General features: G+C 45.8%; 2 protein-coding genes and 1 long non-coding RNA gene across 22 annotated transcripts; 2 read left to right on the plus strand and 1 right to left on the minus strand.

Moving 5' to 3' along the window:
- The first annotated feature begins 21,518 nt into the window (after positions 1-21,518).
- Positions 21,519-173,127, plus strand: TSPAN18 (tetraspanin 18). Of its 19 annotated transcripts, none has more exons than XM_040560535.1 (12): positions 62,852-62,922; positions 83,001-83,065; positions 120,205-120,335; positions 150,853-150,942; positions 153,234-153,339; positions 154,606-154,697; positions 155,451-155,651; positions 161,000-161,074; positions 165,771-165,869; positions 167,004-167,183; positions 169,706-169,789; positions 170,714-173,127. In XM_040560535.1, the coding sequence occupies exons 6-12, from the start codon at positions 154,635-154,637 to the stop codon at positions 170,759-170,761; spliced, it is 750 nt and encodes a 249-aa protein (XP_040416469.1). In that variant the 5' UTR covers positions 62,852-62,922; positions 83,001-83,065; positions 120,205-120,335; positions 150,853-150,942; positions 153,234-153,339; positions 154,606-154,634; the 3' UTR covers positions 170,762-173,127. The 19 variants fall into 19 exon arrangements, with proteins under 19 accessions (XP_040416477.1, XP_040416482.1, XP_040416469.1 ...); XM_040560534.1 differs by lacking the exon at positions 153,234-153,339 and adding an exon at positions 153,474-153,586; XM_040560543.1 differs by lacking the exons at positions 62,852-62,922; positions 153,234-153,339 and adding an exon at positions 21,519-22,046 and having other exon boundaries at positions 155,451-155,645.
- Positions 173,128-174,304: 1,177 nt separating this feature from the next.
- TP53I11 (tumor protein p53 inducible protein 11) lies at positions 174,305-196,347 on the minus strand. Of its 2 annotated transcripts, XM_040560550.1 has the most exons (8): positions 196,211-196,322; positions 187,495-187,668; positions 181,750-182,153; positions 180,858-180,916; positions 180,320-180,368; positions 179,791-179,887; positions 178,758-178,859; positions 174,305-177,705 (listed from the first exon to the last, which is right to left on the minus strand). In XM_040560550.1, exons 3-8 carry the CDS (start codon positions 181,876-181,878, stop codon positions 177,572-177,574), a joined length of 570 nt encoding a protein of 189 aa, XP_040416484.1. In that variant the 5' UTR covers positions 181,879-182,153; positions 187,495-187,668; positions 196,211-196,322; the 3' UTR covers positions 174,305-177,571. The 2 variants fall into 2 exon arrangements, with proteins under 2 accessions (XP_040416484.1, XP_040416483.1); XM_040560549.1 differs by lacking the exon at positions 187,495-187,668 and having other exon boundaries at positions 196,211-196,347.
- A 34,284-nt stretch (positions 196,348-230,631) lies between these two features.
- Positions 230,632-242,162, plus strand: LOC121071425. Its single transcript, XR_005820594.1, has 3 exons — positions 230,632-230,921; positions 231,865-231,990; positions 238,518-242,162. It is a non-coding gene; the product is annotated as an uncharacterized LOC121071425 (long non-coding RNA).
- The last annotated feature ends 36,920 nt before the right edge of the window (positions 242,163-279,082 follow it).

Consider the following 279,082-nt stretch of genomic DNA (forward strand, 5'->3'; position numbering starts at 1 on the left):
GAAGCAGCTGCAAGCTGTGGGTTCCTACTGCAAGTAGTTCTTTATCTGTGGGAGTCTTTTATATGTAAAAACAACACACGTTCTCCTTGTTTTCTGCATACCCTGACACATCATCGTGACTGCTGAGACTCCGCATCTAAATAACACCCCTGGATGCTGCTATTTTCTTGTTCAACCTTGAGAAGGCTCGAGGACATAACAACTGGCCATGTTCTTTACTTTTCCAAAAGCAAAGCCTAACCCCAAATACAGCTCTAGTGTTTAAGACAGTTTGATGCTGTAGGCTTAACCACAAAGCACGAGCCCAGGAGCCCTAGTGCAACAGTTCTTACCCTCTTCTGCAAATTTCTGGGATTAATAATCAAAAGGAGCTCCCAGCTACTTCCAATCCATAATCCTAACTTTAATCAAAGGCTGCTGAAACTCTGTGTCCCTGAAAGTAATCACAGCTTAGAGGAGCCTTCTCTGGCTTTAGGTCACAGCTTGCTTTTGGAAACCTACATGCAGGAGACAGACCGAAACTCTTTGATGCTTATATTTTGGAAAAAGGAGGATAAAGCCAATCTGAACCCTGAAGTTCACTTAGCACTGAAACAGGCCTCCCTGCAAGCTAGGCAGAAGTCACTGGGTCCTTGCCACAACAACTCTCATTATGTATGCAAGCCTTCTGGTATTCCAGTAAAAGCTGTTCTTTACAGCTGCCTAATGCTAGTCTAAACTGTGGTCTGCTGAAGCCCAATGTTCTCAAAGCAAGCAGTGGTAGTTCCTAGGATGTTCCTCATGTCTACTCTTTGATATGTGGCTGTGAATCCAATTTAGGGTTGAGTAATTGTACTCCTAACTCTTTCTGTGAGAGCACAATCATAAGGCTGCTTTGAAATTAAGTGAAGGCAACAGGATGCTGAACAGAACTGTTCAGTGGCTTTTCACCAGAGCCAAGGTCAGGATTTGGGCTAGGATTAAGATTTATCATTCTGATAGGCAAGAATAAGGGCTGCTTCCAAGAGGGACAACAGATGTTCAAGTCCCAGTCAGGGCAGCTTGAGGTGAGGCTGGGGCTGGGAAGCATTTGGGAGAGCTGGGGACTGAAAGGGATTTTGGTGATCTATTCAGGGTTTGGAGTATTAAGGGACAGGCTGGTGAAAGTCTCAGCACATGCATGAGGCTTAATAGGGGAAGTGGTCACTGGTGCAGTAGCTACTTCTACGAGAAGAGACAGCAATCTAGAATCCTCTTGAGGCCTTGAATATACCCGTTGTGTGAACATGAGTCTTAATGTCTGGAAATTTTTCTTTCAGAAAACTTAATGGCATTCAGTTCCAGAAGGACCAAAATCTAAACTGAGTCCTGCAGTCTTAGCAGCTCGTCCCGGGAGCCTGCACATTTCTCATCTTATGTTCAGCCACTACAGAGCCCGTCTCTATACGATTCCCATGAAATATCAGAGCAAAGCTTGTCGTGATCTAAGATTTCACTTCAGCCACAAGCTGATCTAATCTTTGTGTGGAAATTGCACCAGAACAGCTTAGCTGGGTTGCTGCAGAGTCATCAGCTGCTGTTGCTGTCACCATTGTCCCGCCATAAGTACCCGAAACAGTTCTATTATATGAGAGTACGCAGCGTGTCAAAGTGGCAGTTCTGCTCCTTGGAAATCGAGAGTTATGCTAGGTGATAACTCAGGATTTAGTTGCTCTAGCCTCATGCCAATGCTACAGTGATATTTTGTGGTAAATCGGTTTTCAGTTTCTGAAAATGTCATCGCTTTGTCTCTTAGTTGTTTTTCCTGGGTTTAGAAAAATTTCTCTCTTCCTCATTTACCCCTGCCCTCAACCATTCTCAAACTAGGGACTTGAAGAAGAAGGAGCGTGAAGGCAGTGTTGTTTTATATATCCCATTTTGTCATTTATGTATTGTCATATATATAGTTGCAGAACAAACAGCTTGAATTGTTCTGATCTCTTAAAAATTCAGGGAGTGGGGTGCTTTGGCAGGAATCTCTTTTTTCTCTTCTTGAAGGTCTCAGACTTCATTAGACCTTGGAAAGGAGAATGAATTTCAAAGGCCTCTGAGGAAGTTGCTTTGATACAGAAGGGGCTTAAGTTCCTGTGATATTGTGTGTACGAGGATTTCTTTCTTGGAAGCAGTTCCTCAGGCCCATGTGGCAGGCCGCCTTGTCGTCTTAGTGCACTAGTACTCCCTTCCAAAATGCTCCAAGGGGGATTGTTTTGGTTTAAGGGAAAAAGGAGGACGAGTTTCCCTTGTGCTTGCCAAGGTAAGAGGCAGTCCTCTTCTGAAGCCACCGCCAGCCCCTATACCCTTGAGTGCTTCTTGTCATCACCTGCTATTACCAGAGAGTTTATGAATTTCCTTAATGGCTCGTTTCAAACTGAAGTACCCATGTTACTTCTAGAACCTGCTGCTTACCGACTTCATCCCAAATACAAGGGCATGGGAGAGATTCTCAGAGCTTCAAACTTTACCCTAGCTGTAAGCTCCCAGCATATTCCATCAAGTGCTGCCACCAGCTTCAATCAGGGAGCGCAGGGTGCCTCTCAGTAAGAGGAGATGAGAAGCTGGTTTGATTGGGACATCCAAAGATGTGGACTTGATTGGGCCATCTTGTTCATCTCACCCAGAGAATCACTGCACATAGCCCAGGCAAAGTTTTACGAGAACAGTTAAATATTTGCTGCTACCTCTGGTGCTTTCCCATGCAGCCATGCAGGTTGTAGCTCTTTAGACTACTTTAAACTGATGCTAGGCGCTTTTTTTTTTGCCTTTTTTTTTTTTTTTTTTATCATTTACAAGAGCTGCTCCCAGCACCCCTCCAGCAGCTTTGTGCCACATGCAGCTCTACTTTGCTGCTTTCCCATGGGGACTGTGTTTTTCCCACATGCGATCTGTAGTGGAGCGCAGCAAACCACTGTTTGGGTCAGACATCTCATCTAAAGGTAAGGAGATTCCCAAAGTATTCTTACCCCCAGAAAAACTCAGCAGTTTTATCACCTTCCAAAGAGGTAAACAGGCTTGTTTTCTTTTGTCATTTATTCTCCTTCTGGCAATAACCTGCAATCACTTTTACATTTAAGAGAAGCAATGTTTTTGACTGAAACACATACAACCTTTTTGTGAAAATCAACAAAATCTGGAATGAGAACAGTGAAGGGGATGTGCATTGCAGATTTTTTTCTCTTTTTCTGTAACTTAAAATCTTCAAAAGAAATCTGTCATACGTTGCCCTTTCTCTCTCAAAACAAACAAAACAAACAAAAAAAAACCTTATTGTTTAGCTCCTGTGTTTATGTAAAACACCTTACCCTTCCCATCTCTAATGTTAAGATTTATAGGCCTCCTTCCTGGCTCCTGGCCTTTCAACCACTGAAGAAAATAAAAACAGCAATAAATAGATTCACAGTACTAAGCCTATAAATCTATAAATTCACTTGCCAAAACTAATTTATCATTTTAACATAGTCACAAACTCAGATAAGATGGGGATCTGCAGAATTCAGCACATTCCATGAATTTTTATTTAGTTACTGCACTTAATCCATTGTGAAAAAATTTCTATTTAAAATAAATAAATAAATTGGAGAGTAATTTCCCAACTGACATTCCCATAGTAGTATCAGAGGTGTTACCCACCAGGCCCATGTGTCACAGAGCTGCGGCTCTTTGGAATAACAATTCTGCTGCTTTTTATTTACTTCAAGTCTCAGTCCTGGGTATATAAATTTAAAGCGATGTTTCTCCTGTCTTTCTGTTCCCTTTTCATTTATATGCGCTATAAAAATCCACAGCGTATATCCCAGGTCCCAGTAAATATTTCACTGTTTTAAATCACACAAACATTTGTGATGGTTTATACACATGCATCGTTTTATTTATCTCATTATCCTAATGGGTGCTCCCTAAATTAACTTCTATTACATGAGTACTGTCTCAGCATGTATACTTGAATTCCTGCTGTCAAGAATTTTAAAGTGGTAAGTCTTCAAGCTCACAAACTTGAAAAAATATATTTCAAAAATCTCTCCGTTAAATGCATACATACAAGACCGATTTGCATCGGAACTGCATGAAATATAGTATGAACGCTCTGTGGACCTCAGTAAGCTTCCTGCTGTATTTAATTTCTTCTTTGTTAATCAGCATTTAGCTTCCTAACTCCTTACCTGACCTGAGGTGGTATTCACTCCTTAGCGGCCATTTAACCTGGCATACTTTGGATTTAGCTAAACGAGGAGATGCTTGCTGTTATGCACAGGGAGCTTCTGTGAAAATCAGTTAACCAAAATGGCTCCCTCAGGGCCTCGCCTCAGTGGTAGTGGAGAGGGGAGGGGAGGAGCAGGAAAGGAAGGGACCGTGACATTTAAAGAAATGTTTAAAAAGCTGAAAGTCCCCCCAAGTGAGCTTAATCTTTCTGGCTTTGAGGGTATAATTGAGGTGCTGAAATTGATGGCCTCATCACAGTTGAAAACCTAATCTAATTTGGGAGTTAAGCCCTTCGGTAGCTGATGAAGAGAGACGCAGATGATAGATTGGAGGCACCACTACGGGGCAATTTGTATCTCCTTATCCATTGCCTGTGGGGTCTGAACATGGGCAACTCCATTACACTTAGTGAACGCTGTTACCCCGCTCTTTGATTAATCTCAAATTTAGCTGATTCTTTTGAGTTTCAACCCTTAAGTAAGATCTGGAACTCCTCATGCTACACTCATTGCAAACATATGTTGGGGTGTAGACCACATCTGTGCTGGTAATGGGGGAGAAAAAATGGTATGTGGAAACTTCTCTCTCCACCCTCTTTGTCACCAATCTATCTCCATGGTTTAACATTTGTGATCTGAGGAATCTGTTCCCCAGGCCCCATTTCTGGCTCGCTCTGTAAGTTATTCCATTTTACAAGCCTTGCCAAAAGTGGTTGATGCTAGCATGAGGGAAATGTCTAATGGCTTTCAGCTACAGTATTCCTATTGAACCCCTGCTATAGAGCTGGTATTAAGTGAAATTGCTGCTGAACTGGAATTGTCTTGTATTTTACAGAACCTGCTCTTACTGAGGTGTCGCATCCTTCCTGTAGTGTCAATGGCATGCCATGAAACTGTAAAGATCTGCAGGTCTTCCCTATTTACGGGATCATCTGGCAAATATTTTTGCTTTGCTGATTATGCTAGAGACATGCTGTTTCCACTTCATTGAACCTATCAGATCCCAGACTACTAGTTGTGGGTTTTTTTTAATTTTACTTTACACTATGGTTGGCTAGGATCTGAAAACCTCAGTTAAAATCTCAATCTTCTTGTCTATGCTGCCTGACACCAAGCAGGAAAGGCTATTTCAGGCACTGTCAAGTAATGATGGTGAAGACACTCCAGAATTCCTTGCTGAAAGCAAGCTGTTAGCCACGTTGGTTGAAACCAGAGAAATATGTTAGAAAGCCGTGAGAATTGTTTGCTGGGAAGCAGAACGATAGGGGTGGGGACAAGGTCACGTAAGCACTGCTAATGTCTCAGTTCTCTAACTTTTGAATGTTTATGAACTCAATATAGAAATCCAAGGGTCAGTTTCAGTGGTAATACATGGGAGTGGTGGGCTGCTCTGCCACGCCGTTGCTTTCCAGATCACTAAAATGAGCAGAGTCAGCATGTGATAGTGAAAGAGAGATGAATGTTAGAGCATCCCTGTGTCCTATAAATTTAACTAGTTCACCAGCACTTCATAAACACATGGTTAGTTCTCATCTAAATCAAAAACTAATCACAGTTTTTCAGCTCCTTCCCCACTATGCATTGCAGTAGCTTCAGAGTCCTCAGTTCTAGAAACAGTTCTTTTCCTGGCCATCCTGTGACCAAGGAGAGCTACTGAGCTGGTCTGGTAGGTTCCAGATCTCTTCTCTCCTAGCTGCTGGCCCATGAAAGGGCAGAAAAGTCAAACTTTACTTCAGAGATCTTTATTAGACTACAATTCTGATTAGTTGTTGCTGGACAAGAACACTAGACTTATTAGAAAAGCCATCCTTTCAAAATATCCCAGGAGCTGAGCAAGGTAAAAAGAGCATCTACCAAATAGGGACAATCATCAACATGTAGGCTGCTGACAACAACGTGCAAAATAGAGGTACATCCTGGTCCTGCTCCCTAATATTCTCCATTAACAGCCCACAGGCATCCTGGGGAAGGAAACAGAACAGACCAAAGGCTGGGGAACAGACAAAACAGGAAAAGGACAAGCACTCGAGACCCCTTGCAATGAATCTGATTTATTGCAATGCATCCCACCTTCAGTCAGAAGCTTTATCAAGTGCCCTCCTGACCCTTTGTCCCTCTTCCTCTGTGCTTTGGATCTGGTTGCCCTGTATGTTGCCTAGCTGTGCGTTCTGCCTCAGCATTCACACCCATCCCATTTTATCTAAAATAAATAAATAATCTTGTTCTTTAACCAAATGTTTTTCTCATGCCCCTGCAGTTAGGCCAGCTGATTTCCCTCTCTGCTTTTCCTCGGTCTCCTGTAACTACTTTTTTCCTCTGTTCTCAGTTAAGGAATGGAGAAGTTTGCCTTCTTTTTGTCATTTCTCTAACTCCTTCCAAGCAGCTGGAATTTATTTTAATGAAGTTCATTTCAATAGAGCCTGGAGCCATAATACATGAAGCTGTGATCTCAGAAGAGCTCATAAATTAAGTAGGGTCAGCTCTGGTCGATGCATGCATAGGAGACCTCCAAGGACACCCTGTGTGCTGATGAGCCTGTGCCAAGGATATAGGAACTGCCAGACTGTGTCTGCCCAGTAGGCTGTCTCTTTTAGTATGCTATCTCGAAACACTGCCAAATGCTTCAGAGGAAGATACATGATCCCTGTGGTGGGCAAGTTATTCTTAACTGATCATATTATCTTCTAGACATTTGTGGCATGAAGCTGTTGGTCTGCTCTCTCGAGTGTGCAAAGGTAGTTGGGGGGGCACTGGAGCCTGGCTGTTTGCACAATGCCTGGACTACTTTCTGATGCTCGTACCAACTCTTGTGGGCTGCCCCATCCCAAACTTCACTGCCTCTGCTGAAGGATGCACACACTACAGAGGTATCTTGACCTCACAAGGAGAAATATCCAGCTTGAACATGCCCTTTGCAAGCCCAATAATACTTTCCCCTGAAACTAAATAGTAAGCATGTTTTTGAAAGATTCATGGTCTTGTTATAAAGTCGCCAGAAGATGGTGACCTCCCCAGCTAAGCTGTTGCAGTTCCAGCTGCCTGTAAGACAGAATTTGTCTTGTTCAACTTCCAGCTATTGGCTGACATTACGTCTTTGTCAGAAAGACTGAAAAGCCTGCACGCTTGCTGCTTCTTCCTATAAATTGCTTTTTCTATGTGTAACTCCCTATATTCAGCAATTATGTCACCTCTAAACCTTCCCTTCTGTAAACTGAATTGAATACATTAAGCCATACATTCTAAGTCTTGTTTTCTAGTTTCTGTGGTCCCTGCTACAGATAGCCCCACACAGTGATAAATCCTGTGTGCTTTGAAATCTACAAAAAGCAGTACTTTTAATTCACATTATAATAAAATCCACAGATTAATGATAAAATAAACTTCAAAGCTCTTTGACAGTTTTTCTTTATCAGTGAACCTACTACTTTAACCTTTTCCCTTCCAAGCCAGGGAAGCTTTTGAAAGCACTAAACATTTTTTCTAGTGAATGTTAACTGCTTTCCTACTACCTTGACCTTGTCTAGATGGTTGAAGTCAACTATGAGGCACGGTCTCTGTTTTGTGGAGCAACACGGTGCGGAAAGCATGGCCCTCGAAGAGCAGGAAGGCCTCCAGGTCAGTAACTCTCAAAAGCTGTCCTGTGACCTTCCCACTGTAGAGGGATGTACCAAGCTCAGGAGAACCCTCTTCCCCTTTTTTATATCCCTGATGATGGTGTTGAGTGAGATAGGGCTATTTGTTTTCCTCCTCTGTTATTCTAGTCCCTTTCCTCTTGCCATAATGTGTTACTTCACCAGCCCTGGCATCAGTTTGCACAAAGCTATTACTCAGCAAATTATTTGTCTTATCACTGCTCTACTTTCCACTTGTCTGTCTTGTTGTGCTTTTGTTTGTTTGTTTTTCTTTTTATAGTTTCGGGACTATTTAAACACTTCTAAAGCAGAAGCAGCAAGCTAGGGCCAAATATTGTTTGGAGGTTCTATCAGGTGAGCTTTTTCCACCAACAAAACTTCTAATGTTTCTCATTTCTGTCCAGAGGTTCTTGTGACTACCTTAGGGTTTTTTTTCAGTCTAGGGTGAAAAATCTGCTATCTTGCTGGACTGCTGTTTCAGTTTTTATTATTTTGAATGTGAAACACATCAGCAACAGGTTCTAGGGAACAGGCAGAAGCTGATCTCCAGCTCTCACCTGATTTTGAGTTTGTTGGATAATGGAATCCAAGTCTCTAAGGGGCTGTGACAAAGCACAGTGTTAATTGGTGTCACCATTTTACATCATCTTCTGGGTGTCTGTCTGTCCCATCGCCTGAGTTATGATGCTTGAATAATGTAATAGCAGCATAACTCGGAGTCTGGATACCAGTGCTGATGCATGCTCCTGAAGTTTCCGCTGAGCAGCGGCAAGGATTCAGCCAGATGGCTTTGCTTGTAGCTGACCGGATTTACTCTGTAAGGACTGCATTTTATTTTCTTCCTGAAGCAAAGAAGATGTTTTTCAGTGTGCAGTCTGATTTTCAGTTATAATTTTTCATAGGTTCAGTTTCCAGGACCTACTACACATCCCCGTATACCCAAAATCTCTTGTGTCTTGTGACATCTGTATCAGGAGGCTGTCCCTCAGGATTCCAAGGCAGCATTATCCAGTTTCGGGTACAGTGCAGGAGCCTTCTAAGTAGATATTTGGTGCCATGGATGGATGGGTTGAAGTGGCAGAGACTGTTATGCAACTTTAGGTGGTTGATGTAGGAGAAAGGTATACTTAGCCAAGTCAAACTGAATGGAGAGTGGGAGGAAATTGAATCAGAAGTGCTAAACATGCAGTGAGAAGGAAACTTCAGACATTTTTTTCTTTCTCTTTTGCAGAAACAAATGTAATTCTGTAATAACCTGTAACATGTCTTGTGAAAGGGTGTGGGTGCAGGTGTCCCTGTTTCAGTGCATCTCCATAATGCACTGTTTCTTTCCCTGTTTGCGTGTTTGCTCTGGAGATTTCACTCAGTTCTTCTGCTGAGCCAGTAAATAAAGACCTATGCGTTGTTTTCCAGACCATGATAAAATAGCATAGCCTTGCTCACTGGGCACCCCTTGATGGAGGTGTAGCACCCACCTATTTGAGATCTTGAGATTAAGAAGAGCTGGAAAAAGAAGAAAGAATATGGCATCAATAATGCTATATGCATGGATAGCTGTGGGGTGATGCAGAAGTGTCATTGGCATGAACTGGGTCTAGGGACCTCCCCTATGCCAGAGACAGAGAGCACCAACATGGTTTTGCAGCATTGTCCCCCCCACAAGGGCTTTGTTTGCCCGTGCCCACAGCCAGCTCTGGTACATGCAGCTGTGGCCTGGGGTCAGGCTGCTGTGAAACGAGCTGTGTGAGATCTGTGTGGAGCCTTGCCAGGGGTCTCTCCCCTTCCTTTCCTTGGGAGCCACGTTTAAACTCCCGACCCTTTGTCCTGGCCTGAGCTACGTCGCAGGTTCCATTAATTTGGACCCTGACCTGGTGACTTGAATTCCAGGCTTGACTTCAGACCTGCCTCGTCTTTGTGGACTTGTCTGGCAGCCACTGGACTGAGGCTGGCTGGTTAATGTCACTGAACCTGCTCTGCTTTCTTGCTTGTGCACTGTGGGCCTCTGCTCTTGTTGGCAAGGATCTGGCAAAGCTGCAAGTGAGATATGCAGGCCATTCCTCGCTTGTACTAATAAAACCTCTACAACGTCCCATGCCACAATGCACTTTTGAAATGCATCAGAGAGTTAAATGCTTGATTTGAAATACTAATCATGTCCTTTCTACAAAGCCAAGATCTTTTGCAAATATCAGTTTAGCTCTTCAGGGTTCAAAGCCTACATAATAAGCGTTGGGAGCCTTTTAAAAGACAAAGATAGGCTTTTCATACCTAGTATCACACCTCTGAAGTCTACTGGCTAGCACTAGTAGCACATGAATTATTGCAAAATAGCTCCATGTGCTAATATATTTTGAGAAGTCATCTGTGCCTTTTGTGTGCCTGTTTAAATATATTAGTTTTTTTTGGAAAAACAGTTAACAGCTGTCCCAGACTCTATGGATTCATGAACTGTACACTGCATTTACACAGATCCAAGCCATACAATAATCGGTACAGTGTCTCACATGACTCGTGACGTGTATCACAGGGTTCTGCACCACACAGACTGTTTTCAAATAGGAAGTCTTTATAGTTTTTATTTCCAGTCTAATCAATGGTGCTGACAACACTTCAGAGGCTTTGCAGTTCATCTGAGCGAACCCTTTACCACACTTCAAGCAAACAGCAGGAATTAGTCTGGTCATCTTCCACGTGTGTTGGGCTGAGCTTATTACCATGGCCTATAGGAAAGAGTTTTCCAGCTGCTCCTTTATTATCTAACCAAATAGACTGAGAACGGAGGCTGGAATAAAGAGCTCTTATGGGCCCCTGGAGGAGATATGGGGAGGCTGTGCGAGGAGGGAGCTTTTGGCTGTGATTCCCTTTCTTGCTTCCAGAGCCCTTGCCACATTCTGCATTCCCCTTAATCCCCCAGATTTATATGCAAGCATCATTGGGGCAGTCTGTGGGTCCTTTTCCAGCTGGCAAATGGAGCAGCTTGCTGGCTGGGGATGACTGACTCCTCATTGCCCAGAGATTCTCTGACTGCAGGGAGTAACCACTGTACTGACTGAATGCACTTTGCTTACGGTATCGAGTCCTGACTTCTAAGATGAAGCCAGTAAGGAACGAAGAGTACACCAGCCAAGCTGATCCCAAACTTCCCAACATGCAAGTATTCTAAACTGTGGGAAAAACTCATCCATGCTTCTTGAAGTCTCCACAATCCCTTCTTTGTGTCCTCTTCCAGGGCAGAGCAGACAGGAACTAAATGAGACAGCAATCAGCCTGTATACTTAATTAGTGCAATTTCCCTTGAGGGGCCTGTTGCTTTTAGGCACAGATATAATCTGCTGTGTATGATATCCATAGCATAGATATTAGAAATAGAAGGAAAAGAAGGTCTCCTGTTATTTTATGCTATCTCATCCATTCCTCTTTGGTCATTGAGGGATTGTCCTCTGCAGTCAAAACAAGACTGGGGAAAAGTACTAATGGGATCTCAAAGATCCTGTTATATCCAATTAGATCACAGCCTAATAAATCTTGCTAGAATAACGACTTGAGGAATGGAAGAAGATCTCCTCTGTCTCTGTTTCCTCTGAATGCAACAGAAACTGGGTGACTTGTTCCTTCAGTGTGATTAGATGGTCCCTGCTTGTGTCTACAAGGAGGGTCTAAATAGACCAAGAACGTGAGCTGGGAAGAAGTTTTGAATTCCATAAAGAAGCTGTAGGACTAGCAACTCAAGGAGCAGTTAGAAGTGCAAGACCGAAGAAGAAAATTTATTATGCAGTCAGTATTGCTCCTGTGCAACATTGCCAATGGAAGCACAGTAAGACATCTAGGCAGCTGAGATACCTCCCAGATCATTAAACACACTTATCTTTATCTGCATGTCTACAGACCATCGCCTGTTCCCCTGGGCAGCAGTAGAAGTCAGCAGGGGCACTAACGTGTGTGTTCCCTGCTTGGTTCTCTGCGTGCTGCCTCCTTGCCCTGAACCTGTTACCAAAGGACTTTGGGATTCTCTTGCTTTTCCCCTGTTCCTTTAGAAAAGATAGCACCCATTGAACTTTGCCCAATGCCTGCAGCAGGTACACAACTATATTCTAACGTGTTTATTTTCTGATAATCTCCCTCTTAGCCCTTGGTCCCCATTTACAGGACAGTCACACCAAGCCTTGGCCTCTTCAAGGCTAGTGATCTAGGATCAAAGCAGCTCAGATTCATCCTTCTCCTATAAATTAGCTCCACTTGGTCAACGCTCAGCAGTTAGTTTATTCAAACTGCATGTGGACACACAGAATAGCACAGCAGCTCCTGAATCAAATGTAACTGTACTCTAATGGCATTTACATATCCACCTACTATCAACAATGGCTAACCCTATTATATGGTGTGAATTGCTCCACTAATATACTTCCCTTGTTCCTATCCTCATTTCAGAAAGACGGTTTCTTAAACTCTGATCCCACTCCTCAATTACTACCATTTCTGTTTCAGGGAGCAACCTGTATTGTCTTAAGGAGCTGTTGAAAACACAAGGGGAAGCTTAATCCAAACTTTCATTTAGAAACCAGTAAAATGCGTCATAGTTTTTCTTCCCCCAGGGGATGAGGAATAATTAGCAATTTCAAGACAGTAAAATACTGATTCTAAACAGGGGTCTGCAGCCCTTTCAGACTGAACTTTTTTTGGTAGGTATTTGGATGATGCTTCCAAGTAGCAATTTGGAAGTATTAACTAGTGGTTAATACTTTATGACAGTGCTAGAGGGCACTGTACTGTTGAAGGTACTGTTTGTGGATCACATGTAATAGCTAAGAACGAGACAGTTTAATGGCTTGAGATTCCTTCGCACTTCTTTTTAGAGAGAGATGTTAATCCTGACAGCATTGTAAATCATAATAATTGCATTCTTCCTGTCTCAGACATACTGTGTTTAATTCTTTGTTATCCTGACCCTGTGGACTCCTTTCTCCTGAAGATGTTCAAGAAAAATGTAAACTGCTGCCATTCCAGATAGAAAAACATTCTGCATGCAGCTCGCACCAGTGCAAATGCCTACATGTTGTTCAGGCAACACGAAGTCTGTAATGTCTGGAAGGCCAACAGCGCTGGCTTGTGTAAGTACAACTGTGAGCGGCAGTGCTCCATGGAAATGAACACCTAGTTCAGTTAGATCAGCGTTACCGCTGATAGATAACAATGAAATGTTCTTCTAACTCCTGTCAGTTCCGATAAACAGAACCTAAGACCCTTTTCATGGGATGCCACCGGTTGTCTTCTGACACTATCACAAAGCTGATGTCCACCTCTGTGACTTTAAACAGTTCTCACCTTGTGCACTTCAATGTGTTACATCTTTCTCTGGGAAAAATTGCCTTTTTTAACGCTTCATCTCCTCTGCTGGGTTTTAAAATTGAAAATAAGAAATAGTGTGACTATCTGCAAAATTCATACTTCATCTACAAAGTTCTTAGTTTTTCCATGCTCTGTTCACACTGTATTTTCATTAAAATGTTGTTTCACAAACAAAACATTGGTACGTTTGTCTAAAATATTATGATAGTTTTGTCTTTGCCTCAGAATTCAATTTCAAAGACAGACATGAATTTTCACTTTTGAAAGATTGTTTTGATTTTTTTTTTAATTCTCACTTCCATTTTTTCTTAGTAGAAAGGAAAAAAAGCTGGGAATTTTACCTACTTTTAGAACTTTTAAAAAATTATTAGATTTCCTACAAGTATGTATTTTCTTCTTAAAGTTTTGAAATCTGATGTTTTCACTGAAAAATTGTCTTGTAAAGTAATTTGACTAGTTCTCTTTTTTAACTTCAGTCAATGTTTATGATGTTTGTTCCGGTTTATATAAAATGTGAGGAAAACTAAGTTATTCCTATTGCTGACTGACATCTTAACCTGAAATACCAGTCCCTGACTGTGATATCATGACAGCGAACAAGTCTTGAATGATGAACAGTCTGTGTCTTCACATGGCCCCTAATTAGAAATCCACGGGGTTAACGGATCCATGCAATCCACTGTCAAGAAGATCTGTTGTGATGGGAGAAAGTGCCCTGGGAAAGTGCTTTCTGGCAGCAAGTAGGTCTGTGGGTTTGGACTTGGGTCACTACCCCTGAGCAGTGAAAGGACAGCATGCAGCTGATGGTCAGGGAGACTTGAAGCTGCGAGGGCTGGCACCAGAAGGGTAGGTGCTGCCATAAAATCACTGTAAAATTTAATGCAGTTTTCTTTTTTCTTTTTTTTTTTTTTTTCCCTCTCCAAATTGTGTGGATTAACTCTGAAGAAAACAGACCTTACTGGAGACCTGGGATCTTTTCAGTGGTCTTCCCTACCCTGCAGAATATGGATTCTTCCTCCATCTTGCATAGCTGTGCCTGCAAATCCCATCTTGCACATTCCCAGGCGCCTGTTTCCAGTGCAATTTCTGCTTGGCAGTGAACTGCTATTTTTCCTGCTTCCCTTCCCATCCCCCAGCTCATGTTCTGAGCAGCTGTGAGGTGGGCCGATCCTGCCTGGAAAAAAATCTATCTGTTGGCCTGTCCTAGGAAGAGAATTAGCTATCCATACTGCTCTGCATCCCATGTTTCTTTCTTCTTCCTTCCCTTTCCGTTCTTATCTCAGTTTCCCTTTTTACTCCACTGCCTTATAGACTATAGTTCTCTCTCATTTTAATCTCTGTACCCCACCACCAGCTTAGTGGATTGAAGACATCAGAATCATGTAGCCAATTATTCCGAGACCCAAGAATTCTTCCTGGCAGTGGCTGGGAAATTTTGACATGTTGGGGCTTTCTGGGGAAATATTTTGTGAGTATGTAGAGTTTGATTAAATTCTAAAATTTCAGCTCATATCTGGAAAGTAAGAGAGACACCAGCACTGCCTGACAGTCTCCTGGGAAGGTAGAAAAAGAACTCGAACCTAGATTTTCAACATTTCTGGCAGTTTCTTCCAGGCTGTATACATCTTCCTCTCCAAAATATTAAAGATCTCCACATACTGGAAAATATTTTCCTTACTAGATGTTGCACATCTGTGGTTGGTTTATAAGGGTTTAATTTTGATCTTAGCTCCTTATCCTACAGTTTGCTTAAGTATCTGTTTTTATTTGTTGAGTTTCTTTCCTGCTTCATTGCCAGTGGCTAAAATCCTTATGCACAAAATCTTTCTTGCAGGAGATCTCATCATTCTGTACTGCAGTGGATGACACAGCCTCGGGTGCTAAAAAACATCACAAAGCTGCAAAACTACTGGACTAAGACAGTGAAGTTTTCTGCTCATAAGAAAGCCTCAGGTAACAGCAATTGTAAATACTGCTCATTAATGGGTATGCACTCGTGCTTTCCTGGCTTACTCAGTCCCCTCACAGCACAGTTGTGTGCTCCTGGGTGCCATTTCTGGTCTGTGCTTTACCCTTTTTTCAAAACGTAGATTAAGCATGGGATGGTGGCCAGCACACAGGGAAGCAAAGTAATGGCTGAAAGCGGGAAATAGCCAATTAGAGCATCAAAGTCAGGGAAATTAAGCTTTGAGAGGAAAGGGCAGAAACAGGGTGGGGTTGGGAAGAGCAGGATAATAGCAGCCCTCAGGGGAGACACCAGAGTAGGAAATGGAACTACAATCAAAGAAGCAGAGGGAAAAATGCAAGTGTTATCCCTTGCAGGGATTGCCTAAGAAGAGAGAGAAGCAGAGCAGGGAGAGAAGCACAACTGTATAATATATCCATTGATTTTGAAACTTGTTTAGCTACTGCACTCTCAGTGGAGCCTACCTGTAAGCAGGGCTGTGCAAGCAGACCTTCCAGCACGGTTCGGCAGCTGGATTAGCTGCCAGTGAGTGCTCCTACTTTGCTTCTCAGCCTCCAGGCACCACTGCAGCTGCCTTTCTTCCTCCTTTCCCTAGTTCTTCCAAGGGGCCTATCATCTCACCTCTTCCTTTGAAATGATGCTTGCTAATATCCTAATATCCCAGTATGTCTGTGGTTTTGATAGGTTAAATCCTTGTTTCCAAGCCTCAATTATGTGTAGTTTGAGACCCTGTGTAACTGAACCAGGTATTTTTAACTTGGTGAAGCATGGCAGTGAGGGTGTACATACTTGGAAGTAGTGGAAACCTACACTTACTATGCTTAAGTCAATACAAGGTGACTGGAACATTCCAAAGATAAAATAAGAGAGTCCCTTCAGAGGTTGTTGTGTTTTGTTTTGTTTTGTTTTGTTTTGTTTGTTTGTTTGTTTATTATTTTTTTATTTTGGGGGGATTGAGTTGCCCAAGAGACATTTCTGTTGTAAAAGGTTTTACATGGAAAATGAGATATTTGCAAAACAGGGAAAATACTGAAATGTTTGTTTGGGTTGATTATTCCCCTGAATCATTTTAAATTGCAATATGCAAAGCAAAGTAATTTTTCTTGTATGTCACACTGTTTCATTAAGGCACTAACAGAAGACACTTGATCTAGAAATTAAGATAAGTTGCTTCAATCAGTACTAAGTAGCAGGTGCCCTTAGTGATTAAATGTAATAGAGTATTTCCATTATTCTATTAAGCTTTATGTCAGCAGTTGTCATAGTTCCTCTCATATCCTGAAATACTGTGAAAACATGCCCAGAACAACATTTCAGAATCTTAGAATTGTTGTTTCTGGAAAGCAAGAAATAGAAGTATTTTCACTTCATTGAAAAATCATAAAATTTGGGTTTGGTCTATAGCTGATTGAAAACCAGGAAATTAAACATTTTCTTTTCCTGTGAAGGACAAATCATTGGGTTTAATGGTACAATGTATTGCTGACACAGGCTAGGTGTTATTCTGCTTCTTTATTTGTTGCATTATTTGTGAAGAACATGAAAGCACCGTTCTGCTGAGTAGTATGCTCTTTCCTGCCCTTTAGTGCTTCTCACATGTATTGGGGGTGTTGGAGGGAAGAGGAGAAAAAAAGAAAAAAAAAACAACCCCAAACCCATTACATAGCAAGCTAATTTACTATAGCAGCAGATACAGAAAGAGAAAAGCAATGGAAAAAATACTTGAGTGATGATTAGGTCAGTACCCTGGGCTTTTAGCTGCCATTTAAATTTAAATATGCACTGCAACATGATGTAAATAGGGCAAATGAGTCTACAGAGGGCCTTCATAAAGTGCAGTCTGAGACACTCATAGCAACATACCTTACAAAAGATTATGGCATGGGTTGTTGTGGTCTGGTGCTGAGAGTGAGTGGCCTATATTGCACAATCCCACATAAAGCATTCTCTGAAACAAAATAAAACTGTAAAAGCTGATAAAACTGTAAACATTACCTTGAGGTGGGTTATTGGGGCAGCAGCAAGGGGGCTCATTCTTGGTGCATTAAGCTCTCAGTCCTCTCATTCACATCATGTTTGCATTTAGGTTTGACAATATCTTTTCTGGGTGTATATTATATTACAAAACTTGACAACTGCAGAATTCCATGTCTGACAACCCTTGTAAGTTAATAATGGAATTTTTTTCTCAAAGTAACCGGGAGGGAGGCATAGACAATGACTTATCTACTTAATTGAAATCTGAGGAGTTCAGTTCTGTTTTCATTTCTGTCAGTGCAATTCCACGGAAGTCAATCATATGGAACCAAGTGTGCAATTTAATCCTAAATTGTTTGTTATATTCAAGATGCCTGTTTCCACACAGGGTGGGATACCACCAATCCTGAAAAAATTTTGATTTCTTTCTCAGACGTGCTTTCACTGATTTGTTTAAACTCTTTCTTGACAACTGGTGCGAGAGGGGAGAGATGGCAATGGTGGGGTGGGGTATGCACCCTCTCCCCAGCCTACCATCTTGCAAAGTGGTAGAGAAGTGGAGAAAGCTTTGGATAAGGCATGGAACTCCTTTTGATTCCTCTCCTACCAAAATAATAACGTGGTTCTGTTAATTTAGCTAAATCTAAGCGCCTGGTTCTACTTTGTCTTATATCAACTGTTTATTATACTAATGCGTAATATAAATATTGTCACTTCTGAGATAACAGCTCTGGTTCAGTGCCATTTTGTCTGCATTACTGCCCTGAGAGACATGCTATTTGCCCAGAAATGTTGGCGATAGAAACCCGCAGGCCAAGAAAATGGCATTATTTGGAATAGTTTGTCAGTTCTCCAACTAGGCCCGTGCTGACTGAGATCAAATAGATAAACCGGTGAGATCCTGGCTGCTGCTTCACATATTCAAAACAAAGAGGCAAATACAGCAGTCATCCGATTGCAGGAATTAGCCCAGCTCCTTCTGAACTGCCTGGCCCCTTCTGAGGGTGCTGGCCCATGTGCTGTCAGGCAAGGCCTGACTTATCTTGTAGGATGCAATCTGCCTGCATCGAGTGTCAGCATTCATTTGTGGCACTGATTTTTGACTTCTGCAGTTTGTGGAGGTTTCTGTATGGAAACCAAATGTACACCTGTCCTTCCTGAGTCCACTGAAAGCCTCATGGCTGCGTGAGCCTCCCATGCCACAGAGCAGTTAAAGGAATGTAAGCCAGTTTTCCCGTGTTCTCATGAAATGGCTTTCCTGGTAGACAATTAAGAAGAGAGTACTGTAGAAGGTCTAGTCCCAATATTCAGGTATGCTTCTTGCCTGAATGCAGGTCATGCGTGATCATGAGTTTTGGAAAAAGTCACAGAAAGCTTCACTCGGAAGGGACCTCAGGAGATCATCCAGCCCAGCCACCCCCCCAGTCAACGTGGGGCCAACTTTGATGAGGTTACTCAGGGCTTTGTGCCGACTCGAGTTGTAAATATCTCTGAGAATGGAAATTCCCCCGTCTCTTGGGGAAAGTATTCAAGTATTTAATTGCCCCGTTATGATTTTTTTCCCATAATATCTAGTTGGAATTTCTCTTCTTGCAATTTGTGTCCATTTCCTCTCAGACTGTCACTGTGTACCTCAGAGAAATTTGGCTCTGTTTCTTCTATGGATGCCTAATATATAATCAAAGACAGCAATAATCTCTCTCTTTAACCTTCTTCTATCACACTGAAGAAATTCAGCTCTCTCAACTTCTCCTTGGCCGTCAAGCACTCTGGCCCCTCTCTCAATTAATGTGAGCCTCTGTTGGACTTGCTGCAGAATGTCACTGTCACTCTTGTGCTGGGGTCCCCAAACTGACACAGTACCCCAGGTGTGGTCTCACAAGTGCCAAACAGAGGGGAGTAGTCACCCCTGACAAGCTGGGTCCAGTCGTGCTCATACAGCTCAGTATGTGTTTGGCCTTCGCTGTAAAGGTACGTTGCTGGCTCACGTTAGACTTTTCTGTTGGCATCCCCAGCCTGTTTCTGCTGTGTCATTTTCTATCCAACTGGTGCCCACTGAGTGAAAGAAATTCCCTGTCTGTGGCCAGGACAAATGGCGTTGTCTGAAATACAGATTCTCAAACTACTGCTACTGCATGGGATTCTGCTATGTCCTTTGCAGGACTTCAAGTTTGTCTTTCTTGAAATTACATCAGGTTTCCCTCAAACCATTTTTCTGGCTTGTTGGTGTCTGTTTGAATAACAGCTCTATCTTCTTGCATACTGACTGCTTTTTCCAGGTCTGGTACTATCCACAAACTTGCTGAGGTGCACTCTGTCCCCAAGTCCAGATTATTAGCATAGACAGTAATTGACATTAAAAAGTTTTATCCCCAGTATTGGTCCTTAGGGACCACTAGTCATCAGGCATCAGCTGAAATTTGTAGCAATGCTCACAACCCTTTGAGCCTGGAGGTTCATCCTGTTTTCTACCTACTTCATAGTCCACCTATTCAAATCAAAATCTCACCAGTTTGAGTATAAGGATATTATGGGAGGCTGTGTCAAAAACATTTCTGTACTTAAGGTAAACAATAGCTGCTACTCTCATCCACAAAGGAGAGTTTAGAATTTGCTGAAAAATGGTCACTTCATGACAAATTACAGACAGCAGTCCTTAGGGAGAGGCAGTGCTGAGCATGTTCCCACTGTTCCCTGGCTTCTGCCTTCCTTCCCAGAGGTCTTCCATGTGTGAGATCGGTTCCAGCACATAACTGCATTCTTCCAGGCCCCAAAGCTATGCGCTAGTTTCCCATGCAGAGCTCAGCTTCTACATGCATTCCTTCTCATGTCAAGAAGGAAAGACGCCAAATACTTGAGAAAGTGTGTCCCAAACCACAGTCACACGTAGGAAGTCTCCTTTTAGCATCACTTGATTGTGTTTTGTCTCCATCCAGTCCCTGCACATGATCTGAGGACGACAATGTTCTTCAGTGGGGAAAGCATGAATGCTGTGTCAACTTGATGACCCCAGCTTATCCTGCACACTCTACAAGAGCTGCTTGTCTCTCTGTCACCTAGCAGCCCTATAAGTCTCCCTCTCCCACTTGACCCTAAGATACTAGTCACTGTGATCTTTAGAAAACACACTCAGTTATCATAACTACCAAAGCATCTGGAGTCGATGATGAAGTTTGTGATTCCGCTATGGTAGGTGTTATCCAAACATCATATACCCAGCCATTTTTTAGCTAACGAAGAAAAAAGAAAGACAAGAGGAAAGCAGAGATGTGAACTGACTTGTGCAACATTGTTCACATCAGAGGCAAACTGAGGATCCAGGGATTTAAAATCTATTTGATCACCTGCTAGACTAGAGTTTCTGTAAATATGCTGTGGTTGTCTTCCATGTGCCTGAATTGCTGCTCCACACCACAGAATGCCTTCTGTGTTCATTTAATCCTTTGTTCTCTGTCCATGCCTCAAAGTTACCCAGCTCTTCCTAATAGCTACCAAACCTAAGGTCACATAACTTACCTCATAGGAACACAAGAACTGTGTAAATAAGTCTTAATCCCTGCTCTTGCAGGCAACCATTTCAGTAACCCAGGTCCTATGCATACCAAGCTTTATCTCTGAGTCATTTTGTTTGCCTCCCTAGACTTCTGGGTTAGGGCTCCACACTGTGTTTCTTCACACTGTACATACCATAACTATCTCTTGGTCTCAGGAGATGCTGGTTATAAAAATGTGTAGAGTCCCCAGCCTTTGGCAGGCCAAGTCTTCTTGCATCACCTGCAGAAGGATGACTTCTCTTGCTGGTCCTGAGAATTTATTTTTCTTCCAACTCAAAATTTAAATTATTCTGCTAAACCTTTCCTCAAGAGAAGACAGGAATATTCCTGGCACACTGTAATTAATCCTAGGAGTTTTTGCTGAGGTGTCCTCTCTGGTTACCTTCCTATTTACCCTGCAAAAAAAACAACACAGTTATTGCAATAAATTTAGTCTGCATTCAGCTCCTGCATTAGAGCCCATGAAAGCCTGGGTGAGGTGAGCAGGAGTGCTGGTGATGTATGTATATTCTGAGTCCAGGCTTTGGACGCTGCAGGATCTAGGGGCGGACCCTGGCTCCAGAAAACACAAGCCAAGAACATGCTTCTGCTGCTGCCACAGCCTTAAGAGGCAGGAGAACAAAGCAAGCATGAGCCCAGGCTGGCCTTGAAATGCTGAGTGGGGCTTTCGGAAGGAAAGGAGAGGATGAGGTGATTGAGTTGTTTAAACAGCTGCAGTGAATCAGCAGCTCCCTTCCCCTGCCCACCCCTTGCTGCACAGCAGCCCCCTCCATGCCAAATAAAACAAAGTAATCCCAAAAAGTCCAGTCTACCACAGTGCAGCCGTTTCATGCTGCAAGACAGAACCAGCCCCTAAGCTAGAGAGCAAGGAAAGGTGCAAAGCTGGTGGGATAGGGGATTTCTTAACAGGAACTGCAAAGAAGACTTGTTCCAGCAGCAAATGAGAAAAAAATGGAGGGAAACACAGTAAAAGGGAAAGGGCTAAACTTAGCTTTGCTGTAAGCAGAGCTAGCTAAGCTAATCACAGTGAAAGTTCCTTTTAGTTAGAGAAGGACGAGATGTGCTGCTGCTGCTGCCATCTGTGACTTGTGGTGCCTGGTTTAGCTGGCTAGCTCAGCCTACTCTAACAAGCTGCTGTTAGCTTCTGTGGACAGAGAAGGCCCTGGGTCAGTCGAGCTCTCTGGAAACTTACAGCCCCTGGAGCCAAGCTCAGGCCACAGCTGAGAAGTTCAGAAGCTCTGAAGAATCACACAGATTAAAAAGGGAGCTTGGGGGCTGGTGTCCTCTGCGGATCAAAGCAGTGTTTTGAGGAGAACCCCAAAGATGACGATCCGTAGGAAATCAGTACAAGAGACAGGTGAGTGATCATTGCTAATATTTAACAAACAGCAGCAGAAAGGCTTAGCATATAGCCACCCAGCATTTCTCCTTCGCCCTGCCTCCCCTTCCCAGCCGCTCAGTTCAGCTTTTTGTCAGGCTGCTGTGTGATCTGCTAGGCCAGTGCCCACTTAAGGATAGTTATTGCAGGGAGTGCAGTTAGAGTCTTTGTAATTGCTCAGCTGATGGTGTAATGGCCTCTCTGAGGATTCAGCCCAGCAACAGTAATGATACAGCTGGCCTGTCTTGTCTGATGGGATCATTTCCACTTTATTATAACTGTGATTTTCAGCTCAATAATTCCAGAGTATTTTTAGACCCTTTGAGATGAAAGAATGTGCTGAATTTGCTATGTTTTTTTTTCTTTCTATTTTTTTTCCTGTTCTCTCTTAACTGGTGACCAGGAGAAAAAGAAATTCCTAAGCCAAGTCAATCAGGGATCCCCCAGTTCATTTTTTTTCTCCTGTACCCTTTCCAAAAGAGAAGGGAGCTCTCAGCAGGCTGCTGAAAGAGGCCAGCATGTTTCCGGGGATGAACTGAGAGCCTGGACATAAAATAAAGTGAAGAGGAATTTCAGCTGAGACAACCTTCCGCTCTGTCATCGTATGAAAAAATCTCCCACAGAGAGGTGAAGGGTGAACTTCGCTTCTTCATTTAGAACCAGAGCAGAAAAATCTCCAACTAGAGGAGTGTAGGAAATAACACAGTCCTAATCATTGCCATCAGCAGCCATCCTTTTCAGCCTCCAGTTGCTAGAATCACCTTGATAGCCATGTCCTTCCTCCAGGTCATTTGTCTCCCAACATTCCCAAAAGGAAAAAACAAATGGTTGCCCCTTGGCAGCTCCCAGAAGACACTTCCTCATCCTTCTGGCACATGACAGAGCATGACAGCTCTAACTTGTTTCTCTTGCACCTCTTTGACGTGGGATAAAGCCATGCCCTACTACATCTAGGGGAGGGGATACAGCTGTGAAAGCTACTTTACTTCTCCTTTGCCATGTGCAGATCAGCAAGGGATACCCTGTCAGTTGTCATTTCTGTGTATGTCTGCTTCATGTTCTGGTATTAAAGCCCAGGGCCTCAGGCATCTATTGGATTTTGTTTAAATGCTTTATTGGATTTTATGAACCTCATATACACCAGACAGACCGTAGGAGACATGTCCTGGTGATATCCACAATAACCAATTAAAATCCCATCCATGTTTTAACTCCATTTTCAATGAACTATGGAGACAGAACCCTTTTCTCTATAGGGTGAACAAAGATCTCATTAACTGCATTTAATTGAGAGTGGCAGCTAGTGGATTTTATACATTAGGGAGCACTTCTGTAGACATTGCATCTTTCAAATGCATACACTGAAAAATTATAATGAATCCCATGATCGATACAGAATCATCTTTCTTGTTTCCACTGATGCTTCAGTTCCAAGGTTACTTGAATAGATGAGCTTCAGTTAATAAAATTCACATTTTCTTCACTCTACAATATTTTTTATAAACTGATCCCTACTTTATTTTTTCCTGTTTCTTTTGGCACCAACTTTATCAACTGGTCCTTCAAAACAGCCTAAAACACTACACACACACACACACACAACCTTCTTGTTGAGGATTTCAAAGCTCCCAGGAGCTGCAGAGAATGCTCTTTTAAAGTGTATGGTATTGTTTCTATTTTAGAGATTGAAATGAAGGCAAAGAGCAGTTAGGTGTTTCTCACACCGTGTGGCACACAGGAAGGCAGCAGCTGGCTGAGCTGTTCACGGAGTTTTGAAACCCCAGGCCTCAGAGCAGAGCACTAATGCTAAGACATCACTCCTCCACATTTCACTGGAGATTCCAGGGAAGGTGCGTGAGCTCCTTCGTGTTATCGAGTGAGAGAACCAACCAAGAATGTCATTTGAGGTCAATAATCCACTGAAAGCAACAAAAAGGTAGTGGGAAGAGCAGCCATGTGGCATGCGTGCCCATATGCGCACACTTACACCCACGCACACACACTGTGAATGAGTCACGGTGATACCTCATGTCACCTTCTCTTGGAAACCATGTGAATGGGAAGGGGTATGTGAAGATGGTGTATTAGAGGCTGTTTGGGACAGTGACAGCCTCTCTTCAATGGACTGCACTAACCCAGTTAATTTTAACAGAGTCAAGCACTGTTTTGGTCATTTGGTGCATATCTGTTAGAGAATCATCTTCATCATTATAGGTCAACCTTACCCTGTGGACCACCTCTTCTTACGGATGTTAATTCCCTTTGGAGCACGATAGCTTTGTAAAGGTAGTTGCATAGCTCCTTTAGGACTTCCTAAGCCCCAACTTGATATATGTTCAGAGCTTCGAAAACATCTGCTTTCTGACTCAAGTGCTTCAGGCTTGCTCTCTGTTTGAAGTTTAATTGTTTTGGAAAGTTTAAACAAATTCTTTTCTTCTGTTCATCTTTTTGGGTCAGGAGAAAACGAGGGCTCGAGAGCCTCTTAATAACAGCCACAGTACCCACTGGGGATGGGGAGGTGCCAGATTCTCCCCTAGTCCACGATTTACAGGCTGTTCAGGCCTCAGCCTCTCTGCTGCAGTTGCTGATATCTGGGTGTCTGTGTCCTCCTGCCCTGCCACCTGGGTGCATGGCAGGAGGGGCAGCTCGTGCTTAGGAGGAGCTGGAGGCAGGGTGGCTCTCTGGCAGGAGAGAGGTGTGAGGCAGCTGCCAGGCTCTCATGCCATCAGCTCAGTGGCTAATTGTTTGCATAGCTTTGCCTTTCCCAGTGGTCTTCCCATGTCCTGTGCTCCTCATGTGGTTTCCATTAAGGTCAGGGTGGGGGAAGGAAGCACGTGAATTATTGCAGTATTTACTCTCACTGATCGTGCCAAAGCTGGGAGCATCTCTGGCATAGAGGCTGCAGGGAGCTGCAGGCGGGGCACAAAGACAGACTTCAGTGTTAACTTCACTGACCGAAAAGCAGAAATCTCCCTCTCCCATCCCCTCACAGAGACCCTGACCGCCCCCTTTTCTTAGAGCGAGCTGTGCAATAAGGAACACGAGGTTGGCTCAAAAGGGACTGAGAATAAATCCACCACCCAGCTGAAAAGAATATGGCAATTTGAGCAAAGTGATCAATCCAGGGAGTGTGGCTACCATTTCCAGGATTGGGACTGCCAGCAGAATTAGCGTAAATTCAACATCCACAGCAGGGCAATGGGTGGATCTCTGCCTTCTCTTCTGTGTGTGCTCTGTGGCTGGCCTAAGGACCAAAGCGTTCAGTTGGTCTCCTCCTTACAGACTTCCCTGGCAACTGATGAACCTCTCAGAGCATCTTAGCTGTCATCTGGCCACCTCTGTTGCATATAATTAACATTTTTCAACCCTTCACAAAATTGTTTTCAGATAGTTCAGGTAGGTTTTATTTGCACTTGTTTTCTTCTTTCTGTGGTTTCAGTATTCCTTGGTTTTAATGCCAGTAGCGTGGGTAACTGGCAAAGCAAGATGAAATGGGGACCATGTGCCTTCTCATTTGTCACTGCCTTTTACTGGAGATGCTGCAGTTGATGGAATATGAAGGTCAGCGCTTCTCTATTAGAAGCCTGGGTCCCAGAAATCCTAAGGGCATCCTTTTCTTACATTTGGCTCCAAAGCATGCTCCTCTCCTGGTGTTTTGCATGCTCTCTGCTAAGTCAACTTCAGATGAGAAAGGGTACTGGATACAGGTCAGAGACTCAGAGCAGCTTGGTACTGATGGCTGTTCTAAGAACAGAAGAGCTTGAAAGGGAGATGATTACAGCCTGACAGCTCCTGGCAGGGTTTCTCTGGACAAGCTCCCCATCCTCATGCTTGGCTTTTCCTTTGATGGATAAAAGGGCAATGTTACACATCCGGAGTAATTTTCTTAATGTTACATGGATAGGTTTCTGGTAGGGGTTCATGGGCTTGCATGGAAGAAAGAGCTGCCCAGAGTAAAGATGGTAACAAGAACAAAAAGTGGATCAAGTGAAAACTCTCCCCTTTGACTGTCTTCTTTAAATTGTAAACTGCACCTTGTGATGGCAGGAATATCCTGACATTTCCTTTGGAGGATGAACTGTTTATGCAAGTCTTCGCACTCTAAGGTTAGAGCAACGCAGTGCTCTTTGGAAAGTGATGAACCTAGAAGCTATTCACAAAAATGGCAGCAAGCCCGGAACATATTGCTGCTACAGGGCTGGAGTGCATCTGGGACTGGGCACGTCAGTGCTTGTATGTGCACAACAGCTGTGTGCCAGGGTGCAAGCATGGGGGGGGGCACAGGCGTGTGCATCAGCGGGGCTGTAGGTATCAAAGCCAGCTGGAAGCTGAAGCTGTGCATCAGCGTTTTCAGGCTGTTCATGGTGCTGATTTCCAAATGGACTGATGGCATATTCTTCACAGTTTGGGCAGAACTATCATCTTCGCTACAATAGCACTCCCAGGCCCTGCTGCGCTCAGTAAGACTCAGTGTGTGTGTAAAAATGGACCTGCTGTGAAGGAGAGCAGGTGCACCTCCAACAGGCAGAAAAGCTGCTACAAAGGGGCAGTGCAGAGAACTGGGTGTGTAGAAGCCAGTATGCCTGGGCATTAGGTCTGACCATGTGAAGTTGCTTGGGTGTTCTTGTTTGTTTGTTTGTTTTCAAATAAAGATGCCTGCATACTGCCTTAATAATCTAAGAACATCGAAAAATGGCTAAAAATACATAGTTGTGTGAAAATCTGTTTTTAGTTAACATTACAGCTCCGAAAAGCAGTCTGATGAAATAAACTAAGAGCCACGTGGACTACTGATGCCTGGCTTTCTAAGATTCTCGCAAGATCGACCCCAACAGGGTCTGCTGTGTGATAGGATGTAAGTAACTTTCAAAGATTTTCCCACAGTGGGAGCATTTCTACCAATATTCTCTGCCATGGAGTCTCTGGTATCTAAGTCCCAAGCTCACACTGCAGCATTTTCTCCTGTGCAGGAGGGGTGCACAAGGAGGGTTTCTCTCCTCTACCCAGCCACTGATTTTTTCCAAACTTGTAGAAGCTGCATAGTTTGGAGCCAAGAAGCCCTCTTCAATTGGACTTAAACTGGCCAGCAAAGTCAAAAGTTTTGCTGGGATAGTATGGATGGGTGACAAAAGGAGAACTGGGTTTCTTGTGGCTTGTTTCCGTAGTAAACCAGGCTAAAAACAACTCTGAATGAAAAATTCCATCCAGCTCCAGTCACTACTTGGCATGTTATCAAAGGTAGCTCTCTGGCTGTAGAGAAATAGGCTTCATGGCTTTGTGAAGCTTAAGGAATGGACTGTAGTCTATACCGCTATAGACTACTTATATTGGTTCAGATTTCTATTTGCCAGGGTCACCAACAGTAGGAAAAAAGACAATAACTGCTAACAAGATTTTCTGGGAATCTCCCTCAGTCTTTATTAGTGTGCTGGGGTGGAAGCGGGACGGGAGGAAGGGGTCAATTTTGTGGATTTTAGTCTTCCTGGATACGTGGAAAGACACCTGCAATTTGTTAGCAAGTCAGTAAAGGTGGCTTGGCAGTTCTGACATTTCCAGGAACGTCAGGAATGAAACCTTAACTAGTCACAGTTTGCAGAGAGGACGTTGTGGTGGTTTGTCATTGACTGGGCCTGTGCCTTTTAGGAGGAGATTCTTCAACAACCCCAAATTCCAGCAGCAGAGCCTTCCATCTGTCTCACACATGACGCGTTTTCCTCCCACATCTCCTGATGAAGACTTGGTAAACGAGAATCTCAGAGACAAGGCGTTTGCTTGCAGGTCCAAGCCCTCGTAGGAAGGAGCGCTCTGCACGTCATTAGCTTGCGGTGAGCTGAGTGAGTTAACCCTAATGGTATCCCAGTCCTCTTCCAGTAACCACTGGATACGTAGATGGAATCATTTTGCCATTCACCAAGGTTTCTTGTATCTCTTCTTGTTGCAAGTGGAACCAGGCCCAGTGGGTTTTAAGGGACAGTCTAGCATTATCTCAGGGCCAGGCTCCTTAATTTAGCAGTGATTCTACCCAGAGGGGCCCCGGTGCAGAGGTGGCTGTTCTGGAGGGCGTGTCACAGCCTCTTCCCAGCATGTTCAGATGGCATCAGGCAGGCAGACTGCATGCTGCTGGGGGGCTCTAACAGGGACGGAAGGTCACTGGCTTGCTGCAGGTCAATTACATGCAGGTAGAGCTGCCATTCCTAGGATGATGGTAAGGGCGCTTGAAGGGCAACATACTCCAACTCAAGAAGAATAACAAAGCTGTACACTCTAGGTGACAAGTTTTTGATTTAGTGATGGACCATTGATTCCCGAGGGAAGCACTCCACTTGTTTCTCAGCAAACTCTTTTACCTTTGGTGGGTGCTAGAAGTTTCACGAATACTGGAACCTTTTGATGAAGTTAGAGATCACCATTAGACATAGATCTGTGTAGCAGTTTTTGCCCAGGCAGAGGTAAGGCAAATTTCTCACATTCCATCCTTCACCACCAAACGCTACGCAGGATTTTAAGGGACTCTTGCTAGTTGTTGAAAGTTGAATCATCTTCTGTGGGTCACTCAAAAGTCTGTAAGATTATCAGTATGTCAGTAAGCTTTAATGACAGTTTTTTTGAGCCATTCTTCTTCACTTTTTTTAGAATTAGGAAATCAAGCCACATTTTTGTTAAAGGGACTCCTCCCTGTCTTTTTAGGCAGTAGGACTCAGGTTTACACTCTGCTCAGGAAAGGCTAACTATTCTATTCCTTCCTTTTGGAGCCACGCACTCTCACTGGAATTCAGTCTGTCTGTAATTCCTCTGAATTGTAATTTGGGATTTTTCTTGTGCAAGGTTCTCGTGTTATAAGCTTGGTTTGAAAAGAGGCATGCTGTGGGTTAAAGGAAAAAAGACAAAAGCATCTATAGCCAGAGAGAGGCAGAAGAGTTTGGACAGAGCAAGATATTATTTTTCTGTAAATCTCTAAAGCTTTTCTGAAAGTGTTTCAAGCCATTCAAATGCCACTGGAGAAATACAGTAGTCTGGTGCCACAAGCTGCTTCCTACGTAGTTCAAAGCAAGGGAATCTATGCCTTTCTCTGTGCTTTAGACACACTTGTGTCAGCTCTCGCCCCTCTTCTTGTTAGTGCTGCATATGGGCTGAAGCAGAGCCTGTGTTCACCAGCAGCCATCAGAAGCGGGTGGTGTAAGCCTCCCGTTGCCAAACCCAAGATGCCTTGAAACATTCAGCTGGCAGGGAGGCAGTGGAAGTGTGAAACAGCAATTCACCTCTGCAGCTTTGGGATTAGCTTTTGACAAGGTCACATCAAGAGAGTTTATCTGATCATCTTAAAATGTCTTGCTGGCGCAGACTCCTCCACAGCTTCGTTCATGCAGTTTTGCTACAGTGAGTAGTTTTTACTCCTGGACTGGAACAGAGGGCAGGTTGGTCCCAGAACAGGGGTCAGTCTGAGTGCATCAGCTGGGGCCCTGGTCACAGGGAGCTGCAGGGCTCTGAACTGGAGCATTAAAAGTTGCAGGGAGCTGAAATGAATCAGCTGAGCTGCAGAACAGAACCAGGCACCATCAGTCTCTGATTCAGCAGGGTGCCACACAGAAACCATTCTTCCCTTTCGTTCACTTGCAATAATTCAAGGTTTTAAAGGAGAGTCCAGGGAGCCCCAGATCCTGGATGGACTTATGGCAGATGGCTCAACTCCGCATGCAACTGGCAGCATTCTGGTCCAACAAACAAAGCCATGTTGGTGTTTGGATGCTGATCTGATGTCTTGGGCATCTAAATACTTCGTGGGCAGTGTCCTGCACTGCTCTCAGCCTTTCGTCTGTGAGCACAGCCTGTACAGCCACTGCCATCCTTCCTTGGTCCTGTTCTCTGCCACATCCTCTGAGCCTCCCTCACCTCTCCTATTGCGGACACTGCAGGTGATCTCGTTGCTCCCAACCTGTTTTGCTGCAGCTCCCATCAGAGCAAACGTTCTGCTAACGGCACTTCCTTCAGAGAAGCCTTCTCCTTTGCAGTTGCCCTCAGCACGCGCAAAGTCTCCTCTCCCCAGGCATGCTCACAGGACTTCCTTTCCATTTGTTTCCTTTATTTGGGGGAACAGCTGGACAATTCCAGCTGTTTCCCTCCACAAGCAGTTTCGGAAATGAGGTGATAACCTCAGCCCTTCTTGAGCCGTGAGGTTAGCTGGGGGAAGGCTGCAGATTAAATTAACAGCCCAAAATATTTGAGGTTGAGTGCAGAGAGGTGGGGAACCGGTGGAATTTTCCATCTTGCCTGGGCTGTATCCCTCCCACCCTGTGCTGCTTGTTAAGCCTCAAGGGCACACAGCCTGCCTACTTTGTCCAATAATTTTAATCCTTTGGTAGTGTTAACACGGGAAGCCTTCTAATTACATCTGGAGCCTTGCGCGTGAATTATCCCTGAAGGTCAGCAGGAGGCACTGTCAGAGGTGCAGCACGTTCCTTGGGGTCAGTGGTGAGAGATGATTTTACTCGAGCACAACCCTTTTGGACTTCCCCCCGAGTGCTGGTGCTGAGAGGGATTTGCAGGGTGACTCGCAGTGCGGGATGTACAGGATAAAAGAGGTATTTCCCTCTGTATGTCCAAACAGGAAACACAAAGCACAGCCATGGAAATGGCCACTGTATGTCTTACCCATATGTGGAAAAAGCACAGCAGCCAACAGCCCACACTAAAGCGTTGGGCCTTCTGCTTTCACTCTCCTTTTGTATGCTAAGAGGCGGTGATGAACAAGGCTCAAAGAAAACCATGATAGGGATGAAGTAAGTCGTTTTGGGAGACACCTGATGTATATCTAAGATGTCACCAACAATAGAGGAGGAAAGTGATTTACTGTATGTTTTGTAGTTTATGACAGTTTGTAGTTTTATGACAGTTTATGACACGAATGTATTTCATCTTCTAGAGGTGTAGGAGGTGGCATCACCTGCCAGGTGATATCCTGGTATCCTGCAGCGCTGCAATGCACACTGTCACTTCTGGAGCAGGGGGAGCTCTGGAGGGTTTGTATGACCTGATTGGTGCTCTGCAGGCTCAAAGGGCATGATCTCTACGGGCCAGGCTGGAAGCAGCCTGCTTCTTTGTCTTGACTGTGGATGATGTTTGTGAGGGAGGTCTAACCTGGTTGGTTACTTATCAAAAAAAAAAAAAAATTAGCAGGTGGCCACATCAGCTGTTCAGCAAGAGGGCCATGAATGACGGGGCTGTGGTTTTCCTGAGGTCCGTGCATACTTGGAGTGTTAATTCTAAGTGGCCAATGAAAGGTAATTAAGAAAGCAACCCGTCTGACTAACATTTGCTATGCAGGGAGATTAGGTAGGGGGCTGCAAATTAAAATATCCTTTTCTTTGGCTTTCTGTACTGTTCCTCAACAAACTTTCAGTGGAGAACAGGTCTGTCCAGGGTGCAGGGTTTAAGAGTGGTGCTAGCCATGATCACGTGGGACTTTAACAAACTTCCCCTATGCGGAAATCCCTGCTGAAGGGGATCTAAGACAATTTATTGAGAGTATGAATTGTTAATGGCCCTATGACCAGGACACTGACTTTGAGCTCAAGCCGTAAATTGTCTGTCTGCTACTGGAAGTTCCAAGGTGTGGCCTGCCACTGACATGGGGGGAGAAAAACCCAGGCTGCTGAATCTGGGCCCACAAAGAAAGAACAGAGTTGTTGTTTTTTATTTTTTCCTGAGTCACTGAGAAAAACCCTACTTGAACTGATAGCAATGTTTCTTTCAGGCCAGTGTTATCATTACATTAGTTCAGTCTGATTTGTATTTTTGCCACAAATATAAGAATTTATTAATAAGGGTGATCAGCCAGCAGGAAGCAGGACAGTGGAGGAGATGGGGAGTTTTTTATCTGCAACTTGCCATTTCAAATCCAGTTAAGCTCAGCAGTGACTGGTAGTTATTAGTGTCTGATATTTCTTCGTGGGCTCTGCATGAAATAAATTAGCAGATCTTTCATTCAGTTCTCCCTCAGAAAAACATCAACCATAACTGACATTAATTAGATGCTTCATTTGCTGTCTTGCAGGGAGGGAAAATCTGATAGAGACAGCGATCTCATATTTCCTGAGTTATCAACAACGTTCACAGAAAGGGTCGTTGCTGGTCAGGCTGGGTGTATAATAGCATCCTGAGCAATAGACTGGAAAAGCTTATCCTGATGTAGATTTAAATGAGATTTTGACGCCCCGTGCTCCAGGGAGACTAGCATTGCCTGTAATACACCAAAGGTTTTGTTTGGCTAGAGAGCTGGCGAGATATCCCACCACAGCCACCTACTACTGGTACCAGCTCTTTGGGACACAGGACTGTTATTCCGAGAGTGACTATATAGATGGTGAGCATCTGTTTCTTCTGCAGGAATCCAGCTGGCTCAGAGTCTCAGCCAGACCAAGGGACCACTGAATATTTGCACCATGGATGACAGGCAGCTTTCAAAGGAGAAAAGGATTTCCTATTAGGGGCCATGAGTACATTAGTGCACGAAATGTGAAAGAGTTCTTCACCTCATAACCAGAAAAGGTGGAAGTTTGAAATTAGCTAGAATACCAGCAAATGAAGACCATTTCTTTCTTCCTTATTGACACATTCTTCGTTCCACTCTAGCGTCGTTTCTTTGGCATCTTTTTGCTGCTATTATAGGACCCACTGGAAAATCTCCCACTTACACACCTTTTCCCCAGGATATGGGTCCCTGGAGGAGGCTTCCTGCACACTGTTTGCTTAGGCACCTGTGCACTATAATGTATGTTTAATTGATATTGCATTAATGGTATGATTCCATTACAGGCAGGCAAGATGCTTGCTGCAAGAACACTCCCAGCGGGCCCTGAATCAGCTGCAATAGATAATTTTTAAAGTGCTATGGATCTTCTCAAAGCTCCAGTGTTAAGTACAGGAGACACAGGGCTATTCATTATTAACAAGATATTATGCTTTTTGCTCAGCAAAAAGTGGGGGTCTGGGATGAGCTAAGCTCTATCAAAGGTGGGATTTGAGACTGCCAGTTTGACTGAGCTATTCCTCAGACACTGCCTCTAAGCCTGTGTCAGCTTTTGAACTCTATTTGAAAGATAAAGTTCACATTCTGTTCTGACCTGGTATTCCAAGAGTTTTGTCAGTTCTCTTTGGATTTGTTTGCTTTGCATTTAAAATTTTATGAAAAGACTGTGAGTGAAAGGAACTACCAGGTGCTTTGAGGTAGGCCAGTTGAAAAGGAGCCAGTCAAACTTCTCTGAGCCCAGTCTTCAGTCATCCCAAACCTGGGTTTCTTTCCCCACTTCCACGTTTCTGCATATATTTCTTAGTCTAAATCTTCAACAAGCTTTTGCTCCCTCAGCTACAGGCTACCAATGTTCTGACAGGAAGAAAGATGTGATCTCCAGGAATGACTGTTTGGTGTGATGGGAGGGTAGTGAAAAGGTATTCGTCTTAGTAGGGATTTCCAGCCTGAGTTATGGTCCCACACTGTAGAAGTGCCCAAGTAGGAGGAGGGGAGAAAAAGGTGAAAGCAAGAGGCTGATGCCTACTTCTGAATATTCAGCTCCTTGTTCCTCTTGCTTGCGTTCTCCATTGTCTCCAAGTCTTGTCTCTTCTCTCTCCAGCACTCTACCAGTGTTCTCAATCCACTGTGTTTTATATTATTACATGTGGTGGTGTCCTGTCCTCCTGCAACAAAGCACCAGCAGGGTGACTTACCCTTTCACTCTCAGCTCCACCTCTCATGGGTGTGTTTTACTGAAGAGTATAAAGGTATATTAGGAACCAAAGCTGCTTCAGTTTGGAAATTAAAGCAAAAATCAGTTAAGGATGAAGATGAAGACTTCCCAGGAAAGCTTTGCGTGATTCGTTAAGGATTCTCCAGGTTATTTATTCTCTTTTCAGTAGATTGTGGGAAACATTAGATGTTTTAATCTTCTAAAAGAGAGAACATTCTTTAAAAATTTTCACCCTCTTGACTGCTTTGTAATTAGCTCCACTAGCAAGTCATTAGCAATTGTTATTGCAACAGAGTTTGAAGTCAGAGGTGGAGAATCATTATGACCTTATTCTTCACTCTTCTCCCTCCCCTTTACTACGTGTGTAGTCAGAGCTGCCACCAATGTTATTAGTAAAATTTTATTTTTAACTGTGCATTTGAGAGGGAAGAAAGGGAGGTTCTTTTGGCACTGAATCTTCCAAATCTACGCAGAGCTTTGGGTCTCTTGGCAGGAAGATGTGCATTTTTAAGGGGTCACATATTGAAATTGTCAGTCGAAAGTTTCTCCTCTAAAAGAAGAAACTTGGGAAAAGTTTTTTTTTCAAATTCTTATTTCTTTAAAAATAGAAGAAAAGCTCAGGCTTCAGAGCTTGAGAACCAAGATCAGACACACACCAGGAAGTGTGGCCTTTTCAGTTATTTATTGGATTGCATTTTTATCCATAGAGCTTGATGGTTGATCTTTATGGACTCCTTACTGCACGACTTCCTCTCCTCCCACTGTCTTCTCTTCATTTGTCCTTTACACAGCTTGAATGTTTGTGGGAGCTGCTGGATTAACAGCTCTGGAGACTTGCAGGGAGAAAGGGACACGTGCATTTGATGGGTTTAGCAGATGAAAGTCTGATGCAGACTCTATCAAAAGTCATGGAAAAGAAGAAAGAATCAAAGTGGAGGCCATGGGACTGCAGATCTGTACCGTGCCTATCAGATCTATCTGGCAACCTCAGGGACATACAGCTGCACCTGCAGAAACCCATCTGCTGGCCTCCTGACTCCCTACAGACATCACTAGTGGCTCTGCTGTATTGGCTCTCTAATGTTGTATGTTGCTTAGCTTGCCAGTTTGCTGCTTATCACTCTGGCATTTTTTAAATAACGGGTGGCTTTTGACCCTCTGCTTTGGTTATTCACATAATCTATCAACACCAGTAGACTGAGCAATCAAAAAACCTCTAGTAAGGTCAGCACGGCCCTCCCTTACCACCTGTCCTTGAAAGGAGCCCAGATGGGCTGCTATCAGCACAATCATCTTCAGAGGCGCTTTCTCTCCCCTGCTGAGTCGTGCTCATTTCCTCCCTCACCTCCAGGTGTGAACACGAACCAACAGGGAAATTAAGACAGCAGGCTTGACTGCAGGTCTGCCTGCAGCACAGAACCCCGCTTTGGGGAAAAGGCGAACATCAAAACTATTTGTCTTCCGTGAGATCCAAAGCTGCACATCCTAGTGGTGCAATTTGAAAACAAGTAATCAGAACGCTTTTCTCTGAGTTTTTTAAATGAAGCAGACTCGTCCAAATGGCTCAGAGTTGCTATCGCTTTCCCTTCAGGCTTGCTGCCACGCAGCTGGGCTCCTAGTAGTCCTGGTTGCCCTGGCTCAAACAGGGCTCCTTGGCTCCCAGGCTTCCTGCCAGGGAAATCTTCAGCATCCCAGCTGGAGCTAGGTTTGCCAGGCTCTCAGTTCTGCTCACTGATCAGATACACGGGAGAACGTGTGAGGAAATGGGTTGATTTCTGCCAGAAAATTCAATTAAGCAAGTGGATCCCCATGAAATAGTTCGATTCTGCTAAGCTGGCATTTTTCAAATGGAAAACTATTCCATCAGAAAGCTTATGTCCAGATCTGCTCATTAGTGCTCCCACCCATGAACAAAAGGTAGGTTGTGCTGGAGACCACGCTCCAGAGCTATAATTGAAATGCCCAAGTCCCTTCCATCAAGAGCAGAGCACAGAGCAACGCTTTAGCATCTGACTCCATTTTAGCACTTGCACGTTTTCTGCAGGTACAAAATCTTGCAAGACCCCCATTGGATAGGGATCACTGTTCCCATTAACAGACTGATACAGGGCTCAGACATAGGGCAGGAAACAACTTGGTCTTACAGTGAATCGCTGGGAAATTCTGCAAGAGAGCTTCCAGTCATGACAGAGCTTTCTGCATCAGCTTTGCCTTCTTATACAAACTCTCCCAAAAGCCAAGTGGGTCAGAACTGCATAGGAGTCACGTTACAGGATTCATGTTACAGGACACAGATCAGGTTCAATTATAACACTCCCAAAACAAATTCATGCCTAATTCTTAGCTCAAAATAGCAGCATCAGAAGATCACAGGGTAGCAGACGGTATGAAATGATGCATGATAAGGCTGTATACCCTACTGCTACTGTATTATACATAGCACTACAACCTAATTTTTAAAGAACTGTCTATATTCAAGGTGAGCGTAGGAGCTAATTTAGGAAGGGTGCAAAACTGGCTGCTCTTGACTCCTGGCTCCTTAGTGAGCTCCAAGTCCAGCTGCCAGCCCCCCTGCCTCTCCTAGGAATTCAGAGCTGTCATATTCCTGAAGAACTAGAGCCTCATGAAGAGTAGTCATCTCTGAGTCCTGCTCCTCGCTCAGCTCAGGAGGAGCTGGAAGGCAGGTGGGCTCCTAGAAAGGCAAGATGCTAATCGCAGCAGATACAACAAGCTCCTAAGGCTTTTGAGAGTGAAAACAGATTTGCAAATTTTGTGGCAGAGATTCTCTCTGCAGCTTGAGAGAGAAAGCAGCCACTGAAATTCTGTTGTATGTCATCACCAACAATAGTCTCATATTGGTTTGAAAAGGAAGGTGCTGGAGGTTGTGCTTTGAGAGGTGCACACTTCTGACAGGTCAGCCCTGACTTACACATAGGCTGCCCTCTGCCCAGTTTTTTCCATTACTTACAGGTTGGTCTGCAGTTTGGTTCAACTATGGTGTAAACCAAGTGTTCACCAAGTAGGGAAACTGGGAAAGGCTGAGTTGAATTTAAAGCCCAGCCCTACAAAACTGTATTGCCACCATGCAGCTTCAGCATTTGTGGCATCATTCTGCAGTCCAGCTAGCAAAAATCTAGGAAGCAGCCTGCAAAGACCCCCAGTGTTGGGTAGAGATACCTGTAAGTCTGTGCTGAACAAACACACTGATCGTTCAGCCACTGCTTTCCACTTTCTGCCAGCTTTCATATAGAAAGCACAAATGCTTACATTTGTTCTGATGACATTTGAACCAATTTTAATGAGAACCACCAGTTCTCATGAAGCACCAGTAATCAGAGATTGTAAGCTACTACAGGTTCTTCTGGAAGTGGGACACTTAGGAAGAGGTAAGTGTCCTTTCAAGGAGAATGGTTGTATTAGTTCACCTGCTATTAGACATCAGAAAATCCATATAAAGGGAGAATTTGAGGGGGAGAGAGATATAAAAAGCCTTAATTAAAGCTGTAACCATGGGGAAAGCTTCAAATGCATCTTGAACCTTAGTCATGAAAGCCAGTCAACCCCAAGTCACCACAGGTAGCCAAGCTTCTTCAGTTCTGGTCTCTGTGAGGAGGTCTTGAGCAAGGTGAAAGTCCTGGCACAAAATAATGGATGTGAACCTTCTGGAAGCCACAAGGAGCTTTTATTAATAACACACACCTCTGGAACAGTAGCCCCCTTTCTTCAAAGGTTCTTCAGAAAGACTTCTCATGATACTACCTAGAATGTTGGTTTTCTTTTTATTTGACAGTGGTATTCAGAAACAGTCTTGCTTCATCCACCTAACAGAGGGCTGAAATTGGTTGTCAGACGCTTGCCATCAAAATCGCCTTTCAGTACTAACTCTCCTGCCTGAATCTCTCCCAAGCTGCTGTCACCACTTGCTGCCTTTACACCCTCCAGTGGAACTGGACCACGCGCTCTCTCGTGATGGGTCCAGGGCAAGGATTTGAACAGGAATCAGGAAAGGCAGGACATAGCTCCTGCTGCCATCCCTCTCAGCACTTTGTCTTTCATTGGCTGATGTGAGTGCCTCTTGCTGGTAACCACTGCCTTCCAGATTGCAACTCTGAGAACTGTCTTAACCTATTCTTCTATTTCATCTTGATTGATGGAGCCTTGCAGGTGAAGTGAAGGCAAGCCATGGGAGGAGGGGTTTATGAAAAGGCCCTCAAACTAAATTGCATGTGTGCAGGAAAACTGTTTTGTTCTTCTGCTCAGATTTTATGCTGCACCAGTTAACAGTGGCATATGAATACCTCGCTGGTGCAGAGAGATGAGAGATTTAGGTGTTAAAAACACCAAGAACCAGCAACATCAAAGATATAATTTAACAGGTTCTAAGGTAAAAGCCAAATTCGTAGCTGTGATTCCAAATGGATGATGAGTGGGGTGGTTTCATTATTTAACACTGTGATTTTTACATGGATGCAAACTGCTACCGTTCTTATTTAGTGTCACCTCACGGTCACTTTGCAATGGGTGTAAATGACTGCTGACAACTGGTAGTTACACCAGTCATCCAAATATGAGGTTAGTCAGAGTGGGCAGACAAGTTGCAAAGGATTCCCTTGGTTTCCTCCTATCTGGAGGAGAGGAGAATGAGGATAGAGAGCCTTGAGCAGAGAAGACTGTCAGTCCCACTGCATGTTAGCTATTGCTTTTTGAGGACAAAAATGTAAATGGGTTTTGGTTAGGATGAAGATGATAATTTCTAATAAAGACTTATTGGCTGGTTACCAAGCTGCTGTTAGAAATCAAGCCATCTAGTTTGGTACAATTGCATTTTAATTGACTCCTGTTGCATTTTAAGTGGGCTTGAAGTGGCATATAAGCCTTGAGTTTAAATTTCCTAAGTAGGATATATCAGCACAATGCTTTTTAGCAACAAAGCAAAGTTCCTGTTCAGGAAACAGGGCTCTGCAACATGTCCATAAAGCTTTATCCCTTCTACAGATCCCCGGGACAACTTTCCTTCCCACTTGCTGATGTTCTTATCCCAAAAGTTAGACAGAAATGTTTTGCTTTTTGCTTTTTTTTTTTTTTCCTGCTTTTCCCTCATCCTGCTTATCTTCTAGGGAAGTTATTTTATAAACAGTAATAGAATAGGGCCGAGAGGCTTCTTCACACAGAGAGGCAGGCCCAGTGTAGACTGTCTCCTCCATATGGCAGCATATGTTTCTGTGCATTTCCTGATAGAGCAACCATCTCCCTGTGGCATTTGGGCATGGTATAATTAGCTGTGTACAGAAGTAGAGTGTTGATAACATTTTGCTGGAAGAGTGCCATCAGCGTGACTGTTCTTGGTATTGGTTGCCATAAGTAACACTGTCTTTAGAGAACAGGCATTGGAAATTTGTGGGCTGCTCTGCACACCCTGAGCTCCTTTGTGATTTTATCAGTGGTGGTGCCTGCTAGCCCTGTGAATTTTGAATGTTTAATAAGGGAGGTGCTGGCCTCTTTGTTTAGCTATGCATCTTCTTGATTGCAGTTTGACAGAACTAAGTCCAGCTGCAGATGAGCGTCACAACTGGATATACAGACTACTACTCTCTGTTCTTACCTACTTGCTCCCTGCTTTCTCCAGCTCCTGTAGTCACTGCAGAACATGACAAAAACGGAAAAAAACTCCAGGAGTATTTCTCTTTACAAAGCTAGGTCCATTGCTGGGTCTGCTACCTGCCTTCCCTATAATCAAATCTTCATGCCTTTTTGACTTCTAATGCAGACAGAATCTCATGATTACAGTGGATTATATGAAAATATGATATATATATGAAAATAAGTCTGTCTCAGAAAGTACCCAACAGCAGAGCTTCAGAGAGGAGTGCAGAAAATACAAGATCACTACTGATGAGTAGAAGAGGACAAATTCCATCTTCCTGTAGGCAATTAGAGGATTATCACTTTACGGGATTATCACTTCTCTATTCATTTTACACTTCTTACAGTAACCTTGCAAGCACAACTACCTGTAATCTTTTGAATACTTTTAATTTGCTGGTTTCTGTGACAAAAGTAGAAGTGAGTCCCAACAGTTAGTAATACAATGGTCAAAATATTTTCTGATCATACATGTATTGTCTTTGGCTTCCTCTTCTGCACCTGTAAAATCTCCTTCTACGTTTGCACAATGCTTAATTTTCAGCAGAGCTGCTGAGGCAAGCCTGTAACATTTGAGGGGAGAGAGGGGAAGAGCTAGTCCTGAGTCCTGAACCTGTAAGGCTGTTCGATGCAGCACAGCTCTGTGACAGCTTCCCTCTGGGGAGTTCTCTGCATTTTCCTGCCATCTCTTGAAATATATCAGGGTGTCCAGTAGAAAGCTAAAGACTAAAAGGAGCTGTTTTGACTCAGAAGGACTGACTGAGGTTGGAGAAAGGAATGCTAAGTCCTTGAGGTATGGTAAAGTGATACAGCCAAGGGGAGTTCAGAGCAGAGTACTCAGATGTATTTTGCTGAGGTACTACTGGCAAAGGCAACAGCAGCTCTTGCTTCTACACGTGTACTGGAAGAGGCTTTTTGTATGCTCAGGAGGTGTTTTTATGCCAGTTCGAAACACCCTGTGTATTAAACCAGAGCATGAAAGTTCAGATATAGATTGCATCTGGAAAGGGAAGTGGCAGGGAGCATATGCCTACTTCTCTGTAGTTATCTGATTTGGGTCAGAAGTTGAATCCTCAGGGCAGCATCTGTTCTGACATGTTAGGTCTGAATCTGAAGAAGCTATCAGGTCAGAGCAATGGGTGCACTTTCCAAGTTTGCTCTCTGTTGCTTACTCCCCTCTGACTGGGCCGTTACAGCAGAAGAGCAAACCTTACCGAAGTTTCACCTGAAGCTGGAGGTAGATGCAGAGAAATTTGTCTTGACCTGTTGTGTTTCTGCAATATTAATAATGGTTTCTTCATTGCTGTGCGTGCAAGTCAGAGTTTGATTGCCTTATGTTCTATGTGGTAGGTACATTTGGTGGTGGTGTGTGATAATCCCAGAGTCTCTGTAAATTTTTCACTTTATTCCCCAGCCCTCTCGTAACTCTAGAAGCTGAGCAAATTAACTTTTGGCGTAGAGAAGGCTATGGCTGGAATCTCAGTAACAGCAGAACAACAACAACAAAATCACTAAAGAGATGCCTGGGATTTGTGAAGCCAGAAAAGAGAAAACCAATCTTTTGGGGCTGTCTGCTGGGACGTTCATTGGAAGGGTCAGGAAAACCGAGGTCAAGTCCTCTGTGTGTTCTGTGGCTGTGATGTAGGAATGCTGGTTTGTTTGAAGTAATTGGAAAAGCAGTCCCAGCTCCCACCCTCACCTGTGTCCATCTGAACTACTGGTGAAAAACAGCCGTGCCTGCCCAGGCACACACATCGGGTATGTTCTCCTCCCCACCTGATCCCACACCGGGGTGCAGGCGCTCTGGGGCTCGCTCTGGGCTTTATTTCTTGGTCAGAATTTGGCAGTCGCAGAGGTACAAAGAGCTTTCCGGCTTTTCTGACCTTCCAATCTCGACAGGAAATACAGCAGAGGGAAAGATAAAAACAAGAGGGGAGCAAATGAGGTTTTCTCAAGCCTGGGCTTCTGTGCCTTGAATTGATGCAGATAGAAGAATGGGAGGAAGCAGTCTTTGAGGGCTGCTTGAGAGGCAGGCTTCTATTAATAACGTTGTTTATGTGATCCCAAGGCATTGTTAGGAGGAATTTCTGCAGCCTGCAAGCCTCTTCTCTTGTTGCTCAGGATTTACCCACCTCAACGTTTCATTTTACTCCAAACAAAATTTTTAGGGAGCGCTTTATTGGGGCAGACTGCCTTTATACCTCCTTCTCACCCAACCTTTGGGGTCCTCCTAAGAAGCACAAAAATCCTCGCCTCGCCTCGTATATAGACTTAAAAGAGACTCCCTTTTTAGCCACAATCCCAGCTGAGGAGAAGATTCCCTCCTTTCCGCTGCAGAGCAGAGAATGCTGGCTTGTAATTGCAAAAGCCTTTCCGTGCCAGTTCTCCTCTCACCTGCGCTATTCTCAACTAGTATTTCCTTTAAGCTCTCCCTGTTTGTTCCCACCATAGCAAACACTGAGAAAAGAATCGTGGCTGTTTGTTCCACATCCTCACGAGCTGCCATTGTTTGAAGCAGCAGTGGACAAAGGCTAGGAGAGTTTAAAAAAAGAACATTCAACAGTAATCTTTGGCAAAATGATAGCATTGGAAAGTACGTTTTTGGCAGTGGTATATATGTTTTATTAGGATATATTGTAAAGTAATGAGTTAGGGCCCTCTTTAGCACTCTCAAAACAAGACATCTGTGATAAACTGTCCTGCAATCGCTTTATTTCCCTTTTTCTGCTAGTTTCAGATATTTTCTGGTGATGATTACTCTACATGCAAAAAAAAATCAGCAATAAAAGGGAATGTTTGAAGGAGGTAAGGAGGGTGTCCAGATCACAGTCCCCGAGGAGCCTGGGATGGCCCTTTATACCCGGTGCTATCAGACCCAGGCTTCCACACCAAATCAAAAGGAGTTTTAACTCTTCCCAGTGAGAGCCTGAAGGGATGTGGAGGGGCACTGCAGCTCCTGATATTGAGGATCTGAGCTTGGCAACAGGACTGTAATATTCAAGCATTTGCTAGAGAACTTTGAACGCAGCTGGAGTGGATGGAAAAGACTTACTTTTGTGCTGCTAGGATGGGAGAGCTATCCTGCAGGGTGGTTTTTGTGTGCGTGTGTTTAAATCTGTGCTTTATATTTTATTGAGATACTTTCTATATTAAATTAAATGAGCGACTGTATTAATTCAGGCATGCAGCTTCCAGCAGCACTCCCATAGTCACAGAGGTTTCTCTTTGCATTAACATATCTGCGTTTAAAGCTAGGCCATCTCAGCAACTTGCAGAGTACAATGTACTGTATAATTTAACAGAGAACAGAAAGCACATCAAGTAAAGCCTTTAAAATATCACCTCTTCCCCAAAGTCTACCAAAAGAAAAACCCGCAAGCCCTACAGTCTGCTCGTAGCCCAACACCCAGCAGCCACATAAATCTGTGTCACTTTGAGGCCTACTGGTAGCAGCTTCCCTGCGGCTTTGAAAAATTTAGAAATCCAAAGGCTAACATACAGCTGTCTGCGAGCTGAGGGAATAGCAAGCTTAAGAGGACAAACATCTGTGTGGTCTGGTGACCAGGCTGTGGTTTGGTGTAGTGTGAAAGGTAAAGTCCGTGTGATGTGAACTGAAGCCAGACCTACAAACATCGCTGAAGTCATATGGGGAAGCAGATTTTTTGCCTCCAGCTGCAGACAGAAGCTTTTCAGAGGAAGACAAATAAGTCTGAATGCTGCCCTTAATTTAGTGTGGCGGGTGGGTGGCAGATAGCTTGGGAATCCTTTCGCCGTGATACTCAACATTATTTTAGAGTGCACCTGCAAAGATTTGGGGGAGCAGAAGTCTCAGGGTGTCTCCTCCCGTGGGCCTCATAGGAATCCCCTGCACCCTAAAGGAACTGGCTGGCTGGAAGATTTACAAAACACCCCCTTCTGTACAGCCTCTGCCGTTCTCAGCCACAGGGACTGTTGTGCTGGTATTCTCTGTGCCTGGGCCCACTGGGAACCTATAGGAAAATCCTGCCTTCCCCCAGCTAGTAATGACTAAGTGCTGGAGGCACTTTCCTGTATGTATTGACGCTGTCTTTTGAAGCTGCAGCTCCCACAGCGTATAAAGGCTGTATCCCGCCCTTTGATGCCAAATGAAGGCCAGGGTCACTGTATTTGACCTCAGTAACTCAAGGTTTAAAATGGAACAAAAGAGTCAGTAACCACTGGAAGTGGCTCATGAGGTCTGATCTTGTGTAACACAATACTCCATGACAAGCGCTTCCAGTGTTGCCAGAGCAAAAGGAGTAGGACATGCAGTGTGGGCAATCTCATTTCTTCACAACAGGGCATTGGAACACGCGCAACTCTAGAGCAACTCAGACGTAAAAATCTCATAGCCCATCTGTAAATTCCTCCAGTGCAATGAAATTATCGCTACCGGTCCCGTAACAGAATGTGTAGAGCCATCTGGCAAAATTAAGATGAGTGGGATTTGCTCCTTTTTGCAAAGGAAACGTCCATCCGGCCAAACTCCAGGGTGTTTCTAAATTACTTTACATGAGAGAGGGCTGTGAAGGCTTCTCTTTTCCAGCTTGTGGTATAGTAACCTAGCAGTGCTGACTTTCATTTCTTGAATAAATCATTCTCATCTGGGTGATGATGCTTCCTTGGGCTGTGGCATTATGCCATCACGTTTTCCATAAGCCAGCATGCAGACACAAAGAGCCTGGATTGCTGGCCAAGTGTTGAACAAGGAGAAAATCAGCAGGTCTAATGTTGAAATTATTGATATTGTTTTAAAGTGGTCTAGTAAATACAGTCGAATCAGCCCTGTCATCTCAGTCAGAGCAATCAAAACAATCATTAAAGCTTAATAAAGTTGAGTGATTCATCTTTTGCTGTAATATTTTCAAATAATTATCCTACTTAAGATTTCAGCTCCTTGAGAGTTTAAAATTTAGGCAGACACGAGAAGAAGGGCTGAATTTTAATCCAGTGCCATCTCCTGCCCCCACTGTCTCCTAGACTTTGTACCTTCTATTCCTGTTCATTGTTGATGAGCACTGTGAATGTTCAAGCAGTTGGAAAATACAGATGGATACTTGGACTAGGTGGTCCAGGATCTCATCTCCATCAAACCATGCATCCTTGTCCCTTGGCAGTGGCAAATGTCCAATACGCAGTGCTTCTGGAGAACCTGACAGTAGTCCCATCTCGCACACAGCGATGCGAGGCACAATGCTGCACAGAGGCACGCAAATGTGGAAGCCAGCCAAGTGCCACCTAGAGTGTAGACTAATGGAGATCTTCTCATTTATTCTGTCTGGCAGTTGTTTGCTTCCAAATGTTGATTAAAGCTTGGAACAGCTTCCAGCCCAGAAGAGGAGATAGCTGTGCACCTTGACTCTCTGATACGGCAGATGGTACCGGCGACTGTTGGGGTGCATTCAATGGTTAGATGTTTCCAGAGCCTCAGGTTGCTGCTCTGCTTGGCTGAATCTCTCTTCATAAATATTCACTTTTGAAAGAGATTTATTTAGAGGGAAAACATGGCACAGATAACTATGGTCACCAGAAGAAAGGAGCTCAAAGGCAATATTTCCATTGCAAAGGCAACCGAAAAAAGGACTCAGCAGGTTAGTCATTTTATGTGCATATTAAATAAAAAGCATTCACTGTGAGCAGAGAGTGCACACAGTTACATCAGTTCAGCTGTTATGCACTCATTAAGCTGTAGTGACTAATTTACTCGCAATTGTTTCTCCAAGCCCTAAATCAGAGCCTTTCAAACTGTGTTAATGCCCTACCTTCCTTTCCCTGGCATAGAAGGAGGGGCCAAGACACTGATTTATTAGAGGTGAAAAAAACAATCTTGGCTAAAACTGAACAAAGTACACGTTAGATCCCAGCTAGGCATTTCAGCTTTTTCTCAGCCCAAACAGGAATGTAGTTAGTAAGAAATTTTGGTCATGGGGTCAACAAATACTTTCCAAGTTTTTCTTACTGTGTTACCTTTTATCCGTGTTGATGGATCATTGTAAAATGTCCCTGTATCTATCTCACTCTCAAGGAGATTTCCGCCAGTGGGAATCTCATGTGGTTTCTTTGTGTCTGCGCTGAAACTATATTTCATGGAAGGAATCTGTCAGTAAGGTGAACTTTTTAACAGTGAAAGCCTGCACAGTGTTTATGCAGCAGTAGGACCAGGCATATGGAGGAAGAGCAGCCAGCTTATCTGCTACCCAGCACCCCGGAGTGGGAAAGAGTCAGGCATATGTTTAGACCTTGGAGTGCATACCAACCAGCATTACACTAACACGTCCAGCTACTTTGATAATAGCTGTAGCATACGAGGGCTAAGAAGTGACTGAAGAGGACATGAAGTGGATGGTTCAGACCCTGTCTCAGCCATTCTGCTGTCACGGAGGCACCAGCCTGACGGGGTGTTATTAACCACTTAGAGCTCTCTCCACACACTGACGGGAAGTGATTCAGAACTGAGTTGTTCTCCTCTGAGTGATGTGGAGAAAGTGTATATGGAGAAAACAGGCACCGCCTCGTGTTACTTCTTGATGGCTCCACAAAAATTGAACTGCCTGTGAAAAATGTTCTGCTAAGGATGGGAGAGGATTTTCTTTAAATCATCTTGGTAAGGTGCTCAAAACCCTAAACTAGACAGTCAGATGTACCTCCTTTACCCAGGGCAATCAGAAACTCAAATATGAGGTATCTTTTTTGAGGAGCTGTGTATCCATCTGCCATTCCAGGATTGTGTCACGTTTGTGGTACTGGACTGAAAAAACAGAAATGCCACTGATCTCTCACAGGGAGCGTGTGCTCCTTGACCCTTAGCAAGGGAACCTTGCTTTTCACTAGGGAAACAATAAGTTTACAGGTAGGATGAAAAATGCCCTTCTGGGGAATAATGGTGCCTGAAGTTTCAGACCTTTGTGCTGAGACAGATCTAAAATCCATCCACTTAGTTCATACAGAAAATTAAGTGGTGCTTAAGAGAATTGTAGTTTTCTAGCTTTCCAGTGATGAGTTATGTTCATTTTCAGCGAGCAATGCATTCAGAGTGAAATACCCTTAAGCCAGCCTCTGAATGCATGCATTTCTGTATTTTCAGTGCTTAAATATTTGCCATTTCCCACTCAGGAACGCTGATATGGCATTAACTTTCTGCAGACATTCCCCTAAATGGCAGTCTGGGGACATCCACAAAGGCTTATTCTGGGTTATAGAGCTGAGCATCCCTGTGCTCTGATGTTTGAACCAACAAAAGAAAATTTTAGGTCCATTGTCCCCACACAATTTCTTTTTACTTGTGTGGCATGTGTCTGCCAACTAGTTGCTGAGTAAACTCTGTTCTAGAGCAGTTTAGGGTTTTCTCTTCATTTTCAAATGTAAGGAAAGGCAGCAAAGCACAGCTGAAGATAGTAGCCCAAAGTTAGAACTTAGGATCAGCTTCTCAGTTCATGTTCAGCGGGAGGCTTTGCTGAGTAGCTTGCGTCTTTGTAACTCGATTTTCTCCATATGACAGGAGAAACACCTAGCAGCCCCCATAGTTCTGTCTTTGATATCCCAGCACGTTTTGCTTTCTGTTCTCTCAATAGGAGATGGAACATCTTGTAAAATGGAGATAACTGTTTTGGTTTGTTTACCTCCACTGGGAGGTAACAGAGTTGGGAGGCTCAGCGGGAGCAGCAGACACCAACCCCCTTCCTCCCTGGAAACCACCATGAAAGGGAAATAATCTTGATCCCCAATTTGAGTGACTGCATCATGTAAAATGCCTGGAAATCGCTGGCCAAGCAACAACAGAAAGGTAGCATAGAAGCATTTCTGCTGTTCACTCAGAGCTGCACCCTGTGAGCTCGCCTGCTTTTTCAAGAAGCAGAGACAGCCCTGTGTGATGCCAGAGAGTTTACCCAGACATTTCCATAAGAACAGAGACAGTTGGACTAGGAATTGTATGCTCAATATTTATATTCCAGTAAGAGGTGAGAAGAGAGCGAGAGCCGAGCAGTGCTCCCCATCCCTGCCCCTTCCTGTATCCTGAGCTTCCATATAGTAGTGTCTGTTTATTTGACACAATCCAGAAAATGTAAACAGTTAGTTTAAAATTAGAGAGAAAAAACCTCTAGGGGATCAATGACATAGAAACATCGTAGATGATTGGGCTTACGAGGTGTGTTCCCTGAGTGAAGGAGGCACAGAGATGAATGCAGTGGCTTGTTTTTCACCAAGTGTATATGAATAATGTGATGAAGTGATATGAGCATGATGTGCCACTTGCTAGTAGTCTGTAGAGACTGCACACTCTGGTATGCCTTGAAACCAGTTATTTTCATTTAAGGGGTGTGTTGGATGCTGGGTTACGTGGTCTACAAAGGCTCTACTTTCATATTGTGGTGGCTCAGCCCCAGCTAACAGCCGAACTCCCACCCAGCTGTTTGCTCCCTCCCTCCCACTGTTTGTAAGGGGAAGAAAATAGAAAAAAAAAAAAAAAAAAAAAAAGAATGAGAAAGCTCGTGGGTTGAGATACAGATAGGGAGATCGCTTACCAATTACTGTCTCAGGCAAAACAGACTTGGGGAAATTAATTTATTGCCAATTAAAATGTAGTTACTAATTTGGGTAGTGGGAAACAAAAAAACAAAAATCATTAAAACAGCACCTTTTATCCCCTCTTGCCCTGGCTCAGCTTCACTTCCTCACTGTCCTTCTCCACTCCCCCAGGCAGTGCAGGGGGACAAGGATGGAGGCTTACAGGTCAGAGTACAGTGGCTTCTCTCTGCCACTCATTCCCCCTCACACCTTTCCTCTGCTCTGATTTCTGTCAGGAAAATCCATTCCCATATGGACCCTCCCAAGGGCTGCAGGGAATATCTGTGCTGGTGCCATGGACACCTCCTCATCTTCCTCCTCCTCTGACCTTGGCTTTCTCTCTGCTGTTTCTCACTCTCCACCACCACCACCCCCTCCTTCTCTGTGGCATTTTGTGCCCTTTCACAAATACATTTTCACAGAGGTGCCACCAGCTTGGCTGATGGGCTCAGCTATGGTGGGTGCATGGTGGAGCTGGCTGCCACAGGGCAGCCCCTGGCCTCCTCCCACAGCAGCCACCCCGCAGCCTCCTCCTTCTCCACTACCAAAATCTGGCTACATATACCCAGTATGTGAATGCTGGATATTTTAGATCTCCGGCCACTAGAAATACCTTGATACCTGCATAAGCCCCAGGAAAGGCAAGCTGCATTTGCCCTGGCCCTTCCCTGTTCGCTGGGGAAGAAAATCCTTCCTGCCTTTAAGTCCTGTTGCAAGGCTGTGCGTGGGAAAGAAGGACACTGAAGCTGAGAAACTGGCCCTGGGACTCAGGTGAAGTCTTGGTGACAAGGTTTTTGTTTTTGTTTTTCCATTCATTAGCATTACCAGAGCCACCCCCCCATTTACTGTGTGATATTTTCATTATGTGAAGTCGTAATTTTGTGTGAGGAGTGGCCTGAGCAGTGAACCTTTGAGAGAAAAAGCAGAAGCCAAGGAAACTATGTGCAAGAGATGATAAATCCAGTGGAATTAAGTAGGCAGGAGACAAGAGGAATATGCCAGTATTGTGAAGGGAATGACGTCTGGCATCGTACTTTTTTCAAATTGCCTGGTAGCAAGTGTGGTAGGAAGACCACAGGTGTTTGGGTCTACAGGAGGAGAAGCCTGAAGACTTCCTGGAATTGGAAACTTGGATATCTAGTGAGTACATTTAGAAGAGCAACCCAAATCTAATTTCTAAACTGAATGCACGTTCAGTGATGCTGGCAAGAGAAAGCAGCCTGCCAAGCTGCGGCTATGCAGGTAGCAAGGGAAGCAAACCTGGCCCCTTTGGAACTCCCTTAGGATTTCCTCCCCACCCAAACCCCACAAACGCAATGGCACGTTAGTGGCAGGAAAACAGTAAATAATTTTTTTTCCATTCAGGGCTCCAGGCTGCAGCAACCAGACCCCTGGGAATTCAGATTTCTTCAGCTCAGCTGAAAGGATTAATGTGGCAGACTTGAGGGGGTTCCGCTTCAAATCCCAGCTCCCTTGCCTCCCTAATTACTTCCATGTGTATTTGTGCAAGGCTGCATGTTGTCTGGGGTCTGCAGGTGGCATAGTGACCTTTGGGCTATAGGTGGGTTTTCCATGCTTCGCCATATGTTACATGAATGAGCCAAGCAGTCAGAAGGCAATTGTAAGCATCCACAGCCAAGCAGTCACACTCTGTACAGTGACTGATGGATTCTGTTCCTCTACCCTCGCTTCTGCCTTTATGCTTTCTCCAGCTGTGACAGAAGAAGGAATTTCTGGCCTTAGATTATAACATTTAATTAAAAAAAAAAAACTTTCATGCAAAGATAGCTTGTTTCCACAGCTTTGATGTTGGTGCCTGTGGGAAATAGATAAGTTGGAAGTGAATTGTGGGTAACAAAATGTAAATGAGCATCTCCACGCGTTCTTCTGAGTTGCTGAAATCTCCAGATCAGTAGAAGCAGATCAGTGCCTTCTCCCTGTGAATTCCATTGCACGCAGTGCATTTGCACCGCTGATTGCACTGCTTCCTCCAGCTCCCTCCAAAGGCCTTCCCAAAAGTCCCCTCGGAGACACCTCAGTCTGTTCTCGGTGAGGAGACCGCACTGCTGCCTGAGAACCCTACTGGAAGCGTTTGCAGGGGATAAAGAAGCAGCAGTGGGTGCTAAAACCTGCCCCTCAGTGTCCCTAGGGAGCTCTCGCTGGGGTGAGTTTGGGCTTTGCAACAACTTCTTGGAAGTCACTTATGGTTCTTTACTTTGAACGTAGCTGGGTCACACAACAGAAATTCCCCCTTGCTTCTCTGCCCTTTTACCTTCATAATCTTTTGACAGAAAAAAAAAAAAAAATGAAACCACGTCCAGTATTTTAGAGAATATGGAAAACCTTTTGAGGGCTTTGGGGCAATGGAAGTTGCACAAAAGATTAGCTCATCTCGGACCTTTGGAGCACTGGCTACTGGTTCCAGCAGGGTAAGCCATGGCCAGCACTCGGTATGTATGTCCTGCCTTACATTTCAGGTGGCCTGGACTAGAAAACATGGGAATCTCCAATTTATGCTTTTCAGTGGTCTCTTCGCATATGTTTTGCTATGATCTCTGGTTTAGTTTCAGAGGATTTCTTCTTTCACAGTTTTGTTAAGCTCGCCTAATAAATATGTACTATACAGTGGAAAAAAAGATAAACTCAGGTTATAGAAAGGAAACAGATTTGCTGGCTTTGAACCCTCCTGGCCCGCTTGCCCTGGCACTTGCCTGCTTCCCGCTGTGTAGGTGCAGCACCCATGGCTGTGACGGTCTGCCAGCAACATGCCTCCCTTCTCATCATCTGCATTCTGCCTTTGGGCAAGTCAGGGAGGGAATTCCCCTGTGACGTGGAATTTTTTTCTTGCTGGCATGCATCCTATGACTGATAAAGCTGATCAGTGGGTCCCATAAATATCAGTGCTGACAACTTGAGCAGAGCAGTGCTATGAAGGAAAAATGCTTCCTGCATCTTCATGTGTGGAGTGACCGAAGTGATTCAAAGCCTTCCCGGCAAGGTGATGTGGTCTCTGCTGTGGTGGCTTGCAGAGAAGTTCTTCAGCCGGTGTGGTTTGTGCAGGCTGCATGTGCTGGTACTGCGTGTGCAGAAGATGGCGTGGGTCAAGCTCACGCAAGTTTTCTTCCCTAGGACTCCAGCTGAGGCACTCTCCCACTTTCCCTAAGGGCCAGACAGTGGGGCAGGCAGGAAACTGGCCCAAAGAGCACAGCCGAGCCCTGTAAGGGGCTGCGTGGTAGAGTCCTCGGTCAGTGGTGCGCTCTGCTCTGCGGGGTCAGACGCTCTTCTCCCCTTGCAGACCAGATGGGATCCTGATGATTCCCTGATTGTATTTGTGGGTAGGCTGAGTCGGAGGGAACATGTGCAGAGGACAGCGTCTGAGTGGATTAGGGCCGTTTCAATCCATTTGTTTTCAAATATGCTATGTTTGGTTTGGGCCATGTGGGGTTTGTTTGATAAAGGAAGAACCGTTCTAATTGAATTCGCTGGGTCAACTGCAGTTCACCCGGGGGGGAGGGCAAGGGCTCTGCCAGAGGGATCCGCTGGTAGGCAGGAAACTGCAAGAGCTTGGCCTTTCGTCCTGGCCAAAATCACGGGTCCTGCTCCCCCAGTGAGCCTCCCGTGGCAGTGGGAAGCCCACTGATGAAGAAACTCACTGCTCCACGAAAGCTTTCGCCTGATGCGAGGATAAAGTGAGCTCAGGCAGTGCCTCTGAGCTGCCAGTCCTGTTTGTGGGTGGCGAGCAAAGGACCCAAGCTAGCTGAAGAAAACTGCTTAACCATTTTAGAGCCAGTCCTTTCTCTGTGCAAACCTTATGAAAAGGAGTCTGGTGAGCAGCAGCAGCAGCTCCCCTTCCAGCCTCGTAGCACAACAGCTCTGTGTCTCTGTGCTACTTGTGGAGATTGTGAGCCAATGAACAGGAAAAACAACAGGAAAACAGGAAAATAAATGTGAATGAGCGTCTGCACCACAGAGTGGAGATGGGCTCGCTAGGACTGGAAGCAAGAGGTGATGCAAATTATTATAAAAAAAAAAAAAATCAATGAGAAGAGGAGCTTTCATTTATCTGCTGGAAATTGCCACAGGCAATGTACAAGGGCAAAATCTATAGCTGTGTGTGTGCATTCTAGTGGGGAATATTCCGTCTGCCCCAGTAACCTCTCTTAATAGTCTCCACCGGCTGCAGGGGAGGCTGGCAGCACGGACTGAGCACGACTCTAGTCTGATGTGATTGCCCTACAAATGGGCGGTGAGTGCAGGAGCAACGGGGAGTCCCTAATTACTTCCACAGAATATAAATCCTTGATGGCTTTGACAGCTTCTGGAGCTGGGAGCAGTGTCCCACTGCCTGACACACCTCACGTCGAAGAGCAGCTGGCTGTAATCCCACCTCTATCAACACCACCACCAGTGCTCCGGGAGGAAGGGGAGAAGCAGGAACACATGAACAGCATGACACTTAATAGAGGAATTGCCTATTAGCTACAGCGGAGCTGGCCTTATAGATCCTGAGGCTCTGCCACTACCTGGATTGTAGTGAATAGCTGTACCTTTCCTCCTTAGCCTGTGGTTTGTGCTCTGTATCAAATGTTCCTGCTAAGGATGTGGTCTGATGTGTGTAGAAAGGGTGTCTTGTTATTGTAAAGTCACACTAGAATATGAAGATGTTGGTCACCCATTCAGTGGGGACTCGGCTTCCTTAAAGCGGTGGATTCAATTAATCCTCCAGACAAATCCTGGAAGATGGCAAGTCATAACTCTGTACTCCTTTTCCTCCTCCATAATTGCCCTTTATAGTGATCCCGCTAAAGGAAGCAAGCTTTAATGAACATGCCTGATTGATGAGGAAACCCATTGTGAACAGAAAAACAGTTCCTCCTGCCTACTTTGGGAGCTGTTTCGTCTTCCTCTGGTGCGCTAGCTTATTCCAGTGCAAATCTACAGGTAGGGATAAATTGCTTTGGTGTAAGTTTATTTTGTTTCAGGCGATGTGTTATGACAAAGCATTTCTATCACCTGACGCTGTTGGCAAAGCATTGTTGAGGCACGACTGCAATATGCACAGCAAGTGCTGGTATAGATATGGCCCGGTAGCTATTGTGATGAAGGATAGTGGAAATTGTCTGGTACCTGTCGTTTGGAGAGCACTTCAGTACAGTGTCTGGGAGCAGCAGTTGTTTCCAGGTGATAGGACTGATGGCTGCTGGAACCTGAAATCAGGGTGCTATAGGAAAAGGGTTTTTGCTATTGTTCTGAATAAATGGCTTTAGTAACATCTACTCTCTGGATACAGACAGGAGCACTCATGTCATCCATGTATTTAACTGGTTGGTTGCTTGTTGTTTTTTCCTACAGTAAAAGAGTATTGGTAATTTCACCGAACTAAACCTCTGAATTCACACAGCCTCTTGAATACGTATTTAAATCTCATTCTGAACCTCACGGTTTGGATGCATCTCTAATGTAGTGGAGTTACTTTAGTCTTTATTAAAATGCAGTTTCCTTTGAGTGAATCACAGTAGGCTGGCAAAACAGTGTTAAATGACACTCTGGCAGGAAGTAAAGAGGATAATATTTCACTGAAGGAAAATTGCAGGAAGTCAGTAGAATGTCTGTTATCTTAGCTGGAGCTGGCATTTGGCCTGGTTACTAAAGATAACACCTTTTTTCTTTTTTTCCTCCAAGACTTGTCACTTGCTGCTTTATAACCAAACATCTTGATTTACCTCTCACTCACAACACCTCCAGCCACAGAGCATCACCAGTGCCCAGGGATGACTCGAGGCTTCCAACAGCATAGACAGAGTTGAATTTTTCAGCCCTCAAGATGAGGGATTGGGGCAAGATTGCTTTTTCCATGGGCAAGGAAAGAGCAGCAGGAAGGGGTACAACTGTAATTGCAGGCTGAAGGGGAGAGCACTGGGGAACTGGGCTTGCTGCAGCTACCGCTGCTAGACACCTGGGAGAGATCAGGTAAGTGACTGCTGCATCTGTTCTGAATAACCCTGACTTCTGTCCCGGCAGCTACAGACACTGCCTGCCTTTTCAGAGCTCTGGCTGAGGCTAAGTAGGCAGCACGCTGTCCCCGAGCAGACTGCTGTCCTGGGCAGCTCTCTTTCTGTGATTGGCATCACACTGAAATTGTGAATTCTCATCTGGCGTAAAAGAAGAAAATCGCATCTGAGTCACAAGCAATGGTTGAGAGCTAGATTTATTTTCCAAGGCCTAGTCAGCGCTAGAAGCTGCTTAGTTTCCAGGTCTGAATGGCACTGCTGCCCCAAAAATATATGTGCACAATGTGCATGATGATCAGTTGGATGTCTCTGATAATTGTTTATCAGGAGTAGGACTTATAAAAATTGTTGATTACGGACGTGTATTTTGTGCCTGTCAGGCTGAGCACTAAGGAAATCCCACTCTTGCTTCATAAATGGCTGACGGGGTTACCAGGGAAAGTTACTTGTCAAGGGACATGCATTTACTCTACAGCTTGAAAAGCAAAAAGGTTATACCTCCAGCTGATACTCTTGTAAATCAATTTGTGACCGAGTCCCTGCTGACTTTGGCATGCTGCGGCATGAACTTACAACTTCCCTTGGTGGCTGAGGGAAGTTGCCTCATTTCTACCACAGACATCTCGTGTGACCTTGATAGCAGCTCGTCTTAGACGGATTTCAAAGAGTTCAGAGATAGATGGTTTGCTGCTTTGGCATTTTTGTTCACACTCCTCTTTTGAACTCTCTCCCTAGTTCCCCTGAACTTCTCTCTCTCTCTGTTGCCAAAACGTCATGTGTGCATCTGGGAGGCGTTCCAGCTTCCAGTTGCAGAAGTGGGTCACTCCTCACACAGGCACATTTGCAGCCTTTTGCAAATGCCCAAGCTCTTAGCATAGCACTAAGAGAACCTAAGAGGTGAAGCCCTAGCCTGTTGCTTTCAAAAATTCACAGTATTGCCGGCCTGCATTAACTCTTTTATGTGTTCTTTCTGTCTGTCTGTCTACAAAAAAAGGATCTCGTAATGATCGCCTAACTAAAGATGAATTATTAATTTGAGATGCTGAAGGAGATTTGTGTCAGAGCCCAGCTTTGGATGAGTGACTTACGCAGAGCTTAAAAGCATCTCTAGCTCATCTCCCTGCCTTATTCTGTATTCTGTGCCATTTCTCTCACCGCCTTAGGGCAGAATGTTTCAGAAAGTTGGAGAGGGAATATTTTTATTCATCCTGTTACATGAAGTTAATCTCGTGTAGCAAAGCAGCTGTGTAATGTTTTGTATTAAATCTCATGTCTTCCCTTGGGTGTGATTAAAATTCAGGTGAAGGGTTTTTTTTAATTTTATTTTATTTCCCCACTCCCCATGCTCTCAAGCGGCCATTAGACTTCATTCTTAATAGCTTGCCATCCCCTTGCCTCTGCAGGTCCTGCTGCACACCCAAATGCACTTCTCTGACTGATGAAGGGTGAAGGCTCTTCAGTGGCTCGTGCACATGCTGCACATTAGTGAAGCCATTTCTGCCTCAGGTGAAGGGACGGCTGCTCCCTGGCACATTGAATAAAGCCTTGGTTGGCAAATTCTGTGTTTGCCTGATTATAGCCCTGGAACATCGAGAATCCCCGTTGGAAGGCGACCAGCTGCTCTATCAATACCCTGGCCTTCACAAAAGTATTGCTTCATTTCAGTGGCTGTTTCCAAGGAAGCCAGAGTTTCCATTCTCATCCTTTTAACATGTCATTGCTTTTGCTTGCAACAGATATTTGCCCCCACTCCGTCAGGTTAAAGAGAAAAGGATATCACAGGAAGACATGGAGGAAAAGAAAGAATTAGTGCAAGTCCAATAGAGAAAGCAACAGGGCTGGAAACTGGAGGAGAAAACAAGCCCAGAGAAAAGAGGAGATGAAAGTCTGAGAGACAGTGAGATGTACTGAGAAGGTGAGAGATGGAAATGCACAGACAGTACTGCAAACGGCACACGGGGGGCTGACCTGAGGGCTTGCACTGCTTTGTTCCCTCTGCATCTCTACCAGAGAAATTGAAACTCTCTTAAAAGCAGTGCTGCAGAAGTGATTTGGGCAAACCTCTATTTCCCTCTAAACTCCTAAGTCTTGACTCAGCTGTACTTCCCATGATTTCAGAGAAGTCCGGTTAACATTTTCTTCTCATGTTTTTCACTTTCACGCCCACTTTTGCAATTCGTTATCACAGCCAGGATCACAAATGCCAAAGCAAGGCGTTAAAGGCTGCTCAAAAGGGCTGGATACGAGAGGGAGGAGCAGGAAGCTTCAGAGCCTTTGCCAGGCTTTCCTTACTTCTCAGGTTTCAAGGGTTTGCTGGATTCAGCCTCTAGTGGTCTGGAAGAGCATCTTGGGGATGTTTGAGAGCAGAATTTGGATTCTGGATCCTTCTCTGTGGGTAGCTCAGAAAAACAGGAAACAAGGAGAGGCTTCTTTTTTCTTGCTTTGAAAACTTTTGCAATGTATGTACAATAAGTTAATGTCATCAGGTAGCTAGGAGCTACTTAAAGCATGTGTCCTTGGCATTTTTTTCATTCAAATCAGTTTAGTTAAACCAGGGGTGAAGTTGGCTCCAACCTTTAATAAATCCACAGTTATCTCTTCCTGATAGGAAACAGCAGCTAGTAACTCACAATGTTGTTTAAAATATTCACAGCAGGAATCAATCAGATAAGGGGCTCACAGTTCCAACCTGTGTTCCACATCAGCCTACAATAATTCATATTTTTCAGTCATAAAATAACCATATTTGCATGACAGTCATTCCAACTACCGAGTGTCCAGCCAGTGAAAGAGTTTCCATCGTCAGGTAAAGAAACCTCACGTCTGAAGCAGCTGAGAGAGGTGCGATCCTGTGGTTCGATCACAGGTTAGGAGCCATAAATTCTAATCTTGATGCCTCCTTGGGGAAATCACTCCCCATCCCTGGCATTCGTTTGCCCTCACTTGTAAACATGGCAGGCTAATTAATTAGTGCCTGCTGAAGGATTCACAAGGACTGCTCATTTTATTACTGCACTTTTAAAAATAACTGATCTTACCCTAGCACAAAGTCTGCCTCAGTTCCACTGCACAGCATTCAGCAATCTCCCAGCCTCATACCCCGCAGAGGTGCCCTGTTCTCTTACAAGTCCCCTTTTGTTGACAGAAGAGCCGGGCTCCCATACGCACGCTTACACAGAAGGACTCTTGAGACTGAGGAAAAGGAAGCAAAACTTGTGCGGTTCAGTTTCTGCCCTGGCTGTGTGTGCTTGCAAGAGGGATGAATGACAAATGAAAAGAGGTCTGCAGAGAAATAATATCTTCTACTAAAGAAAGAAAGTGATGTAAGTGAGAAACCAAACCAAACCAACCAACCAAACAAACAAAACAGAGAAGCTTCAGGGAACAAAAGGAAGGTGTGTGCGTTTCGGCAGCTATTCTAATTAGGTTATGATAGCATCACAATCCAACCATTGCTTCATGGACTTCATGTCAGGATGTGACATCTCCGTCTGTCACTGGAGATCAGCTCAGACCTTGAAAGCTACACTCGACTCAGGGCGCTGAATTGGACCATGAACAAATCTGGGATCACGCTTGATGTCCGGCAGCCGTTAGACCATGCAAACTGAGTGCCAGTCGTAACGCTCCAAATCACCGACACTGCGGGTGCTTTGCAGCCTTCCTGCGGTCATTTACACAGCAGCGAGCGTTTATCCCAGTGTTTAGACACCAAACAGTCCAACTCTCTTGATTTAATAAAATTCTATTTTATGTGACACCAGGAAGAACTTTAGGGCCTTCCATGCCAAAGGTCATAATTTCAACAGTCTCCTGATTAACTTGGTAGCGCCCATGGAAACTAATTTCTGCAAAATGGGGACTAGTTCTGCCATAGGACACCAGGCTTCCTCCTTTCACTGGCTGGCTGATTCAGAGTTCTGGTGATGTGTTATTTTGCTTTTCTCCTTAACCATGTTACTTCATGTGCTTCAGAAGGGTAGAACCTTCTAGGTTCAAGGGGAGCTATCACCACTTTTCTGGCTAGGCATCCCTTTGTACATAAGACATCAAGCTCCTTTGCTTCAGTTGGCTCTCTGGAGGGGGTCATTTGGGGAGAAGGGAAGCCGTGAAATAGTTTGATGAATGGCATCAATTTACATCCCCCAGGAGGATTCCATATGTTTTTAGCAGATGTTTAACAAGTTATGGCAACACAACTGGCTGTGTTGAAACAAATTGCTGGGTGACCATCTAGCTGTTGTCAGAAGTGAAGTTTTCAACACTTCCATCTGCCCCTTGGCAGTTACTGCTTTTCTCTGCAGAGGTACCTGTGAACTGTGTACCTTTTCTTTGTCAGAAAAAAAAAAACAAACACGAAGAACTCTTAACTGTCCAATAAAGTGTTACTTAATTGGAACATCTCAAGGAAAAATAAACCCTGAAGCTATGTCTGTTAGCTTTCTTTCTCTTAAAGGAAGAAATAGGTGCTTTATAAAATCTTATGAGAACAAAAACTGTTTCAGGATTTTAGTGTGAGACAGAGTTTTAAAATTGCATTTGAGCCTCCTCCCTTAGTGTTACAAGAGAAATGCAAATGCCAAGAAGTGTCAAAACATTTGGGGATACATGTTTGGATGAATAAGGCACTTGTCTGGGATCCAGGATCTCCTAGCTCATGTCCTAGAGCTGCCACAGACCTCCAGTACTTTTTCTTCATTAATTCTTTGTGCCTTGATTTCCTATTTGTGAACAGGGATGGCCGTTCCCCTGTATTTGTCTCTTTTGTCGTATGTAGACCTGTAGGGCATAGGGACTGTGAGGTGTCTGGTGCAATGGGGGCCTCCATGGTGCTTGTCCTTAGTGACTGAAAATGACTAAAAAGGTTGTGGGAAACAAATTTCGTTTACTTGTAATGTTCAAGAAATGCAGAAAAAAAAAGCTGCAAATTTCAGAGGAAATAGGAAAGTTGAAAACTTTTGCAAAGGATGTGCAGTTGGAAATCATGGGGTTTTGGCATAAGCTCCATTTTTGGAAACTTTTTTTTAAAAAAAAAAAAAGGAAAAAATAACAGTGCAAAGCATATTTTCTATTTTGTTGTTGTTAATTTGTTTCCTTCAGTTCAGTAATATACAGCTTTATCTGTTGTTTACACTGGAAACGGGTATCATCTTAAATATGTTCATTTTTCTTTAAAAGCATGCCTTCAGTGATTAATATTAAAATTATTATAAAGAATTCTCTTAATTCAGATTTTTCTGGACAGGGTCCAGAGGCTCGTTCAATTGTTGCTTCTGGAGTTTTGGTTTCAGGCATCACTGCCAGTTCTTTTGTACGATCCTGCTACTTCAAAGTGACAAAGAAGGAGGGGGATGTGCAGAAAAGCAGTTAGCAAAATTATGTCTACCTATTTGTGTATGTCAGTGTGCACAAAGCGTTGTTCACGGAGTGGATAATCTTCAGAAGAACTTTTTCTTTTTTTTTTTTGCCCTAGAAGCCTGCTTCCCATCTTGTGGTCTGCGAGTCACCAAAGGTCTGAAACATAAGAGGGTCATATGTGAAATTGTGACAGGACATGCTTTTCCCTTTGGAAAAACATACATGTGTGTTAACATGATCAAGTAAACATGCAACTGAAATTGGGAAAAATAAATCTGCAAATGAATATTCAAAACAGATTAATTCTTGATTGAAAAAAAAAAAAAAGCATGGCAAAGCTGCGTGAGGGCCTGTGATATTTCTTTCTCCAAAATACTTGTTGTTGCTTGAGCGAAAACGATTGGGAAATACAGATATTGACAAAGAAACCACGTCGTAAGCATTGTAGCTTCAGTTTTCCCAGCTGAGCCTGGGAAAGCAAAACTGGGTTGAAAAATATACTGGCAAGGTTTTAATTATACTTTTAATGATGAAGCTTGAACAAACCTCTCGCTACCAGTACGTCAACTGTCCCCTCATGCTGTTTTCCCAGGCCTGATGGAGGGGCCCTGGGAAAGCAGTCTGATAGCAGCTGATGGAGCGTACTGATGGGTGGAACGAGTGCTCGACATGTCGGAAAAACAAGATCGCTTCCTTCGGTACCTTTACCTGGGAGCAGGTGATCAGCTTCGGACAGTCAGTTTGTCATCTTCGGCTCGCTGGGGCTAAGGTCTTGTTTGCTTTGCGCTCTCAGAAGTGCCGTTCAGCCTCATGGCAGAGTTAATAACACTGTGTGATTTCTACTGAGCACAGATTGCTCCTGGAATGTGCCGCAGTTATCTGGAAATAGACTGATACTCAGGTTCCAGCATGCAGATGCCAGAGAGTTTCCTTCTGCCCATCTGCCGAGGCAATGAGCTGGGCTGCGTGTCGGTCCAGCTCTCGGAACGGCAGCCAAGCTGGATTGTGCTTGGATTACTTCTTTATACGCCTTACAGCAAATTCGAAAAACATTAGTAGGACTACTGAGAGAAAATAATCGGAAAAGAAAAGGAGATGTCCGGAGGCAAAGGAAGTGGGAGGAAAGGTGGGGAGGAAGCAGAAGGGAGACTGCGGAGCTGAGAAGTCAGGCGTGAAGCACAGGCGGGAGGGAGGTTAGAAGCATTGGGTTAGCTGCATGGAGTTAAACTCAATTCTCTCAAAATCCATAGTTAACACCAGTGACGAACCTGCCCTGGTTTGTTTATGGCTTCCCAACGTGGCAATTTCTGCTTCTGAAAACTTGTACCTATCAGAAAGGTACTGGGCGAGACTCCAGATTACAGTACGTGGGATGCGATATTCACGGGGCAGCCCTTCAGCTCTTGGCACTGCTGAAACAGGAGAAAGTGGCTCCAGTGCTTTGGGCTAAGCCATGGAACTATTTCCTTCTTCTGATTTCATGTCACTGATGTATTTAGCAGAAAACAAGTAAAACGTCCCTCTTGCAAGCTTATCTAGTAAAACTGTTTTTAACCAAGGTTGTTGGTATTACGTGCTCGGTTCGTGGGGGATATACTATATCCTTCATACATATGATGAATGTAAACCCCAGCTTTAAGTGCAAAGCTCAGCTCAGCGCCGGCTGGGACTCACAAAGCAGTTCCTTCATGATAGTGAAAGCACTATAAGCTCGGGAAGCTCGTTTTCGGTGGTGGCCCCTTAAATTGCACATTGAGCATGTAAGAGGACTATTGTGTCTACGCGAGCTTGTGGAGGCTTGGGAAGCTGGGGTCACATATAGCTCTCTTCTGTTCATTTACAAAACAGTTTCATGGAATCAGGGTGGAAAACAGAAAACGTGTATAAGTCTCAATACGTCGCCCTGTACGTTTTTCCAGAATAGTTTCAGAATGGTGATGTCACTGGAGCTGGGGGGGCAGCTGTTGGAAAAATGCAAGGGTGCCCCCGAGGAGGAAGGGAAGTTTTCTATGGGATGTGGGGCTGTTTAAAACTGCGGTGTCTGGGGCACGAGCAAGCCCACTCAGTTTCCTAGAAGCCCTCTGCATGCGATCCCACATTTTCACAGCTTATTCACTGCATATATAGTGAAATTGTGGGGTCCTGGCACGGGCCTGGGGCAGCACGGGGCTGAGTGTGGGGTGCAGGCGCTGTGTCATGGGGGGTGCGGCGTGACAGGTCTGCTGAGCACAAATGTCACCGTGGCCTGAAAGAACCACGATCCGCTGCTCGAGGAGTATGACAAGCCAGCCTCCTGGAAAATAGCACTCCGAGTCCTTTGCAAAGGAATCAAATGAGGAACAAGGCTATTACCTCGTGTCAAACTGTGCCTAATAAAGAAATGGAAATCCCCTACTCAGCCACAAAGAGCAAGGAGAGGTAGGCTCATGCTGTGACACAAATAAATGAACAGTGAAACAGCAATGGAAAAACAGGGGCCCAAGCATTATAAGAAAATATCAGACCTGAAAATGATTGCCTGTCTTAAGCAATAGACTGTAACAAAACATATGTTACAAACATGATCTGGTTGTGCAATCTAGTTTTGCTATTACAGAGAAATGGATTTGGGGCCATAAGTGTTAGCTTCTGTGCGTATCTTCCTATCTTTATATCACAAGAGGAAAAAAAGAAAGCCAACGCCAGTATTTGCACCTGGGGAGCCTTGTATCTGTTCATTACCAGACAGAGGAGGCATTAGCAGATACACAGAGATGCTGGCGCGTCTTTTTTCCTTTGCACAGCACTGCTAGACGTTCGTGTTGCCTCTTGTTCTTCCAACAAGCTGGGAGGATCCAGATCCGCATCCCCTTGTCTTGTAGGGCAGCGTGAAATAAGCAGGGCTTCTTGGAAACACCAGGACGTGCCTGTGTGGGACAACTCACAGGGTCTGCGTTATCTGTTACCATATGCAAGTGCAACATCCAGTTTACTAACTCCTTGCTCCTGAGGTGTTTTTATTGAGAGTAAGCGTAACTTCTGCACGCCTTTTCCGCCCCCGGTTTCTTTGCCGCCAAGGCACCAAGTACCTCTGTGAGCAGCAGGGCCCGTGAAGCGTCGCTCCGATGGGGCACAGCGGGGTTATCAGCGAATCACAGGACCAGGCACGTTGGAAGAGACCCTCGGCTCATCGCATCCGACCCCCCACGTGCGCTCAGGCTGCGTGCAGGGGCCGGAGATGCCCCCTTCAAGACAGCCGCGCTATTTCTGCCGTGCCGCACCTCACCGGAGGCGCTCGGCGGGCTCACACCCGCCTGTCCCCGGGCCACGAGCCCCGGTGCTGCCGAGCCCTGCTGCTGCCGGCCCCCCGGGGCTCACCGAGGGCTCCCCGCCGGCCGGGGCCGGGCGCTGTCGGCGGCGGGGCCGGGCCGGGGGCGGAGCGGGGGGGGCACGGCCGGAGGCGGAGCCGCTCCGCTGGCGGCTCCGGCGCTCGGCGGCGGCCGGGCACGGGGCGAGCACGGCAGCGGGAGCCGCCGGGAGGTAAGGGGCAGGGGCTGCCGCGGAGGGGCTGCGGGGCTGGGCACCGGGGTCCGGCCGAGCCCCAGCCGCTGCCCGCAGCCGTGCCCGGGTTTCTCGTCCCCGCTCCCGCAGCGCCGGTGCCGGGAGGGAGCGCCGCGTGCCCCGGGCGTGCCCCGCTGTAGGTCTGGGGTCGGGGTGCTGCCGCCCCCGGGGCCGGGATGGAGCAGGAGGACAGGGGGGGAGTTACCCGCAATTCCCACTTGTGCCCAGCCCGGTGGGGCTTTGCTCACCCGCAGCCTGCAGCCCTGCCTGCCCGGGTCGGTGCTGCCCGAGGACGGGGGTTTGTAGGAGCCGGGTTTGTAGGAACCTAAACTTCTGCGGTTAGATAGTGCAGTGAGCGGGTAGGCAGCGTTTGCATTGCGTTTGGATGGTTTTCTGTGAGGTCTCTTTGGTAAGCGTAATTTATTTTTCCCTAATGCTGCTCTTGGCTATTAGTGAGCCCTGCGTGCCTGCTGCCTGTGTTTCTGTAATAACAGAAAAAGCGAACGCAATTAATAGGCTGCAGGCACGTATTTCATTGAATAGCCAGTGGCTACCAAAGCTGGTTGGACAGGAGCGTGCTGGAGATGGCTGCGTGCCTGCCTGGGTGTACTCAGGTAGTGAGCACGGGCTCGCCCTGCGTTTTTACCAGTGGGTAAAAGCGAGCGCTTTTATTCTAGAGTTGTCTTAGCGAGATGTGTTCAAGTGCCTCGTGGGCTCTGCCAGTGAAATGATCATTGTGGTGCTTAGTGCGTTCATAAGGAGCAGCGGTTGCTGGGTCTCAGAAGTGAACAGGCTGAAGGCAAATGACAGGAACATCGCTGGAAGAAATAGGTGTGTGCGTTCTTTTTCATAATGAGGGGGGGGGATTTTTTTTCAAATTTCAGCTGTGTAGGATGGTGCATATGCTTCTCTGTTGTCTGCTTTTTCTGAAGTATTTGTGTAGTACGGTCAGATGATTCAAGCGGCTGACCCTCCCTGGAAGGCAGTTAATATTTCTGTATTTGTTGTGGCCGCGGCGCTGCTTTTGTTGGCGTTAGCTAAAGAACTGTGCAGTGCAGTTGCCATGAATTTAAGTGGAGGGGGATGAGAAGAGGGAAAAGAGGATCTTTAATTCTGAGACAGCCCAGACTTGTCAGCGGAAGGGGGATACAATTTCTGACCGTCCCGCACTTCCCGCAGAGCAGCCCTTCCCACACATCGCTTAGCTGGGGGAGCCGTGTCCCAGCCCAGGAGAGGTGCAGGTGAGCGGGTGGTTACCCCTCGACGAGCGGAGGGAGAAAACACCAGCCCGCAAACCAGTCCAGCGCTGGGGCAGGACGGGACCGAGCCCTGGGGTGGGCTGGGGGGCCCCAGCTGGGAGCCCCCGGCCCTGGGGGTGATCCCAAGCGAGGGCTGGCCATGCCGTGCTGTGCCGTGCCGTGGCAGCCCCGCGCAGCCGCTGCCCAGCCCTCTGCTTGCTGCAGATGAGCCAAACCCGCTCAGGGGCTGTGTTGGTTCGTTGGTTCATAAGGCAAGTACGCGATGTTTCCTTTGTAAATCGTGGGGAAATCCCTTTATTTTCTCTGGGGCGTAAGGATATGGCATGCTGGGAAGAGCATCGGGCTTGCGTTTCCAGGCTTGCCTAAAAAGTTAGAGCGGAGCCCAGCAACTTCACGTCCCCCCAGTGGAAGCCGAGGGAGGCAGAGTGGTGTTTCCTTCTGTTTTTTCTCCCTGCAAGAGGAGTGGGATCGGGGCGCTTGCGTCCTCTCCTCAGCTGATGGCAACGAATGACTCTATCCTGGCGTGATCTCACTTTTGGCTGCTGTAACGTGTATTATACTTCTCAGGGTGGGGCTGGGCAAAAGGGAAACGGGAATCGTTGTGTGCGTATGAAAATGCTGAGCTATCCTCGATTCTTTTGCCAAGTTGTCTGTGCGTTGTTTAATTCAAATAATTTCATACACGCAGCCTTGCAGGTCTGTTTGAAAAGGCAGAAACAGTACCCGTAACCAGGAATAGCCCTGCAGTTCGGAAAAACACGGCTAACATCAGTTACCACGACTTCGGTTTGTTCCTCTCCTGGTATCAGCAGGGTGACAGGTCAGTCGGCCAGGTCCGACGTCCTGCGCCAGACCCTGGGTGGCTGGTGGTGACCCCCAGAATTGTGACCCCAGCTCCTGCTCGGTGGGACAGGGGAAAGGCTTCAGGCCACCTGGCTGCCTGGGGCTGATCCCCGATAGCAGGCGGTGGCCAGTCGGTGTGGGTCTCTGCGGGCTGGGTCCGTCTCCTGCGCTCACCACTTTCAGTGTGACGGAGCCGGCTGGGGTGTTGGTGCTCGGTGGGCCGGGCCTGCGCTGCTGTAGGGGCAGCATTTTCTCTCCTAGCACCTTTTATCTTCCCTTAATCTATCCCAGGTTGAATACTGTAGGCAGTTGAAGCAGAGCCATTTCATGCTTTGATGTGTGTTTATTGGCTCTAGCTTCTCATTCTCTTGCCTTTTTTTTGCCTTTTTTTTTTTTAAATTAAATTAGCTCTCTCTTTCCCACCCCACCTCCCCAAACAAAAAGAACTAGAGCAGAGGAGGCAAAAAGTGAATTAAATGACTTCGTGTTTTTTTGTGAATGGGTTTTCTTGCCTTCCCCCTGCCTTCCTTGCTGCCTTCTGTAAGATCCCTTCATAATTAAAATATTATGACTATCCTTATGGTAGCCCTTCACTAGTGGCAAGGATCCTAATTTGACGTCAATGCAAAAATACTAGTTTCTGGCATAAGGGCAGATGACATTTCATCAGCTAGTGCATGCCCTTTTTTTTTTTTAAACCACAGTGCTAAGACCATATGGGCAGATAATGAGTTTAAGCTGATAAACAGCTTACAGATTTGCCCAAATAAAGGACTTTCTTCCTAGAAGACACGTTTTCCTTTAAAATAAATAATGCAGTTCCTGTGTTTTTATTTAATTATCTCTAGTCCTGTCTGTTCTCACCAGGCTGCAGGAAAACAGACACAACTGCCCTGGAAACAGAAGCTACTGGATTTATGGGGCCGTGGGTCTTAGCTCAGGAAGGACTTGAAACAAGAAGCTCAGATGCTACAAAATTGAGGCTTTAAGTATCTAAATAAACAGATGGTGGTCCAAGTTGTATTCAGAGAGTGTTGTGAGGTAGTGCATAGTTCTTGACATCTTGAGGATGAGTCATTGCGTGAGGTGGTTGTAGGTCCAAGGTCTGTCTGGGAGCTATAATTAAATGAGATGAATATCTATACTTCTTGCTAAGCCTCTGAGGCTGCTGAAGCAGCCCTCGTTTGGGGGTTTTGTTGCAAGATAAAGCCTACTTTTGCTTTTTTAAGAGTCTCTCTGGCTAAAGTTTGTGTTGATCCTCCCCCCAACTTAAACTTAAGCTCTCATCAGTAAAATCAGAGAGAAAGATTTTGGATCTTTTTTTTTTTTTTCCTATAAAAAAATTCAAAATAGTACAGTGAGGGCTGGGAAGCTGAGGTCTCTAGTCGTGTCTTCAAAATAGTAGCTCAAAACCAAGTAATGTATTTGCATGGGAGAGCACAGCCCATGTATCTCTACCCCAAAATGCATAGAAGTGAGCTATTTAGGGTCTGAAATTGCTTATTCCCTTCTAAGCTATTTCTTAAGTTCTCCCTTTTTTAAAAAACTTGGAAATGGTTGCTAATCTTAATTCTAAATAGTAAAGGAAGAAGAAAGAAGAAGGTTGTACGGAAAAATGAGTCCAAACAACAGTATTGTTACTCATGATGCTTACTCCCTCTAAAGCTTCCTTGAATATTTTGTGTTGTCCATTCCCTCCTCTCCCACCACCTCTCAGCACTGGGAAGATTGCTGGAGTTTGTGTTTCATATGAGGGTATGTTCTGGATGTCCAGACTTACGCTTTCCGACGGTTGCTTTTGGTCCTACTGCTGCTTGGACTCTGCCATTCAGCACCCCTTGTGCCTGTTCCTTCCCTACACCAACCTGTCTCGCTTTCTCATCACCGTGGAGTCCTGAGTTTCCAAAATGGTGAATGAACAACCCTATCCCTTAGTTCCTGGCAGAGGATTCAAATGGATTCAGTGCCTGTCGAATTCTTGATGGAGCTTTTTTTTTTTTTTTTTGGCCTCCACCTCTCGCCTTGGACCTAATTTACCACTTCTCCATTGGTAAAGATCTGTCATGGGCTGGTGTAGTACAAGGTGCTGAGACTGAAAGTGGCCACAGGAAGGCATTGTGTTAAACTTATTTTTGTTAACCACACCAGCCACTAAAACAGTTTGTCAGCGTGTTTTTATTTTTTTTTGCACCGATAAGGCTTAAAGAAACAAATGATTTAAAGATGTTTTACTCTTACAAATTGACCCCAGATGGGATTTGCTTCTGCACCTCTGCTACCTTCTTCTGCTTATGTGGATGTTTCGTGTTTGCTGGACTGAGACCAGACTTACAGTGTGCAGTGGATGTTACATGACAATTGAGGGTATTCCTGTGGTATATTTTTTTTCCCTCACCAGCTTCGGTTAAAAAAAAAAAGTTGTAGCTGTCCTCAGAGAAGACATAAATGGTTTTTTGACCACCACAGGTTTTTAGTGAGGGTTCTATTTCTGCATGGGATCCCTTGTATCTGTGTAGTCCCTCCAAGAAGGATTCCTACAATTAGAACATCCCTAGAGGTTCTTACCATATTTGTGTCATTTGTTTGTTTTTCGCTATCAGGATGTTTGCTTTGATATATATATATTCACTCCATAAACTTGGTCTAAAATGGAAGCATGCAGCTACTTGATAAATAAATTGAAAGGTCACTGTGGAAATATCTGTTCTTCAGCCCAAATGAAGTTCAGTTTTCTTAGACCAGTGTATCACTTGAGGAACAAACAGAAGATGCTTTGGATGAGATGCAGTGGTAAAGCTTCTGTCCATGTACTTGGTATTACTGGCCTTTATGGCCATTAAAAAGGGACTGTGTGATCTCGTGAGTCAGGGCATAGGTCCGGATTTTCTCTGCTCAGCTGTTGTGAGTGTTTAGTTAGTTAAGCTCTGTTCTTGCCCTTCTCTCTCTCGCACTTAGCTGGCATACAGCTGTGTCAGAGCGGGACTTCCTGAGGGTGTCCGCGTGGTGTCTGATGTGGTCTGGGGTTTGTCCAGGTTAGTCTTTGGGAAGTGGTGGAAGAAGCATCGTGTTGATCCTGGGGAAGTGGAACCGAACCAAGCTGCTAATGTGAAAAGTCGCTTAGAATAGCAGAGATAATAATAGCTCTTATATCCTCTCAAACTTCTCACTTGAGTCATAAACAGCTTTAAATGAATTTTATGCCATTCCAGATGTCTGGAAAGCCAGCAGAACAGCTGAGCGGGTTGGGATGTGGGACCATATGGTGACTTGTTCTCTGTGGTTCAGTGGCACAGCCCCACAGGGGCTCAGGAGCGGTGGCCGCTCGGGTTGTGTGTGTTGTGCATTATTCCCGTGCTGAGCCTTTCTCCAGCTCTGAGCTTCTCATAAGGCTCAGCAATGAAATTGTAACGCTAGCAGCTTTTTTTCATGGCCCGATGCCCAGTTTGAAGAAGGGTGATTTTGGTCATGTTGCTAGACATACGTATTTATGGCCCCATTTTATCTGTTGAATTTAATCTGTTGGGGTATTTTTAACGTTATTGTGGAAACAGTTACTATATTTATTCTTTATGAAAAGCTCAGTGTAAGGCGGTCCACGAGGAGGGAGTTCAGAGTAATAAAGATTGCACCAAATGATGGTGTCTACGCCTCTTCGGGGAAGAAAAATGGACTAAATGAGCTGACTGGCAGCTTGCCTGTTCGTGAGACATGGCCCTTGCAGGGCACTGAACTGGAACGCAGTATGCTGGGAAAGCAGCGATAGGATTTGTTCTTGGCTCACTTGATGGCACATCTCGTTTTCTTGGGGAGTAAAGAGAACCAGATCTTCTTGTGCACGGAGCTGTTACGCCTGGCCTGGGCTGGTTTCTCAGACCTGCTGAGAACCTGTTTCTTATGGAAGACTCTGGGACCTGCAGGTACCTTTCAGCCAAACTTGCCAAAGCCCGCTGCCAGGGTAAACGGGAGAGCATTTTGGAAACTCGGTATGCTTCGCAGTGGGAGTCACTGTCACCGTCATCAATATTTTTCTTCCTGTAAGCATTTGGACCATTGGTGGGGCTTAGATGGTGTCTACGACAGACATGCATTAGAAATCATGGAGAATGAAGGACTGAATGTCCCAAAAAGTTCTTAAGAGGGCTGGATTGGGATGTGATATATTTTTGAACTGCTGGGTTCTCGTTGTTCCTGTTAATGTCAGGGGGGATTCTCAGAGCTGTGTGAAACGAGGCGCTTATCTTGTGTTGATCAACAAAGCTTCTGCTCCCTATGGGAACATGGCTGAAGCACAGACATGTGACAGGCATCTTCTGGAGCTGCACCACGCTGTTTTCCAGAACGAGATGCAGGAAATGCTGGGAGTTACTTCTGCGAATGCTCAAGGCGTGAGGCTGGAAGGACCGATAGATCCTTGACCTCTGTTTTCCTTCAGCAGCCTGAGACCCAGCTTGCTGATGCGATGCGTGACTGGATCGGCAGCCCTGGAAAAAGACCTTCCAAACAGATTAGGATTTGAGCTCAGCATGGTGCTTTGCCAGGTTACCAAAAACAAAACAAAAACAAAACCTCTTGTTTTAAATGTTTGATGGGTCACATCAGTCATTAGCAAGTCTGATGAGATTAAGAAGGAACAGGCTTCCCAAAGGTGGATGGATGAAGGTTGCTATTTTTTCTTTTTTTTTTCTCGCTGTGCTGAAAGGAACAGAAGGTTTCGTGCTTTGCATTTTGTGTGTTCATATTTTGATACTACGCTGGGGAAGGCTTGGCAGGAGAAGAATCAGAGTTTACAAACATTAATTTTCTTTGTTAATGCCACTACAGGTATTTCCAAGCCTCAGTTTGTAGTGGATTTCTCTCAGTATTTCTGCAGGGAGAAGCTCTGAAGCATTGCAATAGCCTTAGGGAGCAGAGGGTATTGGGCAGTGAGTGGGACTCTCACTCTCAAGTCCTCTCAATGATTTTGGTGCTCAGAACTGGGGAGTACAAATACCAGCACCACCAGCATCAGCCTGCTGTATAGATAAAGCCTCTTCCTGTGTGGGCAACTTGCTTTGCTTTTCTGAGCATCTGTTTGGCCAGCGGTGAAAATGGAGATGGTCGCCTCGGCATGTGGGTGTGATGCATGTTCCTGTTAGCTAATCTCGGCGATGTGCGTTGGAGCCGAGCAGCCTCATGGCTTGCAGTTTGAAAGTGTGAAGGTTTAAAGTGGTTTCAGCCACAAGCTTGCCTCCTTAGGAAAGAGAAGTACCAGCTTGTAGTCCCTCTGGAGCAACAGGAGCCAAGGGTTTGTGGGCTGGAAGAAGAATTTACCTAGGATGGAGGACGTGAGAGAGAAGGATGCCTCATCCTAGCCTTTTAAACAAAGCCTGAATGGTTTTACTTGGAGCTCTGTGAAGCATCTGACTGGGGCTGGATTTCGCCCTTACACCACAGGGTGATGCAGTTGCATTTCCTTTTGTTGTTTTTCCCATCCCATCCCGTCCCCCCCTCCACTCCCCATCCCAGCTTGCTTTTTATGATCAAAGCTCCATTCTTTAAAGATAGGCCAATGCCATGTAACAGCGTGCAGAAAATCCCCTATGGGGAACAGTTCTGATTAGACATTGAGGAATTCTTTAATTCTCTTCAGACTCCTACTATTAGGAACATCTTGTTGACAAAAGGTGTGGCTTTTTTCCTTGCTGTTGCTACCTCTTCCTTGGCTCTCTTCCTCCCCAGACGATATGCTCATTCCTTTTGCTCTCCCGTTGTCTTGTCTTATATCAACTTGGGTCCTTGGTTCTTGCATTCAGCTCATTCTTTTATCTTCTGCAGCACTCAATGAATGCTTAAAAATAATAAATATTAATAATAGGGTTCTTTGAACTGGCAGGTTCTTTAATGCTTAAGCTCACCTTTTCCTGCTGCTTATCCCCTATTAAAAGTTGCTATAATCTGCAGACTGTAACCGTAATAACTTCTGCCACAGTGGCTGGGTCTGTGACAAACGTAGGATTATAGCTCCAGGTGGGGAAGTGGCAGTGGGAGCAGATAGCCTCAAAGGCACAAAGATGTTGTTTCAATTGAAATATTCTTAGCAATAGAGAAGCCAAAAAACTTAGATAAGTAGTTCTATTCCCACACTAAAGAGTCCTTCTTACATAGGTTTCCGCAGAGTGTCAGTGACCTATATAGGATAATCCTGTATTGCACATAAAATCTTGCGTTTAGAAGAGGAAAAGCGTTCTTTCTGGAGAATTTATTTTAAGACGGCTGTACTTTTGGAGGTGCTTTCAAGTGAGCTCGTAGGAAGCATCTCAAAACAGCAAGACAAACTGTGTCATTACTGTGTGTTTTCTTTTAATTCCCTCTCAATCAGGTTAACCTCTCCCTAGAGCTACAGAGGAGAAAGCTGCTGCCTGCTCCCGTGCACAGAGTTGTCCATGTAACATACGGGTCAGGCTCCAAAGCTTTCACCATGTGTATGTACACACACACACTTTTGGACATCAGCAGCATTTTTACTGTCTCAGATCACACAGACGAGGGAACAAGTAAAGTAAACAGGAATGAAGTGCGTGAGGTTTTCCCACCACACCTCCTTTCCTCTGTTAAACAATACAGCTAGAAGAAGAGAGAATCCTGAACCATCAGGGCAAACTTCAGGAAGCCTTATTTGTTTCCTGGCGTGGTGTTGGAGTGCCCCTGCTTAGGGAAGGCGAGCTGTGCCGAGGCAGAACCTCTGTTGGGTGGGTTGCTTCCCGGCTGATGTTTTCAGCAGAAACCACACAGGTTACTTCTTAAGGCTAGGACTGGCTGGGAGTTTTTCAAGGAGACGATTTGCATACAGAAAATGCTGATTTATTGAAACCAATACTGCTTTGTGGGAAAGGGTTGGTCTCCGCTCAGTTCTCCTTAGGTGAATTTCTTGGGTTTGGAATAGAATTTCTTAGTCAAAACACAGATGCTGGCTGGGAGTCAAGTGGCTTTGGTTTTTCACCTATGCTGTCACAGATCCAAAACAGGGTCCTGAAAGCAGGTTTCTTACATGCCAGACATGTATGTCCTAACCACAAGACTGGTGTTCTCGTGCACATGGGTTTTTGCATGATGAATTCCAAGGTGGTTTCCATAGGTTAATACCTATGGGAAATAAAAAAAAATTCTTAAAATCCCCCCCCCCCAAAAAAAAAATGTGTTGGGGTGAGAAAATAGATTGCTTTCTACATGGCCTTGTGTTTCTTTGTGGCCTTGCTGTCTTTCTTCCCTGGTTCTGCAGGTTTGTGGCTCCCCTGGATGTTATCTTTGCAGGGTGGAGTGAAAAATCTCTGGAGACCTTAAAAAGTAATCAGCACATCAGTCAGGAGAGGAGAAGAGTGACTGTCCCTAAAGCACTTCTGGTATATTTTGGCAGGGTCAAGGCTATACAAGTAAGAGTCTGGTTATAGGATGAAAATGCTCCTAAACCTCTGCCCTCTCTGAGGAGTGTTGTTAGAAAATGACCTTAAGCAGCCAAGGAGAATATAGCTGAACACGGCTGATACGTTTGTGCCTGGGCCATTGTTGTTGGGCAGGGTATGAAAAAATAATGCTTAGGGCAGGAGAGGAGCTTCTTGGAACAGGATGAAACACTCTCCTGCTGGTTTGATTGCAGTGAGCTCAGCAAAGGAGGGGTAACACGTGGTTTCAGCAAGAGGCCTCTTTCTTCCAGTTTCTTCCCTCCTCCCATTTTATGGAGGGGAGAGGAAAGTGGTCCCCTCTTCGTACGATCTTAATTCTCCTCAGAGCGAAAAGAAAGCCGTGTTGAGGTCTCCAGGAAGCTAGGTGTGTGCTTAGCCAGGGCATTTGATCTCTGTGGTTGTTGTCTGCAAAAGGCTCCGGATGTGGTGGTTGGGGGCAGCTCAGGCACCTGAACACTGATGTGATGCTTGGCTGCAGAGGGCAGCTTCTTGGGGCTTCCTCTGTGATAAAAGGTGAAGTTGCAGAACTGAGGTGGTCACTCCAGCCCACTCTGCCTTCTCTCTTTTTTTTTTTTTTTTCCTTCTTTCAAAAAAGGAAAGGTGGGGGTAAGCTGGTGGTTTGAGCTCCAGCATTGCATAGGCAAAGGAGAAACACTCCCTTTTTAGAAGCAAAATGTTTGAGGCTGTTGCTGTGTAATTGAGGTTTAAATAATGGCTGTTTCCGGAAACCAAATGCATCCTCACGTGGTCTCTGCTAACCTGTTTAAAGAAGACTTTTGTTCATGTTGTGGTAGATGAAGAGTCTGAGCTTGCCTCCTTGATTTACCTCCTCCTTCTCTGTTGAGTTGAAGTAGGAGGCACAAGGTGTGTTTATACCACACAGAATCACGGGGCAGCAGAAGGACCAAGCAGATGACATCCAGAACCAGGGTGTCCATACAGCTCTGCTGACTTTAGCAGGTAGGTCTGGAACCCATGTGTTGGCTCTGGGACCCCCATAATGTCAAAGCAGTCCTGGGTGCGAGATGAACTCCAGCCTGTGTGTGATGATGTAGAGGTGCAGGCCCCAGATGCAGTGTTTAAAAGAACAAACAAAAAAAACTCTAAGCCTTGCTCTTGTGTTTTTGGTGATAGGCAATACTTCTCAAATATTAGGTGACAATTATCTCTTAGTATTTTAACATAAAATTTATCTAAGAAAGGAAAATATTTTTCTTAAATTAATCAAGTTTTCTTCTTCTGCCTCTTCTTCTGGTTACAATCATTGGAAAAAAAACTCTAAAAAAAGCCTTTAAGAAGCTGATTGTTAAGGTTCCCTAGGTCCCCAGGAGGATGAAGATAAGCTGCTGTTTTTCTTCAGAAGTTTAGACTGTGCTGTTAATGATCACTGGCGTTTGGGGATGATGTGAGACCTTTTCAAGGATTAGACCACTTACCCACTAAAGTCAGTTTGCATCTTCTAATCAGTGAATGACCAGACTTCTCTGCACCCACTGAATGTCTGTATTCTGCACATTAGTCAAGTATACAGTATACTTAAATTAATGAGAAAAGCGAGCTATTGATCTAAGACTTCACACTTTTTTTTTTCTTCTTAATCAGGGATGAAGAACTGAAAAAAATCAGGTTAGTGAGAAAATAATTTCATTAAGTTGAGAACTTAGATGCGTGTCTCAAAGATGTATGCGGGAGCTGGGTTGCAAATTCGTCCTGTTGAACTAAGAACAGATTGCGCTAGGACAGCCCTGGGGAGGGTTAGCCAAAATCCAGTCCAGGGCTGCGTGCCCAAACTGTTCAGTGGGACTGCCTTGCAAAATCCTTCCTGTGGCTGGATCTGTACTGCGGGCTTCAGTGGTGCCATCTGGGGCTGGTTGTTTAAAGCTGAAGCGGCCCCAAAGAAGCCATGTGGTGATCTGTTCCTGTTAGCATCCTATAAAGTTATACCTGTAGACTGTCCTTTAATGTGAAGCTGCAACCTTCAGCTGTGATCTTTGATTCTTTATAAAGTGCAACGGTATGGAGTAGGACCAAAGATTGATTTTTTGAACAGAATGTGATTAAATGTAAGAATGCCTCAGTTCGGCTGTCTTGCAGCTTCGTGACTCTGCATGGACAAGATTTATCACTTCCTCCACCTTTCCTGTTCTGCTCTCCCTGATCCCTCATCACTCTGATTTGTGATGAAGTAAGGCAAGGATTTGTCCAGGTACTCTATTGCTTAGCAAGGAGGTGGTGAATCAGATGCTGTTGTTGAAACTCGTGATAAGGCAATTTTCTCACCCTTCCAATAGCTGTAAATGCATTTGAAAGAAGATTCACATTGCTAGTAGCATGCGTTATTGTGTGTATACTCCTGGAAATAAATCAGAAATGGACTGGTAGATAATGAATTGGTGCAGCATTCCTGAGTGAGCAGCTTGGGCAGGCACCTGAGCTATCCATGTGCTCGCCCACCAGTGTTGCTCAGAATCCTCCTGGCAGGTGTAGCCTCTGTTTTGTTTCACAGTGATTTTCTACCACTTACTTACTGAGTTTCTGTGTGGTCCACAGCATCTCAATATCTCACGGTTGCAAATGGGCTGTATCTCTGTGGCACCTTTTCGAGGCAGAGTCCTCTTTCATCGGTAAAATGGGCAGAGGTAATGTCAAATCGAAATGACTTGCCAAGGGTGTCGCAGGAAACTTGTGACAGACAAGAGAATGAAAAGTTGTTTAGAAAGAGTCACAATCACTTTCTTCCTTAATAACACCTACCCAAATTCTTCTCCTATGAAAGACATTTCACGCTTGAAAAATGGGAAGGGAGTATTTCCTGCCTTACTGGAAGAGTTTTCCCAGCTAAATAAATAGCTTTCTCCACCGCTCTCTTGGCGGCATGTCCCATACAGCTCAGTGTTCTGCTGTTGCTCTTCTCTTGCCCGTGTTAATTGTGCATTCGCTAAATTTGGATAGAACGCCCTTTTCTCTGTAAGCGAGTCTTTGGGGATGCGTGTGTTTCTCACAGGAAAACCAAAGAATTTCTGAAGTTTTGGGAGAATTGAGGGGAGAATCTTATCACAGCCAAAACAGTGCGCGTTTTGTGGTTTGGGGATACGCATTAGAGCATGGGAGGCTGGGGGTCATGGCCCTGGGATCCGAACCTCATTTTTCCACATCTAAGCACTGCCTCTCTTGCCTTCTGACTGCAAACTTTTGACCTGTTAACTTTCTTGGAAGTGTGCACAGGTTCACAACAAGCGTTCTCCTTTGAGCAGACCGGCGTTTTCAGAATGTTTCCCCCAAAAAAATGTTTATAGGGAGGATCTAATTAGGCCTAATAGTCCTTAACATGTTAGCAACTCCTGAAGTCCTACCATTTAGTGGCATCTCAGGAGTGCTGTGGTCCTGAAGCACTTACCTGTTTTCACTGCAGAAATCCTGATCAAAGGCACGAGGTAGTGAGATGGCTGCTTTCTTCACCCTCAGGCGATTCTGGGTGCTTCCATGAGAAAGCAACGTGCTTTGGAGCTGTTAAAAAGGCACTCGCTGTAGAAACTTCCCAGGCTCAGACGGGGAGTTGCTGAGTATTAATGTCAGTTGTGCAGTTCAACATCACAGCTTTGTTCCTGAAATTGTAATAATATTAAAAAAAAAAAAAAATCATCTTTGATCCTGATGAGGAGCTCCAGTCCCTGAGCTTGTATCGAATCTGGGTCAAAGTTTTAATTTGATGTGGAGTACCCTTGGTGGCAGCTGAAATTAGTGGGCGCTGTGTGTGCTCAGCCCTTTGAAAGTAAAACTGTGTGTGTACGTTGTGTACAGAAGCAGAGATCTCAGGGGGCATTGCAGCGTCTAAGATGTTGCCCCTGTAATAGTTTCTTAATGAAACCCCAGACAGTTTACATGGCTTCTCTTGAACTTCAGGACTCTGCTTTTCTTGAGCGTATTTGAGGCTTCTAGCCTGGCAACTCCTCGGAGCTTTCTATTAAGGTATTAAGGGGCAGAAAACCAGTTGGTTGCCTCAAGCTGAGGAGGAAATGCTAGACTTGAAGGATTATCTCAGCGCAATGAATTTTAAAGACTTTTCGCTATACATGTGCGGAAAGCTATCAAAATGCTAATGGTTCTGCGGGCTTTTTTTTAACTATTTCAGTATAGAGAGCAGTTGGGGTGGTAGTGGGGAAGAATGATGCTATTTAACTGCAAAAGGATGGGCCAGCCAGAAATTAAGTGTTAAATAGCTTTTCATCTCTGTTAGCCAGAACTTCTCCAGCGATAAGGAAGAATGATGCTCCTGGCATCAGGACGGACCAGTTCGGGATCAGGCTGGGTGACTCCTGCAGCCCCTTCCCGGGCTGAGGGAGCAGGCTGGAGGCTTGGTAAATGGCAGTACAGACACATTTTTGGGACACACACCTTGCCCAAGGATCTGGGGATGCATCTGTCGTGCAAGAGGTGTGCACGGCTCTGCTGTCAGCACACCCCATCCAGCTGAGTCCTGGGACCAGGTGGGTCATCCTGGCTGCAAATTCCTTGCAACAGTGGAGGCATGTCCTCTGTGTGCTTACTGTGCTTCTTCACCACTAAGACTCTGATTCTCCTGGCTTTCTTACCTCACTGTCTTCACCGAGGGCAGACTCAGGCTCCAGGTTTACAGCTGAGAGGACTGTGTGTGTTTGTTCCGTGGCAGCTGTGACCTGGGCAGCAAGGCTTGTCTCAGGGGGCCGCGCAGGTCCTGGATTTGCACCAGCTCTGTGCTGCTGCGCCTGCCCAGAGCAGCTGGGCTGGGGTAAGTCTGCCCAGGAGGCCGGCGGGCATCCTCCTCTTGGGATATTAGCTGTGTCTGGGAGGAACTTCTGTTCCATTTGTTTAGGCTTTTGGCTGAGGTTTTGAAATGTCGGGAATATCTCATTCAACTCTACAGAGATTCTGTTAATGTTATGCTTTGGAGCCAGGTAAACACTTGGATAACTGGCAATATAAATAACTGAAATTATGAGTGTTATTAAACCCATGAGATTCTGTCATTGCTCTAGCCGTCTCTGAAATATCTTAGAGCAATGGGTCTGTCTGTGCTTATCTTTTTAATCAGGCCTAAGCAGGCAATTTCAGCCCCCAAGAGAGCCTGAATCACTGAGCTGCAGGGATATCTTTGCCATTAAGATTGTGACTTTTAGGTTTCAATGAACTTTCAGCATATTTTTTTTGTTTTGTTTTGTTTTTAAGGCATATTTGCTTTTAAATATTAGCTCTCTGCCAGCTTGTTTCGTATCTTCAAAGCATCGGTGTTTTCCATCTTGCAGCTGTAATCCAGAAGAGTATGACTGCCAGCACATACCACCTGGGGGCAGGAGCAAGGGCAGGCAGTAGGGGAAGGATTGCTGCAAGGATCTGCCTTGGGGCTGGAGCCAGGAGGATGCCAGATGAAGCAAAGGCAAGGCAGATGGGCTGGATAGCAGTAAGAGACTGGAGTAGGCTTCTTCTTTCCCTTTCAACAAAGGTGTCATGAGGTATTGCTTCGCTTGGGGCATCTCGAGCTAGATTGGGTAGGACACTGGGGAAATCAGCTTTAGAGACAAGTTTTTTGACTTGGATTGTTCTCAGTGATCTAAAGACACGGCTGGTGCATAGTGAGCTAGGAATGAGGCATTTGTGAAATCCAGTCTGTGTGTTCACCATGATTCCCTGTGTGGCTTTTAACGAATTGATTATTTTGTGTGTGTGTGTTTGGGAGAGGGAATAGATTTATTATTATTATTATTATTATTATTATTATTTAAAAATCTTTGTGCTTTGTGTTTTTCCCAGCATGGACAGTTACAATCTATGTACCTAAAGTCTGTTTTCAGTGGACTCATCTCTGCCTGATTCTTACATTTCTCAGTGAGCGGCTTTAGGTATTGCAAACAATACCTTTCAATAAGAAATTATTCCCCCTGAAATGTTTCTGATCACCGGAGAAATCTCATTATGTTTTTCAATTTAGAGCTACTTATTTCCTTGTACAAAGTATATTTTGATTAATGTTGAAAATTTAAGACTGCATGCATAAGGAGATGGTTTTTATTGTGTCTGTGGTTGTTTTGCAGACAGAAGTAAGTGTGCAGTGACTTGCTTTTCTGGTCCTGAATTTCTCTAAGTACCTTCCAGTTTCCATTTAGTTTTGTGTGTGTGAAGAGAGTGGAGCCTGAGCTGCATTCCCCCACCCACCACAACCCCTTCTTCCATGCTAATGGATGACAGTATTGGCAGTGGGAGAAGTAGGACTTAGAGGAATGTATGTACGTGATGCATCAGCCTCACTTCTATGATTAAGTATGCAGTTAATCTCTGCAGATTAAATACTAAACACAAATGCAAACCCAAATCCTTTGCCATTTCTGAAGAAATCTGCTGTTTGGAGCTGGGCTTTTGGATGAGCCAGAGAGGCAGGATCCTGGGCTGGCTGAAGAGGGAGGGGGACATGCAGTCATGGTCCGTGGAGGCTGTGTCTTGGAAGCGAATGGTGTTTCTTGGAAGGTTACCGTCTGATGAAAAGCAGTGGAGGTGTTCATTTTATTTACAGTTGCCTTGGGAGAGCAATTCTTTTGTAAAATAGAATGGGAATGTCTGGCTTCTTCCTTTCTTTTCTTTTTTTTTTTTTAACTTGCCCGCATAATTGAAAAGCCCCGCTTCTCTTTGCTGCTGACTGAATATAGAAAGAAAGGGTGCTGAAGTGCTGATTGCCAGAAACCACCGTCCTGTACCAGCCTGCAGCCGTTGGCCTTGCTTGCACATACTGGTCTGTTTCTGAGGTAAGAAGGGTCACAGGAGATCCAGCCCACGACAGTAAGCAGAGAAAGCTTTCCCATTTTCTCAGGCCGGACAGATCAGTGTCCCAGACCAGACCTCCCATTAGAGGAACAGCAGGAGCTATTTATATGGGAGCTATTGTTCCCTGAGAGATTTTGGTATTTATTGCAGCAGGAATTCTTTCCAGCAAGAATCTTCATATTTCCAGACTCTGATTGAAGAGTACCCAGGACGTGCACCAGCATGGTGGATAGGATACCTCCTGGGAAAGGGAAAGTCTTTGGTTCAAATTTTGGCTTGAAGTTGCGCAAAAAGAGGATCTGAACCAGTTTGCAGTATTCCAAAAGCCAGGCACTCGGTCAGATTACCTGCTGTTGGATGAGCTGTGGTTGTTGTCCATGTGTGGTCTTAGCCCATGGCAACTGCAAGGTAATGCAATTTAACAGAACTCTATCATTGCTAAATTAAATTACCTGACATCAGCTTCAGGGGATGAGCGTGCACATGGAGAGCTACCACAGCTCAGTTGGAGTACAGCCTACTGCTACTCCACTCTGCCACAGCTTTACCAGGGCCTTACTTGGGTGGCCCAGTGACCAAGCACTAGGTAATAGCCAGCTGCAAGGAGAAGGAAAGTCTAGTTGTGCCTCCAGTTAATGGATATTGCCCGTGAATCTCATAGTATTTTGAAGGGTTGCAGTCTGCTGAGTTTGGGGTCGACGGAAATAGTGGTTTCCAGCAATTACCTTATCTGGTTTAAAAAAATAATAATAATAGTTTGCCTTTCCAGCAGATATTGACTCCTCTGCCAGTAGGGAGGGCCTGTTGCCTGTAAGAGGTACTGGTGCCAAACACATCTTGTTCTCCTGGGAATGTGTTTCTCTGAAGGTCGCTTTCATCTCCAGTGAATTCTTGTGCTTCAAATACAGGAAACATTATTGTTGTGGTTTTTACACCCCTCCCCCCCCCCCCCCCCCCCCAATAACTGTGAGAACTTTCTTTTGGTCCTGTTTGATAGTAGACCAAGCGGCAGTCTGTCCTAATCTTCAGTTCCTTTATCTCTAGGAATACCAGAACATGCTGAGTGATGCGGTCTTGCCCATGGACAACTCAGCAAGCCTTGGCAGCCTGCAGCCATGCACAATTTGTCTTCTCTAAATGGGTTTTGGAAGGGAATTGGAGTAAAATGGTATTGGAGAGGGCCTAGGACGGCACTTTGGCTCTCCTGTGTTTGCAGTAGGAAGAGCTAGCTGCTAGTGAAAGCTTCTGCAGCAAGCCTGTGTCTGCGTTACCTGAGGAGACCAGGAGCTGCCTTTCCTTTGGTGGGCAGTGGGAGGACCACGGCTCCACCTGGCCCCGTCCCCATGGGTCGGTGGCTGAGCAGCACCCGGCAAGGTGGGGCTCAGGGCTGGCACCAGGAGTGGGGAGCCAGGGCTTGCTCCAAGGAAACCTTCAGTCCTCTGCCTCCAGAGCTCATCTTGGGGGGGTGAGCACAGCAGTGGTGGGCAGTGCTTTCTGCAGTCCTGGCAGTTATGGTCTGAGACGTTCGGTGTTGGTGATGGACACCGGCAGCACCATGGCAGCATTATTACAGATGCTTTTGTGTCCTTGCGATTTGGCTACATGTGCTGCTTTCTTCCAAGCCAGGGCTGAGTTCTCCAATTATTGGCTGCTAGAAGCTTGTTGTAAGCCCTATTGTTCCCATTGTCTCCCAGAAATCATTTCCATTTGTCCCATTCTTTTCCCCAGCTCCCATCTTTCTCCTTTACTGGGATTCTCTGGAAACTGCAGTCAGGATGTATTCCTTAAACATACATGAGGTTTAGCATCTGTTGTGTGTGACACAGATCATTGCACATGGCATAATACATGTGCAAATTCATGCACAGCCAGCTCTCACTGCACAATGAAGATTTGGTTAAATGGGAATTAGGATTAATACTGGATTTAAGTTTCTCGTAGTTGGCTGGTAATAACCTAATCTCCTCAAAGGCTGCAGGCGGGCTGGCAGCATTCAGCTCAAGGCCGTTGTTGTTTGCAAAACCTGAAAGAAATTGAATTTTGATACTAAGAGAGTTTAACCAGAGCCTTTCGAAATAGTACATGCTCTTCCCATCCCTGTCTCAAATGCAGCCTTTTAATTTCTTTAATATATGACATTCACCTACGCTTCTAGGTCTGATGGGTGTTTGACAGTAATGCTTTTTCATTCCCTTTTGTAAGAGCATAGAGCTTCTGATTGGTTTTAGAAATGTATAAATTGCATTCTGAAAACTGATCTACCAAAGTCTCTGTATAGGCAGAGTGAGATATGTCTGTAGGGCAGCAAGCGCTCCCTAGTTTGACGTTAGCCTACCTCACCTACCTAGCAGGGTGCTGAATGTCCTTCAGGTAAGGAGGCCCAAGAGGCTGCAGAACTGTGGAGCTTTTGGTGTGATGTGGTCAGTTCAGTCCAGTCTGGTTTGATTGCTGCTGTGGTACAGATGACCCGTGAGAAATGAGTTGGTGAGTCCGTGCAGGTCATAAAATGAATCACTGCATTTGACAGTAAGGCCCATGATTGGAAAACGTGTTCTCAGGTGAATTCTTGCTTCTGTTTACTGTGGCTGCCATGCAATTTTCTGTGTACCCGGTCTGGACTGAAAATCAGATGTTTAGTCATCTAGGTAATCAACCTTTAGTTGTAATTACTAGTTAAGGTAGAGTTTTTGCAGGCTTAGCCCTGTGTTCTCAAGCAGGATGGAGGGGCAAGGTTTCCCTACGTATCTGCTTTTGATTGCCTGCTTCCAGCCTTCTCTTGGATGGTAGTTTTGACAGGTTCTGCCTAAACTTCAAGAGCAAAGTGTTCTTCCATCTGCATCAATGCTAGCAGTAGCCTGGAAAAGTGATGTGCTTACTCTCTGTGCTTTTCCTCTGTTTTAAACCAACTGTCTGTTCTGTGCTTGTGTCCCCTTTGCAGAGGGTATCAAAGATCTCTGTAGTATGATGGTGTATGGCACCGTCAATCAAGGTGACTATCTGGGCTACTGAGGCTGGAGGGAGAAGAGACATATTGACTAGATTTGAGTGGAAAACTCGTCCTGACACTGCCGATACAACTCAATGCCTTTGTTGTCAAAATGAAAATGGCTTATCTGCAGAGGTGATGATGAGGTGCCTTTATCAAGACCTGAATCCACTATCAGTTTGTGTTTTTTTTCAAGTCTACTAATTCAGCCCCCACCCTGATGGATTTGATTTTTTTTTTCTGCTGCTTTGTGTTGGTTCCCCTTGTTAAGGTTGCCTTTCCTCTCATTGCCACCTTTATCAGAACCTGCTACGAAAAAATCCTCTTAAAACAGATAATCTTTAAAACATCGAACATAAATCAGGACAATTCTTCTGAGGTTTCTTAAGTTTGCTCTGTCACTGTGTTGTCATTGGATGTGATGTTGAGAAATGCACTGAAGTTTTTCCTTCCCAAGGGTTAGAGCCCACGTGATGACTTGATTAAGATTTGAAAGACACTGACTTAATTTATTGTTGCTAATACCTCTGTCCCCATTGTTTTCAAAGAATATGAAAGTGTCAGAAACATGAGTCAATTGGAATTCAGATCTATGCAGTGGCTTACAAATCCCCTAAAGCACAAATTTGTTGAAGGCAGGTTAATGGGAAAGTGCTGTTTTAGTTTTTCTGGTTTGAGAGACCATAAGCCATCCTAATCTTTTCTTTCAGCTCTATTTCTTTATCTTATCTTCCACAGAGATTAATGGGAAGAAAAAGTGGATAAAGAGGGAACCCGGAGGAGTCCAGCACCCATCAGTGAAGGTTAGTAGAGAGCTGCGTGAACTGTCCCAGCACGAGAAGGTTTGTTCTGGCTAATTAAAAGCATCCAACCTTCACTGTCTCTAGGAGACCGTAGCCCTCTCCAAGGAGCCAAGCAACTTGGTTTAAGTCATGTCACAGTTCATGGAAGAGTCTTGTGAGCATCTTAAAACTGTTGCTTTGTTCGGTATTATGAGTGGTTGGAGGGTTTGCTCTATGGCTTTTCTGTGCGTTTGTGTGTGTAGACTGCTTATGCTTAGAACAACGCTGTGTAATGAGGCAGAGCCACTCAGGGAGAGCCCTGGGGCGAATGAAGCTCAGTGATTTCTAAACCTGTAAAAACTCCGAGAGCACGCGTTAATGCAATTCTAGCCTCTAATGAGCAGATAGGGAGCCATTAAACCCCTCTGAACAGAGCTAGGGATGAGGGGGAACATTTGAAACTTCAGCTTGCATCAGTTGTATAAATAACTTGGAGAAGAACAAGCCTGGTGATAAAAACAAAAAAACAAATCAACAAGAAAAATAAAAAAAAAACAAAACTGTTACATCAGCGGATGTTTCTGCCCTAAAATGTGAGATATTTCAGTCAGCATGAGGCCTCGAGCCCTCTTGGTCCTGACATGTGCATTAGCCAGCAGTTTGTCCTGCCACTTAGGCTGAGCACTTCTTGAAATCAAGGCATTTATGATGACTGGTTTGGCTGAAGCTCTTTGTATTGCAAAAAAGAAATTGTGCCGTGTCTGTTCTTTAATAGCTGGTAGAGATGGATGGGTGCGAGTACGCTGCTATCTTGCTGATGGCACCTTGGAGAGCCCAGAATGATGGGTGGTATGTTTTACAACTGCTCAGTTGCAATTCCTTGTCCTTTCTCCAGTTGAGTCAGCTCTGTACTCAGCAGTAAGACCAAGAGGTCTGACAGAGGCCCTTCACCAGCACTTGAAGCTGCATGTCAAAGCTAACTCTGCTCGGAGCAGATCTAACTGATGGTGTTGTGCTTTTCAAAGCATTTGCAGTCTTGCCTGTGTTAGGCCAGCCAACGTCACCACAGCTAGCACAGCTCCGTCAACAGTTTTCCTTCGTGATTTCCCAACTGTGACCAGGAACGCACAGCCCCTGAGCTCTACATGCCCGGCCATCTCCGTGTCTCAATGCAGATGAATGTGGTGGGATGATCTGTAAACATTGCTGGGTGTTCTGATGGTGAACGTATGCAAGCTGCTTGCATGGTGTGACTCGTTTATTTCCCCCCTCCCCATGCTCCCTGAAAGTCCAGCTGCCGCTTTATCGCTCCCGATAAGCGGGTGTGTGATCCGAGGCAGAGCCATCAGCCAGAGCTGAAGGCAGGCAGGAGTCCCGCGTGCATAGTTTGGGGGCAGCTTGGTTTCTTTTCTGATAAGCCTGTGCCTCTTGCGGCAGTACAGTGCATGCTCCTCTTAAACCGTAATCATAATCCTCTTTGCAGCAGGCGCTGCTATCCCCACAGGAAGCATTAGCAATATCATGAAGTGCAGAGACTTCATTGTTTTCCCCTAATCTGCGAAGGGAGCTGAGACAAGACAGAGGAAACTTTAACCTATTCCGTGCCTCAGTGGTAAATAATTAGTTTTTTGGTGGGTGGGAGAATGGGGGAAGCCTCTTACTTAAGATAAAGTAAGTGCAAGGCTCACAGGCTTATCTTGCTCTGTGGAATTCAGGAAAGGACATGTCCTTGAATTCGCCTGTCTGGCATGCCCTGTTTTTGTGTTTGGGAGAAATGAGTCTATTAGAGCTGCCCTAAGTGATTGCTGGGTGTAAGGCACCTCTTGCCAGGAAATGATAGCTGCGCTTTTGTTTGAGGACCTTGAACAAAAGGCTGTGGATGCGTAATAATGTGCAAATTTGGGTGGGTGGGAAACGGAGAAGGTTAATAGGGCAGACTAACAGAGGAGGAGCTGAGCTTGGGAGAGGAGGAGGGAAACACTGAGGACATGGCAGCAGACAGAGGGAGGTAAAACAGGAAAAGCAGACCCCTTTTGTCATGCTAAAGTTAATTTAGTCACCAGCGGAAATTTTGGGGTAAGTGCAAGCTGTGCCTGCTGCAATAACGGTGCTTCCAGCCGTGGCAGTATGAGAGGCCACAGTGGCTGTTGAATCTGGGAGTGTTGTGTGCGGGTCTGTGTGCTGCGTGAGCACTGTTCAGAGCCATGTCTGTCCCAAGGGACAGCTTGCTGCGGCAGCGCTTGTGGATGGGGATTCACTTTGGGTCAATGCATTGCGTCCGCAAAACTTCTCTTTGCAAGCTGCCTGCCACAAAACCTGTCTTGTCGTGCTCGGTGCTGCAGCTGCGGTGGTGCTGCGTGCTCCCTGGACAGGGCTGCCATCCAGCCGAGTGGCAGGGGCTGCCCCTGCCTGGTGCTGGGGGGCAGGAGCCCGTCGCACGTGTGCACTGTCTGTGAAAGTTCTTGAATCAAAACACCACAAGGAGAGCAAGGAAAAAAAAAGCTTCTCAAAAATAGCATGAGATAAGGATCTGGAGAATTTGCTTTTTGTTTCTTTCAAGAGTCCCCAGAGACTTCTTCTTTTAAGGGAAGAAATGTTGCTTTCAAGGTCAAGCCTTTTTTTTTTTTTTTTTTTTTTTCCTCCAGACTTCAAAGGCAGTCAGCTGAGAGCTTCTTAGGAATGTTACATCTGTTCAGAGTAAACATGGATCGGCACTTTTTCCTCTTCCAGTGTCCAAAATTTCTGAACAAATTTTCTTGAGAGTGCAGTAAATAAGACCCAGCCTCAGTGGGGATGGATGACGAGCGGTAGTAAAAGGGTGGAAAACCAGCAACTGGGAGTAGCTTTCTGCAGAGGTATCCAGTTGAGACACGGGTTTTATTTTCCTGGTGCTTTAATAGAAAACCTTTCAATGTCCGTGCCTTGAAATAAAATTGATTCAGAAATTGAAACTGAACAAGTGGACTGAAACGTAAACTTCTAATGCCTGCCTGTTCCTCCTTAAACTCTTCGCTTCGGATAGTTTTGTAGCTGCTGACACAGTCTTTTTTTTTTTTTCCATTTTATTAAATCGCTTATCCTTTTGCTTTGAAGATTAATCTCTGTGTATCAAGCAGTGAAATCAACCAGTTTTGCTTTCTGGCTCTAACGCTTAACTACTGTTCCTTCATTGTCTGATCCAAAGCCTATTGGCAGCGAAGGGGCTTTGGATCAGGCACCTGACATGCTGCAGAAAATCAGCACCGCGAGCTTGGCGGATAGAGCAGGTGGGACCAGGATTTCGAACTAGTTTAACACAGCTCTGCCTGAAAATGGTAGGAATTTATTGCTGAATTGATGAAAGCTGACGTGTAGCGTTGCTGAGAGCATTTGTAAATCTCCTCCTCAGTAGGGTGTGTGGACAAAGTCCTGCCTCAAGCAGCCTTGTTCCTGACTGCCTCCTTACATCTCAAAAGTGTAACTGAACTGCGAGTGGTTTTCACACCAATTATTTCCCTTGTGCTTCTGAATACAACTGGTGCGGGGAGGGGGGTTGTTGTTTATGCCATTTCCCTGGTGCAGCTGAAACTCAGAGCAGCAAGCTCGAGCTGAAGCTGTTGTTTCCTCTGTGCGCTTCCCATAACGAGGCCGAGGAGTGTGAGATGTGCGATGCAAGCGTGTGGCTTTGTCACACACATGACGATAGAAATCTTGGTGCTGTCCCACTTCGGGTTGGGCAAGTACGTTTCATTTGTCGCTTTTGTGTGTTTTTCTTTTAAATTAGGCTTCTTAAATGAAGAAGAGCAATATTTAAGCTTCTGAGTAAATAAGCAGAGCACCCTGGCTTCATCTTGACTAATCTGTTTAACCTTCATCAGCCCAAATATTTACTCTAGGCATTGAACATCCAGGCAGTGTAATTCTGATGCTAAAACTCATGCGCTGAGAATGCTGTAGATTGACTAATCCTGCAGAATTCCAGAAATCCCTGTCTGTATAAATAAACTTCCTATGTGAAGGATTATAACTAAATAAATGCTGTGAATTCAGATCAGCGAGGCAGAAGTATAGCAGTTGGCTCTCTTGTGCCTGCTCGCTTCTGTATTTTTTATAAGGATATTCATCAGTCTAAAGAGATGTGTAAAGAAAACTGCAAATACTGAAGCAGAGAGCTGTCATATGCTGCAGGGAGGAAGTTTACCCCTCTGCCTTTTTACTAGCAACTTTTCCTTTATTGATTTTGAGATTGCCATCAATTTGATTTACCTTGTCGGTGATTTTTATTCTTTTTTTGGGTGCGGTGTTTCTGGTGAATCTGTGTTCTGTAGGTCCTTGTCCCCTTCCCGCAGCTGGACAATGTAAAGTATTTTTGAAACTGCTGTCCCCTGGGTTGCATAGCAGAGCACACGGCATCTGGAATTACAGCAACAAAGATGGCACCTTTGGAAGGCTGGTTTGTGTGTCCATTGCAAGGAAACCCCCAGGGTAAACCTCTTGGTATAGGTACAGTGTAGGCAAGTCCTGAGCCATTTGGCTTCTGTCCTATTACTATATTAGTTATTCTTTCATTGCAAGACTTCTTATAAGTACAGACTTATCTGGGATCCTTATCTCAGGGATGTTCTGTTAATATCCCTTGATGTTGCCCTCGCTGTTACTTGAGATCGTTCCAGAGATGTGAAGGCTGTAAACACCCAGGGGAGAGGGATTAGTCTAGCTGTTATAAAGGGAATAATAACTAAGAAGAAGGGAGTTAAGTTAGAGACATAAAATCAAAACTGTTTCAAGAGAGCTTCCCAACAGTGTTGTTTGTTAGGTTCATGGAAAGCTAATGCATCTTGTGCCATCTGAGAATTTTGAGAGTAGTCTGCAAAAATAAAATAGGAGAAAGCATAGCTGGAGGGAGTTGTTCTCCCAGCTGATCTCACTGCTTTTGAATTCTGAGATCATGCATAACGGTACAAAACTAGAAGGAACAAATTGCTCAACTGTGTTTTCAGGACGGCGTCTGTACAGGAACCCGGTCACTTTGTCCTAACAGACAATTCTCCCTGCTTGAAAGGGACCAGTAGGGGAAGAATTTCACCCACTTTACTTGCCATCATGCTCTGTGGGGAAATTCCCTCTCTATCCCATGTTGCATTAGTTAGTCTTCCTCACACTCAGAGGAAGATTCACTGCAGCTAGGCAGCTAATCTCATTTCTGTCCTCAGATAAGATTGTTATCAGGGTAGTTGTCTGTTTGCTCCCCCTCCTGAGTCTAATCAGAGTGGATTGTGCCAGTACCTCCTGGGGCAGAGGAACTCAGACACTGATTGCCCTCAAAAGAAAGAGAAAATCCTCAGTGTATATTTAACGTAAACTTCAGTTTTGTTAGATGTTCACAGGAAAATTGTCTGGAAATAACTTGCTCGGACACGTCTTGCACATTTCACAGTAATATATTTTGTTCTGGTTTACAATCTAAGTTCAGACAGGCAAGTTCATGTAGTGCATGCTGTGGTGAGGCTTTCAAAAGATAGTGCTGTGCACCAGGGGAACTGGTACTTTCCCAAGCCCTGGGATAGAGCAAGTTCATGTCTGCAGAGAATGCTTGCTCTTAGATGTTGATGTTCCAGCCAGCAAATAATTCGGAACAATTAGTGCTTTCTCCCTTATTTCAAAGCAAATTATGGGGGCGGGTGGATTTTGCTGATGGGGATAAAGGAGGCTCAAAGATATTAATTTTTCATACATCTTTCAAGTTGGGACTAGAGCTTGTCTCTCGATGTGTCTACCCAAGGAAGCATACTATTTGGTCTCTTTTTAGTGGTGTGCAAACCATGGATAATGAAGCACACCATCGAGATTTGGAGATGCTGTGCGCTCGCCCTTGTTTTATGGATGAGAAAGCTGAGATGCAGAGGCACCACGAGCTGCCGTGGGGATTGCCAAGGCAGAGTTGCGTGCAGCAAGATAAGGAAGTCTGTGCCAGAGCCAGTAAAGCTCGTGGCAGCTCCTGATGCCTTGTTGGGGCTACCAGCTCCAACAGCCAGTCCAGTATGGAAAGCAAAACACAATCCTGCCCTTGGTGGTGTCGCAGTTGCAGAGATGATGTCTGGCTCTATCAGCCCTGTACTCCTGGATAGCTTAATGAAGCTCTCTAGCTTCTGAGTGTGATACCTAAAGCAAGCTTAAAGGGTAAGAGCATACCACTGAGGAGAAGGGTGCTCATAGCTGCTGAACTTGCATGCCTCACATGTGAGAACCGCTGAGACTGTCTGACTCAGGCTTAAAAGGCGCTGAATGAAGCGGGTCCTTTCAGGCACATGCAGGAGTCTTCCAGGGGACCTTGAAATCGGTGTGGCCACAGTTGCCTCTAGCCTAATGCACATGTGGTGTGCTTAGCATGGACGTTCTCTAAAACTTCTATTGCGTAGTTTTCAGCTTCCTGCTCCATTAGACCTCAAATCACTAATTGCAATGGTAGCTTTGTGGCTGTAGTGCCCCTTTTAGAAGGCACCATAAACACTTTACATTTGCTGGATGACTTAACTGATGTTACTCTCCTCTTTACAAGAAGAGAAACAGAAGTACAGAGGGAGGGGAAGACAAGTGTAAAGATGTGTAAAAGCTATTTTTACCCTTGACTATATACCACGCTGAGGAGATGCCAGCAACAGTGTTTAGAAGCCTGCTTCTGGAACTGGAAGCAACACAGCTGCATCAGGGTGCCTAGTAAACAGAGCCTCAAATAAGTTGGGTGCGGATTCACTTAGCTGCTGGAACCTGGGTTTGCATCTCATACAGCACTCCTGTGTCTTATAAGCACATTACCTTGTGCAGAGTCAACTGCGGTGTGTTTGATTTGGCCTGCTGCACATGCCACAGATGCAAGTGTCCAGCAGTAGAGCTTGGGGTCTCCTTTTTCCTCCCCAACCCTCTCTCCATTGTGTGTGGCTTTGTGTGGTGATTTGCTGTGGTTCGGTTTCATTTTGGTATGTTTTTTCTCCACTTGAAGAATATTTTTGGCAGCCTTTGGTCCTTTAGTGGGCCCTCGCGCTACCAGCCACCACAACTGTATGTGCAGTAAATGTGCTTTGTTATCTGGGTTAAAGCACGGCGTCCAGTCTTTGTGAGCAATTCACATTTCAAACCCTTGACTCCAGCTGTTCTGTTTCTGCAATGGCACTGAAGCCGGTGTTGTAATTCACTCCGCTGCTTCTGCTGGCATAGCACTTCTGAGCCGTCCCCGATCGGATGCGTCGCTCCCCGTGTTGCAGCGCTGATGGTGAGGCTGTACATGAAAGAGCTGCTGGCTGATTTACAGAAAGCACTCTTCTGGAGGCTGAGAGCAACTTCCTCTGGAGGGGCTGGTGAGCAGCAGTCCCTGCCCGCTCCCCTTCCCCAGCACGAGCCCTGTGCAGCGCGGTGCAGCCGTGGGGCTGTTCCCTTGCCTCACCCAGCTCGTGGCTGCACCCGCCCTGCCTAATGCAGCCTTCCGGGCTGACACCCGTGGGCCTGCTTATTTGGTATTTTGAAGCTGTAACTTAAATATCCCTCTAAGAGCCCCTTCATGCCCTACCTTGGATTTATTTACCCATTTGCACAGTGGCGAATAGCAGTTACTCCCTAGAAAAATTACCCCTTGGGTCTTTGCATCCTTAAAAATAGCTGTCCTGGTCTAATCCCCCTTCTGCAGAACCCTCTGCCGAGGAGTTACAGGACTTTGTAGGGGATCTGCGTGGGAGAGGAGCGGATGCTTCACAAGAGGGTGGGCTGCTGAGCGCTTGGGTTCATCACCCGGAGAGCAGGGCCCTGTAACCTGAGCGTTTTCTGGTGAGGGGGCCTGCTTTGGAAATTTATGAAAGTATGCCATTAATCCAAACACTAGCAAAGTGAGTGTGGCACGAACATATCTCAAGCTACTATTATTGCTGCTGCCAGCTACCATAAAAAGCTTTTCTAGACTCTATTAGCGAGTGAACAGAAGGGATGTCACAGAGCTGTCAGGCCCAGACTGTCATCCTGGTCTCACCACGCTCAGGAGTACATGACATGACTGAAACGTCCCTGTATCAGAGCTGATCTAAGGGTCTGTCTTTCCCTTGCCTCCTCTGACCGCAATGCCTTCTTTCAGTAGCAGTTGGAGATGTTGGGATTAGCAAGTGTTCACCATACACTAGTTCTCCTCAGCTGTAGGAATGGCCATGCATAGTGCAAGCAGAGGTAGCCAGTCTTGTTAAATTATAGCTTTAGGAGAGACTACATGGAGAGGTTTATAGTTGAGGCCAACAAATAAGCTCTGTGAGAAGTACAGTACCAAAAAGCAGAAAATATTGAGAAACATTTTACTTCTTACCCTCTTAGCATGTTGCAAGAAGGCCTGCCTCATGTTACGGGGCTTCAGTTATCTATGACAGCAATCTTTCTTTATTTGGTTGGATTAATCCACAGATGCTCCGTGCAAAGTATGGACGCACATTGCATATATACACCATTTCAATTAAGATCACTCCAGCCTGTAACTCGGTAGAGGAAATCTAACTGCTTTCAGTAAGAGCTGAGTAAGGCGTTAGCCTATTTTTGAAAGAAAACTTAAATGACTTTGTGTAGGTAGAATAAAATAGTTCAGTTCTTCAAAGATCGAGTCCAACTGCCTGACCTCTTTAGGGCTAACCAGGTGTTAAAGCATATTATTGAGGGCATTATCCAAATGCCTCAGACAGGCATGGGGCATCAACCACCTCGCTAGGAAGCCAGGTGCGGTGTTTGACCACCCTCACATTAAAGACATTTTTCCCAGTGTCCCATCTGAACCTTCCCTGGCATGGCTTTGTGCCATTCCCAGGCATTCTGACTTTGGTTACCAGGGAGAAGAGACTGGCACATCCATTTCTGCTCCCCCTCAAAGGGAAAAATCTTGCAGTACTCTTGTGCCTGTCACAGAGGTTGCCTCTTAACTACAAGACACAAAAGTCAGGAGAAAAGAAAAGTGTGTGTTTTTTTTTTTTTAAACTAACTTCAACAATCAACTTCAACAGGAATCAACAGCACCTGAGAAAGGACAGTGAATAGGAAACTGTTCGGGTGATCTGAGGAGCCAGGATCTCTTTGAAGGAAAGACAGATGCTCAGTGTGAAATTCCTGGTTAACTTTCTGGTGTTGCAGCCTTTCCAGGGTAGATGGCTTCTTCCTAGCCTTGTTTGCTGTTAAGCATATCACGTTGTGCATATTTACAACTGGATTACGCCTCTGGGCATTTCTCAGATGGCAGATCCCAAAGAAGCTTCCTTTCCTGTGTTGAAAATTAGGAAGGGGCACGGTTTCTTCTGTTTTGTTCCAGATTTATTTCTTTTTGAGTTGCTTCCAGTGGCTCAGGTCTGTCAAGAGCATAATGCTGGTGGTGAAGCACAGTAATGCCAATATTTTAAGCACCATAATTCACAGCTTGCTCATTGTGAAAGTGCTGTCCACTTACACTCTGTTCCAAGAGATTTGTGGTAGAGAAAGTCTAGGCAGAGCCCCGGCCTCCCACCTACATGGTTTTGTAAGTGGAAATGTGATGGCTACTGTTATAGCTTGCACTGGGGTCTCCATGGGTTAAAACACAAATGTAAATGCCTTGGGTTCGGTTCTGGCTAGGGCTGGGATGGTCCCAACAGATGGTCCTAAACTGCTGGAAGTGCTTTCAGACGTCTGGAGTGTCACAGGAGCCAGGGAGTATCCCTGTCTTGTGGGTAAGGGAGCGCTGCTCATGCCATAGCTGTGTACCTTTCCAGAGACAGTAGTGCCAAATACATGTGACTGGCTCCCAAAATCACATAGCCCTGCCTTGGACACAGCTTCTAGCAGGATCCTTTGAAAGGGAGGAGAAGGGGAGAAGATTGGTGCTTCCCTAGCCCTGTGAATTAGCCACTCTGAACTGCAAGCTCCCCGAGAACCCCTCAGTAAGGACCGTGGTCAGTAGATGGCTCTTCCAGTTTTGCTGTGGTCTGTCTTCAGCTCTCATTGCCTGTGATGAGATTCGTACCTGAACGAGGGCTTTGGTCACCCCGTTCAATAATAAAAATTGAAAGCTAGCTTCCTGATGGCTTTTTGCTTCATATTTGCTGCTGCTTCCCATCATTAACAGCAGTAAAGTGGCATGGGGTGAAAATCAGCACTAATTTGGGAGCTTGATTGCCTGTGTAATAAGCTTCTCTGTTATTCTTTGGCAGGAACAGCAGCTAATATAAATTTTTTGCTGTCACTTCTGGATGGGCCGCGTACCAGCATCAAAGTTAATCCCTCAAAATTATGTTCCATTATAAATCTCTCTTCACAGATGAAGTGGGTGCAATTAGGCATAGAGGTCCAGCACTGTTACAAAAAAAAAAAAGCTCTGAAGGACAAAAGCAGTCTGTCTGTGTATTGTGAAGTGGTGTAGCATCTTGCCAGTCACCTCCACGAAACAGAAGCTCGTTGGCCACAGCATTCCTGGGACTTGCTTGGCAGTGACAATATATTAGGAGTTGACCAAGTAGATCTTTCACCTTTTTGTACCTACAAGGTAGGGTCCTAGGAGTCATTTGAAGCTGTTTGTGTAAGTTATCCCACATTTTTTTTCTTACAAGTACACACAGAATATTTAATGTCATTATTCCTGCCTGAGCCCTGGGAAATCAGAAAAAGATCATCAAGAGTCTGGTAATAGGCTGACAAAATCCCCAGCATATTTAATTAGAGATTATTCTTTTGATGTTTGGGTTTATTTTGATGCTTGTTTTTTTATCAGGTTACTCTTGGGTAACCTTCTGTATACTGAACAACTTCCCTGCTTTCATGAATGTCAAAGACCCTCAAGGTTTAAATGTACTAGCATGGTTAAATTACTTTCATTGTTAAAGCTTAACGCTAATATTTGGGGGGGGTTAGAAAAAAATGGAAATAGCACCAATGTTGTGACACTCTGCCTATTCTGTGGGCTGTAGTATGACTGACTTTCTGCACTCAGCTTTGTAGCTGTAAGCTTAAAACTGGAGCCTGCTGAAAGCCCATTCTTGCCCCTTTCTGGAAGGGGATGATAGCAATGACTTAGCTCCTGTTCCAGTGCCCCCTGCCCAGAGTGTACCTTGGAAATACAAGAAACTAAGGTGCATTTCTGTTCGTGTGCAACACAAACTCTCCTTTCATCCCTGCCTTCTGCCTTTTTCTTTGGGATGCCAAATAGATGTAAAGCCTACCCCGAGAATGGTGCAGGTTATGCAGAGAACTGCCAGCTGTGGCACTGAGCTGCAGGGAGAGTGAAATGCGGACTAAGAATGCACTGATGTCGGGTTTTCCTGATGTGACCAAGAGGAGATTTAGTCTGTGAACACAAGTACTAGAATAAATCACTAAATGGATTTTACCAGCCATGGTGATTTTGGCCTGTTTTTCTCAACTTGGAGATAGACAAAGAATGCAACACAGCATCTTCTTTTAAAGCGTGTGACCAGCCAGCAACTGAGTCCTACAGGACTCTGGAGTCTACAGGATTAGAAGTCTTGACAAGCTCAGAAACAATGAATTAAGGTCAGTAGTTGATGCTGAGCTATGGCTAGTGTTAACCACAGAAAGGACTTCTTCCTTGTGATGTCCCAGAGCAACGCCAGGCTGCTGTTCGGGGTGGCAGAGAGAATTCAGCTGCGTTGCACCCCAAAGGGGTTGAGCGGTGACTAGCTGTCACATACAGAATCAGTCATCTGTCGTGAGGGATGTGACTGTGAAGTAGCTGACTTCTGAAAACAAGCTTTCCACAGATACTTTTTCCCACCCAACAGCAAAGGTCTTGTTTGGGAATGCTTTTTGGCTGCAGTCCTCGTGACCCCTCTGGGAAATGCACTGTGCATTTGCTTGCGCTCACCAAAGGAAAAAGTGAAAGTAACACAGCTGTAGTGATTTACTACAAAGTTTTGAGGCTAATTGCCTCATATGTTTAATTAATAACTGACACATTCTGTCCCTCAAAGAGCTTGGAGAACTTCCATCTGGACCCCTAGTGATTACAGCCTGGAAGCCATCCTTGTAATTAAGGAGCAGGCTATAGGAGGCCTGTTCCCATTATGGGCAATTACTGCGTTTGCTACTTTTTTTCTTCCTTTCTTACCAAAGGACTGAGAAACTAGGGCTCAAAGGCTAATCTGACATAAAACCTCGACTGAAGAGGTGCTTTGTGCTAACCTGCGGTAGCATGACGGGGTTATGTTTTGGTGCCAGCACTCTTTCTTCCTGCAGGCGGCCAGGAGGCAGGTTCTCCCAAATGCAGAATGTCTTACACCAAATAGAAGTATTTGTTGGTCAATATTAATCGGCCATTCAAAGAGCAGATTTTCCCAAAGAACTGGGCAGGGGAATGTTTCTGCTGTGATTTCTCTTTCCCTCTCGCTCCTGACTTGAAACTTGTGCTGGCTTTGACAGCTGCTCATCCACAATGACTCTGGCTGGCTCCGAAGCCCTCGGAGCAGAGGATGCTGTGTCTTTAAGCCTTCCATACAGTGCTGAAATGTTATGACAGAGCATCTCACAGGGGGATGCGGTTTCCGTGGCAACCTCACACTGTAAGATAAGCAAACTGTTTTTTTTTTGGTTATTTTTTTTTTTTTTTTATAACTGAGAGGTTCAAGAGCGAGGAAGGAATGAGGCGATCTGTCAGCGGGCGAGACTTGAAAAGAGGAAACCATGTCCATTAATCCTGCAGCCCTGGCTGCTTTGTGTTTTAATTAGCGAATGTTATTACGGCAGACAGCACGGGCGCCTCACCCTGTTGTGGGTTTTTGAGGGCTTTTTTTGTTTGTTTCTCTTTTTACATCCCCAATTAAAAAAAAAAGGCTTTTTAAAAAAAGCTTTATTAAGGCTTTGAATGAAGGTCTGAAATAAAGAAGCCTCCCGGTCTGTGTTCAGAGCTGCTGGCCCAAGCCAGGGATGGAAAGTGTAGCATGGCTGGTGGGAACAAATCTGCTATTCTCAAACTGAGAGAACCCCTTAAATTTATTTTGCCCGTCTTTCCACTGATGTTTAACAAAATGGAAACCTCCCTTACCCCTCTCTCCTACATATCCATGGCAATGTGAAGTACAGCAAGGGAGTTAATCTCGGTTTCATCCTCTGTGGCCTACCCAGAGCCATTTCTTGTTACAGAGCTACATTGCCTTCCTCTGCCATTGCTTTAGGGCAGTCAATACCTTTGGGGTCAGCAGTTAGCCCCCAGGTGAGAGCCACTTGAGCCCCTACAGAGAATGCAGGACGACGTGCAGGCTGTGACAGTCAGCGGTGTAACGCCAAGGAGAGGGAGTAGCAAGAAGGCAGCTCCTGCCCAGGCTGGGACGGCGTCTTAGCAAACGGAGACTCTCTTGGTAGCAGCCAGTGCACCAGCTGGGTAGGAAACTCTGCTGGTCTTGTAAATGCGCTGTGTGTAGGAGTTTATTATGGAAAATATTTTGACAACCTTCATTATTTTCAAACTCGTCTACGTGTCATCAGAAAATTGGAGTTAAAGTAAATGTTATCTCACCAGCGGTCTTCTCTGCATAGTTTCCATGTCCATCCTTTGCAGAGTACTACCTGCTCCTCGCAGGGAATTAAAGCCTGCTGTAAACCTAAATGTGGAATGAAAAGAAAATTGCTCTAGTCCTATGAGAAATGAATATATGAAAGACATTCTTGACTACTTTCCTATAAGCAGCAGTATCTTCGCCTGTGTTTCAGGGGCTGGTGCTTACAAGGAATTCTTGTAATTGTAGTTCTTTTTACTTTCCTGCCAATGTCACCTTCAATGCTCTTCTGCCAAGATTTATCTAAATATTTTGTTTTCTGAATTAGGGTGCAGAGCCCAAATGCAGTAGTAGAGGTGTGCTCCTCTGCTAGTTTGAATCTTCTCCACAGTGCATGAGGTGGAGAACTAACTTCTGTTCCTGTGATTAGGTATGAGATTATTTATTTATTTATTTATTTATTTTAGGGGAGAGGGAGAAGCCTGTGTCCGTTTCACCCTCTAGCCTCTCACCCCCTCAAACATTACACTTGTTTGTTTTTATCTCTTTATTTACTCTGTTTAACCAGTAGTTTTTCTGGGGATTTCACAATTCGTAAGCCCAGCAGAGTTGCTGCTCTTTCTCAGGTACATATAAGGGTTTGGGGATTTTCCTCATCCTTGCAGTTTTCTCCATTGCTGTTTGCTGTTTCTCTCTCCTCCTCTGCCCAGAACAAAGCAGGTGCCAGTATATTGAATAAACCAGGTGATATGTTTCTTAGCTAAATACTGAACATTTTAGTTGTCACTCAGGTGTCTTACAAATGGAAGAGCGTCAGTAGAAGGGTTTGAAGGTAAACAGTATCAGCAGACAGTGCTTGTGCTGGCATACCTTTCTGTCCAGAAGTCTGGGGCTTGCATTCATCCTGTAGCAGCTGTGCTTTCGTATGACCTTACTACCTGTGATTCTGGTGTCCTGACCAACTCAGGAGAAATCTGACCTGCCATGGAGATGGAAGTCACCCCTGGACACGTGTTCCTGCACGTGGGAGCTCTTCAATCAGGTGCCATGTGGACAGCCTCCATCTTTTCCTTCCTCCTTCTCCCACCCCACTTTGTTGTTCAGCCGCACAACACTTGGAGGGATTTGCAGAGTAGGGACTTTATCCCCAGATGGGAAGAAGAAGCCCAGAGAGGCTTCTTAGCCAAATAACTAGGGAAATCTGTGGTAAAGCAGGGCTCCAAGCAGGCTGTCTCACAGGAGCCATTCTTTCCCACAAACCACCGGACTTTCCCCCTGCACCAAGATAAGCATCAGTGGGAGCAAACGCAGGAAAGGGAAACCCTCTGGTACTCAGATGTTGCCCGGTACTGCAAACTGACTGTGCAGAGCCAACGTATTTCCCTTGTTGTTTGAGGTTGCAGTGGTTAGAAGGTCCTTCCAATGAGCCCAAGCTCTTCAAGAAAAGTTCAGCAAAGCAAATTACAGGTTGAAGTGGGCCAAACAACCTCAAAACTCCTGATCTGGGCTTGAGTAATTCCTCCCGAAAAGCGCTTTCTCCTGCGGGTGCAATCCACGTAGCTGGAGTAGCTGTTAGTGAAGCGTAGAGTCGGAAGCCAAAGAACTGGGAATGGGAATTCATGACTGGGGCAAAGTGGTATTTAGCCCCCTGTCGAGTAAGCCATCAAATGCTGTAGCTGACAGTAAGCAGCAGCAGAGGCAGCTTCATTTCTTTGGAGACCATTCTCTTCTTTTTCTTCCTCCTGAATGTGCAGGTGAATTCAGCACTTTGGTGGCCATCAGCTTTATGTAATGGCTTGATTTAAGCAGCTTCCATGTCCAGCGTTTAATCTTTCAGCAATTAGGGAAATGCTCCTGTGTTTGCCCTGGCCTTTTTGGTTACAGTTGGTGCCCTTGAGCCTTGGGGTGGGAAGGAGCAGCTGGAGAGCATTAGGCTCCGCTCCAGCTATGATTTCCAGAGGGCCGGTGCTCCCTGCCTACACTGGTTGTTTTAACTGATCGCTTGCCGAGTCATCACTTTACAGGGTTTCCTTCCCACCTTGTTTTATTTTTTTTCTTGAGCCCCCACCCCTCTTCCTGGAGGTGATGAATTGCTCGTGCATTTCAGTAGTTTATTCTTAGATCGAGAAAAGAAATGTGTGTGAAATAGCAGTGGCTACAAGAACTATCTATCAGTTGTGCCCGGCACCCGATCGATAGGTGAATTTCTGACCATGAAGCCATTGAGACACAGTCTTCTAAATCAATTGTAACAAATGTAATCCATCTGAAAATCTCCACCCTTTAACTGCTTGCCAGACAAACTTTAAACAAACTTCTTTGGAAAAAAAAATCAGGGACCTTAAGCTCTCCTCCCCACATGTTGGTGATCCTAAATTACATCCGTGCATACGCCTCACTTTGGGTCTATCCCAGCTGATTCGGGGGAATTTCGCTTGTTACTACACTTGCATGCTAACTCAGCCTGGAAGTCGTTGAGGTTTGCAAACACAGAGCTGCTGCTAACGAGGAGCTGCCTTGGTGAGGCTGGGGAGCGGGGCTGGCGGCTGGCACCGAGCGCTGGCAGCGGGGTTGCACCCTGCAGGGCCGCTGCCTCCGGGCGCTCTCCTGCAGCAGCTAGGCTTGCCCTGGCTTACCAAAGCCTAGCAGGGAGAAAACACACATGAGACCCCATAACCCTGTTGTTACAAGGGAGCGTATGATCTTGAAGCAAAATTCTTCCGTGTAGCTTTGTATTTAATTTGCTGGTTCAGCACGGAGCGTGCTGGTGCATCCTGTTTACGTTCAGCTCTGTTTTAGGTTTCCAGCATAATTCAAGAACGTTGTAACTATGAATGCTTGCAATAAAAAAAAAAAAATCGTATTCTTTTCCACAAAATAATCAGTGGGTGTGGAGCTTGCTGTTTTGCAGTAACTTCAAGGCTTTTCCTAATGTACAGAATATTTTTTGAACAATTAAAGATGGCTGGGAGCTGTATTTGCGTTCCACAAGTAATACTAATATAGTATTTTTTTTTAAACCTCTCCAAGCAATTTCCCTCAAAATTTCCCCGTTCAAAATAGGTAAAGCGTGTGTGTGTGTGTGTGTACATGTCTGCTCTTTACCAAAATATTAAAGGAGTCTTTTGATGTTACAGCAAGCCACGGCCACAAAATAAATGAGATGAAAAAAGCTAGGCTGATAGGTTTCATGACATAAATGAAACACAGTTTGGAGGGCAGGGGGAACAGAAAAAGGAGCCAGTATTCCTTCTGGATAAGGTCTCGGCATGAAAATGCATACAGCAAATGAATTTATTATTGAAGCCACATACATCAAAGCTGAGGTGACTGAGAAATGCTCTGGCCTAACTTACAGTTGTTGTCTTTGCTATTATTAAATGTCATCTGGGGTTGTGCAGCTAGACCAGGATATTTTTCCAGTCTAGGGTTTTATAAATCTGATGGAAACGGTCTTGGCTTCCCAAACCCTTGATCTTTGTGTTGAGCCTGTATGACTGAAGTGAGCCACAGAGCTTGGGCTGGCCCAATTGCACTCTTAGACAACAACAGCGCGGAGCCTCAGAAAGTGAGGAGGCACCAGCTTGAGCAGAAAATGGCCTTTGGCTTGTAATTCAGAGAAAAAAGAAAGGAGCATTTCTCTAATACAAATATTTTCTTTCGACTCTTCCAGTTGATATTATTTTTTTTGGGGGGGGGGGAGCTTTCTTCAGAAAGAACAGAAACCGAGCATACATCTCCATTGTCTTTTAACTTGCATAAAGATCTTTGAGGAGAGCTAACTTTCTGAAATGGAAGAAAAAAATTGGTTTGGGAATTGATCGTGAGTTCCTTGCTATCAAGACTGCGCTAGAGCCAAGACAAAGGTTTTAAATTTACAAAATCCGGAGACCTTTTTTTTCCACGAGATCTGTTTAACTTGAATTTCTGGTTCTTTGGGAGGTGGGGTGAGGAAGAGGGCCTGCCCAGTCTCATGCACATTCATTCATTACAAGGCTGTAGTGCTCAGCTCTTCACAGACCTCTAAAATCATTGTAAGTAATTGGGTTAAAGTCAGCATTTATCATACTTAGTTACCCTAGATCTAATCGTTCTTTCCAGAATTGTTTGCTGAATTGCTTGGCATGTCTAACCTTATCGGCCCCGTTAACTTCTTATCCCTGTTTGACAAATCTAATCTCTGTTTTTCCTTCTGCAAGGAGAGAGAGAGACATTCTTAGAGGCTTCTGTTACTTGGTGTGCAGCTAGCCAACAGATGTCCTAGAAACTTTGCAAAGGATGGTTGCAGCTGCTAGAGAATACCTGAAAGGGTTTCAGGTTTAATGGGGATGGAAAGTAGGTTTTCTTGTCTGGATAGTTTCCTCACTTACTCAGTTTTGTCTGCTGTAGGTTTTGTAAGCTAGTTTTGTAAGCTGTTTTGAAAACAAAAATAGAAATTCTGTTAAAGTTAACTGATGTTAGCAGTCAGAGATTGCTAAAACAAGTCTAGAGCAAAGGGGGCGCGTGGTATTTTGTGCCTTGTGCAACCCGTGCCATGGTGTCCTGCTTGAGACATTTTACGCTAAGCTTATAAAATCACTCTTATTTTCTGGGAGTATGCTTGAACTGCTTTACAGGAAAGCAGTTGCAGTTTGGTGCCCCAGCTGCATCCTAGGGACCTGATTTTTCCCTCCCTCAAACCAGGACTGGCACCACCAATGCAAATGGAGTCACGGGGCTGTGAAGCTGAAGTCAGCAAGAAGAAAGTCTAGCCTGTATGCTGTATCATTCGCTCAGTTAGGGCTATTCTCTCTGGACTTGTGTATCCTGTCCTTTTGGGATTTCAAGGAGACTGCAGGCACACGTGGAAGACCTATTGTCTGCCACAATTGGGAGAAGTTTGATTCCCTCCCTCTCCCCGTGTGTCTGCATGCATAATTTTACATAATTTCTGTCCCGATGCATAGCGCTGTCATTTGCCACCTTGACTTCCAGCGTGCTCAGTACAGCTCAGTGAGATGGAGGATTTTTTGGTGCCATCAGAGGGAAAGGAGGCTCAGCCTCTGCAAGCTCTCCTTGTGTCCCTTTGCCTCCAGCTCCCGGGGAAGGACTCAGCATCTGCTTCACCCATGTAGTCCAGAGAATGTAGGCAGTCCAGAATGTACAGACCCAAATGTAAACCTTAAATCACAGCTTGAACATAAATGCCACGTTTCAGACCCTAACCTTAAGACCTCTGGGCCTGAAGTTACCTCTTTGTGCTGGGTTGCTGGCCCTGCTGATGACTGTCCCTGAGCCAGGCTGCAGCTCAGAGCCAGAGGTCTCTCCTGTGCAGCGGCAGAGAGGCCCAGGGGCCTCTTCTCTTGCTGCTTCAAGGAGGCCAGAAATGGTGAATGTGGTATGGGCCAGCCCAGCTGCCACGCGGCCCCTCGTTGGAAGCCAACTGTCCCTGCAGAGTGTCACCAGGCCTGGGCTATGTCTCTTTTTAGCTTGGGAAGTCCTGCTGGCTGGCTCCAGACTGGTGCTACGTGGTGTTGATATGGCTGGCAGCTACAGTCAGCTGCCCAGAGGCTCCGAAAGGCAGGATCCTCATCCAGAAGATGCTGATGGGTGTAGCAGCACTCTCCCCAGCCTCCTGAATGCGTCCAGCATCACTCACGACGCTCATGTTTGGAGGAGAGGCAGCAAAAACTCAGTTGTTCTGCTGAAGGTCAGGTAGGGTGAAGCGGCATAAAGCTACAGCAGGGGTCAGGCAGTCTTTCTCACCTGGTGGCGATGTATGAGATGAAGGAGGTGGGAGACAGGAGGAACTGCCCTCTGAGTAAATCCAGTGTTTTGTGGAGAGAGTAAAAACTCCAGACTTTCCAGTGGATTTTAGGTGTTATGCCTTAGAAACTGAGGAATGAAAATATGCAGGGTTTAGAGCTATGTAGATTTAGCGTAGTTCTTAGCTTTATCAGAGTGATTACCAGGGGACGGGAAAAGTGAGCTGGAGAAAGACTTTGTGTTCAGGGTCAGCAGGAGGTTTGCATTCTACCAGCACCAGTATTGATGGATGCTTGTACCTGTGGCCTGTGCATCCAAAAGTTATGTGCACAAAGGGCAGATCTGGTTGTTAGACCCGGGGAGGCTTTGGAGAACACTGTGTAGCTAGCTGTGGTGTCTGCATATGTGGATGGATCCAGCTGTCTCCAGCTCTTCTCGGTGGGAAACTGAGCCAGGTTCTCCTTCCAGTAATGCTTAGAGCACTTCCCTAGGGGTAGATTCCCCACCCCCAGTTTTCATTCTGGTGTGCAGTGGGAGCAGCACATGATTACAGATCTAACAGCTTCAAAAAGCCCCAGGTCCGTTCATTCCTATTTACTGCTATTAGACGAGGGCTTTAGCTCACCCTCACTTGTGGCCAAGAAGCGTGAAGTTTGCTTTTGCAGGATGGCACCAGCCTGGCCAACAATGTGGAGCAAGTTGCTGCAGTTGCTAGCTACTGTGAAGGACTAATTTGGCAGGTGTGTATCCATCAGATACGGGGCTGCTGTACTGCATGGCACCGGCTGGGCACATCATTTGCTACCCTGTCTGTGTCAGGGCAAATTTTCTTTCCAGTTACCTGATCCTGTCCTATCCTAGCAAATTAAGGTACATTTGCAACTAGAATCCCCCAAATTTGGAGTGCCAGGTGATCACACTGCATAGGGGTTCCCATCTCTAATTTTGAGGCAATCACATTAAAAGCAGCCTCCTTACCAAAGGAGAATCAACATACTCCAAGCTCTTTTGGTTCCCCGTGAGCTGTGCTCGGTTAGCTCCAAATATTCTTTGAACATTATTTTCTTCAAAGCTCATTTTTGAGTAGAGTGATTTGAAAAGCACGAAGAATTACCGTGGAACATTTCGCTTCTCTCTCGTTTTGGTTGAGAAAGTTTGCAATTCAAAATGTTTTGACCAGCTTTGTTTTCTGAAAAGAGGCACCAAATATAGATGTATTCTCTCTAGTATAGGAAAGGTAAAAGGATGCAGTGCTTTGACAGTGATCCATCTGCTGATTGCTGCATGTACCAAGTGTCAGGATGAGATTGATGGCCTTAGAATATAAATCCACTGAGGCAGGAAGAGTGCCTTCCTTTGCTTTTCTACAGTGCAAAGTGTGTGTATTGTCTGTGCTGAGCAAGTGCTGAATAATAATGAGTGACTAGCGCTTGCGTCCGAGCGGAGGGAAGCGAGCCCTTGCCAGCCAGCCGTGGGGTAGGAGCAGTCATGATTATTCAGCTCAGTTTGAGCCAGCAGCACACTTTTTTGCCTAAACTGCTTCATCTTTTCTTCCCAATTATTTTGAGACCTAGGAAGATGCAATCTTTTCTGTGCAACTTCTGCGAGGTGGATATTGTTAATTTTAAAGCCTGTACAGTGCTAAGATGTGAGCTCTAGTGTTCTGGCTTGGTTTTAGTTCTGAGAAGACCTTTTGGCTAACAAATACCAGCTAGGCTCGTCACTGGAAAAAAAAAAGTCATTATCACTAAAACAAACAAATAATCTTTCCTCATTCCAACTCTTGTTTTGAAGAGGATGAAGTGTGGCAGGACTTCGTACAACATCAGAAGATCAGAAGAGGAAAAGTCCTTGCAAAAGCCTTGTTCCCTACCTCAGTGTGCCTGGATGTTTCCCAGCCCATCTGAGGCCTGCAGCTGTGCCTGCGTAAGACAGCAGTGTTTGTCTGGCTCATCTCGGAGACAACAGTGAATTTCCAGTTTGTCACCTGGGGCAGTGACCAGGGTGAGGAAATCCTGATTTCCACCTCTCAGCTAGATCTGACTGTGGACTTGTTTGAAAGGGTGTCTGCTGCAGTTCATACCCCCAGGACCCAACTGGAGCAGATGCAAGAGAAAGATGAGGGATTCTGCCTAACGCAGCTAGAAACTCTTGACAGTACCCAGTGGCAAGAATTCCCTGGTTGCTTTTGCAGTCTATTCCCTGTTTAATGCAGGGATTTGTCCTTGGTGACTGCCATCCAGTAGAGAGCTGGAAGTCTGACTTCAGATCATTGAACAGCTCTGTTTCATGGGTGTTTGGGGTCTTGTTTATTATCAGCTGTGTTTCATTTTGGAAACATGATCAGATCCCAGAAATATAAGGCTCCTGTTTCCTTTGGGAAGGAGAAATTTGTAATTGTACATGTGGTGGCAGGTGGTTTCTGGCACTATGTTTTTCTTTCACATGTTTATGATTTTGACCAGGTTTATGGCTGCTATTTGTAAAATCCTCTTCTCATTATGCTAAAGCACTTAAGAATTTCAGGGCCTGCCACCTTTTTCTATTTTCCCATGTTTCTTTTTCTCCCCTGCCACCTCTGTAGTCTCTGCTGCGTGCTGCATGAACCCAGTTGCAGTTAGTTGCCTGCGCCAGGGAGCTGACGGGGACGTTTTGCTGGGTGCCCGACCTGGGTGGCTCAGCCTTGCTTGAGGGAGCAAGGTGGTGGTTGCTGATACGTAAAGATTTTGGTTCTTTGGTTGATGAGGAGGTTGCTGCTCCAAGTGCCCTGGCTTGGACAGAACAGGCTGTGCTTACAGACCTGTTGGGTGCTGTGTTTTCAGGATAGAAATACAGGAGAGAGAAAACACCTGCCTTTTGTTAAGAATATAAAGTCATATTTAGAGATTGCTTTTCTGTCTTGCGATGAGCATTTCGTGAGTTTAGAGGCATTTGAGTGCCTATTGATGTTTGAAAATATGATGTTTTGTTCTAAAAACAATGAAGATAAAATGCAGTACTTAGAAATAAATTTTGAGAACTGCGTGTCTAAACGGAAACAAATTATTCTCTCACTTTCTCACCCCCCTCCTGTTCCTGTTGGACTAGGGAGACAAATCAAATTGAGACTAGACCATTGGAGCTGCAGTGTGAGGAAACGAGAAGAACCTCTTTGATCCCAAATGCTTAATCAAGAAACATTTGCTGGCAATGCCAAGTGGGATTTATTTGTCAAGTCCTAGACAGGCCAGCAGGGCCTGGAAGCAAACAAAAGGAGGAGGTACAGTGCCATAAACTTGGATTCAACATATTCACTGTTAATCTTCTTTTACCTACATAATGTGAAGGTTATTAACCTGACTGCAAAAGGACCTACTGGGGAGTTAAGTGTCACGTGGCAGGGATTATTATATTTTGAAAGGAATTTGTGCTGGTGACTGTAACATAATAATTGTATTAGGTGCCTCTTTAGATCTTCCCGAAGTGGTAAAGAAGCATTGATCACCCTGTGTGATGGTGGCTGAGGAGCTTGTTTTTGATGTTTTAATACCGAGTCAGAAATGAGAACTCAGAGTTGTTAATGAGAGGAGCATGTGCCTTTTATTATTACTCATTTTTCTGTCTTAAGGAGACCAAGGGGGAGTTGTGCACAGAGGGGTGAGAAAGAAATCATTAGCCTCTTCAGATTTGCACTGCAGATTAATGTGGGGGACTGAGGCTGATGCCTTTTAAGCCTCTTGCATGTTTGCCAGGTTAACTTTTTAACTTGATCCCTCTTTTTACTTTTTTTTTTTTTCCTCACTAAAAAGCTTTCCACTTATGGATTTAAAAGGTCTCAAGGTTGAGTAGAAATCAGAAGCTGATTTATCGTATAAGTATCCTTAGCAGGCATTTTGGCCAATGCTGTATTAAACTTATTCTAAAGTTAATCAATTTTTTCCTTCCATTTTACATCTGAAGAAATGTGATTTTTTTTATGTCTCCAATCAACTTGGCTCTTGCTCATTTTGTAGCACTTCACAAGGTTCGCAGTGCAAGACTGATCCACTGATTGTTTCCAAGTATACGTCCAGCTCGGAAGGCTGGGGGTGGCAATTCAGACATTATTTTATGCTGACCTCAGTATTCACATTTTGTTTCTCCTGCTGGTCAGTACATAACAGGAAAGTCTTATTATGATTGTCAGGAGCGGAGGGCAGATCTGAGCAAGGCTGTGCTGTGGGAGGGAAAGGAAAATGCTCGCTGTTGTGGTACAGCATGGAGTGAGGGCTCAGGCTGGGGGAGACGTGTTAGATATTTAGAGATGCATCTTTAGTGCAGACACAAAACAGAGATCCTGCCTGCTTATGAATGCTGAAGATCTCCTCACACGTGTTGCAACAGCAAGCGCCTTAGCCGGAGTATCTGAGGTAATTAGTCAGTCTGCCTGCATTCCTCCTGCAGCCTCAATTAATTATGAGGCTCTCTTTAACTTCTGGTCAAAATCGTTCCGTAGTGGTGTTACATGATGTTAACCAGCTGCCACCTACTGCTTCCATCGATACTTTATAAATACTGTACAAAGGACTTGAAAGCGAGGTCTCTGGCGTGTGAGTGCAAGCTCTGCTCCTGGTGATCTCTTCCTCCCTGAGCACTTGGTCTGAGAAAAGGATGAGAAGATCCTGTCCGTACTGGTAGCAGATACAAAAGCTACAGCAGGCAAATGCCATAGTGTGCTTCAAGGGGAAAGCTGCTGCTTTTGGTGTTTCATCCTTTATCAACTGAAATACGAACACAGGTCGGTCGGCAGTGAGAAATGCAAGCAGCTTCAGTGGGAAGAGCACTCTGAAACACATCTAGCAGTGGCAGTTTCTTGGGCAAGGTTTACAGGGAAAGTAGGTTGCATCTTTGATTAGGCCTATTGATACTGTTGGGGGAGGCAACCTTTCAAACATGCAAACATGGCTTCTCATGTCTGAAATAGAAGCACAAGCCTTCAAAACTAAATAAATACATGTTGAGAACACTTTCTCTGAGTTTAGCAAAGTTATGTTAATCACTTCGACCATCTGTTGGAGAAAATGTGGTTGTGAAGCTGGGGTAGGTTAGGGGTAAGTTAGTGGAGAAGAGGTAATAAAGCTGTTGGTCTCTTTAGTACAGCTTTAAGTGGCCATTGTCAAGGTCCTTGGGAAATGGGTTTTAATTGCTTGTTTTTCCTAGTGATGTTACAGTTCCTTTCTAAAAGTAAGATTTTCTGAAAAATGCGTTTCCTGTAAGGCCCCCAAAATGTGACGTATTGGCTCCATATCCTCATGGAAGTGAAGTTCCTCAGCACGTCCCAAGGCCGAGGCTGGAGCTTCCTCCTCTGCCCCCCCCTAAAGTCAGTCACCCCCAGGAGTGTGGCTGCTCCCTCATGGCCTGCTGGAGGAGCTTCCCAGCCTAGCGGCCTCTCCTCTCCTTAAACACATCGTGGAATGTCGAAAAATGGCTGGGATGTCATTATGACGCTCGGGCATTTCTCTGGGAGGAGCTGTTGTTTGTTTAAATCAGGCCTCAGAGGAGGCGCTTGCTGTCCTTGGACTGCCTGTGATTGGCGACCCCAACAGGAGAAGTGTCCAGGGAAAGGACACCAGAGACATGTGGCAGAAACGTGATTAATCTTCACCAGGCAGCCGTGTCAGAGCTACCTCCAAATTGTTGGACTCTACACTTAATGTGTAGTGAGTATATTGTGACCAGTCTCCTGTCCTTTTCAATTACCTTCTCTCTGTGCCTGAATTGCAAAGACATCAGTCTTGTCTGAATGCTTCCTATGTGGATGTGCTAATGCAAGTTGTAATCTATCCTCGTTACAGCATTTCCTGTCAGTGACTCTCATGCAGGCCAGGAGAGGTGCAATTACAGGGAAAAGCAGTATTCAGCAAAAAGTAACCATCTGCTTAGGTTGTCCCACTGCTTTTCTGGAGTTATCCAGTGACACCTGAGAGCGAGTTCTTCATCTGATCGTGTATCTGATCTGAAGGAAATAGTACAAGTATTTGAGGCCACATATGAAGTATTCTGGAAGTATGTTGAGTCTCATGGTTTACAAACATTTCCCCAGATGTGTAGTTTATGGAAGGCTGTAGAGATGAGATGTTGTGCTGCTGAATGGAGTTAGGAGTCAGAAACCTTTCGGGGGGGCAGGTGGTAGAACCCCGAATGAATAAAGATGCATGACTCCATGAAGAATAACAAAATTCAGAGTTTGGGAGGAAAATTGTTCTCGCCTTCTGCTGTGCAGGTTTCCATGGTTTGGCAAACTTGGTTGTTCAGACAATGTGATCGGTGCCTCCTGGACCATGCACCGCAGTGCTCTGATTTCACATTGAGAGAAAGGGAATAAAGGCTTCCGTGTGACGGATGTCACTTACTGTTCTCCATTATTATGTAGACAGGAGAAGAACTGATATAGCAAATGAAACTCAGTTGATGAGAGCAGTAGAACCATGTAATTTATCTTAAATGTTGCAGAATCTGTGCAGCAAGACTGGCTCCTTTGATTTTGTTACAGAAGTCAAGGAAATCTAATGCTTGTACATGATCTCTCTTACTTTCCTACCAGTCATACCCAAGTTAGGAGCCCAGTCCTGCAGCTCTTGGAGATCCCTTAGGGATTCTTGGAGTATCAAGCTCTATGAAGGGGTGTGTGTGTTAGGTGTTTTTTTTTTAACCCCCATTTGGACAATAGTAGCAAATCATGTGCTTTAAATTTTTAAGGAATAAAAGAGGGTTTTGCTGAACCAAGTTGAAGACGTCATTGTTCTTCTGCAGATCAAGAGAATGAAACTATTGCCTGGTATGACCATCTGCGAAAATGAGATTGAATAATGACATTACTACATTAAAGTATGGGTTCATTGACGTCAGATTTTGCTCAAACTTGGTGAGAGCGAATCAGGCTACTTAGCCTTCAAGTTTCATCATCTTCCCTCCATCACTCACTAATGGCTTATGCCTTGGGGATCAGCAAAATCATAGCTAAAAATATTATCCTAATACACCTGATCAGTTACAGAATATAATACATGAAAGAAAATGCCTTTTCAACCCCTGGTATAATTACTTCTGTCTCTTCATGATAAATCATAAATGTTCTTGTGATAGCTACATGAATAATTTGTAGCAATTTTAAAATATAATTTTCTATGTAAGTTCTTCTGTTGACAAATTGTCTACAAATAGCTTATTGACTTCTCAATTGCATGAGTTATTTCAAATTATTCATGGATTGTTTCTTGTTTTGCTGGTTGTTTTCAAGCAATTCCTTTTTAGTATTCAGTAGCTGGTATTCAAGTGTTCAGCTTCCAGCTGCACAATTCTGTTTGGATTTTGACATATAGGTCACACAGTAGTATTTCTGCTCCTTGACTAAATGCATATAATTCATAGGATTTAGCTTTTTGCACGAATATTTGCATTGAATTACAAAATTCTTATTCTGCAGCCTCTCTTCAACATTTGTTTAAAAAGAACTGTTTCAGTTTCTGCTGATAATCTTATTTAGAGGGGTATTTATGGAAATACTAATACACGGTGGACATGCCCATAAATGAGCAAATTTGCTGTAAAGCTTCGGCTATTCGCTCAATTGCATTTTTATGAATTTAACTGTTTGCCCATCTTCTTACTATGATATTAAAATATTAATCTTTATTATATTTGTTTTTCTAATATGTGAAAAAAGCAGTTATATGAAAAAGATCCACATATGTATTCTTAGTAGTTATATATGTGCCTGTGGAAATTGCCTATAGTGACCTCTATCATCAGAGCTAGCTGCCCACTGCCTTACGTGTGTTCTTCCATTTGATATTAGAAGATTTTTCTTTTTATGTATACCTGGAACCCCACAATTCTGTTTAAAGCTGCAGTACTGTGATATAAACCAAGAGATGCATAAAATCCAACACTATAACTAGACAAGCCAGGGCTATTAGCTGAGCAATAGCTGGGCACCCTCCTAAGCCCCAGTCTTTGGGCTGTTGTCTCACGTGGCTCTTTCTCCCTTGCTGCCCACTCCAGGGAGAAGATATAAAGAGCACATGTTTGGAGGTCCCCAGGTTGCATTGCGAAGAGATGCTGAGGACATGTTTGAAATTCTTTTACACATTTCTAAACTAACAGTGAGAAGCATGCACTCTTGCTGTTCAGAGATAAGGGAAAATTGCCCTTGAAGAACTAAAGTGGCCAAAATACAAATTATCTTAGTACATTTTGAATCATTTCAAAAATGCTTCTCTTTTTTTTTTTTCTTTTCTTCACGTATTCAGATAACCACAATGTGAGGCATTGTGAGTCTGTCCACTCTGGATTATGTTTGCTGTGCTTCCCTACACCTTTCATTGGTCCCTGGGGCTCAGGGTTGTGTTTATTAGAAATGAATGTTTAATGTCTGCCTTGAAGAGCTACTTGTCTGGCTTGAATTTGCTGGTTGCAAGACTCTGGAAATGGCTGTATGCAGAGAAGGGCCCTGTTGAGCACTGTCTGAGTATGTTGTTGCGTCTTGCAGCTGGTTTTAGTGAGGGCTTTTGTGTTGTATTGGTTGGCAGTTCCTTTGGTAGAGGAGAACGTGGTGAGGAGATGACCCCATTTATTTTGTTTGACCTTCATTGCCCATTAACTCCTGGTGCAGGAGCCTGCTGGCTGAGTGCTGCAGAGACAGGAAGGATGAAGGAAATCCCTGACTTGCCTGGCCCTAGGTAAGAGCAGGACAGTATGCCCACCTTTCAAAGGAGGCACTGGGGAAGAAAAGATCATGGTGAGCCAAAGCTTCCTCCACCTCTCCTGGTCCTGAGGATAGGTCCAAGGGGGAGAAGGGCTCTGCTTCTAGACACCCGTCCTGTAGTGTTGCTCTTACCACTCCCATCTGCAATGGCAGCTGGTGCCTGAGCCCTGTTTGTCCTTCTCACCTGCTTTTCATTTAAATACAGCTGCTTCAGGTGGTATGTAGGAGATAAGGTAGGCTGAACACTTTAGCTACACATATCTTTGAAGTCCTGGCAAATTCACTGTGAGGTGTGCTTAGATGAGAAATAGGCATGTTACACCTCTCTGCCATTACTCTCTTGAGACTGCGTTGCCTGTGCCTCGGAAGAAGTGCCTGACGCTTCACCTAGATGGACTGAAGCTGTGTAAGTGTTAATGAACCTCTCAAAGGCTGAAACCCATCAGTACCACTTGGGCTGCGTGTGTGCAAAAGAGGGAGGCTTCACAGCCTCCTAAGGCTTCCCCCTTTCTTCTGGTTGCTGGGCTCACTTCCCATGTACCAGAAAACATCTTTCAGCTGGTGGAAATTACTTAGTCATGGCCCTAGGTTGAGCTCTTTGCAGGCTGCTGTATCTTGCCAACTGGTAGCCAGACATTAGAGCTGACTTAAGTAATCATGGGTTATAAGCAACAACTTTCACCAGGTGAGCCAAAGGGAACAAAGGTTTCCCCCTCGGGGAGCTCTCTTCAGCTTATTGCAGCTAGAAGCTGCTTTTTGAAAGCCTTTAAACACCTAGCTCTATCCAAAATGGAGTGTAGCTGTAGGAAGCAGGTAATGCTCTCTTAGCAGCTAAGCTGTAACCGTGCTGGGAGCCTTTTTGTGTGCCCAAGAGTCCAAAACAAATAATTCAGCGGAGAGTTTTTGTGCAGTTGATACTTCTCTTGTGGTGTGGTTTGCTGAGGGCAGTCCCTGCCTAATTAGCCTGGATGCTGCCTCCTTTAGACTCTCGCAGAGTTCTGCAGTCAGGAGCCGAGTGCTTGTAAAAGCTCCCGTGGTTGATTGTAAGGCCAACAGGCTCGTTTTGGTTTGCACCCTTTCTTAGTCTTTTACAGCTAGTGTTGGTCTCTTTTTATTTTTTCCCTGTCTTTCCATCTCACTATTTCTAGTCTGATGCAAAATACTGAAGTACAGATGTGCTGTTTATTGAAATGCTAAAAATGTTGAAGTTGAAATTTAAAAAAAAAAAATCAGAAAAAGGATAAGGAAAAGGTCAGGCAAAGGTAAGTCCTTGTTTGTTTTTAAGAAATATCTTTGCAGGCAACTCCATAATAGAAAAACACAATGCACAGTCTTGGTTGGGAGGAATAGTTCCTACAACAGGCAAAGAGTATTTGTGGTCTTGTTGTCAGGAGCAAACCTGAGACTCAGAAGCTTTCCACATTGTACAGGCTGATTTAAAAAAAAGAAAAAAAAAAAAAAGCATTTTTGGCTTCCACAGCCTGTTACATGACCAGCCTCCAAGAATAACACAGACAATAAAATCAGCATGTGTTTTATTTTGGAAACCCTTTAAAATTGTGGGGTAAATCAGCAAGGCAGAAGTCCTGCCTTTCCTGAGATGTCTAAAAGTTTTGGGAGTGCCTGGGCTTTTTATGCTCCATTATTTCAGAGGGCCAGGTTTGTAGAAACTGCTAAGCATTTCTTGTCTGAAGACTCTTGGGTAGACAGCTTGAGACGTTTTTATAGATGAAGCCCCCCAGGCCCAGACCACTTCCAAAAGCTCTGTCTTTCACAGTGAAGCTTTTCCACATCCATCTGTTTGGGATCTGGCTGTGTTTCTGTTGCAGACATAAGGGTTTTGTCCTCAGTTTCAGTGGAGTTGTAGTTTCCCTCAGTCATCCCTCCTCTTGTGTTCAGCAGGCTCAGAAGTGCTCCTCCGCTAAATGGCTAACAGACTTCTCCAAAAAGGGTATTCTCTGACAATTCAGTGGTCTTCACAGCATAAAACATTGTCTTACACTTCAGTAACTATGGGAGAACGAGGAAGCAATGTTCCTTTGCTGACACACAGTGACAGTGAGCCAGAGAGCTCTCTTTGTGTAGCTTTTAGAAGGGTGGCATCCTGTTTCTCAAGTCCTTTGGGAACTGGGTTTATTGGGCATTGTTACAGAACCTGAAGTGTATTTAGTTCTGCCTATGCCCTGTAATAGCAACAATAGCTCCTAAACTAAGCTGCCTGACCAGCTCTCTGCTTGTGACTTCCATTATGCAATCCTGCTCTCTGTTACTGGTTGCTTAAAGCTGTTGAAAGAGAGGGCAGAAGAGAGTAACAGTGGGATGGATTGGGGAAAAAGAAGTTGATGAAAAACATTTGCAGATAGGGGATGTGCTCTAATAATGAAAGCTGGCAAGAGTGCTTAAGACTACCATCATGAGAAAGCACCAGTGAAAAAAACTACCTTCTCCCTACTCAGTCTGTTCTGATGTACTCTAATTTTGCCACGCAGTACAAATAGCTTTAAGATGCTCATACAACTTAGCTAAGGAAAAAGTTACCTCATCTCTATATTTTTACCACGTGCTTGAATTGCTAATTTACAGGTAGTCATATTTCTTTTGGACCATTGAAAAGTTTTGACCACTTTTACATTGCATTCCAGACAGTGTCTGTTAGATCTGCTCTTTCCTGAAGGATTGGTGATCAGAAACTATTCCCTTTTTTCCCCTTTCTTTTTTAAACATACAGGGAGTAGAAAGTAAAAAGAAAAACATGGCTTTTAAAATAATCATAATTTTCTATTTGTATTTTCTGGGAGAAGAAGAAAAGAACGGATGCATCCCTTTGCCCCGTTAACCTGGTGTTCTTCCTTATCTGCTGCTGCTTGTCTGGCTGGCTCTGCATGTTGTGCATCCCTTCTGGTGACAGGCTTTCTGTGCTGAATGGGTGCCTTTCTGTTGTGCAGACAGAGTTAATCCTTTTGAGGATTTATCTGGTTAAGGGTGTTTACATTCTAGCGTTTGATTCTTGGTTCTCGAAAATCCATTAGCTGCTTCTTTAGGGCTCGGCTCTTCACTGACTACAGTTTCCTCCCATGAACAAGCCTACCCTACCCCTCAACGACAGTGTCATTTCTGACCAGGTCAGTTAAAATATACTTCCGCATGTGCTAAGTGTCGTGTTCCTTGCATATTCCTCATGCAAGGAAGTTGATTTTTATTGTGGTTTATTTGGATCTACGCACAGCAGGAGCCACCAGGAATTCTGTGAAGAAGGTAGCTAAGGACAGCAGAAGAAGGTTGGACATTGAGTGATGAAGGTTAGGGCAGCGTAGCATGTGGGCAAGAAGACGTGACCTGCTTGGTGGGGAAGCAAAACAAGGATATGAGTGTAGTGGGAAGTTTCCTCCGTATCTTGAAAAATCATCTTACTTTTCTCTTTGCACTTAGCAATCTGATTTCATGATCACAAGATTCATTAGTCTGAAGGGCTGAAACCTGTGAGCCCTGTGCTAGGTGCTTGGAACATGATGAAAATGCCAAGAAGCAATATGTAATAGCTTTGTTACTGTGGTCAGAAGGATTTAGACTGAGTTGCAGGCATTGGAATGGAATTTCACAAGCTTTTACTCTTCATTTCAAGAGGATAACAGAACTGCATTGCATATACTTTTCCATAACTGCCTATGACTTTCTCCTTGGCCTTTATCACTTGATTATTGTTTTTTCGTGTGCGCGCTTTTTCCTCTTGAAATGCTATTACTAAGTCCTTTAAAATTATTATGTCTTTGAAGAAAAACAACTAGGTCTTAGGAGGCATTTTTGGGGGTGGTGGGAATCTGGAGTTTGTTTAAAGATGAGGGATCTGGAGAAGATAAAGCAGAGAGATCAGCTGTGCAGAGCTAATGGTGCATTCCAAAAGAGAATTGAAGAGCTATACCACTCGCTCCGGTCTATATTAGTTTTATTTCACTCAGAAATCTTTTGAAGCACCAGAATCTCACGCACCTATATTATACATAAATCTGTGGAAACCGTAAGCCCTTTCTTGGAGTAAGCAAATGATGCTAATTCCTGAGCAGGAATCAAAGCCTTTCCAGACTAACCTCTCTTCCACTGTGTGCTTGAACTGCTAGTAAATAGACACACGCTCTTGCTGCACAAATAGTGTGTGCTGCCTTCAGTGCCTGTTTTCTTTGCACCCTTGAATGTTTTCATAGTTCTGGGAACATCCTGCTCAAAGGGGTACCAGTGCATCTGCTCAGGTGAATCTGAAGAAAGAGTTCTGAGAGGTAGATGAGAGCCTTTGAAAAATCTGATAGAAAACAGCCGGATTACCAGAACTAAAAGAGCGACGGATCCAAGTGTGAAAACACAAGTGCTGTGGCACACAGCATCCCAGGGAGCAGCCAGACCTTTAGTTAAGGGAAGAGGAGAGAGCAGCAAAAGCAAACCTAAATTAACCGTTCAAGCTGACAGAAAGCTTTATTTCTGCATCAAACAAGAAACAATGACTTGAAAAACAGTTAATTATACACTATAAATATTTCAAATGCTTATTAAAAGGAGATGTAAAAAGAATAGAAATTGATATTAATAATGCAAATGCTTTTGTTAGGCAACCTGCTTCCTCAAAGTAGGTAATTTAATCCTAATGCTCAGGAAGTGCCATTGGTTTCTTTTTCCAATAGGTTTATTAGGGCAAAGAGGGCATTTGGATTAATGAGAGGCAGAGACGGTGGGAAAACACTCTGTTATCCTTACCTTTTGGGAAGCCTGGGTAATTAGTGAAACCCTTGCAAGCACTATCTTTCATTCAGCGGAATTGCAAAATAATTCTCTGGTAGGGGATAGCGTCTGTGTTGATTGATAACACACAGGTAATACACGAAACATCTGCTTCAGAAGTGTATGTGCTAGCACGGTCCTAACTGAGCTGGTCAGCTGAATGCCCCACAGTAAGGTATATTAAAAACCTCTCTGAAACAGCACATACCAGCATTTGCTGTTCATTTTAAGGGGGGGAAATTGGCCTCTTTGGGGCAGTTTTTGCTTGCCAGCTGAGAATTCATTGTGCTCATTTACGTCAGAATCCCTGGAAATGAGAAGCAAGTCAATAGGTTGTGGATTTCGGTTTCTAAGGGTGAACTTTAGAAGCTGTAAAAGAAATAACTTTTGGGGAAAGACATGAGAATGGGAAAGGAAGAAACAATGATTTCCATAGTAAAGGGATAAGCTTAAGACTGAAGATATCCCCTTCCCGGTTCTGCCACTGGTTTCCTGTCTGAGTTCTCCAGTATTTTTTTTGGGTTTCTACTTGCCATCTGCAACAAGGGAAATATAAATTGTTCCCACTTTTTGTCTTTTTAGGCAACACCTTTTTTTTTTTTTTTTTTTAAAGGAACTTCTTTACCTTAGTAGCCAGGGGAGATAATTAATGCATTTCTGCAGTGCAGCTGTTAGCAGCTTGGTGTGAGGCTCTGTGGGCTCCATGGCTGTTCACGCTCCCCCCAGCTCACTGAATAAATACCACCCACCCTTAACATGGGTTTCAGAAGGGTGTCAGCTCAACCCGGGGCTTTGGACGTCGTGATCCCCAGTCTCCCTGGGCGTAATTTCTGTGGGAAAAAGTTACTCTGCTAGGGAGGTAGGTTCTTTTCGTTTCCAGTATCGTGTTGATACTGTTCGGCAGGGCGAGCTGTGGTCTGGGCTGCAACTGGAGCTGCATCTGCTGCTCTGGGAATGCCAAGCCTTGCATCTGATCTGGAATGCCAATGAGCCCATATAAAGCTGTTAATGTCTGTGTGAGGTTTTTTAGCCCTCATTACCAACCTGATAGAAAGATAATTCCTCAGCTGCTGTTCCAACCTGTGGGATTTTACCCACTTAATTAATTTTCTTTCTTGTTGAAGATCTCTCTTTTTTTTTTTTTTTTATGCACAAGAAGCTGTGCTTGACTTGCTTTTGAGGGACTCTTCTCATGTCTATATCAAAGGCACCGAGGCCCCAGAAGCTGGCGTATGAGCCCTGGGGGCAGCATGCCTCTGCATGGCTGAGCCGGGAAGCTTAGCCTCGTGTGCCGAGGGCAGGCTCCAGGACGGCAGCCACTTCCATGCAGCAGAGGGGACCCTGCTGCCCGTCCCGGCTCCCCCCTTTTGCCACCTCTCAGCAATGAAAATGGAAGCTTGCGATGTGACCCAAGGATGACAAACTGCACGCTGAATGCCCGCTGAGAGTTAAAAGTGCCAGCCTACACCACCCTCCCCAACCTTTCAGCATGTCAGCAAGCTGTCTGTGTAAATAAATGTACATATCAAACAATAAGCAGATGCCTTTTTAACATGCACTGTTTCAGGCTGAGATATTCCTTTCTGGTGCTGCTCATCTCAGCATCTGTCAAGTTAATGCCAACTCCACAGCTCCCTTTCAGTTGTATTTAATGCACAAAGATTTGTGTTGTGGTAAGTGTAAAATATAATGAGGAATTGGCTTGTTTTACATCTGTTTTGGTGTTACTTGTGATTTATAAAATGTTAAATGTGAACGCTTCTGGGTGCCTCCCCATCTCTGCATAAGTAGATAGTGCAAACTCTTGTTCCTTATGCTCGATTAAGTAGCTTTCTACAAGGATACATATGATTATACAAGTATATGGGGATGGAAAAAAGAAGTCATTTGCAAAACATACCACCTCCGAGGCCCCAAAGTGAACAAACACTGAATTGGGGAAAAAGCTGTGATCAGGGTTGGATTGGAAAAAAACAAAACAAAACAACCAAACAACCCAAAAGTACTTCATTCCAGCAGTCTGTTGTACTCCTTAAATCAAACCAGACTCAGGAGGCGCAGAGTCCAAAGCCCCCGGGCCGTGTCTCAGTGCAGTGCTGTGGAAGGGACACCCAGGAGCTGCTAGGCTGGGTCAGATCCTGTCTGATCCAGGGTCCTGCCTCCAATAGCCAGCAGTGACAAGAGAGAACGGAAGACCAGGGCAGATGATCAGGAGAAATTCCACGTGAAGCTTCTGTTTATTTTTGCTTCCATATTAAAAATGCATTGAGCCTAGATGACCCATAATCTATGGGGTCTTTTGAAAATCTTGGGGTTCTTTCGAAAATTTGTTTAGAGGGCTAAAGGAGCGTTGCGATGCTGCTCTCCCTCTCTGTCCCTCTGCACCAGCCTCAGGGAAGGTCCCTGGTTTTTATTGTCCTTACCCATTTCTCACACATGCTGTTGCTTTTGCTGTAGTCAGATGCAAAGGAATCATGCTAATTAAAAAAAAAATCAGACTGCTTATGCAGGCACCAAGTCTTGAAGACAGCTTTGTCAGGATTTTCTGAGGTCTGCTGAGAGAAAGGGAAATATTCCCGCTGCCTGAGATGCTCCGAATTGGATTAGACAGAAACAAAGCTGGGGGAGGGGAGAGGCATGATCCTCCTCTGGAGACGAGGGTTTAGGTGACCTATGATATCTTCTGTTTCTTACTGCTCCTTGAATAGGGATGATTGAAATCTCTCATCTGAGCATGTATGCACACAAGACAAAATGCAATATTAGCGACCCTAAATGTATTGGAGCTCTCTGCTGCTGATCACAGCGGTACCTCAGCTGGAATAGTAATAGGGAATGAATGTTTTTTGCATACAAGGAAAACACTGTTCTTCCATAATAGAAAGGGAAAATTGGCACTAAAATTGTCTTTGAATCACGTTTTTGATGACTCTTAGTAGCTTGTGCACCTGCCTGTGACACTTTCCATCTCACGGTTTCAGAACACTGTACAAAAACAAATAAACGAATCTTCTTTTCCTGCCTGTCTCCACAAGCTGGGAGTTACTGTCCAATAATGCATGTCCGAAAGGACTAGGACTGAGTTCAGTGGGAAGGTTTCTGTTAGGCAGCAGACACTTTGTCCTGTGCCAAAATATGGATGTATGCATTTTCTACATGCAAGCGCTTGCACCTGTGAAGTACCTGCCCGTCCCCTTTTAAGAAGCCAAGATGTGGTCTGTACGTGTGTATTTGAAATGCTGCCCTGTGTAGAGCAGGGAAGAGGCCTGTAAAAAAACATCGACAGGAAGATGAACCTCAGGTGAAAACACAGGAGTCCGCTAGGATGTGGGCAAGGAGAACGTCTGCGCGGGTACCTGTCGGGTGGGCCCATGCCCTGGTGGGCCCATGCTCAGCTCAGCAGACCACACTGCTCTTCTGGCACATGAAATGAATTCTCAGGGTGCAGAGTGCCCTCGGCTGTGGCTCTCGGGCTGGACACAGCGTGCTGCAGCACTCCTGCATCCCACTGAGCCCTCTGCCTTTTCTGGGGACGTGCAAGAGAGCACTGCTGCAGAGGGCTGATACCTGCGTGCACGACAGGCATTTCCTGCCATGTGCTCTGGTGTGACATTAGCACTTCACAGCCACCTTGTTAGTGGCATCGTAATCTACAGGATAGCCAAAAAATGCTGGCTCAGCTCAATATGGATGTCTTCACCGGAGAGCACGACAGCAAATGGTGCCTTGAGGTGTCTGGCTGCAGCCTGCCTCAGCATCTCACGGGACTGCTGGATGGACTTGCTGACAGGACCTCGTCCCCCAGCTTTTCATCTCCCCCTGCAACTGGTGCTAAACTCCGGTGGAGCAGCTGATGCTCCAGGTGTGCATGTGCACAGCTGCCACGAGCTTTGGGATGCCAGAGGGGCTGGGCATGGCAAAGGGCTTCGTTTTCAAAAGGGAGCAAAGCAGCGAGGTAGACTGGGAAGGAGAGGAGAGGTAGTGCTATGAAATGGATTTGCATGGCGCCAGCTTCGTATCTGAATTGGAGCTGTCAGGGAGAACGAGATCCAGACTTGGTGCCGTTCTCTGGAGAGAAGCACTTAGGGAGAGATTGCTCTGTTAAGCGCTGGCTCCACCTCTCTGCCCCATGTCTGGATGACTTCGGCAAGGGGAAAACCGACAAGATCTGGCATGAGCCATCCTCCCTTCTTGCTGGCCTTCCCTGCCTTTCTCCAGGCTCCGATTTACCTTCTCTTGCTTACTGCTTTTACCACCTCAGCATCTCCCCCTGAACCCTCCTCCACCTGGCTCTGTTGCTATCTTGGTTCCCCTCACCTCATTCAGATGTGCAGGGAAGAGCTAATCTTTACCAGGGTAGGAAGAAGTGACTAAGGCAAGGTCACAGTCTCCTCCTTGAACCCAGTATTGAGGTATGTGTCTTACGTGTGTGTCATTGCCCTTTCTGACAGGTTGACCACCCTGGATCCCTGTTCTAGGGACCTCAAGCAAGGATCCTGACTGATGCGTGTTTAGTACGACCTGACTTCTTGAGGCAAACAAGCAGTTCTCTGAAGGCCTGTCCCCTCGAAGCAGCACATAGGTAAGACAGGCGGCGCTGCTGATGCTCAGACTCTGCTGCTGCTAGGCTCTGGCCTTGCTGGGGCTTGCTGCAGTGGAGTGGGCAAAGGATTTTTTCCATTCAGTTGGCTCAAGAGAGGCTTTGTCACCTCTGCCTGACACATCTGTAAGGTTGAAACCTTATGTTGTGTTTACAGCACAGTGAATGTTTTTCATCAGAAATGTACTTTCAGAGGATCAAGACTGCTCATACAGTTGAGTTAAGCTTTTTAAGAAAAGAAAGAAAGAAGTGTGTATGGGGGAGAGGGTTTAAGTAAGAAATTAATTAAATTGTTTATAGTTTTTGACTGGGCAAGATGTCTCAGGTCAATCAAAAGTGAAAAGAAAAACCAAACAGATTGGCCTTCTAGTTCTGATTGCAATGACTCATGGCAACCAGATCTAGAAAAGAAGAGGCCCTTTAGTCCAAACCCTTAATCCCCTACTAGCATGAAACATTGTTCCCAGCAGTGCCTACCAGTCCTGTTTTAAATGATGGGATTTTCCCTTGTCCCCTTGGGATACTATTCCACAGTCTAATAGAATTAATCTGCTTACTTCTCTTTCAACCCCTGACCACTGCAGATGCAATTAGTAGTAGGCGATGGGAGGATTCTGTTTCCTATGCTGTATTATGAAGGCTTAGGGCTGTATTGTGTTAAACCAGACATCAGTAGCAAGCATGTATGCAAGAGTGTGGCTTATCTATCAGTACTCATTACAGCCCCATAAACGCCTCTGAACTACAGAGTTCTCAGACTCACAGGAGCTTTTCTACAGTCATAATTCAGGATCTGATAAGGCACAGACTAATGTATTTGAATGCCCGTGAGAAAGACAGTATGATTGGAAACTGAAGTGAAATGCAGTCATACGCTGCTTGTGCTAGAGACTCTCTGAGGCAGTTTAGGTGTCTATTTCTGGAGCATTCTCTGGCCTCACTGTTGATTTCTCTCATGGACTAGCTGGTAGGATCTACATGAAATAGCTTTTTGCTGTGTGCAGTGTTGCTGGAGGTACCACTACACCTTTCCAGCTGTGAATTTCGGGACTTTCTTAGATAAACATTGTGGGCTTCTGCTGATGTTTACTGAGAGGCTCTGGTTGAATGACTAGTTGAATACAATGTCAAATAAATTGGAGCTGGAGTATCGTAGCTTCTCTTATTTAGTCTATGTCTCTGCTCATCACAAAGTTGAGCTTCTGTCTGTGGCAATTCACCCATTTTTCTCCTGAAATTTGGAAAAGCTCTGGTAGCAAGAACTGTCTTATTTTCTAAAGCACATGGATGGGATTTGGACCTGTTTACACATAGAGGGCACGGCACCAGCTGACCTGTACAAACTGTTTGGGCGGATGCTTGTATTCATCCACCCCAGAAGTTAATTAAAACACATATAGTAATAGTGGAAGTCACTACAGTGTAATTGCTGGTGGATGTTTGTCTGAGACTGCAATGTGAAGCAAGGCCAGGGGTTGTGAAAAAATGATCACACGCCAGCATTCCACATGGGCTGCTCCAGGGTACTGAGGGAGACATTTACAATCCCAGTCCTCCTCCCTCCCCATAAATCTCTGATTTTAATGTGCCGTAGCTTTTCTGGACTATTCCTCAAATAGAAAGCTTAAATATAAGCGTAGTCACTGGTCTGGCGTTTCAATATCAAGATAAGTTAGTTAAGCCTATTAAAATTTGACTAGGTTGCCTGTGTTTGTCAGATCAGAATTTCTTGAACACTGAAGGTCAAGTTGCAAAGCTTTGATGTGTTCAGTGAGTCCAGTGCTAATTTGCCCATTGTTTTTAATCAGTTGAAATTCTTTTCCAGCTTGGTGCTTGGCTGCTTCATGCGGTTTTGTAGCATACTTTCAAGGATGGGGAGGTGGTGACTGAAGCAAGGTGTAATGATCCATAGCACATTAGATCATCCGCAGCTTATGCTCCCTGTCCCTGCTTTGCCAGACAAGCTTTATTCCAGTGAAAGTGTCAGTAAACCCAAGGCAAAAAGGTACCATTTTTCCTCCACTCTTCCCTTTTTCTTTTCCTTGAAAGTTTATCTTGCTGCTCACTTTTTAAAAGCTCTGCGTTAGCTGGGGGGCTGTGAAGTAAAAGGCATGCTTTAAATACAGATGCTGGTGATAGTCCTTTCAGAAGCTGCATTTCTCAAGCTGGGAGCTATTGACCCCTTTCAGTGCAGTCACAAAGAAATCTAAGAGGAAATGCAGGGTGAGGGCAAGCAGGGAATATATATATAATTTTTTTCCCCCCAAGTTGTCTTCTTACTCTACCCCCTGCCAGACTGGCTATTGTGTGAGACTCCACATGGGATACCAGTTGCCGAATAAGGAGAATAGCATCGTGCTACATTCTTTCTAAAAATTGATTTTTTACAGTTGCCTTTTTTTTTTTTTCCTTGCTGAAAGTGTTTCTGCTTTTGTGGAAGATCTGGGCAAAAGGACAGCAGTAGGCTCCAGAACACATGTATACAGTCTCAGTCTGTGCAAAAGATTTTGCTTTGGCTTTTGTCACAGCTTAGGTGATTAGGCAAAGCAGCGACAGCAAATGATGTTCAGGTACTATGAGAGCAGAGGATGCTGAGGTGTATTTTCTTGCATCTTGAATGCAGTAATGTTCCCCAGTGGATTTTTTGATTTTTCTTGCTTAAGAGGATGCTCAGGCAGTGGGACAGAGTCCTGGAGTGTCTCCTCTGCAACCTTCTTCAACCACAACCTACTTTTTATCGAGTGTATGCTTCCAGTCCTGATGCAAATACACAGACCTTACAAGTTGACCCTGCCTTTTGCTCCCATGGTCTTCCCTGCAGAATTTCAATGCTTGAAGTTTTGAAAGGTGAAAATGTCTTTCCACCAGAATTTTTGTGATTTAGGACAAAACCAGCGCCACTGAACTGGGGCTTCCGTTCCTCCCTGTTTCATGAAGACATGGTTTATGAGCTAATTCTGACTGCACTGTGTTAGATGAGGACATGGGTTTTGTTTCCTGGTGCAGCAGTCACTTGTTAATGAACACAAACCGCCCGCATCGTGAAGTAAGTCTGAACTCCAAACAAATCTAGTAAGGGGCTTGCACAAAGGAACAGCTGGAGCAACGTGAGCGTGAATAAGGCTGAATCCCCTGACTCCAGAAAGCAGAAGCAGGGCCTAGAGTGGGAAAAGCATGGCTCCAGGAGCTGGGAACAGAGCCAGCTCCTGGAGAGGAGTGTGGCTGTGTGCGTGCACACAGGAGCTGGGGACTCATCTTCTTGTATCCTCTCGTATCAGTAATTGGGGTACAGTCTTTAGAGCTGCTCCCTGTGGTTGCCAGCACTTCTGACTCCCTGTGACGCCCTATAAAAATCTGCTGTTTCTCTTATAAGGAATCTGTTGATTCTCCCTACAAAAATCTGTTCAGCAACCAGTAATGTAACAGACTTCTTAGAGGAGGAAAAAAAAAAAACCAAAAAAAAAACAAGCAAACAAAAAGAACACTCCCTCTTAGAAGCATCAGCAGCAAATCTGGGGGCTCATTTACCACAGTCGTGTCACGGTTCTCAATCTGTGTTATGCTGAAGTGTGTTCACAGCAGTAGAAAAAAATACTTTCTATTAACGCTTTTTCAGAAAATTGTTTGATATCACCAAGAATTGTGTATGCATTAGAAACCAACTCGTTCTTTTAAAATGTTGAGCAGTTGGACAACTTTTAAAGAAACTGCAATTTTGCAAAAATGGCATAAGGACTTTTTTAAAGATTCATTGTTTTTTATAAAAGCCTAGAAAATGGAGCTGCAATGACCAAAGAAAGCACATGTCATATTTAGGAAGTTCTGATCTTCTGTAATTTCTCTTCATACTGCCAGTTGAATTGTTTGCTCTCATATCTTTGCAAAATTAGTCTCCCAGATAATCTTCCCTTAATTTGGTGGCTCCCAAACGCTGCCCACTGCAGTATCAAGATGAGATATTGCTCTCGGTGAACGGCGTGCTCAGTTCTCAGATTACCAGTGAAGCAGCTAATGATTTTTGACACTTACACGGTTGTCATTGTCCGCTCGAGTAGACGCCGTACAGAAAAATGGGATGCTCCTCACCCGACAGCTGTTGTCTCAAGGTCTCTGCAAGCTCCCCAGCCTTATGGTTTGGTTCCAGTTTGCTGACATTTATACCTGTGTGCTAACTGCTTCAGCCACAGACAGTATGTTTGTTGTACATGCATTTATAGGTGACGGGCAAGTGCAAAGGGCAAGAGTCATGCCCCCAGGGCAGAGCACGTTACCATGCCAGCTCGGCCCCGCTCCCTGCATGCCCGTGCAATGGCCAGCAGCAGCTGGCCCAGCTCACGAGCTGGGCTGAGGTGGCAGGAGGTTTAAGCTCTTAATTTCTCCCAGCTGCCTGCCCTAAGCTATACCGCTGTTGCAGGTGCTGTAAGCTAATTCATCAGGCCGTGGGTGGCTGCTGAAGAGGTGACGTGTTTGTTTCTTCTCTCCCTTATGTGTCTGGAGGTGACACGCATGGCCGCAGGGCTCAGGCGGCTTCAGTCACCACAGGTCAGTCTGCCAGAGGAGGATTTAACTTCTGAGAGGGATTGCCTGGCTTCTGGTGCTAACTGTGGTGTGTACGGCATGTGGTTGTGCCCGTCCTCCTGAGCTGGGGGCTTGTGTGGCCTCCAAGTGACGATGAAGAAGGAGGAAATAAATTGTCGCTAGAAAGGTACCTCTATCAGTTACCGTCACTTAGTTCTAATGCTACAGCGGTAATGTAAAGCTTTTTTTCTTCTTTTTTTCTTTCCTGACTATATCATGAGTGAAGTGCTTTGTCAAGGGAAAATGAGGTTTCCCCGATGTGCCAGGGCAGGGACCCAAAGCTGTCTTTCATCACTGTGCTGAATCCTGGGTGGAAAGGCTGAGACGGTGTCGCTCAGAACAGCAAGAAGGGCTTTGCCTCTGTTATTTTAAGGCCTCCAGAAGTACGTTTGCGTTTGATTTGTGAATTTTGAACTATATTGACTGAAGCTTTAGTTAAGAGCTATTGGAATTATTCTCTGTAGAGATTTCTCAGGCAGCAGATGCATGAGAGGGGTGCATGTGCATGTATTTGCAGCTTTTTTTCTTCAGCTTACGGAGAGCTGGGATCATGAAAAGTGATAACTGTTAAAATCAGTAATGAAGACAGTATTAGCCTGTAAGAGGTGAAGTGGGTTTGGGGAGTTTTGCATGCATTTCCTAGCTCTGCTCCTCTCTTTCGACAGGGAGAAGTAGCTTGGTTCCTATCTGCTTTCCTCTCCCGTCTGTATAAGGATAGTAAGAGAGCCGCTAAGGTATCTGTTGTAGAAAATAGTGATTAAAGTATTTGATTTTGTGCAGAAACTGGCATTGTGAAACTTTGCATTCATTTTCAGAGAAACCTGAAGATTAAAAAGTTTCATTTCTGGTGTTTTTTTTTTTTTTTTTCTCCTTTTTATCCTGTTGCTAGTCCTTTCTGTGACAAAACAGGAATGGGGAAGGAAAGAAAAAAAAAAAAAAAAGGAAAACGAGGTAATCCAGAAATTCTCTCCAGAAATGTAGGTGAGCCACTGGCCAGACTTGTGCATAGTAAAGCTAATGCTAATCTAATGCTTGCTTTGGCTTTGTAAAATGACACATTCTCCACCTCGCTTGTAATGGGTGTGAGCTGCATCCTTGGCAGATGTTACACTTGCTGACAGAACTGGCAGATTAGAAATGAGGAACTGAACGGCAGTGGATGTGCTTGTGCTGGGCGTTTGGATGATTCTCCTGGGTAGCACGTGGCAGGAACGGTAGGGCAGATATGACGTGCAGGCGTTTTGTGCCTGGATAACGTGGAATGATATAATGGCAGTGCTTTGCCTCTATTTTAGCTTCAGTGCCCAGCATATGGAGGTCTTGAGCTGAACAGAGACCTGTCTGCAGCTGTTTCTTTTTTGAAGAAGCAGCACATGGCGCTTGTATGAGCAGACCCAACTCCCTCAGTAGCACATTCAAAAATAAATACATTCCAAAGCAGTATGTTTAAGCAACATGAACTTCCTTTTCTGATCATATGTGGAAGGTTTATTTTCACATCCTCCAACACTCAGTAGGTGCTAATTTTCAGATTGGTTTGAAATGTCAAAGTATATAAGAGCTGTAGCGGACTCGGTCCTTTCATGCTGTATGGCATGAAGCAGCCCCTGAGCACAGGAGGGTAGGAGGAAGCTTCTCCTGGGAACTGGCTGTTCTGTAATTGCCATCTTGAACTGTTTCTGGCACCTTTCCCTGGCAATTGTCGATGACAGGATGTTACAGTTTATGGCTATCTGACCCCACTCGTTTTCCCATGTTCTGCAGCAGGGGCTTGGGCAATCTTGCTGCCTGTCCAGGTTACCCCTGCAGATGCTAGGGAGGTACAGGTGGACACACAGTGCTATATGCTACATGTACTGCGGGGCAGAATTTGTCACTGACTCCTCAAACTGACCTGTACCATTTATCACCTTTGCGGCTGCAAAGTACATCGAAGAGTACGTTTCAGAGGAGCTAAAAATAATATTCTCAGTTTAAAGCTATTTCTCTCCCAAGCATTCAGTCAATAAGAAGACAAGGAATCGGTTTGTCCTTTTTTCCCATGCTTAAGTGTTCAGCTTTCAGAATGGAGCTGTAAGTTTATCACAAGTTATTGGCCTGTTAGTTGAGTTGGCTTTAGTAGATGGATTATGTTACTGGAAAGTGTAATCACTTGCCAGAACTGCCTTTGCTGTTCCATTTCCCTTTCCATGTCCCAATTTTGTAAGTTATCTGGTAGCTGCACTGAAGGCCAAACTCTTACTGAACTGATTAGAACCAGGAGTTGGCATTCTGCTCCTCTGTCTCCTTCTGCCAAAAGCCAGTAGGCAAAAGAAAGAATATACATTTTTTACTATTTACATGAATACAGTTTGCAGTCATTTAAAGCACCTGAAGATGAGTACATCAAAGCTCTGATTCTCCTAGTGTTCACAGTGTGACCACATTGTGGATAATATTCAGTACATTCAACAAGTCTCCATCCCAGGAAGGGCATAAGGGATGGTGGCTTTTAAAAAGGAGTAATTAAATGCCTCTTTTTTTTTTTTTTTTTTTTCCTTTTAAGATGTTGTTGGAAATGACTCATTTGGAAAACTTCAAACTAACCAGATACATGTAAACCAGAATTCAGATGTTTAGGACTAACAGTATAAATGCCTAGGGGTATTCAATAGTCCCGAGTATTAGGTGTACAAAACTGAAAGAGCTGCCTTAGTCCTCTGCTCGAGATCTTGGTCTTTTACTATGTGCATTTTTTATTGATCAAGAATAATGGCAATTGATTAAGTGTGCCGGTCTGATGTTTCTTCTCCTGTGAATAGAAAATCAGCTGTGTGTATCAAATCTGTGAATCAAACCTCTGAACTAGATCATTTTGAGAAAAGAGAGAAGAAATTACACAACCTTTTTTTTTTTGTTTTCAAAGTCTTCATAGAGACCATAAATCTTCATAAAATCAAGTTGAAATTAAGCAAATACTTTCAGTCCGTGAAAGGGTTATGTGTAAGTTTGTAAACATGAAGATATTTGATTCCAGATTCTCTTTATGGAACGTGATTTTGTTTTAGAAATGCCAAAGCCACTCCTTTCAGCATTTAAAAACCAAAACCACATTGTCCTGTTAAAACTAGATCCAAACATTTTATAAAAAGAGTTGGGTTTTTTTTTGAAAAGTTAGGAAATGTATTTAAAAAAAAAAAGTTTTATTTCAGGTTGAACATAACTTTAGGGCGTTGATCTGAAGAAACATCTGTGCATTGTTTTCTTTCATGAAAAAGAAATCTTCCAGTTCAACATGAGGCAATTTTTCCCTTCTGCTTTTTGGTTTTCTTTTTAATCGTAGTTGTTCTTGTGTTGTTTTTTTTTTTTTTTTTTTTTTGTCACCAAAACTGCAAAATCTGCTTGGTGTGTTCTTTCTGATGATACTGATGCAGTCACTCTTCCTGGTTTATGCTAGTGTCATGTGTGTGATTCCTCACTGGAGGAGTTTGGGGTTTGTCTGGCAGGAGAATGACCATTAGGGCTTTACTACCACTACTGCTGCTGAGCTGCTTTTGTCACCTGCAGGTGCAGGTAAGCCTCTTGTTGCTGTTTCCCCATTCGGCTCTGGAGAGTTTCTGAATACTCTCAGCTGCAAGTCAAGGAATTAAACATGAGCGCTCACAGTTACGATTAAACGTTTTCTTTGCTAATTCTCTTTGAATGTGTCCCGGTGACTGCAGTTGGGGATTAAGAGGAGTGCCCTCAGCACCATCAGTAAGCTGTATTTGAGACCTCCAGTGACAGTGTTTATATTTTCCCTCTCTTGCCTGTATCCCTCACATGATACCTTGCTCGATGAGCAGCTCTCTCCTCCCCATCCCAAGTGATGCTATTGCTGAGGAATGTTGGACGGAGACCATTATACACATACTGGAGGTGCTGCTGGATTTGGGGTTTGAGTTTGATTTCAAAGGGAGGAGATGCAGGAAGGAAATGTTGTTTTTAGTGGGGACCCAGGCCTTAGCGCTTTGCAGAACTGTTTTAAACACACTTCTCAGGCAGGGAGGTCTGTGAGAGCAGGGGAGGGCTCGGCGAGCTTTACAAATGTTTCCATGCGCTGCTCGAGGCTGCTGTCCCAGGCACGTACTTCATTAATGCTGCTGGGGAAGGCATTTTGGAAATAATCAATCAGTGTCGCTCAGCGTTTCTTCTCCGTTGGCGCTGCTCTGTCTTGTTTCAGTGCTGCTCGTTTTGGTTTTAATTTCTGAATGAGGGATCGATCTGCACAGACCAGCACTAGACAGAAGAGTTTGGTGGTGCGATGGGCTAAGCCATCTTGCCCCTTGTCTCTACAGCACTTAAACATTTGTTTGGAGTTGTAGGTCCTGAAGAAGCTGGCGGTGTTTGGGCTTTGCTGAAGCATGCTCTGAGCATCTCAGTGGTTTCCTAGGTCAGGATGAAGTTGTGCTCCCGGATGCTGCGAGCTCTCCTTTGGAGCACTCCTCTCAGAGAGGACCTGCCTCTCAGTTCTGCAGGGTGTTATATCACAGACCTGCCACTTCTCACACCTTCCTTCTGTCTTTCCTCTTCCCTCTGCTTCCACATTCTTTGATGCAACTGAGCTCTGCTGCAAATGACTGCTTGTTGTTTTGCTTTGCTGAGGTGATGGCAAAGAGCTTTTTTTTTTTTTTTTTCAAAAAAAGAAAGGCTTGTAAAGGGAAAGGCTGTAAAGAAAATTTCTGTGATGCATGGCAGCTTTTGTATGTATAGGAATGGAGAAAATTTAGTGGGATAGCTGCTTTGTTGTAAAAGATCAAGATAACTTTGCCTTCACTCTGAGTGAATCAGTGGCTAAACTGGGATTAAATGGCAGGAGTACGTGATCCCCAGACAGAGGCTCACACTTCTGTCAGCAAATTGTTGTGAAACTGGTGGAGTTGAATGGGCAGGACACACCGGGTATTGCAAAGGATCTGGCCTCCTGGCACTAGAGCAGCACTTCACAGCGGTACTGGGGTTGCGTGCTATGAATTAATCATCTCAGGGACACCTGTATAACGTGCGCTTTGGCCAGTCCCTTCTGATGCTCCGTGTTACCGCTCACAAAGGAGCAAAGAAGGATTGCACTTATTTTTCCCCAGAGTTCAATGGGAGGTAACGCTATATTCCAGGGAGGTAGTTCTTCACCTCCCTTAATGAGTAACTTTATACTGTGCTGTCTCTTACAACAACAGCTGTCGCTACCAAAAGGCAAAGAAGCTATTTGACGAGCCTGTGAGGCTGTAAGAATTGTTAAGAGAGGAGGGGAGGGCACAGGCAGGGAACTAAGCTTAGCACAAGAGCCATGAGAATTCCCAGGCTCCAAAGAGTGCTGCTGATTTTAGCATTTCATGTGCTCCTACGTAGTGGTGTTTTTTTTTTAACATTTCTGGTCACAGTGAATGAAAGCAAAATCCCAACTGAACAGCAGATCAGTACAGGGACAGCTAGGAAGGTCGGACTGTGTGTTATGTTTGCTGCACAGCGTTGTGTCATGAACGATGCTTATAGCTCAGATCCTCAAATACAGACGTAGCAGCAAGTAGAATAAGGTGGGAACGGGCCGCTGTGACTACTTTTATCCTACTCGACACAGGGTTTCTTTGAGTTGAGTCTGGTTTGAATCAGAGCATCTCAGTGCTGCGATTTGTCATAGATTTCTTTGTTCTATTCCCGGTCATTCTTCCATGTTTGTTTACAATGATATAATGTCCATGTGGCGGCTCCAGCAATTGTTTGGGAGGCAGCTGAATGCTACAAAAGCGACATGAATATACTTTCAGTTCTCTTTCAAATCACTCCATCCTCCTGCAATTTGTTTTTGAATGCCAGTGGCCTGTAGATCATCTGCGAAATGAAGATGCTTGGGGACCGGGCTTGTGTGGCTTTTAGCTCATCTGTAACTTTCTTACTTCATGGTGTTCTTTGGTCTTTCCTCAAGTACTGTACCTCTGCCAAAGTAAGACCAGTTCAGTCTCTGTCAATGTCAGCTGTTCAGGGGAAGAGAGCGGGGCAGGGCAGAGCAGCATCCTGAGTGAGCCTGCCCGAAACACTGTGCCTGAAGTTCGGATGCTGCTGGAGTTTGTGCCAGTGCTCCCATTCACCTCCCTGGCACGAGGATGTTATCCCCTTGCTGATAAAAAACTTTTTCTCTTTGTGAATGTAAGGATCAATGGATTGTTTGTTCTCCCACAGACTGTCTTTGAAGCCTGGTGATGTGCGTGCACGTCCGTCGCCTCCCCTGTGAATTGCGACATCGGTAGATTTTGCCTGGACAAAGCGCAGGCCCAGGGATTGAGACTGCTGCCTAGGTGGCTGATAAATTTGGAAGGTTCCTGAAATAAGAGGAGTGGGCCTAGGTGAGAGCATGCACAGCACTGAGAAATAAAAGAGAAAGGCACTGTAAGTTGGAGGACTGACCTTGGCACCTTCCCTGTGAGCAGCGGTGGGAAAGCGCAGGGAGACCAGGGAACGTGCTTTTGTTTTCTGGAGGTAATTAGGGACCTTGCTTTACGCTCTGCCTTTATTCTCTAAAATAAGGATGTACAAAAGAATCCCTCTCCTCTGTGAGGTCTGGGCGTGCCTGCCCCACCAGTGCTCCTGTGCATAGCAGGGGCTTGCAGAGCTTCAGCGCTGCCCATTGCCTGGGTGCTGGGCAGAAGTGGGAAGCTACACAGGGAGAGGGGTTCATTAAGCCCCGTACACGTGAAGGCAGGGGCAGTGAGCCCACCTGATGCAACTGGTAAGCTCAGGATTTCCTTTTACTTGCTATCATGATTATTATTTATCATTGTTATTGATAGGAGAGAAGTGCAACCCAGCTGCTCAGTGCCGAGCTCGGAGCGCTCCTGCAGGGTGAAGCGCTCGGTGCCGCTTAGAAAACCAGCCATTGTGCTGCCTCTTGAATAAGCATTTTATTTCACATGCTCGTTCTGAGCCTCCTGCTGTTGCTCACACTACAACTGCTGACAAGTAGCCTTCCTGGCAATATGGCATCAGAGCCCGTGAGCTGCCTTCCCTGTGGCTGGGACTCTGGAAGAACAATATGAACAAGGCAAATGGCAGTTGCATATTTAAAGTCAAGTATTCCCTCTTAAACATGAAAATGCTCTTTGCACTCCGTACATATCCCTGCTTGGTGATAGCTATTGGCCACGTCACGCATTATTCCTGCGTTGGGATAGGAGCATGCTAGCTGTGCAGCAAAAACCTGCACCTCGCTCCTTGGCTGAGCACCTGGAAAGCTCATCCATCATTAGCAGGACACCCTGGTGTATAGTACATAGGGAAGCGCCTATGAGTTTTACTAACTGGGATCAGTCAAGCACCATTTTTAAGCTCAGTTACTTTAAACTTAGGCTAATTCATAGTGGAACAGAACTGGTTTTGCTATGCAAGTCTGTAGAGCACTGTGCTCTACGGAATCTAACAGCACTTGGTAACTGTGTCAATGAGCATTAGTAAAGTAATAGAAATTAACCTTTACGTTGATGTAGCTGATCTCTAACAATGCACCAGGGTCCTGTTGTTTTAAGCGCTGTAAATTTGCATGACAGAAATACTTTCAGATTTAAGAACATGCACATTCAACTGAACAGGTGAAAACAAACAAGTGTGGTGCAGCAGGGGCACTTGAGCGAGGCCACAGAGAAGTCAGTGGCATTTGCAGTGACTTTAATAGCCACTAGGTTGGGTCTCACATAGTTTCTGTGTTGGGCTTTTAAAACACATTACCATATTCTCTGAGAGATGGAACTCAACAAAGCACGAAGTTTATACTATGGGAAGACTGGCTCATCCTTATTGCTGAAAGACAAGAGCACCTTGCTTTGACGGAGCTAATATTAAAACCAAAGCTACTGAAAGACTGAAAATCCAGAGGGTTTCAAGACAGTAGAAGCTCGGGAAACTTGGAGCAATTTTTCCTAGGTCTTTAGAAAACATTCTTTGTAAAGGTATTTGAATCTCTGCAGAATGAATGCAGAGCGATCAGTGACGCAAGCAGGATGTTCTGATGTTGTAGTTCGTGCTTTGTGTTTCTGTTTAAATGTGCATGAAGAAAGGCAGGGGGTGAAGGATACAGTTCACTGCGACTCTCGGTGAGGCAGCTGTTGAAAGGCCAGGCTAGAATCTGCTTTGTCTTGGCTTTTCTGAGGGGAAGGGAAGAAAACATAATATATTCATAGGCTCTGTGTATATGTGTGTGCATAAATATACATACATATATGTATGAAAGTATGCACACAAAGCCACTGATTGTCAGCAAATAATACTATTCACAGAAGCTTAGTGTCTGCTGTAAGCAGGAAGCACAAGTCCTTCATTCTTCTACTGAAGGCAAAGTTATGTATAAAATTGCTGTAGACCAGTACAAGATTTTTTTTTTTAATAGGTGTATTATTCCTGTCATCTTCCTGTCTTCTTAAATGAAATTGTTAGGTGTTTTGCCAGCTCTTTTGTGTTGGTAAAACAAAGCACACACACTAACTAAGGGTAGCAATAAAATCCTAAGCCTTAATCAGAGGTTAGTATTAACATCCCTCTAACTGGTTAGATCAAGCAATTTATACCATAGAAATTTTCCTTTTTAAAAGCAAAAGCACACCCCTTTCTCTTCCATGCGTGGTGTTTTTTTTGGTTTGGTTTGTTTTTTTGTGGTGGTGGTGATGGTGTGGTTTTGTGATTTTTTTTTTTGTTTTGTTTTTGTTTTTTTGTTTTATGTAGACAGCAGGCAAAAGGGCTGTATCATTTCTGGAATGAATGAGCGGGGTGAGAGGAGTGAATGTGTACTCTGGTTTCTGCTGAAATGAAGATGGAAGATTGGATTAACATCCTGTGATTCTGTGGGTTTTGGGAACCATATTATCATGAAGGAGTCTTTAAAGGTAGTGACCAGAGTGAAGATGAAATTCTTACCTTCGTAGCCAGATCTGTGTGAGTGGCGAGGCTGGGCTCTCCTTCACTGGGAGAGTAAGGAACAATCTCTACTTAACTACCTCTTTACTGGAAAAAAACAAAACAAAAACAAAAACAAAGCTCACGATATACAGGAGGATAAATTGTTGTGGAACTGGAACCAACTCTGAAAAAGCTGCTTGCAAGAGTTTAAAAGAGGTGGTAAGTATTCCACACAACTGTGCATCCTCTTCTCCTAGCCAGCTTACAGTAATAAGTGGTGTGATGGTAATTGAATTGAACTTACACAGTATTGAACACTGAATTAAAATAAAGAAGTGCCTGATTTCAAGTTTTATTCCGAAGAAATGGGATTTATTTTTTTTTTCTCAGTGCGTTTACGACAGGTAGATCTGAAGGATGTAAAAACCTTGAAGACTTGTCTCATTTTTATTTAGCAAATCCACAGGTGAGGTATACACTAAAGAATTTTTTCAGTGTGTGGAGCTTCAAATCCTTTGGGAAACTAAAAATAGGAAACAGGCAAAAAGGCAGTAACCAAAACAGGCATGATTATTTTTGTAAGGTTAAACAATTAACCTCTCTTTCTTGATTCAACGCTATCCAAAATTCAAAAGTGAAACTAAGGAATGGGAAACGGTACACGATTAGTGGACTTTTAACTGCTGATGTAGGATATCAAAGATATATGAGCCTTCATTCTTTATGGCTTTATTGAAAATGCTCTTTTATCCTTCTGAGTAAGATGGAAGGCATGGGATGTTGCAGCTGGGCTCGGGCATGGCCTCAGAGCGTTTTGCTGGTCTTTCATGACATTGCAGAAGCTTCTTTTGCCCATTACTGATTTTTTGTTGTTGTTCTTTTGGGATAATTTGCCTGGAAACCAGATCTTAGTTGCCCTCAGAGTGTTCATGTGATGATGATGAGTTAATATAGTGGAGACATCATTTACATACATCTGGAGCTGGGTAAACTAAATTAAATTCTTTAAATAAATAAGACACAGTGTATCAGTCCATCAGAACGAAATCCACCCTCGACTCAGTAATTAGAGGAAAATGATTAGGAATTAAATGCTAAATTTAGATTTATCTGTACTTTACAGGAGTGCTTGTTAAAAGGAGAGCCAGCACGAGAAATCTTGGCTCTGAGGATCACCAGGACGAAAGCCTCTCTATGTATTTTGGCCATGTAGCAAGCAATTCCAGCAACGACTTGCTAGAAGTGACATGTCTGATTTATTGCCCACTGCAGCTTTGAGAGCGTTTGCGAGCTGAAGTATCTGTTATGGTTAGGATGATTATAACTGTGTTTAATTTTATTTTGGGGAGAGAGAGAAAATAAATACTCTTTTTTTTTTTTTTTTTTTTTTTGTGGGTTCTGGATGCAAATGACTTCTGTGGTTGCTTTTGGTCCTTAAGCAATGCCAGCCTGGGCTGTTCGGTGCCACTTGTGCTTTCCCTGCAGTCAGGGCTGTGGCTGGTCAGCAGGAGGAGAGCCCGAGCGCGGTGCCCAGCTCTCACTGCATCACAGCATCGCAGCGGGGCTTTGCTGTGAGTGCATGGGTGGGTCTGGCAGAGCAAAAAACTGTATTGTCATCCTGGTGTGAATTGCTGAGCCAGTAGTTGAGATGCTTGCTCCCTGTCTGAGTTTTCTGCTGTCTCTGGTATATCAGTAAGTCTGCAGCTGGTTTGGGTTCTGTCTCTTAAAAACACAGACATGTCGGTGCATTGGAGAGTATCTCCCAGCATCCGGTTGGAGTGCTCTGTGGAGGATGCTAAGATCTAGCCAGTCAGTTGTTTCGTATACTATTCCCACCAGTACTATCTTTCATCCATAAGTTCCCAACGCATTTCCCAACCTGTGCAAAATAGAATTGCAAGTAGCCTTTTGAATAGGAACATAAGCACAAAATCGATGCCTCTAACCGAAAAGCATTGTTTTGCAGACCCCAAAATCTAGAGCCTTTCATCTGCGTAAAACATTGCATCATCTTTAAGTTAGGCTCATGCAGAAGAGGCGTGTTTCTGTTTCATCTCTTTCATGAGCCAGATGCCAGGTTTTGAAGTTTTGGGGACATTCTCTTTGGTTATGGTCCAAAAATATCAACCCTTCTATAGTTCTAAGTAAAGAAACAAAACCAAAAAATGTAGGGCTCTGTAAGTACAAGATGCCTTCTCCAAGAACCACCATGGTTTGGCCTGGTGGAGTTTGGCTCAATGGCCCAGCAAGGGAAGTGTTAATTCAGTTCCTTGCTGAGAGCTGGGCTGACCAGGAACGTCAGTCTTAATCCTCTTTATCCCAGGTTAATGCCCCGTTGGCAGTACCCCTGGCTAGTTAAAACTTTCTTGTTAGAAAGAGAGAGAATAAAGCAACAACAACTCTCTCTCCCCAAACTGAAAGAAATTCGTAGCTGACAGATTCAGGTTTTATCAGGAAGATGCAACAAGCTGCCTGGAAGCCTGCGATGTTCCATCATACAAAACGATGGGAAATGGATGAGGAGTCCCTCTGAACTCGCTGCCACTAGAAGTGCTGCCCAGGTAGCTGCATTTGCAGAAGGTCAGAGTTTCCTTCTGTTTTGTGTCAGAAACCAGTCAGCTGTTCATATATCAGTAGTTCAGTGCACTCACATGCATCTCATACTGGAAGACAGTCTCTTTTTAGCTAGAACAGAAAACCCATAAAGGCGGGGTGGGCAGTAGAAGCACAAAAAGACAAAGAGATGTCAGGAAGTTATGAAACACACCCTGGAGCACGTTTTCAGCTTCTGGTTAAGCTATTGTACCAAAATCTGGGGTTGTGACCTTTTTCTATCATTTCTGATTTTGTGTTCAGGGAAAAGAAAAATAGTGAAAGCAAATTCCTACTGATAAGATCCATCTCCTTATATCACCTGTCTTGCCAGTATAGGTTTGTGTTTTGCACAGCCCTGGAGAAAATTAAATGGATATCCAGCATAACCAGAGAACATCCTAGCTAAGTTGACTCATAACGAAGAAAAGATGAACTATCTTCTTATAAACTGACTGTTCATTGCACTTGGCTGATTCCCTCCTGCTCTTCCTAATATCCTTGTCAGTCTGTTGGCCAGAAGCTGAAGCCACCACACCAGCCATGCAGTTAAAACACAGAGTAGCCAGAAATTTCAATTAACTCCCGTTTCCGTGAACACTTACTGGCCATTGGTTCCAATTCCTATAAAAATGTCTGGGCAACTCGTTGCTTAGCATTTCACCTCGTTTTGTAGCCGCTACTTTACAGCGCTCCGATTTTAAAGTGTAATTTTACAAGTGTTACTTTTACTGACTGTTTTCTGCTTCACCATGTATTTTTAAATGCCAAAAGTATGAGCAGGGTGGAGAGGGGGCCAGTTTTGCAGCAGGTAATGCTGAGTTCTGCTCGTTTTGGGTTCTACTGCTGCTAAATACATTTCCACTGCTTCATCTGATTGTAAAAAAAGATACTGTATGATGAGTATTCAAAATGTATTTTAAAAAGCAACCCTTTGTTTGCTAGGAAATGTTCTCTGTTTAGTAAGAACATGGCTAAAAATGTTTGCTGGCCCTATACCTTCCTGGACAGAATATTCTTTTTCCTCTTCTGAGAAAAGCTGTGTGGAAAGGTGCCTCTGGGAAGCCAGACCTGACCAAGGAAGGGAAAGGTTTTTTTCCCCTAGGCACTTCTGTCCATCATGAAGCTGTAGGATTGCAGGATTCAGCAGCAGGGTGGGTGCTTCAACACAAGATATAGATAGATGGATCTTCAAAAGCGTCTGGCGGAGCATGGACTTGAGAGAGGAGAGGAAGCAGTGTGGGGACGGTGACACAGTAAAGCAGTGCTCGGGTGCCCAGTGCAGGGCACGTCCTGGGAGCTGTGTCATGCTTCCCTTTGGTAAAAGGGTCTGAGAAGGGAATGGCAGAGAGGCTGGTGCATTAGAAGCACCACAGGCTCTGTCACCACTGCAGGCAGCCAGTATACCTCAGGTCCATGCCTTCTGTGCTCCCTATTCCCTGCTTTCCTGAACAGTAGCTCCCAAGCTCCCCCCTTTAAAATTATGATGAAAAAATGGGGAGCAGGATGATTTAATGAACATCTTAGTTGGAATGGAACTGCGTTAAGAAGCCAGCAGGCCTGATAAAAAAAGCCTCAACATGCTGAAAAATAAATCCCACTGAGTACTCAGCATCCTGCCTGAGTCACCAATTCCCCAAGGCAGAAAACAAAGCAAGGAAAAAAAAGTTTGTTTTTACACAGCAAAGCCAAAACACGTCCATTTCTGATTCAAGATGAGTCCTGGGGGACATCCCTTCTGTAATGCAGCATGAGGTCAGTATAGGTGAGCTGACAAATGCACAAATTGATTTTTTTTTTCCTCATCCTTTAGACAAAGCACCTACTAATTTCAGCGGGACTCATGCCCGCGTGCATTTTGTGACTGGAGCTATCCCAAAGCATTCAAGGACCAGGGATTGTTAGCGCTAGGGCGCAGGGAGGGCTTAGATGCGTGAGTCAGATTTTCCATAGCTCCTCCTCTGGCTCCAGTGGCGAGCATCGGCAGGACTTTGTCTTGCTTCTTCCTCCTGCACGGGCTCTCCCCGTCACTCCTGCTCTGGTGCTTCTTGCCCCTTCACGAAGTCCCTGCAAAGGCTTCAGCACCGTAAGGTTTCTACAAATAATGTCTGCAACTTGTGAGGAGAGAAACAGCAAAGTATTTGCCTGGTTCCCTGAGGCTTTATAAATATGTGCCCAAGTAAAGGCAGCTTACAAATCTGCTGTGCTTCAGAATCGCACAAGTTGGATGGAAATTCTCTGCTTGTGATGGGATGAGAGGGCGGAGAGCGAGACTTTGTGCTAGCAAGTGACCCCTGGCTGGCAGCAGTCCGCTAATGCTTTTAAATGAACTGCTGCAGAGCCGAGGGCTCAAGGCAGAAGCACAATGGAAGGTGCATTATTATTGCTGCTCTGATTATGGCAGATAATTCTCCTGTTCTCATTTACAGATTTAATGGTTTGTTAATAATGTCTGATTTGGGAATATTGTATAGTCTATCCAGTAGGGGTGGCATAATAGCATTAATAAGGGTAATTGAGGTTGTTGCTATAATCTTGTTTGCTCTTTGGTTTGTTAATTGAAAGTGACTTATCTTAATATATGATAGAAAAATTGTTGCTCCTCTGTGCAGCCTGGGCACCTTGAAGGGAAAAGGGATGTGTCAGTCCACACCGGTTTTATGTTGTTGTGGGGTATGTACAGCAGTAAGCATCCAGAAGTGAATCAGCGTCACATGTGTCAGGTATTGTGTGTCTGTGTTTACGTTCGGTATAAATAACAGTATGTGCTGTTACTTGTGACCATGCGTTGTCTCTTTTTGCAAGGCTCGGTGTGTAAGTCTGCCCGCAACGCGTGCAGTTGATTAGACGGTCTTTACTAGAGGAGCTGGAAATGAGAGACATCCCGGCTCTGAATGTTTAACCCCGGAGAAAAAACTTGGCATTTTGTCTCCCATCAGCGTTTGCCCGTAACTGCTATTAACATTAATTATGGAGATACTTATGTGAACACCCTGTTATCCCTAATTAGAGTTAATGGAAGATATGCGTGGATGTTAACAGGACAAGAGACAACCAAGCTTCCATTCCTAAGGTTAAATATTCAGTAGAATATTCCCTCTTAGACGTGTCCAACATCCTATAATCATGCAGTCAGACTTATGCAAAAGCAGAACAATTTCACCTTTTTCTTTTTCTTTTTCTTTTTTTTTCCCAGTTATGGCCACCTTACACTCTTTGGTTAAATTAAAGAGCAAACAACGATGTGGCAGTGCCTTCAGTTACCTTTACTAATGTAATTATGCTACATTTTCTCTATTCATAGAGTACCTCCGAATCAGACTTTGTAGCAGACCACTTGCTGTCCCTTTCACTGTCCCGGTACGGAATGAATGCTGGTAGAGGCAGGGGAGCTGGAAGGATTTGGCTTTGTTCTGAACCGGCACCTTGTGAGAAAGAGCTCAGGCCCTGAGCTCTTGAGTAGGTCACATTATAGTTTGTTTGGTTGTTGTTTTTTTTTCCCCCCAGATGATCTGTGATACAGTTATGGGGTTGTTTGTTCATCCCTACCATCCCTTACCGCCACACGAGCATGGTGCTGAGCCCCTTGGATGCTGCGTGGTGACCACCTTGCTATTAGGCAGCCCGCGGCTCCCCATTCCTCCTTGGCTGGAGCTGGGGGCTGCGTCACCCAGCTTTGCAGCTGCTGCTTTCCGTGCAGCAATTCCAAGTACAAGAACTTGGCTCGGGTCTCGGATTCTCCCATTTCCAGAAACTGCACCAGAGCCCATTGCTGTCTGAGGTGCGTGATCGCCAGCAGCATGGGGCAGCAGGCTGGCGAGGGGACTGCTGGGGACGTGACTGAAGCACTTGACCTTTGGGGCTCGGTACGAAGTCAGTCTCTGCTCACATTTTCCCCAGAGGATGAGCCCGGGGACGGTTGGTAGGTTTTGATTTAGCCATTTGTTTGTATATTCTGTTGATGTTTTTATGTATTTTTTCAATCCTCTCATTACAAGTGCTTTTTTTTTTTTTTGTGGTGTTCAAAGAATCCATTAAGCTTTGTAATTAGTGGTACTTCTTTGATTTAATATATAAAGTAATGTTTTCACAGGTCAGATCCACATGGACCTTTAGTCCTTTTCCCTTTTTCCTTTTTTTTTTTTTGTTCATGGGCGTGTATTTTGAGTGGCTGTGTAAAGCTTAAAGTGCCTGTATTTAAACTGGTGTGAGCAAAAGGCTTTTGATGGTGTTTTGTTCTGGGATTTTGGAGTAAGCTGTATTGGTTTGAGAGCTCATGCTAGACATTGTTTAAAGTGGACAGATGCTAAGAAACCTTGCTCTGTACTAAGCAGGGTTGCTAATTTAGCTGTACTTGTGTAGTTGAAGTGGCAAAATCCCCTTCTGTGGTATGGCTTACCCTAGTTTATGGGAAAGAACAATTTTTTTCTGGTGTATCTGCATTTAGATCTTTTAACAAAAAGGATACATCCTCTTTAAAAAGGCAAATGCCCCCGTATTTTAACATTTCAATTAAAATGCCCGCTAAGCCTTCAGATGCAGTAGGAAAGAAATTGATCCTGTAAAGGGAACGTAGTTGTGACATACCATTTTATTTCAGCTAGAAAAACGTGGCCTCGCTTGGAGCAGATAGCTGACTCTCAGATCAGGCCATGGTCTGGTCGTATTGTTGGGGAGGTGAAACGCAGTCAAACCGAAGATATCATCATACCCATGGAGGTTAAGGGCCCTTTGCCCCAGGCAGATTCCTTTGTTTTTATAAGCCACTGCAGCTAGGCTGTAAATGGAGGTCTCCAAGCAAGGCTAAGGTAATAACCTCAGGTGGTAACTTCAAACTGGCTTCATGAGCTAAATCCTGTATTTTGTGTCTTTAAAATAAAGAGGGGATGTGTAAATTCCTCCCTATCTTGCCTTTGACTCATGCGAAATATATAATATATCCTGAGGCAAATATGCTAAGTTTTTAACTAAACTCTTACTGAGATCTTAATTTCTGTTAGTTTGCTTTGTTGGTTAATTGCCGATACTGTATCCACTAATGCAGTCATTTTTTTTCCTGAAAAATAGCTGAATGAGATGACATTAAAAAGAAAAATCCTGCCTTCAGATGGATTATTTTCTTTAAATCTCTAGACTGAGCAATAGTCCAGTTGAAGGGACTAATTTTGGATTCACTGGGCCAATAGTAAAGATTAAGTGGTGAGTAAGTCTTTATTCTGGGTGTTTGGTATAGGCTTAGCAGCGTTACATTGATTTACAGGCATGAATCCCCCCAGTCTGTACTGATAGATTCTGTAGTTATCTGGTCACCTCTGACTTGCCTTTTTTACCAGAAGGATATCCTGGCTACTACCCCAAGATGCTTTGGAGACACCTAACTGCTTTGTAATCCTCCAACAACAGCAGGAAAAGCAGCAGATAAGTATTAGCTGAGAAACCTGAGCAGTTTTGCCCTAGGATAATGGAAAGATAAGGTATTATACAAGGACATGCCATCTCAACAAAAAATGAATTTCAGGAGCTGGCGTTTCCATACAGAATAGATGAAGTGCTTAAGTGAGGGCTTGCTTGGCATTCCCTTTTACACTTTCATTCATTCTTTTTGACTCAGATTTTTTTGATGCTTCTGAGCAAAATCAGGTTTGCCAAATGACAACTTGAATGCACGAATCTGATGACAAAAAAAGTATCGTATGTGATACATGATGCAGATAACAGTGTCAAGACAGTGCATTGCAGAAGGGAGGGGAAGTACGGAAATAAAGGATATAATGTAGCCTCTCAATCAAAATTTGAGCTGATGGGGAGTGGTTGTGGTTGGGTCTGGGTGAAGTGAGCCCATGCTTGTTTCACCAGCTTCAAAACTGGGGCTACCCTGAACCTCTGGGTGCTCTTACCCTTTGGGGGTGAAGTCTTTGTAAAAACAGGAATTGCTGGACCAACTCTGACTCCATTCTTGCTTCTTAGGGGTGCAAAGGGCAAGGTGCTCTGCTGCCCAGCCACAAAGTGGTTTTTGTACTGTTTGAAGGCCACGTGAGCTGCTTCGTGTTGGTGTTTCAGATCGTGCCTTCATCATTCACTGGTACATTTGCAATTATTCCACCCTTCTGATTTGGATTAGAAGAAGTTTTGTCTTCAGATACTAAATCCTGAAAGGTAAAATATCAACAAAGTCTGAGTAAAAGAAAATTCATCAGCATCCAGAGTATTTCCGTGGTTAAATTTGCTGTTTCATTTTTGAGAGAGTCCTTATGACACCCTGTCAGCGCACACCGATTCTTACGTAGGGGGATGATTGATGGTGCTTCAGGTTTTGCCCCAGGCTATTCCCAGCCTGCTTGCAAGCGATTCTGGTAGTGAAGTTTCCACTGCTGCCGTTGTGTGTTATTTAGATTAAATGGAGCTAAAAACGCGCTGGCCCTGAACCACTTCACAACAAGAGAGACAATCCTTTCCCCCCTCAAAGCTTGCAAACCTTAAAACAAAGCCTGCCTGGGGAGACTCCTTGGCACTGTATTAAATATCCTTGCTGAGCAATGCTTTCTTATAATTATGGCCTTCCTAATAGGCACCGTGGGTAGTATCAACACAAAGCTATCTGTATTTCATGGTTTGACCTGCTTTAACCCCAGCCGGTCTCCTGGAGATGTAGAAAATCTCTCTTCCGCACAAAGGTCTTGTCTTTCAGGCAAAGCAGAAGCGGTTACTTACAGGATGAGCTTTTTAAGAGCAGGCATGATACTTTTTGTGGGCGAAGTTCACCCCACCGGGAAGGCTGTCTGAAAGCCCCTGCATCCACTTCATCAGCACGTAGGCTGCGGTCCTTATCTGCCAAAAGGACCTGCTCCCTGCGGCTCTCCACTGAAGTTCCCTGCAGATGCACAGTACTTAGGAGTAAGGATATTTGGGGGGAGCGTATATATTGTGCCTGGTGTTCTCTTCGCTACGGGGAAAAGTAGAGGCTCTCCAACACATGTAGCCCTTACTGCCTTGTGTTCCTGCTGCATGGCAGGATGCCTCCTGCCCAAAGCGGGACGTGAGATGTCCGGGGCAGTGGTGGCAGCCGTGTGGCGAGGACAAGGCTCCCCTCTCTCATCCCGCCTGCCCGGCTGACGGGAGCTGCAGCACACGTTTCGCCGTGTCGAGGCGTCAGCGAAGAGGTTTAATTAGGCCCCTATTATTCTTTAATCCCTGGAAGTGCTGAAGTGTTCTGGCCTGGCCCCAATGGCAGCGGGAGCCACCGAAGCAGAGGTGACAGTGTTGCCATGGCACTCGGAGGTGTCCGAGCCGCACGGCTCCCAGCAGCATCTCCTAATTGCGGCTGTGCAGCAACAAAACAGATACGCGCAGGTTTCCGTAAAGGCTATAATCAAAGGAGCATCCCTTGCTTTTTAATACGTGCTGAATGGGTTCATTTGTAAGCTTATTATGACTTCAGAGAGAGGAGCTATTAGGGCGATCATTAGCTGCCTGGGCGAATAGCAAGGAAAACCGTGACACGTTCCAGAATAACCCTTCTTTTTAATGGCTGCACTTTCAGATGCATTAACAATAACCAGCCACGCTCTCTTTCATGTTTCTCTCGCCACAAGTAAGGACAAAGGAGAAGGGGACAGTGAACTGCGCGCTTTCAAAATAAGTTCAGATGGAGAGAAAAATGAGGTGTTAAGAGAGCAGCGAATTCACTAGCATGACATTGTGTGTCTTGATGCGGTATCTGTTATCCATTGGGAAAGCAAAAGCAGCTGGGAGCCAGTCTGCAAGTCTTGGCTCGTACCTCACTTAGTCCTGCCGCTCCTGTCATCTACGTATGAGTTGTGCCGAGGGTCTTTTGTCTGCCTGGAACCTGATCGCTGCTGGAGCCGTTAGATTATACATCTTCTGAAGGCAGGGGGAACGTTTAGAAACACGAATGCCAAGATTATGGGATTTATTAACTCTCGTTTATTTTCCCGTAGAACATCTGAAGCTCTGTTGAGGGCTGTGGTTGCAGTGCTCTCTCTGCTCCTTCGCCTTCTTATTCATTCTTAATCAGAAATACCAATAGCAAAAGACATCAGATGTTTGGGTGTTCATACTTTAATTGGGACAGGTGTGGTTGAGATCCCTCGTGTTGACCTGTAACACCACATTAGCTACAATTTTGTGTCCTGGAGTGAATTACAGGTACTGATTGCAGTGAAACTAAGTTTAGATTTATGCATGCAATATGTGGCATGTGCATCAGTTTGGCTATTAACAGCGGAACTTAGATTCCGTGTTTGCTTCTCTTCCCTGGGCTGTTTCTCACCACCTCTGTTGCATTCAAGTTTTACTTAAAATATAGCTCTGATAGCTTGTGAGATTTATTTATTTCCTAAAGGAATAGATCACTTTGAATTGCGCAGGATAAAGAATCTCCTATTGTGTGTAGCATCCATGGCACTTTGGGATGTGTTATTCTTGTTTACAGATTTAAAAGAGGACCAGGATCACATAAATGATGCCACTTCTCAGATTTCCAGCAATTTTGTTTTATTTAGAATTATTGAAATCCTTCATTTAAGATCATCTGTTTTTACAGGATGTTTTTCCTAACCTTTGCTTTTTTAAACTGACTAAACCTGACTACACTGAATGTTTTGGTTTTGTATCTGTGTAGGCAGCTACCTGGAACAAAGAAATATTATTTTTTGTTTTTTTGTAAGATAATTAATGCACTCATAGTTCTGTTTAGGATTATATAAAAGCAATTAAGATTATTAGTCCCCCGACGAAATGGTGTTAAAGGGTCAGTTTTGTTCCCCAACTCCTCCTTATGAAAAACACTGAGAACAACAACAAAAAGTTGTTAACCTACTGATCTGGAGCTCTGTTCTGCGTTAAAACAGATGATAAAAGCAGGGGGTTTCAAATTGCCTTGCCCACGAGCCGTTGCCTGTGCCCCTGCACAACTGCTTTGACACTGCTTTTCCTTGTCAAGGAGAGATCATTATCGCCTTTTTGATAGGCCAAGGCCCAGTGGCTCATAGTAATCCATTTTGATTGCCTCCTGACTTTAAAATCATTCATTTTTCTCCACTGCATTGTTTCCCTCAAGCCTGCGAAGTATCAGGGAACTTCTTAAAATATTGGAAATTGTGGTCTGAGGAGGACAAGGTTGCCACAGCAACTGCCCAGCATTTCTGAGATGTGTTCCTGCATCTTTCCCAGTGATCACAAATGCCACAAACTGCTGAGGCATTTGCTGCAAACAAAGCAAGGCTATAGAAAAAGAGTGGAAAAGAGCACCAAGGAGTCAGTTGTAAAGGTGAGATGTGTCAGGCTAAAGGAAAAAGTGTCAGGCATTTACACTTCATGTTAAATGCCCTAACCATCTGGAGTGCCATGCGAGTGTATGGAGTGTTTCAACACTTGACGGTATCTGACGTGACAGCAGGTAATGTCACTCGGCTTGTGATGCAACTGCACGATCCACTCTGGGGGTGACATTTATTCCATCTGAGGGGAAATATTTTCAGATGCAGGAGGCCAAAGTTAGCTGCCTCCCTTTTTGTATGCTAAATAGGCTTCTTTCTGGGGCAGAAGATGCCTTTCAAAGAGTGGAACTTGTCAGCCAGAAATAATCAACCTTTTCATGGGTCTCAGTATGGACTGGGGAGCAGAGTGCTGTCCTGTGGATCAGGAGATCTAGCGCATCCATTCCCCTTTTCGCCTTGGTTTTTCTTATCTCTTAAACTGAATTAATATTATTATATTATCAGTGCCTATAATCTTTGGGATGTCTGCTCAGAAAGCCAATCTGTACCATATGGTTCCCTTGTACTATAGTTAGGATGAGGGAAGGTACACCTATGAAGCTGTGTGAGGACTTTTTCTTTTTTAAGGAACAGAACTTAAAAGAGTTGCAGGCTATCAGACACGTTGGTTCTGAATGCAGAATCTTCTTGTTTAGGGTGGCTGGTGTCTGTGTGTGAAAAGCCAGACATGATTATCTATTGAACTCAGCTTGGGAAGGAGCCAAAGTGAGCAGTTCATGTTTGGAATAGTGCTGTAAGCACAGTTCTACTAAATGAAGTGGAGTGGCTTGTGGCCTTGTGCTATACTGGTACTTCAAGCATGTGCACTAACACTTCTCCAAACATTACAGCATTTGGGAAAATATATTTCACTCTGGGACTTCTGAATTTCCATTCTGAATTTTTGCATACGTGTGGGAGATTTTACCACCATATGATTTCACGTATTCTGTGCACACATTGTGCAAAGTTACAAATACAAAACATAGCTTCTGAGTGTTGTATTATTGTTCTTGTTGCAGAGCTGGTGTTATTTATATGAAGCTTAAAGAGGCTCAGTCCAGCCCTCTTTTTCCTCTTGTGTGTGGCTGATGTGCTCCTAGGCACATCTGCTTCATGGCAGAAATGTGTCTTCATTAAAAATAGACAGACAGTCAGGAGGTGACATGGTCCAGTTGTCCAGAGTGCTTTGCTTGGCCAGAAAGCTTAGGGTAGTCGTAACAGCAGCTCAGATTCATTTAAACACCATCCCCAGCCTCGTGCGATTGCAGCATTATAAAAGCCAATCTGGTTGTTGTTTTAAGGTGTAAGATGTAGCAGGGCTTTGCTCGCTAAACTGTACTGAGGAATTAAATGCTCTCAGGCAATGCACCTTGTTCACTCCAGTGTTGCATGGTAAGACAGTCAGCATTGGTAAATGGGCCCATATTACAGTAGCATTAGCATTTTAATGCAACTAAAGAGGAGGTAGATTGACTGTAATTTAGTATCTAGTTGCATGGCCTTGTGCAGGTCCCCTCGTCGCAGCTCCGCAGGGGCCGATTGTAGTTGCACAGTGCACTTTGGGATCTAATTGGATTTACATGCGGTAATGGAGTCGTGTCACAGCAATGACTCTGCTATGTAAGCACTATGAAATTCCAGTGCAATTAGTTATTTATTTAGAAGCTGTAGTTGCAGGATAACACGTGGGGCTGACAGCTTGTGCCAAGCTCCAGTTCAGGAGTAGTAAATGTTTTACCTTCTTTTGAAGCTGTTGCACAGGAATGATGTTAAACAGAGCCTGCTTCTGCGGAGACATTTCTCCTCACCCTGTAGCAGAAAAGCTGTGACCTGTTGCAGAGATCCCCCAGCATGTGACTTCTGTGACTTCTGTCTTCAGCTTCTCCTTTAAACTGTTAGGACATTAAACTGTTGGAGAGTGTCCAGAGGAGGGCGACGAAGATGGTGAAGGGCCTAGAGGGGAAGACAGATGAGGAGCGGCTGAGGTCACTGGGCCTGTTCAGCCTGGAGAAGAGGAGGCTGAGGGGGGACCTCATCGCAGTCTACAACTTCCTCGCAAGAGGGAGTGGAGAGGCAGGTGACCTATTCTCTGTTATCACCAGTGACAGGACCCGTGGGAACAGTGTGAAGCTGAGGCAGGGGAAGTTTAGGCTGGACATCAGGAAGAGGTTCTTCACCGAGAGGGTGGTCGCACACTGGAACAGGCTCCCCAGTGAAGCAGTCGCTGCACCAAGCCTGTCTGAATTTAAGAAGCAATTGGACTGTGCGCTTAGTCACATGGTCTAAACTTTTGGGCAGACCTGTGTGGTGCCAGGAGTTGGACTTGATGATCCTTATGGGTCCCTTCCAACTCGGGATATTCTGTGATTCTATGATTCTTTGACTGAATATATGGGCTGGCATGCGTTTCTGTTTCTCTAGATCCTGCAAATATGGTGAGCAAAGGGGTCTGGTAATAGCTAGGGGCACTCCTGAAGCAGGATATCCATAAGCCGTTCTTTGGTTGTCTTCCTGCACTGGTTAACATACAGGAGACCGTATTTCTCTCCAAAACCAGATGGATGTTTCCCCCTCTCACACCCCCGCTCATTTCTTTCTTGCCTTGCAACCCGCTGACTACATAAGCTGGCTTTTGCCTCCTCTCTATTTGCTCTGGCTCTCCAGCTCGGTTCCGTGCAGCGGGAGCCAGGAGCTGAGCCGCTTTTCCTTCATCAAAGCCCGCTCCCCACAAAGGGCTGCTCTGAAGGTGGCGAAGGCGAGGAGAAGCCAGCTCTTTCCAAGGAGGCTTGCTGCAGCAGAGGCGGTACGACGTGTGCCAGACGCAGCTGCCCGGCCAGCTGAGGCAGCGTGGCCTGCACGCGCCCGGCCCGAGGAAGGAGGCTTGGCCTCGGCCCTAGCTCCAGCTTCCCCCGTGTTTCCCCAGCGACTGTAATTAAAGGCATCAGCTTGCTCAAGTCACAATTAGGCACGGTGGTTTTGCACTTTCTGCAGTTCTCCCTAATGACAAAATTGTAGCTATTAACCAAAGAGAGTCTGTTTGGCAGGGACTTCCTCCCCTTTAGGGCCATAGAGTAAGATGGAGAATTGCTATTGTTTGGCACCAGACGTGCTCTTTCATCCCTTCTGACACAGCACCTGCTGGTACCTACTGAAGCATTTAAGCTCTTCCTCTCTGTGGTGCTGTAATTTCTTTTAAAATATTGTGACTTAAGAGGAATAATAAAAAAAAAAAATTCCTCTCCCACGCAGACCTTTGAGGGCTTGTATGGATGTAATTATATGCACACGCAGTAGGAGCAGGAATCCTATCATTCTGGTTATTTTCCTAATGATAGGTTTATATAGCACAGTGTCATTTCTGCTTTAAAGTTAGAGCCATCTTCTCATGGCAGCAGCTGTCCCAGGGCAGAGGCATTGCAGGGTAGGACAACTGAAGAAACTGTCACTCAACTGACGTGCAAAACACAGTACAAAGCGTTCCCCACACAAAAGAAAAAAGAGGCAAGGGTGGGCAGTGGGCTCTGAGTGTCAAAAAGTGTCACTGCCCCTCTTTTGTGGGGCAGTGACAGTGGCTCTTGTCCCAGCTGCAGCCTCTGCAAGCCCCTCTCCAGAGGTTTCTGCGTCTGCTGCAGTCATCTCGGCTGGTCCCGTGGCACCCTCTGACACCTGCATGCACCAGTTTGAATGTGGTGTGGATTTGGGGCTGTCTTCCTTCACATCGTTATGAAGGGGCTGCTCGGTAGGTACCCGAAGGACTTGGCAGTGGAGATGGGGCAGTTGGCTGAGGGTGTTTGCACCCTGCAGGTTTCCCAAGGAGAGCCATCCCTGCTCATCGTTCAGAGATGTAGGTCCACCGTGACAAAGGACATAAAATAAGAGGGATTAAAGCAAAACCAAAGCTCTGTGAATATTCATTAAATGTTTTATATTGTACTAGCTTCAGCCACCTTGAAACTCTTTGTTCGCTTCCTGCCAACAACAAATGATAGACTTTTGCTCACAGAAGTCTTAATGGGAGGCAATTTTCAAAGGCGCATTCACAAATGTTTGTGGAAAACAGATGTTAAATACACCCTATCCAGAAATCACGCTGAAATTCTGGCACGCTCGTTCCGTGAGGGAGCAGGGCGAGACCCAGGTGACCTATCTGATGGCTCACAGCTAAGCAGGGGCTTCAGATTATCTGTGAGCATTCAAAACCGGTTTGAGGAGGATGAATTATTCTCTTGCAGGGCATAGCAACCCTACGTGAACATCAGACCCTTGTGGCTCGAGGCGCTATTGGAGTAGCTCAAGGCTGCCCCTTCCCCTCGGGCCCTGCGCCATGGAGCTGTGGTGGTCGGACAGGCTGAAAAAACAGCGGAGAGGGGGCCGAGACAAAGCACCAGTCAAACAGGCACGCTCTGCGTGCTGGTCTGTGGTCTCACCTCATCTTAGGTGAAGACTGTCATTAGCACTGTGCAGGCAGAAATTAAAAGGGTACGTTTGCTGAGAAAATTGTTGCTGTTAGCTCAAGGGCAGCGTCGGTCTGCACCCGGGGCCCTCCGCCGGCACCAGTTTATCTCTGAGTCTTCGGGCAGGCGGTGCTGCGGCTTCACGGCTCCTCTCTCGCTGCTCCACAGGCAGTGGAAATGAGGCAGGGGGAGAGGAAATAGTTTGCTCGACTTCGTGTGAGAGATGGCAGGGAGGACGAGGGAGAGCGCCCAGCGTCTCAGGCCGTCACTCCTTACGGCTGTGCTGTGCCTCCCAAAGACACATTCCATCTCCATTCCTCTGCCTTTTCCATTTTCCCAGTAAATGGGCTGTAAAGTCACAGCAGATTAAAGTTTGTCTAAACCTCCTATAAAATATTGAAGGTGCAGCTGCTATTAATCTAGCACTGTTGTGGTATGAGGTGCATATGCAATGGGACTATAGATTTACATGTGGTCTGTGGGCATTCGAAACACCCCAAACGTTGTTAAAGAGATTCTGAGGAATCAGATCCCTCACTGGGTATTAAAAGCTCTTCATTAGTGCTAATGTACACTAAATTAAGGTGGAAATTAGACCGAGCATATTCATCAGGATGGTGTGTTTTAATAAATTGTGTATTTAACATGATTGTATTTTATTCAGTTCTGCAGTAATTGCATGTTTTTCTATTATAGGACAAGCTTGGCAACAAAGAGATATATGGGACACACAGACGATTAAAGACTAGAAAAGACACTCTGCAACAAGTCCCAAGATTTGCAAAGGTGAACCTTGTTTATGGTTCTTTCTTTCTGCATCTCAAATGCTTTCTCTGTGTCTCTGTCAGGGCTGGTTAGGTGTAGCTGTGGTGTGCAGGAGTGGGGTAAGAAGTGCACAGCTCATCTGCTGTCATGTCACCTGTGAGGTGTACTTTGGCAAGTGATCCCTCTTCAGTCTCCCAGTTAAATCTGCCCCTATCTCTGTTCTGTCTAGAGGGGCAGACTGTGTGGAAGTCATACTCTGAGAGGGTTTTCTGGAAGGCACCATCTGTTAGATAAGTTCTGTTAGCAGACTCCACTGCTTTGGTTTAAAAGGAGTTAGATACTGCTTGCAGATATTGAACATAGAACTGCTTGCCTCCGTGAAAGAAGGAAAGCAGCCTGAGCCAAGTCTCCATACCTTCAAGCCAAGGGGTGTGTGCCGTGTTGGTGGGGAGAACTTCAAATATATCTTCTGCTTTTACTTGGTTGCACTGTGTGTAAAATACGAGAGTAGGTGTGAGTTAGCAGCATTTGTTCCTCAAGCCATTGGCTAATATTTTGGAGGAGATGCAGCAGGACTGGTTCTCAGGTCTTTATGTAAGCAATGGGATCAGTTCAATGGACGAGGTCCTCATGCATGATGAAGGCAAGGAGATACTTATGTGAGAAGAAGAAATACATGGACAATGTGATAGAAGATAAGAGATTGAAAAAGTGGTTTGTGTGAGGGTTGGACAAGGTGACCTCTAGAGGTCTCTTCCAGTCTTGGTTATGCTGTGATTTCTATCAAGTTGCAGAAACTGAGAGACTCTGATGAGCCATCAAGCAAGTGCACAGTGTCTGAATTGTATGTGGAAAATGGTTCATACAGTTGTCTTTGTAGAGGGTAGGAGTAGTAATGGTATGGAAGAAGCAAGAATTGAGGCTGGTGATGATAAGGTGCTTCTGAGAGTTTTGATAGACTGCCACATCTGAGGAATGTTCTTGTTCCTTTTGCCACAAGGTAACTTGGATGCTTTTTGAACAGATGTTGTGAAAAATCTTTTCTCAGTGAGGGTGGTCAAACATTGGAAGAGGTGCCATGGAGACTGGGATATCTCAGCCCTTGGAGATGCTCAAAACTTAACAAAATGTGACCCCGAGCAGCCTGCTCTAACTTTGCAGTTGGAACAAGGCCTGGAATTGGCCCAGGTTGGAGGCAGTGGGTGTTGTACTCAGTGACATCCAGAGGTCCTATCCAACCTACATTTTTCTGTGATTTCATCGCCAAGGCAAAGGTGAAGGAGCAATTGAAGGGAAACTGCAAGTTTCAGTCCAGTGTGAAAGGGATTTGGGGGTAGAGGGAAATTTCAGTGGTAGCAAGAAGAAACATGTAAGTGGTTTTCAGGGGAATGGTTGAGCAGCTGCCTTTAGATATGAGAAGTTCAAGGTAGCTTCAAGGCGTGCAAAAATGAATGTCAGAAGGAAGGAAATAAATGGTGGTTGGAGAACAAAAAATGCATTGCCTTGAAAAACTAGACTTTATTCCTAACTGATTAGAGCAGCTGGGGCATGTTTCCTGGCTACACTGCCGGGGTTTTTAGCCTCCCCATCACTTGCCAGATAAAATTCATATTAGGGGGAAAATGTTGAATAAGCTGCCTAAGAGAAAGTAGAACATTTATAGCTACGTTTCAGACAAAAACAAATGCATCTCATATGTCTCACAGGTCTGAGATAGGACAAGCCAGGGAAAGCATCTGTCAGCCGCTGTCTTCTGCAGTTCTCACTGTTAATGTTTGCTTAGCATTAAATGTCTCCTGCAGAGGAGAACTTAATCTGTCACAAATTTGAGGCCTGGAGGAGGGGAGAGATGATATTTTTAAAGGGTAGATTAAGACGTATGCGTTCAGATTTTATCTCACTTGCATCAGTGTGCAATAAGAGTAACTTCAAAAAATTTGCCTTTTTTTTGTATGGCTTAAAAGTGGAAGGAAAAAGCAGCTCTGTGGGTCAGGATTGTCCTTTCATGTTCGTTATTTTTTTCCTTGCAGACTGATCAGAGATCTTTTCAGCTAATTAGTAAAGCAGCAGTTGCCACAAATGGTTTAGTAATGACATTGTAAGGAACATTATTTGCATTTTGTTTGTATTGTTTGTAAATAGCATTCGTTATATACCCTTCCAAGTCAGGAGCACTACTACTTGTATGAACTAGATGGTAACGCATTGCAGGTACGCTGAAGTGGTTGAGCTCTGACTTGAAACAGTTGTAAGTGCTGTGTAAGAGGTCATATTATGCTTTTGATTGATCTGCCCTGTTTTAATCGGCGCAGTCAAAGGATCCAGATGGTGAGCTTTCATGTGCTGTTTGGGGATCTGTGTGCTCAGACGAAATTGGAAGGGGTTCATCCTGCTGCTACGTGTGGGTCTCTCTGAGCTGTAAGTTCCGGTACTGACAAAGACACTCAGGGCTCCCAGTTCTCAGATCAGATCAGTGGGTTGGCATTTTTTGAACGTTTGTGTTCAGCTCTTACGATGTGAATCTCTGACGAGCTCTGTTCCTGGCTTCCCAGCCCAGGCCTCGTGCTGTCGCCGGTGACACGCTTCATTTGAACATCCTGAACTGGAGGGCTTTTGCAGGATTTGTGAGCCCACTAGGAGTGTTCCCGGCTTGAAGCACAGCACGGTGAGCTGGGTTGCACTTATTTGTTTTGCTGTGTGAAGCATGGTGATTTTAGAAATCACAAATCTGAGCCCAGCAGCGCCACTGGGAACAATTTCTGGCCCAGGTAAACAAGGGAGCCCTCGCTTGTCAAAGCTGAGTGTGTATTTGTTTCTGCTGCTCCCAGGTTACTGAGGCTGCATGACCCTGCCAGCCCTGGCAGTGATGTTTTCAGGACCTGACTGCTCAGTAGCTGAGCTGGTGAAAACCTTGTATAATTTCTGTTTTATTCTTTTGAGTGGATTGAATGTACTTTGCTAACATCATGTAATTGGATGTAGGTCTATTTCGGGGAAGGCATTTGCTGTGGTGAAGGGGGAAGAGCTGGGTTAAGAAGCATGCAGGCTTTGGGAGGGCTTCTCTAGAGAGCTTAGCAAAATTGTGCCTCTGTGTTTGCATGTGTAAGCGTCCATCTGTGCCAGGTGCAGTGACTGCATTAGCTTCTGTTTCTGTGAAAGTTTTACTATTTTATGTATTCGTTTGTCTGTCCCTGTAGGGTGCTTGGTGATATAATTGCATATTGGGACACGTTTTTTTAAACAGCAAGCTTTTGGGGGCAGAAACTTTCTTCTAATGTAACCTTACCTAGTGAAAATTTGTCGCTGCTCTTCCGTTACAAGTACTGTCCTAAGCAGTTTGTGGTCTAACTCAGGTGTATCAAGATTCAAAAATGACATTTTTTTCCCTGTGATTAAAAGCTTCCCAGCCCAGCTCCTCTAACCCTCTAAATGTTTCCCTGAAACATTTTTCTGCTCTTTCTTCTCTTGCAACCTTCCTCTTCCCATCTGCATTCTCCTCTACACCTGGAAGAATGCAAAGGGAATTACCAGTGAACTTTCTCTCTTATTAGCCTGCTCTATGGTACCCTGTTCGGCTAAGAAATGAGCCCTTCTGTACAATGAACTCCACAGGGTCTGGGGGCAATACAAATGGAAATTATCCTATGTCATTCAGTGTGCTAAGGGAACGCTGGTGTTTTGCAGGAAGAATTGGATCAAGCAGCCTGAAGACCATGGAGGGAGACTGTCTGAGCTGCATGAAGTACCTGATGTTTCTTTTCAATTTCTTTATATTTGTAAGTATTTGGAATCTACTTTCTGTCCTGCATCCTCCTGTTCCCAGCAGCCTTCTACTCCCCAACAAAATACACTGTAATTTGGTAAAGTTGCCAAAAGATGCCCTCAGCTTTGCACCAGCAATCACCAAGGGTTTTTTTATGGCAGCCAAGATGCTCAGACATTCAGCAAGGCAGCACAGCAGTCCCTGTTGTCTGAGTTATGGCTGTCCTTGGCAAGGGACACCAGTGGGAAAGCTCTAACTACTGGTGTATGTGGTCTAACCTTGAATGGCAGAAGAGGTTTTGACTAGGAAACAGTTATTATCCTACCACACATAGAGTCGTTCTTGGTGACCCGTGTTGCTGTTGCCTTTGGCAGTAAGGGTGGGAGCATCCAACCAATCTGCTCAGAGTGGGGCAAGGCATCCCGTGTCGGGGAGGGTTCTTGTGTGCTGCTTCGCTGGTCTGTCCCCTGCAGACGTGGCAGCAACTTGAGATGTGATCTTTAAGCGTTAGGCCGGGAATCAACAGTTGGTAGAGTGAAGTGTCGAGAAAGAAACGTGCTTTTGCTGCAAATGTTTCATTTAGTTAGCAAGAGACACTAAGAGCAGCATGTCAGCAGTCACCTGCTCAGCAGATAATGTATGTCACAGAGAAACACAGATTCTCCAGAACACCTCTGATCAAAAGATACTACTGAACCCAGTCTTCCCACAGCAGTTGCTTATGTTGACCTGCCTCCCTCTTTCTTCTCTCGTTGTGCCATGACAGCTGGGAGGAGCGTGCCTGCTGGGAGTTGGGATCTGGGTCATTGTGGATCCAACAGGTTTTCGAGAGATAGTGGCTGCCAACCCTCTGCTCTTCACCGGAGCGTACATCATGCTGGCTATGGGAGCGATGCTCTTCCTGCTGGGTTTCCTCGGCTGCTGCGGTGCCATCCGTGAGAACAAATGCCTCCTCCTTTTTGTAAGTGTCCTTGCACCTTCTGTTGGCCTTTTGGTGTTTCCCAAGAATGGGGGAGACTTTTTCATTGAGTAGATGATGCTGTGATAAGTGCGTGAATGGATGTCCATTATTGTAGCCATTATTGCCTTAGATATTAAATAGACTTAGGACACTTTTACTAGTGAGGCAGAGAATTTGCTTCTTCCCTGCACCAGGCTTGAGTCCAGTGGGTGTGGAGTCTAGGAGCATATTTCGACTTTGTTAAGTTTTGTCTCAAAAAAATCTTTTTTAATTTTTTTTTAACTTTTATAAAATGACCAAAAATGATTCACTCTTGTCCATCTGTCCATCCAAAACCCTCAGCTCCACCCGTAGATTACTTCCTCACTGGTTCAAAAAAAAAAAAAAAGCAGAGAACCCGTAGAGTGGAACATCTGTGTAATGGAGCCCCCCGTGTCAGCAAAAATGCCCAGCTCAGAACTGGCTGACAGCATTGTATTGCAGTTCTCAATACGTGGTCACTCCTTTATGCAGTCTACTTTGCTCCTAAAATGAACCACATTTGTGATTTTCAGGCAATTTTCCCCTTGAATGATAGGGTTACGTTTCAGCCCATGTGGTCATCACGTAATGTTTACAAAGAGCTAGCCACTAAAGTAAGTCTTTTTTGACCTCTGCCATAAATTCTGATACTACAGTGTTTCCAGCCGTTATCTCTTAGCAGAAGACATTGCCAATTATGTGTCAAAACACAAAGCTCTATAGTTTTATTTCTCACTTTTGTCAAATGTGACCTTTTGTTTCTCCCTCTGAGTCTGTTGGTTTGTTTTTATTTATGTTTGTTTAAGTCTCCCTTTTACAGTGTTTTGTTATGATTGTATCTTGCACAGCTGCTTCACAGTGTGAAACAGGTTTGTCTCTTAACAGTACAGGGAAGTTCACTTTTTTAAAAAGAAAAACATTTTTTTTTTCCTTTGAGATCAGCCCGGCTCCACTGAGATAAATTCTCTCTGGCACTTTGCTTGCCCACCCCTTGAATTCATGACCTGCACATGAGAACCCTTCTCCGGAAGCCATTGTGGGTTTGATCTCTAGTAACTCATCTCAGAAGTAAATCAGAAAACTAAATATATCACTTGTGAAGTCAGGGAAATCTACCTAAAGGAATCTCATAAAATGTGAAGAGTCAGGCCCAATGAGCCTGATGTTACGCCAGAGCCTGTCCCAATCAGATTAAAAACTAGCAGTTATGTTTAACTACCGAGTGTGTTTAAGTATGAGAAATACTGTTTGAAAATGAATGAGAAACAAATATTTTTCAATTTGGACCACATAAACTGCATACAGATTGAGGAATCTGGCTGGAAAAGGGACTTCTGATCCATGCTCTTTCCTGATTTAGCATCACTGAAGTCAGTAGTGTTACACCACAGTTTGAGTGTTCCTCCAGGTGTTTTAGTTATATTCCAGCGCACTCAATTTTGTGGTTATTACTTTTCTGACTCATAGAAGTAATTCCGAGCCCTGCTGCTTTATTTATTTATTTTTATTTTTATTTTATACTTGGAATGTGAGAAATATATGGGCTGGAAATAATGCCTGGGACTAGCAGGAACTCTAAAAATAATCACTGGATGAGGAATTGGCGCTCCAGCCTGAGCAGGGCTTCTGGTGTCAAAGTCAACTCTTGTAACCTGCCATCCCTTGTCCAGTAGCAGCAAAGCACTTGCACAAAGACTTGTGCTGATACCAAATGAGGAGAAATATTTTGCTCGTTTCTGCTTTTTTGGGGCCACACCAGCTGACCTTAAAAAGCATGAAAGATCTGTGAAAGCAGAAGTCTGATGGGAGTAAGTTTCAGGCATAGGAAAGGCAAACCATTCATGAGCCTATGCCAGCGAGACCGGAAATACTGTTGCGGAACTGAGAGTGTTAGGCTTTAGAGGTGGTGCTTGGGGAGAAGTTGCCTGATCAAATCAAGTCCGCTTACAAAGTTGTTAAAGAATTGATCAGCCAGAGCTGCTCAAGTGAGATTTCACAGTGATGCATAATGTATATCTGAAGCTTGCTGTCTAAATGTAAATAGAGGATAGGAGGGACGAGACAGATGCACACACGCATGTTCTCTAAGTTCTGGCTTCTGTATTTGCAAGGCGATTTATTTTACCTTAAGCTGCTTGTCTTTTGAGGAAAAAACAACACCCCCCCACCACCACCACCACTGAAAAATCACTGTGGAGCCTAGCATGTTGCCTTAAGCACAAGGCTGTGAAGTGTTTCTAGGTTTCCCAGCGTTTGAACCTGACTCACAAAAAGCAACAAACATTGTGTTCTAAACTGAAGACTGACTGAATTCTGGATTGTCCTAAAGACCCTATGGCTGCAAAAGAACACCATAAAAATCAGAATCCAGAATGCTGGTGAATGTACAAAAAATAACGTGCAAATATAAATATATTTTTTCATTTTGACACGATTGAATTCAAGTCTGCAACAAGAACAGTCTATGTTAGCTTGATTTGGCTTAGTTGTGAGTGCAAAGAGTTCTGCGCTCTTGTAAAATAGATGCAGTAGCCCCTAAAACTTTTCAGCATGAAAATGTGTGTTCTTTGGGTTAAAGGACAGTGGCTGCTCCTTCCAGAACAGCATTGCTGAAACTGGAATGGCAGATGTGTTGCGAAAAACAAACGTGAAATGCTGATTTGTGGAAACTTCTGACAAATGGAGAGCCATCACCAGGAGCTGAGGCGAGGTTTTTGACCAAAATAGGAGACACCACTTCCAAGGATGTTCAGGCCCTCACCTTGGATGAAGATGGTACCTGTATTCAAGTGCTGGGTCTCAGGCATGAATTTAAATGTGAGGCTGCTGTGTCCCATACACTGCACTGACCAAGTGGCTGTTTAGTGCTCTCATATATCAGTAATTGCTTAATTTAATTCTGGGAGACAAAACATAATAAGCAGATTTAGCCCTTCCTTAAAATGCAGAATGAGAGCAAGTTCTGAAACACTGATGATCCATCTCCTTTTTTCTCATCAGCCCTAATGGCTGCTCATGTTTTTTCTACAATAACTATTTCAAATCTGTAATGGTAATGCAGACTACACAATGTAAGTGTAAATCAGTTTGGGAATGATAATGAAGCTTATCAGACAGAATCTGGGAATGGCTGCTTCCACTTCTGCACAGACCTGTGCTGGAGCTCGGGTGAATGTGTGTCTCCTAGTAATCAGTAAATGAAATGCAATTAGCAAGGTGATGGGATTAATCACTTGATCACCACCTTAGACCTCTTAGTGACTATGCTGAGATCCCTTGATGGGTGATGATGCGGATTTGCAAAGCGTGGTTCATCCTCATCACTTGTTCTTTGCCCTCCTATGGTGAAATTAAAAACAGAACAGTCTCTGAGCAGGAAAAAAAGAAGCCATACGTAAAACTCTAGCAGTAAGAATAAATTATCGTTAACTAGTTCAGCAAATCAAGCCACGGCATTCTGTTAGCAGCCTGAAGTCCCTGTCCATCTGACTCATCTTGTTTGTCATTTGAGCCTGGGAACCTTTTCTTTTGTTTCCATTGCAGAGGCAGGAAGACAAATGGGACAGGGTAGTGTGTGCATTTTTCCAGTGGGGAAAAATCACTTACAGCTCTGATAATTGACACCGAAAGAACATTTTCACGTTTCAATTAGGTGGTCTGAATTTTCTCTCCATTACCAGAATACATGGTGCTCAGCATTCCAGACATCGTTTATAAATCATTGCTTGGGGATCTTAATAGTACTTCTGGCCCCATCTGCCTTCCTTCTGTTTCAGAAGGACCTTCAATAGCCTTCTTATACAGGAAAAAAAAAAAAAAAAGAAAAATCAGATTACTTTTGTGTTTATTTCTACTTGTTGCTTCACCCACTTTGATTGGTAACTTGTACCAGATGTTTTACCTTACATATGATGCGGTCTTACTGGATTCTCCATTCACATGGAGCCAAAACCTGACATCATTTCCAAATGGTCACTCAGTCTGGTAAAGTCGTCTTCGAGCCTGTGGTCTAATTCTTGGGATCCTTAAATTTTAGAAGGATCTCAACTGATGTTCAAATGGTAATGTCTTTGTGTGACTGTAGGAACATAAACCATGCCCATCTAGTTCAGACTTACCTCAAACCTAGTATTTTGTCTCCAACAATGGGACTAAGTGTCATTTCAGGAGAGATGTGAGCCAAGCCACTTTCGGCTCTGTTCCTCTCAGTTCCTCAGCACCAAACTTGGTTGTTTGAAGCATGTTAGAGGACGCATCTCTGCCTGTTTGCTTCAGTGTTTGTTATGCGCTGAACCAGCATCAAACCGCTGTGAGGCGTTGGTGTAACTGAGAATCAGCCCTAAAGAGAGCTTGAGTCGTGAACTCTTTGACATCAGCAAGTGCTTGCCTGCCCTGCAAGATTTGTCCCATTCAACACGCTTTTCTTTTCCAAGTTGTACCTCAGGTGGGCCAGCTTTCTGTGCTGCCTCTGGGCAGGAGGTCCCAGCGCTCATTCTGGGCAGGAAACTCCACAGCACCTGAGGGATCTTGGCAAAAAAGGCCCTGGGGACACTTCCCTCCCAGCACAGCATCAATCTCTGTGGGGATGAGGCCTCCTAGGTCTGATTGACTTCTGTGGGGTGCGTGAGGAAGGCACGGTGAATCGTTCTGGCCTGGTAACAGGAGAACAGCAGCTGAGTGACTGATGTACCTAACTCAGTGCAACCCCATTGTGTGGAGGGGGATGCTGTTAACCAAGGCTGATTTTCTCCTGAAATGGAGAATGCTCCAAAAAGAGTCCATTTTTGGTCATAGGTGTAACTATTTTGGTAACTGCCTCCTTCCACATGAAATGAGCCATGGTTATATTACAGGACAGCTGTTTATGTTGTGGTGAGCAGGGGTGTGCGTGTGTAGGTTTGTGCATGTGATGGGCTACCTGCATCAATTCCCCCCACTGTGTCAAGACAGTTTAACCCTATTTGAGCATCTACACAATCATATAACCTTTTCCATCAAAGTAGGCTTTCCTGTTTTAACCTGATGCAGATTTATCAGGGGATGATAAGGATCCTTAGCAGATAAGCCTTATCTGCTTTACCCATTAGAACAAGCCAAAACATGCTGTGAGCTCCCATGTCCTGTGATATGATCAGAGGAGGGGCTGTGACTGCCCCAGGTTATTGTCTCGTAGTTTTGTGGTTTTTTTTGTTTTTTTTTTTTTAATTGGCAGGAAAATAAATTTCCTCAGTTATATTTTCCATGTCTTTAGTGACTTGCAAAACCTTGTGTTCCTAATGCCTATTGCATGCATATAATGGTATGTCTCTTTTTCTGTATCTTCTCTCTTGTAGTTCTTCATGTTTATTTTGTTAATCTTCCTGGCGGAGCTCTCAGCTGCAATCCTGGCTTTTATCTTCAGAGAAAATGTAAGTATCCTATGGTGGGCAAAATATGAACCCCAGTGGGATTGTACCCAGCTGGAGCGTGGTGTTCGGATGGTGGCTGATAGTGACTGTTTGTTTCAAATGCCAACAAACCTGCTTCATTACTATCTTCAGGCTGCAGAACTGCCAGCAAGCCAGTGAATGCTAATTAGTCTAGCATGTGCAAGGTGGATGGTGTATGTAAAAAGATATATATGCTGGGGGACCACTTAAGTCCTGGAGTTTTCAGTCTTCTTGGTTCTTTCACAGCCAAACCAAGTGCATGTTCCATCAGGGAGAAGCTTTATAATAAAGTCACACTGAGGTTAAAAGCACTGTTTTCTTTTTTCAATATAGCATATGTTTCATATTAATATTAGTAGTGAAACCGCCCGTTTCCCCAGCAGAGCCAATGCTTGCTCTGTCTGCTGTGCTAAAAACTCTCTTGTGCATCTTTTAATATTTGTTCTTGAATTTTCATCTTCTGATACTTGCCAGATTCCTCTCAGTGCTGCTTGTAAGATATGCCCCCTAGCCTGCTCTGACCAAGTCTCCCCATGTCCCTTTTTGAGTCTCATCAATGGTTCTCTTGCACATTGCCTTGCTTACAAATTTCTAATCCCTCTCTCCACAGCTTTATATGGTGTAGCCTTTCTCTACACTGCTCCTGTGCATATAATTATATGCCAATCATCCCCCCATGCTAGTAGTAAGCGTCACCTCATTGTTTCTCAAACCTGCAGGAGTCTCTGCATTTTTTCCACATCCCCACATGCAAGAAGAGCCTGACTGAAGTAGGTCTGTCCTTCTCAAGGCAGCCCATCTTTGAAATACGACTCTGAGTGATGGCAGTGACAAAACATCAGCTAGTGATGGTGGTCACTAGTTAGTGACTGTTAGTTTTTATCTTGTTTGTTTGGCGTCTGCCAGCAGTAAGAGAACTTAAAGGGCATTTCCTGTATTGATTGTCACAGAGGTGTAGCATGAGCAACTAAGGACCTTTTAAAATGATGATACGATTTTGATTTTCTTGAGCCAGGATATACTTTTAGTTTTATTCACATTAAGAGATTTTGGTAAGCAAAGAATCAACACTTACAAAGTTCACGGCAAAACAGTCCGGTGTTTGTACAGTAGGATAGTCTGGGGAGAGGTGGTGGGAGAATTTTTTTCGGCTTTATAAGCTGGTGGTCTTTTGTCTTTGCATTGGATTTGAACAGTGGGGAAAAAACGTCACTTTGTACACAGTGTGGGCGCCCCATTACAGCCTAGGCTTTGAGACCATGCCTTTGTGGGAATAGCTACAGCTCTGTAAATAGGCTGCAGCCCGGGGGGTCTGGTGTGTTCTGGTCATTACAGCTCTGCTGTTAGGAGCTCTGAGGGAATTCCTTTGGTACAGCACAAGCAGCAGACCGCACACGTAGAAACGCCTCGCGCTCGTGTGCTGCCCTGCAGGCCCAGGTACGATCTTCACAGAGGGGAGATAACACACTGCCTGGTGAGCCAGGTTTGTGGGGAGCTTAGGAAAGGCACAAGAAACAAAATGTGTCCTGTGTGTGGGATGGCTGTGCCTTCTTCCCTCAGCCACGAGAGTCCTGCAGAGCATCGGGATCTTCCATTCCCTGGCAGCCGTGGGACGTGCGGGGACGTGGTACTCACCAGATAAGATCACAGTGGTTATTCTAGACTTCTGTGACATTTGGTGATGGTTTGTGCGGCAAAGCTTGCAGGGGAGCAAGCTATTCTGCTGTCTTTCCTGAGCTTGTCTCGTTTGCATCACCAGCTTCCCACTCTGTCAGAATGACTGACAGAAAAGGCAGAAATGGGAAGAAATGCAGAATGTCAGGATCCCAACATAGCTGGAGATAGCTCTACACAGAAGTTAAACTCAGTCTGAAAATTCTTGTTGTTTGTCCGCTCTTAAGGTTTCTTCTGAACAAAAAACTTGTTTTGCTGTTGCTGTATATTTTGGTGGTAGTTCCTCTGGCTGGGTAACTACTTGCAGCTAATTTTGCTGTTATCTTTGGGTTAGCCGGATGGCTGGGCAGAATGGCTGTGGGGTGATCTCCCAGTGACCCTGTGTCAGGAAGAAGTCTTCACAGTAGTCATTTAAAGTCAGGTTCAGATGTGCTTTTCTCTTCCCTGTGAAACAAGAAGTTACTTTCAAGGCTTGCAGTGGTAAGTGCACATTTGGGCAACCGACATTTCCTGGAAGTCTACCAGGTTCAATGATGGTCATTGCACCAGTCCCTATGGCTGTAGCTACGCTGGGTGTAGAAAATGAGACAAAAGAAAAGGGCATGCTCTGTCTGCTCGCTTTCCAGATAATGTTTGGTGCAGTTTTCTCTTGTATGGTTTTACGTGCAAACTAGCTCCCCAACACACAGCAGAGTTAAATTATTAATAGCTGTGGGAGTAAAAGAAATTTAGACACAGAAGGAAAGGAGAAAAGAGATGCTTGCTGTTGAGATTGGACGTGAGAGGAAGAGTCAGTGAAGCACAGTGTGGTGGTGACTTCATTCACTGGTAGTCACTTCATGCACTGGTGTGTAAATATACGTGCTGTTTCTGTACAGGAGATGTTCTCCCCTGAACAGCTAGGAAGGAACATGACTGAATGGCTCTTTATTGCTCGTGGCTGTGGCTGATACATCTGCTTTGTCAGAAGCGTGTGTGGAAGATCTCATTTTATTACTAGGTCCTTTTCTCCCTTCTGAGCAGTGCTTGCACAGTACTCCAGTGTGCACAGACTTGGCTTCGACAACAAGGGGACCGTGGACATGTGTGTAGGACCATCTTACTGACTGTTGTCCTCCTTTGTCAGCAATTTTTTAACAGAATAAAGACACTTCTGCTGATCGATTTTTAACGTTTTTCTGAACTTCAGATGCTCAGGACAAACAGTTTAAGAACAATGAAATGGAATCAGTTATTTTCCTGGCAGACTTACCCTTCCAGCACTAGGCTTTGTTTTGGGCCAAGTCTCGTAAAAATCTCACACAAACTCTGAACAATTTCCTCTGGGATTGCTGCTGTCAAAATAAAGGTTTCACTTTATATTTAAATGACTCTTTTGTTTTAGACCCGGCCAAAGGCAGCCGGCTGGGATTATTACCAACTGTAATATCAGTTTCAAAGTCTGTGCTTCAGAAACAGACAAGCATCAGAAAAATGTGCTGCTGTCTCTGCAGGCGCGGATGCTGGGTGGGTAAAGTATGCAGAGAGGGAAGGAAAGGAGAAGACTGAGGGCACGTTTCTGCATCTTCAAGCCTAGTCTCCCCTTAGTGCACCAAATTCCCAAAGGAAAATGCCAGTCCTCTATGATCCTCTGGTATTTTAATATTTTTGGAAGCAAAAAAAAGAGTTAAAATGTGCGTCTTACAAAAAAAAAAAAAAAGTGATTTAGGAACTATCTCATTAAAAGGTAATGAGATTTAGGTCCCTATGCCATACAAGTTTTTGTGACAAAGTTTTACCCAGTGTCAATGTAGTCATTAAGTTATGCCTTAGTTTGTATCTGTAAAAGAGAAATCAATATTAAGTGGTGCTCTGGGTCTTTTAAAGAATGACCACAGACTTCTTGGTTCTCCTTAAGTTTTGTGATATAGTTACAAAGGAAACAGCCAAGTTTGTGCTTGTGCTTTTGTGCCCACCCCATACATCTCATGCATATGTATGTGTATGTGTGGTATTTCACATTGCATATCAAGAACCTGAAACCAACTCATTGCAGATGCACTAACACATACTGCTACACTGTGTGAACAACAGGAAAAAGGGAAAAAAAAAAAAGAAAGAAAGAAAGAAAAAAACCTCTCTCTTGAGCAGCTTAATTCCCAATCCTGCATGTGTGTAACACTGAGGCTTTGCACTGGCATAGAGAATGTGTCTGTGTAGATCACAACTCAGAAGGTATTTTAGCCAAGGGCCCACACAAGTCAAGGCCTATTGGGAGCCTGAAAAGGGGATTCCTTGAAGTGTTCATCCTGAAGTGATAGAAAGGGCCCAAGATTGAATCAAAGTATTCAATTTAACGAGACTATTAAGTTTGAATATTTACTAGTCCCCCAGAGAGTGATCCTATGTAAATGTAATTTCAAGGTGTCTAACTTTTTGAGGAGAGTCTGAGCAGAAATGTTGGCTTGGTTTTTCTATTTTACTATAAATGTAAACAGGAGTAAATGAAATTCCATTAGTTTTTATTGCTGACCTTAGGAAAAAAATGTTTAAATTATCTAAACACTGAAAATATAAAGGGGATTTTTTTTTTCTTCACATATGTGGGTGAGTTTAGATAATCTAAAGCATTGTCAGGGAAATGGTCTTTTTTCTGATTTGTAAGTTGACTTGAACATTTCATATTAATTCCATGTGTTTTAATTCATTTTCATTCCCAGCAAGTTTGGTATTAGGGCTTGATTCTTCTTTCTCACACATGGAGTTCCCCTGATGCTAGTAGGAAGGTAACTGGTTTGAAATGAAAAGTGAGAGGAAAATCATGCCTTGATTGCAGACCTTGAGTAGTATAGTAAGTTAAGATACTATTTGGATGTGGATTTGAAGATCTCTCTAAAATCTGTTTTAGTCTTATGTTAATTTATGAAATGCTTTTAAATAGCCCTGAATATTAAAAGATGTGCTTTAAAGAGAGAAGTTGGCAGTAACCCTTTGCATTTCCGCCTGTCTCTGTGTGTTCCAGTTGACGAGAGAGTTTTTCACCAAGGAGCTGAAGAAGCATTACCTGAGGAACAATGACACGGATGTCTTCTCTGCCACCTGGAACTCTGTTATGATCACGGTAAGTCAGGCCACGCCAGCCCCATGCTGCTGGTGGTCAGCTATCAGTGCTGTGCTCAGCCAGCACCCTCAGCTCACCTGGGTGTTCAGCCTGCTCCAACCACTCCGTTGTGTCAAGCACAGCACCAGGGTTTGTGGTGGCAGTGGTGGGACAAAGGTGACAGTTGCTCTGGCAGCCAGGCTTTCTCGACACGAGCTGCCATTGGTACCGTTCCCAGCTCACAAAGCTAGAACTAGTGCTAACTAATGGTTTCTTACTACAGCCTGTTAAATGAGTTGATAGGCGACAGATGAGGCAGGGGTATGCCTAATGGAATATTTTCAAAGTAGAAATATTTGCAATCAAAATTGACTTTGTTATTACAGTCCTAATCAGGCGGATTAAAGATTGGCTGTGTCATTGGAATTGGAATTTTTCTTATCTACTACAAGTTGTTCCTTCCTGTCTGCTGCAAGAAGTTGTGTGTGCTTGTGTTTGTGTGTACACACGTGAACTTTGGGCTCAGTACAGCCCACGTTATATCTGTTCAAGAATGAAGAATAAGATGTCAGGCTCTGCAGATGAAAAGTCAATTTTAATCTTATAAGAAAAAGATGATTGCTGCCCTTCATGCTGATTCAGGATTTTAATGAAGACATTTCCTTTTGCTGACTGAAAGGAGACAGACTATGACTTGAATCCTTAAAAAGGACCTGACTTGAATTCTAAAAAGGGAGCTTTCTTGGATCACCTAGCAGTGCCTTTGAACAGCAACAATCCTGACCATTAGCTATGGGAGAACGGGCAGTCGGGAGCCTGGATTGTACTGTTGACTCTTTTACAGACTTGCTGGGTGATCTCAAGCAAGTCATTCTGGATGTGCTCCAAAGCCCTGTGTAGATCATGGCAATATTCCCAGCGGTACCTTAGAGTCTACAGTGTGACATGGGAACGGTGGGACTTTATAAAGAGGCTTTGATGAAACAGAAGCTCCAAGGTACAAGCATAACCCACTTCTTTGGAAACAGCAATTGTTTTGTCTCTGCTTTGACTAAAGCTTTGATCCCTGCAAAAATAGGTCTTTGGGAGAATTCTGGTATCTCTTTTCAGGGCAAAGCATAAACCGTCTTCGTTTTTTTCCATGCCTCTCTCTAGTTTGCCTGCTGTGGAGTGAATGGACCAGAAGATTTTGAAGCTGTTCCCCATCTTCCAAACTCCTCTTTTGAAGAGGCAACACCAGAGGCTTGTTGCCAGCGAGAACTCCAGAGCCGGGAAGGGATGTTTGTTAACAAGGAAGCCTGCCTCACAGGCATCGAGAGATTTCAGAACCGACAGGTAAGGGGAGCCAAATGCAGGGAAAAGGAGTTGTGGGAGCTGTGGGTGGGTAGTGAAGATAGCAGGTTGTGCCATTCTGACTGCAGGTCAGCTTGCAACTGTGCTTACACTGATAACAGCTTTTGAAGTCATGGATATATCTGATTCTGAAAATCCCCCTTCATTGTGTGGACTGCTAAGTCCATGCTGTGCTGTATCAGCAGAAATAATGGAAATTTTCCCAGGGGATTAAGAGGTGGGGTAGAAGTTTACGTCAAGCTTTACTGTGGCTCTGAAGGTTAGTACTGTCTCTGAGAAGAAGTTAATTGGCAAGCCAGCACAGGTCAGTGACGATGGGATGAATTTGGCTCTTATAGGCCATGGTAGGGGCTCCAGTTTAGTTCACAAAGACTACTCATCAACACCATATTCAACTAAGAGATTGAGGGTTAAACAGCCACAGAAAACCATGTCTGCTTCCCAAGGAAGGGAAGTGTTGGAAGGCTGTGTTTCTCTGCCCTTTTACTGATTACAGTAAAAAGAGGGCTTTTCTTTGAACAGGTCTCTTGACTTAGCAATTCTTTTCTATGCTAGACTAGAACAAGGCAATTCAGAGTAAAGTCGTTGACACTGATACCACCAGCCGTGTTTCTTTATATTTTCCCCAAGACCTAAAGTTTCAGAAACTTCCTAGCAAAGTTCTTGACTGTGTTCATCTCGGCATTCACAAGTCAGCTGAACTCTGTACTGACTGCGTGTCTAAGCCTCCTTTTCTCTCCAGACTAAGCAGCGGTCCTCTTTTCAGCACATGAAAGCAGATTGTGAAAGGGAGTAAAGGAGTTTGGAAGCAGCGCATGAGCTGTTCCTTGTCTGGCAGCTGGAAACGGTTGGCAAAGACACACTGGGTGAGAGATCATAGCAGACAGCACCATACTGCATCTGCCAGGTCTGATTGCCACGAATAGACAGGGAAGAGAGAGAGAGAAGGAGAGATGACAAACAGCAGGGAGGAGAAAGAAATGCAATTTGAGAAACAGGGATAAAGCTGATTTAAAAAAAAAAAAAAAGCTTTCCCTAAGCAGTAATGCTGAGGCCTAACACTTCTACGGCAAGAGTTTTTCTGTGAGCCCTTGTCACTACAGTGTCTTTCTGGGAGAAGCTGTGTGCACAGAAAGTGTCACCAAGTGCACAGCGAGGCATTTATATAAAATGGGAGAACTGTTGCTGGCTCTGTTCAGGCATTGCTGGAGCAAAGTCAGGCTCTTGGGAAACGGTGCTGGCAGGGCAGTGCTGGACACGTTTGTGCTCACCCCGTTCTTACCCAGCTGAGCAGGGCATGCTGAAAGTTGGTTTAAGGTTGGAGTTCAACAAGCACCCAGACGTTTTGTTGCTGCACTGGATGCTTCTTCACAAAAATTGGGCTGGAAATATGACAGGAACAGAGCTGCAGCTGAGCAGCCTCATGGTGACAAAAGAATGATTTTAATAGCTTGGCTACTGCCCCAAAATGCCCTTCAGTCCCTGGGGCTGTGTCATAAGTGGGTCCCCTCCGCGCTTTCCCTTGCTTTCCTCTGTGTTTCACTCCCGGTGAGTAGGGTCTGGGATGGACACCAGCATGTAAGTGTCGTGCCATTTTTGCAATTCAGACATTTTCTTTTTGGGTGAAAGCACAATAGTCAGGTGAATGAAACATGCCAGATACATGGATGGGACTACACATCTATGTTTGCATGTGTAAGTGGACAGGAGAGGTACTTTTTTACATTGGACGAACTCCAATCTACTTCTGTCTTTATACGTGACCTATTTGCAGAAATTTGCTGGTGGGTTGGAATTCTAGGCTGGGAGAACTGAGGCCAGGATAAGCTGATGATTTCCAGAACCATCCTAAAAACTTTTCAGAGGATCTGCCTGCTGTTAATTGTGTGAGCAGTAACAAATGACATTAAAGATGATGGTAGCTCTGCTGCAGAAATGGAAGGATTACAGCAGTGCGTGGCCATGAGTTCTTAATGACTAATTCTCCTGTATTCAGAAGATCAGCAAGTGTTCATCCATGCTCCTGCTGGGGGAAGGCACAGAGAAAAGGTCCCAGGGTGTGAAATAGCTGCTGGCTGTGACTGAAATACAAGTCAAGAATCTCTTGCCTTGGCTTTAAATAAATAGCCTGTATCCCTAGTCAGCCTCAGCTGCCTGTCATATGCCCAGAGGGCCCTTTCCTTTGTACTTAGTCTCTCCCCTCTGCAGATGAAATGTCTCTCCCCTGCTGCTCCCCTCTGTTCTGCAAGAAGTCGCTATTCCTCTTGGTCAGTGAGGGCTTGTGTGTGTGGTTTACTCCCATTCCACTGCAGCAAAACCTTCCCCTCCCTGCCACTGTCACGCTGGTTCCTGCCCCCCTTGCTGTGGGGCTGGGCGGGGGAGTGAGAGGGAGCCATGCTTTTGGTTCCTGGATCTGACAGCACCTCTTGTACACATGAGGGCTGTGCTACGAGAGCAACGCAGTGCGCTGCTCCGTGTTTCTCACCATGTTTTGTCCTTCCTAGGGCTGCTACACCGTGATCCTGAACTCCTTTGAGACCTACGTGTACCTTGCAGGAGCCCTTGCCATCGGCGTGTTGGCCATCGAGGTACTGTTGTGTGATAAGGAAAACAAGCGGTGTCAGTGGATGTCCGGCTGCCAGGCAGGGAGCTGCTCCTGCAACCTGCGGACGGGTTATCAGCTTGTGCTTTTAATTGCCTAAGGAGAGATGGGCGCTTGGTCCCTTGCCACAAGAGGCAGGGAAATAACCTCTGCTGCAAGCCTGCAGTGCCGCCTCGTGTTGGCTCTGCCGCAGTTTGCAGCTGTGCCGCGCTGGTCGCAGAGGCTTTGGGGACCCCGCTGCCTGCCTCGGGACCTGACGTGATTTCTGTCCTCACTGCAGCAGCGTCCCAGCAAGCTGACTGCTGTGTCACTTGGTTAATGTGTTTGAGCTGTGCCTTTGCTTTAAAAGCTCAGTTTAGAGCCTGAAAATGTATTGGCTTAGGAGCATCTCCATTATCCAGCATTAGCATCTGGCTCTTTGCTGGTGTTTGTGCAGAACAGGCTTCCACCAGTCAGGACCTTAGCCCAGGAGTGCTACCTGACAGCATGGCTGGGGCAAGGCCAGGTGTTTTCCCCAGTGCCACGTCTTGTGCAAAGGAGAGGGAGCTCGGCAGGGCCCCAGCAGCCCCCCACGAGTGCGCCCCTGCCCCTGGGCAGAGGCAGTGGAGCGCAGAGCTCCGCTGTGACACCAAGGGCAGCTTGGGAGTGAAACCAGGCTGCTGCTGCTGCAGCCAGAAGCAGTTCCAGTTGGAAGGGAGGGAATCCCCTGCAGGCAAAAAACATTTTCCCACAGCCTCCCCTGAGTGGTGGGAAGAGGCCTCTCGACACATCACATCGCTGACTGCTGGGCAGGAGGGAGGGATGGGAATGGTCCTGGGGCTGGGGAGGGCTTTGCCATTCTTCTCGAAGATGCAGCCGTTTCTTGTGGTTCTTCATTTTGGTTTTGCCCTCTTCTTTCCCCCCTTCCCAGCTGTTCGCCATGGTCTTTGCCATGTGTCTCTTCCGAGGGATCCAGTAAGAGGCAGCCTGTGAACCAACACATTCCCCACATGCTCAGAAGAAAGAAGGAAAATCAGAAGAAACAAAAACCTGAAAACATCCAAAAAACTTTATTTTTTTTAACAAAACGGGGTAGGGGGGAAAAAAGGAAAAAAAAAAAGAGGGTTGTAATATATGAATGACCAAAAGGATTGTACTTCAGGGGCTGGAACTTTGAGGTGATGTGCACTACACTGTACACCAGACCCTTGCCCAGAGCCACCCGCAGCAGCCGTGGAGCAAGAGCCCAGTGCAGCTGATTGCACTAACGAAGGACAGAGCCTGCAGAGGGGAGCGCGAGGAGGAGCACGACTGCCTCTCCTGCTTGTCAGCGCAAGGCTGTGCCTGCTGTTTGCAACTTTATCATGCTTTAGACACAAAGGACTGAAGAACAGCAACGCAGGGGCTGGATAAGGCAGCAGGTTGGCCGAAGTCTGTGACTGCCCAGGTGGGTTTGAAAACAAGTGGTGGTGGTGGCGGCTCCTCTAAGAAATAGGCAGTTGTTGCTTGCACGATTCTGGTTTTAATTCCCAGCCACAAAATGAAAACACACATGCTTCAGTGGAAGCTTTGCCCCTATCTCCTGAAACTTGTCAGAGAAGTCAAACACTTCAGTGAGTCTGGCTTTTCTCTGGAGCCTCGAGCAGGGGCACAGTGGTCTCGCGTAGAAATGGGACTTGTCTAAGGCTGGCTGATGGTCAAGAATTTGGTGCCTACCTTTCCGTTTTTGGATTTACTGTTCGTTGTTGTGAAAAAGAGAGCAAGTGGTTACCTGCTGTGTTCCCATCCCCTGGGAAAACTGGTGGCTCTGGTCAAGATTAGCTGATACTGATGCCTTCCTGAGAAGGGGAGGAAATAGCGTTTAAACCTTGTCAGCCTTTGCCTTTCACTTTGTACTTGCAAAAAAATAGTTCGTGGTGCTCTGTTAGCATAGATACAGTGCAGTGGACTCCTACATGCTTTCCTGCCCCAAGGGGAGTTCCAGGCACGGTGCTGGATGGGAGAGGCTGAGGTTTGTCAGCCACTCCCCTGCTGCTTGCCTTAAATCGCCTTGGGGCGTCATTTCTGCTCAGGGGATTTCCCCTGAGGTTTTCCCATGGGCTCACAACGAAAGCATCAAGTCAGAGTTGTTTTAGCCTGTGTGTTAGTCGAGAGCATTTCCTCACTTGAGAAAGTTGTTATCTACCGATTTGCTTAGAAGTGAACTTGAGAAACGTGCCTGGGAGTGGGCATTGGTGGTCAGAGGCTGAGGTGGTGCTGAGGCCCCAGACTGTCTCTGAGAGCACTCTGTGCGGCCGAACCGCTCCGGCTGCTTCTCTGCTGTTGGTGACTGCTGACCCACACAGGTCACGGCTTCCTCTCTTCTGGAAGCCTCAGCCCCTGGTGGCTTCGTTACTCAAGAGCTCGCTCCCTGACCTCAAACTCTTTGGTCCCCCCCGAAGCACAGCGAGGCTGTTTTCTTGTTTAGCTCGGGCCTTTTCACAGTCGCAGATTGAGGAGTGCTTTTAGAGTTAAACCAGCCCCTCTGAGAGCTGTAATCACTGGCGAGGGTTACGGAGGGGGAAGGCAGCAGGGCTCCGCGTCCTTGGAGCCCTCCCAGGGGCACCGTGCCGATACACGTGCAGAGGCTGCAAGGCAGGGTGGCAAGCGGCTGAAAGACTGGTCCGTAGTAAACAAAGCTCCTGGCTAAATGTCCAGGTTGGGGAATCGGGGGTACGAAGGAAGAGGAAGGAGGCGTGAGAGCTTTTCCAGGCTTCATTTGAGAACAACAATTTGCTCAGCAGCAGGAGGGGGCCCGGGCAGGAAGAGCAGCAGCCCCCCTGCACTGCCATGAGTATATTGCAGCAACGGAGTGAGGCCAGGAATGCTGAGTGGCCTCAGATGTTGCATTAAACCTCGCGGAAAGCTTTTCTGAACGATTTCCCTCTGGACCTGTTTTTAATGATGCATTTTAGCATTAAATTCTGGTCTGTTGTTTAATGAAGGAAAACAATTTTGCTAGCCAAAAAGCAGCAGTGTTTGTACCCGACAGCAGGTGCTGCTCTTAAGATAGGGAAAAATCTGTTGCATATAGTGATCTTACAGGGAATGGGCCGCCAGGCGAGCCAAACTTGAACACAGGAAAGCTTAGCTGTTCTGCTTCTGCCTCAGGAGCTAGTCAGTGATTGTTCTGGTAGAGCAATTCACAAAGGGGGGAACAAAACCGTGAGCAGAGCTAGTAACTTGGATGGAGGTGAGCAAGAAAAGCAAAAATTGCCACCCCATCACCCCTCCAGTTTGTTTTTGTTTTTTTCCTTTGAGCTTGTTTTGAGAAGTACTGGCTGTCTCAGGGCAGAGCCTGGAAGGCGAATACTGCAATTTATGCAGGGTGGGGGTTTGAAGTTAAAAAAACAAAATCAACACCCTTTTTTTCAAGACCTTTTCTTCATATGGGGGATTAACTCTCAGAGCAGCCAGTGCACTAAGGCATAAATATACAAGACTGAGGTAGGATTGCTGCAAGCTTATTTCTCCTTGGCTTTCCTAATTCTATACTATTTCCTCTGTTTTTTAGCTCTTTCACATCCCCTCTCTCCCTAAGGGCTGTCCCTCTGTCTTCAAAAGATCCTTCGTTCTTCTACTGTTCTGGCCTTTGCACAGTTGTTTCCCCTCTCTTACCTTGTCTGGTCCCCCTTCTGCTCTTTTCTGGATGAAGACTTCAACTCCTCTCTGCAGCTGGCTAGCGTGCCTCTGGGAACACAGCTTGAAACCAAAGCAAAGGCCAGGCAGCGCATCTTAAACAAGAGGTGGAAATTGCTGTAAAGATCCATGCAAATCTGAGAGGCCCTGTGGAAGTAGGTAACGGGCGGGAGGAATTTCTCCCAGGGGAATTTAATGAACAAGCAAGCCCAGAAACCAGACTCCTGTTGTACGGCAAAGCATGTAAATTAGTTGGTTTTGTCCAGTGGTTACGTGGCTGCCCCCTCTGTTGTACAGTAGCTTTTTCTCTTTTCAGAGCAGTAGGCAGGAGAAACAACTGTATTTTTGTATTTGTTTTTAACAGCTATTGGTGAGTTTGTTGGGAGCAGGGGCTCAAGCGAGAGTCACTGCTTGCTGGAGAGCTCTGGGTGGGCCAGGGACCGGAGGGAGCTGCTGGCTCCTTTGCTGTAGCACTGTGACCACAGCCCATGCACCTTGGATGTAATTCGTGGAGAGCAGTCTGTGCCTGCGAGCCCACAGCCCCTCTGCGCGCACCCCTGCCTCCCGGCTGTTATTTAATGCTCAAACGACCGTCACAAACGCCTGGGAAAGGGCTGCGTGTGAAATAATGATGTTTGAAATCTATTTTAAAAAACTGTAAATGTTCTTTTTATTAGATAGTGGAGCTTATTTATCCCGTATTCCCTACTGTAATGCTTTTTTTTTTATATTGAAAGGATTTTTTTTTTGGTAATATAAACTAGAACACAAGCCTGAAGCACTCTCTGCACGGTTTTTGTGTGCGTTTCTTAAAAAAAATAAAAGAAATAAAAGAAAGCTATTGTGACAGTGAAGTGAAACGGCTTTAATTTTCACTATTTGTTTGGTGTTGAGTACAGTCACTTTCTTACTAAAGGAGAAAGAATAAATTCAGGTACAGCAGCCAAAATGAGGTATAAACTGACGTGTCCCCTTCTCCCCTTCCCCCCAAGTAAAAACTGTTGACCAGAAAGAATTGGCCGGCTTAGGACAGACAGACAGACAGCCTCTCTTTTCTCACCAGGTCCAGTTTGCCAGATGTTGGTTAGGCGTAAATAAGGCGATGCAGAGAGTTATGTGAATGCGAGCTTTCTTCACCCTCGGAAGCGAGAGCTCCAGGAATGCCAGGCTAGGGTCGCCCTCCGGCAGGAGCAGGGTCAGCCTCAGTCCTGCCTGTGCCTGCTCAGAGCACGGCCCTTTGGAGAGCACGACCTGCAGCCATGCACAGCGTGACACAACGGCAAGCAGGTAATGCAGTGCAAACTGTCTCCCGTGGGAGATGACAGCAGTCCAAAGCCTTCTGCACACGTGAACAGGTGAGGAAACTGAGGCCTGTGGAGATGGAGTTCGCTCAGCAGAAGGGCCTGAAGCGCTGCCTCAGGCTTTTGATCCCAAATTATGCGCTCAACTGCCACCTGCAGCCACAGTCCCGAAATTGGACGCATCCCCTCAGGGACACATTTCAGTACAAAAGGTTCAGCATCCTCCTCCCTCCTCTCCCCCGCTCACATCAGAGTGAAGACAAACAACCACAGTTGGTTTCTGACAGTGCTGCAGACAGACATCAAATGGCAAAACGAGAAGTGGCTTGCTGCTTTAAGTTCCGCAGACAGCTGCTAAGCAGGGAACCGAAGAGGAATCTGACCTCACTTGATTTAAAGCTTCATGGGAAAGCTTTCATTGCCCACCCCCACCTGATTTAACCATCAAGAAGTCTTAAGAGAACTGTGTGCTGACTCATTTCTTTCACCTGCTGGATGGCATTTTAAGGTACCCTATTCAGGCAGTCCTCTCCACAGACCCAAAGTCATGGCTTAACTAAGACCCTAGGGTCCTGCAGCCAACATGGGTGGGAGAGGACAGCGTTAAGGTGGCCCTCCATCTCCTGTTAAGATTGCTTTTGGTTTGGTCAGTTTTACTCGTCTTTCCCACCCCCAACCCTCCGATCAGTCTGTGTATACATTCATGTGACCCCCCAAAACACAAAGAATCAAGCTTCACTTACCTATACCAACACTTAGAGCTGCAGGGCTGCACTGAAGCCATGCGCCCCTGTGCTGCCCATGCAGACAGTGTGCAGGGTGAGAGCAACAGCCACAGCCTGCCACGTTCCAGCTCCCACATGCAGCACCCTTTGGTCTCATTTGTGATATTCTGTGGGCTGCACATCATTTCCTGCCTCACAGGGAAGCGGTTTCCCTCCCAGAGCCCACCTCCTCCACCTAAACAGGAAGGCTCCTCTTAAATATAAATTTCAGTTGCTCGCTATTGTATCTTGGACATGTTGAAAGCAGCTTGGCAGGAGTACGTTGGGAAGCTCCAGCATTTAGTCTGCTGTTGGATGTTGCCTCTGCGGTGGATTTATTTCATTGGAAAAATACTTACAGTTGCAGACTGAACCAGTCTCCTGGTCCCACTACTTCTGACCTGACACACATTTTGCATGGCCAGTAGGTGCACTGCACACAGTGTCCCAAGTTGATGCAGCTGCTTCTAAACGCCAAAAACACTAACACACCATACAGTAACTACCCACTAGCTTCTTCTAACTATACTAAGGTATTAAACAGCAAACAGCCATGGCTCCCAGTCTCACCAGTGGTTTGAGGTCTGTTGGTCACACAAGCACTTCTGTTTGTGGAGGCAGCTTTCTACCAGGATTTTGGGACATCAGCTCTACTCCAGGGCATGCTTTGATCCCACCAACAGTAGCACTTGAATAAGACGTCCATATCCTGTACACAGCCCTCCTGCCTTTAGGCCCATAGAGAAAAATGCAGCCTCCAGCTGTGGACAGGGACAATCCGCATGGACAGCACTAGGAAAATAGGCAGCCATTGCTGCTAAGCCCCGTAGGTGTTGGAGAAACTGGCCACTGACTAGTACAGCACGCACATCCTGCCTTGATTGAGCTAGAGGACAACAAAGCCTTCATATGTCCCCTCACACCTTGCTGTTCTTCATCCCAGTTAAGTAGTGTCCTAAGCATTGTAATGCTATGAACTTTGGTCCTTTAGTCCCAAACCCAGAGATGCCACGATGCCCACGTTGTAGCAGAGCTGGAACACGGTCTCCTGCAGCAGGACTCCTCTCGCTGGAGGCTGCAGCCTAACCCAAGCAGCCGCACTGATGCTCACTCTGCTCTCACTACTGCAAACCACAGCAGTCTCCACCCCCTATTCCACTAGTGTCAGGCCCTCTGCCTCACACCTACCCCTGCCGTGACCATCAGTAGGGCTGCGGTTATAGGAAATGTTCTGGGGTGAAGGGGACAGGAGCCCAGCTTAGAAACGTCACAGAACGTCCCAAGCAAAGGGATGTCTTTGTGCTCAGCACGCTTTTCCCAATAGCCTCCTTGACCTCTCACATACTGTAGTTCAAGCTGCACCACTGTTCCCAGTGCTGTCCCTGCAAAGGGAACAAACCAGGAGTTTTCGCTGTCTCTGCTGCCAAGATTTGCACAGCACCCACTGAAAAAATAAAGCCGGCGTGGCACCTCTGGCAGCAAGGAAAACACAGCTGTTTGCAAATTCAGAGAGCACTGAGCTACAGCCAGCTCCCGGCCAGGTGAACAGCAAGTGCGTGCTAAAGGGGACGCAGGCTGTACACACTAGGACACGCTCCAACAGGCAGGTGCAACACTTACCGGGGGAGTAGCCAAGTCCTTCACTGGTTGCCTTAACTCCCTGTCTCCTCAGGGATTGTTTCTTGTTTTGTGCTTTTTTTCCAATGGTTTCAGAGCCTGTGATCCCATCAGCCAGTTCCCCTGGGAAACCGGCTCTTTTCCCTGAGGCTGCCAGGCCTGTACACCTCCCTGAGCCTTCCTCGCGCTCCTCGCTTGCCTCCCGCAGAGGGGCTGGTAGGGGGGGACTCGCACAACGCTGCTCTCCCCAAATTTTCACCTGGCTCTGCCACCAGCATCAGGTTACACACTGATTTATGCCGGTAAGTGGAAAAGGAAACCATTTAAGAACAAAAAGGGACTAACAAAAAAAAAAGTTATAATTATAAATGCAAAATTACCAACACAACCCCCCCCCCCCCCCCCTTCCCATGACAAAAAGCCCAGGAATTAGACTTTCTTGGGACGGCGTCCAACTTGGTAATAATAATAAATGCTGATGAGGACGAAGAGGACTCGGCTGACCAGGAGGAGCACAGCACCTGTGGCTATCCGGCTACTCTCAACCAGGGAAACCGTGGTAACTGGAGGAGAAGGAGGGAGATAAGGCAGAGGTTGGTGATGAAAAACAAACGGATCTGAGCAGCACAGAGCTGTTTTCTGCTGCCCTCTAATGTAGCTTTTTGGAGGGACCCACTGAGCCTTGTGAATGCAAAAGCTTTCACTGCAGGCCCACCAGTCTCACACTCAGCAAACCTGCAACACTGGCTCTTACACAGCTTGATCTGACAGCTTTAAAATTAGGCACAGGCCTGTGGGCCACAGCGCTCTCGTTTATAGAAACACTTCCCTAAAGGCAATTCTGCCTTCAGGTAGCCAGCCTGAAACATGAACTCGAGCAGATGTGAGTTTCCCATTTGCTCAGGTCTTCATTGTGGAATCTGCACGTTGCTTTGTGGTTTAACCACTCCAGTGCTGATAAATATTTGTCAAACGTAGGAGCACGAATAAAACATGTATAGTCCACTCACACTACCTGTTTTCTGAGCAGCTCCCTTTTTGGTTAATAATACAAGTTACCTTAGAACGCAGTGAGTGAACAGCCAATACACACATACACAAAAGACCAAAAACCTTCATAGTTAAATATAGACATGCCCCCTAGAAATCAGCTGAACCATTATTCTATCTTTTAGCACAACTGAAGGGCCCCCCTTTTAACGTAATTTACTACAGCCTTCTCTTGTTAGCCCCAGAATCTAGGCAGTCTGCTCCAGGAGGTGACTTGTGCTGCCTACAAAGGCCAGGATATTTTAGGGAGGAAAATGGATGAATTGGCAGAGGGATATGTCCTGGGCACCCTGCAGTGAGCAGCCCAAGGCAGAGGCTATCCCACGGGGAAGGAAAAAGGAGAGCAGCTGGCTGGGAAAGCGTGCCCAGAGCCAGGTTCTCTCTGACAGTCCAGCAGGGCCAGGGAGCCCTCTGTAACACCGATGGGTCTCAGCACGGGGACATCTGGAGCTAGGGTGCCACCACAGATGTGCCAGCTGCACACACTCCCTCCTCCCCACCCTGAGCGTGGGCACACAGCACGCCCCCTGTCCCGTGCTTGCTCCTGCCCAGCCCAGCTACTCACCCAGGAACTGCACAGCGAAGTAGCACGCCTCCGTCAGCAGGGTCCAGCGGATGATGACTTTTTCAGCCGTGTACAGGGCGTTCCACATGATGAGCGAGATGCCTGGGGAGGGACGGCAGCACAGCTGCCCTGAGGGAAGGCGAGGACCACTAGGAAGGGGCAGCCCACCCGCCTGCCTGCCCCCCAGGGGAAGCATTTTGGCCCCCACGGGGGGATGCAGAGGGAAACAGCGCAGCCAGAAGCTGCGCTCTCCCCTTGCCTGGTGCGGCTGCTGCATTTCCAGCCGTCCCCACGAGATGCTGCTGCAGCCTGCGGGAAGCAGCCAGCCACCAGCCCGCCAGTCCAAAGGCGCCCCACCCAGGCTGCCTGCCCTCAAGCCCAGCCACCCCTCCAAAAACACTCCCTGCAAGCACCCGCCTGTCCTTTCGCAGTGTGCCAGCCTGAGACCAGGCTGGGTGGGCACCCAGCAGACACATTCCCTCGTGGCCTGGGAGCAACAGTGGCTGCAGCACAGGGTGCAGAGCTAAGCAACCCTCTGTGTTTTCATTCCTCCACTCATTTTCTTTCCCAGAGGGTTTCTCCAGGCTCCCCCCTCAAGCCCCTCACCCTCTCCTCTGGCCCAGTCTCTTGTGCCATACAAGAGGCCCTCCCGGGCACCGCAGTCGCAGGATGCTGTCACCTGCCCCTTCTCTGCTCCTGCTCCCATGAGGACAGCCTGATCCCAGCTACTGCCCGGACCCCCTCACCCCATTTCCTGGCCCATCTGCAATCCCCCTCTGCTGGGGTACTTGCAGCTACTCCCCCAGGTATTCAGTGTGCGCAGCACTTCTTACCATACGTGCGGGGAGCCTGAGACCTTGCTAGGAAAAAGCAACAGAGGCTGAGCTTTACAAGAGACCCGTAAACAAATAATTCCTTTGGAAACAGCAGCTGTTTCCAAAGACGCAGAATTTGTCTGCTCCTGCACTTTTGGCCTCTCGCCCCATTGCTCTACAGGGCAGCATCACACCCCAGATAGTGGCCCAGCACTCACTGAGGAGGGCTCCTCCATAGAGCCGGATGGGAGTCTTGCTGCTCGCCGATTCCTCGTTGAAGACGGTGTCGTAGAGCTGGTCAGGGAAAGCGAGGGCCTGGCGGAGGCATGGGAGAGACTCAGCAGCACTTTCCCAGAGCCATCAAAACGTGCTGTCTCAGGCAGGGGAAAGTGGTGCTCTGACATTTAGACATGATGTGACCAGAACCATCGGCCAGGAAATTGGGAATTAAGGAGGCGCGAGAAACATCAGTGTGTCAGCTGCTGGCTTCAAGGCCGGTTTCTGTGACCGAGGCTGCCGTGCTGTGTGTGGTTTATGAACCTGCTAATGAAAACAGACTCTGGCAATGGGAACAAACGGCCAAGGACGCTGCTGGCAAGCCCGTTACAGAGATGCAGAGAGGGCAAAGGCCTCTCACAAGAAAGCAGCGGCAGTTGTTGAAGGCAGAGGAGGGGGGAACGAACAGCCAAGGAGCCACGCTGTGGCATCCAGGAGCTGGTGGTGCCCAGGACTGCAGCCCTCACTTACCATAATGGCCACCCCGGAAAACATGACGGCGGAGACCAGCTGCCAGACCCTGCACAGGAGGGAAAACAGAGGGCCCAGAGTGAGCGTGGGGGTGAGCCTGTCGCCCCTGCTTCACAATGCATTCCCAGCTGTCCGCATGGTTATTAGCCTTTGTCCTCCCTCCTCACCCAAATGAGGAAGCCTTGGGTCTTCTGCATGAAGACGTGGCTCCCCAGACACTGCTAGCTTGAGCCTCACTAGCAATACAGAGCTGAACCCCCCTCACCCAAGCAGAGGAGAGAACTGGCCCTGCAAAGAGGACAGAGAGCTTCTCCGTGGTTCCCAGCACCTGCCAAGGGACTGGAGCTCATGGCCCTCAGGCTGGTTTATGAGGTAAGAAAACAGAGCCAGGATGTTCCTGCAGCCCTGAGAAGCCCCTGCATGGAGCAGTGAGGCTGGTGTCAGGGACAGGGCTGGTGTCAGGGACAGAGCTGGTGTCAGGGACACTGTGGCCAACAGCCCTCTGATGGCCCTGCTCTGAGGTGGCCTCATGTCTTACCTGAGCCCCAAGGGTTCCCGGACAGCAAACTTGATTTCATTTCCCAGGACTTGGCTAATCTGAAATTCAAGCAAAAGGCACAAGGTGACTGAGCAGACCCTTCCCCAGCCTTTAGGCCACATACCTCAAGACCAGACAACACATATCTTAACCCCACGTAGCAGTTTATCTTTAAGACGGCTGAAAAGACGATGAGGACAAGGAATTTCAGCACGGGGTGGAGTAAGCAAGCTCCATGTCGGCCCCCCTGTAAGCAAACATCCTGCCAGCGAGCTCTCCAGGGGGCACTCAGGACAGGGCTCTTGAGGGACGTGTCCTTGTTCTCCAGCGCTGGTATTTTGCTGAAACAGACTGCGTGCCTTTGTTTGCAATTCGGGCCTCTTCAGAGAGGTGCTGCCATGCCTCTTTAATCGCTGCCCCAGTTTCCAGGGCACGGTGCTGGAATATGGTGAGCTTTGAGCTGGTACCACCAGCTCTGAGCTAGCTAATGGGTGTCTCGACAATAACATTTCACCAGTGGATTAAAGCAACTTAAAGGCAGAGCTCGCTGCGTTACTATGAGAAGTGGTTTCAGGCGGCTTTTGTGCCTCCACCAGGCTGCACGGCCCGTCTCTGCTAAAGGGCAGCATTAATCTTGTCACGGCAGCCCATGCATGAGCCTGGTGGAGCTGGGAGCTCTGGTTTTGCCAGAGAGGCTGCAGAAGGTAAACGCTGGAAAAAAAATTAACTAGGTTTTATCCAGGGGCCTGCCACGTGCTGAGGTTTGCCAGCAGGTGACGTTTCACAGGTTTATTGGCCATCCTCCCACAGCAGTGGCCTCCTCGCTGCGGGACAGCAGCACGGAGGACCCCGCGGTGGAATGGGGAACCCCTCCCTGCCCAACACCCCTCACCTTGGAGCGATGGACCTCACCGTCGTCGTCCTCGCCGCCGACCCCCAGGATCTTGCGCGTCTTCAGCCTGCTCACCAGGTCGGTCTGGCTGTGCTTCTTCATCAGCGGCGGCGGCTGCTTGGCCGCCATGGCAGCGTGCAGGCCTCTGCCCCGCCGGCAGGACAGCTGAGGGGAGAGGCCGCAGGAAGCGCTTCACATGAAACCTCGCAGGGTACAGAACATCAAAAGTTTTTAAAAAGCACGGAAATCTTGCTGCTACGCCGGCAGACAGCTCCTCATAGCTCCGGCGCGGGAGGATCGGCCCGCTCTAGGGCAGGGTGCTGAGGGCCGGCCGCAGGCGGCCCATTACGGGCTGTGAGGAAGCTGTCCTGGTCCGAGAGCAACGCACCGGCCGTCACCGTGACCTGCCAGAGGGGGAACAAAACCAAATCAGCAGCAGCGTGGGGACAGAGGCACCGAAATGCTCCCTTGCCCCACACCCTTCACCCTGGCTTTTGCCATCAGCCCTGCGAAAGGGGCAGGGGAACGGTGCGAGCGCCAGCTTTCCACCCATCGGCGTGTCTCATGTGTGTGCCTCCGTGCTGAGCGCAGCCCCGAGCTTCACCAGAAGGTGCTCTAAGTGGGTTTGACCTACAAACCACGCTGCAGCCCATCCCAGCATGAGGCAGTGTCCATGGCCCATTAGGAGCGTGGTACCTCTTTGCTGCTTCCTAGACTAGGGCAATTAAGCATCGTTAAACACTTCCCAGACAAGAGGAACTGAAGACAAAAAGCAGAGCATCATTTAATGACTTTCTCCTTGCCATACATCACACCCTTCGGTTGCCATTTCAGGCAAAATGCCACGCAGATCTCAGATGTTCGTTTGTCTTTACCCCCCAGACATTGCAGCCCCTGCGCTGAGCCAGAACACACCAGCCCTACAGCTACAAGAAACCAGAGGCAAGATCCTCCTTGACAACACGTTGCTTCCTGAGAAACAGGAGATGACAGCAAACAGAGTACAAATACTGGGAATACTAAGAAAAGAACAAGATAGAGGTAGCTGACAGAAGCTAAGGCGGAAAAGACAACTTTCCTGTATGTGTAGAGGTGTCAGGAGTCCCTGAAAAATCACTCTATATCATTATCCAGTCATAAAACCCTGGAAACTCTCGGTCCACAAAGTCCTTCCTCCCAATTTGTCTTCCTTTCATCTCGGCTCAACTGAACACAAAAACATTTTTTTCTATTTGCTACTTCACCCTCCAAGAGACCCATAAAAAAGTCCTCCCCCCCCCGGGCACCAGACACAGCTCATCTGGTCCAAACTAGTCCAGGGCTCAAGCACAGGCAATCCCACAGGCAATCGCCCCCAGCTGCACTTTCCCATGGCTGTCCCAAGAGGACAGAATTTATGCTCGTGTCTAAAGAGTTCACGAGTCTCCGGGGAGTAATGAAACGAGAGGTGTCAGTTATTTTGGCATCACGCACACAAGCCTTCTCCCGCTGCCTTGCGAAGGGTTTGCATCTCCCAGGAAAACTTTCCCGTTTTTGTCCACGCGAGCAGCCAGTCACTTCGGCAGGCTCCCAGAGCACGCCAACATAAATCTTTCTGTGATGCAAATCTAAGAGGACTCGCTGTGACAATGCAACGACTGAATCCAACGCTCAAACATTTACTAAGACCCTTTCGGATAGGGAAAACAGAAAAAAAAGACATCTTCAGATCTAGAGCATCCTGAGGGCATGAAGTAAAGGAAGGTGGTAGGGCTTAAAGGGAGGACTCGCAGGCTGAGAGAGATAAATGGCTCTGTGATTACAAAGGCAGTTTTGCAGTTCTGAGTACAGGCAAACAGATCAAAATTTGGCTTCATCAACTGTGTTTGCCAGTTGCCTTCGGGGCATGACTTGGTAGAAATTTATCCACATCGTTATTAACACTGCTCTCCCGTTAAGAATTTCCACTGATTTGTGGTAAACCAGCGGCCAGGAACTGGGACAGGATAAGCCAGCTAGAAACACCAATAAAATAATCACTGAAGGCCATTCTGCTACATAAAAACCACGCTCCCACTGTGCTAAGCACAGCTATGGCACGGCCCTGCAGCCGATCCCACGTCTCATTATCCCCATCTTCCAGGGAAAGAGCCAGTCTAATGAGTACTGAATATTAATGAATAACGAGCTAACAAATGCATTAGCACTAATTCGATGACATTCGGATAGAAGATGCTGAGCATTTGAAAGCGTTATACTTACATTAATGTATCCTGACACACTGAGGATTTGGAGGATGTTTTCTATTAGCCTGTGCATTTTCAAAAGGGAACCTCCACCTCCTCCTGTCGTGATTTTCTCCTCAATCCTCCTTCTGAGCATCCCAGTGGCTGCGTACATTAATCACTGCATAGAGGAAATTCCTCTGCCCCCCCCTCAGTGACCGGCAATGCCCACGTGAAGCTGAAAGATTTTTTTTTTATTATTATTATTATTATTTAAATTTCAACATCCCTTTTCTTCACAGGCTTCTTTCGGCATCTGTCCCCTTGCATACTGTACTCAGTTGTGACAGCTACTGCTTAGTGGTGCAAAGAAACCTCACCGGTGCCACGCTAAAGATAGCTCCATCTCTCCCCACCTCCACAGCTCTTCCCCCAGCATCTCTGCTTCCCTCCCAGCGAGAGGAGAGGAGAAGGAGAGGATGTTTGACGATGCTTCAGCGGCCAGAGCTGCATGCCCGTCGAGGGAGGTCTGGCGAGGAGCAAGGTGCAGCGACGGAACGAGCAGCCCCTGTTCCTACAGCTTCGGGATGCTGCTGCTGAGCAGCTGAGAGAGGTGTCCTGCTGCTCGTGGGGGCACCACAAAGCTCGCTCCAGGGGTCTGAGGACACTCCCAGTCTGCCAGCAGAGTAAGTGATAATAAAAATGAACTGGAGTCGAACCAGGACGACGAGTAAAAGATTAGTACATTTACCCTGGCCGTAAGTTTGGTCTGCTCTGCCACGTTGAGGCCGGGTAGAAGACTTGCTCTCCTGCCAAGCTCTGGTTTCAGAGTTCCCAAGTCAACACACCAGAGGCAACCCAAGGCCTTGAGCCCACCTTCATTTGTTGATGTTGACCAAGAAGTTATTACACTCCTGAGGTGGACGTAGGCTCTTTCCAGCAGCCTGACGGGGAACCTGCCATGCCCAAGCACCTTTCATGAAGCACAGGTCAAGAGACACTGGTAAATACGGAGATGCAGCACTGCCCCTGTACAATACCACACGTCACCACTGAGCTCCGCAAGCCCTGGGTGCTCTTCACCCAACCTGAAGAGGCAAACACTGCTACTGGCATTTCACAGGTGTGGGAACTGAGCCACGAGAGTAAAACCATGCCTTCTTGTGTCAGGGGAAGAGAGAGATGGCAGCAGAAGTGCTAAATGGTCTCCCTGCCAGCAGCTCCCACAGAAGGGCCGGCAGGCTGGCCAGGACAGATCCCGCCCCGCTCCCTCTCATCGCAACAGACAGCCCTTCAGCTGCTCCACTGTGCCGGCTTGCGGGGGGAAGATTGAGGCAACCGTGCCATATGGAGCAGCTTTTCATCCCTGATGCCACAGGAGCAGCCGCAGTGGCCAAGGCACCCAGCAAGAGAGCACAGATGTTTACATCCTAATTACTGCAATTTTGGAACAGATGTCTCCAAACAAGAGGCTGTGCGAGCAAGAGATCCACCTTTAGGGACAGCAGCCAGCTCCTTTCCCCCATGCTGAGCTGTGCCTGCTGCCCCACCGCCCAGCAGAAAGCAAGACCCAGGGCAGGAGGCCCCAGGAGAGGTTTCCAGGCACCTACGTGGCCAGAGACGGAGAGAAAGTCTGGGCTCAAGCACAGGGGCAGGGCAAAGAAGAGAGGCAGCGGGTGCACAGGTCAGAGCAGTCGTGCAAGAGCAAGACCAGTCAGAAAGGGAAAGAGCTGCCTGACAGAAAGCAATATGTGCAAAGTCCTCTCTTTCCTCTTCTTTTCCAAGAGGCTCATTACCAAAGTGTCTTGGTGCCTCACGATCTCGCCTCACTGCAGCCCTGCACCCTAGGGACAGATGGCATCCCCGCTTTGGGAACACCAGGAGATTGAAGACAGGATCCAAAGAGGTACTTGTTACTTTGGCTCCTGCAAACCTTTGACTTGCCTGATCAAGCGGGATCTAAGACACCTTCCCTATACACACACACGAAGGCTCAGCATGCTCACTTTTAAGTGCAGAAAATCTCTCAGTTAGAAAGATCTGACACTTGAGGACTCTGAAATCCTAAGGGACAAGATAAATCCCGTGTCTAACCCAAAACACACACCCAAGAGCCACAAGGCACCTTTATGGATCCTGTCCAAACAACCTCCTAAAAGTTTCCCTGGGATATCCATAGTGGAGCAGACCCCCGAGCCAGCTCCTATCCCAGGTAACTACCAAGGTACAGCCATCCCACGCTGTATTTCTGCAGCTGCACGTCCCAAGCCCACGGTGCGTGAGCCAGCTCTTTGCCTAGATTTCTCTCCAGAGCTGGGATTCGGATGATGAAGACCTCTCTGCCACCCAACAGGCAGAGCATCCCTCTCCCCACCTCCCAGTGGATATCCTCCCTGCCAGCTGCGGCACACGGCTTTGCTACCAACATCTTCAAACAGTAACAGGATCGTTTGCATTTTTTTTGCTGGGAGGAATGCACAGCAACCCTTGCCCAGGATGAGGAGTGGAAGTTCACCAGCCTAGCAAAAAGAAACTCCCCAAACCAATTCTGCAGGTCAGGAAGCTTCAGGGAGCTACGGGGAATGAAACCTGATCTAGCCAAAATAATCGGATGCTCAGGCAGTAGAAACAATTAGCATTCAGCCACCATGGCAGTACGACGTGACTGCTGCTCCTGCCCAGCCTGGCACAGTCCGTACGCCCACGCAACAGGAATATTGCAGATTTCTCACCTGCCCGGTACATGCAACTCCTCTCCCACACAAAAACCTGCCCTTTAAGTCCAGAAGTCCCTCTGCAATGCCAGCGGGAACCATCTCTCGGCAGAAGTTCATCCCCCGGCTCTGCCACAGCCCTCCTGCTTCCTTAAGCAGCTCCAGCAGGCACAGGCCAAAAGGCACGTTCGTTCTGCGGTGCCTCCAGACCATCTCTTGCAGAGAAGCCAGAGGAAACCTCAAAGCCCAAACCACCTGCAAACCACGCAGAGACACCTCAGACACACATACCCGGGGCTAACCCCAGCTAATTCTTAGCTGAAGGGGGATTTTGCAGAGACAACAGGGGGCTGCCTGCACCTGGGTAATGCCCGTCTGTGTAAGGAGTGGGGAAGGAGAAACGTGGGATCTCAGACACGCGCTCCCTTGGCGAATGGATGGGACAGGGGCTGAGAGAAGAATAAAAGGCTGATGAGGCTCTGGTAAGGCTGGGCAGTATGGAGACAGAAACATCCTATCCCAAGGAGCACCACGAACCGAGGCCAAGCTGCAGTCGGGGGGCTGCATCTCAGCTCCAGGACCTCTCTGCCCACAGGTTTCCAATTTCCCCTCGCAGAGAGAACAGGAAAGTTTCTTTCCATGTCACGGGAAGTGTTACACAGCAATCAAAAGCTGCAAAGTGCTCGGTTTCCCCAGCAGAAGACAGAAAAGCTCTGTTGCTCTATTAGTGTCTCAGACAGGAGCTATAATTAAACCCAGCAGCCACGGTCCTGCTAACTACCACCTGCAGCAACACGCCAACGGCGAGCAAGAGCAGCTGGGCTCACCTCGGACAAGAAACGCTGTCCTGCAGCCAGCAGCAGCTTGCCGGGCCGTCTGACACATCCAGCACGCTCGGCCAGGCACGCCTGGTGCATTTACTCCTCTCCAGGTAACTCAGACAACTCGGGCATCATCAGCTGAACATCCCGAGCACTCGAGTTCAGCAGGACACAAGGGAGCTGGGAGGATGTGGAAGGAAATAAAACGCGTCAGGAACAGGCGCTGTTTTCCTTTAAGAGCATTCAAAGACAAAAATTCATCTTTGATTTCCCAGCTGCCTTAGACAGGTGTTTGTGGGAGACAGTCCCAGCAGCTTAGTGGGCCATCTGTCCTGCAGATGATTTCTACAGGGAAACATTAGAAGCAGAAATAAAAACTATATATACACACAAAGTGAAAAAAAAAAAAAAAAGCACCAGTAAAAAAAAAAATCATCCCCCCACAAAGCAAATCCAGCCTCAAACCCTCAACGATTGTCTTTCGTGCACTCCCCAGGAAGCCAATGCCCTTTCCTCCCAACCACCCTACAGCTCTGCCCCTTTCCAGAACTCAAAAGCAAATAATAAAAAAATTACCATCAGGAAGATTTGGTGCCCTCCGCCACATGCGAGGGCAACATCTCTCTGTGCGTCATCACCAAGGACTGTAATTTCAAAGCCATTCTTGACGGAGTCTCCCTCAAAAGACGACGAACTGCATCTACACCAACATTATTTCTACATCTGCAGTCCAGTAGCTTACCCCACACAATGTAATAACCGCAATTTAGAGGCTACGAAAATGGCCACAAACATATGAAATGGAAGATGAAATCAATACAGCTGTACCACTCCTGCACCCTAAAAGCAGACTTCTGACCTGTGTTGCACGTGGATTTGCAGCCCCGGTCCGAGAACGGCTGTTTCAGAGCACCCCAGCACCAGCAGGTTTTTATTCTGTTCTTTAAAAAAGGGCTTCTCTTCTGCCACCCTCTGCCATGATACAACCAGATGTGCAGTCAAGGCACACACAAGCAGGGGAAAAACGGGCAGACAAATAAATTTGCATTAAGCAGGGAGATCGCCTTTTGGTCCGATCAGGTCGTTTCCTGAGCCCCACACACGTAGACCCTCTCAGGACTCAAGTTTCCCATTGAGCAAGCAATCAAATTTGCTTCTACAACGCAGAAGTCCTGTAAGTCAGGCCTGACGGGAGGTGGCCTTGGTGACCATCAGTGAACAGCTGAGTTCTCACCAACCCTATGTTATAGGGCATCTCATACTACACGTTCACATCCCATGTCCTGTTAAACCACATTGCTGCACAGGAGGCAGATGCCAGCTTTCATCCCTCGGCCCCAGCCACCCCGGCGCACCGCTCGGGGCCCTCACCTGCAGCTTGGGACCACATTTTCACTTCCTCCCTAAGCAATTTGCCAACGTTAAGCCCTGCTCATCCGCGCACAATTGCGACTTCAGGTTTATCGCTCCCTCGTGGCTCCTCAGACTCCAAATAAGCACAGACAGACTCGGGGAGTTGCTTAGCAAAAAAGCAACGGGGACGGCCTCCCAGTACAACACACACTTCAGCTACTTGGTAGCCTACCCCCGAGTGGCAAAAATCTCCCTCTGACACCTTGCTGGTTTCTATAGCAACAGGTTAATGCTAAAAATGTTAGATGCAGAACTCCCCGTATTGGGCAAACAGGAGGTAGGACCGATTTAGAAGAGGGAAACTTCTGAATAGCCGGCTACGTGGGAAAAGAGCAACCGCAGGCTTCGCTAACTCACAAGTCAGCACTTGCTGGCCCTCCATGCAACCCCGACTCAATCATTCGACCCCTCTCTCCTCCATTTTCCCATTTTTTCCTGGAAAAACAAAGCCACCACCCAAGCTCTTCAAGGATACTGTCCTTGCGCGTGCCAGTGGCTCTCTGGAGACCCTCCTGGCAGAGTAAACCCGTTTGCAGAAGACCAAAGCAGCCACAGCTCAGGGCAGTGCCACAGAAGGAGGACAAGTAGGGCAGCCCCAACAAACCCAGAGTCTTTCCCCACAAATGCTGTTTCACCCCCCAGCAAGCAGCTCATACAAGCCTGACTTTGCTTTTATTTGCTAAGTCAGGGGAAATCACCCTGTGCATGCACGCGTGTGTGTGTACGTGCACACGTTTGTTTATGCATGAGCTGTCAGCCCCCAAATTGTGCACAGATCAACAAGACTCTGAATTCCCCGACTGTGAAGTGTGTGACATTTAATCTCAACCTTCCTTTCAGATTTCATAATGTGCATTATCAGCAGTGGGTATTCAGTACACAAGTGCCCTTTAGAAAGCTTTCATCGGAAAAAGGAAACAATATAAAGAACCTGCAGACTGAAAAAAGAGACAATGCCTCTGATGTGAGAGGGGTTCTCCAGCTTCCACAAAAGGCCAGCATATGTGTGCTGCGAGGATCACGACAAGATGGTTTGTCCCTAACACAGCATAAAAACGTTTCACAAGTGAAGAGAGTGGGGCTGGGAAGCATGAAATCTATCAGGAACCTATGGTTCTCTTCACCTCCCTATTTTTGGCTATCTGGGAAACAGGCAGGGGGAGCCATCCCCCAGAGGTGCCTATTTTAGGATGGGCTGCATCAGCTTCTGGAAAGGCTTATTCCACAGGCTTCGAGTTAGACAAGGGGTTTCATTGCTTTTAGATGTATGGGCGAGGCAAATTCCTGATCCTAGCGTTCAACTTTTCAGTACAGCAAACACTACATCACTTCTGCACATCTCATAACAGAGTCACGCTCTGGGATTACGAAAACCCGACAACAACCTCCCTGCTGCCGGGCATGGAGAAGCTACATCCTCAGTAACCCGCTCTCATTAGTCACAGCCACGGAGGATGCACATCGGCAACCACAGGAAATGCAGCACTGCCACATCTCTCCTGTTATCGTGGCTGGTTCAAGGACCTTCCCTTATTTCTACAATTTTAAGTCTCAGACACGTGGATCCAACAAGCCCCAGTAATATCAGCATCATCCCTCAGCTTGTGTACGCGTGAATGTGTGTACGCACACTTACTGCCTTCCTGGTGTATCTATCAGCAAGCACATAACACAGCCTCCTGCTCACGGCACAGAAGTGTCATGTTTTAGTCAACACTTTCCCATTACCTTACCCGAAATGCCACTCACACGCAGCAGTGGCTCTGGGGACGGCAGGCCGGTCTCTCCTCCCCCATGCTCTTTGCAAGTGCTGATGAAGGGCACTTGCTTTGCCCGGAAATGTGGAGCAGGGAATAAATTGGCTGGCGACGAGCTCAAGTGCTTTACTAATTCCCCATACACCGACCCTAAATCCAAGCTACTTGTCCGGAGAGCTGAAGGGCACACATCGACACGGCTCGCGGAAGGGGCTTGTTGAACCCACGGTGTGCAGCACCTGGGCTGATGCCAGCAGACAAGGCAGGAACACGCTCACACACCGCAATGAGCAAATGCTTGCGCTGGGCACAAGGGGAGGAGGATGAGAGGGTGCATTACAGGTGCCTGCTCTTCACAAGCGTGCGTTCTCAGTCACCACGAAAACGACCTGGGAAGGAGCGCACAGATGGTCCTAGTTCTTCAGTCCCATCAGGTATAGCCTTTGGCTCCTGGCAGACTCCTGCTTGCTGTGAAGCAAAGTTTGGGTGCTCTTTATTGCTGCTAAGCGGCTTCTACAGCAACTCCTTTCTCAAACACAAAGAAAACGTAGCTGTTTTCGCATGTCAGATGCCTGGTTGTGAAAACCCAACGCCACCTAGCTCCGCTGGCCTCAGCGCTGCTGTTTTGTAGTTGCTTCTCCCCTTTGCAGGAGGCAGCTCGTGTTTCTGTCTCTCTGGAACATAACCCTGAATTAAGTGCCAGGCAGCTAAAATTAAGTGTTCGATAACAGGATTCAGAGGGACTTAAAAATCATGAGCCTTTAAAATACCTGGTTTCCTAAGTGAATAGCCTGCTTCCTGAGGCTCCTTTACTGCCAATGATACCGAGTGCCATTTCTACGAGCACACCCCTGCCTTGCAGCTCCGTGCAGCGAGGCAGAGTGGCCAGGAGGGCTGGACTCAAGGCATCTTCTTGGCCACGATGAACATGGGCTAGGTAGCACCGGCTGAGCTCGGGAAAGCTGCCGGCTCTTTGTCACAGCAATCTGCATCGACAGCGGGTCCAGATGTGAGCCCAGCAGGAGACTGCAGCGTCTAACAAGGGCCGGAGGATCTGGGGGCTCAGCAGGGGGGTTCCTGAAATAACATCTGTCAGTTGGAAAAGCCGCTCAAGTCTTTCCACGACCACGAAACACCGAAGGCCAGGGGTTTGTACTTCACTCGTGAGATGGCACCAGCACAAAAGAGCACTTCTGCTGCCATCATGGGTTACTGAATGAATTCGTACTCAGGCAAAAACACTGGCTGAGTCACCCACAGAGTTTCCTGAAGATTTGTGGGTTTTCTCTGTGGGTCTCTTGTTCGGCTGCTGACATGGCCTCAGGCTGTTTACTTTCTCAACCCGGGCAGGATACAGCTAAAAATGACACGGCTGCAAGCCTTTGTGTAGCGCTCTGCCTGCACCTGCTTTCCTCCAGGCCCCGGGCCCTGCAATTTAAGTGCTGCCTGATTTTAATAAGAAAAGCAGGGATTTCTCTCCTGCAGGCAGCAGCGGGGACTCTCACTAATCTCCCTCCAAACACAGAATCCCTTCAGACCAACAGTCGGGCTGCCAGTGGCCAGTGTGACCTGGTACTCCAGCGCACACATCTCCGGCAACATCGACTCGTGCTGCTAATGCCACTCCCCAGGGGACCAGGCCACTGAATCACTGCTTGATTTATTCCTAACTGCTTTTCTCCCCGTGCTCAGTGCCTTCGACGACCTTAAATCAAATCCCTAACAACAACTTCGAGGAAGCCCAGCAGCCAGGAGCCAGCTACCAGTCCTTCTGCCCAGGCTTCTGAGCCTATTGGGCCAAATCCAGGAAAGGAGCACAGGGCTTGCCACCATCAGAGGCAGCCTCTCACCTTCAGCGCTAAACCCCGCTAGCAATCATTTAGATTGCTTCCTCCTTTTGGCAACAGATCTCTGCTCCTTCAAACCCTGCAACCACTGGCTGTCAGGGTGAATCTGGATCAGAGCTTCCTTACAGGCTCTGTTTGTGTTGGGTCCCTGGTTTCGCCCTGCAGAAGGAGCTGGGTAAAGCACTGCGCACAAACCAAGGTCTGGTAGAGATTATTCAGGTATAGCCTGGGCAAAGATTTCCCCATCAAAACCAATGCCCAAACGTGCTAAAGAAACTCCAGCTCTGCATACGTAGGACTAGGGAGACACCTGCGGATGTGTCTACCAGGAGCACACAAGCACTGTGCAGGACAAGAGCGAGAAAGGTACGCACCTCGTGAAACCAGGAGGGAAAGTTTGCTGCAGGATTAACCCCTGGGAGCAGGGGCTGTGGGGCAGCACAGACTCCAGTGGGGTCACCCAGCAAGGCCCCACACAGCTCTTAAGCCTCCTGCTCCCCATCTGTCAGGCAGGGGAAGCCGCACCAACCAGCACCACAGATGGGCAGTGAAAGGCACCGAGACGCATTAACCCTTGCAGATGGCAGAGCTTCACAGACAGAAGAAACTGAAGAAGGCCAGCAGGTCATCTGTCATTTCCCTTTGTGTTTTAACTCCAAAGCTGTCTTCAGCTGTAGCTGGATCTGTCTTTGTGAACATCTTTTAGCATCTTGAGCAATAACCAACCCTTCAAACACAGAGCAAACTCACGCAAACCTGTGATCTCCAGGACAGAACCAAAACCACATTTTCCAAGAGAAGGGAGAAAGCGACGGCAATGGGGAGCACCTGGTCACCTCTTACACCTCGGTTTTGCTGGTCTGGAGAAAGACCCGATGTATTTGGGGGCCAACACTGGGTCTTCTTCTCCCATGACTTTTTTTTTTTTTTTTGCACTCCTACGTCAAAAACACAAAACCCAGAAGATCTTTCTATAAATAACGTCCCAATAGTGCCGAGGTCACCAAGCCATTCCCCAGGGCACGTGGCCAAAATCACAACATAAACAATCCTCAACCTCTTTCTGCTGCACGTGTGCCTTTTTTTATTTTTTTATTTTTTTCCCTGCAACGTGGAAGGCTTGAAACCAAAAAAAACATAGCAGCAGGAAGACACAGCCCCCCACACCCGGTCCCACTGGGCTCGTCTCATTTGTGCCAGCTCCGCAGGGCGCCCGGCTCCAGCCAGGACAGCCCGGTGCTGCGAGCGCCCATCCTGCCCGCCGCAGAGCGAGATGCTCTGTGTTGTGACAGCATTTTGAGCAGTTCTCATTAAAAGTTTGGGTGCTGAGTGGCTGAGGCATCAAGCACACACGTGGCAAGGAGCAGACCACTATCCGGGCAGCTCCAAGGAAAATGGGTGGAATGGTCCCTTCCAGGCACATCCCCTACTGTTAACTCCAACCTTCAGACAGACACAGACACAGACACAGATTTCTAGGTTGGAAGAGACCTCAAGATCATCGAGTCCAACCTCCGACCTAACACTAAGCACTCCACTAAACCATATCGCTAAGCTCTACATCTAAACGTCTTTTAAAGACCTCCAGGGATGGTGACTCCACCACCTCCCTGGGCAGCCCGTTCCAATGCTTAATAACCCTTTCGGTAAAGAAGTACTTCCTAACATCCAACCTAAAACTCCCCTGTCGCAACTTTTGCCCATTCCCCCTCGTCCTGTCACCAGGCACGTGGGAGAACAGACCAATCCCCACCTCACTACAGCCTCCTTTAAGGTAACTGTAGAGAGCGATAAGGTCGCCCCTGAGCCTCCTCTTCTCCAGGCTGAACAAGCCCAGCTCCCTCAGCCGCTCCTCGTAAGACTTGTTCTCCAGACCCCTCACCAGCTTGGTCGCCCTTCTCTGGACTCGCTCGAGCACGTCCATGTCCTTCCTGTAGCGAGGGGCCCAAGAGAGCTGCAGGACAAGCAACCACCAGCTGAGGATGTACTCTGGGCATTTTGCACACTGTAGCGCTCAACGCTCATTGAGAATAGAGAAACATCTCCCTTTGGATCAGGCCCCAGCCTCCAGCAGCTCCAAATGGACAGAAGACCCCAGGCAGAGCATCTCTCCGGTTTATTCTCCCACAGATCCATTGCTCCTCCAATCCCACCCAACGCACGTCTCTGGAGATGGTCTTCTGCCCACTCTTCTCTGCAATAAATCCTTGCTACAGGTCCACGAGCAGGAGGGATAAGTTTGAGATTTTGAGTTTAAGACTACGTGGCAGACGCCATCTCTTCAGCCTCCTGGCTGGGACAAGCCACCCAAGCAGAGAAGCTCCCTTTGCCTCGCTCTGCACGAGGCACAGAACAAGGAAGGACACATCCAAAAGCAAACAAATCCCACTTCTCCCAGCTGCCACCAGCACTGAGCCCCCCTGCTGAGGGCACCAGGACACCTTCATGGCTTCCCCCACAAACCACCCTGGGCTCACAAGGTGTATTTATGCATCCCAGCTGGGAATGGTTATGGCCAGCTGAGGCACCTCCACGCCCAGTCTGAGGATCTTGTTTGGTTTTGGTTTTCACCAAGACCTAAGACAATTTCCTCCCAGAGGAAAAGCTCCCCTGTCTAAAGGGTAACTGCTATTTATTTAAGCGAACACTTTCCTCATCCGCGGGCCCTGAACGTCATTACTCAGCAGACTCTGCTTTAGCGCAGATAGAGTTACCGAGCAAGTTATTTATTCTAAGTCCAGAATAGCCGGTGCTCTTGCATGCTCTGTAATTTCTCATGGCTCAGCTGTACCGGTGGTAGCCCTAATGTCAACAAGGCTTTGGTCGCTGCTGGCGTTTTTACCTCACAGCCTGTGCAGACAGAGGAGATGGATCAAACGGTACCCATTTAACCACCAGCAGCTCGGGTTTGGCTGGCCCCGGCCCTTGGGCAGCTGCCAGAGGACTCCAGCTGCAAGGACTGGGCACTGAATTAAGGTGCTGCTTCTTTCTCAGCCCCATTTGCTGAGTCGGGGTAGAAGTCACCTGGAGAGCCCGATAGCTGCTGGGGGACACCCAGGCCCACAGGTGGCACAGGCAGTGCCAGACAGGGACACAGAGCCCGCTGAGAGCTGGCTCACCCCACCTCCCCCTCCTGCCACAGGGAGCTCTGCCCCATCTCACCTCCCTTCACCCCCAGCTCCGTCCTGCAGCATGGCCCTCGCCCTGTCCCTCTCCCTCCATCCCTGGCATCCCACAGGAACCCATCGAGGCCAACATCCCAACCCACACACGGGGCTTGGGTCGCAGCCCCCCCACCCGGGCACCTGAGGCACCCGTTTGGGGACCGCGGTCCTCCCACCACTTCACCAGCGAGCAAAAAAGGACAGACACTGCCTGGGAAAATGCGACGGGGGACCCCAGCCTCTGAGCGGTGTGGGGAGGCAGCCGTCACCAAACAGCGTGCGTGTCCCCTCGCTGGCCCCACAGCCCCTCGCTGGACCGCCAGCCACTGTCCCCCCCGCATCCCAGCTACCCCACCGCCTCCCCTCCACCCTCACCCCCACCAGGGCTGAGATGCCCCCACCACCAGGGCGGCTTCCTCCTCCTCCTCCTCCTCCTCCAGCCCCTCTCGGGACCCTCCGCTCCCCACGCCCCCCACCCGGGGCTCCGCGGGGAGCCCCCCCACGCCCCCTCCCCGTCACCCCCCGCCGTCCCCGCACTCACCGGCCCGGCGGGGGGGCCCTGCGCGGCTGCCCCATGGGCGGAGCGCTGCGGGGCACCCAGGCGAAGCGCAGCGGCCGGCGCCGCGCAGCCCCGCACACTGAGCCCGGCCCCCGCCGCGGCGCCGCTTTACCGCGGCCGCCCGCCCGCCCCGCCTGACGGGGCGGCCCCGGCCCCGCCCGCGGCACCGCCGCCGCCACCCCCCTGCTGCCTCCACCGCCGGCGCCGGCCGCCCCGTCGGGGGAACAAAGGGCGAGGGGCCGGGGGAGGCCCCGAGGGCACAAGGGGGGAGCCCCCCGCGTCCCCTTGTCCCCCACGAAGGGGGGTCCGGGGGTGTCTTGTCGCCGCTGTGTCGCGGCCCGCTGGCAAGGCAGGGAAGGGGAGACCCCCGTAATGGGGAAAAAAAGGCGAAGAAACGTGGCACAGGGGCTCTGCCAGCGCCTTTCCAGGTGCCGGGAAGAGCCTGGCTCGCAGGGCTGAAGCCTCTCTGCTCTCCGCCGGCCTCCCCAGAGCGCAGAGGGAGGCTGGCATCGCGAGCTGCCCCCACAGGGGCAGCCGGGGCCTCGCTGGCATTCTCCGGCTTCAGTTGTCTCAGACCAGGAGATGAGGTTGTCATGTGTGAGGATGGTGAAGCAGCGGGCAGTGGGCACGCACACGTCAGGGCAATTAGGGCACCATGGTGGCGGCGGGCAGCTCCGGCACTGCCCCGGTGCTTCAGCTCTGTTCTCCCCGTGAGGATCCTGGTGCGAGTGCTTGACCCGGCTCACCTCGAGCTGGCGCAGAGCAGGGCCACACGAAGGAGAAGGGCTGGGCGCCCGGCTGAGGAAACAAATAGAGGCTGGGTGGGGCGAGAGCCTCGTAGCTCGCTTTGACCCCATGGGCAAACCGTAATGGGGAAGCGCGTCCCAAAATGTCAGCACGATGAGGTCATCCCAGACACAAGGGGGTCCTTGTAGGAACAGAAGGCTTGTCCAGAGGGAACTGGGATGAAAACTCGCATTTCACAGAGGCCAAGGAATGAATCTGTAGGAGACAGAACATTTCTTCGGAGGGAGTATCATTTCAGCGGCTGAGTTTGCTGCATAACATGGGGAAAAAAAAAATAATAAAGATTTTATATTTTCAAAAAATTTACAACTCCAAAACAAATCCAGTCCTGACTTGGAGCTAGTGAAACATTTCACTGTGCTAACGTTCAAAATTTTCAGTGTGATCATGCCAAAACGTATACGGGAGCTGAAATATTGCATGTGCTCCATCTGTGCTCTGTGGTATTGAAATATTATAATGTAATACAAAAGCACGCAGAACAAAGTGAGAAGGCAGAGCTGAAACAGCCATGTTTCACTTCATTGAAATGAAATAACTATGATATTGTCAAACAAGGCAAGTCAAAATATGTCATGTTGACTTTTTTTTAATAGAAATTTGCATTCAAGGAAATCGCTCAATTTTTCTTCAAAGACCTAATGAGCAAACAGTTTTGAGGCAATAGCTCCGGCTATCGCATGGGGGCAAGCAGTAAATAGCAAGTGTCGTTTTGCAAAAGCGATTCAAGCATTTGTGCCATCGTATGTCACAGGGAGCTCCAGTGTTATTTCTGAAAGTGGTATAAACGTGCTCTTGGAAGTGTTACCCTCAGACAAGATTTGAATTTGTAAATTGGAGCCCGAGGCCTTCTGCAGTGATTGCTTTGTCCAGAACCACCCAGACCTCCTGCCTACCTTTTCCTCATTCAGAGAGCGGGGAGCAGCCTTTGTCCATGCCGGTAAACACCGCACGGCAGCAGCCCCAAAGTGCCTTGTGAGATCTGCCCCCATCCTGCCTTTCTTTGGGGCCGTGCGCTCAGGGCGCTCAGCCGTGGCGTTAGCATCGGGCCGCGCAAACCAGCTTTAATAATTAACCCCGGGCTTCCGTTTGCATTTGGCTCCAGGTCCCCAGGCGACAGGCTGGTGCCCGTAGGATCCGTGCCAGAAACCTCTCCTGCGAACCCACACGCGAGCGGTGCGTGGTTCCGCAGGCCGGCGGGTGCACGCAGGGGCCTGTGGAGTCCTGGGATGGCGAAACAGCCGCCTGCCTCCTGCATCTCCACACAGGCCAGCCTGTGAACCTCTGTGCCTCTGGCGTGCCAAGGCAGATACACCAGCAGGGTCTGTTTTCTGCAGCGCTGAGCACACTAAAACACGTCCTGGGAGGAAGCCGTGCAGGACCCTCAGTTCTGGGGGGCACGGAGAGCAGGCGGGCCTGGGGAGGGCAGCGCATCTTCCTCAGCCCCGGGGAAGTGAGGCAGCCAGCTCACACACAGCAGGCAGCTGTGTACAACAGGGAAGGAGGGGAAAATAATCAATAGTCCGTAGGCGATCCTAGTTTTGCTGTTATTACCTCTCACAGCTGGAGCCAGACATCTCCTTGGGTCCCCAGGGCACGACCCCGGTCCCCACAGGTCCTGCTAGACAGTGCACAGTTTGTGCTGAGAGCATTTCTTGTGCTTGGACCTCCTTCTGCCACCTAGGTGGGGCTTGGAAGGTGAAGATGATGACAGGGGTGACGTTTTAAGCCATAACAAGACCCAGGCTGCTTTCATCACCTTTGGGATGGGGACATCACCTTTGGGACAGCAACATCACCTTTGGGATGGGGAGGGGAGCACAGAGATGTGGTGTCTGCACGCTGCTCACTTCTGAGGATGCTGCACAGTCAGACGGACAGATGTTGTGGAAAAAAGCTGCTGAGAAAATTGTGCTTTCTGATCTGTGAGAAGTGGTGAGGCCTAGAAAGAACAAGTAGCTTCCAGATTGGCATGAGCTTTCTGTTCTTTTTTTCAAGGAAATCTCAAAAACTGTTGTTTCAGGTCAAAGCATTTTGATTCAGTGCTTGCAAAGTGTTGCGTTTGAACATCTGTCTTTTAAATAATTCTGTGTTTACCCAATTAAGCAGAAAAATCAAGTGCCATTCAAATAAAAACTTAACAGTCTCTTCTAGTCTCTTCTATTTTTTCCTGAAGCAGCATAAGACCTTCTCAATTACTTTTTTTTTTTTTTTTTCCGAAATGTCATTTTCAGGGAAAAAAAAAATAGTCACCCAGCTATTCCAAGAGTGTCATCTGAAGGACTCCGAAGGTGTCCTTGTGCACCAGAGATCACTGACAGGGGCTCCAGCATCTGCAGAAAGCTTTGTTGTCTCAGCAGGATGGGCACAAACTCCATCAATTGTAAAAGGTCACATCAAGAATGTTTTCCCTCTTTTCTTGCCCCTTCAGCAGCCTCCCACATCCCTCTGGTTTGCTACCCTTGTTTTCAAAATACGACTTTTTCCCTCCTACCTTATAGCTGCTTTTGCCTCTGCCTACTCTCTACATCAGCTCGAGCCTCTCTGAGCACCTGTAAGAGTCCTCTTTTCAGTCCTTTTGGTCCTTTTGTGCTCTCTATCCGAGATTGTCTTGTTGTCCCCACAGCATGTCAAGATACTTGCTGACTTCAATTTTCACCCTTTAGATAGTCATTTTCTCGCACTAGAAAATATTTCCTGCTGTTTCCTTTGAAAGATGCCTCAGAAAATGCGCTGAGTGGTAATCTGTAAGGTGTAAGATCAGAGAAGATGATTAAACTGTCCAGTCCAACCTCCTGTATCCATCACAGCTTCTTGCATCACATCTTGTCAGAGCTGTATCGAGTGCCACAACTTGTGCTTCTTGGCTGCGGCACACTTTCCAGAAAGGCAGCTGGGACCAGTCTTTAGTATAAAGCAGCTTTGCAGAAGCTGCTTTAGCATTCCTGGATGCTAAAGGCTTCTGGTCAACACAGGGGCAAAAGAAAATGGTTCCAGAAAATGGTAGAGTTCCTCCACGTGTGTTTCCGTCTGTCTGGACACCTGGTTTCAGCACCAGGTGGGTCTTGTTCTTAGCTCAAGGAGTAGCAGCACGGTGGCTTCTGTACCTAAAGGCCCTGCATTTGGTCCTCACAGAGGGCTGCTCCGGGAGCATACATACGTTAACATGAGATCTGTAAATAGATCATGGCCCTTCTCGACATGCATGGCAAGGCCTTTGTAATTAATTTATAGGAGATGTAGAGCCAGCCATGCTCGCGCAGCGTACTACAGATTAAATTTAACATCAAAGTGCAATCGTGAGGCTTCTTGGCATATATAGGCCATCACATTTAACATCTCCGACATCTCTGCAGTTAACTGCTTCAGCCCCTGGACTCAGGCCATGGGCTGAGGGTTTCCAGCAGGAGTGTGGATGATGTGTTGTTATACAGCACTGGTGAGGACGCTTTGCCTTTATAGCCTGTGCTGTACACATGTATTTATTTCCGAAGCATCTGTGCTCTAGTTTTGTAGCTTAGGTTGATGGGACTGGACAAGAAGAAGAAAAGGCACAGACACCATCTGACAGGTGTTGGCATGCCTTGAAATCAATCTGTAAGCAGCCCAGCATCAGCACCAATGGGGAAGCTTTATTGCAATTTAGAGATGCATATTTATTTAGACCTAAGTTCATTATTGTTATGTGGAAGCAGAGGTGATGAAAGAAATTCTCAGACCAGGGGAAAGAACAGGATTTCTTTGCTGCATTTATAGAAATTAGAGATCACATTGCTCCCTGCTTGGTAAAAAAACATGCTTTATCATGAGGTGGAAGGAGAAGAAAACTGCCAGGGTGGGTATCATCCTGTAATCTGTTCCTCTAGGAACCACAGCAGTCCTGCCAAAGCTGCCCAAGCAGGAGGAAAGCAGGGACAGGGGGACACCTACCTGAGCTGGGTCATCCTGCTTTCCTCCCTTGGTATCCCAGTCCCCATGCTGATAGGGCTTCAACGGCGTAGTTTTGTCAATGCAAGGCATGGAAGACCCATCACTGAGGTCTTTAATAATAAGGAAAACCTGTGAGGCTGAGCAAGGCGGGAGGTGCTGGATTGTGCCCAGGTGATGACCTATGTAGACATCAACACGTTTAGCCCGGAGCAGCTGATGGCTGGATGCTGAGGACATCTCTCCCTTGTAGAGCAGTGCCTTGGTGACAACGTAGCGGGATGGAAATGTTCCGCTGCCTGCTAGCTATGCAAATATAGTGCTTGGCACCTTTACATATATACTTTTAATGCCATGAATGCGTTTGCCAGCTCCCATATTTTCCAGCATGTTGAGCTCTGCTCTCAGTATATTTTGCCAATCTACTAAACATGTTTTCAGTCCCATTAGGGTAAATAGAAGGCTTCCTCCAGCTGGCCTCCTCACATCCCTGGGCAGTCAGACAGCCGCCCTCACACAGAAAGGGAGCCAGGTCCCAGTGCGGCCATCCCCGGGGTCCAGGGAACAAGGAGAAATGGACCTCTTAAAAGTGGGAGCCAAAGTTAGGGCTAGGTTTGGGGAGGAGGGAACAAAAGCCAGTGCTGGCAGGAAGCATCGTGCAGATCCCGCAGTGTGAAGTGATTCAGACTTGGTCCTTTCCTTGCCTTCCACTCTGTCCCCAGCTGCAGGGATGTGACCACACCCCAGAAGGTGAGCAGCAAGCATAAGCAGTGCGCAAATCCAAATGAGCACCTGGCCTGAGTTTTAAATGCCGTGCCTCCATTAAGAGTCAGGAGAAATTAGATCCTGCATCAGCTGGCCATGGGGCTGTGGAAAACTGCTTTTCTGTTCAGATCCACGGGTTGTCCCCTAGCTAGGCACGTCTCAGAGAAAGACGTGGGGTGCTCAGATCTGCAGGAGCCTGGGCAGAGCGAGGCACCCTCTTTGCACACTTTTTCAGCATGTCCTTGTGGGCAGAGGTGCCTTTGGCTCCTCTTCTTCAACATTGACCTCGGTGAGGTGCAAGCTGACCTCGGCCCACACTTTCTAGTAAAACTGTAATTGTATTTTTTCCAAAGAATGGAAAAATATAATTTCTCTGGGCCACTTGGAGGTGAGTAGGGCCTGGTAGTCAAGGAGACAAATGGCATAAAATTAGAACAAGCACTATCAGGGAGATGAGAGCCTGCTATATGGGGAAAACTGGGAACTTTTCAGAGGAAATGCAATTAGCAGGCTACAGCTCTGCCTTGGTGGAAAGGACATGTGGGAAGGACTGAGAAGTCCATCATTTCAGCCCAAACTTGCTTATCGCAAGCGTGAGCTCCAGCTTGTGTTTGGAAGTGGATCTACAAAGGCTGTGCACTCTCAAATTATACTGAAGTTAAGTGGAGGCCAATTAAGGCTTAGCAGCTTTCCTAGGATCACATCTGACAAATTGCACTCTCTTTGTCAGGAAAAATCCTTATGATGAACTAAGGAAAAACCCACTCTTTACTTCTGAAGCTCAAAGTGATTTGCCCAGCTAACTTCAGGCCAGGTTAGTGGAAGCCCCTTAGCTTAGTGCCCAGGGACCTAAGCCCCTTGCCATGTTCCCCCATATCTTGGTAATACTTATATTGTCCAAGGCGGTTTTCTGGGTGTTCCTTTAACATGTGCATTAGTGCAGAGCTCTTCTGATGATACAAAGACAATTAACTCAATCTCAGCCAAAACCACGACCAATCTATTTCCTCAAACGTGCTTTATTACGGTGAAGCTACCACGGCAATTCAGCCTTGCACTTCCTCATTCAGCTGTGCTGTGCGGCCAGATGCTCCACTGCAGCAGAAAAAAGTCCCTGCAGGCTGAGTCCTACAACCCAACCCCATCTGAGCGCATCAGAAAAGCTGCCCAAAAGCTGCTGTGTGAGCATGAGCTGTATCCGCTCCGGATTACCAAATCTGAGATGTTCAGACATCCAGGTCCCTGCTGCACTGGGTGATTTTGCCTTTGGGGGTGGGGTGAATGGGTGATGCCAGCAGTGGTGGGGGCAGCCTGTGGTGGGAGGATGGTGGTGAAAAGGGCTAGGGACAGCTGTATGCTCCATTAATCCATCAATGAATTAATGCCAGGTGGAGGCAGAACCCAACAGCAGGTCCAGCACAGGGGTGCTGGTGCAGGCAGCTCCTGCAAGACGTCCCTGCTCTCACCAGAGGATGGGTTGAGAAAGCATCCAAGCACATGCAATAGGATCACCAGGACATGTGTGACTCCTGGGCTGCTGTGTTCAGATTTGCAATTTTCTTTTCTCCTCTTTTATTGGGTTTTAATGTTACCTGCAAATGTGCTGCTAGGTGAATGTGTGCCAGCGAAACAGCCCCTCTGACTGTAAAAAATCTTAGTTTGAGTGGCCAGAAAAGACTGTGGGCACTCAGGAGAGCATTTGCCTGTGTTATAGCAAACAGCAATCAGCGTGATATTGTAAGCTGTCTACAGCAATGTATACATAAAGGTAAAAGTTGTGTGCTTTGGAATGGCTGAGCGGGCGTTTGTTAAGCCCCACATACTAATGCACTGCGTGGCTGGCACGAGCAGAGGCAAAGGAGAGGGACAGGGGCACGGCAGGGTGAGAGCAGCTGGATTTGCTCCAATACTCCTGAAACTGCCTCCTGAAGAAACCAGTGTTCGTGGCAAATCCCAGCAAATGGGCGTAGCTGGGATTGGGCAGGCTCCAGGAGGCTTGCTCTGGGGAGAAAAGAAGAAAAAGATCATTTTTTCCGCTAAAAAGCAGAGAGGAGTGGGAGTCAGGAGGAAAGTAAAGACCAGCTTGAATTCCAGGGGGTCCTTGACTTTTAGAAATACTGTAGGTTGCATCTGTTTTCTTGTGTTTTTTTCCTGTTATACAAGAGAGAAACCAATTTAATTCCACTTGTAGTGAAGCATAAGATTAGATGGGACTAAATATGTGTGTAGGCTGTTTATTAGCAAATGGAAGAGAGCAGTGAAGGAAAACAAACAAGCTTGTTTCAGGGAGACTTTGTCACTGTATCACCGGTCACAGAGTTCCCAGAGGACGGCATGTACATTTCTAACTGGACTTGGGCAGCGATGAGCAGCTGGGGAAGAGCCTGGCTCCAGAGTAGGAGAATTGCAAAATTCTGCTCCATTGAAAAAAATACCTCGCCATTTCGCCTAGTGAGGGCAACGTCCGAGCAGTTGGCACGCGTTGGTCATTTGCAGAGTTGGTTGCCCAATGCTCAGTGGGACTTGTGCACCCGAAGCAGCAGAGAGGCAGCTCTGGGGCCGCTCATGCAGACATAAACTGCAGCTGCTGTGCTTTAGAAGGCCTGGAAGCCCCCCGTGATGAGACTCCCTGGTCTCCCAGGCAGTTTGTGACAGTGCTAAGTGGTCCCTGCAGCTGGAAAGGCTTGTGCATTGTCTGATCTGAGTATCTCTTGCTGCTGATGAAACAGGTTATACCTTGTGCTATCCACTGTAAGCACAGAGAATGGTTTATTGCTCTTCCTGCTGCTTAAATTCTCAGGGCTGTTTTCATCCTCTCTCTTCTGGAGTAAATAAACCCAATTTTTTCCTCATGGCTTGTGTTTTCCAGACCTTTTAGGACTCCTCTGGACTCTGACACTCTTTGGTCCTCACCTTTCTGGAAGAGCAGTGCCCAAAGCTGGAACCCGCACTGGTAGGAAAGTTTTTCTTGGCCAAAGGAGACTAACTTCATTGTTTTACAAATTTTATTCATACATTCCAATCGAATTTGTTTTTTTCCATCAAAATATAACTATGTTCTAAAGTCTGCATCTGTGATCTTTTATAAGCCCTTCTTCCAGTAAGCCTGCTACCCATCCAGCCATCTCCATCCTGTATTTAAGAATTTGGTTATTCCTTCCTAAGTATACTACTTTGTACTTGTCTTTATTGAAGTGTCTCCTGTTATTTTCAGGCTATTTCTTTACCTTATCAAGACCATTTTGAATTCTAATCTTATCAAATGTGTCTGCAGTCCCTCCCAGATTAATACCGCCTTCAAATTTAATGTGTGTTCTCATTCCATCATCTAAGTCATTAATGAAAACATTGAATAACATCTGCTACAGGAATGATCACTGCAAAATCTCAGCTGATGAATCATTCCAACCTGACAATTAACAGAGCAGTTTTAAGATCTCCTTATACCCGGTCTATAGAAGCTCTCTTTGGGCCATGATTCCCTAACTGGTTTATAAGTACGTCATATAAAACTGGTGCCATAAACCTTGTTGAAGACACACGGCATCGTCTGCTCCTGCCTCGTCCACAAAGCCTATTAGGAGTCAGGGAGGAAATTGAGTTCTGTTGATGTGATTTATTCTTGACATATTCCTATTAACTTCAACTTTTCTCAGCTTTATCATTGAGGTGCTTGCAAAAAATTTGTTTGATTATCTGTTTCATGATTTTTTTTTCAGAAACTGAAGTTTAGCTCATGACTGTAATTCTCTGACTGCCACCCCTTTGTTCGAATGAAAGGCTCTCTCTGCCTGGGGACAGGGTTGCAAAAGCTGTCTGTGGCAGCCATTATCTTTGGAGAGTAGCTTTAGGTCAATGTTTCCTTTGGGCTTTCCAAAAATCTCTTCTCCATCTGCACAAAAGACTAGGAAAACCAGGGAAGATACTGTTCCTGCACTGTCTTTAATGTCACCCGTCTTCACGGTATGCAAGGCAGGAGGGCTCTCCCCCTGCCCTGGGCGCCCAGTGATGCCTATTGCTGCCAGAGGAAGGGAGAGGCTCTGCCACAAACCTGCTGAGCTCTCCCACCGCACTGGGCTACAAATGCATGCATGGTGCCTCGGCAGGCTAGCCAGCTGTGCTTGGGCTCGGCAAAAACCCATGGGGCTGGCTGTAGGGCAACCTGCTTATCAGTCTGCTTCTTCTGAAGAGAGCTCTGCGGCTGAGAATCAGCAATAGGCGATGCCATCCGCGCCTTTCAGGGGGGACAATGAGAGAGGAATCAAAGGCACCGGGATACCGCCAAGTATTATGATGCTAATTTTTCATATAAAGGGTCAGAGGGCTCCAGGAGGCTGTGAAAGGGGCTCTCTCTGTTCCCCCTCACCCCACTCCCTGCTGCATTTTAATCAGCAGAGCTCAGCTCCTGTGGGTGCTGGGAGGCCACCACCTTCTGGAGCGGGCTGTCACCCACCTTCAGCATGGCACCGAGGGGTGGCCCTGCAATACGGGTTCATGAAGCCTTGGAAACAGCCTGACATGAGCAAGCTGGCAAGGCGGTGGGGCAAAGAGCAGCAAATCCATCCACACAGCGTGATGTACATCGGGTCTCTAAAATAGATGTGGTATGGGAACAGAGGAGCAGCGGAGAATGCAGGCACAGGAGCCCATTGGAGAGGTTTAAATATCTTCCCAGGAATCATACCCCCGTGCATGTGCATCCATCCGAGACCCTTTCATGCTAGATGTGCCTTGAGGAAAACGGGTTTGTGAGAGGGGCTTCAGGCGGTCACTGGCGTGTGTGAACAAAGGCCCAGACGCTGTGGTTGAAATGAAAGCCTTTATCAATCAGCACCATTAAGGTGCACGCAGCTGAGCTGCTCGGGGGTTAGTTGCTGAAAAGTCCCTGGCATATGGGGAGGCCAGACTCTTTTTTTTTAACCCTTCCCCAGCCTTCCCCGGGGTCCCAGCGCTGGTGTTTGTGCTGGAAGGGGTCACTCTCTGAGCACGCTTGCCATTACTGCTGGAGAGAAATGGGTTCTCTGCGCTTAACCGACGCCCTATTAAGCTGATCTGAATAAGATCCAATAAATGATCCTAAATTAATTCAGGCAATGGCCTCTGTATGAAAAGCCCAGCTAATGATGGTGAGCGTTGTGTCCAGAGGGTGGGTGGAGGACGGGCTGTACCCTGCACAATGCTCTTCGCTGTCATATCCTGCACAGAGGGGATTTTTATTTATTTTTCTCCTTTTTCGTTAGGGGATGACACAAAGGAGGAGAAAATAACTCCTTTTCTACCCCCGAACTGGAAATGAATGTTGCAGCTGTGCAAGCAGCGCCCGCCCCGATTTGTCTGAGAAAGGCCCCAGCTACGCGAGGGGAGGCTCCCAGCCGCCAGCAAATTATATTACAGGGGAAGAAAGATTCCAGCCTCTCCTGTTTGATGCCAGTTCATTTATGGAGCAGCGTTAACCCTTCTGTCTGCTGCTTTGTTCGCTCGCTGGGAGATAGCCCCAGCCGGCCTCCCCGAACGAGGTCACGGGAGCCTCATCCTGGCACTGCCTCCCCAAGGGTCAGGGGGTCGCCGGCGACCTCCTGACAACCCCGGCATCTGCCACGCAACCTCTTTAGGGGGGCGATGTTAACGCCAGCTCCTGCGTGCCCTACATTTGCAATTAGCCTCCCAAGGGGAGGACGGGGACCAGATGAAAGAGGAAGAAGACCCATTACGGGCAGGGGCTACTTTCCACTGCTGACCACGCTGGCTTCGAACCAGATCTGGCTCTAACATCTTCATTTTGATTTTCTCTTGCTAGCTGAGCTGCGGAGATTATTTGTCTCCTGACACTTTCCACTCTGTCTTTGCTGTATGATGGAGCATGAGATGCAACGCTTCATCAGGTGACTCAGGGGGGCACTGGTATTTCTGCAGAGGAAAGTGTGAGCAAGGTGAATGTTTCTGATGAGCAGACAGCAGCTCCAAGCTGAGGATGCAGAGGGATGTGGAAAGCTTTTGTTATTTTGGGCTGGAGAAGAGCCTCCCACATCCCAGAAAAACAAGATCTGGACAAGAAGGGTTAAAAACAAATTGAAAATAGAAATTACTGAAGTGCTTACAAATGAAAATAAATGAGGATATTCTGTGGTTTAAAAAAATAAAAATGAATATGAACATTGAGAAGTAAAATGTAGAGAGGCATGCATTATGGAAATAAACAGAATGAGTCAGGGTTAAAAATAGGTAAATATTGAGAGCACAAAATGTTTAACATGTACAAATTATAAGAGCAGGAAGAGATCCAGACATAAACAGCAATGAAAGAAGAGCATTTTAGGGAACAGCAACCTTACCTCCCCCTAGTTAAGCAGCTTTAGTGAGGGGGTACAGGTGGGACGTTGAATGGCTGGGAAATAAACAGGAGATGAAGAATTGGGCGTATTTGGAATCGGACTTAATTGTTACTTGAATTAATAATGTGCATCCAACTATTAGGTCAGACCCTAATGTTTTTATTTTCCAATTTACTCTCCTTGGAGAGCAATTGCACAAGTCGGTGTAAGGGTAATGGCTTGCAAACCTGAAGTCAGACGCCACGGTCCGCCAGCCACTGGGATGCTGCATCCCTCCCACCTCTCCCCCAGCCCGCATCGCTTCTGCTTGGTGCCCAAACAGCTCCGCTGGGCTGCGAGCTGCTCAGAGCTCTGCAGATTTGTCTGTACAGCCTCTAAGCTGCCAATGGAACAGCAAATCATATGAATTACTGCTTGGAGACAGCAAACTCGTCCTTTGTGAGAGCTAACATATCCTCTTGGATTTGGGGATGCAATTCCAGAGCTGCATACAGGAGGGTTGGTGTTCATATTGAAAGTAGGGGAAACCACAATAGCAGGACTGAATTCAAGAAATTTGCTCTGTTTTTTGATTTATGAAAGTGAGAACAGCATTCCTGATCTGTAACTCACTTCAGGGATCCTGAGGCTTTTATCGTATTCTGTAGTGTGTGTGAGGGATTAAAGAGGTTTTCCAATATATTAAAGATTATTCTCCTTCTTTAAATAGAATTGAAAGAGAAATAAAGTCCAGCTGCACCTTCTTTCACAAGAAATGAGTGTGACATGCTGAGATGGTCCCTGCTTTGATTTACGTGCGCCAATCCTGTCCAAGGGGGGAGCACAAACAGCACTTGGCAGGAAGGGCCCGTGGCACATCCACCTCTCTCCTCATTATTGATCCTGCGGACAGAGAGACACTGTCATTAACCTCCACAGCCTCACAGCATCCAGCTCAGGGACTGCCTTCAGGAAAGAGCTTCATTGATCAGGACCAGACCTCTTGGTGCCTTGGGTCTGTGTGTGCCAGCTCCTTGCCAAGCCTGTGGTACACTGCACCTTGCAGCCATTGCCCAGCAAGCTGCTAAGTCTCACCCATACCCCCAAAATAGTGCTAACATCACAGGTGGGGCATTGCAGGCTCTAGAAATGTTACCAGAAGCACATCTAGAGCACCAGTACCTCTTGTTTCTACTCATCTAGTCCCTTATACCAAGGCTTTCTCCACAAAACAAGTTTGAGGAGAGTCAGATGTTCAGGCAAAGCTCCTATTAGATTTTCCCTCCCCAATCCCTCCACTGAAGCAGTAAACATTTCATTTTAAGAGCTATGAAATATTCTCGTTGTGACAGGAAGGTTTTGGAAGAGGACTTCATAACCTGCAGTGGGGAAGGTCAGACCATTTTAGGCTCTGTGAGGAACACCATGGAGGAATCCAGTAGTTCTCCAGCAGGAAAAGATTAGATTACTTACCTGATGGGAATAATATGGGAGTTTTCTTAGAGAGACAGAAGAATTCCCGCTTTGAACTCATTTAGTCACAGGCTATCAAATATTTTCATGTGAGTCCAGAGAATTTGGGGCTGGAACTAAAAATCAAGAGTGTGTCCTCACAGGCTGGTTAGGATTCAAAAGCTGAGGTCAATACCTGTCTCGAACTCCGCTCCATCTCTGAGAGGACATTGCCAGTGAGTTGTCCTGCACAGCATTATGTTGGCTGTGACGGAGGGAGAGTTTCAAGGACATGGTGAGATATATGGATGAGGTGGGGGATGCAGACCCAGTAGATTTAGATTCCCATATCATCTTAGCCAAAAATTTCTTCAGTGTTGCAGCAGAAAGGCATCCTCCCGGCACGAAGGCTGCACCACTCCTTCAGCAGATGGCTCGTGGAGGCAGAGGAGGGTCCTTTGCCCTCACCAGCACCATCCCCCAAGTCAATTTTCTCCTTCTGTGCTTGTGTCACTCCGATAGCTCAGCTCCCTTCCTCACCATAATATTGCATTTTTGCTGTGCCTTTATATTTGTGTTTGTTTTCCTGGAGCTACTGCCTTCAGTGCCTGTTTCTGTTGGCTACACAGATCTGCTCTGTTGGCTGCCTGACCCTGTTTTGGCCCAGTCACAAACTCCAGGAAGCCTCCTTGTACTGCTTGCTGTCCATGCGGATTCCTCTGCCACCCCCTGGAGATACGGCCGTATGTGGCCGTGAGTGCAGCAACCAGCCCCAGCCAGGGCATCACACCCAGCTCTCACATTTCTCCTGGAGGCCTCCACTACCAGTCACTTCGTCCACACCTGCCCCAGAACATGTAAAGAAACAGCTAGCTTTGGAGCTAGCTTTGGATAAAGATGATTCAGGCTTCTGCAGACATATAAGGTCTGAAATCAGGGTGATCTTACATCCTACATGAAGCTGTGAGCAAGAGAGTTTGGGAGGGAGAGGAGCACCTGCCATGAGATTCACTCCTACAGCTGGGAAAAGTCAGCAAACCTTTTCAGAGAGGTTTAAGTTTTGAACAAAAACCTAAGTCATGTCAACGCATCTCTATTTCTATTCTTTATGAAAATATCATAGGTTGCCATTAAATTTCAGTGTGTTGGACTTTTTTTTTTTTTTTTTCTGGGGGGAGGTAAAAAATGGGAAGTTAGGATAAGCCGCCCTTTCAGGTGTCATTCAACCTGCTGAAGCACATTATATGTGGGTAGCACCACATAAACACCACTGAATCAAACCAGGGATTGTATTTGGTCTCTGACAAGTCTGTCTCATTTTCTAATTTTGTGACATGAGCTACACTGATGCACAAGTGGGAAGCAAACATGGTGAGTATATAAACAAACCAGACAATATGAGTCAGATCCAGCATTCAAGTCACTGGAAAGATGCCAGGTACTCTCAGGATTATGACAGTGGGGATCAGCAAGTTTTAGTGGACCCTGTGCTGGGGATATGGCTAGTAGAGGTGAAGACCGGAGGTCTTGCATGTATGTCAACAGAGCAGAAGCCTCAGGCCAGTATGATCACTAGAAGAAGGCTCTTCCCTGTACAGAAAGGACAAGAAATACATTGCCTTTTCAAAATCTAATAATGACTTCTCCTCCTCCCACAAAATGCCTTTTGTGGGACATGCAGTCACAAGCTTCACTAATTGGCTTTGTCTCAAGGATAAAGATTTCCTTTTTGGATTCAGTTGGCAAATATACTCCTGCATCTGCCTCCCTGGTTTGGACAAGCGACCCTTCCCTTGTCTCCAGTTATCAGAGCTATAAGTTCTCCTACTTAGCCCTGAGGTTTTTAACAGCTTTTAGAGGCTCTTTCTTTGTAAGGAGAAGTAACGTTACAGGGCATTTTAATTAAAGAGAGATAATAACTCAGCAAGAGCTGAGGCTGGATTCCACACTGGTCTTCAGCCCAGCTAATGACCAACCACCACCCTTTTTCATGCTTGCGGGAAGGAAATCACAGTGTCTGGAAACTGGCAGACCAGGGGCCCTGAGATCATAGTGGTGAGAGCATCTTTGGCAAGTTAGTCTCATTTTCTTGGCTTCCTACTGAAAATTGTGATCAAAACTCTTGAATAATGTTACTAGCTGACCAGCTCCTCTCTTGGCACTTCCTTTCCTTTTTTTTTTTTTCTTTTTTTTTTCTGTTAATGATCTTTGACTTGTTTTTTTTTTGTTGTTGTTGTTGTTGTTTTTTTTTTCAGGAAAAACTCAACTCTTGGCAGTGACTGGACAGGAAAACAGCATTTGTAAAGGGTTCCAGACAAATAACAAGCACATCCAAACCCTATCACAGCTATCAAACACGATCCCTGCAATACAGGAGCATTTTGCCCCCTTTTTGGCTCAAGGAATGTGATAAAAGGTAGAAAGACATTTGAACCATGGACTACAGCCTGTGCCTAAGCCAGGAGGTACCTCTGGTTTCCTGGGTTCAGGACAGCTAATCTCAGCCAGAGCATGGAGAAAGTAAAACTGAACATTGCCTCTCATTTTGTTGCCTCTGTGAGACTCACAAAGTCCATTCCAAGGAGCACGTTAGGATCTCTTCCCCATCACTGCCACCCTTGAGACATTGTTGGACTTTATTGCAGAAGACTCTACGCAGACATTGAGCCCCTTGGCCGCTTCCCCTGGCTGAGTGCACTGTCCTTTCATACCGTTCTTTTATTACTTTATGGCAGCTCCTATCTCTCCGGGGAACAGTGCTTCTTTGATATGAAATTAATATCAGCAGTGACAGTTATGATTACCGTCCTCACTTCTTTTGATAAATTATATTACTCCACTGTTTATTCACCTGTCATGGCTTACTGATATAGTATTCACCTCCATTTTGGGTCAAGTCTGCCTGTCTTCAGTCCTTCTCTGTGATCACTACAATCTGTCTCAAGCCAGGTTTGAAATGTGTAATGGAAGTTGAAATGGGATTTCTGAATACTTCTTTGAAATCACATTTGTTGTACGATTACACAGTATAAATTAAAAGAATAAAATAAAATAAAATCATCCAAACCCAGAGCTAATGCAGTTTGTCAGGTAGGTAGAATATGAAAACTAAAGCAATTAGAGTAACTAACACAGATGTCCCAGGCAAAAGTCAGATTTACTTTGTCTAGCTTAGCTCTGCAATGCAAAGGGTTAAAAACAGATGTTCTTCTTGAGTTAAGTGCAAGTTGTAGTTGGAGGGAGCAGCAGGTCCTCTGTATGCCCTGTAGAGCACTTGCCAGTGTGTCACAGCAGGAGCATGGGGACCCTATCGGAGCTGCTCGAGGAGGAAGGCAATGAACTACAGGGTGAGACCGGGACAGACAAGGATGCTCTGCGATCCTGTTTTCATGTCTTTGTTTCTTTTCACAAAAACATGCCAAAAAATATAATAAAAAAATGCTAAGAAGGGCAAAGAGAAAAATGCCTAGGAAACAGGGAGTGAAGAGAGACATGAGAAAGAGAAGAAGTCAGGCCTGTGAAATGTGAATCGTGTGTCTTAGAGTGATTGCAAGGTGTGAGGAGAGAGACTTGAAGGGAGATTGTAAACACTTCACAACAGAAGCCATGAGGGAAGGGGAATTAATCACATACACAGCAGACAATAAAACAGAAAGAAAGAACTGGTGCTAAGGAAGGAAAATTGAGAGCAACATTTATTGTAGGAGTAGCTGAGCACTGGAGGCCAGGGGAGATCAGGACGCCAATATTACGAACTCTCCACCTGCGTCCCACTGTCCTGCCCCTCTGCTAGCAGAGGGGTGCTGCAGGGCTGCTGCAGGCTCTGGGTACAGACACCAAGTGGGTGCCTCTGCTCACTTTAGGGGCTCTGGCAGCTCGGGTGGCTCTGGCACTGCCTCGGAGCCGGCGGTGGCACGGGGACACACTCCCTGTAATTGCATTCGGCACCGGAGGAAAGGCAACTTGACTTCCCTCGCAATAACCCTGTGTGCAGCTGAGGACAAACAGAATAAAGGAGATTATCTGCCTCCAATTTAGGGAATACAGAGTTAGCAGACTTCTCATATAGACTCAGCAGGTGAGTTTATCCGCTTCCATTTACTACTGCGCCATTTAAGCAGCGCAGTGATGCCCCCCTGGACATGTCCTGGCACCCTCCCTGGAGAAGACCAACCCGACCATCATTTCTTTGCACCACCACAGGGGGATTTTGCCTTGGTCTGACAAGGTTTCTCAGCCATAATCCAGTGGTAGCCTGAGCAATTTGTCTTTTCTTTCTCTTTGTCAAATGAATATGCCACAGCACCTAGGATGAAAATTAACCCAGTGCTACTTTCCTCTAATTAACACTTCATGGAAGATCTCAGAGCATTTGCAGACTTTAAAACAAATACCCAAAGCTGATTTCCTCCAACACTGTGGAGACAATTCTTTCCAGAATGAAGCTGAGCCACGTTACAAATGCCCTCATAATAACACAGATTTGCTGCAATATCTGTCCCCCTCGCAACCTCTCAGGTGCAACCAATGAGCTCTGCCATAAACTCCTCATCACATGAAAGCATGAAAAGCAGAAAGTAAATACCCCTTGACTGGGCTTGGGATCACCTCCCAGGCATATCCACTCGCTCATTGTGTCACCAGTCACAGTGGTGTGCACGGCCCAGGAGAATGCTCCAAGAACAGAGCAAGTGGCCGATTCCCAGATGGGGCAGGCTCAGCACTTGGCCTCCCTCGCTTCATCCCATGCACGAGCCAAGAGGCAGCACAAGGCTGCAGAAGTGTCCTGCTGAGCCCTGCCTGTGAGTCGTGGCACGGCTGGTACTGCCCTGTTTCTGCCAGTGCAAACCAATGGTAACGTGCTCCAATAAAGCCTTGGCATCTTCTGTGAGTGAGTGAGCGTCCATACATGAGGCAAGGCACCCTCATTCCTCCCAGAGTGGTTTTATTAGCACTTATTGCACACATACAAAAGGTAGAGTTAAATTAATCTGAGAAAAATGGATGATGCTGCGATGTGTTTATGACTGGAATTAGTCACTGGTACTTTTACTTACTTTTAAGCAACAAATGTTTTAGTGTTTAAGCATGAATATTAATGCTTTGGGTTTGATTTTTTTTTTTTTTTGAGTGGAAAAGAAAATCACTATGTTCTCTAGCATGCACAGAAATCACAAATTGCTTCTTTAAACATATCACCTCTCTCCACACCTTTGACATTCAAAAAACGCACACAAAATTCTGCATGCCAGACCTTACCCGTGTTTTTACCCACCAAACTGGGTACCTTTGCCCTTGCAAGGTGTGGAAGCTTTTCCATTCAGCTGAGGGGGTGAGGATCCTCGCAGGAGGGCAGAGGCAGGTCTGCATGCAGGATGCAGTCCCTGCCTTCCCGTGTGCCCAGGAACGGCAGCACAGGGCTGCTCTGGGTAGTTACATACAACCGGGAAACTGCAGAGCAAAGGTTTATATCATATAACAAGTCCCAAGTGGTCTTAATTGGCAGTTTTGAGACATTGTTGCCTCAGACATGCATCCTATTACCACACAAGCACACAGGTACGGGAGAGACATTTCTCGTGCATTTCCTTGCTTTTCCCTCATCATTTCTAAGTGGTAAGTGGTGAAAGTGTACTCCAGCTGTATTTAATGAGACTGATCTTTGACTCATCTGGCTTCGCCTAAGGTCTCTTCCCACCCCCAGCTCTCGGTGAGAGGTAACGAAGCATTTACCAAACTGCTACTAAAAGCTGTATTGATTTCCACTAGACAGTCCTATTCATACTCCTGATTGTATGTGTTTTTTCTCCTTTGAATTAGAGCCTGGCCTGAAGCCACATGACAATAAGCAATGGAAAATGTTCCAAGAATAGATAGCTTACTATTTCCCCTTTGTCAAACATTGCCACATGGGGAACAGAAAAGTTGAAAGTAGCAGCAAATTATGCAAAACGCTCGAACAAGAATTACAAGATGTGCCCAGATAATGATATATTTTTTGTTTGCAGGCTTATTCAACTATGGAGCATTAAAATGAGCCTTTGGTGGTACTTTCCATCTTAGGATGGGGCTTTCTCAGCATGCTAATGAGCCCAGCCCCGTGGTGCTCCACCGCAGGGGCCATCATCATCCTCATCCTGATCAAACCACTGCAGCCCTGGCTGAAGCCACCGAGCATAGCAAAAGAGGCTGGGGACTATTTTGGTTGGATCAAAGACAATGTGCAGTATGTTCTCTCATTATTATTATTATTATCAGTCATGTGTTAGAGGTCTGACAGACAGATCCGATGTTATCTAGTTTGAGCCGCTTGCACAAAGCATAGATTTCTTTCCTACCCCCGTATGAATGGATTTTAATCCCTGAGGGATTTTGGAGCTGGCTCTACTGACATGACAAATTGGAACATTCTTGGGACAGGTGCCATTACAATTAAATAGATAAATGTTCAGAGGGATGAAGGAAGTTTATCCACTCCTATGGATACGGAATGAGACCAGGAGACTTTCACGTATGGTGGATTAGAAAAGTGAGTCTACAGTTCCTAATCCGTCACTGTTACTGTCATACAGAGTCATCCCATTACTTCTCCTTAAATGTGTGATATAAAAAGGAATTAATGTGAAAATAAATGCACACCTGCACGTGTGTGTGCACAGACATAGAAGAGTTTCAGCTCTGTGTGCCTCCAGATCAGCCCCTTGATGCCCAACCTGCCTCCTCTCCCTGGCCTTCAAGAGCATCTTGCAAGGCCCGTGCTAAATCATGAAGAGTCGCGCAAGTGCTTGGGTTCGTGTCTGTAATGCTGCAGCTTTCATCTCTCCACGGAGCAGTTGGCAACTGCTGCGCTTCTGCCGCTCTGCAAAGCACCAGGTGTCGACGCACTCGAGCTGAGTGCTCGACTTCTCCCGAGCTGGCAGAGCGCCGGTCCCTGGGAGGGCAGAGAGGTTGTGGGGTTTCCTGAGACAGGAGGTGTGCAGTGACTTTGGGCTGGCCAGGAGGGAGTCATCATAGCCTTTTTTGATGGCTAGTCTGAGCAGAGACCACACTTCCAATCCCTCAAAAGACAGGGAACGATGATCCTCACTAGAAATGGCAATTTTGATGTTTGTTTCCTTTCTTTTCTTTCCTTTTCTTGCCTCCTCCTGGCCTGGCAGGCTTCTGGCCTGTTCCTCACCTTGTGCTATACCTGGCAGGACCAGGCTCTGAACTAAAAGCTCTCTCCCAAGGCAGGTTTTCCCCTCACCCCAAATCCTGTTCATCCTCCAGTTGATGTTGCTTTCTGCCTGTGTTCTGGTTCGGGAAACAGCAGAGTTATTCCTATTGCTGGGATTCAGGAAGGCAAGAGGTCCTAGTGGCAGCTCTGTCATTCTGCATACCTCCATTTTTAAACTCTCTCTGAATTTCTGAGCTGTATTTTCTGAGCATGGGTTTTCGATACAAATACAGCTAAAAGAGCCCACTGTCACAGTGAGACTAACTGTACCAATTAACCTAAGGCATCCTCCTCCCTTACAGTCCTTGTCTTGTTCTATTTACGACCTTCCTTCTTGTGGGTGATGGGGAAAAATGAATGTACAAATGGTGCCAGAACAGAGCAACCATTTTGCATTTCACATATATCACACAGCTTTATTTTTCTCTCACTTTTCAGCTGTTATCACAGCATTTATGGAGGGAAGAAAATGTGTGGATGATTTGTGGAGGAACAGAATGTGCCCTGAATAGATATGAAGGTTTCCAATGACTTGGGAGCTGTAAATGCTGCACGTGAAGTCGTCCAGGGCAGACAAGTTTAACCATTACCACTTGGGTAGGGGTTAGGAGGGCTTTATACACTGCCAGGGCTCTTTGAGCTTTGCTTTTTAAGAGGTGATAGATGGGGCCTTATGACTCTGGTTTATTCAGACTGAAGCAGTCTGACACAATAAGCGGACTGGTGTGGGGAAGGAAGTCAGCTTTGAGCACCTAAAGCACAGGGTTTCCGATGCTATTCAGTGGATTTGACATGTCTCGGCTCTGGGGACACATCCTTCCATGTGCATCAGCTTTTCTGCCCCAGAGCTGAGCCAGCTCGTGGAGTTTCTGCAGGGATGCTGAAGAAGTTGGTGAAGAAGTGGGTGCATGAACCTGAGAGGCATGTGACACCGTAGTTTCTACAGTACACAACCTCTTGCTTTCCAAAATGTTTGATGGGCTATGAGAAAGGCACAATTCAACCTGCTGGGAAGAAACAAGCAAATGATTTGCAGTCAGTAAGGGCTTATTTGTTTAGTCTCTCCTCCCTTGACTGTATATCGTTGCATATTCTTTCATTTTGTTTGTTTTTAGACATCAAACAATGTTCACAGCTTTCTGTTTTCGGTCCCCGTTGGGCCACTAACAGCTCCCTGCAAGTCAAGCTCTGTTACTGAGACCGTTCAACAAAGCCACACTGCACCAGTTTCCTGCTTGGTACTCCCGACATAAACACTCGTGTGCATAAATCCAGAGTTTCTTGTTTATGAATAGCTGGGCACACAGCTCTGCCAGGCCCTTTCACAGCCCCCTATGCCACAGTAACTACCCTGTGCGAGCATTCAGAGGAAACAAACTCCAGCGAGAAAACAGCAGGTCAAGGCAAGTTAATTTAAATGAATATTCAGGAGGCATTTTTTGGCAGTAGCAGTCCATCCTAAATCAAAGGTGAAAGGCTAATTGAAGAAAATTAGCTTCCAAAAGCATTGCTTCACACTGGTCTTGTTGCTGCCTTGCCTCCCTCCCCTCCAGCCCTACATGCACTACTCTCTTCCTTGTGTTGTTTTTGTACATGAGAACAGCCACACTGGTCAGAATAAATGCCCAATTAATGCTGTAGCCCTTCCAGAAACCTGTAGTGGGAGTTCAGAGAATGCGCATAACATTGTCTAGCCCTATTCCCCACTGAAAGCAGTGCCAGCTTGAATTAAGGTGAGAGGGGCCTACTAGGCCTAGAAAAGTTTTCAGCAGCTCCAGGGGTGGGGATTGCTTCCAAGAGATCCCACAGGTAACTGAGGTTTGGCTTCCCTCTGCAAAAACCCTGGTAGTTCCTCTTCCCTGCACCATTCAACATCTGATAGTGTGGGCAACAGAAATGCTTGTTTAGGGTTTCTCACATCACCCCTTGAGTTCTGGCCTGGAAAATAGTGCCATGGTTCCCACTTCCCGTTCTTCTGGTATAAAGACCAATTTAAGCAGCAGGTTATATCCCCAGATTTGTAGTTCAACAGTGTTGTATTTACACACCATTTAAGGGCTGGGTGAAAGCTGGTTGTGGTGATTTGTTGCTGCTCATTGCATTTGTTTGTTCCAAAATTTTCTCTGCGTTTGAATCTGAGAGAGTTCAGCTCAGCTCCTGTATAAAATAACTCTGCAGTAGGAGCCTCCCTGAGCTCCTCTACCATAAACACTGATGCAAATCATTCCTTTTGTTTTCTTCAATTGTTTCTCCCCTGAAGTGCTCCTTTGACACCTTAGTCATCTGCTGGACCTGGCAGCTCTCCAGCAGGCGGGTGAGCTCCGGCAGACAACTTCCATGAGTGCTTTGGAGACAGAGCTGATTTTCACCATGGACCCATCCAATCAGTTCCTAGCACAAAGGATCTCAACCTGGATTCAGGTTCCCAGTGATTACTGCTGTTAGCTAGTCGCTATTATTTCCAACTAGCTTTTGGAGTCGTTTCTAAATAAATAAATAAATAAATAAAAATAAAACAGTATAACATACCAGTTCTGATCCCCTGCAGATGTTGGATTCATACACAGCAGGACAGCCTGCTCTGGGAGGCTGAGTGTTCATCCAAAATATATTTCCCAATGGCAACTGCTGCAGGGAAATGGCTGTGGGCTGTCCCGCACAGGTATCATTTTCTTTTGTGTGAAAACAACTGGAAGCAATGGATCTGCAAACACAAAGAGCTTTTTGTGTACCCCTCTGAATGAGCACATGCATTAGAGGAAGTTGATGACAATAAACTTGCTATTACCTGCCCATGCAGTCCCAGCCCTGCCCTGCACACATGAAGCTCAAATCTAAGCCCCTTTGGCAGCACTGACAATCAAGTTGCAGATGCAGCAAGGGCACAGTTTTTTTTGTGATTTTTTTGGCAAAATGACCATCTTTGCATGTTGTGGGAAGCAAGATGCTTAGTGCCGGCTGGGTTTGGAAAAACTGCTCCTGTTATGAATGCTGGAGCAAGGTTTTGCGGTCACTGGGTCAGCTGTACCTGTCAAAACACATCTGTGGAAGTGACACCATCATATTCACAGCTTCGGAGGCAACCTAGTAAGCCAGTGGGCACAGCTCAGCAGGTGGTGGGTGTTACTACATGGACTTTCAATGAGGGATCTTCTGGAAATGCATCAGTGACCGAACTGGACAGAGCAGTTCATCAGGGGCAGAAATTGCTCCTCTCCTTCACCGAATAAACAGAGAACTCACAACAGTTCAGATTTATGGATGAGTCCATTTTAAACTCGTTTAAAGAAAGGAAAGCTGATTTTGACAGTTTAAGCGCTAATTCAACCTTGTGCGTGACCATTTAGCAATGAAGGTTAAAAGAAGATGAAAAACATAATAACATAGGCAAGGGAATTCTGAAATCTCATAGATTTTGTGAGACTGCAGAGGGATCAAAGCAGTAATTCTTAGTACTCTGACAGGAGAATAAACAGCCTTTTTTCGTGTCTTGATGAGAAAGTAAATGGGCAATTTGCAAAATAGAGTGTTTGGAAAAGCAGCACCTTGTCACTCCATAATCAAGGTTTAACCCTTAATATCACAATATTAAAACATACCTAGGCAGTAAAGTCATCACCACTAGGGTACACAGTGTAAAGCAACATACACATCTACAGCATAATGCAAGAGAAATGAACGTGCAGAAGCATTGCCAGGTTTCTGAGCAGTGAGCACCATGTGGTGCCACCAGAAGAGCTCCATCAACATCAGATGTGTTGTAGGGATACACATGAGGACCAAACAGTTGGGAAAGAATCTGAAAATTGGGATAACTGCTAACTTTTATGAGGCAGATTATATTTCAGAAAGAATAAAGAGAAAATGGAGACCTATTTAAATAAGACTAAATCCTTTTGCTGGATTTTGGACAGGCATGCAAGTATGCACCATGCCCCATAGATCACTACCACTTTTGTTTTAATAAGGCATTCCAAATTTGTTTTTAAGGACTTTACCGGGTTTGTGTATATATAAAAGAGAAGCTAGATACCAAGAATAGATTGTGCTAGAGATGACATGTCTAACTGTGCAAAAATAATTAGTCTAGAGCATGAACCCTGGTTTCTGTCAGCTCGATGGATGTTACATGACCAGGGTGTTGGAGCTGCTCCATGCTATTCGTCACTGCTGGGCAATGTTGCACTTTTTTACTTTCACATTTTTTCATGTGCAGTGACACAGGGGCAGTACAGAAAAGACCTGTTTGGGTTATCCTATAACTGATCTGGACACCTGAAGAAATGAGACGTGTTCTACTAGGATGGCATCATCAAAGTGCCCCTGATAACTAGATGCACTGCCTTCAAAAGAAAGTTATCCCTGAGTGGTTTTATTTTTCATACTTTCATTTAAGTATAGGTTTTGGATGATTATCCCTAACTGCTAGAGAGAAACCTATCTCACATTTTCATGCATGAAATTTACTTTGGCAGGGTAGACAAAATCAGCAGAAGTAGTGATTTCCCTGCCTCTGAAGGTACCGTGGCTGAGTTGGATGGAAAGCTGAGACTGTCACTTTGGGGAAGAGCAGGCAGGGTGACCTGTCACAGCTGATGGCCATCTCTAGCCTGCTCCCTCCAGCCTGTGCGGCACCCACCCATCCTTCCCCCATGGCCACGTCAGCAGCACCTCGGATGGCAGTCCAGCAGTGACGGGCTGGTAACGCAGAGGCAGGTGTGGATGCTCTGAAAGCTGAAGCCACAAAACTGTGCCGAGATGGCTTGGGGCCCAGAGCTGTTTTCTCCCAAGCTGAAGAGCAGAGAAATCTGACAGCCCTCCCAGTGACTGAGAACTTCAGTATGAGAGAGAATTTGGGAAAGCTGCCCTAAAAAAAAGTCTGTTTCATCTTTCCCAGAACTGACAGGAACCTCTCATAAATGAGATGAGTCAAACTTTACATCGACATATAGTATAAGCACGCCTGAGGACAGGGGCTTGTTCAGTAGGTGCATGACAAGTGCCCTCCTCCATAAGGAGCTAACGTCAGAGCACCACCAGCGCTGGCGATCTCGCTAAGGCTGTGGCATGCTCATAGCTGATGGAGGGCACAGTGGGCAACACAAAGCCGGCAGTGGTCTTGAAGGCTTTGGATAAAACCGGGTGAGAAAAGAGGCACTGATCTTCAAACAAAACTCGGGGCAGCTTAAGAGGTCACAGCTGTATCAGCTCCACCTTGCGCAGGCAGTGGCAGGGTCACTTGCAGTTGCCACAGTGAGGAATTGAGTCTTTTCTTCCTACATGTTTCAGAGAAATTACAAAACTCAGGTGCGAGTATGAGGTATCAGGCACAGAGAGCTGCAAACAAGCATGATACCAGCTGGAGCAGAGGTCCAGGGGAGGAGGCCCACCTGACCTGTATATGCCTGGTGTGACATTATTGGTATTAAGTGGTGACAGCTCTTGTAGAGACTTAGAAGCTAAAACGTTCAGCCCCCAAAATGCCAAATTTCCACTGTCACACTGTTGCCAAGATGGTTAAAGATGATATATGATGACCTGACGGCATTCAAAATGATTTCTATCTCACCCCAAAAAGACCAGAAAAAAAAGCTGTAGGGCCAGCCTGGTTCCCTGGTTCTGTGCCTGTGGAAGCATTCATCACCATGACTGGGCTTCATGCTGGAAATCACCATTAAATTAACGTGGAGAAGGAATTGCTGGACAAAGACAGACAATCACTAAAGATATTAATTGTATCAAATACCAAGTGTGGTTAATAACATTTTTGTTTTATTTTGTGTTTCCCAACATGACGAGCAGCAGAACTGTAATGTTTAACCAGGGCTCCTCTAATTGAACAGCACACATTGTGAATAGCCTGTATGAAGCTTTAAAGCTTTCAGACATAAAAAGTAAGTTTTATCTGTTGATTTTCTAAAAACTCTAGTTAAGCAATCACTACTTTCATGAATGACTGATACAAGGAGTCAAACTGGGCAATGGCATAGATTCGGAGATCCTAGAACCATCCTCATTCAGGAGCAGCGCTGGACAGGAGGGCAGGTGTGTCCTTTGGCAGCCTCTCTCGGTTTTGTTTGTTCAGTGCTCTCCCACCCACCCAGCAGGACAGGGCTGAGGGGGAGCTGCACAACCCGAGCGTGTTTCTTTGCTTTTGGGGAGGGTGGGAGGCCTGGCCGGCTCTGCCTGCGAGGTATGCAGGGTGTTCCCCCCCCATACAATACGCTCTCCCTCTTTGGGTCCTGCTGAGCTCCTGATTTAAGCATCACTGAGTTTCACGAGCTGACTGTGTGCTGTGTAAAAATGGTATTTTTCCCAGGTTTTGCATTTACCAAGCATCAGCTTCGCTGAATTTCTTCTGATTTTTCTACCAGGGGACAGCATTAAGGATTTACTCTTTCTAACCTGTTCATACTTCACACAGTTGCAGCGCATACTTCTTACTCATTTTCTTTGTAAACTGAACAGTTTCTCTCTTTTCAATGTCTTCCTTTAAAAGCCTTCTCTTGCCTTTAACCAGCATGTTCATCCCTCCTTATACCCACTACGTTGCTCTACATCACAGCAGGAAGCAGCATTCTCCTAGTTAATGCTGTGAGGGTTTTTCAGCTTTGTAGCTGATTTTTTCAAGGGCTCAGAAGCACACACACTTACTTGCATAACTCCCACATTTGTCATGAATCACAGTGGTACAGGACAGTGCTGGAGGTCCAAATGTATGGTCATTAGAGACGGGTTGTAAGATCTAGCTTCTGTCTGAAAAAAAAACAAAAATAAAAATTGTCTGTTTTCCTACTTAAAGAGTCTCATCTCTTGTCCTCCAAAAATGTCAGGAGTTCAAGACATGCACCAGGCAATCTTCCTCTGGATGCACATCCACCCAGACACCAGCCTGCCTTTATAGGCTTCGTGAGGTTTTTCACCCCTCTGCTAACCAAGCCGTTGCACAAACCTTTCCTTGCCAGCTTTCTTGAGCTGGAAACCAGAGCTGCTTTCATGTGTATAAAACAAATCTCAAAGACTAATGTTAGAAAACGTTTTGCTGACGCATATATTCTTAACTTAAAGACTAAAGAGAGGTGGTTGCAGATGCTTGTGTGAAAATTTGGATTTTAAGGGATGTCAGAGTAGGAGTGAGGAGGTGTTGGGAATATCTGTGGTTTGTACTGATCTATATAAAAATGAAGTCAGCCCGGTAAGTCAGAAAAGAAGATGCTTCTTTTTGTCTTTGTTAGAACAGAAAATTTCTCCCCTCTCCAGTTTGAGATTATTTAAGTGTTTTCAGCGATGTGATGCTTCTGCTCAAGTTTTAACAAAGGACACTCATTAATAACTATCCTTTCCTGCTTATGGTACACACTGCTTGCAGGTGAACTATTCATCAATTTTTTTTTTTCTCTGAGCAGTGGGAAGAAAAAAGGTGAATGCTCCCTCTCTCTCTCCTTGCTTTCAGCTGCGGTAATGACAAACTCTGAGGTACTGGGAGACTCATCAAGACCAACTCTGCTGAGTTTGTTTTCTCACTTAGAGTGAAAGGCTTTCATTTAGAAATAATTTCATATAATGGCACAGAATAAAGAGAACTTCTCCCAGTTGCCCTTTGCAGGAGTAGATTCTTTGTGCTGGGATGCTTCAGTGTGTAGTTTATCAGAAAATCCTCTTTTTTTTTTTTTGTCAGGAGCAAAATGTTAGCTTAGGTCATTTGGTGGGATGAGAGAATGCCTGGGAGACAATCACAAGCCATAGCAGCTCCAGCACTTTTTAGCTGGTAGGGATCTTAACACAAAAGTTGTTATAGATGTATGGATGTGCATGTGCATGCACACATGTAATGTGGTGGAGGTCCAGGAGAACAACAAATTGCAAAGCACAGCCATTACAGGTTACTCACTAACAAGATAATACCAACACAGCGGGAATACTTTCCTCTGCATGTCCCTTTTAACACTCAACCCTAGTTGCTACATGCCTAGCTCTTGGAAATTGCCAACCAAATCCTGACTGAGGGCTACTGCAGAAGTGCACAAGTGCATAAGAACTCAGGATGAGGATTTGTTCTATCTTGTTATGAGTTTGAAGGAGATTTTGTAGTTACCTTAGCTGCACAAGACAAGTGAACCTCCACTGAGTTATGCCACTTCTGTCTGTCACTGTTGAGAAAGAACGACAAAGAAAAAAATTAACAAAGTTTATAAATTTCTGCAGGGTTTCTCCACACAGCCCTAAGACAGCTGCTCCCTGCTGATAATTGTTTTTCCAATGACGGGGGGATTTTTGTTGTTGTTTGTTTTTCTTTACAACCTGGTGTAACCTGGTCTATTCCCAGGGATGAGAGCAAATTCTCTGTGACAGCTGTTTCTGTCACTGGGAGCTGTGCTTCACGAAGCCTGGAGCAGGGTGACCTATTTGGGGTATGTGGACTTGCACTGCAACTCCAAAGACCCGCCTTCCATGCTAGCTGCAGTACTGCCTGGCTATGTGATGTTCACCAAGTTATTTCATTTCCTGTTGTCTATATTACGCAGTTAGACTGCAAGTCATCTAGGTCAAGGCCTGCCATTTCCTACCGTTGCACAGAATATCTTGAATGCCTACAGGAAAAATGATACTTACGAAGAAAAGACACCAGAGCAGAAAGAGAATTCCTCCCCAGCCATGTAGAGTTTGGGTGGGATAATTGTAAGAAGGGGTCCTGAATATAGTAGATTTTCTTATAGGAATTATCTGACTTCAATTTTATGTTGATCTCTTACATCCTGGTAAGGATGTAAGATTATTTCTCACTTTCTGCAAGTGGTGCTTGTAAGCCATCCTCCTCCACATAAAAAGCTGGTGTGGCTCCAGGTTTGGACAGAAAAGCTGTGGATGGACCTGTGGCCTCTCCAGCTGTGCCCACGCACACCGGGCTGCTCTTTCCCCTTTGCTCCAGATGACAACCTTTCCCATTCTTCTCCTCCAGCATCTGCTGCCTATTTTGATCAAGCCAAGACTTCCTCTTCCTTTTCCTTTAATTGTGTTGAAGAAATGCAAAGCATTTGGCTGGGTAGCATTTCCTCAGAAAGGCAAAAACATGTTCCCTAAGCAATGCTCAGCTTTCGGCTTCCTGCTCAAAGCAGGACGAGATCCTTCCCTCTTCTCCCGCCCATCCCTCAGAGGTGATCTGAGGGCAAGGTGCCACGAGCGATCAGTCAAAAACCCATCAATTATCCTCTCCCCTAGAGACCGATTTTCCACAAGAATTTGAGAAATTATCATTTTATATAGCACGTATGTCTAGTGCCATGGGTCATCACCAGATTTGACTAATTCTCTCTTCCTCCATGTTTCACAACTTCTAATAAATTATATTTTAAGATTTTCCACAGACAGCAGAATAATGCTCGGGAGGTTAATTAAAGTCATCTCTTTTGGATATTTTCAGGTTTCTTCTTTGTCACTGGAACTGTGAGGGCATGACGATCAAGAAAGGATGTCTCAATGTCTTGTTTTTCTCCCAAGGCTTTGTTTTTTCTCCTTGCTTGCTTTCAGGAGTGTTTTGCTGATGTACTTAGGTCATAATATTGCTATTGTAGGCATGGATGACTAATTAGCCTAGAATTAAAAGACAGAGCTTTTGTGATCAAGGTCATGGCCTCACACCAGCCCAGGCTCTATGCTGTCTGTCTTTGCCCTGGTGGGATGATCCCTTCCCTCTACCAGCTCTCACTAACACGACCCCGTATTTCATGGAGGCCAATATTATTCCTTCTCCTCATGATCCTAAAACCCAGTGGCCACCTCACAGGCCACCCTTGCAGTCTGCTTAGCATGTCCCACTGAAGCACAACAGCAGAACCTACCAAAAATGGGGGCCTTGTCTCACAACTGCCTTCTTAGCTCAGCCACAGCCACCCGCTGTGTTGTGGGGAGGGCTGTTCGCATGCCACCTGAGGTAGACACTCAGCTGGTGAAACAAGGAAGGAGAAGGATGTATGATGCCAATCCGCCCCGCAGGGTCTGTTTTCCTAATCTGCAATGTAAGACAACACCTGAGACCTGTGAATATCTGTGCCACTATTTAAGCATTGATGCCTGGGGCATCTGAGATTTGTTCGAAGGCCTGTGTTTATCCACTCTATTTACCTGGCAGCTAGAAATTACCTGCCCCTCGAAGCATGGTGTCAGGACAGTGAGGAGTCTGCAGTTCCAGGAGTGGCACTAGACTGCTGTATTTTTGACAGGGTTAGAAAGTGGAGAACAGCTGGGTAAAATCCACAGAGAAAATGTGTGAGAAGAAACTTGCAAGCTTTTCCTTGATCTTTCTGCTCCTGGACATCTTTGCCTCAAGAGCTGTTTCTCACTGCTTTGATTCCTGTCCAGAAAATGCCTCCATCATGTGTGTGCTGTCTGTGCAGCCATCCAGGCAACAGTAGCAATACCTGTCAGACGGTGGGATCCGCCAGGAAACTGGTTTTGCACGTGCAAAAGGGAACAAACTGAAGAATGTGACAAGGCTCACTGAAATGGAAACTAGCTGAAGAAGGTAAACCAGGAGGCAAGGCTAACCTGCCTGTGAACCCAGAGCTAAACAGAAGGACCCGGGCAGGATGGCAGCTTGCACCTGCACAGCCAGAACAAGCAGGGAGCTTCTGTCTTCCCTGTTGCCATCAGGTGGCTTGACATGGGCCAGACTATGGGTGTTGGGGTCTTCAGGTTCTCAGGCCGTTGCACCCTTCATCAATGCAGCGGTAGCAAAGTGCAGGAGGCAGGCAGTGCTGTGCCTGCCGTGGGTGACATGCCACCAAGGCATGAGAGATGAATGATCACCCAGGAGAGATGAATTCCCCAAGGGCTTTGCAAATGCACTTGTCCCGTTGCACTTGATAGATGTGCGTGGAAAGGTGTCCCTTCCCCAGAACAGTACTGGGGAAAAGGAGATGGAGAATCAGAGGATTTTCCTGGCTGTGAAACTGATGAGGTGGAAATCAAACGTGTGGTTCTGTGCCATCCTGCATGCCTACGCCCTCACCCAGGAGCTCTTATCAAACGGATGTTCCTCACCTTTCCCTGCAACCTCTGGAATATATTTTGCCTTTGAATTCAGTCATATAATGTATGAAACGTTTTGCTAGCACAGCCAGCTTCCCCTGATGCATCTGAGGATTTCCTGCTGGCTGAGATTGCATTTCCCTGTTTTGTTTGTTCTATATATGTGTGTGCTTTTACAGTGCAGGGTTATTTCAGGCAGAACAAGACATCTCCTCTGGAGGATGGCATTTGTGGCTGTCATTTGAGAAGACTGCTGTGAGTATTCATTAGGGCTCATAACATGCTCTAAAGCTAGACAGCATATCAGTTAATACTGCTTCTGGATCTTCCCTTCACTTTTCCACATTGGTCCCTGCCTTCCATTCACACAAAATTTGCACAAACTGCGTTTTCATCTGCTTGGCTTTATGGATGTGTACCCAATTTCCTTTCCCTTGCTGAGTTACAGCAGCTCTCCACTTAACCTGTAACCAAAATCTACCTCCTCCTTCTCCATAAGCTGGCCGAATAACAGAGGCTTTTAATTTGCTGTCTCTCCCATAAATACTCTAAAATTTTGCTTGGAAACAAACTCCTGCAATTTCCAAACATTTTCTTCAAATCCAGAAAGTCCCAACACAAATATTTCTTCTCCCACATGGAAACATGATAACATCAAATACGAGTATAAGTGATATTCCCAGCTCAGAAAATTGAATGATGTCCAATTCAACTTATCTCTTTCCTCTGCAATTTGCGGGCAAAGGAAACTGAGGGGAGCAAGGGCCTGGAGACGCTGTTTGCTCATTGTGAGGTGTGTTTGCTCACTATTAGTTGGTAGTTAATTAGCTTAGCTCTGCTTCTCCGCTCCTTCCCTGGGAACTGCTCTGCAAGGCACTGAGAAAGCTCATCTGTTCCAGTGATCCAGACATCCCTGCTAGCAAGGAACTCATCTCCTAGCAAGACTGTTCAAGTCAGGCAAAAATTACTGTGCAAACCAAATGACCTCTGGATTTGCACTGTGCGATGCATCCAGGAGTTAAAACCAGAGCACCATGCTTTGGGAGAGTGGTGCCCAAACTCAGTGCTATGGAGGGACAAGGAGCAGCGCGCTTGCTGCCGGGGCTGGCTGCTGTCCGCTGTGTCCCTGCTAGCTGGGAGCTGGCCCTACAGCACAGCAGCCCTGCCAGCTCCCCAAACCCACACTGACAGGGGCCGACCACTGTGCAGGGCCACTGCAGCACTGGGGCAGGGAGTGGGAGATACGCTGCTGGTTGTCCACTTCCAGCAGTTCATCTGCGATGGTTTCTCCTTCCAAATCTGCCCCCAAAAAAGCACGCTGCTGATGGCAGGATATTAGTTCTGTGGATAGCCACATTATGCATTGACCATATGTGTGGTGTGAAGCCACCTGCTCTCTCTCTCTCTGGGAATGAAATCATTAAAATAAGGGGCGGAGGGAGAGGAACAGTGTATTTCCTGCAAAGATAACATCACCTCCCTTTTAAGTTGCGGCCTGATAAGCTGCAGAACAGCAGGCACCCGCTCCCTTGGGGCTGCCTTGGGGCCGTGCCTCCTGAGAGCATGGGCAGGGGGTCCCCTGCTCCTCGCCCTGCTCCGGGATGAGGTCTCCCCTTCAGGGACACAGCCCAGTCTTGGCTGCTCTCTCTGTCACTTCTCCGATCCTCCTTACCCCACAAAGGGTGCACGGTAGCACTTAGGTACTTTCTTCTCAGTTCCCAACCACGTGTGGTTTGGGGGCTGCTGGAGACGTGCAAGCCTGCAGGCACCTCTATACCACTACCCTGCAGCATGGCACAGCCCCAGCCCACTGTCACCACTGTCCCCTTCCCATGCCCACTGCCACCGCCACAAAGCCTCCCTGATGTGAGCCAGAGCCCTGTGGCTGGGTTGGCTCGCTTGGGAACTGACTGGTGAGAAAAGGCGGTGTCCTCAGTGGGTTTTTCCATTGTCAGCCGAAGTGGAAAATATTTAAAATGCAAAGAAAACCCCAAACCGCAAGGCAGACTGAAAGGAAACAACATGGCCAGCAGGGTAAGTTTTTTTTAGAAGTTGAAAACTGCACAAATATAAGAAGGCTGCACTCTAATATGTACGTTTTTTTTTCAGTCCAAGCTGGTTGCATCAGCTGATAAGTCCTCGGATGTGACTTGTCATATTTGCCTGCCTTTTCCTTCATGCTGGACAGGGCCACGTCCAAATGCTAATGCCATGTGTCAGATCTCCTCTGGCATGAAGAAAAAAACAAAACATATTGATCTTGGTTTTGGTGGGCTCGTACCTCATGTGTAGCTGGAAGTGGCCAGTAACTTCCCTGTTACATCTCCCCTCGGTGCAACCAGAAGAGCACTGACAGAAAGCCAGCAGGAAGCACCCTGAAGGGTAAATCCATTTCCTCAACCAAAGTCTTCTGCCAAGAACATCGTGACATGGCTTGTCATGGGACATTTGCCCACTTTACCCGGATGCATCTACCTGTCACTATTCTGACCTTAAGATTTTGCTTACTGATTCCCTCATGACTAGAGATTTCGACCTATTTCTGGTAGAAAGCACTGTGTAGGTAGACAGTGCTGTTTTAACAGATCCCTTGTCTAATCAGACACAAACAATGTTGTAGCAATAGCAGCAGCAATCCTGGACCTGGCTTCGGACCAGAAACATTAAAGCCCTTTGATGCCCATGGTTCGGCAGTCAGGACGGAGAATAGTTGCTTGTGTACAAAGCAGCAGAAAGGGTCAGGGGCCATGGCTCATTGCAGCAGCAGGGAAGTCCCTGGGGAGAACTGCTTGCCCTGGTCTTCTCCCCACCTGCAACTTTCTGGCCCAGGCACTGATGCTGTCAACTCAGCTTAAGTTCAAAAAAATCCTCTCTACTTCCTTCCACGGCAGGCCATGTGCTACAGGCTGCCAGGCAGAAAATAACTGCACAGGCCTTTAAAGCAGGCTGGGCAGGGTGGAGGAGAGGAAGGGTAACAGTCCATTGAGGTGACAGAGACTTCCTGGGTGCCTGTTTCCTGTAAAGAGGTCTTGGAGTGAGTGAGAGGCCAAAAGGAGCTGGAGGAACAAAGAGACAAGCCAGTCGACATGTGGACCTTAAAATCTGGAAGCACAGTGCAAACTGCAGGTTTTTCACTCACCGCGATCTCCCAGTCTGTGTCTGTAACACATAAGGGCAACTTTACTTGGTAAGTGTTTTTCTTCTTCTATACTGGTAAAGATACAGAAGCCCACGGGCTGTGGACCATTTGATCCAGATGTCCTCTAGGTTCCTGGGAGAGGCCTGATAGTTCCTGTATGGAGCAACGATAGCTTGTTTTTCTTCAAGTGTATGAAGTCATGAACTCAAATTTGAGAGTTTCTCCCAGATGAAAAGTTCCCTCAGAAGGGCAAATGGTGACAAACACACTTGTTCCCAGCCTGGTAAATTGGGCAGGCCCAGCCTGGGGTGTGATCTGGGAGTGAACAGATGAATGAATGAACAAACATACGTCAAAGCAGGGTGTGCAAGGCACCTGGTTGGCAGGGCATGAATTGCGGCTGCAAGGTTCCTGTGGGATAAATTTCCCAGGTGAAGATATGAATATGAATGAATGAATCCCTAAAGGCTTCCATGGAGAAAGATGAATGTGACCTTGCTGGCAGAAATGGCGAAGTGTACTGACTGCCACTCTGGAGTCTTCTCTTCTTGTGCTCCCAGCTGTGTGAAGCACAGACTGCTGGAAAGCTGTCAAGACCATTCTCCCAGAGCCTCTTTCAGACTCAGAAAGCTTGAAATAAAGATGATAAGATCTACTCTCTGCACTGTCAAGGATCAAAGTCTATCATGTTCCAACAAGCTTCTCTAAATCTTCATAGATCTGTGGTATCAAAGGTGCTTGTCTAAACGAACTTCTGAGCTGCGCGTAGTGCTACCCGACACCTGGTGGGCAGAAAGGGAGGAAATGCGTATCATTTTGAATTCTGGTTCTAATTTACATGATGTTTTATAAGTGAGCAAAACTCATTTTCTCCAAGGATATTATTAGATCTGGGAAATACAGATGACAATTTAAGGGAGTGGGAAAATCAAATTGGTGCGTTAGAGGCAAGCTAGAGAGGTTTTGATGAACCGATGTCTTTATCTCGTAGGGCAGAGATGGGGCATGTAACTGCATAAACCACTAACCTGATCTTCTGGGCAGATGCTTCCTTCTAAGATGGCTTGGAGATATTACCACTCCTTCAAGACAAGTGTTTTTCAGCCCAACAGAGGTGGTACGTACAACGGATTTTTAGCTAAAGTATGCTGCCTAGAGCTAAGTGCCTGCAGTTTTGTCCTTTCCCGCCTGTTTCACAAATAGCTTACAAGTATAGTCATTCATTAAATACATAGCTTCCCCTCTACAGCACTGCAGTCTGCTCCTGCTGTAATGTATTACATACTACAGTGGTGAGTGTACTGAAATGGTAAGTCCCTGTGGCCCACATACAATTCCTTCCGCTACAGCAAGTGACAGTGACAGGTTGTTTAAGATCCATCAGCCACACTATATTTAGCATTTTTTGGATCGAGATTTGTCATGGAAGAACAAATTGTGTCGTTCACTAGAATAATCTCTCCCGCAAGGAGACACTTTGAACAATGGAAATACAATGAGTGCTATAATTACATAAACCGCAAACAATCAAATCACATCATATCGTTAGCTAAAACAATTTGTGCTAAATGACAAAGACTTAGGTACAGGTGCATATACCTAAGCATCTACTGAGAATATCTTTTCCAAAGCTGATGTTTTTGCTTCCTGCCACAGACACTTTGCGCCTTTTTTTGTTTCTTTGAAACCAGCACCAGCCCTAAACTAACCCCCACAAGGACTGTGCAGGGTAAAGACCAACACAAGCTAATTGCATGGAGATTTACCCATCTTCTTGGTAGGATTTTGCTGACTGCTGGGAATTTGGAGTGGACAAATTTTTATTTGGAGACAGTTACATAATTTCAATTGAACTGTAAATCAATTAAAATATAATTTCAAGTAGAAATTAAATTATAATTTCAGTTAAAATATAATTTCAATACATGCCATCTCCACACCCTGACTCTGTATTTTAGCATTATCTCCAGCTCCAGCATGTTTTTTTTTAGGAACTTTTATTCCAGACAGCCCCAAACATTTGTCACTTTGTCTCTATCAGGCATAGGGATATCCTTTGCCTTCGCATACATGTTTGTTTCCTGAGAAGGCTGAAAAATTCTAAGAAACAAGCAACAGAAGTTTCAGTTTATTTAGAGATTCTAAATTTTATGCTACCCATCTGTTTGCTAGGGAGCAGCAGGTTTCAGGGGCTATTTAGAGCCTGCAAGGAGGTAAAATTTGCTGAGGTCTACCCACCTGGGACAGGTGTTATTTTTACCTGAAAATGGCAAAACTCTGTCAGGCAGAGTACCACCAGCAGAGCAGAAGGGCTACGTGGTCCCCTTGGCAGGACCAGGGGCTGCAGCAAGTCCCAAAGGAAGGAATATGCTCAGCAGAAAGCCTGCTGGAAAATGCTCAGGGGATATTTCGTGCTGCACAACCAGAGCTTTAGGATAAGGCAAGGAAGTGGAAAAAAAAACTCGGCACAGGAATAGGATTCAGTTTTTGGAAGAAAAGACTTTATTCTGAGGCCTTTTGCGTTGGAGTGAGTAACTGAGTGAGGAGCAGAAGTGCCTTGCAGTGAGACCTGAGTCAGAGGAGCTTGTCTCTAAAAATACCAACTATTTCATTAGGCCTTGCATTGCAATAAAGCCAATGTGATTTTTCACTTAATGCTAGTCTATTGCTGCGAGTGGTTTGGGAGACTGGCAAAGCATCATCTTGCCTTTCTGCTGGGAGCGACAGGCTCAAACAGGGCTAACGCTGCACGCCCAGTGCGAGGCCAGCAATACCCAGCAGCCTGCAGGCTGTTCTGCTGTCAGCGAGACTGGCTTCAGAGGCTGAAATATAGCAGAAAATATGGATTTGGTAGAGCCCTCTCCCTACAGGGAGTAAGCACCTTCTGATACAAGCTGGCCAGGGAAAGACAGCTTAGATCATCGGGTCTCTCCCTGCAATTTTAAGAGTAAATATATTTCCATGCCTGGTTTAATAAGTTTTAAGGCTTAGAAAAAGTTTTTTTGTTTATTTGTTTGTTTGTCCACCCCCCCCCTTCCCCCCCCAGAACTTTTTATTTATTTATTTATTCATTTATTTATTTATTTTTCACATTCAATGAGAAAAAAATTGAACCAGCCCAGGCTTGGTGCCCAGAACTGCTTCTGTGCACCATCAGACTCTTTTGGTATGAGGATGCTAGGGTTTCTAGCCTGATGGCGTCCTCCAGCCAAAATAGAAGAGTTCACGCTGGCCCTACCCCTACACCTGCAACTGATGCAGGGACAAGTCGGGAAACACAATTTTGTTGTCTTTCCTCAGAAGATATAGGACCTGAACAAGGATCTGGGGGACATGGATCTGATTTCCTGCTCCACCACAAGCTTCCTAGGAGACACTGGGTAAATCCTGCAGCTTCCCTGCAGCCTGTCTGCCATCTGTGAAACAGTGCTTTTGTACCTTAAAGAGATGTGAGGGCAACTATGAAAGAGGTCAAAAGCATGGCCTCTATGATGCTGCTATAATGAGGGACACAACAATACATACAATAGAGTGTTCATTAATCATAATTGCTTGATGCTGTAATGGGAAAAAGCGTGTTTCAGGAAAGATAAAAATATCTAAGGACAGCTAACTCAGATACACATAAGCAAGGGATGGAACAGATAGAAAGAGTTGGAGATTTACAAAGAATAGTGATATAGGAGAGAAAAACAATGGAAACAGGCAGGGATGAAAGCACTGTCTTTACTGATGTGATACCATCCTGCAGCTTCATGCTCCCCAGATGCATAAACCCCACAGTAAGGTCATCTTCAAGCATCTCTGGATTGTAAAGTAAGCAGTTTCCAGTACACAGGATGATCAAGTATTTCTGCATTTATGATCTGCTTTCTAGGACCCCAGGGTACTCTCTGGGCTTGCTTCCCCCTTAGAGTATCTCTGGGGTTTGAATGCATCTTTTAATCTTATATGCAAAGATAACAGCTGCTTTTCCCAGGCTTTCTTCCTCTCCTTTGTGTATGTGAAATTATCTTTCTCCCTGAAGAATTGCAACGAGGAAGAAAATGGCAAATTTAGGCTCCTTTCATTTTTTTTAACCCCTACATAAAAACAGCTTCCATCACTCCTGCCACACTGTCATGTTTCCTCTTAATGTGCATCCTTGGAGACATGTCTGTCCTTTTGGTAGGGAGACAGGGCCACAAACAGGAAAGGCATCCTAGCAATGACCTTTAGATAGAGTAGATTTATTTGCATGAGTGTATCACCAAGTACATATGATGTGTAAGATATATATGTGTGAGCAAAACACCAGTGGTGAAGAGGACTTTCTCTTAAGTTCTCAAAACTACTTAAAGCACCTTCTGCTTTGAGGAAAAAACTTCAAAGACATGGAGGAGGTCCCGCCCTCTCTCACAAGAGCACTGTGAAATGCCTGTGTTAGTGCAACAAAGCAGCATGTGTCCCTGCGGTGCAAGCAGCTCTAGTCAGGATCCAGCTGCTGGCCACCAAATGGTTCTTCCTTGGGCTCAGACACGGGGCTCTGATGTAATTAATTTATTGCTGCTGTTCATCCTGGGCTGATTTTGAAGGAACCCTCTCTAGATAAAAAAGCTTTTGTGGGTGTCTCCACTGCTACTGATTAATAGCAAGCCAGGAAATACACTGGGGTGAGCAGAGCTCAATACCACTTTAATGTTGTGTAAAGAAGCAAATCTACAAGGGACAGGGCTGGCAGGAAACCTAAGGCTTCCCAATATGCAAGTCTGTTTTGCCATCTCCTGCCATCTGGCCAACTTTTTAGCTTTTTCTGTGGTCACAGATATCCCAGTCCAGAATACTCTTTCTTGTCAATCTCTACATTTTGCTTTTAACTCAGTATTGAGTATTCTGTTTGTTACCAGCAAAGTCTCTGCAGGATGGGTTACTTCACTTAGAAAATCTTCTGGGAGACAAAGATGAGAATTATTTTTTGTGGTATCCGAACTGGTGCGACTTGTACTTTAATCATGAGAAAACAAACCAGTGCTGATGGACAGGAAACCAATGGCTGAAACTGAAATGCTGCTGACTGGGCAGGCTCCCAGATCCCCCAGGTATGAGTCCTCTCCTACTTTGCTCAGCATGAGCCCAGGGCATAGCTGTGAGCTATACTGCTTCATACAGACTCAGACCCAACAGGGGAATCATCAAGCAAAAGAACACAAGTATCTAGAGACTGTTAGTGCTCATCACTTTAAAATACCATGTCTGAGGAAGGTAGTGAGTTTTTTTATTATTATTATTTTTCCTGTCTAAATGCCAAACCTGTTTAAAGGTTAATTCCAATTTTTTTTATCAATCCCCATCAAAAATCCCTTGACAGAGGACAGAAGGCCACCAACAACTTGAAGAGCACCTTTCCCCTCTTGTCCCTTCTCCACGCTGTGCTCACCAGACCACCAGGACATCCCCAGCAGGGACCTGGGAAGTAGTCAATGAGGTGACTTCGATGGGGGGCTTTCAGCTGGAAGCTGCTGAAAACCAGTGATCACCCTACTCAAACTCATATATTTGGGTTTCTTTTTTTTTTTTTTTTCACCTCTCAGTAACACAAGAGAGAGGGTGATGATATAAAAAATGAATAAGAAAACTAGGTGTGACCAAAGTATCCCAAATAATTCTGTAAGAACATGCCAGAATGGGATGGAAGCTGTCAAAAATTAGTGAAGGAAATGAATATTTGTCCTCTGGGAAGGTTCTGCCTGGACAAGGACGGCATACAGCATGTCTGTGTCCGGTGCATGGGCTGGCAGCTGACCACCCATTCTCACCTCTTTGGCATTCACCCACCTCTCTGAGGTACACCTGAGGTACCCTTGTCAGTTCCCCAGGCACCTGGTTTATTGTTCAGTAGCTGAAGCTGACCTCCTGAACGGGCTATTTGGAGGAAAGCTTGCTTCACAAATCCGCCGTGCAGGCAAACGAGAGCAGAGGATGCTGAAACCACCACACTGCCTGGTGACACCAAGCGGTGCTGCCGCAGCAGGAAATTATAGACCCTGTCACTTACTCAGATTTTTAAAAGGATTAAATTATTTTTTTTGTATGGATGGGATTTGCATGTGAAATGATACTCATTAGGAAATAATTATGAGATAAGGCCATCATTGTGCTTCCCGGCAAGGCTGCTTTCCATCTGCATCAGGAAGAAATCAATGCCTTCCCTCTCCTGGAAACACTCTTTGCTGGCAGGTTCATGATTTCGCTACCGGGCACTGTGTCAGGGCAGGGGGATGATCCAGCAGGACCCTTGACCTGTCCTGAAACGGGGTAAGACACATCTGTGAGGGACTCTGCATCTGTCCAGCTCGGCTGTGGCCTAATGCGGGTGCCTCGCCTGCGGCTTTCGCCTCCCTGGGAGATCCTGAGCAATGCTGGGTGCTCGCAGGCTGTCGGCCTGAGTGTTTCTCCCCAGAAGCTCTCCCTACCCACTCTGCCAAGGGTTTCATGGATCTCCTCCCATGGGCTGTGCATCAGCGGGGCCTGCAGAGAGGGACAACGGGGATGCAGGGAGCCCATGTGTGCTGTGAGCCGTCCTGGAGGCAGGAATAAGCCAGGAATGCCCAGCCTGGTAGAGCCTGGTGTCTCTCCAGGTGAAGTTGTTTTGCTCTGTCTCATCGTGAGAGCCTTGTGCCACTTGAATTTGTTCTTTCAGCACAAAACACCTGAACCCCCTCAATTTTTCCAGCAAGAGGAATAAAAAGGAAAGAGAGAGAAAAGAATGGCCCTGTGAGTACATTTAGAGGTGGAAAAGACCTTCTCTATGAGAAACAGGCATCAAAACACTATGAAACCTAGTGCTAAGAGCACTAGAGTAATGCTACCTTGGTTGCACGCTGAGCTCCTGCAGAGATTTTAGGAGAGGGCTTTAAAGAAAACAAACAAACCTTATTGTGTCTCAGCCGAAATGTAACAACAACTCTAAAAGACCAGAAGAAATTATTCCAATCTAGCTTGTTCCCTGAAAATCCAGAAGATTTGGAGATTTTTTCCTGCAAATACTTGGAGGCAAATGAATGTTTTCCCCAGAGTTACTGAGTTTCACATAAGACATAGACTGGCAAGATATATATTTCTATGTGTAGAGGAAATCTGTGCAAGACAAGCTAACGTACATGTGCACCTCCTCTCCACGTGCAGAGAAGCTCTGGGTGGCAGCCAGCTGCCTGGTTGGCTCCCTGTCCCATCGCAGCAGCTCCCGGCCCTGTGGCATCTGAAAGAGCTTGCAAAGGTCTGTGTGGGCTTGTCTGCAGGTGTCCCAGAGAAAATCCATACAAACAGTATAGAAAGGAAGATAGAAAGGAGAGATGCAACCTCCTCCAGGAGCACTGGCATGAAATCCATGTGAGGGGAGTACCACCACGGTACCACCTGCCCCAGGGCAGGGTTAGCGCCAGGGTCTGCTTCCCATCAGCCTGCTTTGCAAATGATAGGGAAAAAAAATGAAAATAATGTCCTGTTCAACAACACTATGAATGGCATTACTAGCAGTGCACAGTTCTCAGGAAAGGGCAGAGACAAGGAGGGGCTGCAAGCTCCTTCGCTTTCCTCTGGCAGAAGTGATTTGTACCTCTTCAGCAAGGTGCAATTTAGGTGTAAAATGTTTCCTCTCTCTTTCAGGTGGTAATGCAAGGAGTGAAGTGATATGGAATTTGGCCCGGAGAATTCATTCAGTAATAAATAATGGATCACTTTTCATTTGAAGTAGACACATTACCATGACAATGCAGCGACAGAGACAGGGGTGTAGGAGAAGCCTGCCAATGCAGGGATGATCTGTCTCTCTGGAGGAGAGCAAGTCAGAGCACAGGGATGTGCAGTGAACATGAAACCCTGCTACCCGAGGGTCGGGACCACTCTCAGCATCCTTCAGGTGCCAGCAGCCCCCTTCCTCTCCTTGTCACCCCCTTTAGATGAGCCTCACCTGCATGTGGTGATCTCCTGATGTCCACCAAGGAGTGCTTGCAGGCAGCAGGTCGGTCACCAAGTGTACCATACCTGCTGGGAGACATGCAGAGCGAGGCCAGAAAAAAACTGGGATGCCCTGTAATGAGAAGAAAGGACTTTGGGGAGAACTTATGTCCCAGGAGGGAACTAACGTGAAGTGGTGGGGACAAGTTGCACGTATTTGAGACTTCGCTGTGGATGGGAACCTGCAAACAAACAGTCTGAGGAGAAGTAAAACAGTTAGGATGTCTCCGAGAGAAAGGCAGATCACAACTTGGCACAAAGCTGCCTTTGTTGGCAGTGCATAATTGATGTGAAATAAATTACAAGCCAAAAAAAAAGAAATCAGCCTGTTCTTCGGGGCACTGCCTCTAATGGGGGTTGAACACTTTCTATTTCTGGCTGAATTATTCTGATGTGTGAAGCGTGACAGATTGAATTGCTGCCCAGCATCTTATTAGGTTTATTTACTAAAAGGCAAAAAGCACAGGAAGACAAGATAATCATACCCGATTTCTGCCTCTCCTCCCCACTGTCACCCTCACCCAAGAGTGCAGCAGCACACTGCTAATTTTATTAGGGATCCCTGAGAAACACAGGTGGCAATCAGAGGCAGGGACCCTCGACTGTCAGGACGTGTCACCACAGCATCACTGACAGATGCCCTGCTGCTGTCCCAGAGGTCGGGTGGCAAAGATGCTCTTGGTGGGACGCAGCTTGTACCCCATGGGGTGAGGCAGAAGCAGAGCCAGGATGCCAATGCTCTGTCCCGCTCACTGAAGCCCACATAGTCACCATGGGGGAGTCAGAGAATAGGGAGAGGGCTGGGAGATGGGCAGCTTCTCCCATTTTTCATGTCTTTGAGGGCAAATTCAGACTAAATCCCTTCTAGTGGGAGGCTGTTCCGCTCTGTACCCAGACTTCCCCATTCAGAGAGTCCCCAGGTGCTTCAGATGCTGTCCTCACAGCCACATTCCATGGATAAAATTACATCTGTATGTGAACCTAGAGCTCCCAAAATGAGGATATATGCTTATTAAAAACATATTTATTACTTCAAAGAAGTCCTCAAGCAGCATTATTATTAGCTGGTAATATTGCTGTTTGCTCCCCATTGCCTGTAGTGCTCTTTCAGAAGTCTGAAAAGAACATTTCTTTCCCTGCCAATTTTCTCTTCTGGCTTCGCTACACACTTAATGGTTAGTAGCAGTGCTGTTCACAACTGTTATTTCTGAGGAATTCGGGGCTGTGACAGGAACAGTGTATGTACAAGCTCTCAGGCGATGCTTTTGCAGAGTTTCGTTCCATTTCGTACCTAGATGAGGCCCTCAGCCTGCAAAGAAGGAAAGATGTTCTCCTGACCCCGAACAGAGTCCATCCCCATGCCAGCAGGAAGGTACCCGAGGACAGCTCCTGGCAAGGCACCCACCCCACCCATGCTTTAATCCACAGATGAATTGCACAGGACCTGCTATGTGTGTGCGGCCTGCCCTCAGAGTGCCCTGCCCAGCAGAGATGGGGCAGGAAGCAGAGACCACACGTCCTCACAGCACCAGGCAGAGAGAAGGAAAAGGGCAGGCAAAACTCTGGCCCCAAGGAAAAATTGAGGACCCTTTCTTTAAAATATCAAACAATGTATGAGCATGTTTTATCTCCACTCCAGACTTGCACCCCTGTGCTGTTTGGAAAAGATTCCCCGTCTTATGTAGCTAATGCAATTCTGTCTGTAAGCATGAGCTTGTCTCAGGGAGACAAATGCGTTACCAGCATAACCGAGTTTTCTGCAGCACTCTGGCTCATGGGCTCAGATCCGTCATTTCATTCAAAATATGCCGGGTACAGGATTTAAGTGAGTGTGCTTTTGGGCGAAGGTTAAAGAACAAAGCTGGAGTTTTCCTCCAGCTGTCCTTCAGACCCTGATCCTGGAGCAGACGTTGGATCTCAGGTTGCACTCGGTCTCTTCTATACCAAAACAAATGTAATTAAAAACATTGGCCATGCGATGAACCAGAAAGAGCAAACGTCTTAACTCTGGTTTGCCCATACCTGAGATAAATGTTGTAACCACTGGGCTTTTGGATATTTCTGCAGGATTTATAACTCCTAGCTGTGCACTATGTGTTTGGAGGAGGGGCTGGTGTTATGTTTTTTCTTTCTTTATCTTTTTTTTTTTTCCATCTTTAAACAGCTCTATGTTTGATCCCATGTGAAACAAATAGATTGAAAAATGACATTTTTTTTTTTTGTGAAAAGGCAGGTCTAGTGGGTAAATTAGATTTCTTCACTATTAAGTTACAGGGAAAAAATAAAAAACAAAAACAGAAGAATGAATCAAAAGAAAGGCTAAGTGACCAGTGCAAGGCAGTGATGCTGTTAAAAGAAAAGACAGCCCATTTATATTGGTGGCTTCGGGAAGTTTGGTGACTTTCATTCGCCTAAAAGGTAGGAACCTAACTTTAGGTGCCCATGTTCAAGCATTTTGCCCAGTGTGCTTTGGGAATAGTCCCAGTTCTTTCAGAAGCCATGCCACCCCAATGTTATCTCTGACCCTCTGAGGCCAGTATAGGTTGGATGGGACCTCTGGAGATCACCCAGAGCTTAGGTCAGGTTTCTGGGCCTTTGTCCAGCCAAGCTGTGAGCATTTCCAAGGATGAAGATCTCATGACCGTGTCAACTGGGCAGCCTGATGCAGTGCTCCACTATTTGCCATTCCCTTTATGAAAAGACCACGACAAACAGAAGCTGTCCATCTATCAGAGAAATTCAGCTCTCATGCTATAAATGTAAGTCCTGTGGCTAGGACCCAGCCACCGCTCCCTCCCCTCAGTTCCAGGAGCCTGCTCTCCCAGGAGACTGCCCTTTAAACACCACCGCCATGGCAATATCTCAGGCAGGTACAGGGGAGGATGTCCCAGATTTTAGCAACATATTGAGACGTGCATGGGATGGACTGGTTTTGTGTGATTTTGTCCCACCCCCGCTCACCTCTGGGGCTGATGGCAGCTGATTCAGGAGCAGGGGTGGTTAGGGTCCCACTGCCAGGGGGCCTGACGCTGGGCAGGGACGGTGTGACATTTGCCCATGGCCCATTCCCTCAGCAGTTTTCTGGTTGTTTAAAGTTCCCTGTGGCACTTCCAGCATTTAGATGAAAGAATTTAGCTGCAGGATGGGTTTAGTGCCCATCACCACAGTATGTTTAGCACAATGCAGGAAGACATAAACAAGTGCTGTTTAAAATACTCTGCTGTCCTGGGTGGTCTTCATCTTTCCAGACAGAAGTGTGGTGGTTTTACTCGGGTGGGTGGCTGAGCTCCACCACAACCGCTCTCTCACTCCCTCTCCTCAAAGAGGAATGGGGAGAAAATACGATGAAAAGGGCTCAAGGGTTGAGATAAGGACGAGGAGATCGCACAGTAATTATTGTGACGGGCAAAACAGACTCAGCATAGGGAGATAGTAAGATTTATTACCTATTACTAACAAGCTAGAGAAGTGAGAAACAAAGGGACGAAACCAAAAGCACCTCCCTCCCCATCCACCCTCTTCCACCTCCTCCCCCCCGAGCGGCACAGGGGAACGGGGGAATGGGGGTTATGGTCAGTCTATAGCGCTTCTTCGCCACCGCTCCTTCCTGGTCACTCTCGTCCCCTGTGCTGTGGGGTCCCTCCCACGGAATGCAGTCCTTGATGAACTGATCCGGCGTGGGCTGCCCACTGGCAACAGCTCTTCAAGAACTGCTCCAGATATGGGTCCGTACCATGGGGTCCACCCCTCAGGAACGAACTGCTCCAACCTGGATCCCCCACGGGCAGCAGCTCCTGCCAGGTCACCTGCTCCTGCGTGGGCTCCTCTCCACGGGCTACAGGTCCGGCCTGGAATCTGCTCCAGCAGGGGTCTTCCACAGGCCGCAGCCTCCGTCAGTGCAGGTCCACCTGCTCCACCGTGGTCTCCTCCACAGGCTGCAGGGTGAAACCCTGCTCCACTGTGGTACTCCATGGGCTGCAGAGGGACAGCCTGCTTCACCATGGTCCTCACCACAGGCCGCAGGGGACTTCTGCTCTGGCACCTGGAGCACCTCTCCCCCTCCTTCTTCACTGACCTTGGTGCCTTCAAGGCTGTTCCTCACTCCTCTCACTCTCCCAGCTGCTGTGTGGCGCAGCGGTTTTTTTTTCCCCTGTCTTAAATATGCTCTCACAGAGGTGCAAAACAACATCACTTATTGGCTCAGCTCTGGTCAGCAGTGGGGCCCTTACCAAACATGAGGCAGCTTCTAGATCCTTCTCACAGAAGCCACCCCTATGGCCCCCTGCTACCAAAACCTTGCCACGTAAACCCACTACAAGAAGGCACCAACTAAGCAACCAAAAAATGCCCAATAAATTGTGTTTTGCATTGTTCTCTAATTACGGTTAAATATAAGGTCTGAGGGAGGAAAATTCCCAGAGATTAGCACCCGCTGCAGTGAGTTCAGCAGCCAGCACCCCTGCTGCGCCCTGCCAGCCCCATCACAACCAAAGATGACCGATGAATGAGCCAAGATCTCAGGACCGTGAGAGCTCTCGAACTGCATCTCCAAGTGTCTGGGCAGCCACTGCAGTTCAGAGAGGAGGAGGTGATGTTTTGAGCCTCTGCAGTGCAGGACAACCCCTGCCTCCCCTGCTGACCGGAGCTACTGAGACATTCGAAGTCTGAGGTTGGGCGCAATGTATTTACATTGCAACCCAGTAGCCTATGTCAGTCTCATGGCTCTGAGGGACACAACTGATTTGGAGACAGAAAGGGACCATTGAGGGTCTTCTTCACTGCTCAGAGTTCTCACAGGTTTCTAAACTCAGAAAACTTGACATACGGTCTCTGAAGCATCCTAATGCCCTCATTTTTTGAAGAGAGAAGTACAATCACTTTTGCATGTGTAGTTATTGCAATACAGCCTTGTCTGTGAGAGCTGGAGACACATATCTGGACTAATTTTAAACAGATTTTTTTGGCCTTAAACTTACATTTCTATTGCACTATAGTCTACCCAGACTGTGGGTGACAAGGCAGTGTTAATAATTCATTTCAAGACTCCCATCCTTTTTCATATTAATGACTCTTTTTCTTTCTGATAGTATTTTACAGGTAGAAGAGATCAAACATAGGTGTATAGCCATGAAGCTAAAAGTCTGCAGAAAACAAAATAACGTGCATAAAATTAGATTATATCTGAGAAAAACTGTCCTACTCACAAGCATTTTCACTCGCTGATTTTGTTGGTTGCATATGCAAAATGGTGGGATAGCAAGAGGAAGAGGAGGACCATGTTTTTTGGTTGACTCACTCCTGTGCAAGACAAAGTGTCTGTGGTTATTTGTCTAAATGTCTTTCACATGGACAAAGCAAGATCAGGACTCAAACCACAACTCCTGGTATATTCATTCACATACAGTTGCGTGGGGAGCCAGGGCTTGAGGGACTGCTCTGCCAGCATTTCCCAAAGGTCAGGGTCCAAGTCCTGGATTCAGGTTTTGAGGTGCTTTTTTTTTTTGCATGCTGGCACATGTAGTCTTTAGATTACTTTTCAAGCCTAAGAGCTAGCTAAGAGGTCGAGTAGAGGCAGCCAGGGATATTTCTCCAGGGAGGTTCTGCATTGGATTTTCCTGTGCTATTTGTGAGCCTGGAGAGCTGCCGCCCTCCCAGAACAGCTGCTATTTCATACACTGGGAAATATTTCTTAATGATTTAGCTCAGTTAATGCAGCTTTTATTATAATTGAATGCTATAGCGTATGTATCTACCTGAAAATTATGTTCACCATGGGTCCACCATTATATAGGCCAATTCCTCATTAAAGGAAGGAGCTAAAGGAAAGCAAGCACCAGTGGCTGGTGATTGTGAGCAGTCAGAGCATAGTGTAAAAAAAAGCGGTGTTTGTAATTACAGTGCCAGCCTGCACAGCTGGGGAAAGATTGCTGCCACTGCAGACAAATAACATTAGTAAAATCTCATTTCACAAAAAACGATGAAGACTGCTAGTGACAGAGAAGAAAATACAGTTAAAGCCTACACTCAGTCTGTCCTTTATGACCTATCAATAGCACAAGTTCTGGTTCCAATACCTAAATTGGGTATATCGACCATCCTATGTACCCTTGTCAGAGACCCAGATTTACACTGGCTGAAACTAACAATTGTGTGTCCCATTTGTGTCAAAGGAGAAAACCTGGATCTACTGAGGTCATGGAGCAGTTTTGTGCCTGGTTTCAGAGGTGACCGATATTCACCTTATGCCTCTAAATCCTTCATTCATTCAGGCCCACAGTCTGCTGACATCTTGAATGTGCTCCAGTCTGCACCCGAGTACTGGAACAGTTCTTGCAATGGGATCTGAGGACATGAAGAAGGGAAACAATTAAATGCACTAGATCTCAGACAGGTGTTTGCTGGTCTGAAACTGAAATTGTTGGTCAAGACAGTCTGGCCAGACAGCTAAGCAGGTGGTCATGCTGAATTGCCATGTGCCTTCTGGTTTTAAAAGTTTACAGTCTATAAATACAGAGGAGAAAATGGTGTGTGAATTATTTCAAAAGCATATGACAAAATTAATTATCCTTGAAGCAGAGCAATGCTTTGCATATCTTATCTGCCACAGTCTAATCAGATTACTTGTGTAAGAAACTGGACAGTAAAATGGCACAGGCAAGCAGGACCCACCATCTTGCAGAACTGGATGCAGAAGGACATTAGGGCTAGAGCCAAGCACCCTGATTATTAATGCTGCCATAACTTTTGCTGAGCCTAAGAACAGCTCCAAGAATATACCAGGCATGTTGGGGTTTATATGCACTGAGGTATGAGACTGCTTTGAGCTCTACTGGTCCTCTTTCTTAAGCATGTGCTAATCAACTCCAAGCAGATTTCCCTTGCCTGGGCTTAGTTCTGTCCTCCTTGGTCATCTCGTTGTCCTGAGAGACCTCACCCTGGGAGGCATTTCTTGCTTTGTCGCCTAAATCTGTTTTTGTTGCTGTGGTTCTCCCCTCACCCCTTGTGTACTTCGGTCAGCATGCTCTCCCTCCTCCTTCCTCACACCCTATGACTTTGCCAAGGCACATTTCTCCCTCTACTGTCCTCAGAGTCAGTTAGTCAAAGTCAATTGCCAAAGTATTCTGTTAGCTTCTTTTATCTTTCTTTCAACTTTCCCAGCTCACTGGTCTTTGTCACTGCTCCTCTCCAAAGGGCATGAGAAAAAAATCTGTTCTCTGACAGTGTCAGTATGAGCTACTGTGAAGTATATTCTCTTTTTAAAATCAAGAAATAATTTTCCTGATAAAAAAAAAAAAAAAAAAAAAAAAGAGAGAGATCTAAGAGACTTCCGAGATCTAAGAAACTTCCAAGATCTAGACCAAGGTACACATTTGCCTCCTTTTCTGGGCAGGTTTCAAGGTGATAGATTAAGATTAGGTTTAAGATTTTGTTTAAGATTCTGTTTAAGATTAGGTGAGAAGTCCTTTTGATAAGCATCTGCAGAAACAAACTTTTCCATGACCAGTAACTGCCTTTCACTATTGTTTTTAATAACCACAGGAACAGATTTTCCTCCAAAAATGTACAGCACTGAGCACTTACCCTGGCTGCAAGGAAAGCAGCACTCACCTTCCTGGGCTGTCTCTGAGCATCAGGGAGCAGCAGTACTGTTGGATCAGTCCAGGAGAGCCCTGAACTGATTGAACCACCTGGGAAAAGATAATCCCTGCTGCTGCCCTGCAGCTGAGGCAGCGGGGTGCATTGCTCAGTGCACTGAAATGCATTCCTGGTAGAGAGCCCAGCACAAGCTGTTCTTCTTCCCATTGGGAAGGTGAGGGAGGGGAGGAAACCCTTGTTTTTTTGTTTTGTTTTGTTTTGTTTTGTTTTAATATCTGCCCTTTGATGCTACTTGCTATTAACAATGGCTGATTTGTCAAGGGTGCTTATCCCTGTGCAGATGTAATGCATGGAAGTTGCAGAGCAGGAGGAAGAGAGGCTAGCTGGAGAGCAGCTGAGAGCTGACACACTGGCTCTGCGTGGTGACAAAACTGAACTCCCTGATTTAGACGTTCAAACTGGAGCCGAAGCAATAGTTCTCCAAATGGAGCTGTTGAGGCAGATGGGATACAGAAATGCAGAAGGGGGCACTGGCACACATGAAGAACACAATCCCCTTGTCTATAACTCATAGCAACACAAACAGGGAGCAACTGCAGAGGCTGAGTAAACAGCAAGCTGTCAAACAGTGCCAAATTTTAAGGCTGTCTCCTTGCAACTCCATCCCAGGTATCCCAGATGTATCTCTGCCCACTCCTTTGAAGAACATTCAGCACAGCCAAGCTGGGGCCTCGTAATCGCCTCTTCAGCTGCTGCATCCTCCTGTATGTAAGGAGCTACTTCAGCACAGCTCATCTGCCCAGTTTTAAAAGTGATGCAGAATCTCATTCCCCCCACATGCACTTATTTCATGCTCAGTCTTCTATTGAATTAACCTTCCTGCTGGATGTTATTAGGATTGTCAGGGTAGCTCATTCTCATAGATGCTGTTTTGCAAAAGCCACCGGCACTGTTGCTCCTTCCTAGGGTGATGCTGAATGGAAGGCTGCGAGTAAAAGCAGCAGCAGTTGCACCAGCTTAGTGCTACATTTATGCTAGTAAAGCACATAGAGGCCAAAACTGAGAGTTATCTGTGCTCATCATTAAAGAGAGACCAGGAGGAACTGAAGAAACCTGCCATTTGCAACCAAATGGATCATTTCTATGTGTGTGGCCAAGCTTTAAAGGTCTCCAAAGTATGGCAAAATGGCTGCCACCCCTGCAACCCACAGACATGTTCAGTGTTTACTGGCAATTTAAAGGCAAGTCTTGCTTGTTAAGGCTGCTCGTCTTTGATGAAGACCTTCAAAAAGTTATCTTAATCTCTCTGTCCCTTAGTGCAATGGTAGGACCCTTCTGCTGCTCCAGTGCTGGAGGTAAAAATCAGCTGCTGCTGAGGCCCATTGCAGGATTTGTGTCAAGTTCTCCTCTCTCCTCCTGCCAACATTAGTTCCCAAAAGCTCTCACAATCCATGGTGACAGGGAGAGGAAAATAACGGAAAGAAAACACTGCTCCTTAGTGGTAACACACAGGAAAGGTGCAGGGAGTTTTTCTTTTCTAACTACAGTAAATGCAATGCATATAGTTATTGTATTCACTTGAAATATAGCATTTGTCGAGCATGCCAGGATGTTGTGATGGCTCAGTGCTGAGGTCCTGCTGAGCTCCCAGATGAAGAAGGGACAATGTTGTGCTCCAGCAAAGAGCGAAAGAGTCCAAACACAGCAAGGACTGGCCTGAGGAGGTCAAAGGAACTAACCTGCATTACTGGGAATGCAAGAAAATAAACAGAGGAGGCAAAAAGAGCGATCCTAAGCCACGCTGCTAAGTTCCCCCTGTGATGACACACCTCCCCAGGAGAGCTGGGCCATAAAAAATGTTTTGCTTTTTTTTCTTTTCCAGAAGGTACCAGCTAACATTTGCCATCGGGAAGGCAGCCTCCCAAATAATACCGCAGCCCAGGTTCGCACACAGAGTGGAAGCCCAGCTGGGTGGTTTCCCTTTTCAACAGATTTCTTTAACACATGGGTATTTTTTCACCACTATCATCAGTGTTTAGCAAATGACAGATCTGCTGGAGTGCCTCGCAGACGGTTTTGATTCACTCAGGGCCCAGCTCTGTTTCCCTGAATCATAGCTGCTGGGGACAGAAAACACCATTTCCTCCATCTGTCAGGCACAGAAGTGCTTCTTTTCCACCCAAGAATATATTTTTCCAACATTTGGTTCCTCTGTTTTATAAGCCTAAAGTGAGGAGGCTGTCCCTGTTCCCCTGTGGTCTTCTACCAGCACCTCATACACATCTGGTTTGGCCTAGCCCTACCATTTCTGACCTGGGAGAAGTTCCTCAGCCACACGTTTGTGTCTCTTCAGCCAGTGCTACTCTCACCATCTGCAGTGCTAGCAGCTTTAAGGGGTAGCTCTCTGATTCTTTTGCACCCAGTACAATTTCAAAGTGTTTGCTGGACATAAGGACCCCTTGTCAGCTGTTGAAATAAGGGTAGATCTTTTAGCTCTTCCATAAAAATGTTCTTCTGTATGTCCCACCTCCATTTCAAAGGAAGGTGAGGATCACCAGCCCTGTCCTGTTGATGCATAAGGACACCAGAATTATTTTCCTGAAATCATATAGTCATGGCCAAAAGCGGACCGGCCCTTTGAACCCTTTGACCATGCTCTGTCCCTTTGATCCCTTCCCAGGACTCGGGGACCTGCTTACTGCTCGTGCTAGGCTGCGGTACTCTTCCGTCTCCTTGTTCTGTGGTGAATGGTGTCAATCTCTGGTGCTACCTTTGCCCAAGTCACATATAAATTTGTCCCAGTATCAAGCCTGCTGTTTGCACAGGCCATTCATTAGGGATAAGTAGAGCAGGGAGCAATGAATGTGACTAATTGCATATAATTATAGATCCCAATTCTCTTCCTATGCTGTATGTGTGTGTCTGCTTATAGGGCAATTACACAGTAAATAGGATGCAATTAGAGTGATCTATGCTGAAGGGCTGCACTTTTATCACTGAGTGCTGAACTGGACAGACTCCAAAAGGGGATGCCATTGCCTTTCACTGGAGTTCCCCCAGAATCAAGATCTGGAGTCAGGTTCTTCAGTTTCAGCCCAGACCCTTGAAGGTAATTTTCACAAGTTTTCCTTGTTCTACCACCCCTGCTGCAAACAGATGTCTCAGTAATGCACTGCCTGTGCTAATTTTCCTCTTCTCCTAGTTTTGCTTTTTCTGCCATTCCTTTCCTCTAGGTTTAAGCATATGTTCTACTCAGAAACATGTGTCGCAGCTTCAGGTCAGGGTCCTGCTAAGACAGGTTTTGGATGCCAGCCTGCATAGGTGGTGAGCGACTAGCTGATGCCAGATGTTCACACTGTTCCCTGCGCAAAATGAGTTTGCAGGTCTTGGTGTCAATAAAAAAACGCACTGTATGTAGCTGCAGTTACAATGGGAGTCCAAGAGGAGTGGAAGATGCCTTGGTCTCCTGGCCCTGCTTGCCAGACTAGAAGAGGCCATCTATTTTTAAAGCAGTCAGCAGAGGTTATGTAAACTGGTTGGAGCTCCTAAACACGGCTTCACTATGAATGTCAGGAAATAAGCATGAAGGTAGGAGAGCACTGGGAAGGAAGCATTCCCTGTGCTGTTTTTTGTCTCTGTTCAGTGGAGAAACAGACCTCAAGTCCCCTCAGTTGTCAATCCAGCACTTTTTACCATAACTAGCATCCTGAGCAGTACAGATGATGTTAGGTCAATAAAACCTCTGCTAAGAATAGCTGTGCAAACATTGCTTTGGGCCCTCTACAACGTTCACCTGTAAACTTCCCTTCATAGTAAGGAACTTGAAAAGGAGAATGGTCACGGGGTTGCTAGCCCTGGCAATACTATTCAACTGGTCTGCATTTGCTGTGGTGAGAAAGCAAAATGATAATACTCAGAAGGGTACCCATGGTCACAGGCAAATCCAGGGCTGAGGAAAAGGAGCTTTTCTGTGAGAAAATCTGTGAGCGATCTCCATCTCCATTGGAAAAAAAAATAAATATCTGAATGACAGAGCCCTGTCCAAGTCCATTTAAAACCCAGAGATCAGCTTTTAACTTGGGTCATGGCTTGGGTCACGTCTTGGGTCACGTCTTGGCTCAGCCACTTCATCTCTGGAAAAGAGCTGGAATGATGTATAACACCCAGCAAGCATAAATTCAAGATTTAATCACATACACATAGGAGCTAGAGCTGGACAAGACTAGCAACCACATACTTTCATAAGCTTGATCAATCTCAGCTTCTGGGAATGAAAAATGGAGGTTTTCTTTCAGTAGGCTGCAGTTCAGTGCATAGATAATGGCTTTAACAACAAAGTGCCCTGTTTAGGGATGTTTCTTTCCCTCCCCAGTGATTGCTCTCTGATGGAGCAGTTAAAGAGTTTGGCTTGGGTAGGCAGCTGAGAAAGGAAAAACAACCCCGATGTATCTATCAAGAGAACCACAATAGTCCGAGATACTGTGTAGCCCTGCCACAGTGCTCACAGGGGAGAAGATTTGCTTACCGTAGAGGAACCAACAGAACAAAAGGATGTGAAACTGAAATGGCATTAGGGCATCAGAATAATAATTGCAATCATTTTCATTGTCAGACTAAATAGGGATAGAAGTGTTAAAAAGCAAAATGTAACTCACACTAAACTGCATACCCGTTGCATTAAAGTTCCCAAATCTCTTTGACTTCAGAGGAAGTTCAGAATATTACACTTCATGTCAGGACTGAAATTTTTGAAATTACTTCAAAACCACTCCTGAAATGATACTATTACACAGTCAGAGGCATTACAGCAGCTGCACAGACTCATGCAGAATCCTCTGTGTGTTTGTTCCAATCCAAGCCACAGCCAGGACAGGACTGCTCCCTAGGTACGTGTTGTTTCTAAACTGAGGTGATCAAAAGGCATTAGTGACTTTGGATGTTAGGTAAACCCAGTCTCTGAACGTTTGAAAGCCCAGCACTACTTTGAAACTCTGCGAGCTGTGAACCACGTGAATATGAGAATGCACAGTGACCTCTTAAGATGTGCACGGGCTTGACCTGAGCCAAGTCTGGCACAGCAGGTTGTCATCTTAATTCATGACCTTCTCAGCCTGTTCTGTCTTGTTCCCTTTTCAGAAAGGTTTGTTGATTTCAATCCACCTACCTCAGATGGCTCAGCATGTCTGGAACCTTCTACCACATACCCTGCCAGCCCCAGTGAAACTGCCTGACATGCTGAGATTACCTGTGAAACTGCTTTTGGCACTAAATGGCAAACCCCTTCTTGCCTGACTGAAAGATGATACCTTATTTTCCCCAGGGAATATTTCTTTTTTTTTTTTTTTTTATATATAAGCACTGAATGGCTCTTGATGATCCTTCAAAGATTTGCAGAGCAGGAGAGGAAAAAAAAAAAAAGGTAAAGAAATAATGTGTTAGCCAAGAAACTGACAAAACCTTATGAAAGAGAGCATGAGAGCATTCAGAGGGACTCTAACGTGAGGTCCTCTGCAGCTCCTGTCATTGTGTATTCAAAAATAAAAACTGGATTACTGTCACTTGTTAGACCACATTTTTCCTTGAAACTCTCTTGACTAGAGGTTTTCTATCCCTAGCCCAGGTAGAGCTGTTGTAGGGAGTGCTGAAGTTCCATCCCTATGACAGTCACACCTAGAAGACCTGGGTGTATGCTTTGTGGTTGTAAAAGATTTATGTTCTTGCCAGCAAATGTCCAGTTAGAGGGCTATCCATGAAGCCTGATGAATCTAATGTCCCTCCTCAAGGAGTTTTTTTCAATGATTATAGAGGGACCCTGAATAAATCACCTTTCTTCTCCCATCTGTAGAGTCCACGCTGTCATGATTGCAGCGATTCAAGTAACTCATCCTCTACTGCAGTGATACCTTCCCCCTTGCTTCACAGTCAGCATTAAGTGATCAAAGTGACTTTGTCACAGCTCATCAAGACTGGGAGTGGCAATCTAGAATTGAAAGATTTTATCTCTTGTGCCCAGCAGCACTACTGTCAGTCCCGGTTGTCATTTCAGAGGTGCTCAAATGCACAGGTAATCAGGGCAGGCTGGTTCCAGAGAAGCTCAGCAAAGAGCTGCAGTGTCTCTGGGATGACATTTTTCCTCTGAAAGGAGTGAATTCCCTGCCATGGCACTCTGGATATGTTTTATCTATTTCCCACAAATATTTGAAGAAAGCACATAAAGAAAAGCTTGCATAGAGAAAATGTCATGCATCTGTTTGTGCAGGGCACATTCTCACAGCTATCCCAAAACACTGGAGGGCAGAGGGGGGAGCGGGCAGTTGAGGGATGTGGGTATCATGCTTGCCTGGGAAGAAAAACAGCAGCATACCCACATTCCCACAGTGCAAGCATTTGAAAGTCATTAATCGGCACAGTTAGAGACTGTCCATTTTGAGTGTCCATTCTGAAGTATTCACAGGACCCATTTGGAAAGCATTTCAAAAAATAAATAAATAAATAAATAAATAAATATATGTATAGTTTTTGGTGTTTCACGGATTCAAAGGAAATGAAATCCTTCCAATAAATGGATCTTAGAAACGAGTTCAGGCTTATTATACCAAGGGGTCAGAAAAACACCTATGAATATCTCCATTTGGGAGATAGATACTAAAATAGGAGATAGATACTAAAATATGGAGATAGATATTAAAATCTAGATTATCTTTTAGTAAGCCTAAAACCAGTAGTCTGTAGCTTTGTATTATAGAGGAAAATGTTTATAACTACTAACCAGAGAATGTTATACGAATATGAGTAGTAGTTTAGCATGAATGAGAAACTGTAACAGGCATCTACACCATCTTTGTTTTAATTAAGCAAAGTGGAATTTAGGTGATGGACAAATACTGGAGGTGAGAGACAGAGATGAGTCAGGACTTTCCAGGAGAAAAAGGTCAAAAGAGCCAAATTGCTGGCAAGTACCAATAGACATACTTTTTACCTTATTTAGGCTAAGGCAAGATGGAAGGAACATTATTAGCTCATCTGAAGTTCAATATTTTATATTATTGATTAAGATCATAAAAACAGGGTCTTGCATTGAAACTGAGTTCCTCTGACCTTGCACCTGCATCCCTGAGCAGGTCCCCAGCTGTAGTAGCTGAGCCTTCCTAGAACCTAATCTCTGAGCTTAGGTGAGGTAAGGCTTTCTTCTCAGTGAGGATTCCCTAGTACTCCACTAAATTAATCTTTTATTTTGATTATTTTTACATTTCTTTCCTACTCTCGTTCTATAACCACATCATCTCCACTTCTGTCAATTCCCAACAGCCCAGCACACAATCTTGATGTGTCACATCTGCAGTGCATTACTCTCTGCCCTCAGCATACCACATGGCTAGACCATTGGGTTATCTTCTGCTTGCCTGTTTCCATGAAAGCCAGCTCTCTTTGAGGAGGCTCACTTGAACCTATGTGGCTTTTCAACTCTTGTCTGGGGGTTAACACATCTCTCCTCTTGAGTGTCACCTTCCTTGATGCAGGAGAACTTTGCACTCTGTCCTTTTGGCATTAGGCAATTACTACCCAGCTCATTTCAGAGGTTTATGTTCTTTTTGTATAGCACTGCCTGGCTGATTTCTCCTTGCGTGGAGCATCATACTATACCTCCAGCACGTACCTTTTAGCTCAGGAGCTCGCTCTTAAACCTGGTGCTTCGTGGCTGCCTCTGATACACACATTTAATAAATATTTAAATTCTGGAAGAACTTTATACTCTGTGCACTTAATCTTTTAAAATCACGTTGCTGTCAGAATGCCCCTCCCATGAAGTGCTGGTGGCAAAGTGCCTTATCTCCTTTGAAAGCTTTTTTGACTCCCAGCTGTACTCTCACTTGTTTTTTTAGCCAGGCTTTCAAATGAAATACACAAACAACCAGCTGCTAGATATTTATGTGGAACATTAGCCTTGCAATTAAAGGGAGAGAAAAAGAAGCTCTGTGTTAGGGTCCTTCAGAGTTTCATTACTGCCTGTTCTGCTCCATTACTGGATTTCTTTGGGAAGTGAGCTGCATTAGGGGGCCCAGCTGCAAGCAGGTCCCATTGATCACCATCTGCCTATGGAATTACGCGTGCTAAGCTGAATGAATAAAGTCACACTGAAGATTACAAGTGTTGTCTCAGTCCTACCCCCAGCTTCTTCCCTCTGGTCAAATGATCATGGTGGAGAAAGGTCCTGGGCTGGATGGAGGTGGAGCACTTGTACAGAGACAGAGGCTGCGCTGACATTGTTGTCCAAGCTGTTGTCCAGCTTTGGTGCCTCCTTCTCAGATCAGACCAATCCGTCCTTCCAATCCTGCCATTTCAGCTTGCACCTCTTCTGGACAGAATTTAGCCTGCCAAATTTCAGCCACGCTTGCTGGAAGCACTATTTAAGCATTTATCAATCCATCCTAACCAAGTTCTTGTGGGCCCAGCAGGCAGAGGTAGGAGGAGTGAATTCTGAGGAAAAATGGCTAGCAAAGAAATGCGGAGCAGAAAATCCTATAATCTGAACCATATGCTAAGTACCTAGGGAAGAAAAAGGGATTTTCCCATCTCCCACAAAGGACGCTTGAAAGGCTCACTGAGGGCAGCCTTGTGGCCAGTGAACTGCAAATGAGATGTTTCCTTAGGACAAGAGATTTGAGAGCCCATTCCCATTCACCGTGGTCAGTGGGGAAGGGGAGCCAACGTGTGGGGGAGGAAATGTTTTCCTTGCAGCCTTCCGAAGCATTTCACCACAGAAAACTCACGATGCTCCTGCAGTAGCTTTTTATGTTCCCATTTCACATAGGAGGAAATGAATAACACGGTGACATAACACAGTGACACGCAGAGGGAAAAATAAGTTTCCTGGTTTCTATTTCTGGTGCTATCTTTTGGCTATCTGTGTGATCTCCAAACTAGACATTTATCCTAATCAGAAACACTTCTCTGCAAAATAGGAGCAAAAAAAGAGCTGCCCTGTACGTGGATTGTGAATGTTCCCTTAACTGCATTTAAAGCATTTCTTGATTAGTTTTGAACAGCTCTGTATATATGAAAATAATTTAATTATTACGAATTTGTGCTTTGTAAAGACGGAGTTCACACAGCTACTAAGTGCAGGCGGCAGTCCTCACACCTGCTCTCTGGGTCTCATGCCTGTTGATGGGATGATCTCTGCCTAGACTGTGACATAGGGGGTGTTAGGACTCCAAAAGCCTTGCCATCTGGCAGGATTTAATTAAAATCAGGTTGCACATGTCAGGGTGAGACGTTCCCCCCCACAGCTCTGGCAGGAGACCTCTGTGCTGGCCCATGCTGGGGCTGGCCATGGAGGTGGAGGTCTTTGAGGTCTTTGGCTCCCCTGTGCCTCTGAATCTTCTTCCTTGGTTGAGGGCCAGGACACCTCCCAAAACGCCTGGCAAGTGCAGGGGAGGTTCCTCGCCTGCAGCAAGGTTGGCAGGAGGCTTCACTCAGAGCCTGGTGGCCAAGCAGTGATGAGACCGCATCAGAAATCACTGACTTGTGAAAACTGGGATAGCTTGTGGGAATAATTCATCTCAGTTTTAAGAAAAATGTGGATTGCAAGGATTTGATAACCAACTTTCTGATTTCATTGAGTTTTGATTTCTGTGAATTGTTTTGCTGTCTTTTCAAAGAGCTTTAACTATAGTTCAATTTTAATCGTGTATTCATATAGCAACACATATGAAAATTTGATAAAGATGACACATTACATTTTCATAAATACTGTTGTAGGTGTTTACATTATCAAAACAAAGTATTTAAAAAATTTAAAATGCAACAACTATATAAATTTCTGTGGTTCTAAAGCTGAATACCTGGGTTTTGCCTTTCCATAATAAATTTTGAAACGATATTTTGTTGTAACTCAGAAGCCTGGATGTACGGCTATAGACCTTCCTCTGCTCCAGGCAGCCTGGCATTCAACCCTTTGCCATCAACAGGTGGGTCTTTCAAAAGTGATCTGTGATTACAAGGGTGTGGAAAACACAAATCAGGCACCCAAATTCCCACAAGTTTTACTTCCAGCAACCTGAGACAAGTTCTTGGCATCAAAACATTTGGTAACACTTTGTGATGCTTCCACACCCTGGCCCACCACTCGTTTAGCTGGGACATGGAGAGTGCACACGCTACAAAGCAGACTTCAGTGAAAAGCTGAACGAGTTTTTAGCAAGTGAGTTTCAGGACAGAAATTGTTCTGTTTGGATTCCTTTCACTTTCTTTCAGAGTCATTATCTCCAATTTGTGTGTGGAAGGCAAAGCTTCTAATTATATACTGCAGAGAGTGCATTTTTTTATAAATAGCAACAATTGTTCTGCAGGGACATTCAAATCTGAATCAGCTCCTCTTCAGTTCTGCAGCCTCTGCCTTCCATGTGCAGGGAGATATTTTTTTCTTGGCCCAAGTGGATCATGTGTGACACAAGGGCTGAGGCACTAGAAAGGGATTTGGGAAATTTGGATTCTGCTGTGGGCCAGTGTTGTCTTTACCCGTTGTGTGATGAGAGGCTACTTCCCTTCCCTGTAATTCTTCCCTTTTGTCAGTGGGTACAAAGCTATCTGGGTGAGGGTTGTTCTTGCCACCACATCCAGTCTCACTGTGGATGGAAGCATTAAGGTAATACCAAGAAAAATAACAATTTCAGAGCACTCTGCCCCAGCTGTTATCTCCCACAGCACATGCCCACGTCAGGGTTGGAAGCACCAGTCCTCAAAGATCTGAACTGTGGGGTGCTTTGCTCCTCACTGTGCAGGAGAGAACACTTTGCATGAGCCCTTGCCAGTTCTTCTGGATGATGAGGGAGGGATGCTGCTGGGCTGGCGGGAAGCTCTGATGGCATGCAGGAGAGGTGGTGACCTCCAAATGCAGGGGTAAAAGGTAGAAGAAAGCAGGTCTAACCAAGATTGATTTTGGAGATATTTCAAGGCCAGATGACAGAAGTCTTCATACTTATATTTGTATTAGCATCTTCCCTGCCTGCTATCTTCTTCTGTTTTAACTCACTGCATCCTCAGCTGTCCTCTGCTTTCTGCAGAAAAGCCTCATGGCCCCACACAGGTAAAAGGGAGCTCTGGGCACCCACACAGGCTGTTAGCAGAGGGCTTTGTGGGTGTCCCCATGCGTCCCCCTTAGCCACTGCCTGTAGGCCGGTGGGACTCTCCTGGGCCAGGGCTGTGCCCATCTGACCCCAGCAGGTCCCCTCGGTGGCTCTGCAGAGCCCTACCCTTGCCACAAAGCCAACCCAACCCTGATGCAGCCCGGGGTGCGTTTATATGGCAGTGAATATGTCAAGGAGATGAAATCTCAAGCATGCTTGGGGCGAGTGATTCACAGGCTGCTCAGTTTATAAATACATCTCAGCCAGGAGTGTATGTTTAATTGCTCAATGTACTGTAACACCCGTCGCTTCCTGCGTTATCCACTTGCCCCAGCACCAGAGCTGCCACCTTCTCAAAACAGTCATTTCATGAAGTGAATTTCCTTTCTACGATTATCTTTTTATGCAATTAATATTTTCTCAGCAAATCACAGATCACTCTGCCTCCTCAATATCTAAAGCAATTAATGAGCCCCAGCTGGCAGCCATGGCCGAATGAGTCACTCTGCTGGAGGAAAGATATCACTGTTGCATATTCTCTCCTCGTGCTGTCATTTGCCAGTTGGTATTTGGATTGAAGGTACTTGTCAGTCATTCCCAGGACAGAGCTAGATCAGCTCTCCAAACCTGCCAGGCCATCAGGCTGCATGCTCAGAGGACTTCATCCCTTCTCCCGCTCATCCTGGCAGTCTCCTCTGCCCCAGATGTGCCTGGTGGGAAAGCATTGCTGTGGACTCACCCTGTCCAGGAAATAGGTGGGGAAGACAGCTGCTACAAAATCACAGCCCACCTCAGCTCTCCAACAGGGTTTATGAAGTTCAGAGAGCTCCTGCACCATAATTTGTGAAAGAAAGCACCTCTGCAGCTTCCTGCAGACAACAAACAGGGACATACCTGGGGCAATTCATGTGTCATTTTACACAATGCTTTCAGAACATTATCTGGCCAAACCTGCATGTCTTTTGATATATTTGTCACAGGCATGCTCCAGCACATTTCTCCATCCTGCCCCACTCATGCCCACCCACGGTTAGCTTTTCTAACCGAAGTCAAAAAGTCCTTTTATGAACTGTCAGCAGTGATGCCTTGGTATCTTCCCTAGCTGACAGAGCTAACGTGGAAACTTTTATAATGTACAAACAGTCAAAGAGCCTTCGTGCATTGAGCCTTTAAAGAAAAGAAAGAAAGAAAATAAGACATTGAATTTCTTTTGTTGCCATTTACCCGTCCAATCCTACATGAAGCTGCTTTGAGTCCCCTTTGATCTTTATGACTAAAAGAGACAGCTTTCTCATCAGCATATTGTTTGGTCTTTCTGTTCACTTTACCGTCTTTCCAAACAACAGGAATGTGATTTGTAATGGGACATCTGAAGGAAATGAAGGCTCCTGGCTTAGCTCAGGAAAGCAATTGTGTATACATCTCAAGAAAGCTGGAGTTATTTTACATCTACAAGAAAAAGACAAGCAGAGTTTAGGCCAGCATCACGAGCAAAGAGGCAGCCTAACATGCCATGGTTGCCAATTGAGTGGGACAGACAGAAGTCCTGGAGGCAAGGATGGGGTTGGGAATTTTATATGAGACAAAAGGGGTCCATGGGAGAACTTGGGGAGAAGCATCATGCAGGCATGAGGAAAGCTGGGAAAAGAAAAGCCAGCACAAAAAGGAATAGATTTTTTGGATGAAAATTTAGCTTGCAAGCAGAGGAAAATCCAGAACTAGAGAAATTTAACAAGGAAGAAAACAAAAATCCAAGCACTGGCAGTTAAGATTCCCTTCTTGACTCGGTTTCACATAAACTTTCCTCCTAATGTCGTAGTGTCACCTCTCCACAGTAAAAATGGAAGAAGAAATGCACATAAGATGAGGTAACAGTGGGCAAGGGACCCTCAAAATCTACCGAGTCACACCATTGACGTGTTGAAGTTTTGGTTTCAGTCATGAGAATATTCCAGGTCTGCCAGATTGTCATGTGGCATTTCGTCTGAAGCTGTTAGCCATGATTTCAGGCAGGAAGGAAAACAATCCCTCTGGACAGTTTTTTAGATTATTTTTGTAGACGGGATTAGTGGTGAGCCCATCTATATTACAGTTTCTTTCACTCAGGAATTTCTACAGATCATCTCCCTGCTCCATACAAAGTGAGGCTCAGGAGGCCTTGTAATGCCCTTCCCTGGCTGCCTTTATCACTGGCTGTTAAATCAGAGATGTGTGTTAGAAAGATTGCAGGCTTTGCATTAGCTTCCTCCTTTCCCCAGCGTTGGACAAGATCCAGCAGAATAATACAGACTTGTACTTCCCACATGGCCCTTCCAGTTAATGTTTCTTCTGGGAGGGGAAAGTCGGCCCACCATTATTATTTATTAACATTTTCTTCATTCCAGGTCTGCATTTCTGACCTACATTTTGCTTGAGCAAAACTTTCATTGAAGGAGAATTTTGCCTGGAGTAAGGACTTCAAGTTTAGGTCTATTAATTATTAATTGCTGTATTTATTTATTAAAAGCCACTGGTGAAATGGGAATATGGGAATATCCTTCCTTATGAACTCATTCTCTCTCCTGGTCTCATCTGGCTTTGCACATGTTGTTCCTCAAAGAAACAAGTCAAAAAGTGTGTGTGTGTTGTGGAGGGAGAGGGTCAGATTTTTTTGGCAGGCAGGTCAGGGTACAGTCACATTTATTCTTCCTACATGCTCCTTTGTAGAACAACAAGCTGGCAGATAGAAGAAATATTAGCTTCATTTCCTGCAGATCTGAGGAGGAAAACAGCCAAGGATGGAAGAGAGTGAATTTAGAACAACAAAGACCAAAGCTACAGAGACTCTGCCAAAGGAAATCTTTCACAGTAGTGATTTATTAATTTGGGAAGATGCTGTAGAAGATCCTTTCCATTGAGAGCGCTCACCCCTAAGATCATTCGGTTTTTTGAGGTTTGGGAGGGTGTATCTGTGCCAGTCAGACACTCTTAGGCCTTCCCAGTGTATGCTGACTACATCGTGCTTTCAGTTTCATGTTAACCTAGACGAGCAGGAGCCCATAACCTTCCCTTTTGTGCTTTCCTTCACATGATCTTCAGCAGGCTGTTGTGTCCTCCAGCCAAGCCAAGGAGGTGACAGAGGGGAAACAACCCTGTTATGTGCTGCAGAAAACAGCTACCAGAAACAAGCCTCCCAGCCCAGCCCAGGTGGGGCAGGGAGCACACACTGGGTAGGTATCGCTGTGAGCTCAATTCTTCCAAAGAAAACAGCTCCCACTGCGTCACTTGCACATTGAAGAGGAAAACGGCTGCTTCTCGGCCTAGTTTTGAGAGACCACTCTAAACACACATCACAAAACAAGACTAAAAGACCTCTGAGAAACAAAACAGTCTGGGAGCTTTCAGGGAAGAGGGGCAAAACCCTGTACCGTGAGAGAAATACAGTCGGATCTGCCAGGCACTCAGGTACGATGGCTGGGCTGGGGTATGGCTGCAGAGACAGAAAATACTGACATTTTCTAATTTAGATCCTTGTCATCTGCAGACATTTCCTGGGGCACAAGAGTATTGCATTCATGTGCTGCTTAGTATCACCTACAAAGCTAGGAAGAGTAAAGAAACCTTCCAGTGCCCCCACTTGGGAGGTACTTGGTTTATCTTCAAGACAGACGAACCATCTGCAGGCTGCTGGCCCTCTGGCACTTGTGAGGTTGCAGGCATCAGTGTTAATAATCCTCATCTCTCCCCTCCAAACAGCACCTGAGACATCTTGCAGCATTTCAGACCATTATCATATACAATGCTCTATGCTGCATTCAGGTGTGAACTTTTCTCTCTCCCTTTCACATCCTGTAATGTTTGCTGACCCCAAACCCCACCAATTTTTCTATAAATAAGCTGTTAGCTGCCTGTGGCACAGTGTCACTGTGCTGTTAGGAATAAAAGAAAGCCACACATCCCTTTGGCAGGCTGCTTTTTTTATTTTTTTGAATTGTGCACAGGGACTCCCTGAGTATGTTAAGGGATTATATCCACCCACAGTGTGAGCTGCAGATTTAGACATAACTGCAGGTAATGGCCATGTATAGAGGTGTAGACAAGGACACAGATGAGGACTCTATTCTCTGAAAGCAAAGCAGGGGAATAATCTTTCAGGGCTAGATCACAGCTCCAAAAATCTGCCTGTTTGGTTTCCAGGCACAGAGCTGGTTCCCTTCCTCACCTCCATGCTACCTGCCCCAAACCAGCGAGGCTGCTGTGCCTGGGCAGCTCAGCTCCTAAGAGCACGCTGAGATAAAGCAGGAGGCTGTGGAGAGAGCAGCTACCAACCAGCCAGCACCCCAGTGGCTTGGCATCACCTTCACAGGGTCTTCACAGGAAGGACTGAAAGCATCACAAACCTTCACCCATCGCACTGGCTCTGCAGTGCTAGAGGTAAAATAACCAGCGCTGACAGACTGGAAACCCAAATGCTAAGAAAGAGCACCGCATTGGTACCTTCTCTCACCTCTGCAAACTCAGTTTCTCTCTCAGAAAGTGTTATTTCTCCCTCCTTCCAGAGGCCCCCTCTGACCCAGAATGCAGCTGCTGGCAGAAGAGAGCAGGCACTTGCCTGGCCACACATCCCTCCCACAGAGCACTCAGTCTGTAATAAACTGCAAGAAAGAAATGCAAGAGGCATCATCCATCACAGCAGACAAGCCCCTGATATCCTGATCCAGGTCTGCACCCTTATGCTTTAACCCAAAGGCAGATGGATAAAACAATGTGATGTTGCATACAGCTTCTCTCTGACAATAACAGCACTCTGAGTAAGTATGGGCTGAACAATTTCCAGCCCATCATTTCTTTGCTGATTGTTTTGCCTCTACATGTCACTGTTCGTGCCTGTGGATGTGTAGCTGGTCAGTAGGCATTCTTTCTTCTCTCTAATTGTAGGCTTGAAATTTCTAAACTGGAGAATAATAACTAGCAGAAGGTGAATATTGAATCTCATGCCTATGGTATCAACTTCCAGGTGCATAATAACTCATGCTAGATATAGTGGATCTCTAAGAGTTTCAGAATACTTTCACCACATTATGCTCCTTTTGTTAGGAGCAAAATTTTTTTATTATTTCCTTTTATGCATGTGTGAACATGGAAAAAGCAGGAGCTGTGTCCTGTGCATGGTATAACCACACAGGACAGCACATGTGAGGGCAGGGGAACACAGCTGCTGCTTTGAAGGTACCTTCCTGGCACAAAGCTCAGACCTCACAGCCCACACTGATGAACTGGAGTGATGAAACCTCTTTTCAGGGATGCAGCTGTATGCCATCACTGGCTGGCTTTGCTGGGTGGCCCTCAGGGGACGGGTAAGGAAGACCCCAGGCTATCAGTGCTCATGGAGCAAATGCCCTGCTCCCTAGCCTGTTACTTACAGCTGCTCTTGCAGGAAAGAGGGGCATGTTGCTGGGTTAAGGGCCAGCATAACGTTAGATCTGATGGTGCTGGAGCTGTGGATGCCAGCGCACACAGAGGAGAGAGCACTGAGCAGAGAGTTGTTAGATGGGATGGCAGCAGTGGGAGAAGAGTGATGCCAGGGCAACGGCAAACAGCCCCTGAGCTGTACGCAGAGCTGACAAGGTTGTGAGCATGAGTTGGAGGACTTGTGCTTCCCAAGGTCCTGGAGCTTCTTCTACAGCCAGCTCCTGAAGGCAGGGCAGGCAGGGGCTCCCTGGAACCCTGGAGGTGTGGAATACTAGCATCTATTATATTGCAAGTGTTAGCTGGGAATGGAAAAACCTCCATCTAGCTTCCCCAGAGGAAACCTACCGCATCATTGTACAGTCCCTCTTTGTCAGGAGTGAGAATTAAACAGCCCTAGTAGGTCCCTTCTGGGCCATTTCCCTGAGAAAAACTGAGGCGGTATGGGGGAAGATTATCTCTTCCAGCTTATCTTTTTCTGTCACTTCTTCAGCCTCATTGAAATCTAGCTTCCCACCTTATCTCTGTGACACTGTCTCACAGCCACACACACAGAGCCCGTATGTTGCTTTCTAAATCTTCCCGGCTGTAGTGCTGCCACTGCCAGCCAGAGGTGCCCTGGGCCTGTTGCTTGTGTGTGATCTGTTCAACACTGTGAGATCCTACAGCAGGAGCACCTTGCCTCCCTGCAGCTCAAGGAAGGTGTGTGCTGCTACTTTATGGATGAATCAAGGCCGAAATTTTCAAAGCTAGCCACAAATGTAGCTGTGCCTCCCTCATGCAGCAGTTTTAATGGCAGCTGTGGGGATAAATCCCCTGGACTGCTTTGAATCCCTCAAGAAAGATCTTGAAGAGTGAGTCATCAAAGGGCTGTCTGTATTTCCCACAAGAACTATTGTCCTGAGAGTATTCAGATCAAGAAACATGTTTTGCTTCCACCTTTCATTTCTGCCGCGTGCAAGATCAGACACACACCCTGCTCTGACACTGTTGGGTATTGCTGACCAGCCCCCGGGGGCCACTTCCAAATACTCTTATTGTCTGTGAACATGGATCAGGCCAGACAAAGATAACCTTCCTCTCCGCCCCTGAGGAGGGAAGGGTGCCACCCTGCAGGCTGGCTCCTCCTTGCGGTTCTTTAAAGCCTCCAAGAAAGGAATATTTTGCCCTGCTTTCAACCCAGTGCTTTGTGGCTTTCCACAAATTTTGGTCTGTGGCCTCTGAATATCTTTAGCTGCCTGGGCAGACAGACAGCTGCACAGAGGATTTAGGCAGGGCCTTGGCTTAGTTTTCCTTTGCTGCATTTCACAGGTCCCACAGAAGCAGCCCATAGACTTGGGCCTACAGACCAGAGGCAGAAAGCTAAACCAGCAAGTGCTGCTCTGCATCATATTCTAGCAAGCCTTTTCACACAGCATATCCAAGCCTCTGTTCCTCAGAGAACAGGGAACTGTAAAGGCCAAAATGTGTTTCCATTTTAATCATATCATGATTTCAGTAGGTGCCTGTGAAGCAGAAAAGAATGTCTCTCTTCCCATTATAGAGAGCTGAATAATTCAGACTTCTTCTTCTCTAGGCCTCCTCCTCTCTTCCAGGGTAATAATTGTCCCACATTTTAGTGTTGTAACAAAACCAGCCACACAGGACTTCACTGTGTTCACTAGGCTTCGTACTGACAGGAGGAGAAAACACAGAAAAGAGAGTTTTATTTAATTGCTGGAACATGAGGCCTGGGTCATAGCTGCACACGTCTGGTTCCCTGAGAGGATGGGCGGTGCAGGCACCCACATGTATGGGTACGTGCTCACACGTGGGAGCACACTAAGGAGGATGTTTTTGCAGCCCAAGACTGGGGATTCGGCTGAAATGGGAAAAATCTTGCTGCAGGTTTTCCCTGTGGTTTTGGCCACATCACTTTGCCTGTCTGTGACTCATTCCTCCACCTGCAAAGAGAGCAGTGAAAGCTTGTGCCGATGAGCATGGGTGGATTCAGCCGACTAAATGGAAGTTCCTGGGCCATAAAATTATACCATTATATATTGTATATTGATCAGAACCAGGGTAAATTTATAATGGGTGTACAGATTATGGTCCTTACCTTACAATGTAAAACAGGCAATACCTCCAAGATAAAGTAATTATGAGGAAAAATGGTCAGGAAAGGAAAAGTGGTAGTTAAAACGAAAACCAAATACAAGAACAAACAAAAAAATCACCTCCCTAGATATTGCAAAAGTTAACATCATTTTTCAGTAGCTAAAAATATGTGTTCTGTTAAAAATATCCTGGCTGAGGGGAGCTCTGGAGACAGCCAATTGGAGTAACACGCGTATAGGCAGTCTGTGAGTAGCTGTGCAAATGCATAACAAAGAGAAGAAGAGGAGGCTCTAACAGGAGTTGGAAGAAGTGGTGGCAAATCTATGACTCAACAATATCAAGATGGATAAAGTGGATAAAAATGTTCTGAGAACAAAGGAAATCCTGAACTTGTTATAGAGATTAAGATATCTTCTGATATATCTAATATTCCTGTAGGGAAACAAAACAAAACAAAACAAACAAAAAAAGAAGCATCCAATTAATCTCTATTTTTTGTGTACTTAAAGAAATAAAAGGGTATATTAGTATCCTATGAGATTAATGAATTATTCTACTCTATTATCTGTTAACAATCAAAGTTATTGAATATAATTTTCTAGTGTTAAATATTTCAAAGTCAGGACATCCAGATAATGTTTAAAAGGTTTCTAAAAGCTCCCTAGACACCTCTCCAGATAGTTAATGCCAATTTTTAAGAAAATTTGGGAAAACTGAGAAATGGCTGCAAACTGTCATACTATTAGCACTTTTAAAGTATGAACAGGACAACAAGGGTGCCGTATCCTGCTAAATAGAAACAAATTCTAAGCAAAGCAATGAACGATACAACACAGGATGTGGTGAGCGCAAAACTAACCAGTGGGAGTGTGAGAGCATACACTTTGAATAATATTGATACCAAAACAAGCATAGTCAGGGTATGAGGTGGCAGTGGAGGCTATGCACTTTCTCCTTCCTCCCCCATTCCCCTCTCCAGTTACCTCAGTGCTACCCACAAACACATTCCCTTTCCCAGCCCCCTTGCCCCCACTGCCCCTCTACACCCAGCTGCTTGGCTCCAGCACTGCAATGGACAGCAGGGCACGCCACTGGACCAGGGGAGGAAGGGAGGCAGGGAGATGAAGGCTGCCTCCAGCCCATTCCCTAGGGAAAAGTATGCAAGGAGGAGGCAATGGCATGTGGGTATGTGTTATCATTGTGCAGAGCAGAGTGCAGAGCAGAGATTACAGATACTGTGATGTTGTGGTTGTGTCTGAAGTCATCTGGAGCAAGGAGAACTGCAACTGCTGGCTTGGAACAGTGCCCATCACTAAACTGGCTAAATTACGCCAGGTCCCTGGGGCTGGTATTTCTTGCATTGCAAATTGACTGATTGATAGACCTAGGAGCATATTCACCAACCAGGAGTCATCAACGTATGCCCACTATCTCAAGAGATTTCGTAGAGGCGCCTTCCTGTCCTGCTGCTTTCTCGTGTTCCAGCAGCCATCTGGAAGGGAATTTAAAATCATTGCCAGCAAAGTCCTCAGCTCCCACTGCTTGTAAGTAATGAAGAAGGCTGTGTATTTGCCCAGGTAAATTTTGGTTACAGTGACAGAGAAAAGACTGTGCTCTCTATAAAATCATATTTCTGAACAGCGCTGTGGGAGCACAAGCACATGCAGCACAACAGCTATGAGCTGCCAAGAGCTGCTATGGCCAGAGGGAAAATTTAGTCTTTGATACACCGATGCGGTCCTGCAGAGCAGGTGCCCTGGCTGTATAATCCTGCATACGGCTGTGCGAGATACTGGCCAGACCTGCAATTACTGGGCAATGTGGACATCTAAAAAGACGGCAATTTTTCTGCAAGAGCAGCTCTTCAAAAAAGCTCTCCTTGTTTCAAGACATTCCTGAGATGCTGAATTTGGACAAGGCAGATCTTCCCAAGCATTGCATGACTGAGCCAGCAGGGAAGCACCCTGAATCCCAGGAAGGACATGGGCACGGTGAGCAGCTGGGATTTGGGTTCCCTATCACCTAGCAAAGCCTACGCAGTGCACCTGCACGCATGCGGTCTATGCTGGCAGAAGAGGGGCACAGCCTGGGCATGAACACCTCCAGGAATGGCCACAACTCTGGCATTGCATCATCCTTCAGTATTAAGGCTTCCTCTGTTTTTGGATACTGGCTGCTTCTTAAGGTGTTCTGGGGTGCTGACCTTCCCACGTGGCTCTTTTCTTCTCCCAGGACCTTCCTCAGGTACCTGACCTCGCATGTTCCCTTGTAAACTGGAAACGCCTGGACATGGTCACCGTGGCTAAATCTAAGATAAATACAGATATGCAGAGGTTATCCCTGGTTTTACTGCCTACGCTGCAACTCCATACAGGTGAGGTTAACTCTTGCCTGCCTCTACCCCACTGTTTGGGTTGAAACTGTAGTAGCCGTCCCCTCTCTTTCTATTCAATGTTTCTTAGGTAGCTTATGAGTATCAGGGATTCTGTTACAAAAAAACAAAAAAAACAAAAACAAAAAACAAAAACAAAAACAAAAAAGAAAAAAAAGAAAAAGATGGTCTTCCCCTTTTTTTTCCGTGATGCTGGCAGCAGCTTTTGCTAATGGAGGAGGACCTGGGCACTTGAAAAGGCTGCACATAGAGGTACGCTAATGCACTTGCACAGAAGAGAGAAAACCTCAAATTTCTAAGGCACTGGAAGGGCCATGAGGAAGTCATCTCTGTGTGTTTGTGTGTGAGGCACTGCCAGAGAAGGTACATTGCTTTCTTTCGTGTATTTGAACACTTCCTATTTCTTTTGATACTTGCTCTTGTCAAACTTTTTCCCTTTGCCTGCAGATTCCCTGCTCCCTCCTGGGCATGAGGGCTGACTTATCTACCCACTGCATCAGCTCCTCTAGGCAGAGAGGTAAACACAGGCCCAGGGAAAAAAAGCTTTGTCAGCTTTTGACAGGAAGATTAAAAGCAGGCAGTTACCAAACCTAAGGCAGCACTAGTGCCCAATGCATGAATCTCAGTAAACACCACAAATCCCTCCATTTCAGAGGCTGCAGCAGAGTGGGAAATGTGCCCCACTTAGCTGTGACAACTGATCTGAGCCCCAGGAAGCTAAAGCTCAGTCAGCCATGGTGCTCCTTATTCTCTTGCCGGGATTATTGCTTTGCCCGCCCTACGACAACACACTTACTGTATCAGCTGAGGATGTGCCATCCTCTGACACCCGGCCTGGTGCTTCTGATGGCAAGGTGGGCCCTCCTGCAGTTCCTCCATCACTTCTTCAACTGCATCTGGGCTTGGACTGGACATGCAAAGTGGCATGTACAGAGGCAATCAGCTAGCAGGTAACATGTGCCCATGTCCTCAGATGTGGTGATGGTGTTTTACAGGGCAAATGCATCACTGGGGAGCTAGACAGACATGAAGAGAGGGAAAATTGAAATGATCTCCCTGCGAAACATTGCTCAGGGCTTTTGCGGTATTCGCTGATACCACTTTGGGTGGCATCACAGCTGCTTTGAGGCTAGAGGGGTCAGCTGGCTGTTCAGAAAGTGAAGAAAGATATCATAGTTCAGTGCAAGGGTCTGTGAAACTGTATCATAAGACACCCACTTACAAAACATGATGTGTTATGCCACCGACTATCCAGAAAGACTGCATGTGTATCAACAGTAATGAGAGAGGAATACATTATTTTACTGTCTCCTACAAATGAACCCACGTTTGAATGGCCTCCTGGCCCAAAGTAGTGTAAACGACAGCATAGGGGTAGTACCCGAGATCAGCCTGACAAAGTATTTTGAGCGTTCATTTCATGCGGCCCTTCTGGGTGGCTCAGGCACACACAGAAACGCACAACCTGGACTTCAGAAGCTTTGCACAAAACCCGCGCGGTGAAGCAGCTTCAGGTTTCAGCTGAAGATCTCTCATGCCCCTTGCTGGAGAAACTGTGCAACAGCAGAGCTCCTGACAAAGGCTGGATGTGAAGAAAATAAAGCAGAGAATTACAGACAGTTAAAAGTAAATAAATAAAAATCGTGGATCTATATCCCCATGGATAATGGGTTTTCCAGAAACTCATTTACAGGAGCAAACACTAACAAAGAAAACCACACAACTTAAGATGTAAACTAGGACATGCCTGCCACATTTTGGCACTGTGTCTGATGAAATACAGTGCAAATTCTCATGTTTTTAAAACCAGGAGTGTTTCAGAAACTTGTAGTACACAGGAAATTATATTCGATGCTTATAAGAGATTTGGCATAGAAATAATTTGGTTGTAGTGTAAAGGTGTTGAAATTAGCTTCAAAATAAGTAGCTGGTGTCCTGATAGCAATTTGACGTTCAGGTGTCCTGTTAGCCCCTGCTGGGCTCTGCATTGCTCCAGGCTGTTTCCATTGCTCAAGTTAGCAAGTTCCAGGCCAGCTGGGGAGTCTCTGTTGGTACCGCTCAGAGCCTGTTACTGCAGCTCGGGCACAGCCAAACTGCCCGAGCAGCTCCTGCACACAGACAGCAAATGCCACGAGAAGGGCATTAACTTAAAAAGAGAAGTGGTTTGGATTTGTTGCAGTTACGTGGAAAAAGGAAATGCTACAAAAAGTTCCTCAAAAGTCAGTGAGACTGCTGTCCTTGAAGGTAGCTGGAGCTTGCTGCTGGTGGAGGGATCAGCAGTGCTGTGGAAAGGGGCTTTGCAGGTTTCAGCATCACTGCCTGACAAGATAGTCGCATTTGCATACTCGGCCAGCTCCCATCAGTGTGTTGTTGTTGGTGGTGGTTTTTTTTTTTGTTGTTTTGTTTGGTTTTTTTTGTTTTGTTTTGCTTTGTTTTGTTTTGTTTTCCCTCTCCACTGCTCCACTTTGTTCTGTCCCACGTACAGGCTATCCCAATCCCCAAATACCTTCCTGACAATTTCCTCTTGCTCTGGCTTGTTTTCCATCCTCAGGGAGACACCTTCCTTGGAACTGAGCTTGATTAGAAAAATGGGTAAGTCCCTGTAAGCAGAGTCACAGCTGTGTTCACAAATCAGTTTGCACTGGCTGATTCAGGAGAGGCAAGAGAAGTGGCACCTGGCTTTGAGGGAGACACAACGCTTTCCTTGCTGTGCATCAGGTGCAGGAGCAGCACCAGGAGAACCTTGCAGGAGCCCAGGCTGAGGCTATGGTTCTGCACGCAGTCTTTGGGAAGCTTGAAGAAAGCCCAATTTGCTTTAAAATAGCCTTTATTATTATTTAGTAAAGATGATCGTGGTTGTTGCTATTTAATGTGTTCCTAATGGAGCATAAAGTGAGTGGACTCATCTTTTAACATTTCATTTCCTCCTTTCTGCTTGTCTCTTGGTAGTGACAGTAACCAAGCAGCCCAGAGGGAATTGCTAATGAAATTTCTGTAGCAATCCAAAACAAAATTGTTTTTAATCTAGGTCCTGCATAAACAAATGACTAATTTTCTGATGCCCTTTCTTTTAATTTTTAGTTTTCCAAAGTTAAAAGCAGCAGTAGACACACATTTCTGATAACTGCGAGGGAGGAAAAGGATTTTTACTCTCAAAAGAAATTCCTGTGTCCGATGAGAAACTATCACATTTTCTAGTTTTATCAAATAACAGAAACTTTGATAAGAAAATAGTCAGAAACTGAGTCTGGAAGATGTCTGTCGAGTAGGAAATTGGAAAGAAGACATGGTTGAAAATGGCACTGGGAACCAGTCAGAAACAAAGGAAATAAAACAAGAAGGAAATACTTAGAAACTGTCAGAGATGTCTCCTGCAGAAGTTGTTTTAAGTTGTGCATGTTGACCATGAAAGAGGGAGATGCTTTTCCAAAACACTTGGCAGTATAACACACCCCATAGCTCAGAGAGATCTCTTGGAGACAAAAACCCTCCTCTGGTAGCACAGCTGAGGAGCTACATGCCCCAAATCACAGCTACAGAATCCAGGTCCTTCATCGTGTTCTGTCCCAGGCATGTAGCAGTGGAAGTTACAAGATGACTACATCTGCTTTTTGTAAAAGAAAAACAAAACCAGGCTGAGCTTTTGCTCCCACTTCAGCTCTGCTAAGCCTCCTGTCACCGTCCCTCCTTGGCACACAAAGGAGTGAGCGAGGGTGTCCCTGGCTCTGGGGGTATCTCTGAGCGTTAGTGGTTTGTGGGCGCCTGTAAGGATGATGCTTAGCCTCTGCGTGCAAACAGGAGCATCTAACTCCTCACTGAGTACACCATGGGTGGCCCTGCTTTCCTCCTGTCACCCGGGACTGCCACCATCCTCATGAACTTTCAGGCCAAGGAAAAATAATGTGCAAATGCAAAAAGCTTGGCCACGGCCGGTCTGAAGCCGGTAAAGTCTTCCGCCCGCCAGCGATTGTGGGCTTGCTGTGACATTCTCTTGGTTCTTTTTTAAAGACCCACACAAACAGGGGAAATTGCCTGAGTGCCCATACTGGGGGAACAATGAAAGGGAATATACACAATGTGCTATCATATTCACAAATAAACTGGAAAAAGAAAAGAAAAAAAAAAAACAACAATATTTTTTCCTCTCACTAAAAAGGCCACTTATAAAAACACAAGACAAACAATTTTCAGACAAGACTGGACAGAACTGATAGTGCCAATTTAAAAGAAAATGAAAACTCTTTTAGATGGAAAGTCCACCAAACCCACCCCATACTTTTAAGGCATTTCTTTGCCCATGCATTATGTGAATTGACTAAAACATGAAACTCCATTTGAGTGATATTTTTAAGCATTGAAGTTGTTTTAATCTCAAAACAGAAAAAAATGAAAGAAAAAGAAATAAAAAAAATCCGTATTTTTTACTGATTTTGTCTCCATTTCCATCTATGTTACTGAAATAGTTGTTAAAAAACACTTTTGACATTTTCTATTAGACAAACACTTTGATCCTTTGATGAGCAAATCCTTAACTACAATACTAGTGAAAAGAAAATAGAATCCAACTTTTGGGGAAAACCTAAAGCTTTCACCTGGCAAAAACACAGTGTTTTAGCTAAGAAATTTAAATTGAAAAAAATCAAACTTGTTGACATTTTCCTCTTCCCAACACAGTTTGAAGCACACCTTCAAAATTAAGCTCATATATTAAAAAACAGAAGAAGGAAAATGAGAAAAGAATCTTCAGGTATTTTTTGAAACATCTTGCAGTGCAACCCTTCCCAATGGAAGCCGCTGTTTTCAGTCATTTTTGTCCCATTTTCAGCTCAGTGGGACTTTGATGAAGTTCTTCATCTTGAACAGGATCTGTACTGTTAGTTTTCATGCTTTTGATAAAGTCATTTGCTTAGCTTTGAAAATGCCCTGCATCACAGTCATTAATATTACTTGTAGTAATATAAGATTTAGAGACTGTTAGAAGCCCCAAGTGCTGCACAACCACACAATACAAAGGTGGTTCTTGCCCTAAACACACCACAGGAGTGCTGGCAGCATGGAGAGAGAAGAAGAAAATAGCCAACAACTAAGCAGCCAGAGCTAACTTTAAAATCATGGCATGCAAAGAAATAAAAATTTAAAATAAATAAATAAATAAATAAAAAGTTGCCTTTTAGTTGCTTCTGGCTTGGGAATCTTTAAATATTTTCTGTGTAAGCTCAGGCTTTCTGCAACCTCTTAGCCAGAGGACAAGAAAGCACTATTTTTAAAATGAAAGCTGAGAAACCCAAGTAATCAGAAGCTTTAAGGAAAATACCAAGTGTCATGAGAGTTGGCAAAACTCTACCACTGTTGGTTTTGGTTTTGGTTTAGTTTTTTTCCAGATACTGTTTTTAATGCAAAATGAAGGTTGTTTTCCCCTTACGTTCTTCAGTACTATAGTTAAGGGTAATGTGTTGCCCTTTAAGCAAACACTTCTTTAAAAAAGCAATTTGATTATCTTCAATTATGCCATTATCAACAGCTGAGAGCAGCAAAATATCAAAGGTTTATAATTACATTCAATTTTCCTCTCATTACAGACAATGAAGTCTGGATGGTCGTTTTCTTTTTTGTTTATAATTAGTTTCCAGTTACAATTATTTTCAGACTGTGATGCATTAGAACAACAAGAAATAGTTTGGATGGCAAAAAAGCAGGAGACAAATTACTTGCTACAAAAGTCTTTTTTTTTTTTTTCTCCAGGACTTCAAAACCACACGGAAGTATTTATTTGACATAGACAAATGCTTCCTTTAAATAAAACTTTAATTCAAAGCTAAATTTGATCTACACGTCTCTAATTTGGAAGGGAGAATCCTGAGGTTTATAGATCATGTTCTCATGATGTAGTGCTCGTAACATAATACGCCGGGGCAGCAGCGAGCAGTGGAGGTTCTGTCCATGAAAATCTGCTGGAAGTATTTGCTTTAGTCCTCTGGTCACTCGGCTGAATTAACTTCTTTTAATAAAGTAGCCTGTAAGGGATAACACACAGCTAATAGATAACTGTTGCATAGACAGTCTGTAACGTACTGTCCTAACAGTTGTGGAAGTGCAACATCCCTGCCACCCCTGCAATAAAATGAATTATTAATAAATGACGTGTGTGGGAAGCACTCGGTCTGGCTGCACTTTCAAGCTGTAAGAAATTCCTGACCAGTGCTGTCCCCTCACGGTGCAGCGAGCTGCTAAGAGGGTCCCCAGCCCCCCAGCGCAGCAGTCGGAGCAGAGCTGCCACTCCGTGGTACGAGAGGGTAGAGGATGCAGAAGGGTCAACGTGGAACAAAGCTACGGGACATACTGCAAAACTTGGGCTGGAGCAATGACAACATCTTGCAAATTGTGTCCCCTAGTCAGCAGCTCAGCCTCGAAGGTACTGTGATAGAGAAAATACTGGTGAGGAACCCATAAATATCCCAGGGAGAGGAAATGATGCAGCAGCATAGATGATGCCGTGGACCTGAAAGCATTCCTAGCTCTTTTCTCAGTGATGTGCTGGTCCCACGGGACAGAGGAGCAGGGGGTACTGTGTCCCACACTTTGGCGTGCAGCTGGAGGGAAGCCAGTGCAAGGAGTTTGTACCAAGAAATCCCCCGGGGTAGGAATAAACTGCACATTACCACCATTACAGAAACCTGGTAATGTAGTGCTGATTACACTTTTAATTAATCCAGAATAGAATGATTTATATTAATAATGCACCCATTAACTAGATTAAGAGCTGGTTCCTTTTAGATCTCAAAAGTTAATCATCGGTGGAGAATCCCCAGCAAACAGAGATGGTGCTGTGGTGGGGTTTCTAAAGGAGGGGTATTTATATCTAACCTATTTGGTATTTTAATCGGTACCAGAAAGTTAAATATAAAATTACTGCTGATAAAATTCAGAAGTGACATGGAGATGTGCAAGCTAGGGAAGAGACAGTGTTATGCTATCTGATCTGGGAGTGTTTGATTTAACAAGCGTGGGCCCATTCACAAAACAGGGGGGTTCCAAGGGCAGTGCCATGCCCAGTGGTGCAGGCACAGCCCATCCCCACAGCACGATGGACCATCCCCTGGCAGCACCGACTCTGGAAAGGGTGAAAGGCTAAAAAGTTCACTGGGAGCTAGCAGTGTAACGGCATGACAAAATACTAAGGTGACCCTGGAAGCAAAGAACAAAGAAGCCATTTGTGTACATGTGCGTTTCGGGCTAGGTGGACCCTAACCACGTTTTAAAGGGGAAGTTTAAAAACTGAACAGAGTTCACAGCAAAACCTGGAAAGCAATACAAAGACTGGTGAAAATGTCTTGCAATGAGAACTTTAAAGAGATCAGTTTGTTAACTTACCCAGAAAGAAAGACTTTGTGTTCACTAGACTACAGTCTAGATATATCTTCCCAAGAAGAAAGTACCAAGACTGTATCAAAGAATAAAGAAAAGCATCAGAAGAACCGATGGCCACAATGTGGATGCAGTCTAAGTCATACAGAGAATTAACACCCATGTTCATAACAGGGAGGGGGAATGCAAAGGGAAAGAGAAGTTATTTGTCTCTTGATTCCTTCAAATCAGAACTTGGTGCCTTCCCTAAAGATAGCTTTTTAGTTAAATGCAAGTTATTTGGCTGAAGTCTGGGTAGCTGCTTGCGATATATAGAAATGCACATTCCTACAGACTGCCAAAACATGTGACAGATGCCTAGAAACAAACCGCTGAGTTTTTAAGTGTTTGTGAGTGGAGACATTCCTCACCCTGCAGCCTTTGGGGGAGCTACAGAGAAAACATTTCATATGGAAAAGCAGTTCTGATCATTCATTAAGAATACACCAGCGCAGATTCTCAGGCCCCAGTGTTTTAAAAAAGGCATTATTGGTATGTGTCTCACCTAGACTAAAAGATTTCAGGACTGACCTTGGTTATCTCTTCTCTGGATTTCTGGCTTTGGTTTGAGTGCTCGCTCCTGCTGCTGTCCCTGCAGCCCTGTCGTGGAACCATGCTGAGAACGGGATCCGGGCACCGATCTGGGTAAAAGGCAATCTGCATGCACACACTAATACTACAATAACTAAGCAGATTTTTTTTTTCATGGATTATTTTTAACCTGGTCCAGCTCACCGCTCCAGTTCCCAGCTTGCAAACAGCTTTGTCAGCACTGCCAGGGCTGGGCAGAGCAGAAAATCCTAAAGCCAGCACTGCCTGGGGGCACACGGATGCTGAGGCTGATGCTGCCATGGGAGAGGTCCTGCTTTCCTCATCTCCTCTGACAGCAGTCCCACCACCTCCTCTTTGCTGGTGTTGGCACTCACCTGGCTAGCTTTCCGCAGGGTCAGCCAGCAGTTTCAAAGAGGATGGTAGTGCCAGTATGAGGGACCGGTCCTGCTGGAGCAGCTCTCCCTACCTGCAGCATCACTCCAGTTTTGACAAAACCACAGCTCCAAATTCCCATACAGCTCTACAGTGCTCCCAGAGAGGGCTCCCTGGCTCCATACACAGATCCCAACCCCAGGCAGTATCATCCCACCCTGCTCACTGACCCTGTCAGTGCCTTGTCCTCCTCTCTTATGTTACGTGGCCACCAGGTGAGCAGGCTCGGGTGGCCTCTCAAGGTGGGCTCAGCAGACGGTGGCACAACTGCCAGGGATCAGAGGAAAGAAAAAGTTGGAGGGGGTTGCATCTATGAGTCTGGATTTAGATCAGCAACCTGGAGGCTTCTTGCTTTGCTATTGAACTCAGCAGGATTTTGTGGCCTCCCTGGGGGCCTGTTCATCAGGCTTAACCCAGAGTCATTCATAATATACCTGCAGAGCACTGCATTGCCAACACATTCATACACCTCTGCCATTAATGGTGAAAGACTCATACACCAAAGCGAGGAAAAAGACATATCCCTGCTGGGTATGGGTGCAGTTCTCCACAGACGCATGCTTTCAAAGAGCTCTTCCCCACACCTCCTTTAGGGCCTGTCCCACCCTGCTGCGGTCACTGGTAACTGGGAATTTCTGGCTGGGTTTCCTTCTTAGTCATGTAATTTCCTTTTTGCCTTTTTTTGTGGGACTTTTTCAGATTTTCAAAGGGAAAAACCTCTATTCTGATTCTCCATCCAACAACCATTAGTGTAGAAGAGAAATGTCCTTAATTTTCGTGTGGCTTCTCCCTGGTGCTTCTAGAGCTAAAAGCTGGCTGGCAGACTCACCAACCAGCTCATTTCGCACTTCATAAGAGAACCAACGTGACAGTCCTGCCAATCTGAGTCTTTTCCATGTGAGGAAAAAGTGTTTTGTTAACGGCAGCACAATTTTCCTTTCTGCTTGCAACCACCTGACCTCTCCCAGAAGAAGGGGTAGGCCGGCCCCAAGGAACCTTTTCCTCGAAGCCTGGAGAGCAGACGTGAGCCCCCTGCTATGGACACCGTGTCCTGTGGTCACATAGCAATGTGATGGACACTCTGCATGTGGACTTGTAGAAGAAACTGAATGCTTTTCTGCCTCTCCCTGAGTCCCCTGTGGATGACAGCTAGGCAACCCCAGGGGAGCCACCAGGAGGAACCCCCCACCCAGCCTGGTGTCCCCCCTCCTCACAGACGTGCGCTGGAACCCCCGAGGGTTTTTAGGGAATTTTTAGGGAATGCTGTGGTGCAAAGCACATCCAGCAGCTCGCGTGGCAGGGGTCAGACCTTCCAGCTGAAAGAGGTCCCCACCAGCCCACAGCACCACAAATGCTGACGGACATTTAAACACAGTTGTTGATAAGCCAGATTCTGTTTCATCCACTTTTGTGCACAATATTTTTTACACAACTGGCTAAAAGCTCGGTGTCAGTAAAGGAACCCTTTTGTCTCTCTGGGACACCATCCAGTAGTTCATGCAGGAAGAGATCTGACAGTCTAATGCTGGAAAATTGACACCTAATTACCTCGTTCCTAACTGACGTTGCCATTTATAATGTTTTTATTTTGTAAGAATGCAGCAGATGGAGGGGACTTGCTGTGGGTGGCAGAATGGGGTCTGAACACCAGTGAGTCCAGCAAGAAGTGCTGAATTCAGCACGTGTACGAACAAATTAATCCCATGTCTTCTTAATGAGGGAGGGGGCAGTTTGCTGAAGAAGGGGGGCGCCTTTCCAAGCCAAAAAGGTAGTTTTTTTTGCAGAGATACCTCAGTCTTGTGCTGTGTTCCTTATGTGCCTAGTTTCTCAACAGAAAAGATGCAAAATCTTCTTTGTGGGGATTTTATTGCCTGACTATTAAACACGTAGGGACACACTTTAAGACAAGAGAACTCCCTCCCAATAAATTAGCATGCCCGTGTTTGCAAGGAGACATAATAGCTGTTATTTATACTGTACTTAAATATTTAATTTTCTTTGTAAATAAAAGCTTTATGCCTCCCTTTGAGCCTGCTCTTACCGCCTTAGACTGCAACAGCTATGACAAAACTATTACTTCAAATTAACATGGCATTCAGCATGCATTTGTATTACTTCCATGATTTTTATTGTGTTTTTAATTATTTTTTTTTTTCTCGCAGTTCATTCATCAATCATATTTACAAGCCCATTGTCCGCCTGGCTGCCAGCGGAGTGTTCTCATACTTTTCAGCACATAGACAGAAACTGCAAACTAGAGCAGCTCTGCTAGGATCTCTAATATTTCTGAGGAGTCTGAAGGTGCTGACAGCTTATGGTATGCCTGTCCCAGGCAAGTGCAAGTGCCTCAAAGTCCATCTATCTGTGGTTACTGGTAAGGGTAAAATTACACAGCACGTTTACCCTTTGAGAAGGAATCCTCCCTCGAGAGGTTAGAAATGGGGAACAAAAAGCGTACCGCAGCTGGGGACCTGACGAACAGCACTCATTTAAACTTCAAAATAATCATCTGTGCTACCGCTGTAAAGCAAGCTCATTCTGCACTTTTGTTGATTACCTTCCTCATTGTTTGGCCAGACAGTATCTTTAGCCAACTCAAGTAATACACCACGACCTGGTCCTGAAGTCCTGCCACCCCCAAGCCCTCAGTGACAGCAGTGGAAGCAGCTCAAGGATGGCAGGAGCAGGCCTTGATTTTGTTTAGGCTACGTCCTCGCTACTCTCCATTCCACACCTCATCCGGTCCCTTTACAGCAGGCACCTCAGGATGGCAAGTAATAGGGAAGATCTGTATTTCTTGGGACTGCAGACGAGGGTATTTCTCAGGGCTGCAGAAAAAGGGAAGTAGCTCCAAGCACCGGAGCATGTACATTGCCACCACAGCCCTGTTCACATACAAGCTCATTGTCAACCAAAGGAACTAAAAAATTACGGCCATTTATCTATCCCTCTCTTTACCCCCCACTGTGCCTCTTTTGGCAAAGCAGCCAAGCAGTTTGCATTGTTTCAAGTTTAATGCTCGCAGATGGTTTATTTAGAATTTGTTTTATTGGTGAGACATGTTTCCTCCGTTTATTAAATTATGCCTACTTTTTGTCAGTCATCGCGCTGCCCGTAATTTCTGCGCAGAGCTCGGGGGGCTGGGTTCTTCTTATTGCTGTCGG

This window comes from Cygnus olor, chromosome 5 (genome assembly GCF_009769625.2).
Source record: "Cygnus olor isolate bCygOlo1 chromosome 5, bCygOlo1.pri.v2, whole genome shotgun sequence".
In the NCBI taxonomy this organism is placed as follows: Eukaryota; Metazoa; Chordata; class Aves; order Anseriformes; family Anatidae; genus Cygnus; species Cygnus olor.

What these genes read in the sequence shown, in the direction of transcription:
- TP53I11 (XM_040560549.1), bottom strand. Translation starts at nt 181,878, where the DNA reads ATGGCGGCCAAGCAGCCGCCGCCGCTGATGAAGAAGCACAGCCAGACC. An exon ending in CGGGAACCCTTGGGGCTCAG is followed by an intron (nt 180,369 to 180,857) that starts GTAAGACATGAG and finishes CCTCCTGTGCAG; the next exon opens with GGTCTGGCAGCTGGTCTCCG. An exon ending in CTATGGAGGAGCCCTCCTCA is followed by an intron (nt 178,860 to 179,790) that starts GTGAGTGCTGGG and finishes GTCCCTCCCCAG; the next exon opens with GCATCTCGCTCATCATGTGG.
- TSPAN18 (XM_040560535.1), top strand. Translation starts at nt 154,635, where the DNA reads ATGGAGGGAGACTGTCTGAGCTGCATGAAGTACCTGATGTTTCTTTTC. An exon ending in CTTTTATCTTCAGAGAAAAT is followed by an intron (nt 161,075 to 165,770) that starts GTAAGTATCCTA and finishes TGTGTGTTCCAG; the next exon opens with TTGACGAGAGAGTTTTTCAC. An exon ending in TCGGCGTGTTGGCCATCGAG is followed by an intron (nt 169,790 to 170,713) that starts GTACTGTTGTGT and finishes CCCCCTTCCCAG; the next exon opens with CTGTTCGCCATGGTCTTTGC.